The sequence below is a fragment of the Thermobia domestica genome, chromosome 4 (assembly GCF_964235325.1).
Source record: "Thermobia domestica chromosome 4, izTheDome1.hap1.1, whole genome shotgun sequence".
In the NCBI taxonomy this organism is placed as follows: Eukaryota; Metazoa; Arthropoda; class Insecta; order Zygentoma; family Lepismatidae; genus Thermobia; species Thermobia domestica.
The window spans coordinates 301,850,127-302,059,848 of record NC_137457.1 but is presented as its reverse complement, the minus strand read 5'-3'; the positions used below and the strand labels follow the sequence as shown (position 1 = coordinate 302,059,848).

At 36.5% G+C, this 209,722-nt stretch overlaps 4 protein-coding genes across 6 annotated transcripts; 1 reads left to right on the top strand and 3 right to left on the bottom strand.

The window, feature by feature from the left end:
* Positions 1–1,894: 1,894 nt before the first annotated feature.
* Positions 1,895–95,313, bottom strand: Prp6 (pre-mRNA processing factor 6). Its single transcript, XM_081756381.1, has 19 exons — positions 95,178–95,313; positions 93,873–93,932; positions 91,872–91,971; positions 88,517–88,652; positions 79,345–79,501; positions 75,082–75,215; positions 73,726–73,903; positions 67,962–68,106; positions 54,161–54,334; positions 53,025–53,164; positions 47,186–47,328; positions 41,735–41,913; positions 34,681–34,896; positions 32,547–32,710; positions 28,766–28,943; positions 12,411–12,612; positions 9,572–9,710; positions 5,285–5,411; positions 1,895–2,795 (listed from the first exon to the last, which is right to left on the bottom strand). The coding sequence occupies exons 1-19, from the start codon at positions 95,276–95,278 to the stop codon at positions 2,643–2,645; spliced, it is 2,826 nt and encodes a 941-aa protein (XP_081612507.1). The 5' UTR covers positions 95,279–95,313; the 3' UTR covers positions 1,895–2,642.
* On the bottom strand, positions 19,403–23,263 carry LOC145684256 (uncharacterized). The gene has a single exon (XM_081756382.1). The coding sequence runs from the start codon at positions 21,079–21,081 to the stop codon at positions 19,420–19,422; it is 1,662 nt and encodes a 553-aa protein (XP_081612508.1). The 5' UTR covers positions 21,082–23,263; the 3' UTR covers positions 19,403–19,419.
* A 1,199-nt stretch (positions 95,314–96,512) lies between the features above and the next one.
* On the top strand, positions 96,513–133,889 carry LOC145684254 (uncharacterized). 3 transcript variants are annotated; one of them, XM_081756378.1, is made up of 9 exons: positions 96,513–96,660; positions 103,183–103,281; positions 112,617–112,743; positions 114,869–115,007; positions 116,524–116,657; positions 119,351–119,854; positions 127,039–127,148; positions 129,592–129,672; positions 132,182–133,889. In XM_081756378.1, exons 2-8 carry the CDS (start codon positions 103,186–103,188, stop codon positions 129,655–129,657), a joined length of 1,176 nt encoding a protein of 391 aa, XP_081612504.1. In that variant the 5' UTR covers positions 96,513–96,660; positions 103,183–103,185; the 3' UTR covers positions 129,658–129,672; positions 132,182–133,889. The 3 variants fall into 3 exon arrangements, with proteins under 3 accessions (XP_081612504.1, XP_081612506.1, XP_081612505.1); XM_081756380.1 differs by lacking the exon at positions 96,513–96,660 and adding an exon at positions 96,804–96,826; XM_081756379.1 differs by lacking the exon at positions 96,513–96,660 and adding an exon at positions 97,008–97,035.
* A 19,686-nt stretch (positions 133,890–153,575) lies between these two features.
* On the bottom strand, positions 153,576–195,582 carry LOC145684253 (chitinase domain-containing protein 1). The gene is made up of 9 exons (XM_081756376.1): positions 195,374–195,582; positions 187,174–187,310; positions 183,883–184,029; positions 181,123–181,291; positions 174,489–174,598; positions 169,224–169,354; positions 164,410–164,513; positions 160,269–160,497; positions 153,576–155,266 (listed from the first exon to the last, which is right to left on the bottom strand). Exons 2-9 carry the CDS (start codon positions 187,300–187,302, stop codon positions 155,125–155,127), a joined length of 1,161 nt encoding a protein of 386 aa, XP_081612502.1. The 5' UTR covers positions 187,303–187,310; positions 195,374–195,582; the 3' UTR covers positions 153,576–155,124.
* Positions 195,583–209,722: the final 14,140 nt, after the last annotated feature.

Below are 209,722 nucleotides of genomic sequence, written 5' to 3'. Positions count from 1 at the left end.
AATTCTAAGATGAATATTCGGGCCCAAGAGAAACGAGAATAGGGAATGGCGGAAACTTCATAATGAAGAACTGCATGATTTATACCGTTTACCAAACATTGTTAGGATCATCAAGTCTAGGTCATGTAACCAGAATGAAAGAAAGTAGGAACACTTTTCAGAGTTTTAACTGGAAGTCCAATCGGAAAATGACCATTGGGAAGACCTAAGCGCAGATGGGAGGACAATATTAAGATAGATCTCGCAGAAATAGAAACGCAAAGTAGAAATTGGATTCAGTTGGCTACGGATAGAAGTCAATGGAGAGCTTCTGTGAACGCACCATTGATCCATCAGTTTCCAAACGTCATAGAGTGAGTGAGTGGAAGAAACTGTTAAGAAAGAAGCACTAGTCTTGTTTAAGTAGGCAAGATAGTATTTTAGTCTGTGCACTTTTCAGATATGTTTTTATAAGAACGATGTCATACAGGGGTGTCTATCGGTCATGAAAGTCACGAAATTTAGCTTTATGGTCATGATTTTTTTTTATATATATATATATCTGTACGAATATAAGTGCAGATTGGAAAATTTTATTGTATAAAACGTCAAAAATGCCTATTGTCGGCTTTAGACGCTACCAAATCGCAAGCAGAGCACGCTTCTATCGCATGCATGAAAATTTGGCATAATTCGCACTCATTCGCTCATGAGACTGTCCTTCAGCTGGCATCATTGAGCAGTGGCGATGCGCATCGCATCACTTCGCCGAAGCCACGTACGCATCTAACCAGTTTATTCAACTGTGAGAAGATACCAACCTTTTATCACTCCAAGCAGCAGTCTTTGAAAGTAGAGATAAGATAAATATTGAAGAATATAGGTATTGTTATTAGTTTTTGAATGTTATGAAATTTTATGGTTTGGTAAAGATAAGGATACGAAATTTCATTTTGAAATTTAAGTAGACGCCCTGATATAGTTTGGTAAATTGTTTTAAGAGTATTTGTGAAGATAATTGTATTTTGGAAGTTACACTATACAGTGTGTCCCGGGAGGAAGTAGCAATACTTTGGGAAACGGCAGTACGGGTGATCCTAAGCAAAAAGTTCATATGGCCTTGCGTCCTATTCTCACGATTTGAGAGCTACAGGTTGTGAACTATTTTTATGTTGCGTACTACTCAGCCTGTCCCACACGGCTGAGACAGAGCACATTTGGCAGATGACGGGACGAAGGGCAGTCAAAAAGTTCTCGAAATGTTGTAGTTTTGGTACTTATAATGCAATCACAATGAATCTTGTACAATATAGTCCTTAAGTTACCTAATTATGAAATTGACAAATGTGAACAGATTATAACAGACAATGTACGAGTAATGTAGCTGAACAGAAATACATGTGGTGATTAGTTGGCGCAATTTCACAGGGCAAGCAACGCACAAACATCAAGTTCATGTGCCATTTGGATAAAATCTGATTCAGAGTGTTTGATGGCCTTAAAAGCAGTTTAGCTTTAGCACCATCGGATCTTTGGCTCTCTCCAAAGCTAAAAGTGAGCTATTTCCCGTTTCACCAACGTATGAGAGATCAAAAGTAACGCGACGGCTGAACTACGGAAGATACCTTTCCTCGGTGTTTCCACCAATCGCACGAACGGTGGAACAAGTGTGTGTGTTCCAAAGCTGCCAACTTTGATGATGATTAAGTAAATGTGTAATTATATTGTAATAAAGAGCTACAACAGAATTCCGGGAATTTTTTGACTGCCCCTCGTATTATTGTGAAGTAAAAAAGACTTCTTTAGGTTTACGACGTTCGTCTCCATAGCAACGGGTTACTGATCGACATTTAGAATAATTGGAGTTGAACTAAATCAATTATACATATTGACCATGTAAGCTTCTCGCAATAGCTTTTCTTATTAATCAAATATCACTACATATTACTAATATATAGATGTTACGGTTCAACTACAAGAAAATAAAGGGTGCAGCTCATATCGTTACTTTAATTTTACTGTTTCAATTGTTTACATCAAAATGAAATATGAACTGCTTATATGAAGAATTATATGAAGAAATTTTTCTATTTCGCACAGTTATTTCTGTATGTTTACACAGAAAGAATTTTATCGGTTATATGACAAACCGGGCGTAAGTTTTTTTAATTTTTTTTAAGGTACAATGTCTTCAAAATGAAGTAATATTGTATAATTGCTGTACAATGTTTCATACTTAGAAGTCACACGTAAAATACATTGTTTCACGACTTTTGCATAAACTAAATTGAAAACACAAACATTTTGCTTTCTCCGATACATAACTTCGAAGTCTACTTGAGTACAAAGACAGCAAAGTATAAATTAGCTTTGTACACCAATCACAATGGAAATTACAATTGATTAACTGATCCTATATACATTTTCTCTCATTAGGCTTCAAAATAGGCAAGAACCCTTGGAAGTTAAAATATGGATTACAGGTTTTACTTTTCCAATTACATATCAAACACACTTTCGGTTCGCTTACGCCCCTTCGTCATACAATCGCGATATACATTTTGCGATCATAAAATAGCCTATACACACACACAATCATCAGTCTCTCGTAAATTTAATATACATAATGTTCTATGTACAGCAGAAATTTCACTCAGAAGCATTCACACAGGCACAGGGAGATCCTTCGCTACCATCACTAAAATTTCGTCAAACTTAAGTCTCCAGTTCTTGATATCCTTCGACACTTTACACCAGTGCTCTCCATGGTGAGGCTCAGCTGCCAAACACCGTTTTCGGACTTCTTCTTGCGTCTCCTGCAACAAAAATAGATCATTATTTAGAAATATTAAATTTAGCGTCTCACAGTTATAAAGTAACATTAGTGTCTAACCAACATAAGCTAAGGATGATAAAGAAGCAATCAATTTGTACTACGTTATTTATTAATTAATTGAACTGCCCGTTCTTCGCATAGGATTAATAGGTTTCAGAAAGTACACTCATGTCCAAAATTATTGTCGCATGTCTATAAATATGTTGTTGTAGGAATATAATTTGATAACGAACTCATCCGGTATTTCTTATAATGTTAGTATGTGTATAGTCGGTAAAGACATGTATGTGGCAAATTTCATGTGAAAAGAGCAGTAAATAAGAACAATAAAACGGAAACAAAACTCTCTTCTCCATTTAGCAACATTTTGTTTTACTCATTCTAATTTTCGTATTTATAATTGTTTTCCTATTAAATTCACCCCAAATATACATTTCCCGATTATACACATAGTATCAGTATTAAAAGTACCCTGCAAAATCATTATCAAATTATATTCTTACAAGAAGGCAGTTATAGATATGCGACAATCATTTTGGACATGAGTGTACAAGAGAGGATCAGCAACTAAGGTTACAAGGCCGATATTTCTGGAGTTGTTTCATGTGTTATACACGAATGAGGAGAGTGCGGTAATTTTAATACATGGAGTTGGCAACTGTGCTGAGTTTCAGCCATCCGCCACCTATGACGCTAGTTGTAGGTAAACAAAATGGCGACTTGTTTGGAAAACAGGTTTCGCGAAGCCAAGTCTGCTCAGTTATTCGATTACTGTTGGCGAAACATGTAACCGCGGCTGAAATTCAACGGCAGCTGGTAGAAGTTTACGGACAGACTGTCATGTCTCGTCAGCATGTCCCAGAATCGTGTCGAAAGTTTGCAGCTGGTAGAGAAAACGCTCTGCTGCGTACAGCCCGGACCTCGCTCGAAGCGACTTTCACCTGTTCCTGCCCTTCAAGGAGAACCTAGGAGGTCGTCGCTTCGTTTCAGACAAGACGACGAAATACTTTGTGACAACGTGGCTGAACACGCAAAGACAGGCTTTTTTACCAGGAAGGAATCTTCAAACTCATCTCACAATGCGACAAGTGCTTCACCCAAAATGGAGACTATGTCAAAAAATAATGTATGTACTATCTGTTGACTGAAATAATATATATACGTTTCACTGCAGACTTTCTGATCACCCCTCGTATTTAACCCTTTGGGGATCACATGGTACAATTTGTACCATACGGGTGTTTCATGGTACATTGCGTTCTCTCTCTCCTATTTGAGCTTTTTCGTCCGTTTTTTTTTTCTCCCAAGTTCAGAGGCATTGTAGAACACGCTACGTATGGTTTCACACCTTCCTGCGTCCAGACATAGGAGGTGATGACGTCATAATTCTAAAATATATATTTTCATTTATTAAGCCTATGTTCATTATTTTTTGGCGGGCTAATTTTTGCACGTAGAAGATTGAAATTTTGCACAAACATTCAGTCCACCGAGTAGTATTTACCAGATTTTTTTTTCAGATTTCTGAGTTAAAACAGGGGGGGATTCAGAGGGGCAAAGCGTTGAAAAAAGGGATATTTTTACCCCAAAAATCCCTTTTTCGGGATTTTCCCGCCTTAGATACATGATGGAGACACGTTAGTCATACCGTCTGAAAGCCGGTTCCATTCTCAAGAGAATGAGGTATGAACCATGATCCTAGGATAAATAGTGACGATGCAGTAGCTGCTTGACTGAAAGTCTAAGAAATACCCCAGAAAGCCGTAATCCCCAAAGGGTTAAAACCTCTTTCCACCCTAGGATACGAATTTCAATGAAAGTGCAGTGGTAGTGTTCCAGCTGTCCTCTTGTATGAAATGATTTCTATTTGCTTCATTTATATACTTCCTTATGAAGTATACACCACCTAATAACTCGATATATTTTTTACATTATGATATTACTGTTGTATACCTTCTTTTGCTTCCCACTCAAGATTAAAACCAATAATCTTTAAATTAAACGTAATATCTTGTATTTGGACACAATAAAAAATCCTGAAGGGAGTTTTCACAAACATAAAACGGCGTTTGCCACTTTTTACAATGCTTTCCGTTCGAACGCGCCTGCACAAACTCCCAATCATTATTGATTTCTTAGTAATGTTGTAATTGCGTATTTAAACGGGAATTGTAATTGCAGTCAGTTATAATACAATCAATGGCGTTAAAATTCTAGAAATAAAGTTTACATGTGTTTTAAAAAGAGAACGGCTTGGTATTGCCGTTAAATGTTACACCATAGTTATGTTAGGATTGAAATGCCGTTGCAGAAATAGAAGTACAAAGCAGAAACTGGCTTCAGTTGGCTAACGACACAAGTCAATAGACAACTTTGGTGAATGTGGCATTGAACCTCCGGGTTGCACAGACCATAGAGTTAGTTAATTATTAGTTATTGTGTATATTGTAAAATTCACTTGAAACTTACCTCTGTGCCATTTAGAAGTTCGAACTTGTAGAAGTATGCCCACGCGTCACCTAAATCTGGTTCTATTTTTACAGTTCGGTTAAACCATTGTCTACATTTTTGAATTTTCCTCTCTGTCCAGAAGAGCCTGAAAAATTAACATGAGAAAAATAATTACATATGCATGTGTTTAATTAATGTCCGTTCTATTTTATGTGGTGCCGATGCGATTAACCTTTCTAAACCTCCTCCGGAATTCGAAAATGGTACATCTACCATTCGAATATGACGATATTTCAAATAATGCAAGAAAAATGGCAGCTGGATTCGCATGAACTCGAACACTGATTTTTCGCTTGGGGGGGTCAGTGCTCTACCAATGTAAGTCAGCAGTGACACGACCAGTTTGTCTCTGTTTTGATGGGCGATTTATTTCTCACATCCTTGCTTGCAATTTGTAAAAATACTTAGTGAATATGAAGTACGTAGGCTGATCAATAATGATCATCAATGTTTATGAGGTGAATACAACAGCAAGGCACAGAAAACAAGACACGTCTGTGTAGTGGGAAAAGTGACGAATATATCGAGCAAGTTTAAAGGCCATGACGTCAGGAATATTACTTTGGCAGCCGTTCAAGCGCACATAGTTTCAGTTTCGCATAAGGCAACACGGAAATGACACGCAAAGAACAGCACAGAAATTCTGTTGACTATCTTGCAAAGATCAACGTTCCGTGTGTACCCTATCCTCCATATAGCCCTAATTTAGCCCCTTGTGATTTCCTTCTTTTTCCAACTTTGAAGAAACACCTCCGGGGACGGCGTTTCGCATCATCATGGGCAGTGGTGAAAGCTGCGGAGGCGATTTTGAAGGATCTGTCCAAGAATGGCTTCCAGCATGTCTTTTGATGACTGGCAAAAACGTTGGACAAGTGCATTACATGTAATGGGGACTATTTTGAAAAAAGACCATCAACATTTGAAGGATTAGTACAGGTAATTATGTTTCTTTCATTTATGATCATTCTTGATCAGCCCTCATAATTTCACATGCAACACGTGACAACTTTCGTACCTGAAATATCCACCGTGGTTAGATTACTTCTACAAATTACCACCATATGATTGGTTAACAGTAGTTTGAAGAATAAAGCACCAAAACATTAAAATGGTGGATTTGATGGTAGGTCCATTGGTAGAGCAACCTCTCGAGTCCTTACCAATTCAACAGTCAGATTTTATGTTATTCCATTATTGTTCGTTATTGCATATAGCGGTTCTGTACTGGAATTTTGAGTTACTTGGTTACGCGCAACAATCCCATATTCATGTACCTGTTGTAAGATTTACTTTAGCTTGACTGTATATGACAATTTAAAGTTAAGAAAAAAAACAATGTAACAAAAAATCGTCAAAATGCTTTAAAAACACGCAACTATCGGGTCAAAAATCAGACTCGACGTATTTGTTTATTATGACTCGTTAAAAAAATAAAAAATGAAATCTTTTCAGTTTCACGTCCCACGCTTATGCCGCCTAGTCTAAAGGAGACGATGATGATGAAAAATGAATTAAATGATGGAATAAAGAAAGTGGGAACAAAGGGACAACCCCAAGAAAACTCACGCAAATGGTGTTTGTCCACCACAGATTACTTGGCGAGAGCTGGGATCGAACCAGAGACCTAACACAACGGAAGTGAACGCTCTACCACTGAGCCACTGCGGCCCCGTGATAAAAAATTAATAATAAAAAAAAACATATAACACCTATTGAATAAAAATTAATGATCTTATAATAACACAGTGTGTTCGAAAACTATTAGTCAACCAATTGTAAGGAGAGATCGAGAGCACCAAAATAAAAATGAATTGGTCCGGAAGTGCTGGTGACAAAGACAGATGGGAAAGATGATATGAAAGGTAGTCCACTTGCAGTGGAACAAACCTTTTATTCCGTCCTTCGTCAGTAGCTGTGGAAAACTCACATCAAAGTTTTTTTTTTTTAATTATTATTCACTTCTCAGTATTTTACTTTACTTTTTTCATGTGCGCAGTTGAAAAATGATGAGATTTGAACTTTTGTTAATGCAAATCCTTTGTACTCGAAGAACTCTTTTGAATGATCTAGATCTACAATTGCAAATATTTTGCACTAGAATTTTCTTTGTAATGACATAGTACGTAACACAAGAAACACAATTATAGTCTAGTAAGCAAACGATAGTCTATTTTAAACTTTTTTTTATCGAATAACGCAGATCAAGAAGTTATTGGAAAATTCATGGTTTAAAATTAAAAAGCACTAAAAAATACATATTGAAATGTAGCCTTTGCCTAACAGGAATTTCACAGTCACTTCACAAAGATTGTTCGAGTACATGGAATATACATTTACAAGAGTTCAAACGTCACAATTTTTCAACTGAGTACACGAAAGAAGTTAAAAAAAAAAAAAAACTTTATGAGAGTTTTGCAGAGAATCAGTTGCGTGTTTATTATTATTATTATTACTATTATTATTATTACTAATTGCTAATGCAGTAATTATAACACAATATGGATGTGGTTTGTGATCGACATTTTTCCTTGAATATTTATCAGTATTTCAGACGAAATTATCAATTCTTTCTTCGGAATGGTTAAGCTTAACTTGTGTTAGATTCTGAGCCAATCACATGCTAGAGTATAGTATTTCAATGCTAATGAATCAATTATAAGAATCCTATGTATTCTAATCATTAAACAAATAACGGAAGTTCTCTACAGAAAGTGCCTTGTATACGATATTTCTAATTCCTGTTTACTTAAAAATGACTTAAAAGTGCACTGTTAAAGACAGTATAAGTTAATGTTGTCTATTTATAGGTTAACTTTGCAAACTTATGAAACACCACCAAAAATTCCTTAAAAAAGAGCTAAAAAAAAAAAAATTGAGTTTTACGTCCCACGGGTATGCCGGCTAGGCTAAAGGAGACGGTGATTATGAGAAATGAATGAAATTGCGGAACGAAGAAAGTGGGAGGAAACGGGATGACCTCGAGGAAACCCACGCACACGGTGTTTGTCCACCACAAAGCATAACAAATTTGTATCCAGTATGGTGAAACTGGAGTATATGATTAGCTAGACATCTAACAATTTAAGTTTATCTTGACTTGGTTTTGGGTTTAATGTCGCTTTCAGCAGCGAAACTATTCTTACTCTTTAAGAGCCTGACATACCAAAAATAATACAAAATTTACCATTTTTCTTTTGCAAGTTTTTCATAAGTGAAGGGAGATAATGAAATGCAACTTACCACAATCATGGATAATGTTATTCTACAACAGAAAATATGAACCTTAAGAATTTTCAGTGTAGCGACTAGAGGAAAGAACTTAACTGCATTTGATTACGTATCATGTTGTCTTGGTATCCTGTGAACTACTTTTTAAATAATAGTTGTATTTAGTTTGTAATAAACAAAATAGTTTTAACATACAGTTATTAAATTTAAATAATAATGTTATTTACAAAGTAGTTCACAGGAAACCAAAACAACATAATACGTAATCAAATGCAGTTGAGTTCGTTCCTCTAGTCGCTGTCTTAACTTAGATTTTGGAGGAGTTGTTATTCTGGCAACACTGTAATTTCTATGGGTGGCAACACTGAAAATTCTTAAGGTTCATATTTTCTGTTGTATAATAACATTATGATTGTGGTAAGTTGCATTTCATTATCTGCCTTCACTTATGAAAAACAAGCAAAAGAAAAAATGATAAATTTTGTATTATTTTTAGCATGTCAGACTCTCAACGTGAGATCCAAACCATGTGAGCTCCCGCCAGGAATCGAACCCAAATGCCCCCACGCCAAAGGCGCGCACGCTAACTGTTTAGCCACAAGGGAACTCAATTTAAGCTTAAAAATCATCTCGAAGAAAGGTTATCGATGGTTTTCCTAAATATAGACCAACATTTCAGGAAAAAATAATGATAATAACAGAAGCACATCTAGGTTAATATTGTGTTATATTTTATATGGCGTTCTTTACAATCAATTACTTAATGCAATAACTAGTTTAACATCTACAGATACCAAGTACGGAACTACTTTTTGAATTTATTTTTGTTATCTTAAATCAACGTGAGATGTTTAAAGTTTTAGATGTGCTCTTAAACGAAGTGTTAGAAGAATACCTCAACTATTTGGTTAAAAGTCTATTCATTATTAAAAAAAGGAAGTGAAAATTAAACAAAATTGTTAGAACAGGTATCAAAATGAAGCTGAATTGCTACATATATATTGTACAGATACTTACTTGGATACTGCAAGCAGTACATGTGGGTCGTGTTCACATCGCTTCAACGCATCCACGCTCTTTGTCTTACGTTGTGGTCGCGGCTCCAGGAATATTGCTTCGGCCCATAAAATACCAGAATTCGGACACTCCTGCAAAGCTGCAACATAAACACAATTATTAACCAAAGTGATAGCAGCAAACATATCTCTTTAAATTTTAAATTTCGCTCCTCTCATGTTCTCCAAAAGATGATGATACATTATCATAAGCCATACGCTGATTAGATGTCCTCCTCCCTCCGGATATACGGATGAAGTTTTTGAAGATGGTGAAATATTAAGGTTTCCCATTTATTGAAAATGAAAAGAAATTTTTAACTTTTACGTCCCACGATTATGCCGGTTAGGCTGAAGGAGATGGTGATGATGAGAAATGAATGAAATGGTGGAATGAAGAAAGTGGGAGGAAACGGGAGAATCTCGAGAAAACCCACGCACACGGTGTTTGTCCACCACAAAGCTCACTTGGCGGGGGCTGGGATCGAACCCGGAACCCCAAGCACCAGATGTGAATACTCTACCGCTGAGCCACCGCGGCCCCTCACATTTATTGAAGTACAATACATGTTTGTAAGGATGAAGAGTCCTTACTCTGTCTGTATTTACATCTCGTACTAATTGCTGTTGTTCCAAGACCATCTGGTCAACAAGGACGATTTCAATAGCTTTCTATACATACGAGGTGTGTTAGAAAAGTAATGACACTAGCAACACTGTGCTCGAACCAACAACGCTGCTGCCTGGACCTTCACATGGCAGTTTAGTTAACCCTTGCAGTTGACTCAAGTTTGAACTTGCTCCAATTGCTACACTGGGAGCATCTGAAGTGAAGTTATGTTTGTGAGGTGCGTTACGAAAATGGACCCGCAATAGTGTTTTCTGCCATCAAGTTTTCTGTAAAGCTTAGCGTATCCGCTACTGTTACGTATGAAATGTTACAAAGGGCTTATAGAGAACATTCCCTATCCAGGGCACAAGTATTCAGGTGACAAGTTCTTTTTAAAGGCCCAAAAACAAGTAGAAGATGAACCTCAACCCCAAAAAACAGAAAATAATCTAAAAAGAATAATCTCTTGTGCGGTCATATCGTCGATTGATTGTGAGAATAATCAGTAGTGAGTTACATTTGAACGCGTTTACCAGGATCTGGATATGAAAGAAAAGGGAGCCAAGACGGTTCTCAGGAACCATTCACATGGCGGTCTCTAGTTTTGAATCTTTGACAGAAAAAAAGGATTCCTGTTATTTCTCAGGCCCCATATTCGCCGGATCTTAATCCCTGCGGCTTCTTTTTATTCCCCTTGCTCAAAAATCCTTCAAAAGGCGCCATTTTGGTACATCAGATAGAACCCAGAAGAGCGTAACCGACGAGCTGAAACGTATTCCAGCAATGCTACGAAACAATGGAAACAATACCTCCATCACTGTGTAGCTGCCCAGGAAGACTATTTTGTATAACCTTGATTTGTTACACGAAAATGCCTCATTACTTTTCTACGTACACTATACTTACTGCATTACAAGAATACTTTACAGTATGCAATTAATTAGTTTCAAGAAATGTCTATACTATTCAAAACAGAGCTGTTCGAGGCCTATGCACAGTGGGTTTAAACTGAATTTATTCATCGCAAAAATTTAGAATAATAAGCACGTTTGGAAATGATTAAAAAAAAAATAAACTACAGAATCCGTACCAAAAATGCTATTTAAGCATTTGAAAGTAGTTTAAAGATAATACGTAGTGTACGTGTTTCTTTAATTGTTAACGAAAAAATTTTTTACATAAAGAAATATATATTCACATTAGAGACCTGCACGGGCTTGGGCTGACTCTGTTATTCCTTTGGGCCGGGCCGGGCTTGGGCGGGCCGACACTGTTATTACTTTGGGCCGGGCCGGGCTTGGGCTGGCCGACACTGATTTCTCTTCAGGTCGGGCCGGGCTGGGGCCGATCAATTGCAATTCTTTAATAATTATTGGCTTTCGTTAAACGATAATTGAAATAAAGCCAAACGTTGAAGAAGTTTGTCCGTGAAAAATGTTACAAAGAATGCAATAGCTATTTACAGTTAGTGTTGTTTAGCGGCTCCACTTTCACTATAGAGGATTGGCATTATGCGTTAAATTGAGCTCTGACCTTGACCTTCACTGAACTCAAAATATAAAAAGAAGAGGTGGGAATGTTTTGCCTGTCGCTAAACAATATTGCCATCTTCACTTTATGCTAAAAATCAATTAAGTTAGATTTTTGTTACAGGGAATGGAGTTTTTGTACCCTCGGTGACAGGCAAAGTTCTAGGAGATAATGGTACCATTCGGGAGGCAAGCGTCAGGTTGTGAACCAAAGTTTAGAAAATGTTTCTGAGGGTTAGGTCAAATTTAGTACTAAATTTTGAGAAAGATTCCGACTCGAGCTAATTTTTTAAAAAACTTATCGGGCCGGGTCGGGCCAAACACTTTTAAAATTTATCGGTCCCGGGCCGGGCTTGGGCCAAGAATTTTGAAAAACTGATCGGGCCGGGCCGGGCTCGGGCCGAAAATCTCCAAAACTTTTCGGGCCCGGGCTGGGCCGGGCCTAGGTACGTTCGGGCTGGATTGGGCTCGGGCCGAAAAATTCGGCCCGTGCAGGTCTCTAATTCACATTGTATGCAATTATGTATGTGAATTATTGCTAATAAAGTTAACTATCAGTGCTATTACTATTTCTTACATATGCTAAGAAATCTCTTTGGTTTATCTGTTTCTTTCTACTTTTTACTTCTATAGAAGATTGAATTTTGTATATCCATTTTTACCTTTTGCCATAAGAGTGTTGGCAATATCTCGAAGTCCAGCTTGAAACTCCACACGAACAGCTTCTAGCCACAATTCAGGACATTTAGGATTTTTAAGTCTACCCTTCTCAAGGACTGATCTGGCCTTCGTCAAAAATCCTCGCTTCACTTCCAGATGAGCTAATAGTCGCCATAAAGGAACCGCTGAGGGGCATTTCTTTAGCTGGTCAAGAAAGAAAAAAAAAAAAAAAAGAAAAGTTATAATTATCTTCACCCAAACACAAAACATGTAAGACAGAAACATGTATTAAACTCACTGCACTTTTTGCTTTTTTTTTTCCTTTCTTTTAACTTCTAAATCAAGGATTCTTTTAGCACAGTACCTAGAGGAGAAACGGCTATAGCTTCCCTTTCCAAGGTATTTCAGATTTTTCCATACTCTTCATATACAGTCTGAGATAGATTTTGTATTTTGCATCCTTATGCTACATCGAGGTTAGGACCGTATAGTCGTTCTCAACCACACTACCTCGCCTGCACGAGGACTGGATTACAAGACTACGCTTCCCAGTCCCAGTGTAACTATATACAGTGTGAAAGAATTGAATTCTTCCTGGCGACGTTATTTTAGTAGGTGTTCTCTTGCTATCAAACCAGGTGAAGATATAATATCGATATTTGATGTTTCGAATGCAGACATTGCATTCATCTTCAGGAATTATGATGATGAGACTGGAGACGTGTGGGCATATACCGTATATATATATATATATATATATATATATATATATATATATATATATATATATATATATATATTTATATATATAGATATATAGATATACAGGGTGTTAAAAATGTGAAATGTGTCACATTTTTTTTTTGGGGGGGGGGGGAACAGATTCCTCACATGAAAATAAGAACGAAAGTTTATATGGACCTGTGCTCAAAAGTAGATAGTTTTTTGGAGTTACAGGGTGCTGAAAACACGAAATAAGTGAACTTAAAAAGTTCATAGCTCCACTACTATAGAACTTATCGTAGTCGGGTCAAGACTACTGAGGAACTGGTAGGTGAACTATCCATATTTAAGAATGCTCTACAGTCGGCGAGAACTATCTTGGCAGTGACGTCAACGCTCTCAGTTGCAATGCTACCAACTTACGCTATTCACAAATAGTGCTTAGATGGCGCACTGAACGCTTCGCACGTCACGGCGTAACTACAGTTTAAAATAATGCTGGTAGCGAACTAGAGACAATTTAAATAACAATGTATTTGAATAATACTAGCATATATATATATATATATCTTCTATATATATAAAAGAGAACGTACAAATCCTTTGTGAACTCATCACGCTAATACGGCTGAACCGATTTCTTTCATTTTTGGGGGGTTGTTAGGATTTGGACCCTAGATGGTTTTTATCATATCACTTTAATTTTTAATTACCAGTGTCTTGAGATAATGGACCATTCAAGTCTCCATAGTTCATCATAGGTAAAAATAAACGTATGTATATGCAACCCGCATGACCACGTGACTCGGCGGGTTAACATAAATGACAGGCGCTTGCAATTTGAAAGCGAAAAAGTAAAAATTATCTAAGTAACAAAGTTTATTGCGTTCCGGGGTGACCGCAGCGAAGCGGGGTGAACGCTGTCACTCGGCGGGTTAACATAAATGACAGGCGATTTTTTTTTTTTTTTTTTGTTTTTAGGCTCAGGCCCGTCTTTCAGAACCGGTATCTGAAAATTAAAACCGGCACGGGTTATCATCATTGCCTTTTATTTCTTTAATTTATTTTGTTTTGCATTTTGAAATAGGTGAAAGGGGATTTGAATAAGGGAGGGAAAGGAAACCACAAACAAGAAACAAGAGACAAGAAAACGAAACAAAAACAAAACAAAACACAGAATGAACAAAGAATAAACTATTCAAAACTCAACTATTGACTGTTGTAATTTCCAAAATGCTATAACCATTGAGCTTGACCCTAACATATTCTAATATTAAACTATGCAATACACAACTATCTACTAATACTATTTCCAAGGTATTTGACCACTGATCTTGACACTAACATGTTGTGATACTAAATTATTTGCTAATGAAATCAAGAGCATCTAAACTCTTTCTGATCTGCGTTGTCATTTCCTACCTCTGTTTGGTATTTTTATTTATTTGATTTTGATCTTGTTAGTATTTAGTTAGTTACTTCTAACTGTTTAGCTACTTCTATTTTTGGTATATTTATGTCTGTACGTAATATTATTATTATTATTATTATTATTACCATTCTTCTTCTTCTTCTTCTTCTTCTTCTTATTATTATTATTGGAGTTATTTAAACTTTGTTTCTTTACTTAGCTTGGTTGAGTCCATATTTATTAATTATGATTATTATGTTTTAATTTTTAAAAAAAATATGCTTTATTTATTTATTCTATTTCTTTTTAATTTAATTTAATTTATTTTATTTTTGAATTTAATGTTTATTTAGTGTTTATTTTTTTTTTACTATGTTATTTCATTTACTTTGATGGACTTCTTCTATCTTCAGGTTTTCCCTGTATGGGCTTGGTTTTCACCTGCTATTTCATGTTTCTCTCCTGTGATCATATTTAATTCTTTCACTAATTATACACTGGTTTTTTCCTGTATATTTTGCCCGTTTCACACACTAAAAGCACTAGGAACACTAAGTTGACACATAAACCGCATTCACCAAAACACACTAAGCCACACTAGTCTTCACTAATCCATGCCGCATTCCTCTTAATAGTCCCTTGAGCCTTCGTTTATTGAATGTTCTCGTGGTTGCAATAGATTTCCTCCCAATAACACAGGTTTGAGGTCCAGGGCCCACTCAGAGTACTTAGTGTGGATCCTGGTCCGAGGTATCCTTCCACCTGTGCCAATATAGGGATCAATCTCCATTAACATACCGTTATTGAGTCATTCACGAAGTAAACTTGTCTCCTATGGGGACATAGTCACAGCCAACACGCACACGGACACACAGATGGACCCGCCACCCGAAGGAAAGACACTTCCAAAAACACACTCTAGTGCGTCCGGAGTTCCGTTCCAAGTCACCTATGCCTGGAGACGCACTAGCACAACCACACTCATCCTCCCCGGCAGATACGGAGTTCCAGTATCTTCCACGAGACGCTCTGAGGTCTCCGGTCCTGAGGAGAAACTGGATTCCATTCATCCTTCCACATTCATTCTGCTCTTGTTTTTCTTATGTGTTTTTCTCTATAGAATTGTTCTTTTTTTAGTTTCGAGTAAAGGTCTGTTATTTTCTTCAGGATGTTGTAATCTTTCTCGCTTCTCATTATATCAGCTATCGTCTTCTGTCTTATGTCCACTCTTTCCTTAAATAACTCTTCGAGAAAGGGGCACCAGAGTATATGATGCTCTGGTGTCCCCGTTTCACCACATTCACAAATTGAATTGTCTTTGACCTGTATTTTTTGTAGGTAGGTTTCATATGGACCATGTCCCGTTAAAAAATGAATGAGTCCTGGGGCTGGGTCAAGAAACTTTATTTGTTCTCTGATTTCTACCGTTGGTATAATATTTCTAAGTCTTTGTGACTTAGCAGACTGCGTCCATTCAATATTCCACATTTTTTTGATTCTTTCTTCAATCTCTTGGGCGCTTTCAAAAACATCACCCAACAGTGCCCTTACCTCTTCTCTATTATTCCTTTTCATCCAATAATTTGCCGCTCTCTGTACTGCTATTAAGTTCAAAGGCTTGACATCAAGTAACAAACACAGGGCATTGTTGGGGGTGGTGCTATATGCACCACTTAATCTCATCAGAAGGTTTCTTTGTGGTCTGATAAAGTTTTCTTTTATTCTCTTGTTTTGAAGCAGTCTGTGCACCCATATGCTAGATCCGTAAGTCATTGTAGCACATAGCAGGGTTTCGTGATACAATTTTAATATTTTGTTAGGCAATTTATATTTATTTTTACCTAGGGTTATCAATTTATTTGTCACCTTATTTCCTCTCGTAACGGTTTCTTGAATATGTTTACCATAGTTCAGGTTTTCATCGATTGTTACCCCTAGGTATCTAAATTCTTTAACTCTGTCTATTTTATGATTGCCTAGTTTTATTTGTGGGCCTCTATTCAATTTTCTACCGAAAAGCATGTATTTTGTTTTTTTGACTGATAATTTTAGTTTATTTTCTTGACACCAATTGTTTAGGTCTTCAACTATTGCATTTGTTTTCATTTCTATTTCTCTTCTTGAATTGGCTGATAATATTATCGCAATATCATCTGCAAAGGCTATTATTTTGTCTATTAGATTGTTAGCATTTAATTTTTCTAGGCAGGGTTGTATCAAAATGTCCCACATTAAGGGTCCTAATATTGAGCCCTGTGGGCAGCCTTTTTCATTACGGATTTGCAACTCCTCTTGCTCCATTTGCACTGAGATCCATCTGTTCCGAAAGTAGTGTTTAATGATATTTATCAAGTAGGTTGGCATTTCTAGTTTAACTAATTTATCGACCAATGATGGGACCCATAGGTTGTCAAATGCTCCCTCTATGTCTACGTAGAGCGACAGGACATATTTACTTTCTGAATTACTCATTCGAATTTGTTCTATGTACTTATTCAGAGCGTCTTCTGTTGATCTGCCCGCTCTGAAGCCAAACTGTAGCGTATCTTCACTCATATTCCTATGTTTGTTAATCCTATTTGCTATAATCTTTTCGTATATTTTACTTATGTTTTTTAGCAGGCAAATTGGGCGATATGAGCTTACATCAGTTGGGTCCCTGTCTTCGTTTTTTAGCAGGATTATTAATTTTGACATTTTCCATGAGTCCGGAAATTCTTGCCGTTGTAGTAGTACATTGCAAAGTCTTGTCAGGTACGGGGTCCATATTTCTCTATTTTTCGTGAAGACTTCATTTGGTATTTCATCCAGTCCTGGTGATTTTCCTGTTTTTAGTTTCCTAATGATGTTTTCGATTTCTTCATTTGTTGCCATGTCTTCCTTATTTACCGGTTCTACTTGTGTCGGCTCTTCGAATTTTCTTCTTATTCGTTTCTGTTCTTCTGTTTCATCTTCCATTATATCCTTCGGGAAAAACTTTCGTGTTAAATTTTCAATGGTTTCCTTTCTAGTTACTGTATAAGATCCGTCATTTTTTCTTAACGTGCAAAGTGTTAAGGGGTTTATTTTCTTCATTATTAATTTGTATGGAAATCCCCACTGATCAAGCTGTATGTTTTTGGTTAGGAATAGTTCCCAGCTTCTTTTCTTTGCTTCTATGATTTCTGTTTCATACTCTTCTTTGGCATTTCTATAAGCTAAGAGTCTTCTTTCTTTCAAATTTGGAATTGCTGTGGCTTGGTAACTTTTTCTTTTTGCTCGCACGATTTTTCTTAATCTTTCCAGTTTAGGTGACCAAAAATCGCCATATCCTACTCTCTGCGTGGTTTTAGGAGTGGATGCCTCTATTGCCAATTTAGTAGCCTGTTCAATTTTTTGTACTAATTCGTCACTGCTTTTGTCTATGTCCAATTGTGGTAAGGTAAGCTTCTTTTTAAAATTTTCCCAATTTATCTTTTTAATGTTTAACCTTTCTTTATTCTTACTTGGTGTATTTAATTCCATGTTAAATGTTATTATTTCGTGATCGCTTGTTGTTTCTCGATCCCATGTATGCCAATCTGTAATGTTATCAACTAAATTTGATGTACAGAGTGTTATATCAATATAAGATTCTCCTCGGGAGCCCACAAACGTTGGTTTGTTTCCAGTATTTACGATTACTAATCCATTCTGGGCTATGAAATCTTCCATAATTTCTCCTCTTGTATCTGTAGAGGGTGATCCCCAAGCAGTACTCTTAGCATTCGAGTCTAGAACAAACAATATTTTCTTTTCAGGATTCTGCCAAATGATTTGTTGAAGTTTACCTATAAATATTTCAATGTCTTTGCTATACTGGAAATATGAATTGACTATCCAAAAGGTGTCTGTTCCTTTCGTTATTTCTATACATATTATCCAATTGTCACAATATTGTGAAAGTTTTAAAGCTTCAATGTTCCTGTTCATTATTACTGTGGCTGCTTGGGGTTCTTCACCTCCGTATATGATTTTACTTGTTACAGGAAAAGTTGTTAGCTTGTTATTATACAGATATGGCTCCTGTATGGCTAAGATATCTATGTTGTTTGTTTCTGTAAATCTTCGTAATTCCATTGTTGCTATTTTCGATTTGTGCGAATTGTTTTGTGCTATTCTAATTGTTGTTAACGTGTTATGCATATTTGGTATGAACATAGGCATCCATCCCCGTTTTACTGTAGTCGAAACAAATCCTACCATGCGCATTTACCAGTTGTCTATAGACATTCTCTAGATCCCAGTGGATGCCTCTTCTTTCGTATACCTCATCTATTAGATCTAGCAACTCCCATCCATTAGCTGGCAGATCAAACGTTCTTAGTTCCAATCTATCTATTTCTTCTAAGACCGGATATGTAATCGTTCTTCCTTTTTCGTGGATGTCTCTTACTAGTTGTCTAAATGCTACGTTCAGTATGTTTTTATCTTCAAGCTTGGCTAATCTGTATAGATGGTTCATATTGGGGTACAACATTTTGGGCTCATTAAATATTGTTTTCTCTTCTTCTTTAGTAGAGGTTATCGTGTTGTCTTGTATCCTTTTCTCTTTTGGTGGAAACAGATATTTCTGCTCTCCCTGTGTGAATGAGATTAATGTTTTCTTCTTTGTATCTCCTTTCTCAGTTGGTGTGGTGTCTGTATTCTTTATTCTATTTTCAGGTTCCATTTCCATGTTAGTCATCCTAATTGACCCTTTTAATTCTTTTTCTTCTTTTATGTCGGTTTGAATATATTTGTCCTTGGTTGAAGTAGTTTGTTTTCTCTTTCTGTTTAAAAAATCTTCTAATCTTCGTTTATCCCTTTTTTTCTTACTGGGCGGTTTGTTGCGTTTCTTATTTTTTAGTTGTGCTCTTTTATCCATAATTTATCTTGCTTATTATCCGTTCTCGTGCCATCCTGTACGATACACATTCTTCTGTGTTGGGTGTTTGACATTCCTTATGTCTCAACCTGCACGGTACGCATATGTTTTTATTCTTATCTTCACACTCGTCGCTATTGTGTCTTTTTGAGCCACAGTATCTGCACACTTTTCCATCCTTAGCATCACAGTGCTTCATTACATGGCCAAAATCCTGACAAACGTAGCACTGTGGTACTACGATGAAATCTTTGACTTTGTGTGACTCGTAGTCCACGTATACTCTATCTTTGCTTATTAATACCTTCCTTATACCTGGCGTTACTTCAATCACCAGATGGCATTTCTTTTGTCCTTTCTTGCCTGCTCTAAATCTGGCTTTGATCTTCTTTGCCTCTTCCATTTCTTCCTCTTCAAAATTCTGTTCTATTATGGCAGCTACAATTTCCTCGTCTTTGACATCTGATGGTATGCCGTAGACTATCATTAAAGGGTTTCGCCTCCTAGTCTCTTCGACTCTAAAATCCTTCTTTATTTGTTCTTTGGAGACAATTTTATTCAAATCTTCCTTGGTAGCTGTTTCCAGGAATACCAGGTCTTTTGTTGTTCTCATCCCTGTAATTTTTAGTTTCTCTTTCCTAGGATCTATTGTCTCTGCCAGTCTTCTTACTGTCTGTTTTGTAGTCTCTCCCTCGTTTGGTCTAATTATCAACGCAGGTTTTGTTCTTGCCGTGACTTCCATTATTTTTTTCTCTCTTTCCGTTACCTTTCTTCCCATAACCACTTCCGACCATGTTAGGTTTTCATCCTGTTCCTTTTTTTCATGTGTATCTTCTATCTTCTTTGAAAGCGCCTGTATCTCTTTAACTACAGCTTCTGTATCCGTGCCTTGCTTATTTTCCAATTCTTGTAGCTTTTCTTGTAAGATATGACGTTGTTTTTCCCAGGCGATTTCCGATCTACCAAATGTTTGCTGGGTCTGGATCAATTCTTCTTTCAACTTTTCGTGCTTCTTTTCCAAAAATTTGTACTCCTCTTCTGCTTTTCTTAATTTTCTGGACGTTTCCTGAAGTTGCTGCTTAATTTCATTCCTACTTTCTGTTATCTCTGCTATTTCCGCCTCCAGCCTTTTATATTGTCGGTCTCGGTCTTGCTTGATCTCTATTTTTTCTTCTCTGAGGTCTTCGATCTCTTTCTCCAGTTTTTCATTCGTCTGTTTTAATTCTTCTATGAGTTTTTTGTCTTCTATTCGGCTACCCTTTGCTCCCGACATTAGCTCCATTTCAGTGATAAGTTTCTCCTTCTGCAGCTCATCATATTTAGTCTGAATCTTATCATTCATCCTTTCTAATTGTTCGATCTTTCCAATAAGCTGTGAACGGTCTTTCACCCAGACTGTTACTCTTTTCTTGAGCTTCTCTAAATGGCCCCTACCTACTTTTTTCCAGTCCAGCAGTCCTTCCAAGTATGTCATTTCCTGTTCCATTTGCAGGATTGTGTCAAAGCCCGGCTCCTCCATTGTGGCTTTTCTGGTTTGGTGTTCAGGCATCTCCATCTCTTCTCTCCCTCTTTTTCTTTGTTCCGTGTTTTCGTCAATTTTGGTAGTTCTTACGACTGGTGATTGATCCCTAGCTGGCGATCTATACTTGGCCATTTTCCGCGTTCAACTTGTCTTCCTACAAGTGTAGTTTAGTTATGATAGAGTCACTGTTTGAAAGTTATGAATAGTATACGTACTGCACTCGCTAACACAAAAGTCTCGATGGGCAATTTTTTTTTTTTTGTTTTTTACGCGATTTCACTGAGACTTGGTGTGGGCACTAAGGACGTCTTCCCCGATCGGGGGGACCTGAGAGGGGGACGATTCCCGGGAGTGAAGGGGGTTCGATGGTGGATAAAATTTTGACCCCGGAAAAAAAAAAAAAATGTCGCGAGGGGTTATGGAGGGGGTCACATATATTCTTCCGAAAATGGGGTCAAAGGTCAAGACCTACCCCATTTTTGGTCGAATATGTTTTCGGGAGAGGGAGGTTGAGGATCATGGGGAAGTAGGGAGGAAGGTTGAGGATCCACCTAAAAAAAAAAAAAAAAAAAAAAAAAAAAAAAAAAAAAAAAAAAAATCAGGTCCCTGGTCCTTTCGGTTTGGACTCCATAGTGCCCTAGAGTTGGCTTAAAAGCCCATGTTATATTTCATTGTTTCTTATAAGAAAAATTCTAAGTTCAGTTTTGTTGAATATATACGGTACTAAGTTCAGACTTACCAGAAAGATGTGATCCTATGTTGCCTTGTGTTAAGCTGCACTAGTGAGTTCGTTTACCTGTCCTTGGTTGTTTCAGCAGGAAATGCTGATCTTTTATTTTTTACTTTTTAAAAATTCTTCCTGCTCTCGCCACATGTAAAAGCACACACAACACTATTTAGATGGAGAAAACTGGTCCAGTTTTTTGTCTATATGTTCTAAACGGTTGGCCCGATTTTGATGCGGTTCCTTTTGTTGGACTTTGGACACATTCACTGTTTGAATGGTATGTAGCACTACACATAAACAGCACTTTTACCCACTTTTTTCGGCTCCTACTGTGGAGCAGAAAAAAAACACGTCTTTTCACTCCAATCAATCCGCAAAAGTCCGATAGGCGATATAATGTTAACATTTACTGCAATCTTCTATGGGGAAAAAGTAAAAATTATCTAAGTAACAAAGTTTATTGCGTTCCGGGGTGACCGCAGCGAAGCGGGGTGAACGCTGCTAGTATATATATATATATATACACATATACATATATATGCATTGTTACGACAAAGAAAGAAAAAATAAGATTAGACCCTATATGTATGTCGTCAAACGACAATATCTTTCCTTTCAAAAAGCAGTTTTCTATTTCCAATCAGGGTGGATTGATTTAAATCAGTCTGATTTAAATCACGATTTTAATCAAGATTTAAATCACTTGATTTTTTAAATAAAAATCGTTGATTTAAATCAAATTCCGAAATGAATTAATTTAAAGTGAAAGTAAGTAAAATCCCGTTTCGCTTCTGTTATTTCAATTATGGAACATAATAATCATAATACAATGAGACTCAAATATATGTAAGCACAGTATGAAAACGAGTATCATGTAAGGAACGATCAGGGAAAATCCCGTTTCAACGGGTTACGGGTGAACCCTGCTTTCTTCTCTTTGTAACACAGGGTTTTAAAATATCTATTCCAACGGTGAAATCACCATGGACACTTAACATGAAAACTCTTTTGTGTCCACGTCTATTTGTTTGTTTCCAGATAATAGGGGCGTATTTAGAGGGGTCCGATCCCCTCCGAAACAAAAAAAAAAAAAAAAAAAAAATAGATTTTAAAATTTTGGGCGAAATTTATGTACTAAACACATAGAAGTTCCTCGGGATCGTAATACGACAAATTTTGGATGCGTTAAAATATCAAATAATACTTTTGATAATGTGGATACTTGACCCCATTGCAGAACATGCCGCGATCTGCGATGTGATCGCAGAAAATTTGCCGCGCCTGTGCAGGAAAAATTGTCAGAAGAAATAAAATAGCCAAAAGGAAAGTATAAAAACGTGCCTGCTATGTATAGATGTCTTAAATGCACAGACAACTCGCATTTGAACTGTTTTTCACGTCACATAAAGCATATTTTTAACAATCACAAGTGTTTCTTCTGCTGGAACTGATCATCTTGATTTTTTATTTTATTTTGGAATTCCTGCAGAAAATTTTTGACTTACAAAAGCTCATCGCATAAAGACAAAGAAAGTTCTGCCATCGGCTAATATATAGGATCAGAAAGCGATATTCACGAAGAAATTAAATATCGAATAAAAGCAGGGGATTCGTGTTATTATTAAGTTCAAAATCTCTTATCGTCGCGAATTGTGTCGAGGAATTTGAAGCTTTAAAATATATAAAACGATAATTATGCCTGTTGTGCTGTATGGTTGTGAAACATGGTCGCTTACGCTGAGGGACGAACGCAGACTGAAAGTATTTGAGAATAAAATCCTGAAACGAATATTCGGAACCAAAAGGAACGGAAATGAGGAATGGCGAAAACTTCATGATGAGGAACTGCATAATTTATACCGTTCACCAAACATTGTTAGGGTCATCAAATCTTGAAAGCTCAGGTGGGCAGGACATGTAGCGAGAATGGAAGAAAGTAGGAACGCTTTCAAAGTTTTAACTGGAAGTCCAATCGGAAAATGACCATTAGGAAGACCTTGGCGAAGATGGGAGGACAATATTAAGATGGATCTCGCAGAAATAAGAATACAAAATAAAAACTGGATTCGCTTGACTAAGGATAGAAGTCAGGAGAGCTTTTGTGAACATGGCATTGAACCTCCGAGTTCCATAGGTCATAGAGTGAGTTAGTTAATTTTAGGCAAAATTTATGTACTTTATATGTATTTCGTGCCGCTAGCTAGTCCTAATTGTTTAAAAATATGCCCCTGCCAAATTTCAGTAACTTTCGTGAAAAGAAAAGTGTCATGTTGATATACATTGCTGTACTTTTCCCTTAATGCTTAAGAAACATTGGGATTGAAATAGGCTAACGATTGGGAATTAATTCAAAATTAAAACCCAATACTTTCACTCAAATGGCATAATTAACATTTAATACTAATTCCTAATGTTTTTTCTTCAGCTCGCGACTTGTATTATACGAAGATAAAGATTTGATTTAAATCAAAAAAATCGATTTAAATAAAAAAAATCAACAAAAATGATTTTTTTGAAAAAAATCATGATTTTTTTCCACCCTGTTTCCAATAGAATTTTTTTAAAACCTAAATCCAAACTTGCGCAGTATTTGTTGTAATGCCCACTCAGAACCTTTGAAGTCAATGCTTTTCTTAAGTTCGCACAATAATTTATTTAAGGTGGTGACAATGCCTTCAGCATAGAGATTGTGAATTATTCTACGAACTACTACTTCATCGAAATAATCTAAATTTGTTTATCTTTTGTATGTATTTGGCCTTGCTTTATAGGGTGTTACGACGGGTTGTCCAGACTTTACTCCTTCTCTTTCACAATTCGCCACACGGATCTCTCACTGACACATGTTGCTCGGGAGATTTCATGAACACTGTCAGATTTATTATTGTTTGCTGCAAGAAAAGTTGTAAACATTAAAAGCAATGTCTCCTGCATCACAATGCAACGGCTTGCCTTTCTTTAAGGTACTATCACCCATTCTTATACACAAAATTTCGAGAACGAGAATAAAACAAAGGATTGACAACTTTCACCAGTCAGCACAGACTGTACAGCCCTACAGAAAGAAAACACGCGCTTTTCAGTTCATTTCATTTCGCTTTTGTTTTTTAATTTGTTTGTTTTTCCTGGAAGTGCTGTTCTTATGTCTTATTGGTAAATGTTATACTTTTCGAAGCTACATTCACTAACCCCCACGCTCTGTTTCCGCGACCAGGAAACACGTTCACATATCATCCTCTAACTCAAGGACCGTGATAGGTAAAGACATGGGGGTTTCTTTAAAATAAACTTTGGACTTCCCTTTCCATTTCGTCCACTGCATATTTGTGTCTATCTTCAATAGAACGAAAGTTTGTAGCATATTGAAATCTAAGTGTTGTTAGAACAGAATGAACATAAATGGCTGTCATTTAAAATTATTTTCCACATACTTATAATATAAAATTGAAATATAAAATAACCATATTCTTCATGAAAGTTATATAAATATAAAAGCAAAAAATGTAGCATTTATGTCTCCTCGAACTCCAGTTATCGTTATACAAAGATGAGAAGTATATTTATCAAAAACGAGCCTCCCATTTCGGTTCAATTCCTTTCGCTTTCCTGTTGTAGAGAACGGAGCGTGCTTTTAAGTTGGTATTTGTGTTCGCGCATTTTCTCTTTCCTGGGATTCGACGTTGAATTGAACGAAGCGTCTGCTCTAACCAGTGGGATGGCATTTGAGGAAGAGCGAAGTCTACGTCACTGCCAGGATAATTCTCGGGCACTGTAGTACTTGCACACCAATTTTTAGAGACGTAGATGGAGAGTGATCAAGTACTCCCAAAAACAGCCTCTTTAAAATGATTATGCAAGCACCGGAGGTTCTGAAAGATGGATATTAGGATAGTTAACATACTAGTTCATCAGTGATATCTTGACCCGACTACGATCGGTCCTATAGTAGTGGAACTATGGACCTTTAAAGCTTATTTTTTCACGTTTCCGGCATCCTATAACTACTAAAGTATGCACTTCCGACCACAGGTCCATATGAACTTGTTTTCCTTATTTTGATGTGGGAAATCTATTCCCAAAATATTGTGACTAATTTTTGTAACACCCTATATATATGGTAACTATTTAGGAGTGGAACTATGAATGGGGACTTGTAGTCAGCTGAGGGAAATGCTACCTCCTGATTGGCTGAGGGGCAGGGGACAATGGGTTTCAACTCAGTTCTATCTCATCGGCCATTTCCAGAAAAAAAAAGTTCAATAAAACCATTTCTCGTAGCCACATCATCATCTTATCAGAAGCCAATATTCCCCTCAGCCAATCAGAAGCCAGTATTGCCCTTAGCCAATCACAACTCCACATTCATAGCTCTGCCTCCAAATAGTCACATATATATACGTTCAGATATCTCCGGTCTCTTTATCACAATCCCTGAAGATGAACGCAATGTTTGCATTCGAAACATCGGACGTCAATATGTTCACCCGGCTGATAGTCTAAGAATATTTAATATATACAGTATGATCTTAAATAATAATCAGTAAGCGATGCCTAGCAGATTGAAGAAAATGCTCTAATACACTGGTATGAAAACCGTCTAGAGGCTAAAAGATATATTTTATCTTCAAAGTCTCTACTTAATAAACATCAACACAAACACATTCTTGGTATGATAAATGGAGGAAAATATAATTAAATGAAATTTCTAGTTTTACGACCTTCGATTATACACCGAGGCTGAGAGAGACTGGAAGTGGGAGAACCCCGAGAAAACTCACGCATAAGGCGCTTATCCACCATAAAATTCCCTTGGCGCGAGCTGGAATCAAACAAGAGATCCCACCTCTCGGTGAGCGCTCTACCACTAAGCTACCGCAGCTCCGATAAATGGAGGAAATAAACGATTTCAGATCATACATTTTTTTTCTTTTTAAGATGCGAACTAAATAATTTACAAAAATTAAAACACGCACGACTGAATCGAGAATCGAATCCGGGTTTCCCGCTTAATGTGACGCCGCCGCCCAGTCTGCTCCCCGGAACCGTCATACATTCTATTAGTCTTGAAGTCGGTGTTCAATCACTCAAACCATATGGATCATACCGTAACTCCTCTTGCGCTTGGACAACTTAGTGTCGACAATAGAACACCTTTGACAGTTGAATTCTACATGATAAATGGAGATAAATAAGTTGTGTAAGAATACCTCTTTGGTGGCCACTAGCATCACAGAGAATACGGTAAACACTGCTCAGAAAGTCTTGCAGGAGTGTTGTGACAAATTAGATGGAAGTGGTCTACTGCCACATTTCACCCGCCACTTGTGACGAGCAGGGGCGTCATTTAGGGAGGGCAGGGAGGGGCATTTGCCCCCCCCCCCGAGTTTGAGATGTATATAGATTTTATCAATAGAATAGTAGTAAATCAGTGAAACACGCGAAATTTTACTTATATCAAGGGGTCTTGCTCCCCCCAAGCAAAATCTGAAATGACGCTCCTGGTGACGAGCTGCGGCCATTTGGCTTAAGTTTTGGCTAGATGCATCCGGCTCTTAATTTTTCAATGTGGAAGATTGCACGTAGTGCACCGTTAAAGAAGTCTTTCAACCTTAATTCGCAATTGCCTTATTCTCTAGGGGAGTGAGATACGCCCACTGCGAGGCCAGACAGAAGTTCTAAGTGCCTACCAGATACCTTCTGGTGCAAGTGGCCTTGCTAGAAAAACTCAAGGCTTCCCTTGCTCTGCAGTCATGGTGCCCGAGCGTTTTAACGCAAACTCATCTCCCGCCCATGCTCACCGTTGTCCAGATTCCTGGGATTAGCTCACATAGGCTACCGAATCCCACGGTTTGACCACTGCCCGGCAGAGTGAAACCCAATTCCGGGAGCCCCAGGCAAGCCCGTTTATTTACGGCCTGCCTACCTCAATCGTTCAATAACCACTACTTTCCGTGTAGAGGTACCGCGTACATGTCGAGATACTCCCATATCTCATCCCGGATACAATGGTACGTATTAAGTTACCAACTGAGTTTGATGCCAGCCTCTTATCCTATAGAGCTTTCTCCCTTCTACTCGAATCGGAAACCTTTACCCAGATACCTCGGATCGGCACTTTTCCCCAGTCACCGCTCGGTTCCCCTCCCAGTAGGATCGTCCATGGAATACAGGACTTCCTCTAATTACGGCAGAGGTACACCGTACATTACCAGAGCCAATGACTGATGTAGACAAGTATCTTTCAAGACCTGGCCATTTGGGATAGATAGTTCCTCTGGTAGGTTCGTCCAAACAATACAGGACTTCCTCTTTTTACATGTTGAGGTACCACGAAGACACTGAGATACTCTGTCTCTCCTCCCGGAGCCAATAGTAAGTGTAAGTCACCATTTGGGAGAAGAATCATGGCCACTTCCGGTACACACATGTAAAATATAAAACATATCGCTTCCTAAGGTAAGTAAGCCATTAGTTAAACTTAACACATGTTGTATCCTGCCAAAATTTTCAAAAAGTTTCGGCAGATTTGCTTGCCATTATCAGTATGACAGGGGTCTTTTACTGGAAAATCACCTTGCATTGTTCCGTGCCTTCTGTTTTATCGAGAGGATATAATGTCGTTACAAATCTGACTCCATAAAAAAGTATTTACATAACCAGATGTTTTATTCTTTACAAAACCCCTTCGGAATTGAAGTATTGTAAAAACTTAAAAACTACTCTTCTTTGACAATCATGAGAAATTTTTATTTTTCATTTAAGGACTCAGTTTATATGGTAATGAAAGAGGGCAAGTGAATCTGCTAAACTGTTTAGGAAAACTACAGCCGGATGCGATAAATGTTAGTTCAACTACGTACTACTTTATTACTATTATTATTCATCGGTACTTTGTACATGATGTGCATTAACTTCTTGAGCCTTAAACTTATTTTCTATCCGCAAAATGTTGATTATCTACGAATTATCCTTATCTTTTGTTTCAAGCTGACTCCTAAATAATAGCTAAAAGAAAGAAAAAAATGTGTCTCGTGGCACATCACGTAAATAAAATTTTACTACACCTAACAGAAAGAAAATGGTCCTTACGCCTTGGTTGTATGTTTCCAATGCATCTTCTTGCCTTCCTTGCTGTTCCTCGATTTGTCCTTTCATCATCCACAGCTTAGCAAAATCTGGGAACACCTTAATGGCTTCACCTAACAGCATCACGGCTTGTTCTAAGTTATCCAATGCCCATTCCAATTTAGCAGATTTCATCATCACTCTGAAAAAGATTTACATACATCAAAACTATAACCACTGAGACATTATTTGATTTACTTATTGAGCGTATGGAACACATTTAAATTATTATTATTATTATTATTATTATTATTATTATTATTATTATTAATAATAATAATAATATGCGACTTGCCTATAATGTACCTTCAATACATATTTTTTAGCCTATATTTCTGTTGAACTAGCGTTCAATCTTCTTCAGGCAAGACGGGTACAGTGGACAGGTAGTGGACATTGCTGCAATATCTGCGCAAATAGCATAAAATGTTCGCGGGGCTCACCACAGCCATCTGGTAGTTTACATCGTATTTGTAGGCAATGAGTCACATGTGCGGGTCCTTGTTAGTCACTTCTCTAGAAAGAGGTTCGTTAGTGAACGTCAAATACTGGGGAATATATCCGACTACAAATGAGGGCAGATTGAAGGGGCACCTCCAGCAGGTGCATCTGTGTCCAAAATTGAAATACTTTGTAACTCTCACGAGCTACAGTATCAAGAATGATGGGTGCATATGAACAGGAAGGACGACCTATATCTAGGAGGAGCAACTCCACGGAAAAACGGAAGTTGTCTGAAAGGGACGTCAGGTCATTGACTAAGATTGTTGCACGAAAACGGACAACCTCTGCATCGGCAATCACTGTAGAAGTGAACACACACCTCACCTGTGCACGATACTTATCCGTCGATACCTGCATAAGGTCAATACCCATGGGAAGGTTGCTATACCGAAGCCTTTCCTCAGTAGCACAAATGCCGCAAAGCGGGTTCAGTGGTGCTAGAATCATAAAACCTGGACGTTGGATGTCCTAAAACGTATCATATTCTTACGCGGATGAGTCAAGCTAGACTATTTTCCATAGAACAGAGAGACTGTTCGTCTGGAGAAGCCTCTCTGATGCATTCAACCCAGACTAATTGGTACCTACAGTCAAACACGGAGGTGGATCCGTGATGGTTTGGGGTGCAATATCATGGCAGACCTTCGACTGATTGATTGCTGTAGAGTCGTGTTATTGTCAAAGCCTATAGAACCATTCTGGAGGACTATAGAACTATTTACACTTTATGGTTCGAACACTCTTCAGAGCAGTGTTTTAGGATGATAACTGCCTCATTTACACTGCTAAACTTGTCACAGAGTGGTTTGATGTGCATGACAATCAGGCTGAACATCTGTCATGCCCGTTTCATTGCCGGATCTCAACATTATTGAGTCCCAAACGTTTCCCTCCACCACGTGCACATACTGAACTTGTTATTGTGCTTCAAGAGGAATGGCTGAAAATCCTGCAAATAGTGCAGGACCTCCATCAATCCTTCCCAAAGTCGTGATGCTGCTGTACTGGCTGCCAAAGGCGCCCCAACACCTTATTAAATACAAATTATGGTTTTCTACCAGACATTTCAGTCTCAATGTCTACTACCTGTATGTTGAATACATTTATATATATATAACATTATCTCTCTTTCTTTCTTTCTTTCTTTCTTTCTCTCTCTCTCTCTCTCTCTCTCTCTCTCTCTCTCTCTCTCTATATATATATATATATATATATATATATATATATATATATATATATATATATATATATATATATATACGGGGTGTTTCAAAACAAGACCGACAACGTTTGGGAGATGATTCCTAACATCAAGATAAGACAAAAAGAAAATAGACCAATCTGGCTGCACAAATGCTTCCTTTCAGAGTTATAAGCTGCCGAAAACGTGAAAAAATGAACTTTAAAGGTCCATAGCTCCAATACTGTGGGACCTAGCCTAGTTGGGTCAAGACTTCACTTAAGAACTAGTATGTACCATATCCAAATATCTATGTTTTAGAATCCTGTGTTACTTCTGCAACAGTTTTTGCAGAGGTAGTTGGTGAGTACTTCAAATTATACGACTGTAGCCAAACTCTCTCTATAAAAATTATTGCGTGAGTACCTTAGGATTATGAAACATGTAGTTTTGGATAGAGCACATATTAGTTTCTAAGTGAAGTCTTGACCCGACTACAGTAGATCCCATAGTTTTGGAGTTATGGATCTTTAAACTTTATTTTTTCATGTTTTCGGCAGCCTATAACTCCGAAAAGAAGGTTTGTGCACCTAAGTTGGTCTATACTTTTTATTTTGTTGTCAGGAATCACCTCCCAAACGTTGTCGGTGTTGTTTTGAAACATCTTTAATACACACATACACATACACACGCACACAGACACACACACACACACACACACACACACACACACACACACACACACACACACATATATATATATATATATATATATATATATATATATATATATATATATATATATAAAATAATAGCCTCCTTATACGAGGTATCCACAATAAGTTATCTATCTTACTAGTTACGAGCTCTATGAGCGCTTCAAATTTCTAGAAGTTCAGAGTTGCCAGATCACGATTGCAAATTCCATAATTATTACAACCTACAATTCATGATTTTTTTTTTTTAACAGCCGAACAGATTATAATAAGGTATTATGAAGCCCTACAATTTGTTTTTGTTATCGGTCGATACAATGAAAAAAGTGCAAGAATACAGCATCAATTGACTTCTACAACAAACAAACAAACAAACAAAAAGGTTTAGTGCGTTCACATATTAATAGGTTAAGGGCTCATAACTTTAACACGATAAGTAACTGGAGGCAATTATATATATATATATATATATATATATATATATATATATAATATATATAACAACATACTATTAATTGCATCAACTATGCAAATATCTGTATAGGTAAATACTTTACGGTCTTTGCCCTGAAAATTGACCGCTAGTTCAACTGAAATATAGACTAAAAAATATGTATTGAAAAACGCTATAAGCAAGTCAGTATATTATTATTATTATTATTTCGTTCTTGAATTTTGTGTCCTAGGGTTTTGACCCTTAGACTATAAGAGAATGAATCATTAAGTAGGATGCGAACTACAAATTATAAGCCTAGCGACTATCGGCCTAATGCCTCGGAGCACTCGCCTTTGTAGCGCTGAGGCATCATATTTTGATTCTGTAATAAATAGAGTTAGGATTTTTACGTACATACGTTATTCTTTTAGGACAAAAAAGGGTTCTCAGAAAGTAGTCAATGTATATTTAATCAGTAGTCAGTGTATATTTAATTTAATAATGTATATTTAATGTCTTCGGATGGGACTAGCAGTCACTTTTTCTTTGTTTAGGACCTTTGCCATTTTATTTCCTTAATATGCCCATGTTCCTTTTTCCTCTCCAACCTCCCGAAATTTTGTTACAATGATGTCAATTTTATGGAAAGCAGTACTTCATTTTAATTAATTACCTTTATTATTATTATTATTATTATTATTATTATTGCTGTATAAGCCTTTTATGCATGGAAATGTAGTTTTCAGTTTCAATTTATTTGTATCATTATTCTTGGTTCAAAGAGAATTTCTTTTTCTTTTTTTGTAAGTTGTATCTTATATAATCTTATTTTTAAAAGCATATATCTTTTGTAACTATTTTTTTTAGCACAAATATTTTGAAATATGGGGATATTTTAGAAATACTCACCTGGGAGTTGGAGCTGACGCACGTGCCTTAGCTAACAACCTACGAGCCCGCTCATATTCAGAGTTCTCCGATTCCAATTTGACAGCAGCTAACCAGATCTCCTCGGAATTAGGGTTGGCTTGAAACGCAAGAGATAATATACCTCGGGCTGCAGGAACATCTCCCTGAAAATAAAATAAACATAGCATGTTAAATGTGCGTTCTTACAAAAATACCTTGTTTATTAAGGGTTTCGTGACATTTTCGAACTGCTGTTACGCTGGAGTCGCGGTGACTTAGTGGTGGAGCGTTCACCTCTGGTGCATGAGGTCCTTGGTTCGATCCCAGCTCGCACCAAGTGAGTTTTGTAGTGGACAAACACAGTGTGCGTGGGGTTTTCTCGGGGTTCTTCAGTTTCCTCCCACTTTCTTTATTCCACCATTTCATTCATTTCTCATCATCACCGTCTCCTTTAGACTAGTCGGCATAACTGTGGGACTTCAAGATTTCATTCCTTTTTTTTTTTTGGCCATTATGCTCATTAGCAGAGTGACTTTGTGAATGGGGAAGCATGTGGTTCAAAATCGTATACCAGCTATATGGCTGCGTGCAATATTAAGAACAGAAACTGTTTTATACTGACATACGTACGTTTTTCACTTTTCTGAATTTTTAATAATTTCTATTTTTAAATTGATAAGGGTTGAAACTTGGTGAATGAGCACTTCTATATGAGACCTCTTTATCCAGAAAAGCTTACCTTCCTGATCACTTGTCTTCTTGCAAAAATCGTCTGCTCAACTCAAAACTTTTAATATCAATGACCTATTTTTCACCCTGCTATACTTCATGGACGATAATGGCTAATGCATACTCTTGTAGCTTACACTTTCCTGACCATTGTGTTTTTTGTTCCACATTGATAGAACTACTAGGGGCTGAGATACTTCTGATTCGGTAACCCTTCACAACATCACCAAATGACGCAACTTTGAAAACAAATATGGCTGTCACTCGAAACTTAAGGTCACTAAAATTAAAATAATGATTGTTTTGAACTAACAACATTGTAAGGTAACTGCACATCAAAAATAAGATTTTTTAAACATTGCCAAGCAACGATTTATTCCTTTTCTGGACCATTTGACGTGGATTTACCCAATTACAACCACGATTTTACCCACTTCCACGCTGAAATTCCAAAAATACTTCCTTATGAGCCTGACTTATTAAAAATAATACAAAATTTATAATTTTCCTTTTGGTTGTTTTTCGTAAGTGAAAGGTGATAATGAAATGCAACTTACCACAAACATTGTAGATAATGTTATTCTACAACAGAAAAGATGACCCTGAAGAATTTTCAATGTTGCTATCCATAGAAATTACAGTGTTGCCAGAATAACATTTCCCCCAAAATCTAAGTTAAGGCAGCGACTAGAGGAACGAACTCAACTGCACTTGATTTCGTATCGTGTTGGCTTGGAATGCTGTAAACTACTTCTTAAATAATAGTTGTATTTAGTTTGTAATAAGCAAAATAGTTTTAATATGTAGTTATTAAAATTAAATAATTATATTATTTAAAAAGTAGTTCACAGGATACCAAAACAACATGATACGTAACCAAATGCAGTTGAGTTTGTTCCTCTACTGGCTGCCTTAACTTAAATTTCGGGGGAAATGTTATTCTGGTAACAATGTAACTTCTGTACATGGTAACACTGAAAATTCTGCGGGTTCATATTTTCTGCTGTAGAATAACATTATCTATGATTGTATTAAGTTGTATTACATTATCTCCCTTCACTTATGAAATACAAGCAAAGGAAAAATAGTAAATTTTGTATTTTTTTTTTTTTTTTTTTTTTTTTTTTTTAGTATTTCAGGTTCTTTTAATAATATCTTAAGCCAATTCTTATGCACTGTTAAAATTTCAAGTTCCTCGCCTAAGCAGCCTGGCCTAAGCGTCGATCAGTCAGTAAGTCAGAACTCATTTTATATACAGGGATTAACACAATAAATGCAACAGTAATTTCAGTTTGTAAGAGTTATCCAGAAAGAAAAATAGAAAAGAATAGAAAAGGAAGGAAGGAATTATATATATTAAATATTTGACCTTTTACATTTTGTTTTAAGTGAATTGAATACTTACAGCCATCCATTTGGATTTGGCGCCCATTAACCAGAGGACTTCAGATTTAGGACAGTGAGCTACTGCTCTCTGTAACAGAGCTTCCAAAGATTCCCTGGTACCATGTTTCTTCTCAAAGTACGCCGCGCGTAACCAAATGGATTTCTTACTTGGGAAAATAGATAAGGCATGAGCGTAAATGGCTCGAGCACACTCATACGCTTCTTGTGCAGCACACTACGAAAAGAAAGAAAAAAAATTAGAAAATGAATTAGTGACTCACATGAATAGGGTTAATAGTAAAGATCATGTCAAAATGTTAAAAAAAATTGATTTCAAATGAAACAGAAGTAGTGATTACTTAAAGGATGTAAGGAACACTGGTTTAAACTAAACATATTCACCTCCATGTTCATGATTGTCCAGTGATTTGAATTTCAGTTTCTGAATATTATTTCGGAAAACTTAACCGTTTCCTTTATCCAACATAATAAGGCTTGTACTTTATTCTGCATTAGTAATATTTATATCTTTACAAATGCGTCTAACATCTTGTGGAACAAACGTAATCAGAGGAAGTCCGCTAAATGGAAGATTTTATGATCGCTAAATTATGAGTTACTTGGGAAACAAATTCTTAGTAATGCAATCAACTAGTGTATATTATGGAAACTTTCTCTATTATACGAGGAATGATCAGAAAGTCAGGTTACAAAGCTTGCAGTGAAATGTGTATATATTATTTCATACAAGCAACACATCCAACAGGTAGTAAATATGTTAGGTTATTTTTCGACATAGTTCCTATCCAGTTGAGTCACTTGTCGCATCGTGGGATGAGTTTGAAGATTCCCTCCTGGTAAAAATCCTATCCTTGTGTGTTCAGTCACGTTGTTACGAAGTATTTCACCACCTCATTTGAAGCGAAATGTCAGCCTCCTAGGTGCTCCTTCAAGTACGGAAACATGTGAAAGTCGCTTGGAGCACGGTCCTGGTTGTAGGTTGGTTTCGATTATGTCCCAGGGAAACTGCTGCACCAGCGTGCTGGGTGACGTTTTCTCTACCAGCCGCAAACTTTCGACACTATTCTGCAACATGCTGATGAGACTTCCAGTCTGTCCGTAAACCTCTATCAGCTGCCGGTGAATTTCAGCCGCGGTTACATGTTCCGCCAACAGAAATCGAATAATTGGGCGGATCTCTTTGCGAAATCAGTTTTCCAAACGAGTCGCTATTTGTGTTTACCTACCACTAGCACCACAGGTGGCGGGTGGCTGAAACACTGCTCAGTTACCAACTCCATGTATTACAATTACCACACACACTACAGAAATATTGGCCTTGTAACCTTAGTTTCTGATCCTCCTTTGTGATTTTAATTTTTATATACTTACGAAACAATTATTGTTTTACATCTTGCAATCAATTATACGAACAGTAGTATAACGTACATAAATAATACAGCTAGCTGTAAGTGGGAGTGTTTCATATTTTACTTTAAATAAAACACAGTTGTTCGTACGAAATGCTTAGCACACACACACACACACACCTTTGATATGGGAGATCAAGATTCAATCCCTGGTCGAAATTCACGGGGAGGGTGTGTAATCAATCAATCAAATACTCTGAGAATTGTTTCTTTTAAAATTCTTCTATCAATCAAATACTCTGAGAATTGTTTCTGTTAAATTCTTCAATCAATCAAATACTCTGAGAATTAGTTTTTCTACAATTTTTCGATCAATCAAATACTCTGAGAATTGTTTCTGTTAAAATTGTTCAATCAATCAAATATTCTGAGAGTTGTTTTTGTTAAAATTCTTCAATCAATCAAATATTCTGAGAGTTGTTTTTGTTAAAATTCTTCAATCGGTCAAATACTCTGAGAATTGTTTCTGTTAAATTCTTCAATCAATCAAATATTCTGAGAATTAGTTTTCTAAAATTTTTCGATCAATCAAATACTCTGAGAATTGTTTCTGTTAAAATTGTTCAATCAATCAAATATTCTGAGAGTTGTTTCTGTTGAAATTCTTCAATCAGTCAAATACTCTGAGAATTGTTTCTGTTAAACTCTACTCTGAGAATTAGCTTTTCTAAAATTTTTCGATCAATCAAATACTCTGAGAATTGTTTCTGTTAAAATTCTTCAATCAATCAAATATTCTGAGAATTGTTTCAGTTAACATTCTTCAATCAGTCAAATACCCTGAGAATTGTTGCTGTTAAATTCTTCAATCAATCAAATACTCTGAGAATTAGTTTTTCTACAATTTTTCGATCAATCAAATACTCTGAGAATTGTTTCTGTTAAAATTGTTCAATCAATCAAATATTCTGAGAGTTGTTTTTAAACAGAAACTAAATACAACTTTCTTACAAGGCTGTCTATAATCTTTATTATAAATTAACTAGATATGTTACAGTTTCGGAAGTATATCACTTGCTTCTTCATACTACTACTCCAACTGAAATCATAAATAAGATTTTATCATAATATCCCAGTTGTTTTTGTTAAAATTCTTCAATCAGTCAAATACTCTGAGAACTGTTTCTGTTAAAATTCTTGAATTAATCAAATACTCTGAGAATTAGTTTTCCTAAAATTCTTCAATCAATCAAATACTGTAATAGTTAGTTCTGTTAAAATTCTTCAATCAATCAAATACTCTGAGAGTTGTTTCTGTTAAAATTCTACTATCAATCAAATACAAGCACTAGGAAAGTTTTGCAATAGAACAGAACGGATCATCAGAGGAGTTTGCAACTTAGCACGTGTTTAGACATATCCAAACCTGCACTGTAGAAGCTCTAGTCATTGTCTCAGTGTCAGTTGATTTTCAGCTGTGTTAGTGAAAAGAAGAGATGTCGTGGTCAAAAACTGAATACCGGGTAATTTTGCGCTACAATTTTGTACGTGGTTTAACGTTTAAGTGCTGACCAGTGTTTAAAGGAAATGCCTCCTGTGCTTGGAGAGGATTGTCCTCATAGTACAATATTTAGGTAATACCGAGAGTTTTAAAAATTAAATTTCAGCTTTGAGGACGCTCCAAGGTCAGATCGGCCATCTTCATCTGCGACTGAACGAATCATTGATGCAGTAAGGAAAATGCTTGAGATAGATAGACGGGTTACATACCATCAAATAGAGGTATGCTTGGGCATTGATGCACTGCTATTCTCCGCGAAAGCTTTGTGCCCTTTGCGTACCACATGACCGACGAGCAGATGGCACACCGTGTTTCAGGGTGCAGTGAAATGTTGGAAAAATTTAAAAATGGAAAGTCTTCCTCTGTGAACAGTATTGTGATAGGTGACGAAACTTGGCTCTATTAGTATGACGTCCCGACCGAAGACTCAAAGTGTGGGTGTTCGAAGATGAGGAGACCCCCGTGGCTGTTCGAAAGTCCACATCAGTGAAGAAGAGAATGGTGGCGGTATTTTTTAGTGTGAGTGGAATTGTCGAGCGAGTTGTCTTAGAAATACAAAAGACAGTCACAGGAAAGTGGTATACCGAGGAATGTCTGCCTAAAGTTCTTACAGCTCTCAAAAAGTTGCGCCCAAATTCAAGGACGGACAAATGGTTTCTTCACCACACCAACGCTCCGCGCACAGTTCAAAAGTTTGCTTAGAGTATTTGACAAGCACTGGACTAAAACTGTTAAGGCACCCTCCATACAGTCCAGATAACGCTCCCTGTGACTTCGCGCTGTTCCCCCATGTGAAGACCAGACTGAAAGGAAGGCGTTTTACAAGCGATGACGGCCTAGTAAGAGCTTGGTACGATGAGTGTGCCCAAATCTTTGCCGAAAGATGGCACGAGTTTCTTCGACGACTGGTAAAATGTGTAATGTGTGGTGGGAAAAGTACTTTGAAAAAGTATAAGAAATAAGGTCGTATTGCAAAACTTTCCTAGTGCCCTTTGTACTCTGAGAGTTGCTTTTGTTAAAATTCTCCAATAAATCAAATACTCTGAGAGTTTTTTCTGTTAACATTATTCAATCAATCAAATATTCTGAGAGTTGTTTCTGTTAACATTCTTCAGCCAATCAAATACTCTGAGAGTTGTTCCTGTTAACATTCTTCAATCAATCAAATACTCTGAGAGCTGTTTCTGTTAACAATCTTCAATAAATCAAATACTCTCCAAGTTGTTTCTTTTAAAATTCTTTCGTAGTTATATCCTGACAACTGATCTCTAACAAATTTTTAATCTAATAGAACCTTAAGCAAAAAGATATAATTTTTTTGTTAACCTGTCTAGCGAATGACAAGAAATAACTTGTCTTTCCACTTAGGAAAAAAGTAACCTAAGTATTTATAATTAAATTTGCATTGAAAGAATAGTTATGAAAATTCTGAGAAATACTACTTCATTTGCTTTCCGTTTATCAGATGCCAATTTTCGATACAAATTGACGATCTAAATAATTTGTGCTCATACTTAGAGATAAAAGGATTCAAACTACAAAATAAAAATCTGAAGATCGAAGGAGGTGTGTCAGTATTCTAGGACTTATTAAGATACGAACTATATACAACAATAAAACAACCAAGCTTCCCAGCAAGTTTGTAATGCTTCCATTAAGAGCTTACAGGTAAAAATCAGCATGAAGACTGACGCCCACACATCCTGAACTTTTGATTCTTTTGCAGGTACTACAGTCACGATGAAGTGGAAGCCATGTTTCTCTAATCTGTATGAATGCAATTTAATTTTGTATTTAATAAGCAATAACTCAAACAGACGCCTTTGAATTTCTGAATTCGTATTTTTTTTTTTTTTTTATTAATTTTAACCATCTAAATTCAATATTTAGTATCTAGTTGTATTTTAAAAGGTTTTATATTGATACTTTAACTTGGAATTGGGAAAGTGTTACTTCATTTTTGAGTAAATGTTACCTCTAGTCATCAAATGGGACTTCATGTGTTTTTATTATTGTTATTACTAGAAATGCACGTTCCTTCCAAAGGAATAATAAGATTTAATAAATATAGAAAAGGAAAATGGAACGTTACAGAAATTGCCCGTTTCAGGAGCGGAATTTTCGAAAACTCTGTAACATTGTTTCTCTTATCTATAACATAATGAAGAATTTGTATACCAAATTTCACACCTCTAACTTACGCGATTGGGTGGAATTTTTTGAGAATAACAGATACTGGCAAAATACCCGTTCTTCGCAGGGAGAGAACATGTTTCATTTTGGGCATAAAAGGGTGAATTTGGATTTAGCCGGCATCGGGAATGTCAATTCGTCTCAGCGACTCCGAGAACTATGGGTCTTACTAATATTGGTCATTTTCGATCATTTTTAAATCTCCCCCTCCTCCCCCAAGCTGCGGTGCTGAATTTGGATTTAAACGGCATCGGAAGTGTCACTGTTCATCTCACCGACCCCGAAAACTGTGGATTCGACACTAATATCGATCAAAGTTAAATGATTTTAAAAAAAATCCCAGGCCCGAATCTCATCTCTGTTGAGAATTTGATCGACATCGGTTGGTGGTTCAAGAAGTATGAGATCACAAACATACGTCACTTTCATTTTTATATATACAGATATATAAATTCACCAATTTCCCCCTTTAGAAACGAAATTTTCGGAAACTCTTGAAACACGTGTTCAGTTATTTTAAATAAGGATTTTATATGCCGAGTTTCATCTATTCTTGGTAAAGATCTTGAAACCCGCTTTACTTCCCTGTAAAACACGTATTTCAGAAAAATCATTCCATATTCCCTTGTTTTCGTGACAAAAGGAGTATTTTGGCCAAATTTCACGTTCATAACTACAGTAGTATTGCATGAAGTTAAAGAGTGAGTTATTTTTACTTAAGTTCTACTTAAAATTTAATACCACATTATTGTTTTTAAATGTTAATCTGTCCTTCATGAAACATGGAGTGCTTCGAAAATTTGGATATTTAATGTTAAAAATGAAAACGTATTGAGATAGTGGTTATTATCTATATACATTACTGCTCAAAAGCTTTCCAACACCACGGATTTTTGTAAGCAATTACTGTGATGCTATTATTTTGGCACGAGAACTTCACCGCTCTGCATCAGACGTACCCCTGCCTAAAGCATAGAATTTGACAACAGTTGAATTGAGGTTTAAGAGGTACGTACTGTAGATGATATGTCAATTTATAATTCTTAAAATTGAAACAGAAAAAAAAAATCTGATATGTGTATTGCATAGTATAAACAAAAGTGTGTAAGGTGAGGCGAGATATTAGTTTTGTTTGGAAAGTGTAGACACAGAGGGTCAATGCAATGACAAAGATTTGAAAGCTATAAAGAACTGCAAAATTTTGGACTGGAAAGCTATTTTCTCTTTCAAATTTTTGTCACTACATTGACCTTCTAGGTCTATTTTCCAAATAAAACTAATATCTTGCCTCATCTTCCACACTTTTATTTATACTATGCAATATTTATATCAAATTGTCTTTCTTGGTTTTAATTTTAAGAATTATAATTTGACATCATCTGCAATACCTCTCAGACCTCGATTTAACTGTCGTCAAATTTGATGCTATAGGCAAGAGTACCTCTCATGCAGTGCGGTAAAGCTTTCGTGCCAAAATAATAGAATCCCAGTAGATGCTTACAAAAATCCGGGGTGTTCGAAAACTTTTGTGCGATACTGTATATACGAACGAAAGTGACTATGTTTGTGACTCCATACCTCTTAAACTACCAGATGGATCTCGATCAAATTTTCAACATAGATGAGGTTCGGGCCTGGGGTGCTTTTTATCATTTTTAGTTTGACGGTAGAACTTAGGGGAGGAGGAGATATAAAAATAATCAAAAATGACCGATACTAGTGTCGAATCTATAGTTTTCGGAGTTGCTGAGATGAACAGTGACACTTCCGATGCCGTTTAAATCCAAATTCACCAAATTAAACGTATTCTCTCCGCGCGAAGAGCGGATATTCAGCTAGTAATTTCTATAGGATTTATATTGTTTCGTGAAATCATTTTGAAATTAGCAAGTAATGCGAGTCTTGCCTGTCTCTACATTATTATATACAAGCGTGGACATTATCCATACCGTTTCTGCATCCTCCATCCACGTATGCTTCCGATCTTCCTCTTCTACGCCGTGACCAATGATGGAACGTATTATGGCCTGGCAACAATGTACGGAGCCAGATTTCTCCGCTTCGATCGCCTCCTTGAACCAATGCTCTCGATTGATTTCAACTCCGTTGGCACTAAGTGATGATATAGCTATATAAGAAAAAAATATATATATCAATGCAGATAATTACTAAAGGTTTTACATATTACGAAAAGAATCATTTACACAATGCACAGATGAAAGGTAACATGGAGGATATTGTCTAGTGTACGAAGTAGGCATAGTCCAAGGGCTGCAACATCATATTAAGTAGTCTCATACTCAATATAGCATTTACATACCCAATCAAGTAATCCCCACTGGTCTAGGAGCTAGGACTTGCGCTTTTACTGCATGTGGTCCCGGGTTCGATTCCGGTGGGACAGCACTGAATGCATTACTACTTCTACTTCCTCCTCTACTCCAACACTACCATTATTATTATTATTAGTAGTAGTAGTAATAGTAAAGTAGTAGTAGTAGTAGTAGTAAAGTAGTAGTAGTAGTAGTAGTAGTAGTAAAGTAGTAGTAGTAGTAGTAGTAGTAGTAGTAGTAAAGTAGTAGTAGTAGTAGTAGTAAAGTAGTAGTAGTAGTAGTATTAGTAGTAGTAGTAGTAAAGTAGTAGTAGTAGTATTAGTAGTAGTAGTAGTAAAGTAGTAGTAGTAGTAGTAGTAGTAGTAGTAAAGTAGTAGTATTAGTAGTAGTAGTAGTAAAGTAATAGTAATAGTAAAGTAGTAGTAGTAGTAGTAAAGTAGTAGTAGTAGTAGTAGAAGTACTAGTAGTAAAGTAGTAGTAGTAGTAGTAAAGAAGTAGTAGTAGTAGTAGTAGTAGTAGTAGTAGTAGTAGTAAAGTAGTAGTATTAGTAGTAGTAAAGTAATAGTAGTAGTAAAGTAGTAGTAGTAAAGTAGTAGTAGTAGTAAAGTAGTAGTAGTAGTAGTAGTAGTAGTAGTAAAGTAGTAGTAGTAGTAGTAAAGAAGTAGTAGTAGTAGTAAAGTAGTAGTAGTAGTAGTAGTAAAGTAGTAGTAGTAGTAGTAGTAGTAGTAGTAAAGTAGTAGTAGTAGTAGTAGTAAAGTAGTAGTAATAGTATTAAAGTAGTAGTAGTAGTAGTAGTAATAGTATTAAAGTAGTAGTAGTAGTAGTAAAGTAGTAGTAGTAGTAAAGTAGTAGTAGTAGTAGTAAAGTAGTAGTAGTAAAGTAGTAGTAGTAGTAAAGTAGTAGTAGTAGTAGTAGTAGTAAAGTAGTAGTAGTAGTAGTAGTATTAGTAGTAGTAGTAGTAAAGTAGTAGTAGTAGTAGTAGTAGTAGTAGTAAAGTAGTAGTATTAGTAGTAGTAGTAGTAAAGTAATAGTAATAGTAAAGTAGTAGTAGTAGTAGTAAAGTAGTAGTAGTAGTAGTAGTAGTAGTAAAGTAGTAGTAGTAGTAGTAGAAGTAGTAGTAGTAAAGTAGTAGTAGTAGTAGTAAAGAAGTAGTAGTAGTAGTAGTAGTAGTAGTAGTAAAGTAGTAGTAAAGTAGTAGTATTAGTAGTAGTAGTAGTAAAGTAATAGTAATAGTAAAGTAGTAGTAGTAGTAGTAAAGTAGTAGTAGTAGTAGTAGTAGTAGTAGTAGTAAAGTAGTAGTAGTAGTAGTAGTAAAGAAGTAGTAGTAGTAGTAGTAGTAAAGTAGTAGTAGTAGTAGTAGTAGTAGTAGTAAAGTAGTAGTAGTAGTAGTAGTAAAGTAGTAGTAATAGTATTAAAGTAGTAGTAGTAGTAGTAGTAAAGTAGTAGTAATAGTATTAAAGTAGTAGTAGAAGTAGTAGTAGTAGTAGTAGTAGTAGTAGTAGTAGTAGTAGTAGTAGTAGTAAAGTAGTAGTAGTAGTAGTAAATTTTTTAAATGTAATCCTATTCTCAGAAATCTCCTAGGATATAAATCCTTGCCAACTGCCAACAAGTATTCACATACGACTATTATTGATATTTTTACGGCTGATTTTCTTTCTATTTAGAGGCAATTCATAACCTAACACTTGTTATAAATTTTATTCTCTTTCGCATGTTTTGACTTGTATTGGTTCGTTTTATCTTATTTTATTGTTCTCCGTGCACGATTCTTATTATTATCGCTGTACTTTTTTTTTAGTTTAATTATCTTTATTCTCTACGTTTTACTTAACGTATTTTGTGCCTTTTTCTAATGCATTACGAATTTTTTATGCATGCTCTTTTGTTTGCATTATTAATTTATATATTATTACTGTTCGTTATTACTTTGTGTCTCTAATTTTCTTATACCAGACGAGATTATTATTATTATTATTTTCACCATTTTTTGTTGTTTGTTTATTGAAGTTTGACATGCCATTTTAGCACCGAGGCTATATGACACGTGGACCTACAGTTTGAGCTGAAATCTGACCCACTGTAATGTGTTCAACTTTGATACTCTTCCATCGGGAAACGAACCCGGGATCACGCGCATTATAGACGCATACTCTAGCCACTAGACCATGAAGGGATCCGTCATTATTATTTCTTTCTCAAACTAGCAACACTACACGATAAAGGCAAAATAAAGTGAATAAGTAAAAATGAAAGGAGATCTCTCGCCATATAACGGCTTGTTCGAATAATACCTTACTTTTATGCAGACTTACAAATTATTATTATTACTTTTAACTTCAACGTTCCGCGAAGGAGAAATTGTGATCAAGATAATGAAAGTAATGGTAGAAGGAAGTACAAGTAAACGAGAAAAACGAAAAAAAAAAAAAAAAAAAACAGTCTTATTCCACCATTTTACTAATTAAACTGTTACAGTGTTTAGTAATATCGTTTTGTGGCTTATAATTTCGACAACTATTTCACTCCGTTGTTTTTGTCGGAGCACTTAATAAGGGGTTACACTCTGGAAGTCTAACTACTTTAAGAAGATTAATTATTTACAGATAGGAGTTTTTCTATTATTACCAATTTGCTTGGAATTCAAGCCCCTTGAAGAAAGAGTTAAATAGCTACTTAAATGTTAAGTAGGGAAATAAAATTACGTGAAAAGGTAAATACCAGGTTATCATAAAATAAGTATCGCTGTTCAGAAAACTCTGGAGACGTAACCACTTGACACTGGAGACGTGACCACTTTAGGAATATGCAGAAGCGATTGGTGTAGAAAATAAAATTAGTTCCAATTTTCGCCACCAGAAGTAATTATGGCGCTGTACAACGTTAAGTAAGTGCAGCGTGGAAGGAAAACGACACTAGTGATGCTAAATGATAAGAATGGCTGCAATTACCTCACCAGGTGCTTACTCACGCCTGCATGTGTTTCAATGATGCGGGTTTAAGCGCCACTATGTTCCAGAAGTGAATTGATGGTGATCTGGTATTTGATTCTTATTTCTTCCCACATTCTTTGCCTTGTGATCAAGGAGTCTCGGCTTCGATTTTCGGTAAAGACACACGTGAGTCGGATCCAATGTTAACCTGTAGGTCCCGTCCTTAGAGCGTCATCATCATCTCATACTGTACTAGTCACCATGGATTTTCCTTGCCCAGGGACTTTCACGTGAAAGACGTCTTTGAGCAGAACCCTACATCACCATCATCGCCCATAACACATCACTACACAACGAGGTAATTAATAGGAGTACAAATAAATGCCACGTGTGGAACGGAGGACATAATTACGGCCTTTCTTTCATTGAATATCAATAATATCATTTGTCTTCCATACAACACTTACCGCACTTAACACTGAACAGAAACATAATAGCCTCTGGAGGCGAGATTTGACATTAATCTTTTCCTGGAATTTCGGGAGGAGCTTGCAGTTTATGAGCACAGGAAACACTAACATTTAAGTTCGTTTTTGTAAGATATCCAAGAATTTTAAAGAGACGCTTCAGCTCAAAAGCCCCCTTCCCGTCGTAAATTAGCCACTGACCACGGGGTATTAATAGCATTTGAAATCAAGAGACCCACAAGGAGAGGTAATTACAGCCTTTCTTATCATTTAGCATCACTAGTGTCGTTCCACGCAGCATTAACTTGGTGTTGTACAGCGCCACAATTACCTCTGGTGGCGGAAATTGAAACTAATTTTATTTTCTACACCAATCGCTTCTGCATGTTCCTAAATATACTCCTACCAAGTTTGGTTGCATTCTGTCAAGTGGTTATGTCTCCAGAGTTCTCTGAACAGCATACTTATTTTATGATAACCTGGTATTTCATTTTACTTTCTTATATATTATCAATATAGCATCTACAATTTCGTATCATGTTTTTATTAAGTGCTCCCATGAAGAAACAGACCAACAGCTGTCAACATGTTAAGCCATACTATTCAACATTACAAGATAAGTTTAATTTTATTTTATGTATAATAATAGGTATATATAATTTGCATACAATAACCTGTTAAACTTCCTGAGTTACAGTCAACGAAGAACTACAGCCTGGATCACAACTGAAGAAACGCTCACACTAAGTTAGTTTGATAAGCTTATTTCTTAAGGTTGGAGCAAGGCTTATGTATGTTAGTTTGGTAGGTTTATCCTAAGGTTGGAGGAAATGCGTACTGCGTTAGTTTGATAAGCTTATTTCTTAAGGCTGGAGGAAGGCCCATAATATGTTAGTTTGGTAGGTTTATCCTAAGGTTGGGGACAAGGCCCGTATTACGTTAGTTTGGTAAACTTATTCCTAAGGTTGGAGGAAGGCTCATATTATATTAGTTCGCTAGGCTTATTTCCTAAGGTTGGAGGAAACACATACTACGTTAGTTCGGTACATTGTTTTCTACAACTGGAGAAAGGCTCATATTATATTAGTTCGGTAGGCTTATTTCCTAAGATTGGAGGAAACACATACTACGTTAGTTCGGTACATTGCTTTCTACGATTGGAGGAAGGTCAATACCACATTAGTTTGGTAGGCTTATTCCTAAGGTTGGAGAAAGGCTCATATTATATTAGTTCGGTAGGCTTATTTCCTAAGGTTGGAGGAAACTCATAGTTCGATACATTGTTTTTTACGATTGGAGGAAGGCCCATACTACGTCAGTTTGATAGGCATACTTCCTAAGGTTGGAGGAAGGTTCATACTACGTTAGTTTGGTAGGTGTATTTGCTAAGGTTGGAAGAAGCCCATTACTACATTAAATCGAAAATTTTTTACGGAAATTATCGTGGAATAGAAACAGAGATGCGAACTCAGCACATAGCCTCCAGCCCGTTATTTCTACCATATCGCAATTACCTACGATGTGCGCAAACATCGAAAATTAGAGCCGACAAAAAAATCGAAGTCAGGATCAAGTGCACTAACTACGTGGTTACATAAGATCAATTTTTCGTACGCTACCATCTTCAAAGTTTTCGTAATATCAACTAATGATGAACTCTATATATTTACCTCTTTCAATGATTTTCTCCACCATGTGATGATTGCCATTGGCTTCTTCTAATTTTGCTGCTGTTGTCCAAATCTGTCGATCCGTCGGAATGTTCTCTCGGGCTTTGTTCAATACCTTTCGAGCATTTTCATACGTTTCAAGTCTAAAATGAAATAAAAATTACATTATTAACAAGTCACAGTGTCGCATGTACAGCACGCGAAGGAATTTGGTTTGTATGGCGTGATATTTCCTCAATTAATATTGGAACTGTAAGTAGTATTAAATATTTACTACTTTCGGTTTTAGTAGAGAGATTAGAATGAAGATGGAATATGTTTTGGGACGATATCACTGTATAATGTGAGCAGTGTCTATATTTAGAAATAACTATACGTATACAAGCTAGTACTCAGTGCAGAGCAAAGTATTCCTGTAAGTAGTGCTTTCGGAAAACCCGGTTTCCATCATAAGCTTAAAATTATATTAGTTATAATTAAAATATTTATATGACAATGGCCGAGCATATTCGTACATCAAAGTCCCGCAATTCACAGCAGTTGTCTGGATTGGCAGCACACCCCCAAGAAAATAACTACATTATTGCTAATTCAAGTTTGGTAGAGATAAAGCAAAAACAATAACAGAACGTAGAATTAAAAAAGAATGCTATATTCATAAAGAAAGAATTTAAACAGAGGAGAGTTAAATGCAATTTAGAGTGACCTTTTCATCACGTATTTCCGCCGGTTGGAAGGAAACACAAAAGCAGTGAACAGAAACAGTAAACAGTGATCAGTTAATAGCCAGAAACATGTGTTGACCTTTGTTTGAAAAGAAGTTGTGTCCTTCACATGTTTTTTATTCCTTTCTAATTTTTTTTCACCCATCCATATTTCTTTCCCATGTTTTAAAATAATTTCGAACTGTTTTAAACTGAAGATGGAAACCGGGTTTTCGGAAAGCGCTACTTAAAAGGAATACTTTGGTCTGCAGGGAGTACTACCTTTTTTACTTGTATTTCTTTCTATACTTTTGGAACGTTTAATTGATTGCAATAAAACTTGATAGCGATCAACGTTAAAACCAAAAATGGTTGATTGTGCCACTTCCGGCTTGAATAGAGAGTTAAGAGCAGATATTATCTATTCTTAGAACGCTATATCGACTAAAAAAAAAGTTTTTCACTATTTCTTATTGTGTTTACTATATGCAGATCAATACTGAAACCAGCAGTTGTAGTGAATTTCTATTTATTTCGGATTTAGTACAGTTTAAGATGGAGATGAAACGAATTCTTGGAATGCTTAATAGATTACAGGAAACCGCTTCTCGCTGTCTATTACCATTTTTTTTTTTTTTTTTTGCTCTATAATGATCAACGTTGAAACCGGAAATTGATGATTTCTACCACTTCCGGTTTGAAAAACACCTCCATCAACGAACTGGATTTCGAACTTCTGACCCTCTACATCAGCGTTTCCCAACCTTTTTCAAAAAAAAATGAAATCTTTGAGTTTTACGTCCCACGGTTATGCCGGTTAGGCTAAAGGAGACGGTGATAATGAGAGATGAGTGAAATGGTGGAATGAAGAAAGTGGGAGGAAACGGGAGTACCCCGAGAAAACCCACGAGCACGGTGTTTGTCCACCACAAAGTTCACTTGGCGGGGGCTGGGATCGAACTCGGGACCCCAAGCACCAGAGGTGAACGCTCTACCACTGAGCCACCGTGCCCCCCAACCTTTTTCAACTTGCGGCACACTACGGGTGTTACTTGGATTCTTGCGGCACACTTATAGATATTATAATTTGTAAATATGAAACACAGTGATATTTTTTCTGTGATTATTGATCTCCTTCTCACAGAAAAGAAAGCTTTAACATTGGTTTTCAACCCGTGGTAAATCGTTATGCTTATTTTTTCATTCTAATTTAAAAACAGAAAATTGCAATGAAATATTTGACTCAGATTTTTAAAAATACGCTCTCTTTTTAAAAACTGGACCTAACCTACTACTAACAAGGGAAGTATGAAGAAGAAAGAGCACTAAATAACGAACGAACAAACAAATCGCTTTTACTTTTAAAACACAAATGTAGGTAATTTGTCGAAAGGATTGAATGATATTTTAAATTTTCAAGTTACGAAATAGTCTGCAACAATAAAGAAGCAATAATGGTCATAACAATGATAACAAATACTTTTTTCAACATTAGAAATGTACAGAATAGTAATCCGGTATGAAACTTAAAATTGTAGATTCATAATAGAGTTTCATAGTAATGTGAAATACAAATATACATTTTTCCCTACGTTTTGCAATTTGATTGCTATAAAATTAATAATTTTGTTTCGATTCCTCGCGGCACACCAGCGGCCCATTCACGGCACACCGGTTGGGAAACGCTGCTCTACATCCTGGTCAAAACTGATGGTGATCCATCAAATAGTTCGTGAGATATTTTTGCCTCTCGTTCGGACGGACGACGGACCGACAGAGTAAGCATAACGTTATAAAGGAGTTTTGGTAAACCAAGCTCCTTAATAAAACTGATATTTTTATGCATGTATATTTATCCAGTGATTTAATTTCAAGAACTCTACTGTTTCTTTCATCTGTCACAATGTACGATGCACTACATACTAAAGAAATCAATATTAAATACACAGAAATTTTAAAACTTCACAAGAAAAGCTACGCGGGTCATCCAGAAAATAAAGACTGTTTAGTTATACAAACTGAAAAACACAATGTTAGTTAAAAAAAAAAAAAAAAAAAAATCTGTTAGATACCTGAAGTCTCCCTCACATCTCTACATAATCACTACCTTCATTTAAACATTTGTCGCATCTGTTCACAAGCTTCAGAATTCCCATGTTGTACTCTTCTGCCGCCAGTTCATTACGCCACGTGGTCACTGGGTTCATACAAAGGACCACTCGCGCATTTTTGCCGCGCAGCTCACTCCTCTTCAAGGTGGATTGATTTAAATCAAATTCCAAAATAATTTAATTTAAAGTGAAAATAAATAAAATCCTTTTCTGTTTTGTTATTTCGATTATGGAAAATAATAATCATAATACAATGAGACGCAAATGTATGTACAGCACAGTATGAAAACGAGTGTCATGCAGAGAATGATTAGGGAAAATCCCGTTTTGAACGAATAACGGGGGAATCTTGCTTTCTTCTCTTCGTAACATAGTGTTTTTAAATCGTTAACTATTCCAACGGGGAAATCACCATCGACATTTAAGACGAAAATTCATTTGTGTGCGCGTCTGTTTGTTTGTTACCAGATAGGGGTGTATTTAGAGAAGTCTAATCTGTTTATTTATTCATTTAGATTTTATAACTTTAGGCGAAATTCACGTGTTTTATATGTATTTCGTGCCGCAAGCTAGTTCTGACTTTTTAAAAATATGCCCCTACTAAATATCAGTAACTTTTGCGAAAAAAAAAGGTGTCATGTTGATAAACGTTGCTGTACTTTTTCCTTAATGCTTAAGAAACACTGTTTGATTAAAATAGGTTAACGATTAGGGATTAATTCAAAATTCAACCGCAATACTTTCATTCCTTTTTTTTTTTTTTTTTTTTTTGTTTGTGAGTTGTACTATACGAGGAGAAAGATTTGGTTTCAATAATAAAAAAAAGATTTAAATAAAAAAATATTTTTTTAAAAAAATATTATTTTTCCCCACCCTGCTCCTCTTTCTCTATTCAGGGTCACTGGCTTCCGTAACATCTGTGCTCATAAAGCAACACTGTGAGTAGAGCTTGCAAGGAGGGTGATCAAAATGAACTGCATGATCGAAAATCCCGCCGATCGTGAGGTTAAGGAGTGTTTTTCGATTTCTGAACGCTCAAAAGGTGAAACCTCAGAAATTTACCGGTAACTGAAAGAAGTGTAAAATGATAATGTAATGAACAAAAGAAATGCGAGAAAATGGTATGAAATGTTCAACAATGGGCAAACAAATGCGCATGATGAAACTCAACCTGTCGCTCATCACAGAAGACCTGAAGACTATAGTAAACAACAGAATTTTGCAAGACAGGCGCGTAACTCTCGACGAATTATGCATTGTATTTCCAGATATTTCTTGTTCTTTGCTAAGTGAAATTGTGTCGCAACATCTCGGCTACAACAAAATCTGTGCACGATGGGTTCCCTGGCAACTAAGTGACAAACACAAAACTCAGAGAATGGGCTCGGCATTGACATTCATGACACGATATCACATAGATGGAAACGTTTTTCTTGATTAGATCGTGACTGGTGATGCGACGTGAGTGTCTCATTACTCCAGAGAGCAAGCGCCAATCACTTGACTGGCATCATTCTCCATCACCCCCCCCCCCCACATAAAAAATTAAAAAAAAAAAAAATCAAACAGACTCTCTCAACACGATAGGTCATGGCAACCGTCTTTTGGGATCGTACAGATGTTCTTTTGGTGAATTTCATGCAAAAGGCACTTCGATCAATGCAAACTGTTATTGTGAGACTCTACGAGAACCACAGCAAGTCATCCAAAATAGGAGACGAGAAATGCTTTCTGGAGGAATTATGCTTCTTCACAACAATGCCCGACCTCGAACTGCTGCTGCAACTCAAGAATTGCTGGATCAATTCGGATTGGAAATTTTCGATCATCTACCGTATAATCCGGACCTTGCTTCTAACAATTGCCACCTTTCCCCTAAGCTGAAAGAGTATCTGGACGGTAAACGTTTTGGAAGTGCTGAAGAGTTGGAGAATGCACTGACCACCTCGCTTAATCAACTAGCGGCAGAAGAATATAACATGGGAATTCTGCAGCTCGTGAGCAGTTACGACAAATGTTTAAATGAAGGGATTGATTATATAGAAAGGTGAGGGAAGAAACAGGTATGAAACAGATTTTTTTCCCAATAAATATTGTGTTTTTCGTTTTGTATAATAAACCGTTTTTATTTGCTGGATGACCCTCGTAGTATAATCCCTGTGTAGGAAGGATTTATAGGAATTAATTTGTCTAAAACAGAGACATAAGAAAATATTACATATTAAAAAGTGAACAGCAATGTAGGTACGCACAGAATATAAACAAAGTAAAACAATTCTCATGTATAGCACTATAGTTAGAGGTCTGCATAGATGAGGATATTCGCATCAATGTAGCTTGATATGGATATATATATATATATATATATATATATATATATATATATATATATATATATATATATATATATATATATATATATAGGGTGTTTCAAAACAACACCGACGTTTGGGAGGTGATTCCTGACACCAAGGTAAGGCAAAAAGTACAGACCAATCTAGGTGCAGAAATCTGTCATTTCCGAGTTATAAGTTGCCGAAGACATGAAAAAATGAACTTTACAGATTCATAGCTCCAATACTATGGGACCTACTATAGTAGGGTCAAGATTTCACTTAGGAACTGGTACGTGCCCTATCCAAATATCCATGTTTCAGAATCCTGCGGTACTTCTGCAACAATTTTTATAAGAGGGAATTGGGAGTACTTCAAATTATATGCCCGCAGCCAAACTCCCTCCATAAAATTGTTGTGTGGTTACCGCAGGATTCTGAAACATATACATATATCGGGTATTCTAAAAATGACGCCCACGGACAACAAAGTACTATTCTACAAGTCAAAGTAAAGCGAAAGTGCTATATAATGTTATATAGTGGGATCTCCTTCAGCCGCTATGAAGAACCGAAGATTTTACTATTTGGTAACCTAGGAAGACATCAAAGAGGGATCGACATCATACAACAAAATGAAACAATCTTTCCTGGATATAAGATCATTGGTTTATTTTTAACGAGTACATACCTTGCTAAAGCTAACCACAAATCCACACTCGTTGGGCAGCATTCTACGGCGCGACTCAATAAAATTCTAGCATCTTCTGGATCTTCCAATTCGACAGCAGCTTTCCATAATCGAACTGAGTTAGGAATGTGTTCCAACGCCTTTAAAACAAACATTTAAAAAATCAGTATGATTTTTTTTAAATATATATATATATATATATATATATATATATATATATATATATATATATATATATATATACACCTGTTATCGTACAAGAGTTACATCGATCATGTTCATGTATTACTGCTACCAGAAAACTTACATTAGGAAATATATAATATCATTTGAATCAAAACTGATAATTTGAAATATAGCTCTGAAGAAGCTGATACTTACACTAACAAAACGATAGGTCGATTTGTTTTTCAAATTAAAATAGATTCGATATAATTTCCATGCTTTACGTCCCACGGTTATGCCGGTTAGGCTAAAGGAGACGGTGATGATGAGTGATGAATGAAATGGTGGAATGAAGAAAGTGGGAGGAAACGGGAGAACCCCGAGAAAACCCACGCACATGGTGTTTGTCCACCACAAAGTTCACATGGCGGGGGCTGGGATCGAACCCGGGACCCCAAGCACCAGAGGTGAACGCTCTACCACTGAGCCACCGCGGCTCCAAAAATGTCCTTGCCGGGGACTCGAACTGGCGTCCTTTGCATTTGTAAGCCAGCATCTTAACCACTACACCAAGAGTATGGCGTACCATGCTTTTTCAATGACAAAATTCAGGTACTTTCAAAACTTTATCAGGAATTAATTTGTATGTGCACATTCACAAATAAATACTGAACACTGCAACACATATATATTACAAACACGCCCGTACGTAAAGAAAAAATCCAAACAGATAACTCCTTTATAAACATTTCTATTCTTCACACTAGTGAAGGTTGATATACAGTAATGTATTGTTGAAAAAAATGTTTAGGTAAAAAGATGAAGTCAGCAGAGCCTCACCACTTATTCAGTGACCCACGAGTAATTGTTTCGAATCAAATTATCAATAAAGATCAGGAGTTCTAAGGTATCAACGGACTACAATTTCAGTATCACTGTGCTAGACAATCAAATGATCCTTGTTTTCCTACCTTCCTATAGACTCGTCTTTTGGCTTTGACTTCAGTCTCCAAATCAGCAGCTTTAATCCAAATACGAACTGACGTCGGGATGTGACGAACTGCCTGTGCTATAACGGCTCGAGCAGTATCCGGTGGCTGTAAACGAGCCGCTTCCAACCAAAGGTCTTCAGATTTTGGATTCACCTGAAAAGAATAGCTGACATTACTAACATGGTAAATATAGATGTACAGTTAACAGTAAAAGAAAGGAGCACATTTTATATACAGAATGCATATGTCGCTTTTCTATTGATCGTCAGCTCATTGATGGAGCCAGAAAAGGCAAATCTAAGTCGACTTTCTATTTTGCGCAGATTTTATGAGTTTAAATTCATAATTTCCTGTTTTAGTACGTAGACAATTGAATTAACATTATCAAGAAAATTGCATCTGCCTACAAAAAATCTCAAAAAATAGAACGACTGCCACGTTTGAAACGTGTTTTTTCAAGAAGCTATGTTCAACACATATGATATCAGTTTAGAAGGGGATAGAAATCATTGATAAAGATGTCAGTGAAACATTTTGAAAGAATTTTTAATTCCCCGAATACCAGATAAGATTGTTTACATTTAAGTTAATTAATGTGTGTCTTATAGCAACTCCTAGCAATTATATGTAAGATATGCTATTTTTCTTTATCTATTGCTATATAGGGTAATATATTAATGCACCGTCAAACTGAAGCAAGTGATAGTAGACATCAAATTAAGCAACAAAAAAAAAAAAAAAAAAAAAAAAAAAAAAAGTCTAATGAGCACACACTATGTGATCAAAAGTATCCGGACACCTGGCTGAAAATGACTTACAAGTTCGTGGCACCCTCCATCGGTACTGCTGGAATTCAATATGGTGTTGGCCCACCCTTTATCCTTGATGACAGCCTCCACTCTTGCAGGCATACTTTTAATCAGGTGCTGGAAGGTTTCTTGGGGAATGGCAGCCCATTCTTCACGGAGTGCTGAACTGAGAAGAGGTATCGATGTAGGTTGGTGAGGCTTGGCACGAAGTCGGCGATCCAAAACATCCCAAAGGTGTTCTATATAGGAATTCAAGTCAGGACTCTGTGCAGGCCAGTCCATTACATGGGTGTTATTGTCGTGTAACCACTCCGCCACAGGCCGTGCAGTATGAACAGGTGCTCGATCGTGTTGAAAGATGCAATCACCATCCCCTAATTGCTCTTCAATAGTGGGAAGCAAGAAGGTGCATAAAACATCAATGTAGGCCTGCGCTGTGAGAGTGTCACGCAAAACAACAAGGGGTGCAAGCCCCTTCCAAGAAAAACACGACCCACACCATAACACCACCACCTCCGAATTTTACTGTTGGCACTACACACGCTGACAGATGACGTTCACCGGGTATTCGCCATACCCACATCCTGCCATCGGATCGCCACATTGTGTACCGTGATTCGTCACTCCACACAACGTTTTTCCACTGTGGAATCGTCCAATGTTTACGCTCCTTACACCAAGCGACGCGTCGTTTGGCATTTACCTGCGTGATGTGTAGCTTATGAGTAGCCGCTCGACCATAAAATCCAAATTTTCTCACCTCACGCCTGTCATAGTACTTGGAGTGGATTCTGATGAAGTTTGGAATTCCTGTGGGATGGTCTGGATAGATGTCTGTCTATTACACTTTACGACCCTCTTCAACTGTCGGCGGTCTTTGTCAGTTAACAGACGAGGTCGGCCTGTACGCTTTTGTGCTGTACATGTCCCTTCATGTTTCCACTTCACTATCACATCAGACACAGTGGACCTAGGGATGTTTAGGAGTGTGGAAATATCGCGTACAAACTTCTGACACAAGTGACACCCAATCACCTGACCACGTTCGAAGTCCGTGAGTTCCGCGGAGCGCCCCATTCTGCTTTCTCACGATGTTTAATGACTACTGAGTTCGCTGATAATGCGTACATGGCAGTAGGTGGCAGAACAATGCACCTAATATGAAAAACGTATGTTTTTGGGGGTGTCCGGATACTTTTGATCACATAGTGTAAGTAGAAAGCGGCATTGTTTTACCATGTGGACGATTTTAAAAAGGATCAAGGCGGATATAACAAAACGAAATGAAATCTTTCAGTTTAACGTACCGCGATTACGCCCGTTAGGCTAAGAGAGATGGATGATTACGACAAGTTAATGATGATAGAAAAATTGGTGGAATGAAAAATAACCCCGGACTATCCCGAGAAAACCCACAAACACGATGCTGTCCACCACAAACTTACTTAACTGGGATCGAACCAGAGATCCTACGTAGCAAAGGTAAGCGCTCTACCACTGAGCCACCCGTGCCCCCTTTGCGCTGATATAATGCTAAACATCTCAAGAAAGATGAAATGTATCGCTGTCAGGTCAAACGATTATACAGAAAGTCGACCCGATAAATGCAATGACGTACAGATACAAGCGGACCGATCGCCGAGATACGGAGATTTCTACAGATAAAGAATGTATATGTGGATTCTCCATATGTCTGTAGAATCCCTACTGCGCGGCTACAGCCCCTACACCTGTCTGATCAGTACAAAATATATTGTATTATATCACTTTGTTATAGGAAATACTGTACCAATAAAGAAAACATATATAAAAACGACCGATATTGTGTCGTATGGTGCATTCCATTTCAATTCAGGCAGAGCATGTACCATCACCATCTCAGATATTGTTGAAACTTTTTTTTATAGCAACTAGACATGTTTTTAAGAGACCCATATTTTTTTGTTTTGCCGAAAAAAAATTTCCCGCCAAGTAATGGGCCATCAAAGACGGGGAGTACAATTTATGAATTGTAGAAGACATGGAAAATGGTCAACTTCGGAGCCTCACCATTCGGCTATGGAGACAGGTAGAGTTATAATTCTTGTTGTGGTATGTACATAGGGATATAAATAAACTATATTTTATTATAGTTTGGTTTGCGCATGCGTATCTTTTTGTACATAAATTAACAAATGAACGTCAATTTATCTGAAAAGTCGAAGTTTGCGAATTTTTTTCGAGCACTTCCGGTTCGAATTTTAAAATTCTGTTTTTGCGGTTGGTAAGACCTGGTTACCCACTTTCTGAAAAAAAATTTGTATCGCTTCTGTGTGCAACCGTTTTGTCGCAAAATTCGAGAAATTGTAAAATTTTCAAAAATCGCCATTTTGGGCGCCATTTTCTCGAAAACACCATCTTTTAAAATTCTGAAATTTTGTCAGATGGTTCAACTTTACATGAATAATAAACACACCAAATGCCATTCTCGACCAATGCTTCATGAATTAACTGCAGCCTTTTAAAGTTAGCGAAGTTTCGTTAACTTTGATGTCACAGTTAGCAACACTGGGAACAATAAAAGTGCAATGATTTGATGATGTTTGTGGTTCACATTTATTAAATGAAGAATAAAAGGTTTTCTTGACTGTTTTTTTCATTATTTTGATCAAGAAGGCTCTCTGAAATAGTAAAATGAGCCTTCCCCTACTCCTCAGTTTCCTTAAACCGAAATAATCTGAGGTGGAAATTACGATTACGAAACACTCAGATTTTAAGTTTACTTGAAATCCAATAAATTCTGATGATCTACAAAAAGCCTGAACTATTACCTCAGTGATGATTTGGAATGCTCCAGACTAGAGATGCAAGGGCTCGGAAAAAAACCGGCTTTTTTGGAAAAAAAACTCGGTTTTTTCTGCTTTGCTTTTTTGCTTGGGAAATTTTGGGCTTTTTTCAAAATACTGCTTTAAATTGATAAAACAGACTTTGTATCGCTTCTCTATAACACAAAAAATCATTTAATTAGTGGTTGATGCTGATAATAATATAAAACATCGAAAATAAACTATGAATTTCGGAAAAATATTTCAAACAATTTTTCTTCAACATATTTACATTATGAATTCCACAGGATTAACCAATGTATATAATAAGAATTTTTTAACCTCCTATATACAAAAGTAAGCAGAGTTGGCAAGAACCGTGGTTGTTTTTGAAAATGCCTAAAACCCGTTTTTTGGGGGATGTTTAAACCAGGCTTTTTTGGTTTAAACCAGGCTTTTTTGACTTAGATTTTTTGCTTTATGTATTTTTATTACATATTCACAGAAAGAAGTTTGTTTCGCCTTGATGTTATTATGCAACAGCGGGGTTATGCCGGAAGAACTCCCATAAGCTTAAAGAAGTGCGGTCAGTAAATTTCTTAAGTTGAGAATCTCCCGCCCTAGCCATTGGGAAAATCCCGTCATTACTTGAAATGTAAGACAATAACGGGAAAATCCTGTTATTGCTTTGCATGTAAAATTTAAAGGTCAACGTATCATAATCAGTACGCTAAAACTGAGGTATTAAATTACAAATTTAGTATGTAGATATTATTGTAAGTCCAATCCAAGCTAATGTTGGAAGCTACGTAGGCAATCGATGAATTTTGCCAATTTCTATCAATATATTTAAATAACCTTGGATTCTTTATAAAACAACACTCATTCAGGCATACAGAAATATACAATTTGGTTTCGTTTCGTATGTTTAGGCTTAACATCCTTACGAAATACCGAGGTTCACGAAATACGAAATATCAAGGAGAAGACTTTCGCTTAAACTGACATCCGAACCGCTACTTGGGTTATGCATGAAAAAAGGTTTGTGGTTCGACCGAGAATTGAACATGGGACACCTTGATTAAAAGGTGAAATGGAAATAAAACTATTGCAGGTGGTTTGATATCTGGAAACGTTACCAAGAAATTCACACGATTCGCATTTTTCATTCTTTTTATTTTTGTGGTTTAAACCAGTTATTAAAAAAAAAGTTGGTGTAAACCAGCCAACCCTAAAAGTAAACACTTCTTTTTAAAGAATACACAAATAACTAGCAAAATAGTATGTAGTATTTTTACTTCAAAATATTCCATACCCTCTTTTTGAAACAAAATAAAATTAAAATAAAACATAAGAGAAATACTTAGATTTATATGATACACTTAAAGGCTGCACATCTAGAGCTTTTGGTTCTGTATATTCTTGAAATTCTACAGTTAAGTTTTATAGAACCACCATCACAGTTTACCCAATCCTCAAGTTTTCTGAATTTTTAACAAGAGGGATTCAACATATCATTACGGAACTCCCCCCCCCCCCCAAAAAAAAAGACTACGGAATATATTTAAGTTAAGCTAAATACAACTGCACAACAAACATGACTGAGTGATTAGCTTTTGCGCTTCTATCGGGTAGTCCGGGATTCAACCAGCATTCGACCATTCTGACAAAGCTTTTCTTCATTCCATCTGTGAATGTAGAAATAGTGCGTGTGCTGTGAGTTGGCCGACTTCCTTTTTTATTGTTTTTAAATCGTTATTATTACTAATTACCAGCAGTGACGGTTTTGCGAAGGTTAGGGGGGCGGTCTTTCGGACTGAAGCCCGTTCCCCAAAGTTACGGAATGTCTGCAACAAACGAAATATCTGTTATTTATGCCTTTACTCATAAACTTTAAGCTCCCGTCAAATAAAAATTACGAATGTTTAAAAAAACTAAACATTAGTAAGAAACCCTTCCCAAAATACTTTTCTAAATCCGCCACTGATTCTCAGTATAAAATGATTTTTAAAGTTGTATCCGGAAGATTATTGCTAAACATATAAACGAAACGAAATATTAGTTATGCCTGTACTCATAAACTTCAAGCACTTCCCAAATAAAATTAGGACTTTTTAGGAAACGAAACAATCAGAAAAACCCCTCCTAAAGTACTTTTCTAAATCCGCTACTGATTATTTGTATAAATTGGTATTCAAGGTTGTGTCCGGAAAATTATTGCTAAATCACTTCACAGCTGCAGTATAACAGAAATGTGGAAGTACGGTTTGACGGATATATTGAAAAACGTACTCTTTGACGGATAAATAGAAAAACGGGCAAGTTGAACTTTTGCGCTAGAAGCTAGAGTACTAAAAGCTCTTAGAAATGAAACACGGATGACAAACTAGAGAAGAAAAAAGATGTCGATAACTCAAAAGTTAAAATAAAGTTAAATAGCCTCTAAAATTACCCTCAAATACTACATTCTTCATGTTAGCTTTAATTCGTAAAACATGTGCTCCATCCATCTTGATGGTGAATTTCAGAGCGATATATCACATTCAGGTCATGGAATTCTTATCTAACTATAGAATATACTATAAGAAAGCTATTTAGATAGAAAAATCATGAAGTTGAAAAAAGCCAAAATTTCCAAAATTCTCGTTTTTTTCCCAAAAAAGCCGGCTTTTTATGTGAAAAAAACCATCGATTCAAAAAAGCCGGCTTTTTTGCATCTCTACTCCAGACAAAGTCTCAATTAAGTGCGATGTCATTACAGTGATCGAAAAAGGACAAAAAGTTAAAAAAAAAATCGAAACATTTTCTTACGCGTTCCAAAGAAATTTACTGACTTTTTAAACAGAACAATCGCAACATAAGAATGGGTCACTCGGAATTTTACAGTATTAGACTAAAGTGGGTCAGTCCGCAACCTGCGAGGGAAATGTGTATGTGTGTGTGTGTATTGTGCAAATTCTAAGTTAGCTGCTACTGCGTTACTACAAATCAAAGGTTCAGCCTGTATTCAAGCTGTCATGAGTGACCTATTTGTTTTATTAGTATGATCCGTAGAAAATGACAACTGTCTTCTTTAAGAATGTGGTGAATGTCCTGGAGTGGAAGGAATAAGTGTGGAGTCTTTAATCACTGATCCTGATGAAAATGAGTGTTACGTATGCCATATGGGAAAACAATAATCTCGTTAAAAAAAACTGTGCCATTTTCTGTTTTCGTATCGTAGATTGCTGGTTTAACTGTAAGAAATGTAATTCATGACTACATCAAGAAAATCCAAAGAGAATTAATTGCTACCGAATAGCACCATATAAAATTTCAAGATACAAATTCTATTTTACTTCATGTGGGCTTCGCTGAAAACTGGACTGTTATTCTGAAAAGTGAAATTCAGAGTTATCACCGGAATATGAAACAACTGACAGTTTTGTTGTAATAAACGACGATAAAACACACGATTCGGCTCATGTACTCATAGCCATAGACAATATTCTAAAAATACTCGAAGAAAAGCGAAAATATAGGTTATAGAAAAAGGTTCGAATACGTGGAAATAAGTGTCTACAATTTCCCAAACCGTGTCAGTGATTTATGATGGTGCTGCATCCGACTTTAAAAATAGCTTTTAGATGTTCGAGATGCAGACAGGTCCGATAAAGCAGTGGTTTTACAGTGAAACTGGCCATGCAAGGGTCTCTGCGACGGTATTGAGGAGGGGGAAGTGTAAAGAATGTGGCAACGCGGCATAACCGTAAGCAAAAGCAGATACACAGTATTAAAACCGCAGAAGAAAAAAAAATGAAATGAAATCTTTGTTTTACGTTCCACGGTTATACCGGTTAGGCTAAGACGGTGATTATGAGAAATGAATGAAATGGTGGAATGCAGAGTGGGAGGAAACGGGATAACCCTGAGAAAACCCACGAGCACGGTGTTTGTCCACCACAAAGCCCACACGGCGCGAGCTGGGATCGAACCAGGGTCCCCAAGTACCGGAGGTGAACGCTCTACCACTGAGCCACCGCGCCCCCACTAAAACCGCAGAAGAATTCGTGAGTATAGTGCAAGTACAAACTCCGGGTATTACTCTCGTTTTGTTGCCTGGAACTGAATTCGACGACTTCCGGAAGAAAAGGGAAAGTATGCGACCAGTAACTGGTATTCAACGAAGTCATCTTTGGCTTTCGGAAAATAGCCAAGTTTTTATGGCAGTAACGGGTCACCATGAACTAACTTCATGCTTCCCCCAAAATCGAACTTCTGCAATTCAAAGTGTAGATTTAAGAAATCTCCAAAAGGAACTTTTGTTACATACATATATGTATGATAACCAGTGGTGCGTAGCAAAAATATTATGAATAAATCATGAATTACGTGAAGTTGAAGTGCTGTTTATGCTTCCACATAGACTTTCAGCATTTGTGACTATCGACAATGTGCTATGCAGAGGTGGAGCCAGGACGGACTTATGGAAGGGGGAGGGGATAATACTGCTACTTAGAGGTACTTTTAAGAGCTCCAAACTCTGAGATCGGTTTTATTTATATATAAAATAAAGTTTCTTCCCCCTAGATCCACTCCTGGACGAGTTGTGAGTGAGCCAATACCTATTGGAGCACCTGCACGGTTACATGCTATTAGCGAAGAAGACACCAACCAAGCAAATGATTGGTCCATGTAAATAATAATAATAATAATAATAATAATAAAAATCAGTGAAATTTTGTTTCCAAAGACCATTTTAAGTAAGTGAACTTGAAATTTGTGCGTTTCGTAATCGTAATTTCCCCCTCAAATTATTTCGGTTTAAGAAAACGGAGGAGTAGGGGGAGGCTCATTTTACTATTTCAGAGAGCCTTCTTGATCAAAATAATGAAAAAACAGTCAAGAAAGCCTTTTGTTCTTCATTTAATGAATGTGAACCACAAACATCATCAAATCATTGCACTTTTATTGTTCCCAGTGTTGCTAACTGTGACATCAAAGTTAACGAAACTTCGCTAACTTTAAAAGGCTGCAGTTAATTCATGAAGCATTGGTCGAGAATGGCATTTGGTGTGTTTATTATTCATGTAAAGTTGAACCATCTGACAAAATTTCAGAATTTTAAAAGATGGTGTTTTCGAGAAAATGGCGCCCAAAATGGCGATTTTTGAAAATTTTACAATTTCTCGAATTTTTTGCGACAAAACGGTTGCACACAGAAGCGATACAAATTTTTTTTCGCAAAGCGGGTAACCAGGTCTTACCAACCGCAAAAACAGAATTTTAAAATTCGAACCGGAAGTGCTCGAAAAAAATTCGCAAACTTCGACTTTTCAGATAAATTGACGTTCATTTGTTAATTTATGTACAAAAAGATACGCATGCGCAAACCAAACTATAATAAAATATAGTTTATTTATATCCCTATGTACATACCACAACAAGAATAACTCTACCTGTCTCCATAGCCGAATGGTGAGGCTCCGAAGTTGACCATTTTCCATGTCTTCTACAATTCATAAATTGTACTCCCCGTCTTTGATGGCCCATTACTTGGCGGGAAATTTTTTTTCGACAAAACAAAAAAATATGGGTCTCTTAAAAACATGTCTAGTTGCTATAAAAAAAGTTTCAACAATATCTGAGATGGTGATGGTACAATTTTATATTTTTTTGCCTGAGTTGAAATGGAAGGCACCGTATAGCAAATAACGTAACAGTATTAAACTAGCATAAAGTTACGTATCATGTTTTTCCATTGCATGAGAACAAACATTATATACCATATCACTAGTGCTTTCTGTGCATGGCGTGCAATATATTGCATATCACGCTGCTTCTCAACCATTGGTTGCAAAAATTAGTTTTTAGTGAAATATTGTTATTTGAGTTCCCGGATAATAAATTAACCACAACAGTCAGAAAAGCAACAGTAATAAAATTTTTGCAGTAATGGGTTAATAAACCATATTTCGAGTTGATTGACGAGACAATCTACACATTGTTTAGCGTAAGCTCTAAACTCCGATAAACAAAATATTTGTGTCCTTCCGCTTGCCACAAATACGATTGGCTTATGATGTATCACTCCCACTCCCCACGGGGAGGAGCAAATTATACACATGCATTTTGACAATACTGTCTCGTGTTGTCCAGATACAGCAGCAGCAAAAAAGAAAGAAAAAACTCGAAAGATTTAACAAAATATATTTGAATTTCGCTGGTAAACAATTACTGCTTAGTGAGTAAAGGTTTGCCTTGGTGTTTCACCACAACACTCGCGGAACCGGGATTCAGGCCAGCCATCTTTAAGACTTTAAAAGCAGAACACCTGTTCACAGTTGAGTTGGCGCCATAATTACTGCACATGCTTAGTGTTTATTTCTATTGTTTCATTAGCCACACTCGATTGCAGTATTACTAGATAATCCGTATTATATTTTTTTTGTAATTTATAATAATATAGCAGTTTTATATGAAGCTTCATAGTAAAAGTAATAATCAAATCACATGAACTATTTTGCGGAGGGGTACAAGCGTTGATAGGACAACAGCAAATCAGCGAGATTTAGTTTCACGTGGCTTTGTTTATCGCAGTTTAGAGCTTACGCCGAATAATGTTTAGTGATGGTGTCAATCATGGGAAGCACTTCATGAGAACTGTGAACAGCTAAAGGAATGCTACTGTAAATAGTCTTTAACAATTTGCTTATTTGTTTTCTTTATTATGTGGTATTTTACATCTTTATCAGTGCTGCACTTTTCACTCTTTTCACTGTACCTTCTATTTATTTAATTATTTTCTTTTAAGTAGCAACCTGAAATGCCTAGGTTCAAATCTGTTCAAACACATGGAATGATGAGTCTATACATGAATCTTTTATTTGAGTCTACAGTATACATGAAGATTAAATTTGATAACAACGAAATGCTTTCCAAACTCCATACTTCCTTAGAGGGCGCGGTGCCTCAGTGGTAGAGCGTTCACTTCCGGTGCTTGGAGTCGCTGGTTCGATCCCAGCATGCGCCGTGTGGACTTTGTGGTGGACAAACACCGTGCTCGTGGGTTTTCCCGGGGTTCTCCCGTTTCCTCCCACTTTCTTCATTCCACCATTTCATTCATTACCGTCTCCTTTAGCCTAACCGGCATAACCGTGGGGCGTAAAACTTAAAGATTTCATTTCATTTTTTCCATACTTCCTTTTGCTAATAACTTTAGAACGAACTACTCATTTACATATGCTCTTCAACTTTCGTTTTTAAATTTGTATTTGGCATATGCTGGTGCTCCCCAATTTTCGGCGTCCCCTCAGGGTCGTGAAGCAAAGTGGGGAGTCACGTGAAAACAAGACGTGACGGCCACTAGGGACAGGAGCTCGCTGACCACGTGCTCGTTGCTACCCTGGACGTAGTTTAGTCGGTTGCTAGCAGATGGCGCTAGATGTAGGCTTCGGCTCACAAATGGGCCGTTGCGCCAAGTGATCGAAAATTCAAAGGCTATTACGACAAGTATCACACTGTTTCAATTTTGAGTTATAGTGACCACACACAAAATAAGTTGTGAGTAATTCCACCACAATAGTACACACAACTACCATATTTTTCCAATTAATATAAGCCAACATTTTTTTCTTCTACTTTTCTTGGTTCAAAACTTGTCTCTCGGATTAAAGTGGGAATTATTAACGCGCCCGATGAACTAGATGACATCCTTTATTGATGCAATAGAAAGAAGTTCCGAAACATATCGCTAGAAGGCTCCACAAGTAAGATGTTTCCATCGGGTAGACTCAGTAATTGCTACCTCAGTGAATTTTCTTCTAATTGTATTAAATTTTACTTTTTTTTATCAAGGACGAAATGCAAAATGTATATTACTCATGTTCGGATTTAGCAAATACCGGAAATTTAAGTATTCATAGCACGAAAAATGAATTTCTTTACATAAAAAAGAATACTACTTTTATGAGCATTTAGCAACAACATTTACTTTTACAGGGTGTCTACTAAAATTCCAAAATGAAATTTCGTGACTTTTTCGTCACCTTTCCTTTACCAAACCATAAAATTTCGAAACACTTTAGAACTAATAACAGTATCTATATTCTTTAGCACTTATCCACGCTGTTTCCTGGAGCGATAAAACTTCGTGTTTTCTCACAGTTGAATAAACTGGTTAGATGCATAGGTGATTTCGGCGATCGCCACTGCTCAATGATGCCAGCTGAAGGACAATCTCAAGAACGAATTTAGGAGCGATTTAGGCCGAATTTTCATCCATGCGATAGAAGCATACTTTGCTTGAGATTTGGTAGCGTCCAAAGCCGACCATAGGCATTTTTGGTGGTGAATGTTGACGTTTTATAGAACAAAATTTTCCAACCTGTACAGAAAAAAAAATTTCCAACTTACATTTGTACAGAAAAAAAAGTGACCCAGAAACTAAATTTCTTGACTTTCATGACATTCTGATTTCGTGACATTCGTGACCGATAGACACCTTGTTTTATGTTTTATATTCTTTAGTAATAAATGTCAGTAATATATATATGAGGACCATTTCAGAAAGTAACCTCCGATTGGTTGAAAAAGAAACAGCAAAGTAAATAAAAAGAATTTATTATATATATATATCTGAAAACTACTTCTTTGGTCTATTTTTCAACGTAATTTCCGTAAACATTCAAGCATTTATCATATCTCTGCACTAGCTTAGAAATTCCATCAGCATAAAAATCTCCCGCTTGTGCCTTGAGCCAGCTTGTGACCACATCTTCCAGCCTAGGTCACTACATCATATAACACAGTTCTGGAAATTTGTGAAACTTAATCGGAAAGCTAAGAGATTGTGAAACGTCGATATTTACGAACTTTTCCATCAATTTTCTGAACGAGTTCATCAGTGACCACTGATGGCCTCCCATTTCTCTTTTCGTCATGAATGTTCGTCTATTTTTAAATGAACGAATCCATAAACGAACAACTCCTTCTCTAATCACACTTGGTCCATACACGGCATAAAGTTCCCGATGAATAGATGCAGTTGAATATTGTTATGTCGTAAGAAAACGTATAACAGCTAGCACCTCTCACTTGGTGAGGTTTTCTATTGCAGCATACATTTTGAGACGCTACAAAAGTGGAAGCGCAGTGAATCCTCTACTAACGGACACCTCCCGTAATCTCCAAACACTGTAATAGGGGGAAAAAAAGGAAAACCTTTCTAAACGGGACACGGACAGTCTTTTCTGTCTTTTAGAGGTATTATTTACTCCGTATTACAGACACTTTCTCTAGAAACAAGTTGAAAAGTGTAGTAAACATATAATTTTAGTAATTCATACATGTGCCACGAAGGAAGCATTGTGATAACCTTTTGCCCCTCTCAACTTCTGCTCAGCAACCCAGACGAAGCGTCTCTGTTTAACAACACTCTTATGTCCTTTGCTTGCATTCCACTCCCACCCAAGCTGTTTAGACACAAAAGTGATTGATAGTTGCCCACTGTTTGGGATGACACGTTATGCTACTGTCCCGTTGGAATCTCGAACCAACCAGAAGACAAGTTTAGTATTTTTTGCCTGCAGGTATGCATATTGTCTAAGAAAGGACAGTTCTGGACTGCAATTAACCCACAAATTAAAGCGACATACTGAAAACGTAAGAAGTACTGATAAGTGTAAAGTGCAGAGAACTATAACATGTTATTTCCATGTTGTGCCCCGAATATAAAGTATTAGATGACCGAGGATAATGCAGGTAATATTTGTAAATACTTGATTCATGCAAATATATATATATATTTTTTTCTAATTGTATATTACCTTGTTTACTAATTTACGTAAGAAAATACTGAAACCTTTTTAAGGCGGACACCTCTCTATAGCGGACAATTTCTGATTCCTCACGGCTGTGTGCTTTAGAGAGGTTTCACTGTAGTAATCAGACAACCTTCACTCTAAAACGGCTGTATGCAGACTAATTTACTGCGCACTTCTGTGCAAAGATGGTAAGGCTACCCTACTACTTCACGCACAGTGACTAATTGAAGATTACTTTGATTTCTGAGGGCTCTGCTTGCAATAAAAATTTTGTCGAAAAAAAAAAAGTGTAGTTTGTAATGTCACCATTTAGCATGTCATTTACGTGTTTAATTGTACAACAAACGCTATTTGTAGTGCTTACCTCACATCCTTTCATGATAAGATTACGGGCTGCCTGAACTTTTCCCGTAACTTCTTCAAGCCTCGCAGACGCAATCCACGCAGGAGGGTGGTTTGGATTTGTTTCACGAACAGACTTCAGCAGCAGTCTTGCTTTCTTAATATCACTGGAATTCAAAATATTTTAAGTTCATATTAGGAATGTTTTCATTTGCAAAAAGTTTAATTTTTATATTATCATAATAGTAGAGATACTTATGTAATGGTACAACCACAAACGAAATTTCACTTTTTCGTGTTCTTTAGTTCCCTGAGTCCCCTCCTCTTCTTCCAAAAGAAACCAAGTGCATCCGTAACCTATTAACAAGTATATTTCTACCCCCTTGCTTTCAACTTAATAAAGCTTCGAGCAAAATTTCAGTTCTTGCTGGAATTATACTATTTGGATTAACCCTTGGAGTACCAAGATGAGGCCAATTTGACCCCAGCGAGACATCCTCTATTTTTTATTGCATTAAAAAAATACATACTGAAACGGTCTTCTAGGAATGCTTCTGTAAGAGTATCTTGAATAATTTTGCACACTTAACAAGTACCGTAGAATCTAATTTGTCTTTTTATTTATAGAAATGGAAAATGGGGTCAAGATGACCCCACCTTGGTCAATCATGGAATAAAAGAGTTTTCAGTCATATTCCAAGGAGAGGGGAGAAAAAAATTCTCATCCCGCTAAAGGTAGATGGCGCTGAGGGCATGGCATTTTCGTGCAAGCGAGTTTTGGCGCCAACCTCATTTTGTTAGTTTCTCTTATGTGGTACATTTTCCTCTTTACAATAAATGTTCCTTGCTTGTATTGTAACAATAGAATACCCTTTTATCTCTTTGCTTTCCTTAGAGTCACAAAAACCTATGGGGTCAAATTGACCCCATCTTGGGCATTTAAGTAAAATTTATATCTTGGTACTCCAAGGGTTAATCTACCTGGAAAATACTGACTTTGATAACTTTAAAAACAGAGACAAATGATAACCTTTAGTTAAGCATTTCCATTTACAGACTCCACAGAGGAATGTGGAGTATATTTATCAAGCAAACAAACAAATAAGCAAAGAAATAAATAAAATAAAATTAAAAACGTATTCATCATCCGTCCACTCGCAATATTCTATGTTGCGGGCTTAAGTGTAACTCGTCCTCTGGTATGTTCAGGAAAATATAGAAGTGGGTAAGAATGACTGTAGGTATATATATATAACTAACAAAACATACAATATAATATTACAGTTTCGCGAGTTTTTATAATTACAACTACACACTCGTAATTATACTGTTCTCCTATGTATTTTCTTCTGTATACCAAAGGACAAGTTACGTTTAAACACCAAATACTACTGAATACTTCGGAGGGACGAATGGTGAATACTGTTTTCGTTATCTGGTGAACATAAACAGCCACCCGTGCGCAACAGTATGGATATGGATGTGTGGTGTGAACGTGAAATAAAAACAAGGATAGGAATGGAGAAAGAAGCCTTTAGGAGGAAGAAAATACTATTTTGTGGGACCTTGAATAAAGAGTTGAGAAAAAGACTCATAAAATGCATCGTGTGGAGTATTGTACTGTATGGGTCAGAAACATTGATATTACGCAAAAATGATGAAAAACGACTGGAAGCTATTGAAATGTGGGTGTGGAGAAGAATGGTGAGAATTAGCTGGGTCGAGCAGAGGACGAATGAGAGGGTTTTACGAGTGGTGAGAAAAAAAGAATAATTTTAAATATTATTGAGAGGAAGAAAAACTGGTTGGGACATTGGCCAAGAAGGAACTCTACCATAAGGGACGTGCTAAAGAGTATGGTGGCAGGAAAGAGAGGGAGAGTGTGAAGACGAAATCGAAACAGAAAAAAGACGAAGAAATTAACGTAAGACCGTGGAGTATGGGAGCTTCTCAGTTGCAGCAAGTACTTGCAATAACGGCAGAATATCTACGATGCTAATTCATAATTTGAATTACACGTAAACAGCAATGTTAAAAGCGGCTTGTTAGGCTGAGAATTTGACAGAAAATGATCCAGTTCTAATGTCACTAATTAGACGCATGAAATAATTCACTGTATCGATAAAGCAACACAAATGTAGAAAGAAAAATACATAGAACAATGTTACATTAAACCTTTTTGATTGCACTTTTACAGTAGAGAAGCATATAGTGGAAAGCCACCTTAGTTTAAATTATTATTACAGTGTAAGAAATTTACTGATAATGTAATTCTTCGAGCAACGTTGATTCCTTAAGGAATTTGTACTGAAGAAGGTGACAAAATAAATGTCACCGAAACACCCATGTATAGGACTGTCATTGTACCGGTGGCTGCTTACGTGAGTACAAGTTCTGTTACTACAAGCATGAAAATTTCATCTGAAAAGATCCACCGCTTTATTTAATTAATTTATTTTCAAAATCCGTAGAAGGTTGAAACTTTGTGTCAGGAGGCTCTTTTTTACATGCGATTGTAATACTGCACACAAGTATTTAATATCTTAATTGCACTTACAATAATGTTTTACTTTTCACCCATCGCACAGAACACATTTCTAGGAGAAATAGAGAAGATTCTTTGGAAATCACAAAATCTCGCGTCTAGACGGAAAATCGTTACATATTTTGTAAAAAGTTACTCATATGCTACTTGTCACCGAGACTACTTTGTAGTAGCAGTCTCGCATTTTATGGAAGGAACCAAGAGTCAATATCAACTTTCTTTTTCACGGTCTATCAAGAGGTTTCACAAAATCATTTTACTTTAAATTTACATTTGACTCGTTCTCTGCTATCTGATCGAATTCACTTACGACGACTTGTCTTCTATACGAATTAAAATTTACAAGATTTAATAGTAACGTTTTCTTCACTTTCATTGCCTTTTCCTGATTTCTTAACCTTTTCGAACTTTTGTGAGACGTAGATACCCTTTAACAGAGTAAATCATGCATATATTTTAAAGATAAGTTCAAATTTCCAATACTGGTATCATTAAGTTCAAATTTTCAATACCAATATCATTATGTAATCTTCATTAACAATTAAATTGAGCTCCCTCCTGATTAAGCGCTTAGCGTACGCGCCTTTGGAGTGGAAGATCCAGGTTCGATTCCCGGGAGTTCATGTGGCTCGAATTCCACATTAAACTATAGTTCTACGTCTCATATAGCCTCGCTTCTGAAAAGGCCGTTAAACCCTAAATCAAATAAAAAAATTAACAAATTACATTAAACTCATTATATAAGGTAGCCGAGTGATTAGCGCTTGGTTGCGTGATCCTTGTTGATAATCACAGTGCACCGTTACCATTAACCGTCTTCACTAGTTTCCAGGAAGGCTTAGACATTATCTACGGAACTCGTAAATTAATTCTAGCTATTAAAACAAATCATTCTTACGTGAAAGAAAAAAAAGTAGAAATCTGTTTTGTTACTGAATCAAAGGCATCGTAAATACAGCAAAAATAAATCACTTAACTCAAAAACTAACAGTTCCAAAGGTATATTCAGATAAAGCTCAACTAAAAAACGATACGCAATTTAAAATCTTAAGGCCTACAGTGACTTTCTCCGGAGTTCACACTAGTACCGCAAAAATACTGGTAATTCATATTAAGCAAGAACGAGGATATGACATCAGAAGTAATTTCGTAGTTCCTGGAGAGAAGATGAATCGCTTTTCATTTCGGGCCACCCCCTGAAATCATCACTGTGCAGGCGATTTGCAAAGTTGAAACTTCTGGTCTATTACGACTAGAATTAATTAAAATCAAATCTCAAACAATTTAAAAGAAATTCTGGTACACCATACAATATGCGTTACTTTGTGCTACATATGTATGACTTCTATCCACATATGGGAATATGCAATGTAATTATGGTAGTAGAATAAGTCTTTATAATTGATTGATTGTGTGTTTAATGGGAACGTTAGCGCTGAGGCATTTCTTCCCGTCATGGAAAGGCCAACAATCGACCATGCTTCTGAAAAATCGACCCTCTCTCACAATAAAACAAATGATCAAAAATCAAACTTCTCAAGAAAGTTTAAATTTAACATACCCTCGTTGAAATATTAGAATGAAATTAAATATATATATATATATATGTTAAATTAAAACACAGCTAAAAGAGTATACTACAGAAAACATAATGAAAAAATCGCCACAAATAATAATAATGAAATAAAATCTAAAAACCAAAATCTCCGAGAACATTAAATACTTCAAATGCATAAATAAAATCCACAATATGGTCGCTAAAAACTGGGTTATACCCCAAAACCCGACTAATATTATTACTTATTCCTAAATGTTCTCTGTGGTTTAAGTATTACGGACATTTTACAAGAACATGCCGAACACTCAGAAGGACGATATAGTATTCACCATATGGACGGCTGATGTCACGCACTAAATAGGAATATGTGAAACATGAGTGTACGACGCACAAGCGCGCTGGAATCACTTCAATCTTGGCGACTAGCCAAAGTAGGCTTTACAAAGTGAAGCTCATTTTCCTTGGTCTTGCCAGTAAAAGCGAATCAGTTGGGAGAAGTAGCTGTAAGAGGTCGAATCGTGGAAAAAGAGTGTCTGAATCTACCACCTGCCTACGCAGCATGCTTGGCTGGTTCTCCCGAATGTCGTCGACAACGATTACACAGCCTTGATGATGTAGCTGATTGCATCTCACAAGATGTAGGCTTACAATCACGCTTTGCGGATCAGTGCAGATAAGCACATGATTAGTTGAAACTGAAGCACATGGTCGACGGCAAACTTAATTACTGTTAGTTCTGTAGTGAATATTGAATATAGGCGATGCAGACTAAATCGTCCTCGTTTGTGACGAAGGAACAGTCAACACAATTCTCATCTTTTTGGAACTGGCTGTGTACGAGGGCATCTCCAAGTTTCCGGCTTCACAATGAAATATCGCTTCGTAATGAACCACTCACGGCATATAGTGTCATCTATGGAAGAAATAATGCTTCAGTTTCAATTGTATAGATTGTTAGTCTTAATAGCGTTTCTCAGTGAAAGATTGAGGGTAAAGACATGCCGAAAATACCTCGCGGTCGAGGTTGAAGTTTAGGTCGCGGTCGCTGCCTCAATGATGGCACAACCACACGAATTCAAATGGGTAAGCACATGCCGGAGATATATGTTACATCGGGACCTAGAGGTCGACCGCGATGGTGAATAAGTGGTTGTGATGATAAACAACCGAGTTTGTTTTTACATCGATGTTCAGCAGAAGCATCACTGTGGCTCGTGTTCTCATTGGTTCTCCCTAGGTTTCGAAGCGCTGCACTCTTCATCGCGACCTAGACATCGAGGTAGCGACCGCGAGGTATCTTCGGCATGTCTTAACCCTAAGGTTTCGAGGAGATTCAGAACCTATCCTACACCCGGGATTTAGCACTGCAACCTTGACAACAGCCGTGTGACTGGAGCATTGACATGCATTATGCAAGCTCGATGAAAGCGACAGATTCAAATAGCTGCCTCGAACGAACTGACGCAACCAGACAGTTGATACTAATAACATTATTTCTTCCATAGATGACACTATATGCCATGAACGACTTATCCCCACTGGCGCGATTATTTCAACGTCAAGTAGGAAACTTTTCGAAATATCTCGTACTAAGCATTAAAATCGGGATATTGTTCTAGCAAGACTCCAAAACTCCTGCTGGCACGTCTTTGTAATGCAACCAACCTATATATTCATACGTACTTAATATCACCTCCATATGTAGGAATCATGCTTTGAAGATCCGTCAGGTATCCCTTTGGATCTACAACTGTCTGTCCAGAAACGGAGTCCGACACTTGACTTAATTTTACATTCATCAACGTGTTACGAGCTTGACCAATTTTCCTCAAGTCAAGATCTCCAGTTGGCGTCAGCATTCCTGTAACGAGAATAAACGCACGAATCAGAATACACAACAACAAATATCGGAAAAAGCCACACTGAAATCCTTTCTTTTTACTCATTTGTGGGGAACATTGAATATTGTACTATTTGGAGATAAAATTAAAACATCTAACCTTGCATCTTCATTTAAATAATTAAGCATCCTAGAACAAGGTAGACAGCGACGAACAGTTTCACCGAACCATCATAACTCAGTAGTATTATTTAAATTGAAAATCCATGTTCTTTAAGTTATAAGTATTGAAGATGTGTACAAATTATAAATTTTAACATACAGTATTTCACTTTAAATGAAACATAAATTTGTAAACCATTTTTGAAATGATATCTTCCAGTTTTACACGCCACGATTTATTTCCTTCAGCCTCAAGGAGACGCACGATTATGAAAGTAAATAATTATGAAATGAGAATGTAGAAGGAAGCCGGAGAATTCCGAGAAAACCTACTGGACAACAGAATAAAGCATATGCTATCTTTGGTATTATAAATCGTTAGACATGTATTATTGAACAGAAGAACAAGAAAACAAACAAACAAATACAATTTAAGAAACCCCGCGAGAGATAGTGTAACTGCTATGCACCCTGGCTACGATAACACTGAAGAATAGCATGATATTTATTACAACAGTAATACACTCTACCTGGTGTTAAATGAACAAACTACAGAGAAATAGTTTTAATAGAGTGCAAAGAGCCGCTTTGTGCACTGATTTACATCAGAATGAAATATTTCGGGTCAATCTAAATCAGACCGTAAGAAAAAGAAAATGGCGAAATAACTCGACTTAATCCGGAAAGTGATAAATGCAAAATGAAAGAAAATCAAGTTATTTTGCTTATTTAGTGGACACACTATTAATATATATATATATATATATATATATATATATATATATATATATATATATATATATATATATATATATATTCAGCTTAAGGTTTTTGGTCCTAATGAAAAAGACCTCAATACATTTCTTTCGACGAAAGATGATGGAAGGTACAAACTTGTGATGTCCTGAATTGTATGTTTGAATTTTTGTAGCTGCTTAGTTCGTAGCAGAATTTATGGTGATTACAGGAACATTTCGCAGATACATAAATCAGAATATAACGCAGTGTAGTACCGTTTAATGTTGTGTACAGTTTACCTGGTGTGACATAACCAGACGGTGTGACAGCTCCACTTGGGAAAGCGCTGGCTATTCCGCTCGTGGGATCAATGCTTGTTGCAGTCTCTCCTCCTAGGTTTCTCGCAAGAACTGAATCTGGCAATGGCGTAAACCTGTCATAAAATAAAGACACAGATATATTACACTGTTACAATCCTCCTCCTTCAATAAAATAAAATAAAGAAATTAAATTTAATTTAATTAAAAAAACTTACTTGGCACCCACAGCTAATAAGTTTTGTTTAGAAATCTATTCTTTTATATTTCGGTCCGTTTTAGGACCATATTCACAAACCTTCCTTCTGAAACTAGAATACACTACTAGTTAAACATAATTTGTATTGCTTTGGTTCAGGAACATGATCCTAGACAGAAATACAAAATGAAATATAGAATAGATTCCTAAACGAAATATAGAAGAATAAATTCTTAAACGAAATATAGAACAGACTCCTAAAGAACATACAGAATAGATTCCCGAACGAAATATAGAATAATTTCTAAACGAAATACAGAATAATGGATTCCTAACGAAATACAGAATAATAGATTTCTAAACGAAAAGTAGAATAGATTTCTAAACGAAATATAGAAGAATAGAATCCTAAACGAAATACAGAATAGCTTCCTAAACGAAACAAAGAATAGATTCCTACACGAAATATTGAAGAACAGATTTCTAAACGAAATACAGAATAGATTCCTAAAAGAAGCGTAATAGCTGCGAATGCAATTTTTTTTAAATTGAAAATGAACCCAAGAACATCAGCTAGTAGTTATACTGTTAACACAAGTTTAAGCAATATTTTACGGCTTCTTTTGTGTAATATCGAAGTTATTTACTTATTTATATGCATAGTTCCAGACAACATATTTAGGGTTGCCAGATTTTAAAAAAATGGCAATTTTAGGAGAAAAAGTAAGATGCTTAATTATATATTAAAATAAAGCTGTTAATTATTGTCTACAATCTACAAATAAGAAAGAAGTACGTTCTCATTATTATTTTTCTTCTTTCGATTCGACATATTACTATCGAGACAGAGATATATCAGCCCAGAGAGACGGCTAAAACCCTTTATTTCAAAATCTTTTCTTTTGTGTAATAAGCTATTCTCAATTTAATGCAGGCAGGAAATTCCAATAAAATCGAAACTAGTGGGAACGAAAAAAAAAAAAAAAAAAAAAGGATGAAGAGGATGGAATTGTGTGTGTGTGTCGAAAATGAGTTTCCCCATTGGATCGTAGATCTAACATCATTTTGTGAATGATTTACCAATATGTTTCAGTGCACAAGCGAAAGTAAAGATAATGTGCACAACTACAGAACACAGGTATGTTGCACATCGTTAACGGAAAACAAAAGATAAGTATCTAAGTTTGAAATTGTCAATTAAAAAGCAAGCACTCAACCACATGTGAAATCGTCCTAAAATTTTAATTGTAATCTTTTTTTTTATTTTTAAATCTCATTGTTAGCAAATCGAAATTCCTTGACTCTCACTGGAATTCCCTGACTATTCGCCCCCGGTTTTCCAGGTTTGTCGCCACTCCGGTAACAACAATAATAGGAAAAAAAGAACAGAATATCGTACTATATTCAGCTCATGTCTACACTTAACTCACGATATGGTTCTTGTCTGCCTATTTCCATCCGAGTAACTTTCAGACAACCACAACCACACCCGTGAAACTAGTTTTCACAGAGCAAAGCTGTACGTAAACGTATATCAGTCTCGAAGTTGTTATGCAGCAAAGTACGGGTGCTGTACTGAAGAAAACATCTGTATATGTTCCTTTACAGACATAAGTGAAAGACCTCTTGATAAAAATCGGCAAGGGGTATCATAAAGGGGAGATTTTTTCGATTATTTTTTCAATATCTGGCATCGTTTGCAAGATTTGAGCCTACATCCGGTTGGCGTTTCTAAATCATGTATGATCAGTGTTTTCTTTCTTCTTCAATGCAGTTCGTAATAAGCATATACATTAGACATACAATTAATTATAACATCAGTGATATATGGTATTCATTGGGCAAAACACTCCAAACAATAAAGATTCATCTTAGACTGGAGAAACGGTTATCCTTCGTTTTTCATTATCATTTGGTCATGAAGTAAACGCCGGAGAGATATACGTACTAACCTCGTATACAAATGTGTGGTGTTGGAATATATAACTCGTAGGATATGATGCTTTACTTTTTAAAATTTCGATTCTTCCAGTGTACCCCTGAAAAATGTAATAAAGAAATAACGACTTTTTTTTGAGTCATTTAGAATTGAACAATCTACACAAAATTTGCAATCAATCAGTGAAAACGGCATGTTTCTAGGGTTTGTGATTTCCGAGATATCACTATCAAAAAAATTGGTCACAAATATATACTTTTTTTTTACCACAAACGTATAAACCTAGCATTTTAATATATAGATAACTAAACGTTACGCAAAACAACCTCCTTCACAATTCACGTCACCAACAAAATCGCATTCAAACAGAGCGTTAATGAAAGTCGCACGACCTCTGCTAAAGTATATCCAGGCTATGATTGTCAATGAGAATCCATACTACAGCCAACGATTACATCGGCCCAGCCAACAATAAATTGTGCAATTGAAGCTACAAACTACCCGCAAGGTCAGCGTCCCTGCGTTAACATCATGCCACATCACGGAGCACAACAGCAAGGGCACAAGGCTGTTCGAGCACCATTTAGCTAATGATCACTGAAAATTTGTTGTAACTGGACAGAGCATCGATTCTGATATCACAAGTGACTGTGGACTTTTTCTTTAGTTTAACGTCCCATGATTACACACCACAGCTAAGAGAGATGGTCATGATGATAATGAATGGAATTATGGATCGCAAAAAAGGAGACGAAACGGGAAAATGATCAACATCGAATAAAGAACGCTTCTTGAAAGGTTTTGTGATTGTTACTGACTTTTGCTGCAGAGGAAAGCTAAGATTTGTAAAATCGAAAAAAAAAAAAAAAAAAAAAAAAGTCAAAATAAATGCTGCTTATTATCAGGAACATGTTCTAACTCAGGTTACAGAGACGAAATAATACCAGCAATGTACGGCGACGGCACTCATCGCGTACCACCAGGACAGAGCTTCAAGTTACACGGCGAAAACATCGCTGGCCTTCTACCAATGCATAGTAGCCGCAACTGGCATTCATGCTACTCCGTTTGAGGTATTGACCGTTAACAATCTAGATGCTAGTCAAAAGGATTGCAGCCTTCTGACTCCTCAAACGATGCTTTTTATCACGTTGGATTCGCAAGGTAAATGCCCTCTGGGAAGTCTGCACGAAAAAGTGTGACAATATATACTTAATACAGCTGAAACGAAGTCTACTGCAATGAAAAATGAGACGTACAATGGTTTATACTGGAGCATTATCCATGCTGGTCAGTTCTTAGTTCAGTAAGAACTTCAATTTGTTCGTATGGAAATGGATTAGCCTCCATACCACATGGACTTCTTTCGGAGCAGAGTCATAGTGACACTCCTTATCTATCAAGATTGTTATGTTCTTGTATAAACAAACACAAAACAAAACAAAACAAAAAAACCTTTAAAAGTGTCATCTTCTCGCAATCGAAAGTACGGAATTCTAATATTGTGGGTCTAAGCAAAGATCTCAATAGGCCGAAGACATTTAGTATAAATCTGAAGATAAACACAGTCATTGTGTCTGAAACGTCAAGATCAGGATTAGATTTCTGGGCCTTCAGCATATATGGCCATGTCATCTTGTCACACGTATGAGAGATGAAATCCCTCGGCGATCACACTGCCCGGAGAATCGGAGGAAGAAAGAAATGGGAAGGAAGGAAGCGGCCTGGGGCTATTGTTAATTATCATCCCGACATTTGCCTGGTGTGAATGAGGAAAACCCAGGAAAACCTCACTCTGGATGGGTGGCCTGAAAAGGCTGTTACACCTTTTCGACCGAGTATCCCCACTGAGAACTGAACCCGCGACCGCTCGCACCAAAGGCGAGAACATTAGCAAGTACACTGCGCAGGGACACTGAAATGTCACACTAATAAAATAAACACGGATGGAATACCTAAAATCTTATTTACTGAAGTAAACATTTGTTTGATTTAATTTGAGCTATGGGTTAGAGTACAGGGATTTCTCAAGAAAGTCTTTCTTTCCTTCTTTTATAATAATAATAATAATAATAAAAAAACTGCCACTACATTTTTAATTACTTACTTTTCTGCTCTGGGATTACGCATCTTCCTATTCCTAGCGTCACCTACTTCCGGTACATTTCTCCATTCTTCTTCCGTTACGCTTACTAAACCTCGTTTCAAGTCACTGAATTGCTGTTGAATCTTTGGTCGCTCCTGACGGTATCTCTCCAATTCCTCTGCAAAAAAACAAATGTATTGAATATTTTTGATACTTGATTAAAAAAAAGTTACGAAACAAACAAGGTTAGGATTAAAATCAACAGCAACATATATATATATATATATATATATATATATATATATATATATATATATATATACTCTTACAGAGATCTTCGATTTTTTGTAATTTTCTTATTCACTGCTACAATTATACAAAAAAGTTATTTGTCCCTCCAAGATTCCTGCATGACACAATCCCGCAACTTCACTGAATATATTTTTATCCTTTTACGTCAATTATACTTTTACAAAAAGATTACTAAAAGTTTTGTATTTCATCTTCTGTCCCTGGATGTTCTAACACGTCCGACATTCCCTTCTACAAATAAGTTTAAAAGTTTTGATTTTACACATTACACAACACTTTACACATTACACAAGACTAATATCCACTATTGTGATAGGATTATTTTCTGGACTCTGATTTCAACCTGGTCTACGGGCCCCAAAAGAGATGCGAACTAGTATTCAATTACCTACATATGAATCTTGACAACAACTGCAATACGTTCCATTCATACGAGAGGGAGCTGGAACTTTACCCCCATTCCACTGTTCGACTTCAATAAATTTTGTTTTGTTTGAAAGCTTCATGTGTCAATATATTTATGACCTTAAATCAAAGTACTTGAGATTAAAGTATCTATTTTTGTTGCATGAGTGAAAATGGCGGGTCAGCAAGTGGAGATTAATGTAGTTGAACTAGAACAGTCAAGTTCCTCTTCCCCTACACCAAGTGTACAAAGACCAGGGTTTGAAAAAACCCGGGTATTTTTGAAAAAACCCAACCCACCCGGGCCCATGTGGGTTTTTTCGGGTATTTTCGGGTTTTATTGGGTTTTTTCGGGTTTAATTGGGTTTTTTCGAAATATTTCAATCTCTTTGGGGTAAAAATGTTAAAATATGATTTACATTTCATGAGTCTCATTGTCACAACTTGCAACAACTTTCTAGTCACTGCTGTTTTGAAAAAAAAATGCCGCCATTTTGAAATTTTATATTGGATCGCCGAAAAAATCTATACAGCAAATTTAGAATGTCTTGTAGAGACCTGCACGGGCCGGGCTTGGGCGGGGCGACCCTGCTATTTCTTTGGGCCGGGCCGGGCTTGGGCGGGCCGACACTTATTTCTTTGGGCCGGGCTGGGGCCGATCAATTGCAATTCTTTAATAATTATTGACTTTCGTTAAACGATAATTGGAATAAAGCCAAACGTTGAAGAAGTGTGTCCGTGAAAAATGTTACAAAGAATGCAATAGCTATTTACAGTTTGTGTTGCTTAGCGGCTCCACTTTCACTATAGAGGATTGCAGGCATTATGCGGTAAATTAAGGTCTGACCTTGACCTTTACTGAACTCAAAATATAACAAGAAGGGGTGGGAATGTTTTGCCTGTCGCTAAACAATATCAATTAAGTTAGATTTTTGTTACAGGGAATGGGGTTTTTGTTCTCTCGATGACAGGCAAAGTTCTAGGAGGCAATGGTACCATTCTGGAGGCAAGTGTCAGGTTGTGAACCAGAGTTTAGAAAATGTTTCTGAGGGTTATGTCAAATTTAGTACTAAATTTTGAGAAAGATTGGAGCTTGAGCTAATTTTTTTTTTAATTATCGGGCCGGGGTCGGGCCAAAAACTTTTAAAATTTATCGGGCCCGGGCCGGGCTTGGGCCAAGAATTTTAAAAACTTATCGGGCAGGGCCGGGCTCGGGCCGAAAATCTCCAAAACTTGCCGGGCCTACGTGCGTTCGGGCTGGATTGGGCTCGGGCCAAAAATTCGGCCCGTGCAGGTCTCTTAATGTCTTGTGCTTCTACCCTCAAAATATCAACTTAAAAAGTCCGAAAATTGCACCTTGTAGCATGGATACCCGCTATTTTGAAAAATGGCCGCCATTTTGAAATTTTATGCCGCCAAAATATATACAGCTAATTTAGTCTCTCGTGCTTCTACTTTGAAAATTTTAACTTGAAAGACCTAAAATTGCGCTTTGTAGCGTGGATATCAGCAGCGGCGCAAATTTGTCTTCAACATTGGGGGCACGGGGAAGACGGTACCGGTATATATATATATATATATCCGATGTACAAAATATTTATGAAGGCGAAAAACAATGCTGAGGAGGATTACCCATGTCGGTCCCGGCGTCCTCCACAGGCTACATAAAATATGACGACATTATTAATTGCTTTATAACTTTAAAATCCGACCGGCAACATTGAAAACTGTTTACAAGGGATGATCCAAATATGATCAATCCCTGTAAACAGTTTTCAATGTTGCCAGTCTGATTTTAAAGTTGTAAAGCAATAATAATATCGTCATATTTTATGTGCCCTGTGTGGGACTCCGGGACAACATGGGTAGGGGAGCAGAGTTGTCTTCAACATTGGGAGGCGGTCAGATTTGAGACTTATTCTGGGAGGTATCAATTTCATCTCACTTTCCTTTGTGACATTTGGACACAAATCATCACATTTCTTCCTAAAAGACACATTTCCAATCGGATTATTGAGGGGGACAGTTCCAAGATTGTAGAGGATATGTCCCCATCAACCCCCGGGATTTTCGCCAGTGGATATCAGCTATTTTTTAAAAAAAGCACGCCAATTTGTAATTTTACGTCGGTATGCTGCCAAAATCTAAACAGAAAATTTAGAGTGTCTCTGGTTTGTATCCTGAAAATTTAAAAGACCGAAAGTTGAACACTGTGTGGTAAAGGCAGACAAACTAACAAATGTAGATCGAGTCATCCTAGGAGCATCAGTGACGTTCGCCAAATATGAATACCAAATAGCTATATTAATTTAAAACAAAGACATAATTAATCAAAATGTCTTAAATATTTTTCAACGTAAAATAAATGGTCTTATTGTTGAAGTTCACTTTCGATGTTTTGTGCATTCAGTTACGGGAATTACCCGAGCACTTGTTGCAAGACCGTTCTTTTCCGAAAATTAATTTAAAACAATTAACAAAGATAGGCGTATAATTCATATTTTATAAAGTAAATGTTTCAAAATGTCTAAAATGAAATGAAATATCCTCCAGCGTAAAATAAATAGATTTAATGTTGAAGTACTCACTTTCGATGCTTTGTGGGTTCAATTGCGGAAATTTCCTGAACACTTCTTTCACGACGGGTTTTCCCTGAAAATGCAGCTTGCTTTACTGTAAATCGAAACTTCCATTAATACTGGTTTGAATGCAGCACTTGAAATAGTAAGCGTTACGTAGTCTTCGGAGCTCCGAGCATTAAGCTTCTTAATTTTGACAAGAATTTTTACGTTATTGCTAGTGTTGATTCTACAGAATGCTTATTTGAAGGCTAGCAACAAATGACTGAACTTAACTGTTGTTGGAAAACCAAATTTTACTGAATACTTTTACCACCATCAAAGGTAAGAAATAATACTAATAGTTTTACTAATGTATTTACATATTTACTGTTAGTACCGGCATCTATGACCTTAGATCCGTCAACGTATGAGAGATAATGTCCTTCGGCGGCGCCGAGTCAGGAAGCACACTATTCACGGAAAGTATTTTCTAAAATATACAATCGCTTACTTTACTTCAAATAGGCTATAAGTATAATCCACACATTAATTTGTTCTACAATTATCTGAAGCTAAGGTGAATTTTTATTTATTTATTTATTTATTTATTCATTAAGTGTATTTAGAGCTTTATAAAGGTCTTATGTTGAATATTGTTGTCTATCTTAACATGAAAGCATATAATTCGCCCAAAGAAAGTTTAAAATCTGATAAAAATAACTTTTAATGTGATCACCTTAGTTGTACCAATAATACACTAACAAAAAAGTCAAAAACCCAGGTGGGTTTTAAGATGGGTTTTTTCAGGTGGGTCCAACCCGAAAAAACCCGGTGGGTTTTTCGGGCTGGGCCCACTTGGGCAAACCCTGACAAAGACCATCCATGATGAGATGTTAAACCACTGTTAAGAACTGGATCATCAAATTTAGGACAGGATATTGCCCTGGAAAATCATCCAGAATGGTTTTGCCCGATACAACTGAAAATGAAATGAAATCGTTGAGTTTACGTCCCACGATTATGCCGGTTAGGCTAAAGGAGACGGTGATTATGAGTAATGAATGAAAATGGTGGAATGAAGAAAGTGGGAGGAAACGGGAGAACCCAGATGAAACCCACGCACACGGTATTTGTCCACCACCAAGTTCACTTGGCGGGGGCTGGGATCGAACCCAAGACTCCAAGCACCACAGGTGAACGCTCTACCACTGAGTCCCCCCCCCCCGAAACAACTGAAAAAGCGTCTGAAATGATTCTCTCATTCTGACCCATTTACTAAAAAGATAGCAGGTAATCTAGGCATCTCCAGTAAAAAGCGTTACTATCATTATTCGTAATCATCTTGACATGAGATAACTTTCCGTCAAGTGATTCCCAAATGTTAGTATCCAGACCTGAAACATGTAAAGGTGCTTGGTTCCGTTTTACGCAGGATGCCACTTATTTTGTTGCATGTTTGGCCTAGGAGGATTAAACATGGATCTATTTGTATGATCCTGAGATCAAAAGAATAATCAAAAGAATGACGTCACAGTGGTTCACTGAGACCAAAGAAGTTTCAAGTGCACAAGTTTCAAGATTCTTCCTAGTGTTTTCAGGGATCAAAATGTGATAATCTTTGTTAACTATCTACAATAAGGTAACACCAGAATCGGATCTTAATATTCATCATTACCTGATATACTTCACTTAGAGCTGAAATTAAAAACGATGTGGAAAGTTGTCTACCTTCATGACAATGCATCCCCTAACTAGAGCACTGTTTGCAATGGACTAATTCGCTACATTAGGTTTGAAACCTTGACTTACCTATGCTATTAATGTGACCTAGTCCTATCTCATATCACCTAATTCCAAAATAAAAACATCTGAGGAGACAAAATATTCATCAACATTTTCTGAAATGACTGCAGCTGCAAATGCATGATTTGACACCCAATCGAAGAAAGAAAAGAAAAGAAAAAAAAAAATTAAACAAACTGCAGTACCGAAGCAAAAAATGTATCAAACTGAAGAGGAAGTATGTAGATAAATTCATCACTGAATTTTGTTTTTCTTAGGAAAGCTTACTGGGGGCACAGGCCCTAACTGAAAAAATAGGGTAGGTAACGCTAAAAACGAGAAATGGGAAAGAAGAAAGCAAATGCGATTTGTGTAGAGAGATGCAAGGTTAAAAAGTAAAGATATGGTTTGTAGTACAGCATACACGCCTAGGCGCAGAGCATTTAAGCTAATATGAAATAAACAGAAGTTCACGAAATAATCCCGGACAGAAATAGTCAACAAAATAATACAGCTTTTTCAAACGTCATGACCCACCAAGGTAAACAAACCTTGGTCTCTCTCACGAATATGGAAATCCATATTCCAGGGCTCACAGTGGTCTGGTCTCTTCTAAATCGTTAAAGTGACCAAAAGTGCATGAAAAAGTGACCAAAATCTCATCAAAAACTAACTTTAAACCTTGATGACAAACTTGGGCATAAATTGAATTTTACATTTTCTTTTTTACCAAGGAAAATAGGGCCGGCTGGATCATGCTGAAATACGTAATATTTTAACATATTAAGATTAAAAGTTATTTTACTTAGGTTTGTCACCTAATAAAAAAATTGGATTGCTTGTGTTTAGAGGTTCATTATTAATTATATACTTTGCACGGTTTTGTACTTTAACTTTTATCTGGATGGGGTAAGGCCAAATTTCTATATTTTCATTATGTCCAATAATACAAAATTAAAGTAATTAATACATAGCATCTAGATTACCATTAACTGGTAATAAAATTTTGCCTTGCACGATTGCTTTGTTACAAATTTTGTCTTGGTACCACATGATTGGTAAACATAGGTATAGCTTCTACAGGATGTTTACTAAAATTCCAAAATGAAATTTCGTGACCTTTTCTTTACCAAATCATAAAATTTCCTAACATTTTCAAGAGCGAATTAGGCCCAATTTTCATCCATGCGATAGAAACGTACTTTGCTTGCGAATTTGGTAGCGTCTAAAGCCGACCGGAGACATTTTTGGTAGTGAATTTTGACGTTTTATAGAACAAAATTTTCCAATCTGTACTTACATTTGTACAGTTAAAAAAAATCTTGACCTAAGAGCTAAATTTCGTGACTTTTTTGTGATTTTCGTGACCAATAGACACCCTGGTCTACCAACATTCTGCATACAATGAAAAGTAAACTGTAAAGAGGTAATATATGTAATTTTCCTTTAACACAATAAGATCAAAGCAAATATAAGGATTATGTTTATACCCTTATTATGAACTTTTAAAATAAATAAAAAGCAGTAACAAGAAAGTACGCTAACATAACGTATGTTAGAAAATTGCCTATAAAACATAAATGACACGAAAAAAATATTTTACCTCTCAAAAAAGTAACTTTTAGTGACCAACTTGAAAAAAAGCAACTTTTAGTTAAAAAAGTGACCCGCTATGAGCCTTGATATTCAATTCACTGTAGGAGCTTATGAGGTTCATATCCCACGGTGCCCATAAGGTTCAAGCGGTGCCTATAAAGATATCTTAATATCCAATCAACCACAAAACTTTTGGGAAAACCGGTCCGATCCATAATCTAGGGCCTAAGCAAAAGATATGTACGCAACTTCAAATTTCTAATCCCCAACAGAACTAACATTCCTTTATTATGTGCCCTGGGAATCCTGAAAGGATTGTTATATTAACAGTATGGTTTCCAGAATCAATCCTGTTGCCTTCAACAGCCACACACTAACTTCAGCTTTACAAATGTAGTTATAGATTATATTAACGAACGGAGGAAACAACCAATTTAAACATATTTCTTTCACACCATATCCTCTGTAGGAGCGAATTCAATAATACACAAAGAGGGAAGAAGTGCATAACTGGACCGGGATTCGAACCAGGAATATTCGACTTACCAGAACAGCTAAATTGTGGTATAACCCATGTGGTTTGAGCGAAAGAGCACATAAGAGTGCAAGAATGTACGGCTGTTTTGGGTGGGAGTGGTTAACGCATCAGCACGGTATACCGAAGATCCCGGGTTCGAGTCCCGGTTCAGCCATGGAGTTTTTCTCTCTTTCTATATATCATAGTTACACTTTATTCAACTTAATTTTTTGAATTCTGTGAAATGTGTGTAAATAATAACATCGTAAATTGTGAGTGAGTGTGTGTAGTGATCACCAACATTTCAAACCTTATTGCTAGTTTTAGTGTTTTCTACGAGAAAGCAGGGTTGACAAAAACCATTTTTCTTTTTTTGCTTTAAATAATTTGCTCTATGTATTTATATTACATATGGGCAGAAATAAGTTTGTTTCGCCTTGGTGTTATTATGCAACAACGGGGTTATGCTGGAAGGAGTCACATAAGCTTAAAGCGGAGTCCAAACCGCTTCTCGGCATACCTCCGAGAGAAATTGTCCTCCACTTTGGACTCGAAACCATGCCTAATTGACCACAAATACGATGAGTCTCCCGACTCACTCCTGATAAAAATACGTCGTACTGATCTTTACACACTTGTAATATAATCGTCAAGAGTCATTACAGAAGGACAAAATGATAAACAGTTTTACAAGTGAAACCATTATACAGAATTATATATAAATCGGCAAATTCCCGCCTTAGTCATTGGCAAAATTCCGTTATTGCTTGGTATTTAAAATTTTAAGGTTAACGTGTCAGTACGTTAAAACTGAACGATTAAATTAAATTTAGTATGTACACTCATGTCCAAAATTATTGTCGCATGTCTATAAATGTGTTGTTGTATGAATATAATTTGATGACGAATTCGTCCGGTATTTCTTATAATGTTAGTATGTGTATAATCGGCAAAGACATGTATGTGGCAAATCTCATATCAAAAGAATAATAAATAAAAACAATTAAACGAAAATAAAATTTTCTTGTCCATTTAGCAACATTATACTTTACTCATTATAATTTTCGTGTTTATAATTCTTTTCCTATGAAATTTACCACAAATATACATTTCCCAATTATACGTATAATGTCAGTATTAAAAGTACCCTGCAAAATCATTGTCAAATTATATTCTTACAAGAATACAGTTATAGATACGCGACAATAATTTTGGACATGAGTGTACATATCATTTAATAAAATTAAAACTGAAAGTACAATCCAAGCTAATGTTGGAAGCTACGTAGGCAGTCAATAAATTCTGCCAATTTCTATCAATATATTTAAGCAACCTTGGCTTCTTTATAAAACAACAGGCATTCAAGCAAGCAGATATATACAATTAGGTTCCATTTCGTATGTTTAGGCTTAACATTCTTGTGTAATACCGAGGTTATCAAGAAGAAGACTTTCGCTTAAACTGACACGCGAACCGCTGCTTGGTTTTTACACTTAAAAGGCTTGTGTTTCGACCGAGAATTGAAGATGGGACACCTTGATTAACAGGTGAAAAGGAGATAAAACTAATGCAGATGGTTTGATATGTGAAAACGTCACGATGAAGTTCAACGATTTAAAGCATTTTTCGCTTTATTTTTTGGTTTAAACCAGTTGATCTCTCTTTTTTTAAGTTGGTTTAAACCAAGATTTAAACCAGCCAACCCTGGGGGAATGAGAGCAAGTTGAATAAAATGTAAAAATAATAATTGTGAAGCAGAAACTCATCAATGTGTCTGCCGAAAACAATAGGATTGATTGCCGAAATTATATTAGGAATATAACAATCGTTCTACGATTCCCAGTGCACTTTATATATATATATATATATATATATATATATATATATATATATATATTAGGAATATAACAATCGTTCTACGATTCCCAGTGCACACAATAGATGTGAGAGTTGATACGAAGTTTTGATGATACCCATCCGAAATAATGTCTATAAACAATTTGTGTAAAGCTAGTATTACCTTTAAGCCGCTTCTCTCTATATTCCTTCCTCTTCTCGTCCATTCGCTTGTCAATGGCTTCGTAAATAGCATCAGCTTCTTCATCGTCCTTGTCATAAGGATCTTTACTGAATAACGAACCACCATATCCTGAAAACTGTACAATAAGCAAATATTAAAGACTATTTATAAGCATTTGTCTTAAATGGAATTCTAGACGTAGCGTCCAACTTGTAACTATTTATAATTAAATAAAGACTAACCTTATATGCGTTATGTTATACAGAAATGCCAGCCAGTCTACGTATCCTATTAGTTAGAATCAAAATTAAATATCGATAAAGGTAGTCTGGATAAACTATGCGATTATATTAATCATTTAGATCATACTTGTTGCAGATAAGAAGATTTTCTGAAGGACTATAAATTAGTACGTGTCCAAAAAGCTTTACGAAAATCAGAAATTTCAGTAATTGGCAACACAGGGTGTCTACTAAAATTCCAAAATTAAATTTCGTGACTTTTTCTTTACCATACCACGAAATTTTATAACATTCTCACGAGCGAATTTGGGTGCGAATTAGGCCGCATTTTCATGCATGCGATAGAAGCGTGCTTTGCTTGCCATTTGGTAGCGTCTAAAGCCGATCATAGAAATTTTTGGTGGTGAATTTTGACGTTTTATAGAACAAAACTTTCCAGTCTGTACTCATATTGTACAGATAAATAATAATAATAATAAAAGCTAAATGTCTTGACTTTTATGACCGTTTTCTGATTTCGTGACTTTTTTATGACTTTCGTGACCGATACCCACCCTGCAACAATGGAATTACATATTTTAAAATTAGCAGACATTCCACATTATTGTTTGCAGTGCTCTTGGGTGTTATTTAACAAGATTTTCTTATCAATTACCTTCATATTCATAAATTTTAAGACTACGAACTGGCATTAAGAAAAGAAAACTGCAATGTAAACGCAAAAATATATGTATTTTTTTTTTACTTTCTTGGAAAATTCGAGGGAAAAACCGAGTAAAGATTAAGACAGCAAACAAAGCACATAAGGTTAGTTAACAAAAAATTCGTTACTTACCAATATATCTTTTAGTGGAGAAACTGAATATTCTCCAGATGTGTCGCAACAACAAGCTAATTCTATCTCCCATGGTAAGGCAACAAGGATAGAAACGGATAAGGGAAATATGGTATGGGAACAGGAATACATACCCTCAAATGGATGTAACGCACAAAATGGGTATTGAAAAGAACGAACAGAGCGCAGTGGAAGAAAGAGCTGGAAAGGAGCGTGGTGTCTATATTTCTATCACATTTCTCTGTCGATATCTCTATCATACAACATTTCAGGGTTTTCAAATCATTATTTTAAAAGTTACACGAGCGTTTCAAGAGAAAGGATCCATTTTACGTTTATACATATCAGGTATAGAGAATATCAATACAGAGTTGGCAAAAACCATGCTTTTTTATTGAAAAAAAAATGGTTTAAATAACTTGCTCTATCTATTTATATCACATACGGACAGAAATAAGTTTGTTTCGCTTTGATGTTATTATGCAACAACCGGGTTATGCTGGAAGGGGTCACATATGCTTAAAGCGGAATCGAAATCGCTTCTCGGCTTACATCCGAGAGAAATTGTCCTCCATTTGAACTCGAAACTGGGACTAATTGGCCACAAATGCGATATGTATGATTACGGGTATAAGAAACCGATTACTTTGATCTCAAGTTTGATCAAACACATTTGTGGGTGACTCTAATGAAAGAAAGAAAATGGTTTTTGAGGTGTCAGGGATTAAGGATTTTGCCTAACGATTTGAATAAATTGGATGAACGATCTGACTCTGTCCTGATGTGAAAAATTATTTATGGTCGATGTATGAGGATTCACGTAACTCCAGTGAACTCAAACTTTCATCAATGAATATCTTGAAAACCAGAAAGACCATACACCTTTTAAATATTCTTCATAAACTAAAATACAGAGACCAACTGGCAAGTTTTTCTTGACTAAATGATATTTCAAAGTGTCTACTTAAATTCAAAAAAGAAATTTCGTGACCTTTTCTTTACCATACCATAAAATTTCGGAACGTTCTCAAGAGCGAATCTGGGTGCGAATTAGGCCGAATTTTCACGCAATGGATACAAGCATGCTTTGCTTGCAATTTGGTAGATTCTAAAACCGACCATAGGAATTTTTGGTAGTGAATTTTCACGTTTAATAGAACAAAATATTCAGTCTGTACTTATATTTGTACAGATAATATATATATATATATATATATATATATATATATATATATATATATATATATATATCGTAACCCAAAAGCTAATTTCGTGACCGACAGACACCGTGTATATATAAGCTTACAGTGCCATTGTATGTACTCCAGCGAAAATATTTTCGAAAGTTAGTAACGTTTTTATTCTCAGTCGCTCCAAGTACGGAAAACGATGAATACACTAAACTCACATATTTATAGGCCTATAACTAAATACTTAAATAAACATAAATTATGATATACTGACAAACATACAATCTTACCACTCAATTGTACTTAAAAATATTACACAAACAACCGAAACACAAGTTTATTTTATCCACTATCAAACTACTATCACAGAATGTAACCCATGTAAATTTTATTTCATGATAATTATGGACTTATAAATGTGAGTTTAGCGTATTCATAGTTTGTCATACTTGGAGCGAATGAACATTAAAGAAGCAGATGTTTCTGGTGACTGAGCATGTCAGCAGCAGAAGTTTTCGGCGACCAAGCATGAAAGAAGCAGACGTTTTTGACGACTGAACAGAGAGCAGCAGACGTTTTTGACGACTTAGCATGAAAGCAGCACACGTTATCGGCGACTGAGCATGAAAGCAACAGAGGTTTCCGGAAACTGAGCAGAAAGCAGCAGACGTCTGGCGACTTAGCATGGAAGCACCGGACGTTTTTGGCGATTGAACATGAAAGCAGCAGATGTTTTCGGCAACTGAGCATGACAGCAGCAGACGTTTTCGGCGACTGAGCATGAAAGCAGCAGAGATATTCGGAAACTGAGAATGAAAGCAACAGAGGTTTTCGGCAACTGAGCAGATAGCAGCAGACGTTATTGGCAAATTAGCATGAAAGCAGTAGAGATTTTCGGAAACTGAGCATGAAAGCAGCAGACGTTTTCGGCGACTGAGGACGCAGCAGCAGAGGTTTTCCAAAATATTTCCCTGGAATCTATTGGCATATTAAGGGCCAGTCACATCATTTTCCAAAAAACCTTAACCTTCCCGTGCAAAGAACGGGCATTCTGCTAGTTCATAATAACAACACTAATAAAAACCTACCTCATCGTAGTTAGAGTCATTCAAATCCTCATCATCGTCATCCTCTTCCTCTTTCATCATAGTCTTCTTCCGTTTATTCGGAGGTGCATGACGATCATCACTGCAGCAATGAAAAGAAATATATTAAATGACATCTTTTTTCCATAGAATTCAACAGAGATTATATAAAAGCTATAGAACGCAGAAATTTGAAACTGGAATATTACAGACGAAAATGGTTACTCACCATCAATTAAGATGCGATCTTATGCTTAGAATTCACGGTTTTGATAGCTTTCTCTATGAGTACATTAATATTGTGCAAATGTTCAACAAAATCTACGATACAGGAGTTTTTTTTTTTATTTATTTATTTATTTATTTTGATTTTGGTTGAGTTCACCACACCATTATTTACATCAGCCATGTGCAACAGCCGGCCCCCAGGCCAGTTCCGGCCTACTGAACCCTTTCATCCGGCTTGCCTGAATCTTACCTAATCTTAAACTGAATTTAAACTATTTCCTGGCTAACTGATGTTCACCTTGGAAAACATTACCCGTGCTGGAACATACAGGGTACCACGCAACATTAAGAGACTAGTTCAGAACATGAAGAATCAAATTCCCACTAAAATGATAAATAAATAATTTTTTGTCTTTCTTTAGTAAATAAATATTCTGGTTACCGTTATAACAACTTCTTTGTTCCTGTGATATTACTGTAGGATGAACGAGTTTCTTCAATAAATATGGTCATTAGACTGTTATGAAAATGTTATACACTGTCTTATACGGCCCTCAACGCCAGTAAGTCCTCTGTGATTGGCCCACCTCCTGTTCCAACTTGCACATGCCAGATCTAGATCAATTAAAATACCCGAACCCTGCACTCAAATACTTTAGTTCCTATTTGATTTTCTGTAAGAATTGCTCCACAATATGTGAAGAGAGGACAAAGCAACAAATACGAATAACAATAATAATTACAATTGACTTTACTTCTTTATAAAACAATCGTTGTTAAGATATCTACATAAAATTTAGAATACCTAACCCGTTATTTTCCGGCAGGGCGTAAGTATATAGCACACCCCAAATTTAATTCCGTTTAAGAAGGTCGTTTTCTTATCAAGTAAAGATGAATTTGAAAATTGATCGATACTGTACAAATATCTTACATATATTTCCTAAAAATATTCTCAAAAATGCAGATAAATGGAAAGGAATTGTGATACTTTCAATCTTACAGTAATGGAACGCTATTTGATTATTACTTGGAAGTTTCAAACAAGGTAAATAATAACGTTCCCAAAAATTCATTCGAAATCTATATATGATAACCTGAAATATCTCCAAAAACATATATATATATATATATATATATATATATATATATATATACTCAATTCACAAACAAACTATAGAATATTATTTTCAATACTGAACAAAATACGTGAATATCAATGTTGAATAGTAAATACAGAAGCCAGGTTACCAAACAACAGATGACTTCCAACATACCACAGTCAATTTGTTATGACAGGACTTTCAAATATTCTTTGCTCAGTGACCATAAAACTAAAATACAACCGCATCTCACTAAACTTTATAATATTATTCGTACATAATACACAGTATAGAATAACTTTACTTAGTATACGATTGCTTCACTTAGTATAATTCAGAATTTTGAATATGCTGATTTGATGACCAGTCTAAAAGTGAAACTGCCTATTCCGTCCCGATACAGTTCGGAATCTAGTTCTTATTATCGCTACACTTGGCCCTATTAGTCTTAACGGCGTTGTAAGATTTTTTTTTTTTTTTTAACAAATCATCCTTAATTCATTACGAAGAAAATACTTCTATATGAATATAAACGTTACAATAATCTTAATCTAAACCGAAAACTTATGATTGACTCTTCCACATCTTCTGAAGTTAACAAGCCTTACTAATTTCTACGTTAAAGTTAAATTCAGTAAAACTTAATGAAGAAGATAGATTTAAATGTACTTACGATACGTCATTTGCATCTCGAGCAGGACCAATATCAGAACGGGTTGTGAACCCGGTAGCACTGAAACGAAAATAAAAAAATAAAATACAGTTGTAAAATTCATATTGCGGTATACCAAAGTTAAAACCAAAATTATAGTAATTACTGAATATTTGCATTCTGTATTTTGTAAATTCATTTAAATATTTTAATTCTTGCTTAAATATAAAACACTAACGGTCTAAATATTATTAATTAATTCAGGATTGTCTCCAAAATCCAACTGGGACAAGCTCGAAACGTATTTTATTCTACTGCACCGACAGGTAAAAACAGCGTGCCTTGCGGGGCTCTAAACCGCCTTCACTTGCTCGGTAACACTATGTGAATTAAATATTAAACTTTGGCACAGAAAAGAACCAACCTAGCTACTGTGTTCCTAGCAACCTATATGGGGGTGCCTGTGTTCTAGAACCTTTCCCGTTAGGAGTATTGAAGGTGAGTAATTAACCTTTTAAGCAATTTGTAAACTGAAATATCCTGGCTTACGTCTGCGGAAATAACCCTAATTTAAAATAGTCATAACCCACGACTAATAAAATATTTGGGAACAGTTTAGAGATGGGAGGATAAAAACTAGCCAAAAACATGTGGAAAGTTGTTGTAGCTGATACAAATCTAATTTAACGCACTGAATCAAAGAACGACCGAATGTGAGTATAAAATAAATAAAAAAAAAAGTAGGTGAAAAAGCTCCCCCCCCCCCGTTAAACAAAGGTTAAATATTTTGGGTCATTTCTAATTGCGGGAGCCTATACAAACCATGAAGGTAATACGGGCTTCAAAACCGAGAACCTTGTGTTTGTCTAAATGGTGATAAAAATAGAAAACGAGTCCAGTGGGACTTCTAATCCCCTTCTTTCGCTCAGGTATTTTTTCTTGAAGTAAGTAATTTTGGTCTCCCGTAATTAAAATGATACTATTATTTTTAATTTTGTATATCTATATTTTTTGTATCTGTTACGTGTTTTACACGTAAGTTTAGATAAAGTTAGTTTGTCATAGTAGACTAATATAACATTCATAACAATGTTACATTTCAACTTTTTTAAAACTAAATGTATTCTCTGAACGATACACTTTTACTTTCAGCATTATTTGTTTATTTATACTGATTCATTACGCAAAAGTGAAAGATCTGGTTTTTGTATCATCATATAAACACAGTACTTCGCGTACAAGGGCCTTCTGCAATCGAAGGCTATATAGAACGAAATCGCAACCGAAGTTACATTAGAAGTGAAAAACACACTCTGCAGTACTTACCCTCGTCCTACACCAGCTACATATCCTAAGGGAGCTGGGACTCCCATAAAATGCTTTTTATTCCTATTTACCAAGGCAGCTGGGGGTAGCGCCATGTTCATGTTTTCTTCTAGACTAGTTTTGATGCTCAACTGTCTTGTCACAGTGTGAATCTCGTTACTTAAAAGAAGCCAAAATCAGTTGTATTAAAATCACTAAGTTTCAATTCCACGACCACCATCAATATTCTGCATCCAAATCCTTTATTTTTTCGGTGCTTCTTAATAAAACAGTTCTTTGCATTTATTTTCAAAATAAAATGAGAGAATTACGGTAAAAAGGTTTGTTTTGTTTTTTCAAACCAAGAATTATACATTAAAACAGGGACGTACCCAGGGGTGGATCCTGGGAGTCCGGCTCCGAAATCCCGACTTATCTGTAAGTTAAGTTTAATTTTAGGAGAAATTTTATAATTTTTAACATAATTTATCCTCATATTGGATTTTCACCCCGAAAATGTTTGAAATCACCCCGAAATAACTACATGCTAGAGACCGGCACGGGCCGGGCCCGGCCCGAGGCCCGACGCCCGGCCCGGCCCGCGGGCCGACTCTGTTATTTCTTTGGGCCGGGCCGGGCTTGGGCGGGCCGACGCTGTTATTACTTTGGGCCGGGCCGGGCTTGGGCTGGCCGACACTGATTTCTCTTCAGGTCGGGCCGGGCTGGGGCCGATCAATTGCAATTCTTTAATAATTATTGGCTTTCGTTAAACGATATTTGGAATAAAGCCAAACGTTGAAGAAGTGTGTCCGTGAAAAATGTTACAAAGAATGCAATAGCTATTTACAGTTTGGGTTGCTTAGCGGCTCCACTTTCACTATAGAGGATTGCAGGCATTATGCGGTAAATTGAGCTCTGACCTTGACTTTCACTGAACTCAAAATATAAAAAGAAGAGGTGGGAATGTTTTGCCTGTCGCTAAACAATATTGCCATCTTCACTTTATGCTAAAAATCAATTAAGTTAGATTTTTGTTACAGGGAATGGAGTTTTTGTTCTCTAGGAGGCAATGCTACCATTCGGGAGGCAAGCGTCAGGTTGTGAACCAGAGTTTAGAAAATGTTTCTGAGAGTTAGGTCAAATTTAGTACTAAATTTTGAGAAAGATTCGGGCTCAAGCTAATTTTTTTAAAAAATTTAACGGGCCCGGGTCGGGCCAAAAACTTTTAAAATTTATCGGGCCCGGGCCGGGCTTGGGCCAAGAATTTTGAAAAACTGATCGGGCCGGGCCGGGCTCGGGCCGAAAATCTCCAAAACTTTTCGGACCCGGGCTGGGCCGGGCCTAGGTACGTTCGGGCTGGATTGGGCTCGGGCCGAAAAATTCGGCCCGTGCAGGTCTCTACTACATGCCTATTGCACATAGGGAAAAGCCAAATGAAAGTGAACAAAACAAAAACGCGAGTCGCTAGTTGTATTTGCCGCTCAGAAAATAGAACTGTGAATTGGTAAGTTCAGATAAATAATATATTCTAATAATTTCCCTAAGTACCGGTAATGAAAAGACGATGAAAATATCGAAAATGTCATTTTAAGTAGTTTGTTTTACATAGCAACAAAATACTAAATAACCATAGTTCAACTTACGTACTGAACTTTATTGCAAATTGGAAGGTATGCCAACTGGGAAAGAGTATTTATTTCGTATGTAGAAACTTAATATTGGTAAATTAGAGACTATTCTCTCGAGGATAAACTTCATTATTTTAAAATTGTATAGCAACATCGGATGAGTTAACAGAAACATGGAGCTTCCAAGAACTTGGTAGGGTGGTTCTGGGATCTATCCCGTTGAGAACACTACACGTGGCTCAGCTCTCACTGTATGTGCATAGTAGTCAAAAGAACCATCTCCTTTCGCGCCTTTTCCTTAAGGATGTGGCCTATCAGCTTCGTCTTGTAATTGGAACATAAATGGTTTGCTTGTGAATTTCGAGTGTGTTCCCAATGTAAATCAGCACCTTCTCGAGTTTTAGAAGTAGGTTCAAAACTTAAAACTCGAGAAGGTGCTGATTTACAATTGGGAACACACTCGAAATTCACAAGCAAAATTTATGTTCCAATTAAAGACGAAGCTGATAGGCACATCCTTAAGGAAAAGGCGCGAAAGGAAGATGGGTATGCGCGTAAACGACAAATGTGGAATATATTTACCAAGTTTTTCCTAGATGAGAGTAGAATTGCAGGGTTAAGTACCGAACAGTAGGTCCAGAAATGTGAAAAACAAGTAAAATTTACGTGAAAGGATGCATAAATTGATTAATTTTCATGAAATTTATGGTAACGGAAGGAGTGCAATGTGGTATTTTCAAGTGTTAGAAGCTGCGTGTTGTTGGCCCTATTTTGAGTGGAGGCATGCTGATGTCAAACATTTATGGTATAATGAAAAAATTAATTCCCAGCTTCGAAAGGTGGTAGTTGCATGTCATTTATGTGACATTTCGATTGTGACATATGACACCTGTGTTGGTGAAGAAAAAAGTTTTTACGGACAGAGTTCTAGAACACTGGCTCGCATCCCATTGAGTCTTAATAACCGACTACTACAACCCAACCTGGCTACTAACCCACCTTCACTCGCTCTCGCTCGCTCAGCATTATTATGTGCTTTAAGTATTGAACTTTGATAAAGGGAGGAACTAACCCACGTTAATCTATATGTGTAGAACAGCATTCTAGAACCTTCCCTTATTACGTTATGAGGAGCGGCACATATTGAAATTGGCATTACTCGAGCAAACGGTTCTATCAAATTTTGACACATTTCTTATATTTTCAATTTAGGTTAGAGCTTTGTATTTCTATTAGCAGAGCATACACTAAATGAGGAGCTCCATTTCTTGCAGATTGACTTCAGGAGAGCTCTGTTTAAATCAGGGTTGGCTGGTTTAAAAAAAAAAAAAAGCTTTAAATCATGTGAAATTAATGGTGACGTTTCCACATATCAAACCATCCGCATTACGTTTATCTACTTTTCACCTTTTAATCAAGGGGTCCCGTGTTTAATTCTCGGTCAAACCACAACCCATCTTTCAAGTGTAAACCAAGTAGCGATTCGAGGTGTCCCTTGAAGCGAAAGTCTTGTCCGTAATAACCTTGGTATTTCATAAGGATGTTAAGCTTAAAGATACGAAATGAAACTAAATTATATATTTCTACTTGAATGAATGCCTGTTATTTTATAAAGAAGGAAAGCTTGCCTCTTATTGATAGAAATTGGCAAAATTTATCAACTGCCTACGTAGCTTCCAACATCAACTTGGATTTGACTTAGTTTTAATTTTATTGAATGATATCTACATATCAAATTTGTAATTTAATATCTAGTTTTAGCGTAGTGATTATGATATATTGACCTTAAAATTTTACATACAAATACATTTAAAGTAATAACAGGATTTTCCCAATGGCTAAGGCGGGAGTTTCCCGAATTATATATAATTCTACTTGTGTAACTGTTTATTTTTTTGTCCTTTTGAAATGACTCTTGACAATTATAATAACAAGTACGCCTATGTAAAGATCAGTACAACATATTTTTATCAGGAGTCCTTCGTGAGTGAGTCGGCAATCGCATTTGTGACCAATTAGTCCCGTTTTCGTGTGGAAATGGACAATTTCTCTTGGATGTAAGTTGAGAAGCAGTTTGAATTCCGCTTTAAGCTTATGTGACCCCTTCCAGCATAACCTTGTTGTTGCATAATAACACCAAGGCGAAACAAACTAATTTCTGTCCATATCTAATATAAATACATAGAATAAATTATTTAAACCAAGAAAACCCGGTTTAAACCAAAAAAACCGGGTTTAAACCAAAAAACTGTTTTTTTTTTGTTTTTTTCAATAAAAACCCTGGATTTTGCCACCCCTGGTTTAAACAGTAAGAACGTATGGCATAAAAACTGTAATGCATAGAACACAAACCAACTTGTGTTAGGTGGCCACTAAAAAGCACGAATTCTGTCTAACCGAGTCAGTTCGAACCGGGCAAAATCAAATCAAATCGAATATAAGGTGAGCTCCACGTGGCTATAGGGACCCGGGCTCTATTCCCGGTGTGAGCTCATGTAGTTTGGACCTCGCGTTAAGCTATGAGTCAACTACTCAAATAGCCTAGCTATTGAACTTCAAATTAACCAATTAGCTCAATTAACTTAAGTATCATAGTTGTCTATCAACTTACAGAGTTTCCGTGTATCTATTGAAATTGGAGCATTAGTTGAATTAGTGAACACCTCACAACCTTTCCTTAAGTTCATTTTGGGAAGGCTCTTATCATGCCCTTTATAAAAATAACGAAATATATTTGGCTGATATTTAGTATCTCCCCAATCTTGTACATATAAGATTTGTAGTATGTTACTAGGGACAGGTCGCGAAGGGAGTTAGAAGCCCCCAGGGTCCTTGTACGTCCACCTTTATCACAATTTAGACAAAAACAATGTCTCGATTCTGGAACCATGAAACGAGTTGGGGAGATACTAAATGCCATCCATATATTTTACCTACATTTTTTTGGTTCCTTTTCGTTCCTTATTCTTTTCTGTCTTCTTTTCTCCTAGTTTTGGAACTTTTTTTTTTTTTAATCATTGAAATATATCGAGTCGAGAGCACAAAGGGCATATGTCCAGTTGTCTAAATTTTTCATGAGACTGTTTCGAAGTTTCAAAATATTGTCAAAAATCTGGATCGTAACTGAAAATAGTTGAACGTAACATCAAGTTAAACATGTCAATGGCTTTTTGATGCATGCTACCATATCAGGCCATCGAAAAACCTGACAAAGTTAATATTGAGAAAAATTGGACATACGACATTTGTGCTCTCAAGACTCCATATTTTTACCGAAACTAAAAACATTGAAATTCAATCATTGAAGAGTCCACTACCATGTTTGTTTACCTAACCACACTAGTCCTATGTAGGTCTATTGTTTTATACATAAAGTAATAATAATGTTTTAATTATAATTTTAGATAAATGGAGTTTCTTCTCTTATTTATTCGATTTTACGTGCATAAATTTTATTTTAGTTTGCTTTTTATTATTTTCGAAATTCCATTCAGTTTCGTTTTCCTATTCGGAGTCGATGTTGAATTGTTTATTGTCGGTAGGCGTGGTTATGTGATTGTATTGTGTGAATCTGTCGGAGTATTTATGTATTGCTTTATACCTTGTGTATGCTGTGTACATTTTATAGTTTCTTTTAGTGTTCTATCCCCTCTCCATTTTTTTAATTTTTTTTTGTTAATTTTATAACTTTAGGCGAAATTCATGTATTTCATGCCGCAAGCTAGTTCTGAGTTTTTTTTTAAATAGGCCTCTGCCAAATATCAGTAACTTTTGTGAAAAAAAGTGTCATTTTGATAAACGTTGCTGTATTTTTTCCTTAATGCTTAACCTTTTAAATTATATCACCTATTTTTCGGTGATAGGGCAGAATCTTCATTATTCGATTTAAAAAGTACCAATAAGGCTTTTTACTTCGTTTTCTTCAAGACGGGAAGCATTTTAGAACACGTTACATATGCTTTCACGCCTTTCTGCGTTGAGGCATAGTGTGTGATGACGTCATAAATTTAAAAATATATTTTTTATGCGTATTATTATTATTATTATTATTTGGCGGGTTACATTTTGCATTCAGAAGACTAAAATTTTGCACATTCGTTTAGTGCATCCCTTAACAATTTTCAGATGTTTTTAGATCTCTGCGTGGAAAGATCGGGGTCCAGAGGGGCAAACATGTTTTAAAAAAGAATATTTTTAACAAAAATAGCTTTTTTCGTGATTTTCCCGCCTCAGATGGAGACATACGAATGGTACCGTTTCAAAGGCTGTTCTATTCTGAAGAAAATGATACACGTACTATGCTCCTAGGATAAATAGGGATGTCTCAGAAACTGTTACCTGAGATCCTGTTTTATACGGGAATCTGGGGTATTTGGGGAATATTATTTTTCCCGGGCTTACTTTTGCACCTACAAGATTGAAATTTTGCACATTTACTCAGTGCACCCCTCATTATTTTTCAGATTTGTTTCAGATATCTGCCTTAAAGCAGGGGGAGGGGTCCATAGAGGTAAAAAAAAATTAAAAAATATATTTTAACAGAAAATTCCTTTTTTTTTCATGATTTACCCGCCCCAGATACATGATGGAGATATTGGAAGGGTACCGTTTGAAAATTTGTCTTATTCTGAAGGAAATAATGTACTGTACAAATCATGATCCTAAGATAAATAGGGATGTCTACGGAAATTTTTATATTGCATCCGGGTCATGTGGGGCATTGTGGGAATGTTCTTAGCTCATTGTTAAATAATTTCCTCACCCTTACTACTCAACATAGAAGCTTGAAATTTTGTTCACACATTTAGTACACCCATTAGTATTTCCCCACTTGATTTTGAGATCTGTGCGTTAACACAGGGGAATCCAGAGAGGATCAAAATTTAAAAAGAAAAAGTAACAAAGAATGCCGATTACTCTCAAAATTTCCCGCTGCAGGGACATGATAGGGAAATGTGAATGTTACCGTTTCAAAAGCTGTTCTATTCTAAAGAGAAAGATGTATGTACCATGATCCTAGGATAAATCGGGATGATGCTGTAGCTGCTTGACTGAAAGTCTATAATTTACCTTTAAAAAGAGCCATAATTTAAAAAGGTTAAGATGTATTGTTTGGGATTGATATAGGTTAACGATTGAGGATAATTCAAAATTCAGTACCAATACTTTCACTTAAATGGCATAATTAGCATTTAATACTAATTCCTAATGCTTTTTCTTCAGTTCGCGACTTGTATTATACGAAGAGAAAGATTTGATTTAAATCAAAAAAATCGATTTAAATCAAAAAAATCAACAAAAATGATTTTTTTTAAAAAAATCATGATTTTTTTCCACCCTGGTTCTATCTCTTTGATTCTATTGTTGTATGTGTGTTTGGTTTTTGTGGGCTTACAAAATGTTTTTTGTGGCATACAGTGTAGTGTTCTTTGACATTCGCTATGAGCATATTGTTTTGCATTGTCGGATGTTGTTGATGTTCCTAGTTACTTTAGTTTTTTTAGGGCAAGTTGGGTGAATTACTATTGGGTAATTAATAATTTCAGAGTAAACTATTTTAAATTCGTAATTAACCAAAATTCCACTTGCATTAAACGATTTCTTTTAATAACATATATAGTCTAAAATAACACGCTTTCGGGGGGGGGGGGGCGATGGCTCAGTGGTAGAGCGTTCACCTCAGCTGCTTGGGGTCCCTGATTCGATCCCAACTCGCGCCGTGTGGACTTTGTAGTGGACAAACACCATGCTCGTGGTTTTCTCGGGATTGTTCCGTTTCCTCCCACTTTCTTCCACCATTTCACTCATCTCTCATTATCACCGTCTCCTTTAGCCTAACCTGCATAATCGTGGGAGACGTAAAACTTAAAGATTTCATTTCATTTTCATAACACGCTTTGCCCCCTCCCCACACCTAGTATTAAAATGTAGGTTAACGGAAGAAATCCTTTTATGCAAATGGTATTTTGGTTAGTTAATAGTTTGAAATAGTTTACTTTGTCATAGTTAATCTAACTTAGCCTCTGGGTGGTGGACTGAAAGTGGGCCTGTTTTCTAGAACTTTGCCTTTCATTATCATAGATGAAAAACAGATGTGAAATAAACAACATTTCGAGGAATGGGATGCTTGTGAAAGTTAACAAAAATAACGTCAATGAAATATACAGCTTCAAACGCCACGGTTCACCACAGTGATAAAAAGTTTTAATTTTTAATAATATTACAGTTAAGACACTCGATTTTTAATAATATATCTATAGGTAAGATACTATTTGTAATCTTCATACTTTTGAGAGTGTAAATCAGTTCTTAACAAGTGTTTGTCAACAGTGCTATGAATGACTTTGTTTTAATTAGTAGACGCATTCATTTCGAAAATTTTATTTGTGTTTTTCTAGAAAATGGATTCCAGGGATGAATGGAAGACCTGTCCGTATGACCCAGTGCACCAAATTCTGGCATCACGGTTCCAAATGCATCTTGTGAAATGCAAGAAGGTTTGTCTCATTCACATAATATGATTAAAAATATTATTTTGTTATTTTCAAAATATTACAAAATACTATATTTTAAAATAAAATTTGATTATGAAAACAAATCGCATTAGAGAGACCGCTCACAGGAAGACGACATACTGTAATATCCTACACGTGATCTATATTTGTAAACACGAACACGTCCTTCTTATTTATAAACCACGTGTTCTTTCATTACAACTACTACAAGCAGACGACAAGAATCCTCATCACCGTCAGGGCGTGTGACAGAAGAGGAACACTAACTCCACTGCTGTCCAAAAAAGGGTATAAAACATCATGTAAAGTTTCCCCATATCAGTGTCAGCGAGTCAAATTCTCTCTCTCAGCTTGCGTGGAGCTCAGAGATTTAACCTAATCCAAGCCCCTTAGCTTACCTGGAGTTCTGTAGGTACTCAATCACTTTCTTAGCCTTCTTGGACCTCGGAGGTTTCCCTGGCTGGTTAGCTTGCATGGAGTTCTGCGGGACATCAGCCTCTCTTAGCTTGCTTGGAGCTCTGAGAGAGATTTAACCTAACTCAAGCCTCCTAGTTGCCTAATGCTTTGTAGGTATTCAACCACTCTTAGCTTGCCTGGAGCTCTACGGGACACCAATCTTTCTTTTTTTGCTTGGAGCACTGACAATTCCTAAAACCACTTCAACCTTGCTTGCCTGGAGCTGTGTGGAATCCCCCCCATGGTTACCTTGGCCTAGGGACACCTATTTACCCAAACTATATAGAGAACTTTGTATTGGTCTTACGATCACACTTATAGTGACTTGTATTTGTATATAACAGAAATTGTATAATAAAAAGGTTGTGGGAGAAAAACGAAAGGTTGTGCTGAATTGTTCTTATCTTATGAAGATAATCGTACAGTGCTACCTTCATGACCAGAAGGCTAACAGAAATACTTGCTGTATATATAATACATTTTCGATTTCTGGTGAGGGTACTTACTTCGGATAAAACTCCCTGCAGTACTTGGGATTTCATTTTTAAACTGTAGTCCATGTGTCATAGAATTCCATGTACTGAAATGGACGTTAAGCTGCAGGCAGCTATTATCAGTCTTCACTGGGCTTACATTACTGACAGTTCCGAGCATGTCGCGTTTCAACATTAAGTTTTAAAATTAAATGATACGATTAACGTTACAGTACTTTTTTTTTTTTTTTTTTTCAGCGATAATATTTTCGAAAGCCGTTCCTGCTTTCATTTCCAATCGCTTCAGGCACGGAAAACGATAAATATACTGATTTCACATGTTTATGGATCCTTAAGCATTAAATACATCATAAATGGTGATAATTTGCAAGCATAGTATAAATGTGTATATATATATATATATATATATATATGGGTGTGGGTGTTTTTGTAAATAAATAATCTGGAAAACACGACACTTTTCGCACTTTTAAGAGAAACTACAATACTACTTTAGTTATCCACTATCAACCCATATAGAATATAACCTATGTAGATTTTAGCGCTTGTCTTAATAATAATAATAATAAGAAGAAGAAGAATAAGAATAATAAACCAAACGAACATGAAAAGAGAGAATTTTTATTGCTTATGGGACGTACGAAACACATTATAGTGTAATGAAACCTGCTAATGTACCTAACGTAACCTCAATTTTTCTTACAATATTTCGAGCACTAGTCTGGTACTCGTCCTCAGAGAAATTTTAGTTGAGAATTGCAGGTCCCAAGTTCGCTGTTGTGGTCAGAGTGTTATTCCCAATTAAATACCTTTTTTCACTTCACGTTGTCTTTAATTAATCATTATTAGAACTCCAACATATAGTAATTACTCTCCAAATTTCATATGCGACAAGTGTGATTTGAATCGTCTGATAGAAAAGTTAAATGTTCTATTTTATATTGAGTCATTCATGAATAATAGAGCCACCCACATTATGCTTTATTTTTTGTTTAATTATGCTTTATTGTTAATTTCAATCATTGTTTTACATTAATCATGTATAATGTACAATATTTACTATACATTAATATTCTAAATATCTTGATCTATTGATTAATATTTTATGCAACCAGTTTGTTTCATATTTAATGAACTTTCTACTTAATGCACTATAAAGAGAGATGCTTTGTCGAGTCATTTTCTTCTATCACTTATATGCGCCTTACAGGTGCATATATACAGAAAGAGGAAGTAAAAGATGCCACGAAAAAGTACAGAAAGTGATCAAGTTCAAGAGATACACATAACAATATAGTGTGGAGTTCTTGTGTACTATTCATTGTTGGCAGAAAATTTTTTTCTTCTTTTTTTTTCCTTTTTCTTTTCTCCACATCAAAGGATTACACCGAAAAGTTTACAAAAATAAAAATAAGCTTTTCATTGTTGCATTGTTATGTTCTCAATGAATTTGCATTATAAATATTGGTTAAAAAAATATTAATACAGTATGTTAAACTTGCAGTTAAACAATTTTCCAAGAATTGTGCTATATATTCAGCGAACTTAAAAAGTTCGTTACTGAAGTCTCTATGTCTGTGTGTCTGTCTGCCTGTCCGTCTGTCTGTTATTTGCGATTTTTTCAATTTTGAACCCTGCATTCGATAGAGCATCAAAAACTATCAGAGAAAGTGATTAATTTTTATCGCGTCACTCTTACCGTTCCTGAGATATTGGCCAAAAAATGGCCGACTTCCAGAGATTTAAGGAACCATATCTCGGGAACCGTAAGTCATACAGAGATGATATTGATGTTGATCAATATCTAAGAGAATGGTGAACATTTTGGTACCAAATAGTAACCGGTGGCCACTGATTAACTGTCTATTGGCCAACTGGTCACCGTTCCCCAGATATTAGCCAAACTTTTCGAATTTCTAGATATTTAAGCAACAATATCTCGAGAACTGTAAGTCATAGAGAGATTATATTTTTTTTAATTTTTGCGAGAAAGAGAAGGTGCAGATAAAAAAAATTACTTCTACATCTAGGAACAATGACAGTTATCTTTCCAGCTTCATCTCTCCATTCTATTTTTAAGTTCATTCTAACAATGCTCGTGGAGCATTCTCAACTGGTTTAAATTATGCTTTGTGCTTTATTTTCTAAAATTATGCTTTATTATGCTTTTAAAATTAGTTTCTTCTGAACCCTTACGCAACCTCAACCATGTTGAAGGTACCAACCTTATGTGTAAATTGCTGTTATGCTTTTTATGATTTTGGGTTTCTCTAACGATTAAATTAGTTGACGTTTACGATGTGTGGTATAGAAAGTTGTAGTCATATTATTAAGTATGCTGCCTGTTGACAGATTCTGGGACTAACATGAGATTTTCCCCCCCTCCCGTAGGTTAGACTTTAGAAACGTTTATGCCACGTTTTCTAATTTTAAACTCCTTCATTTCCTTATATTTTTCAAATTAACGATAAGTTGCACTGTTCCTGCTGTTCGTTTTCTTCCATCTTTCCCTCAATAGCAGTATGAAGAAGGCAGTTTCTTTGCAAGATGTATCCAATCCAGTTATAAAACATCTTCTTTTATCACTCTCTCTGTCCATTTTGCCTTTTTTATCTTCCTCCAGCACCACATTTCGAAGCTCTTTAAATATTTCTTCTCTAGCTTCCATTATCATTTTGCCTTCAATTATTAGTAAATTGCTAAAACATTGTTTTACACCAGTGGTCACCGAACGTACGAAGCTTCAGAGCTACCGCGCCGTTTCTAAAACCTTCTGTGAGCTACCAACCAAAAGAACTACCAACATTTGAAAATAAATCTTACATTTGTTTATTACCTATATACTTACATTTCTAGTAAATATAAAATCAATTTTAATTAAACTGTATATAACAAAAAGAAATTGAAGTCCAGTTAGTAATAAATAACAAATGTATTAACAGATTTTTGATCAGACTTATTAACTTTATTGAGAAGGATGGAACTTTTTTTTTTTCATCAACAAGTTTTTTCTGGACGTCGAGTACTCTAGATTTATCCACTTTTACCCCAAATCGGCAAGGTTAGCCAACAGGAGCGTTAACGCAATCTACCGAAGATGTCCCCGCGAGTTACTAGTAGCTCGTGATCAACAGTTTGGCGATCACTGTTCTACACTAATGTTCTAAGGGCCATGTTGACTCAATGGTAGAGTCCTCATTTTTGGTGCGCGGTCTGTGGTTCGATTCCTATTTGCACGAAGTGGGCTTTTTTGGTAGTCAAACACCGCGTGTGTTTTCTCGGGATTCTCCTGTTTTCTCCCACTTTCTTCATTCCATCACTTCGTTCATTATCATCACAATGTCCCTTAGCTTCAGAGCATGATAGTGGAACCTTAAGCTTATAAGCTAATATGCTTCACTATCACGCCACTTGATTTATACATAAGTAACTTAAAACTTTATGAATCAATATTTTTGAAAGAAAATATTGATAACACAGAACCAATCCTTGACAAGATTATCTTAATCCAAATTTAACTTTGGCTTCGTCATTCTTATACAATGAGATTCGAACATATATATATATATATATATATATATATATATATATATATATAATGATTTTAGCTTCGATAATATGGTTAGGCATTTTTAAATATCTTGTAAGGTTAGACTTATCGTTTACTTAAGAATTAGCTGAAATGCCCGTTCTTCGCACGGAAAGGATAATTTTTATGCAAAAATAATAACGATGAGCAAAGCCGTCGACGTACTCCTGTCTGAAATGATCATTTTTCGGACGGAGGAAATAGGTTTATCAAAAGTATTTAAATCTCTTTCCTCCGTATGGTACACATTTCAATGAAAGTGTTACCCTTGTTCTGTAGGCAACCAACATTAAATCATGAACTGTTTCCTAATCTATCAGGGATTGTTGTAAAGACTAATCCCTTCTCACCCCATTTCTAGGGGTGTATAACCCCCGCAATATTTTCTTCTAGATTGTAAGTCATATGTGTATCGAGTTCGGTTGAAATTGCTGCTGATATTCCAGAGTTATGCTGAAACATACATATATTTGTGAAAAGTTATTTCTGTATTTGGTTTTAATCTAATGTTAAGGTTAAAAGTATTTCTTCCTCCATACTGAAACGCGGAATATTTTTAACATAATGAAGATTGAGGAGAATAAAAGGTAAGTTCGTCTCGTACCAGCTGTCTTAAAATGAACTGACTTACGTCTTATATATTCATAGCTCGAAGATAGCAACTTTAATATGCTTGGTGTGCGACAGACACATTAATTGAGAGTATGATGTCCATTATTATGGCCATTATGTATTTTCATATTATTTAGAATAAATCTTTGAATTTTTGGTTTTATCATTTAGACATTATTATTTCCCCGAATCTCTAATATACAGGGTGTTTCAGAATGAATATCGGGGTTATAAGTCGTAATATTAATTATATTTAACGTACAATTATAATTAATACATCAAATGAAAGAGCAACTCAAAACAACTTTTACTACAAGTGTTCAATGCAGGATTGGCTGGTTTAAAAAACAATTAAAAAAAGAAAAAAACGAAAAATGTTCGTAAAAGTGTAAGTGTTTGTAAAATCTTGATGAACACACATTTGTGAGTTATCACGTTTCACTTCCGTATATTATTCGTATTATATTCAGGCCTAAATTCCCCATTCATTTCTCAAAAAGATTATACTACAAAAGCAACTTTTTTTTGTTTAGTTTATAACTTTATAAATATTTGTTTTGTGATTTTTTTGTAGTTTGTTATTATTGTTATGTAATTGCAATCAAAGAAAAATTCTAAATATTGTTTCGTTTCAATAATGTTTACTATTGATAAAATACATCGAAATGCCGTACTTTTTTTGTGTGTGTGTGAGGGGGGGGGAGTCATACAAACCCCACGAGAGGCATTTAGTGAAATGAGAAGTATCTTTGGTATCTTTTTATGTATAAATAAGTCGGAGCCAAAGTGGACTCAAATAATTCGTATCTTTATTCACTTTTCTTACTGATATGCAAATTAAGTCGTTGTATTTCTTTAATTAGGACCAATAAAAGTCATTGTTAACTAACTTGAACTAAATTATTTCTTCTGTACTCCGTAGTACTTTGAAATTGTCCATATGTAATTCTGTATAATGGTTTCACTTGTACAACTGTTTATCTTTTTGTCCTTCTGAAATGACTTTTGACAATTATATTAAGAAGCATGTAAAGATCAGTCCAACGTATTTTTATCAGGATTCCTTCGTGAGTGAGTCGGCAGACGTATCGCATTTGTGGCCAATTAGTCCTGGTTCCGAGTTCAAATGGAGGACAATTTCTCTCGGATGTAACTCGAGAAGCGGTTTTTATTCCGCTTTAAGCTTATATGACCCCTTCCAGCATAACCCGGTTGTTGCATAATAACATCAAGGCGAAACAAACTTATTTCTGTCCATATATGATATAAATACATAGAGCAAATGATTTAAATCATAAAAACCTGGTTTTAATCAAAAAATCCTGGTTTAAACTTTAAAAAACCTGGTTTAAACTAAAAAAAAACTGGTTTAAACTTTTAAAAACCTGGTTTAAACATATTTTTTTTTTCAATAAAAACCATGGTTTTTGCCAACCCTAGTTCAATGTGACCATCATTCGTCACATGGCACACATCGCGTCGATAGGCGAGAAAGGCCCTAAACTTTCCGCCAGGATGTGGTATTAAACACATTCAATGTAGGGGAATCTCGTTGCAATTGTACCATCTGGTGGGGATTTTCTGATCCCCAGATGCGAACATTATGAGTGTTCACATTGCCACTTTGGTGAAATGTCCATTCATCACTGAAGAGGACCGTCATGCAATAACATTTCATTTGCAAAGTTGTCACATAAACCGTAGTCCATAGGCTTTAGAGCTTGTAGCAACTGCAAACGATAAGGGCGTAGTTATAAGCGTCTCCTTAAAATTCTCCACACAGACGGTTGCACTGTAATTACAGATTCAAAATGTAAAACACAAAAAGCTGTCTGCTTATTAGTCGCCACGATTTCTAACGGCAGACAGAGGAGACAATACATGCACTTGCGTGCGTACCAAAATATTCGAGTTGGTCTTTCATTTGATGTATTGTAAGTTAAGTATAATAATAAGTTAATTGTAATAAATACTGCACAGCCTTAAAACCCCGATATCCATTTTGAAACATCCTGTATTTTACGTGTACCATCATTCAATCTGGAGTGAAAATAATTGCACAAGAAAGAAGAAGACAGGTGAGCTTCCATTATTGAAAACACCTCAAACGAAACACAGTACTTCGTTCGGTAACGCTTAGGTATAATTACAAACAGCACTTTCCTGGTGTTACTCGGTACCGACACGTTTTTCTTAGTTCTTGGAAACGTTCTGATTTCTCTAGCTATTATTAAATGAATTTTTCAATTTAAGTTTATTTGAAGACTGGAACAAGAGTATATTATCGGCATTTAAAAGATAATAGATCAATAAATAGATAACTGTAGCTGCTTTTTTTCACTTGTTTAGATTTTGACAGTTACCTTCGCAGCCAATCAGGACAAAAGGAGTAACGTATTCATGTTGAGTATCGGCATCTTGTTTTTCAGAAGCAAAAAAACATTGTCATAAGTTAAAAAGAAAAGACTATAAAACGGACAGCTGGCTCAGTGTCTTCTTCCGGTCCTCCCGCTGGTCTCGTGGCTCCGGGCTCGATTTCTGGTGAGGAATTCTAAAATTTAAGCGTATTACATTGGTTCGAAATCTACCTCACTTTTCATGTAGCAACGGTGCTAAAAAGAGTCGCTTGAGCTCTATATACAACTTGGGACACTTCAAATTGCGCAGTGACCTCGCGTAGCGTAGTCGCTAACGCTCTCGCCTTTGGTGCAAGTGGTCCTGAATTCGATTCCCGGTGGGGACACTCGATCAAAAAAATGTATAAAAGCGTTTTCAGACCAGCTATCCTGAGTGAGGTTTCCTGGGTTTTCTTCATTCTCATCAGGCAAATGCCGTTATTGTACCTAACATAGTAATCCCAAGTCGCTTCCATCCTCCCTAGTTCCCCACTTAGTGTGATCGCAGAGGAACGTCATCCCTCATACGTGACGAGCTAACATCGCCGTAGATGCCGAACGACCAGTAGTCTAACTCCTAATCCTAACTTTGAATTACGTGATTCGAATACAGTCAACTGTATATTTTTTATAACTGTTATTACCGGACGAAATATAAGGTTTTTATTTGTGGTCTTTTTCATATTAAAATGTTTCAGATATTAATATTTTCAAATTGATATTAAATCAGATTTTGGGATCAAAAGATCCAATATATTTCAATCAAAGAATTTCTTGTAGGCCTTATATCTGGAGAACTACATACAGTATAGTCAAACCCAAACTATCACTTAACTCAGTATGATGTACTTATTCCGTAAAAAATACGAAAATTCAATTTTGTAGACCCTGATCCTAGATCCAATATCAGGGTGTCTATCGGTCACGAAAGTCATGAAAAAGTCACGAAATCAGAAAATGGTCATGAAAGTCAAGAAATTTAGCTTTGAAGTCACGAATTTTTTTTACCTAGAGAAATATCGTATAAACTGGAATTTTTTTCTATAAAACCTCAAAATTCACCACCAAAAATGTCTTATTTTCGGCCTTTAGACCCTACCAAATCGCAAGCAAAGCACGTTTCTATCGCATGCATGAAACTTTGGCCCAATTCGCACCGAAATTCACTTTTCAGAATGTTACTAAATTTTATGGTTTGGGAAAGAAAAGGTCACGAAATTTTATTTTGGAATTTGAGTAGATATATTTCATTCAGTCAAAACTGTTCTTGTAGGCCTTATATCTGGAGAACTACGTATAGTGTAGCCAAACCCAAACTATCACTTAATTTAGTATTGCTGTGCTTATTTCGAAGAAAAACAACCGAAAACTCGACTTAGGGTCTGTTCAAAATTTTGTGTCCCCCGATACAATATATTTCAATCAAAATTTTTCTTGTATGTCTTATATCTGGTGAATTACGTATAATGTAGCTAAACCCAAACTATCGGTTAACTCAGTATGATGTGCTTATTCCATAGAAAATACGAAAACTCTACGCCCCTGAGCCGTTCAAAAATTTTGTGGCCCCTGATCCAGAAACTAATTATTGGCCAAGATCGCAATCTTTTTATGATTTTTTTGGGATAATTCCTAAAATTCTTGTTCTTTAATTTGATCATTCACCAGATTAAGATTAATACAATGTAATATTGATCAACTTTGTTAATACAATAGAACACTAATCACTGTATTGTGCTATATTTATTATTTTCATTCTTTTTTTCATAGAATTATCCTGAAATTAAGAAATTTGTGTGCCCCTTTAACGCTACGCATCTGGTTAACATTGGCGAACAGCAGGATCATATAAGTATGTGCCCGGATAGAGTTCTTGTTGAGGGTCATAAATACATACGTAAGTACATCTTTCTTGTATTTTGTTTGTAGATTATCATAATTTAGAGAACTACTCTTCCATAGATCTAGTTTGTCAACAGAGAAGCTATTATTATTATTATATCTCCATCTCTCTCATAAAGGGTGGAGAAAACAAAAGTTCTGAAGATTATTATCTATGTGGCGAAAGATTACATTTCATTCCAACTGAATTCAGTTTTATTCAGTTTTGTTTCTTGGTTTCATGTACCTTATAATGCTATCAGTAAGATACTCTAGTATGCGATTTGTGTTTTTTTTACAATGTGCTTACTATGTGTGCAGATAGTATTAATTGCAAAATATGTGTGAGAATTGATGATGATCTTTGTTAAGTAATGTTTGAGGAAATGTGTTTAATGGATATTTTAATGCTACCGTGTTTTCTTATACCACTGTTACTGCCGATAACGTAAATTTTACATGCACAAAACGCTAGCATACACAACTTTCCACTATGCCACAATCGTGGAGGCACTGCTGGCTGCGGAAGGTATGCGTTTGGAGGGAGAAGAGGTGAACACAAACATTACTGCCCGTAAATTGTACGCATGGTAGAAATCTAGGAAAAAAAAATTCTTATATTAAATTTTAACACATACAGGTCCTGGGAGGAAATCGCGTCCCTTTGGAAGTGAGGAGGAGGTAATTCCTGTTCTTAACGGCTTGAGAATTGCAAGTTGTTAACTTAGGTTAAATGAAAATATTTATTTTGCTCATCCTGTACCTATTCGACAGACGTGAGACATCATAGCACATTTGAATGCTGATGGAATGGCGTTTTCAACGGTATGCGGCATATGGTAGTGGTGTCTGTGGGCCGAGGATTTATAACTTCGCTTTCTAGACATCAAAGACATATGCCGCTTACTGTTAGTAAAATCATTCCATCAGCATTCAAATGATTTATGTCTCAACTCTGTGGAATAGGTACAGGATGAACAAATTAAATACTTTCATTCAACATAGGTCAAAAATGGTCAACAATCTGAAAGTCTCAAATTGTCAAGAATACAACATATGATCATTGGAACGTTTTTGTTAGAAATGACCTCCCCTATCACCTTCCAAAGAGAAACGATTTCCTCTCGTGACACACTATATAGTTTCAAGACATTTATCAACCTTTCCTCGGTGTGTATTATTCCTCTGTGCTGCCAAACCTATGACATAAAAAAAGAGATTTTTCACTCTTAAAAATCCCATACCTCGAATGGAAACCTGTATCATGTCATTCCAGGTTATGAAGGACAAAGATGTTAAAATGTTCCTCTTGAAAAACCATTACTAGGTAGATAAGTGCTTCAAAAAAAGTTTAATGTATGGAAATATGCTCCAGTTATACTGTAATATATGAAATGTCTAAATTGTAGAAAGTCCAGTATCACAGACAGTTAAATATGTTGATTGTTTTACGAATTAGTTGTGAAATTCGTAAGCGTGAGAATTGACTACGCTTTGGGGTGTCATACATATAGGCCTTTGTATTCATTTGGATTTGTATTATTATTGTGCCTAATACAAATCCAAATTAATAATACAATCATGCCTGTTGTTCTGTATGGTTGCGAAACATGGTCGCTTACTCTGAGGGAAGAACATAGACTGAAAGTATTTGAGAACATGATCCTGAGACGAATATTCGGACCCAAGAGGACCGGTAATGGGGAATAGGGGAAACTTCATAACGAGGAACTACATAATTTATATGATTTACCCAACATTGTTAGGGTCATCAAGTCTAGGAGGCTTAGGTGGCCAGGTCATGTAGCTAGAATGGAAGAAAGTAGAAACGCTTTCAAAGTCTTGACTGGAAAACCAATCGGAAACGACCATTAGGAAGACCTAGGCGCAGATGGGAGGACAATATTAAGATGGACCTCGCAGAGATTGGAATACAAAGTAGAAACTGGATGCAGTTAGCTAAGGATAGAAGTCAGTGGAGAGCTTTTGTGAACGCGGCATTGAACTTTTGGGTTCCATAGGCCATAGAGTTAGTTATTATTATTGTGCCTAGGTCAGAAGATTTGTTTTTTTTTTTTCCCGAGCATTAGCTTAAAGTATTGAAAAAAGCCCGTAGTGTTAGTAATTTATGTGTTTTCCAGAACTAACATTAACTCCAGGTTGCCATGGGGATTTAGGACCTGCTCCTTTTTATTTTGATGAAATTAAGGTAGAAGACCAATGGGAGGATGCAGAGGAAGATCAGGGAGAATCTCTGGATTCAAGTAATTCTCAGCTTGGGTTAGTATCTTGTATTTGGTCTATTTTAATTTTAGTTTTATTTCTGGGTTGCTTAACGTTACAATAGGATGCATATCGTTATTATAAAGGCAAAAGGCCTCTCAGATCTGCTAATATCCTGAAATGTTATACAACCCGGTTTGAGAGTTATGTAATGTTGGTTGTAGAAAGATAAGAGGTACATTAAGAATTCCTTATAGTAAGTACACGACGCTAATCCCTAATAGTAAACAATCACAATAATAAATGTGAGTACTTTTGCTATCATATATATTTAGTGATGATATAACCGTCAGAGGTTTTCTGAATATAGACACTGAATTGTCCAAGCAGAACAGCTAGGTTGTGCTACCAAGCCATGTGATCTAGGAGCACCTATATTTTGCAAATTTTTATCTCTTAAATAGATTTTTAAAGTCGGAACTATAAATATTGATTAAAAAAAAAGGGCAGAATGTAGTTTCAAGAAATGGAGTGTGAAAAAAAATACTAAATAGCATCCGCTAGCATAGTGTGATGAATTTATGACGTGAATGCAGATATTGCCGTGTCGACCAACTTTTTAGAACCTTAATGCACATGTATTTGTTCTCAGAGATAAGGCCGTGTCTGGTGGTTAGCCTGTATGGCTTTGGTGCAAATGGTCATCGGTTCAATCCCCAGTGAGAGAAGACAAAAAGTTTAATTTCACAATCATTCACTTCCATTAATACAATGCTCTTATCTCTTAAGCATGTGGTTGCGAATTCTACTGCAGCCTCACTTAAATTAGCAATATATGAAAATTTCGTGCACAAGGTGTTCTAAAACAATAGCAAAATGCTCTGGGAATCGACAGACGTGAAATGAGGAGAAAAACTATAGTTCAACATGTGTACACAAATACGTCATTTCGGGAGATATATCCCGCCAAAAAATTGGTTGGAATGATACGAAAAGCGTCATAGCACAAGAACGAAGTGTTAGATGAAGGTTCGGTGAAAGAACTTAATGATCATTTTAATCATAAATTTCACTAATGTACAGGGTGGCCCAAAAGTAGGTATACATCCCTGCGTTGATCAAGTATAACATTCTGGCCTATATGTTTGTTTGCTTCGGCTGTTCCGAGCTTAAGATGTAAGTAAAAACACATTAAGAACAAATAATAAAGAAACTAAGTCTACCTGATGGATAATAGTAAGAAATGGTATAAAAAACAATGAGTTGATCAGTACGGGACTGTATACCTACTTTTGGGCCACCCTGTATAAGTAGATATGGAATGAGTGCCATTTTCCTGTACGTGATCTATCTTTTTTTTTCTTTCCGGAAAGAACTCATGAATTTCCTTGTATACTTAAGGTATTTTTAGTCCAGTAAAGGAAACTCAATTTCTTGACCATATGTTATTCCGTCTATTCATTTGTGTTTCTTAAGAAATAAGGACATACGATGTTATAATAGTAATAAGATGTTTGCCCCAATATCATTAGGCTGTTAGTAATATGGCTTCGTGTCAATATTTATTTTACAGAGCTACAAGTAGTGGTGAGGGTAAACAAGGTGAGTTCTCTGAAACAGAAGACGAGGAAGATATTCCTATAAGACTTCCAAAGGAAACGCCGAAGTGCTTAATAACAGAATGGAATCGCTTAGGAATGGGCAGAGGTAAGTTCTATTTCATTTGGATGTCACTGTTGTAATTTTTAGTTGATAGGAATGTTCACCTCACTTTCAGTGGGTCTCAAGTTCGATGTTTGTTGCTGTCTGTCCTTGGTGCTTTCATTTGGCATAAGAGAGTAGTTTCAACGGCAACAGCCGTCTTTTTCGGATCTATGAGTATTCATGTTTGTCGATTCTCTGTCCGTTCTCAATCTTGAACTAGTCCCATCCATTGTAAACGTTACAGGGTTCACACTGACCCGGGATGATCAAGAAACGTCACAGAACTCAAAGTGAATCAGGGAAATCTGCTATTTTTCTCAGAAGAGTCGATTTTTCTTTTTTCTTTTTTTTTTTCAAAAAGAAAAATAAATAATAAAAAAAAAGCTGCTCTTAGAAGATATGAACACCTCAAACGATCAAGGGGGGCGCGGTGGCTCAGTGGTAGAGCGTTCACCTCTGGTGCTTGGGGTCCCGGGTTCGATCCCAGCCCCTGCCAAGTGAACTTTGTGGTGGACAAACACCGTGCTCGTGGGTTTTCTCGGGGTTCTCCCGTTTCCTCCCACTTTCTTCATTCCACCATTTCACTCATATTTCATTATCACCGTCTCCTTTAGCCTAACCGGCATAACCGTGGGACGTAAAACTCAAAGATTTCATTTCATTTCACTCAAACGATCAAGACAAATTCAGAAAGAAGGTAGAGCTCCTCCGTGGCTAAGCGGTTAGCGTACGCGCCTTTGGCGTGGGAGGCCCGGGTTCGATTCCCGGCGGGAGCTCATGTGGTTCGGATTCCACGTTAATCAGTAGGTCCACGTCTCATATAGCCTCGCTGCTGAAAAGGGACGTAAAACTCAAAAAATCAATCAATCAATCAGAAAAAAGGTGATAAGGAAAAGTCGAAGAAAAGCAAATTATCTTCAGAAATAAAGAAGCTTGTTGCCAAACATTATTAGGTCATGAAATCTAGGAGGCTTAGGTGGACAGGTCATATAGTCGGAATGGAAGAAAGTAGGAACGCTTTTAGAGTCTTAACTGGAAGACCAATCGGAAAACAACCATTAGGAAGACCTAGGCGCAGATGGGAGGATAATATTAAAATAGAGCTCCCAGAAATAGAAACTAAATCCAGTTGGCTAAGGACAGTATTCAATGGAGATCTTTTGTGAACGCGGCATTGAACCTCCGGGTTCTATAGACCATAGAGTTAGTTAATAAAGAAGCTTGAGGAGCGCCGAAAGGAGTTCAAAGAAGTTCTTTGAAAGAAGAACAAAAAATTAATTTTTTTGGGGGGGAGGTTAATTGTAGTTAATTAATGAAATAGACCAAATTATATGTTTACTTGCTTTTATGAGTGCATTCAGAATGCCGAGATATTAAAGATATTGTTAATTTTTAATTATTATTTGGCACTAATGTATTTCAATAACACTTCGCATTCTACAGAAATTTTTCACAGAGGATAGGAGCTAACATAAGAGTTCGCACTGAAATTCTAGTTTTGGTTTCCCTGACTTTCCATGACAGAGTACCTAAATCTTCTCTGATCCTTGACACTGTAATCACTATCATCTATGGTAAGGTTTAGAAAGGAATTTTTTTTTTTTTTTTTTTTTTTAATGGGGTCCCATTATAGACAGCTATGAGGGCGACTTTTCTTCCCATTCCTATCCTTGCTTTTCTTTCACCTTTACACTTCATGTCATACTAATACACTTCACTACTAATACTACCCAGGTACTATATTAGTTTTATCTCTTAACATTACTTTCAAACGTACCAATTGGATATCACTATGATTGTATCATCATATATTATAGGTCGAATATATATATATTATTTGTAAAATAAATTTTTTGTAAGATTGAAAACTAGAGCTTTGGCATATTCTTTGCACATTGTTTTAAATATTTAAATTTATTTATGTATTAAAATGCTAGGTTTATATGTTTGTGGCCAATCCTGTCGACAATGGGTTCTCGGGAATTATAGGCTCTAGAAAGATGCCGTTTTCACTGATCGATTACAAATTTTGTGTAGATTGTTCAGTTCTAATTGAATATTTAAAAAAAAATGAACATTATTTCTTTATTAAATTTTTTTAGGACTACACTGGGAGTATTGAAATTTTAAAAAGTAAAGTATCATACCCTACGAGTTCATACATTCCAACACCACACATTTGTATACGGGGTTAGTATACCTCTCTCCAGCGTTTGCTTCATGGTCAAATGATAATGAAAAGCGAAGGATAACCATTTCTCTAGTCTAAGATGAATCTTTATTGTTTGGAAAGTTTTGCCCAATGAACACCACATATTACTGACATTATAATTAATTGTTTATGTAATATATTTGGTTATTACGTACTGCATGCAAGAAGAAAAAAAAACTGATCATACATGGATTTGAAACTCCATCGGAAGTAGGCTCAGATCTTACAAGCGGTGCGAGATATTGAAAAAATAATCGAAAAAGTCTCCCCTTTATGGTACCCTTTGCCAATTTTTAACAAGGAGTCTTTCACGTGTGTCTGTAAAAGGACATGTACAGATGTGAGGAATAACAAGGAGATACATGCTTATATGTGAATGATGAGCTGTGTAGATGGTTGAGCCAGGTAATGTGTTATTATTATGATTTACAATTAATTGTTCTTTTAAAAATAATAATTTTGTGTATTATTTCTTATTCGCTAGGAGAGATTATACCGTCATTCCTAAGAACAATAGGAAGAAAGCAGGACAGTGGTGGTGGTAATGAGAAAGAGAATTACACTGATAATAACCAGCGTGTACTTAAAAGTCAAGATTTACGAGAAAGTAAGAGTGTTTGTAGCAGCGATAACAAGCAGGAACAAACTCACTCCGATGTTGAATCTGAATGCAGTATAAAGACTCTTACTGAGAAGTTATCAGGTCTTGGCCGAGGTCACTTCAAAAGAGAATCGAACGCTGTTTCGTGTTCGTCTGTTAAGGCTGTAGATAGATCGTTAGCCGATGATAAGGAAGATGAATCCAAATCCACCTCAGATCTTAAAGACAAAGATAGTGAAGGACCCTCTAGTCAGCACAAAACTAATCATGTGAAAGAGTTAAAAGAAGCTGCTTCTCGGAAGGTTTCTGGTGAAGATACGGCGGCTACAGGAATTCCTCCGTCTGTTTCGACTGAAAGTATAGGAAAGAGAATTTCCTTCGGAAGAGGTAAGTATATCTACAATATTGTCAGTATCTATTGAAGCTTTCCTGGCGACGTATTGTGAACAGGTTTTCTCGGGCTAGCAGCCAGGTAAATACTGTTACATCTTGCGACGATTCGAGGGCTGACATCGTCCTCATCTTCAGGCGAATATGATGATGCACTAGAGTGTATGGAATATATACTTCATGTATGTGTGATTGGACTCTTCTGATTGGTGGTTGAAATGGCGGCTTCTGATTGGTGCTTGAAATGGCGGGATATGATTGCCCATCTATTGCACCATCACACTCTATTCGGCTGAAGATGAGGACGATGTCAGTCCTCGAAACGTCGCAAGATGTAACAGTATTTACCTGGCTGCTAGCTCGAGAAGACCTATTCACAATATTGTCAGTATTTAAAAGAAGAATACGAGGGCCGTTCGAAAAGTAACCTCCGATTGGTTAAAAAAAAAAAAAAGTAAATAAGAATTTATTATATACATCTGAAAAACATTTCTTTGCTCTAGTTTTCAACATAGTTTCCATAAACATTCAAGCACTTATCATATCTGAGCACTAGCTTAGAAATTACATCAGCATAAAAATCTCCCGCCTTTGTCTTTAGCCAGTCTGTGACCGCATCTTTCAGCTCCTCATCATCACCAAAGCACTGAGATTTAAGCCACTTCTTCATGAATGCTTGTTCGTCCACTTTCAAATGAACGAACCCATTCACGAAGAAACTCCTTCACTCATCACACTTAAGTCCATACACGGCAGAAAGTTCTGATGAATAGGTGCTGGCGAATATTGTTTTGCTGTAACAAAACGTATAACAGCTCGCACCTTGCACTTGGCGGGGTTTTCTATTACAGTACACAATTTTGAGACACCACAAAGGTGGAACTAATGATCAGATAACCTTCACTCTACCACGGCCTAAAAATGCAGACTGATCTATCGCGCATCTCTGTGCAGAGATGGTAGCACTGCCTCCACCAGTGTTTCCTCCAGACATGATTTTTTTTGGGGGGAGGGCACTGCCCCCCGGAGCTCTAAGAGTGCCCTCCCGGGGGAGACCAAAATAATAAATAGAATAGTACCAGCAGTGCCCCCCAGGAACATTTTTTTCTGAAAGAACTACTGGCCCCCACTACCTCACACAGTCACCAATGGGAGGTTACTTTCCGAACGCGCCTCGTAATTGTCCAGAGATGAAAATTATAGCAATCATTAGATCTTATTGAGCTAAACAAAATATGGATTAGTCTAAATCTTCATGCGTAATTTTTGAGTAAAGAGAGAATAACGATTTTTTGTAAACCTAAAAATTGATGCCGTACGATTACTACAGCATCTACAGTGGACTCTTTTTAATTCGAAGTCCAAGGGACACGAAAAAACTTCGAATTATCCAACAACATTCATTTTCACATATATCACAACAAAGAAACCAAAGTACTGTGCTTTAAAACCATATTCATATGGTGTAGGCTTTACCTTTAAAGCAGCTTATTATTTGCGTGATCGAATACCGCAAACTAACAAACGACATTGACTCCACATAATTCAAGCTACGTGTACAATGGAAAATATATTTACGTACAACACTACAACATACATTGAATAGCCCAAACAATTAAACACCAGTAACAATTTGAATATTCTGTTCTCACTTTTAAGAAATTGTAAAAATCATTTGCTTAAATTTGATTGTTTTTGTACGGTCAATAAATCTTGAATTTCATGTATTGCGTGGAATACGATATTAATAACATTTGGCTGACTTTATCAATAATTCATCTTAAATTTTCAACCAATTCTGAAACAAGATGAGATTGGCACACGTTCTCTATCTTTACTTCTTCCCCAACTCACCTTCATCTTTATCATTACATAGATTTTCTATTTATCTTTTGTATTACTCTTCCCTATGGCTGCATCTGGATAACTGAAAATACTTTAAAACTGTATTTCTCTCTTTACATCTGTCCAACATTAAAAATGTTCAACTGTATTTACTTCGAATTATCAAAAACATAGGTTCAAAAGTTCGATTTATCCAAGATTTTTTACTATTGTTTTCAATACAGTTTTCAAGGCGAATAGACTTCCGTTCGAATTATCAAATATTTCGAATTATCCAAGTTCGAATTAACGAGACTCCAATGTATTAAGATATAACTAATATCGGAGAATGCTCTTATCAAGCTTTTTTTTATTATTATTATGACGCCAGCAAGACGAGTACAGAATATGATTAATTTGGTTAATTAGGTATACAGAGTGCGCACGACGCTAACAGAAATATGTCGGACTTGAAATGCTTAAAAATCAGCATTAGCCGGAAATAAAAAGAAAATAATAAAATCATATCTATATAAATATACGAGGTGTGTTCAAAAAAATTATCGAGTCTTTCGTTGGCAAAAGTACATGTATTGATTTGGAAATCCGAAACACTAATCGCCTTCAAAGTAGTCTGCTTGGTTGTGCACGCACTTCTACCAGCTTTCCCGCTATTGTTGGAAACACTTTTAGGAACGCAGTTTTTCGAGTGGTGAGCAACCTGGCCGTCGCATTCCGTATGATATCTTCTCTAGACTCAAATCGGGTCCCTTTCAGTGGCGTTTTCAGCTTGGGAAATAACCAAAAGTCACACGGAGCCATGTCGAGTGAGTAGTGAGCCTGACGACATACAGGAATGGGGTGTTTGGCGATGAAAATTTCGCGGACACACTCCTCATGCCCAAATTCTCGTTCAAAATTGAATGTATTGATCCGATTGAATGGTTTCCACTTTGGTATCGCCAAGCTTTTGGCAACATTTAATGCTATATCGCTGCTCAAGTTTTTTTTGTCATTTTACAAAAAAAACTGAAATCCAACCACCGCTCACTACACGTCTTCACTCGTTAGCCGAATGCCAGCGACTAACGCTTTGTGTGAGCAGGAAAAAAATCACGACTGCATATGAATGTTCCCTCTTCATCTACACTGAAAAAAGTTTCTCGCGCTTCATTGGTTTACGCGGGAAAAATAAAGCCACACTGTCACGTTAGAAGAACTTGTAGGTGTCATAAAAAAAAAAAAAATCTTGAAATCCTACCATATTTCACCGTGTACACATAGTCTTGAAAGGGTCATAAAACATTTTTTTCATCTTGCAAAGACTTGAACGATGCACAACTTTCTGGGACGTCTTGCCTGCTACCTGCTATCGCCCTCCCGCTGACATAAAAGCAAAACCAGTTTCGCCGCTTCCGAAACAACGGATTCTTTTGGGCAGGGAGAGGAAGTGCGCCAAAATACACGTTTTTAATGATGAGGATCGGGTTGCAAGTTTTTTACAGCTACAAAATTCATTTAACGTGGCAATGTGGCTTAAGATTCGATATTTTTTGAACACACCTTGTACGCAAATGGATCTATGTTAGTACTTCAATAAATTTGACTTCATTTTACACATTCAGCAAACTCACAAGAAAACGTCGGGCGATATTAAGTATGGGGAGCGAGAGTGCCACATTAATCACCGAAGAAGTCCCACAACATGACTAATATGTCATTCGACGTGTGATATGTTACTCAGTCCTCTTGTGGCTATCACTTTCACTTTTTTTAGTCTCCAGAATGAAAAATTATGCGATCATGGTATATTTTACGATTCACTGTAGAATGAAAAAAGTAATTGTCCAATGATTCGGCTGCTATACCACACACACATTTTCAGCGCGTGAAGTGTTTGCTCGTGCAAAACATGGGATTGATAATACATCAATATCGTGTATTTGAGCTACTTATGTAGCCGTCCAAATGAAACCAAACATTATCCATAAACGTACCTTGTTCAGTATTCTGTTTTCGCATCACGAATAAACGCCTTAAACCAGCGACAGTATTCCAGTCTTAATTTCTTGTCCTGCACTTTTAAGTTTTTGCACAGCTTGAACTTTATCGGGATAAAATCTCAGTGTGTGAGCGACTTTATGACTTGTGGTTTTCGTTAAACCTATTTGCAATACAAGTTTGAGCACAGATTTTTAAGAGGAAGTTAACAATCTTATATGGGGATACCGTAGTCTAGTGGTTAGAGCGTTGGATTCATATCTGCGTGGTGCCGGGTTCGATTCCCCGCCGGTGCTTCCCAATTTTCGACGTCCACCCGGCGTCGTGTGAATGAAAGACGTGACGGCCACTCAGGGGCGGATCCAGGGGGGCGATTCCCCCTCCAGAAGGGGAAACTTTCTTATTTTATATATATAAATATAAACTCATTCCTGAGTTTGGAGCTCTTAAAAGTAGTTCTAAGTAGCAGTATTACAACACACCTCCCCCCAGAAGTTCGTCCTGGATCCGCGCCTGCGGCCGCTAGGCCTAGAAAGCTCCCGATACGCCGGTTAGCGATACGGCGGCGCGCTGATCACGTGTTCGTCGGTAGCCTGGACTTAGTTCCACCAATAGCTAATAGATGGCGTGGAGCTGCTCAGGTCCACAAATTGGATCATTACGCCAAGTGCTTCAGTTTTAAGTTAACAATCTTAGCTCGATATTGTGTAGAATGTAATTTGTTACAATTTTATTTTTTATGACTTGTCATTGTTACGGTCATAGGATGTGTTAAATGAAATCTTGCCGATCATACAGGATCGTATCCAAAAGTAGTAGGACTGATTTTTTTTTATTTTTTTTTTTGATACAAATTATTGAACATTTTGGTACATCGACTTAATACTCTTCAGAATAGGCCCCTTCGGCATTCACACACTTCTGGTAGCGAGCCTTCCAGGTCGCGAAGGCCTTCTGGAAGTCGTCCTCCGGGATGCCGTTCAGCGCCCTCGTCGTCGCTGTTTGGACCGCTTCCAAAGAGTCGAAACGATGCCCCTTGAGCTGCCTCTTGATACGGGAGAACAGGAAGAAGTCCGGCGGTGCCACATCAGGGCTGTAGGGGGGGGGGGGGTGAGGCAACGTGGAAACGCCGAATTTGGTCAGAAGATCCCTCACAATCCACGCACCGTGGCACAGCGCGTTGTTATGGTGGAGCTTCCATTTCCCCACCAGGTCTGGTCGCAGGCGTGTGATCCGATTTCGCAGCCGTGTGAGCGCTTCCACGTAAAATCTTGCATTTACACTCTGTCCAGGAGGTACAAACTCCGTATGGACAATGCCACCACGGTCAAAAAATGCAGTCAACATCGATTTCACTTTCGATTTCGATATTCTGGCCTTCTTTTTACGGGGTGATTGTGCGGCTCATGGTATCCTCTTTGTAGGCCTGCGTAAGCATGTCCTTGGTTTCGGTCGCTGATTTTCCCACTTTGACGCAAAACTTGATGGCGTACCGCTGCTCCAAATTTCGCTCCATCGCAACTGACGACGAGGCGTCACAACAGGTCACTAACACAGTGGTCCACACTCAACTAACGCATACAGGCGACTGCCGCCGGTCGACACCTGTTCCCAAGGCTGCCCTCCATAACATCCGGCCTTGCAGCCCCCTCTACATTGCTCCGCGCGCGCGGGTAAAAATCAGTCCTACTACTTCTGGATACAACCCTGTATGCAATAATTTGTTTCATTTTGAACAGAACTGCTTTGTGATGTGAGTTCGGCGCTTTTTTTTTTTTTTTTTCATTGACATGATTCTGCATATATATACTTTCATCTCTTCTTGGCCTAGTGCTGATTTTGAATATTTCTAGCCCGCTACATTGTGTCACTGTTGTATAGTGCAGTGTTTCCCAAAGTGGGATCCGCGGAGCCTAGCCAGGGGATCCGTAACGCCTAAAAATTGAAATGTGTTGTGATAAAATGGAACTCACAGGCGTTATGCAAGAAATATTTTTTTAAGATTAAGAAGCTGCAGCTGTGATCAATACGAGTACAAAACAATAACTATTCATCATTTCCAGTGGTCAAGGAATTCATTGACTCTTCAGGTGAAAAACTCTCTGCCGAAATGCACAATACACTTGTAGGACACTTGAGAGCATTATCTGCAAGTTTTCGAGAATATTCCCCTGTCCCAAAACCTAATAATGGTTGCTTTGAAAATCCTTTCATTAATATAGAAATCCATAAAATATAAGGTATGAATCTCTCTAACACAGAAAAAGGACAGCTATTGCATCTATCCTGCGATACTTCATGGTAAAACTTTTTCAAAGAACTTTGTAGCATTTGGTTGCGTGTGTGCTGTGAGTATGAAGAGATGTCTAAAAAGGCATTGCAACATTTGATACCTTTCCCTACCACTCACTCATGTGAGCAGATCTTTTCTGCTCTTTGCAGTATTAAAACCTTAAAGCGAAATCGTTTTCAATGCAATAATGGTAAAACAAAATAATTCTATTCCTCACATTAGTGATCCCATATTTGAGAACATTGATTATCAAGTAAAAAAAAAAAAAGAAAAAAAAAATATTGATTTTCAATTTTGAAAGTTAGTATATTTTCAATTGAAATTTCGTTCATTAGAAAACAATCATATATCTTTAGAATAAGTTATTATTGCATTATTTTTTTTATACCATGTGAAATTTCATGTAGTATTGCAAGAGGGTCCGCAAATCACTTTCCGAATAGACATGGGGGTCCGCATTATCGGAAAGTTTGAAAACCACTGGTATAGTGATATAAATAACATTGTATCGTTATTGTTGCGCGGACTAAATTTCGGATCATAATGTCCGTGGAAATGTTTGTGGGTGGCGATAAAAAGGTAATAAAATATTTAAAAAAATAAAGTTCATAAATTATATTGATTATTTAATTAGTAAGAAGAAATGTAATCAATAAACCAGAGCAAACGCCGGTCCAGTGTTGATTGCATCACAAAAATATTGTGCTCAATGCGAAATTGTGCTTCGGTCAATAGTATGTGCTTTAGGATTTCGGTTGGGAGTTGTCCTGTACTGTCTTAATTTTGATGAACGCACACGGTTTAAGTGTGATGATACCGGAACCAGCGGACATTTTCACAGACTGTTAGTTCCGTGACAACATTAAAGCATTGAAACAAGGAATAAATTAATTGCCCTGTTCACTTTAATGACATTGCTGGAATAGCAGAATATGTAGCATCTTCGCTAAACAATGTTGTCAGATTTTTTATTTTTTAAAAAAAAATCTTTCTTGTGACAATTATATTCAAGGATTATCTGTATATTTTACAATCGTTAATATTTGCTTTTTTTTCCCCCTAGGTATGAGTCTATACAACTCTCAGTCATCTGAAGTAACGTACTTATCATCATCAAGGTCTTTACCGAACATGGAGAAAGTCATCGCCATTGGAAGAGGGCGTGGACATTTGGTAAGATTCTTTTAGTTGTCTATATAATTTAGGATATTTACTTTGATACACTGGAAATTATCAGTCCTAACTTATCCTTTTAACTTGAGATCATCAATTGTCTCATGCTAGGGCAAAAAATATAAAACAGAAAGCGATCAAAATGAGAGAAGTCAAATATTTCCCTGTGTTTTGTGTAAAGATTTAAAAAAAAATGGGACGAGGATTTTATTCTCATATGAAACCAGATTTTTGGGGAGCTTTCTTATTGAAGTACCACTTTTGTTTTCCTGTAGTGGATTCTACAATTAAAAAAGTGAGTTTATAATATCCAATACTTATCAGTTCTATGTTCAGTTAGCGGCAGGCTCTCTTGGTTAGTTTTCAAATTAGCATTTCAGTTATTGCCAGCATGTGTGATATGCAACCACCATATTCGAAACGTCGTTTTGATTGCCTAACCATCTTATCAAGTATAGTGCGTTTACTCAACAGAAGTGCAGTTCAGCAAATTTCTTTCAAGTTCCAATGCTGATTTTTACAACAACATCCTTTCCTCCCTCCATCCGTCTTTTGACCGCATTTGCGGAGTTGCAATGTCTTTATACAGACTATGTCTGTTCTTTCTTTTCTGTACTATGGCTAATATAAAACAGATGTTAGATAATGTAAGAACAAGGCAACTGGTCTTGGGAACAAGGTATCGAGCACTAACTTAAAGGACAGCGTTTGGAACTATGACAACTAAGATTCTACGTGGAGTTGACAAACTACTGTCAGTTGTTTGAAATGAGGGTTCTGGTTGATCATTTAGTTATTGGGGATCTTTTTCCCAAAATCCCTCGGACGATGACTTACTTATGGCACGAGACATCACACGTAGAAGTTGGCATTCTTTATATATACGAACTGTACTTCAATTGAAGAAACGCACTATATCTGAAAGTTATACATCTCCAAATGTGTGTTTTACTGGTTGTCTAAATGCATTGTGGCAGGCAAGGAAAAAGTATCATAAACTAAGAAGAAACAAGTACAAAACTTTTTTTTTTTTTTTTTTTTTGTATAAAATCTTGCTTTACATCTCGTTCTTTGTCCGGAAAACAGTTTATCCTGAGCTTCAGAGAGTCCAGTTTACAAAATTAAAGCTAAAACATCTATTTTGGGTATGATGTTTAACATCATTATTTACAGAATTCCTTCTTTCTTTACTGTGAAATTATCAAAAATTTTTGAAATAAGGAATTTCGAGATATCTTTTTTTAAATACATTCTCGAATTTTAGCGTCCTCAATAAATATTTTATAATATAAAGTTTAGTTATAATATAAAGTTTTAGTTTATTAATAAATTTTAAAGTATAATTTTGATCCACGAAATCTACTACATTTCTAAAACAGTTATTCGTAATATTTTGAATGATAATCCAGTAGCTCTGTACTGGATATGTTGTGTTGTGTTGATATTCACCGATTTTCCTTTTTTTTTTTTTTTTGTCCTATCGAATAACCAATTTTTTTTTGATTCTTGATTTTTATTTTCAGAATTTTCTGTTCAAAATGCTATAATCAAATGTTTTTCCGTGTTGTAATAGTAAAACCACGGTGCAGCGTTCAGTTGTCTGTTTACTAAACGTAAAATATTTTTAAAAGCCCAAAATTTCCCAAAACTGCGAGTAAAAACTTTTTTTTGAAGTGGTAGTTTTTTTTTTCAATCCCTTGCATCTCTAGTTGTGCTTTGGCACCTATTACTAGTGACATTACATGTAATGTGAGAAATCCATCGAACCCAGTACTATTTTTGTTTCCTTTAACAATACTTTTTGATTCTCCTTCATAAAATATTTAATATAAATAAAATAAAGAGTTTGTTTGTCTGTCTGTATGCGGCCTGGGAAGCAGACGAGTGGACTGAGAGTTACCAAATTTAGGTCACGGATACCTTGGTCGTGACCCCAGACCAAAACTAAGTGTCTTTTTGAAATTTCGAATCAGGGGGTCTCAGCGGAGGCGTTTACAGGACATGTAAAAGTACTAGAAAATGACCGATATTAGTGTCGAATTCATGGTTTTCGCGGTCGCTGAGATCAATGGTGAAACTCCTTTCACATTAACTTCCTAATTTATTCAATTTGGCTGCGGGCCAGGGGATACGGAGACATGTAAAAATAATCCAAAATGACCGATATTAGTGTCAAATCCATGGTTTTCACAGTCGCTGAGATGAATGGTGATACTCCGACAGGCGTTGGCTTCCAAATACAGCCCCCATGCGAAGAATGGGTATTTCAGGTAGTTTATTTATAAAATGGGAAGTATGTCGTTAGAAGATTTCGTTTTTAGTTCTGAGTAATGTCTTCTCTTTTTAAGAGGAACTTAAAAGTAAGCATGTAGAAATCCTCTAATAGCCCATTTGATCACAAGGTCAGTGTTTATTAAATAATGTGAATCTGGATTTGTTTCAGCTCTCCGCGTTGTTAAAGAAGCCTGAGAATCAGTTAAAGGCACAGACTGTGATAAGTGAAAGCTGATAGAAGAAAGTAAAGGTAAATATGTAATTTAAACTATTTACTTGAGTACACAGTAGAGAAGAAAAACAAAGATATTTCGTAAGATCAATATCTCTATATAAGATTGTAGAAACGTAGGGCCAGACATCTCTTTCTAGTATTCTTTTCTTTTCTTCTTGCTGGTTCCGCGTAACGCTCTCGTCTTTGGTTTGATTCCCGGTGGACACACACGGTCGAAAAAGTGTGAAAGCTTTTTCAAGCTAGGCATCCTCAGTGAGGTTTTCCTCATTTATGCCAGGCAAATGCCGGGATGGTATCTCACATACAGGTCCCAACATGCTTCCTTCCTTCCCTTTTCTCGGACAGTGTGATCACCGAGGGACGTCATCACTCATACGTGATGGGCTAACATGGCCATAGATGCCGAAAGACCAGATATCTAATTCCTAATTCTTTTCTTTTTCCGAGGTAAAACAACACCGACAACGTTCGGGAGGTGATTCCTGACATCAAAAGAAGATAAAAAGTATAGACCAACCTGGGTGCACAAATGCTTCTTTTCGGAGTTATAGGCTGCCGAAAACATAAAAAATGAACTTTAAAGGTTCATAGCTCCAAAACTATGGGACCTAGCGTAGTCAAGACTTCATTTCGGAACTAATATGTGTTATCCAAAAATCCATTTTTCAGAATCCTAAGGTATTCACGCAACGATTTTTTATAGAGGGAGCTTGGATACGGGCATATAATTTGAAGTACTCACCAACTACCTCTATAAAAATTGTTGCGTGAATATCTTAGGATTCTGAAACTTGGATATTTGCATAGGACACATACTAGTTCCTAAGTGACGTTTTGACCCGACAACGGTAGGTCCTATAGTTTTGGAGCTATGGACCTTGAAAATTCTTTTTTTTTTTTTTTTTTTTTTTTTTTTCATATGAATATATGCCTGTGGACCGGCACGTTTTCTGTGTTTATACATTTAGTGCCTTTGAGCGTTAAATGTGCCAATACTGTTTACTTTTGTTGCTGCAAACTCATATTCATACCATAAGAACCATAGTTCTTTTGCCTCAGTCAAATGGTTGTCACATAAAAGTAAGGGAAGATTTTCTGCGAGATTTCTACAAGTATTGTCAAGTGATAGTGCGACAAGTTTTGTTTGAAAGTGTGAAATTTCAGTTTGTTGTAGAATTATAAGAAAATTGTAATGTTATTTATAAGCACTGGTACCTCTTAGTACCAGTCAGATTATCCAATATAAAAAGCACAATATAAATCCCGTTTGAAATCCCACAATATGACCAAATATACGAGGGGCAGTGAAGAAGTTCCCGGAATGCTGTTCTAGTTTTGGCATTTGTGATGCAATCATAATGAATCTTGTACAGTGCAGTCCTTAAGTTACCTAATTATGAAATTGACAAGTTGAACAGATTATAACAGACAATGTATGAGTAATGTAGCTGAACGGCGGGGGAGTGTGTCGTGATCAGTTGGCGCAATTTCTCAGATCAAGCAACGCGTAAACATCAAGTTCATGTGCAAATTGGGGAAAATCTGATTTAGAGAGTTTGATAGCCTTAAAAGCAGTTTACCACCATGTAATGTGTGACTCTATCCAAAGTTAAAAATGTGCCTTTTTCGTTTTGTCAGCGTAGAAGAGATCAAAGCCAATGCGACGGCTAAACTTCAAAAGATACCAAAAGAGACTTTCGTCACTGTTTCCACCAATCGCTGAAGCGGTGGAACAAGAGAGAGAGAGTGAGTGAGTGAGAGAGAGAGTGAGAATGGGAATGAGTAAGAGAGAGAGTGAGAATGAGTGAGAAAGACAGAGTGAGAGAGAGAGAATGAGTGAGTGAGAGAGAGTGAGAATGAGTGAGAAAGACAGAGTGAGAGAGAGAGAGAGTGAGAAAGAGAGAGTGAGTGTGAGAGAGAGAGAAGGAGTGAGAGAGAGAGAGTGAGTGAGTGAGTGAGTGAGAGAGAGAGAGAGAGTGAGTGTGTGAGTGAGAGAGAGAGAGTGAGTGAGTGAGAGAGAGTAAGTGAGTGAGAGAGAGTAAGTGAGTGAGAGAGAGAGTGTGTGTATGTGTTTTTGTTTGTTTGTGCTTGTTTTCCGAAGTTGCCAGTTTTGAAGGCGATGAAGTAAGTGTGTACTTATATTGTGGTAATAAAGAGCTACAACAGAATTCCTGAAACTTTTTGTTTGTCCCTCGTATAGCACAATCAAGAACAAATGCTATATGCGGACCATGAGCAAGCAAAACTTTTCGGGTTTGCGAAATAAATTAAATATGGTTTCCCCCCAAAAATATTTTTTGCCTGTGCCACCGACCTTATACTTTGATTGAATTTTAATATTATGTATAAACTAATTTGCTTTGCGATTAAACATCCTTAAAAAAGTTACACGTAAACAAAAAGCAGGATATGAAATCAAGTTCTGTAAAATTTATTATAAGAAAATTATTTCTTTTTTTGTTATAAGCGTGTATGTTTCCTTACGTTACTTGTAATTTATTAATATTATTTATTTTATTTGCAGCTCAATGGGTGCTGTTCTTCAAGAAAAGCATTTGCTTTGAGGGTTGAGCACCTTTGTTAAGTACACGCTATGTGCGAATATTGATAATTATTTGTTAAGCAAAGTTTCTGGTTCATACGAAGAGAATGCATATTAAATAATAATATTGTTTATATCTATACCAAAGTACTGTTCAGTTACGCTTAAAATTCCTGCCCACAACAATAATAATAAAATACATTATAAACTGTCGTAAAGGGTCACTCAGCATTCGAGCTGATAAACCTATATTTACTAAAGGTACTGTGCGTTCGTTTGTTGCCGAGTTCGAGTCTAGATGGGGGGAGGCTAGTCTTTATTAACCTAAGGGGATCTCGTGGTGGGTCCAGAAGGTAAAACGTGGAGGGGGGGGGGCACTCAGACTATGATAGGTATGAGTTTACCATAAGCTTCCAAAAATATATAAAATAGGTTAAATTATTTTTGTCACTCAAAAAATTGGGGGTCCTAGGCCCTTCGACCCCGGGCGAGATCCACCACTGAAAGGAATAAAGAAACTATTGTAAAGGAAGACTAAATAAGCAAACATGTCATACCAACATCGTCATAAGGGAAACCTAAAATCGATTTTTACGCATTAACTTCGAAAGAAAGAAAAAAAAAGGAGTAGAATTTTAACACATTGACTGCTATGTGTATGGAATTTCATACACACAGCTCTTTTGAACAGCACCACGTGTTTGGTTTTCCATGCACAAACAGTATATTTCATTTCTGTCGCGGTTGTTTTACAGGTGTATATGCAATTATATACACATGGCTTAGAAGTCAAAATTTAATAGTCCACGCCGCATGTATGCAAAAACCATACACAGAATGAAGCATACATCTATGTGCCTAAAATAAAGGTAAAAAACAAACTATTACTAGTTAGCTGTTGCTGATGGCACACAGGTAATGAAGGTAAATATATATAGTTGCAGTCAAGGTATTAAAAATATCATTCTTAGAAACTAATGAGTGTGTTTTATTTTTCTGCTTCCCTTGTATTAAACTGGAATTTTAGGATGTGATTTTGCCTGATTTCTTCTTCCAATCTTGCTCATTGCCCCTTGCTTTCTCAAAACGAATTTGCATTTTATATAATTTTTAATATTACTTAACCCTTTCAAAGACGGGCGTGGTATATATACGAATAGTGGTCCTTCCGTTGAGGATGAGTGGTATATAAACATCTGAATAGAGAAAACGTGTGGTTTATAAACTCATTCGTGGTTTTAATTTATTATTAAATAAGCCATTGAATACGCAATCATAGGTTTGGATGACTTATAGAATATTTATATATTTATTTATTTATTGTCTCTCAAGAAAGACTGATAGGCGTCCTTAAAGAATTAAACTGAAATTGATTAATTAATAGTAAAATTATGTAAAATAAGTAACAAATTTTCACAATGTAAGAAACATTTTAATAGAATTGAAGAGGATATCATTGAGATCTCAATTCATTTCAATGAAAACAGAAAAAAAAATCCCCGAGATAAAACAATGGGCTTAAAAGAATCGTACAGTGATTGAATACCGTTAAGATATTTGAGAGACAATTATACAAAGTAATATTAAATGGTTTTCGGGTAATGTCATTCGATACGGAAATTTGTACCTATGGAACATGTTTGTCAATTTTCTGTTGCAACTCTTAAAAAAAAAAAAAAAAAAAAGTTTTCATCTCTCCGTTTAATAATCTTGACGTCGTTTTAATGTTTGAAACTTAAGACTTATTTTTCTTTTTCCTAAAGGAAGTAGGTGGACTGTAAAACCAATAATTATGTAATAGTACAAATCCGGAAACTTAAAAGTTTCACTGTACTTGAAATTGTAAATTTGATTAAAAACCCCTAAATTTGAAAATGCTATATTAGTCCTGTTTAAAAAACGAAATACGGAACAGACCTTATAGTTATAATCAAATAAATTTGGCTGTGGGTATAGAAAAGAACAGAATGAGTAAAATTAATACTGGTATTTAAAATGGTCTTATAACGTCAAAGAGTCTATTATAGCCTTCATAAATGCTTTCCCCTTCCTTCCCCGTTGATAAACAGTCTGTATTAGGAATTTTCTAACTTCTCATTATAATAAGAGTTTCGCAGACTCTACCTAATGTACACTGAGAGGGCAAGGATTACTAAAAGTGTCGAGTTTTACGGAAAAAGAGTGTGCGTTATTCACAATTCATAATATTGTACTGCATATTACTCTAATGTGAAGTCAGGTTTAAAATAGGGTACAACCATAAACTTTTAGGCAAGCCTACCAAAATAGGATACAACCATAACTTTTAGGCAAACCTACCAAAATAGTGTACAATCATAACTTTTAGGCAAGCCTACCAAATTGGGTACAACCAATAAACTTTAGGCAAGCCTACCAAAATAGGATACAACCATAAACTTTTAGGCAAGCCTACAACGGCTAGCAATAATAGAAGAAATGTGAGTGGTGATAGCCGACAGCAGGTACCCTGACTTCCTACAGGTATGATAACGAGAATGGAATAGATTGAAATTTCTCCGAAAAAGAAGGAAAATCTATCACCAATGCGTTAGACAGTTCCAAGAATTAGTGTTAACAAAGGGAAAGGGACAAAATTACAAAAAGTAAATGTCGTATTGAATTCAGATTTTCGAAACAAAACAGGAAAATATGCGGACAGTCATACACATAAATATGTACTCTAATTACAATAATGTGGTAATTAAAATAATATTTTGTAAATATCTGCTTTTGGTATGCCGCTATTTACAAATCCGACAGGGTGGGTCAAATCATGTGACCCACACGACCGCCATTTTAGATTATCACTTGTTTTTTTTTTTTTTAAATTGGAAGGTAGGCATGCGGCACATGTTTTACGACTGATTTTGATCAGGAATGCAATGCTGCTGTTCTTTTGACATCTCAATAACCGTTGATGGAAATATTGGAATGTTTTAACTCTATTTTATCCATCGTGCTAAAATGTGTATATGCCACCACGCCTCTTCCACTCATCACTGCCAACAATATCTTGACGCACAATCTCTGGACGCACAGAAGCACGTGCATCCTCAATCCGCTGTACGAGATGTCGTAAATTCCGGATCTTGACGTTGTATACCATGCACTTAAGGTGGCCCCACAGGTAGCACGTTCAAGGGGAAATCTGGATTGGTTGCCAGGTGTGCTGTTCCCATTCTACAAACTGCACCCGACGGTCTGGATCGTCCTCTGGGAGATAGCAGCATTGCATTCTTGATTAAAAAAAAAGGGTCTAAAAACATATGCCGTATGCCTACCTTCCAATTTAAAAAAATAGTGATATTCAAAATGGCGGACTTCAAGATGGCGGTCGTGATGGTCACGTGTGCTTTTTAGGTTTCCCCCCACTCATCATCTATGGCGAATGTGGACCTCTCGTCCAACATACTTGTGTGTTACAGGACTGTCACCTGACTTTTGGCTCACCCTGTATAATGTTTACAATGTATAGGCGGTGTTAGAAATGATTACAGTCTAGCTATGAATAGACCAAAGCATTATTCCAAAGATAATATTCTGTTTAACCAGCAGAAATTATTTGGCGATTAATAAATAAATAAATATCGGGAGCCGAGTTTGCAAAACTCTACTGTATTAGGAAACCAGAGATTAAGAGTTCTAGTATTTTTTTTAATATCCTGCATCTTCTGTTCCGCTTCGGAATTCTTTTGTTCCAATCTTTATATATATATATATACTGAGAGAGAACATCATTCAAGGATGACATCACAAAAGTGAAGCAGCAACTATTTTCATTACGTTCTTTTTATTTCAAACAAATCAGTATACACCGTGACGTGTCGTTACCATCCATGGCCGTGGGAAGGTGGATAGGGACTGGTTTATTAAATATGGTCCACGAATAAGGATTTCTTTATTCACAATACATATTTAGTGGTAAATTTTAATCTCACTTGAGTTTCTGTATTTTCAATTTACGGAACGAACGTACCTTTAAACAAAGGGACCTCTGAATCAATCGACTCTCAAAATATGGCTTTTTTCTTCTCCATGAAGCGTCTTGGGTATTTCTATATACATACCTGGGCAGGATTTTTAAGCGTGGTTGTACAAATTGTAAAGTTGTAAGTAATTAATATTGTTGTGCTGTATTATTTTTTTAAAATGTTTGTTTTTGTAAGCTACATAACCTAATTTTTCATTTATATTTTGTAATTGATACAAATGTACTTGTTGCTATTTTTAAAGTTTGACTTAAGTTCATGACATACTAAAAATAATACAAAACTTACACCATTTTTCTTTTGCTTATTTTTTATAAGTAAAAAAAAATGAAACTTACCACAATCATAGATAATTGTATTCTATAACAGAAAATATGAACCTGAAGAATTTTCAGTGTTGCCATCCATAGAAATTACAGTGTTGCCAGAATAACAATTTCTCCAAAATCGGCAGCGACTAGAGGAACAAACTGCATTTGATTATGTATCGGGCCGCGGTGGCTCAATGGTAGAGTGTTCACCTCTGGTGCTTGGGGTCCCGGGTTCGATCCCAGTCCCTGCCAAGTGAACTTTGTGGTGGACAAACACCGTGTGCGTGGGTTTTCTCGGGGTTCTCCCGTTTCCTCTCACTTTCTTCATTCCACCATTTCATTCATTTCCCATAATCACTGTCTCCTTTAGCCTAACCGGCATAACCGTGGGACATAAAACTCAAAGATTTCATTTCATTTCATTTTTGATTATGTATCATGTAGTTTTGGTATCCCGTGAACTACTTTTTAAATAACATTATTATTTAATTTTAATAACTGTATGTTAAAACTATCTTGTTTATTACGAACTAAATACAACTATTATTTAAAAAGTTATTCACAGGATACCAAAATAACATGATATGCAATCAAATGCAGTTGAGTTTGTTCCCCTAGTCCCTGCCGTTAGTTAGATTTTGGTGAAAATGTTATTCTGACAAAACTGTAATTTCTGTGGATGACAACACTGAAAATACTTCAGGTTCATATTTTCTGTTGTAGAATAACATTGTATATGATTGAGTTAAGTTGCATTCCATTATCTCCTTTCACGTATGAAAAGCAAGCAAGTGAAAAATGGTAAATTTTGTATAATTTTTAGTATGTCAGGCTCTTAATTACTCAAAAACATTCCATGTGTTCATAACTGCCTCATTACATACTTATATATATATATATATATATATATATATATATATATATATATATATATATATATATATATATATATATATATTATATATATATGTGTGTGTGTGTGTGTGTGTTTGTATGTATGATACGTGCTTGCTTTATTCAAAGAAAAACTCTTTATCATTTTGAGTAATAAGCAACTTTATTGCATAAAATTGTATAAATTCTTAAGACTATTAGATATGATTTTCCGTCATATTTGAAATCTAATCTAATATTGGAGATCAATTTCTAGTACACGTTATCCCGCAGTTCGATTCTCTGTTGGAGTTTGTATGTCTCAAATTCGTTGATCTCACTACATTGAGACTTGAAATTATAGGATGGAATACGAAAAGTCTTCATATTATTGAGTGTTGGGTTACTATATTTTCATACAACGTATTTTGCTTCATGCATCGTTCACTGGAGGGCAACATATAACAATATGGTTCATAGATATAATTTTTGGTTGTGATTTGTGCAATGTGTCGAAAAATTGAAAATTTTGGCACGTTCGAATGCACGGAGTCTACCTAAATGGTTGTGAAACGTTTTTGAGTGTCAACTACACTCTTTGTTTTCCCGAAAAACAACGTTTAAAAGAACCTTCTCCAGTGTCAATCTCCCGTTGTCTGCCATGTTGCCGGGAGATGGTTAATCCTTGTGTGCTGTCATCTTTTGAACGTACTGTGAAAATATAGTAATCCAACACTTAATAGTACCAAAAATATACGACACTTAAAATGGATGACATCTCGTGCCTCTTCAGTGTTTTCCTGTTAACAAAAGTGGAAAAATGAAACGTATACATTGTATACCTCTGTGAAAATTTATACGAGGGACGTTTAATTTTGTCCTGGATTTTAGTTTTTATTTATTGCGCTGCAGATTTCACGTAAGTTATTTTTTTTTCTATGAAAGTCTCTGTCGTTATCAGTATAGCTTCAGAAGTTTCCGGATCTGTTTCGTAGAAGTTCGTAATGTGAACCATCTTGAAGATTTAGCGTTCCATCTTATAAGGGAGGCTAACTTAAATTCAGAGGATCGGACGTTACTCCAGAAAAGGAAAATAATGGTGTCGTTCCATGCGAACTTCTTTCCTATCGTCTGCCATTAAAAAGTCCTTCAGATTCCGAACAGATGGTAATCAGATGGAGACAGGTCGCAGATCAAACTACGCTTTTTAAGTTAAGAGTCTTCATCCCGTCGAAATTAAATACCGCTAATTTTACAGCAATTATGTGATATCTTCAAATAGATAAAAGATAATTGAAATATGGAACAAGAGCGCCCTAGACAATATTATTTTGCGTGAGGTACCGTTATCACAAGTCACCTAGTGGCTTTCTGTTTTCAGCTGTTTAGAAACGCGAAAATTAATGCCGATTTTCAAAATGGCTCGAAATCGAAAGCAGATAAGTGAGTCGTGATAACGGTTTCTCATGTAAAATAATATTGTCTAGGGCGCTCTTGTTCCACATTTCGATTATCTTTTTATCTATTTGAAGATATCACATAATTACTGTAAAATTAGCGGTATTTTAATTTCACCGGTATGAAGACTCTTAAAGGATCTCTGCTCAGCTCAGGCCTACTGTTTTGAATTTTAGTTAGTGGCTTACAGACAATAACATAAGCATAAACATATATCGAGTGAGACAGATAATATCACCAGTCTTACTAAATGCACTAATAGTTATTTTCGACAACTTTCGTTAAGTTTATAAATTTGGAAATTTCTGATCTACATGGTGCTATAAAAATGTCACAATATTTTGGGGAACAGATTCCTTACATCAAAATAAGAAAAAAAGTTTATATGGATCTGTGCTCAAAAGTGGATAGTTTTCCAGTTATAGGGTGCACGAAAAATAGAAACAAATGAACTTCAAGAAGTTCATAGCTCCACTACTATGGGACCTATCGTAGTTGGGTCAAGACATCACTGAGGAACTGGTATGTGAACTGTCCAAATATCCATGTTTAAGAATGCTCCATTACCTGCACAGCAATTTCGATAGTTCCTCAATGATGTCTTGACCTGACTACAATAGGTCCTATAGTAGTGGAACTATGGACCTTTAAAGTTTTTACATTTTCGGCACCCTATAACTACGGAACTATGCACTTCTGACCACAGGTCCATATTAACTTTTTTTCTTATTTTGATGTGACGAGTCTATTTCCAAAATATTGTGACAAACTTTTGTAACACCCTGTTTTAAGAAAAGGTTTGGAAACGGTTATTAATTCATTTAATAGAACTTTGCAGATATTACTCGGCCCTTTTCCCACATTTTTTATATTAGTTATTGCGTTCAAATTATTCAATATATTAAACAAACGAGGGTAAATGTACCGAAGAATCTGAAATTTTTACTTCGCTTCTGCAATACACAAGTTATTATGGCAGCGGAAAAGAAAGCATATTGTTCCTATTAGCATGAGGTTCCTACGCTGCCAAACACACTAATAATAAGCATTTATTTAACGTAGTAGCAGTAGAAACAAAATTCCAGGTCAAATTTGAGTCCACCATCTTGTAATATACACGTGTACTAGCTCATAACAAGTAGTTAATGGATAACCGAGACAGATAAATATTATTTGTAAAGAAAAATCAAGAGTCTGTTTTATTTGTTATGGTCAATTATAAGAAACTATTTAATTTCTTGTGTATTGTGTTAGTTACTGGAGGTACTAACTTAGATTGGTTTTATTAAAATTCGTTTATATATTACATTGTATCTATATCAGTTTCCATTTTGATGTTCTATAAAATTAATGTATTAACAAGTATATAGTTAAGTTTCATGCTACAATGTGGACATTAAGAGTCTTCACTATAGCGAAATTCAACTACCGCTAAGTTTAGAGTTTTTCTGTAATATCTTCAAAACAAATACAAATATTCGAAAAGCAGAAACATAGTGAACTAGACAATACGATTTTGCGTGTGATACCTTCACCACAATTCACTTTTGGTATGCCGGTATTTACAAAATCCGAAAAAAAAAAAAAATACTAAAACTAGCTACAGTTGCAAATCGTAAGAAGATAGATGAGTTGTGATAACGGTATCACATGTAAAATTGTATTGTCTAGTTCACTATGTTTCTGCTTTTCGAATATTTATATTTGTTTTGAAGATATTACAAAAAAACTCTAAAATTAGCGGTAGTTTAATTTCGCGGTAGTGAAGACCCTTAAATAAGATCTCTTTAGTTTAAGTTTGCTATTGATGTACAGTCAGCGACAATAGTTCTTTACGTTTGATGACATTACTTTCGTAAATACCTTCAGAATGGAAGGAAATTCGAGTATAGTTTTCGGTAAATTAAAAACAATGTAAATTTCTGTACGTTCCACCGTTATTACTAAAATAAATTTTACCGAACGGAAAGGACCTTTGTCTCTGACTGTACTAAATCCTGCTGTGCCCTGCTTTCTTGTTGTACACTTCACTTTAACCCAGAAGTGAAATTATAACAATGGTAAACTTACATTTTAGTACAAAGTTTGTTGAGAAATCGCTAAAAAATGGTAGGTATATGTGCACTTTTTAAATACAACTGTACATAAAAGTACAACAAAGAATTGAAAGTTAAAACCTTTTGTTTCAAAGAACGTTTTTTTTTTTTTTTTCATTCATTCATTTCTGACTATTTTATGGAACAAGCTATTTTGTAAAAGAAGCTAAGTGACTGTATGAATAAGAAATTTGTATTTGAAAAAAATTAACTTTTGTTGCTAATATATAATGGTTCTTTCGAAAAAAATCAACGCATTTTTCTTTTCTAAGTTTATTAATTGTATTTTTTCTTCATTTTTTCTTGAATTTAATTAACCTCCTTTTCTGTCATGTACGAGCTGTGATAAAAAATACGGTCTTTCAAAATACTGTCCTTGGCTAGTAATGCACTAATCTCACGTTGAATCCATGACTAGAAGCATTTTTCTAGAAGGCTTCTTTTGGAAGGGTGTGCAGCTGTTCTGTCGTAGCCCTCTCAATCTCAGGAATGGTGTCAAAACGTTTTGCGTTAAGCACGGTTTTAATTTTTGGGAAGAGTCAGAAGTCGCATGGTGCTATATCTGGAGAGCACAGTGAATGTGGACAGACAGGAATATTTTTTCAGACTAAAACTCGCGGATCAGAAGCAAGGTGTGTGTGACACGGCGCATTTTTTTGGTTAAGAAGGAAGTTAAAATGCTTTCCACAGATCCAAACAAGAAGTTTAATTCTTTGAAAACCCCTCGAATAGTCATTCGCCTGTTTGAACAAATCATTTGTGCCAGTTTTTGCACGTTTTCATCTGTTTTAGACGTCTCGATCGTTGCCCGTTTTCAACAGACTCCTCACCGCTTCTGAATCGCTCATATCACTTGGAAACAGTCTTCAATGCCACTACTACATCGCCATACGGTAATTTTGACATTTTTTAAGCTTCTTTGGCACTTTTTTTCTTTTGAGCTAAAACAAAACTTAATGTTGGCCTGCGAAAGATACTCTTTAACACGTTCTCACTCTTCTGCCTCTGGAAGCCAACTAACTTGTTGTAGTTCATTCAAACTCAACACTGACGGTACCAAAAGTTTAGGATACCGGGCTTATTAGTTGAAATGGATACACCGATAGATGGCACTATGCAACTATATTCACTGTACTTTTTGATCACACCGTGTATCTTGAAGCAGCAACCTAATATTAGCACATCGTTGACTTCGCATGATTATTCGTATATATATATATATATATATATATATATATATATATATATATATATATATATATATAATTTCCATCTAACTGTGGGTCGATTTAAAATTAAAATAAATAAAAGTGATATCGAATGTTACAATGCATTGTACTGTCTTGTTTAATAAAACTTTCACAGAATTGTGAAATCCCCTTAATATTAAAAGCTTACTCTTGGCTTGTTTTGTACTAAGGAGGGGGATGGGACGAATGACAATAAACTGTATCCTAGTTTTTTTGAGAGTATTTTTTTAAACCTGACTGTACAATTTTCTCCGTCCCAAAGAAGGAAAAGAAGAAATGTTTATGATGTATTTGTTTCTAGCAGTGATGCACGCAAAAACTCGGAACCATTTTATAAGTCAAGTACAAAAATCTAACGTGTACAGTCAGCGACAAAAGTTCTTTGCGTTTGGTAAAATTTATTTTTGGAAATAACGGTAGTATGGCTGAAACGTAGAGAAAAGTACATTCCTTTTAAATTTACTGAAAACTGTTCTCAAATTGTCCTTCCATTTTGAAGTTATTTACGAAACTATTTTCATCAAATGGAAATAATCTCTGTCGCTGGCTGTACAAGTCGCCATGGTACTATGTCGGTTATTTGTTTTTCAGAACCAAAGTCATAATATAATTTAGCTCCGTAATTTTTAATATACACAGTGATTCTCAAGTGAGGACACACATTTTATGGGGTTATTCTGTGGATTTGTGCTATGTAATTATTTTACGATCCTGTTTACGCTACGGTTTTAACATCAAGAAGCATATTTAAGAGTACTTGGAACAGAGATATCAGTTCTAGTCAACTGCGCCGATTTCTCTATAACTTTGGGGGGGGGGGGTTCATAAAAAATACAACGTATAACAATAAAAATACATGGAGGCCCACATGAGATTTGCCTTTCCCTCCAGGATCGGCGCCCTTGGTTCTAATGTAGGAATGGAATATGAACTTTTCAACTTAAGTTTTACAGAGTAACATTGTAGAAGAATGGACTCTTTTGAGCCATGTAAGTTGTTTTCCGTATAAATTGGAAGCATTCATTTATATTTTCTTGAATTGTCAGTTATGATTTTTTTTCTTTTAATTTTGTATTCTTGTAACATAATCAAAAACCTGTCGATCTGTTTTGTATAGTTTTCAATTCAATCTTAAAATTTTCAAGAAAGTTATTATGTGAAACTTGTTAATGCGTAACAATAGATTCTGTAATTTTATGAAAAATAGTTAACGGTATTTATTTATTTTATAAGTAGGTTGGTTAAGAGTAATATTCTATAATTATAATAAGATAAGAGTAATATTCTAATATTCTATATTTAGTTGTTTGCGAGGAAGAATACCAGCTATTATATGTTCTTTGGGGATTTAGATTATACTTCTGTAATGATAGTTGAATGTTTTTCATTTTTCAAATGTAGTTAACTTCTTGAACTCCCTCTTTGGAAAGCATTGTATTTGCTTTTCATTTAAAGAGGCCTATAAAATGATCTACTGTGTAAAGAAAGTACAAAGGTTTTTAATTTTGTATTATGAAATAAAATAAACCTGTTATTATGTTTATATTCAAGTGATAGTATCTTTGTAATAGTAATTTGATTCGCATCTAATAGGATGACAAGTGGTTCAGTGATAGTAGGACTATCACACTGACTCGGAATATCATATGTGCGGTTCCAAGTCATGAGAGTTCATAATAGATAATATGGCAAGTGTAAGGAAGTTCGATTCAACATGTATTTGCGGGGGGTGGGAGCTCAGTGGTAGAGCGTTCACCTCTGGTGTTTGGGGTCCCGGTTTCGATCCCAGCTCCCGCCAAGTGAACTTTGCAGTGCACAAACACCGTGTGTGTGGGTTTCTTCGGGGTTTTCCGTTTCCTCCCACGATTTCATTCATTACTCATCATCACCGTCTCCTTTAGCCTAACCGGTATAACCGTGGGACATAAAACTCTAAGAGATTTCATTTCAACATGTATTTGTGTGTGTGTCTCTCTCTATCCACCTGTCACTTAGTATTCCTCGTACAATTAATGCGATTGTAAAGGAACTTGATAAGTATTTTCTGTCAGGTTTAGAAGTTAAGCTTATTGCCTGGTGTTGAAATCCGTCAAGAATGAGACGAAACGGTGTGACCCATATGAAATCCACCCCAAAATCAAAGTAGCTTCTATCAAGAGTTGAGTCAAACAAACACTCGTTTCCACTTTCAGTCATAATGAATGAAATCTTCCAGTTTTTACGTCCCATGCTTATGCGTGTAGACTGAAGAAGGCGGTAATGATGAGAATGAATGAAATTATAGAATGAAGAAAGTAACCCTGATTAATCCACGCTCACAATGTTTATCCATCACAAATTCTATTTTTCCCAGCTGGGATCGAACCAGGGGCCCCACTTAGCAGAGGTGAACACTCTACCGCTGAGCTACCGCAGCCCACCCAATTTCAATCATGTTGCTTCGTATTGTATCAGTGTTATTTGCTTAAAGTGTTTCTTGTAAGGGGTTAAATTTAATGAACTTAATTAAGAACAGTTTGAAGTCATCAATGGGGCCAGACAGACTTAAAAATCCAGCCCTAAACATTTCACGTAGGATCCAGTGAAGTAAAGCCATAAATTTTTGACCTATCTTTTTTTACTATTAGGCTCACACCTTTCGTACTCTAGATATTTTTCTACCCGGGCATACTAAACATTAATTTGCATAAAGTATCTGTTGAAGCTTTCCTGGCGACGTATTGTAACAGGTCTCGGGCTAGCAGCCAGGTAAATACTGTTATATCTTGCGACGTTTCGAGGGCGGACATAGTTCTCATCTTCAGGCGAATATGATGGGGCAATAGAATGTGTGGAATATAATATAGTATATTATACTTCATGTATTGTGATTGGACTCTTCTGATTGGTGCTTGAAATGGCGGGATATGATTGATGTCCATGTTTGACTCAGTTGGAATCCTGTGTTTCTGTTAAGATTTGTTTTTCTTGTCTGATTTCAACAGCTTCTTTTATCCTCCTGTCCCAAACTCTTGAGCATTTTGCTATTATTTTGGTATTTGTGAATAAAATCTTATGTTTCTGTTTGATGCCATGTTCAGCCAGCCCGAATTTCTCTGGTTGGGTTAGTCTGATGTAACTGTGTGTTCAATATATGACTTACAACATTCACATGGAATGTGTTAAACTCCAGGAGTTTGGAGGCAGAGATCGTCTTTGGTTGGTCGTAGTAAGTTTTTTATTTTTATTTATTTTTGCTGGAGGTTTTTGTATTGTCCTGATGTTGTACCTGGCGAATAGTCTGCTGAACTTTCCAAAAGTGTTCCCGGTGAATGGGAGACAGATTGTGTTCTTCCGTTCGTCATTCATAGTTTCTTCTGTACTTTTGTTCTTGTTGTCAGTGTCCGTTCTGGTCCAATTTATTTGCATGTTGTCCTTCTAGTATTGATGCATTTAACAATTTTGCTCAAATGCAACATAAACACACAGTGTCGGTTCAACGTACATTATATTCTAACATAGTTCATAAAGCTCATTTTTGCTTTGTGTCTGTAAGTTAATCATCTCGAAGTTGAGGGAACAGTGGTTTCGGTCTATCAATCTTTCAATCTACTAACAAATACGCCTACGCTTCCCCGAACGTAGCTATTTCAATAACTATTCAATTTCTATTATAGCCAATCCAGTCTCTCTCTTTCTTCTTTCCATTTTAATCTCTATTTATCTGTTTATTAATAAACAGAGATTGATAAGAAACAAGAGAAATATGGAATTGGATATAATATGCGAAATTGAGTATCTATAAAGATAGCTACGTTCGGGCAAGCACAATACAGGGCTCATATAGATTCATTTATTTTCAAAAGTATAACACATACAAACGAGAGATATATGAAAATAACCGCAAACTTACAAAGTTTGTATTGTGTATTCCTGGTGGTAGCACGAGTTTAGTATCGTCCAAAATGGAGGTAAAGCAAGAAAAAGAAGAAAAAGAGTTTTTGTGTGTTAGGATATGCGAGATGTTCGTCTGTTATAGTAATGCAATGCACTTTCAGAAGAGAACACGAAAAAGAATCGCCATGTAAAACAAAGCATTTTGCGATGGTATCGCTAAATCAAGGACACTGGTTGCTTGTGTAAAGGTAACAGCACCGGTTAACCAAAAGTCCCAGACGAAAGTTGGAGAAAGTAAGAGCTAGTTTAGTCCACGAAAATCAACAGCCCGTCTGGACATGTGGCCAAAGGGACACGAAACTTGATGAGTTTGCGATTATTTTCATAACCTAACCTAACCTATATAATCAGTGGTGCTATTCAGCCGGTTCGCTAGAACCGATTGGTAAAATATTTTGAGTTCTTAGAACCGTTTGTTATAGCCAGACAGTAATTTTACCCAGTTATAGTAAACTTTAGTTTAACTATCTTTGTTTTTAGGAATTCTTACAGTTACAGAGTTAAACATATGGGGCCGTATGCAGAGTCATTTTGACACGTGATTAGTGCCATACTAAAAAGTTCGACTAACATAAGGTTCCTGTAGTAGTCAGGCGTTTAGTATGACGCTAAACATTCTTCAAAACGACTCTGCATAAGGCGGATGATCTCTCAGAACAAGGTACAAACGTTTATTTCTTAATCTCAAATGCTCAGATATCAAGAGTGAGAACTGAGATCACATGAGTGTAGTGTTGAGGGTTATCAACGAACTTAAAAGATAAGTTACTGAATTCTCTGTGTCTGTCCGTCCGTCCGTCTGTCTGTAATTTGCGATTTTTTCAATTTTGAACCCTGCATTTGATATTGATAGAGCATCAAAAACTATCAGAGAAACTGATTAAATTTTTCGCGTCACTCATACCGTTCCCGAGATATTGGCCAAAAAATGGCCAATTTCTAGATAATTAAGGAGCCATAGCTCGAAAACCATAAGTTGTAGAGAGATCATATTGATCAATACCTAAGAGGATGGTAAATATTTTGGTACCAAATAGTGGCCATCAATTAATATCGGTACAAAAGTGTTTAACATTCTATTAGGGATTGATTAACATCAATATCATCTCTCTATGACTTACCGTTCCCGTGATATTGGCCAAAAGATAGTTCCGATTTCGGAAGATTTAAGGAGCCAAATCTCGGGAACCGTAAGTCACACAGAGATCATATTGGTTTTGATCAATACCTAAGAGGATGGTGAACATTTTGGTACCAAATAGTAACCGATGGCCACTGATTAACTGTCTACTGGCCAACGTTCCCCAGATATTGGCCAAAAAAAGTTCAAATTTCTAGATATTTAAGCAGCCATATCTCAAGAACTGATGATATTTTGCTATTTTTGCGATAAAGAGAAGAAGGTGCGGATAAAAATATTTACATCTAGGAACAATGACAGTTATCCTTCCCGCTGCATTTCTCCATTGCTTTTTAAGTTCGTTCTGGCAATGCTCTCGGAGCATTCTCAACTGATTTATATTTGAAACACATACATACCATTATCAGATATTGTCGATCCATTGCAGGATTAAGGTCTCTCTAATACTTTTTGACAATCATCTATCTTGGATAATTCGTTTCCAAGATATTCGCACTACTACCTAAATTCATCACACCAGCACCACTTTGTATTAGGATGCTGGGTAGGTCCCTACTTGTGGTATCCAGTGAAAAATTTGCTTCTGTCTACCTTGTATGGTTTGTTTCCTTAGAGCTATGTCTATCTATTTATTTACCTATATATAACCGGTTGTTAAAAAATTAGAATAACAACACTGTATATAATCATGTTTGTATGTGTAATACTTTTGGAAACGAACGACTCATTTATAGTAGCCCTGTATAATTACTATAGATAAAAAAAAAAAAAAAAAAAAAAAAAAATCAAATTATTTTGTATGCTCAAAATGTGAGAAAAGCTTGTGTTCCATTTGTATTACGTAGTAGTCATGTTTCGAACTGAGCATTTGTCACAAAAAGTATGTATCATTGTAATTTACTTAAACAAACAAACAAACAAAAAAAATCAGAGCCAGATCCGGGTTATACGATGAGTGGTCAAGTATGTCTTAGTGGAACGAAAGCAAAAGATCCGTTGTCACAAGGGCTGTATGTAGACGGACATCGAGCGATTTTCATGTCTTGGATCTCAAGAACTTTTTGTCTGGTGAGCATATTCATAGTAATAAACATCTCCAAATGGCTGTCACACGCTGGTTCCATTTCCAGGCGGCTCGACATCGGAATACTGAAGTTCATCCCACGGTATGACAAGAGTCTGAATACCGGTGGTGAACATATTTAATATTAGTGTCAACTGTGCTGTGTCTGGTAGTGAAGTTTCAAGGTCACTGTCTTTTTGTTTACCGCCCTAAGGAAATTACGTTCTGAACACGCCTCGTAATTTTGTAGCAAACTGTTGAATAGCAGTGTCCAATACACGCTTTAGATTAACACATATTTTGTAAAAAGTAAAGTATTTTCCATTATATCTTACGACTTTGCGTTTGAAGTTGCATGGCAACTTATGTCAGTAACTAACTAAAATAAATGCACAATCATTTGAAGATTTTGATTAATTCAGAACAGTATATAATTGGTATTTCAGTACTCCGGCTGCAAGACACAGACATAAAATACATACTGCTGCTTTGTATAACTTCACTTATATTACATTCAATCACTGTTTTGAATTTGTATTATTGTGACGTCTAGGTCATAAAGAAAAACGAGCTGAGAATGCTCCAAGAGCATTGCCAGAATCAACTTAAAAAGAATGGAGCAGGAAGGATAACTGTAATTATTCCTACATGTAAATCTTTTTACCCGCATCTTCTTTTCTTTCTCCCAAAAATTCGCAAAATATCATCTCTCCATGACTTACGGTTCCCGATATATGGCTCCTTAAATCTCTCGAAATTCGAACTTTTTTGGCCAATATATAACAAACGGTGGCCAGTTAGCCAGTAGCCAACCGTTACTATTTGGTACCAAAATGTTCACCATCCTCTTAGATATTGATCAACACCAATATGATTCTCGATGACTTACGATTCCCGAGATATGGCTCCTTAAATCTCTCGAAATAGAACTATTTTTTGGCCAATATTTTGGGAACTGTAAGTCATAGAGAGATAATATTGGTGTTAATCAATACCTAAGAAAATGTTAAGCATTTTGGTACCGATATTAACTAGTGGTCACTGGTTACTATTTAATACCAAAATATTCACAATCCTCTTAGGTGTTGATCAACACCAATATCATCTCTATTATAACTTATGGTTCCCGAGATATGGCTCTATAAATCTCCGTAAATCGGCCATTTTTTTGCCAATATCTCAGGAACGGTAAAAGTGACGCGAAAAATTCCACCAGATAATTTTTGATGTTCTATCGAATGGAGGGCTCAAAATCGAAAAACAAAATTACAAATAACATACACACAGACATAGAGAATTCAGTAACGAACTTTTTAAGTTCGTTGAAAATTGGATCACTGCATGATAATGAAATAATTTTCACGTAAGGCAATATACCGTATAGTTTCTTTCCAATCATTTGGACTGAAATCGGTTAATAATTAAAATGAGTAAAATTGAACCCCGATGTTTAAATCTGTATATATAAATGTATCAAACTAAACACAATAATACTATAAAAGGCTATGTGATAATATATATATTGCTACCTACCGTTTCCCTTGGGTGCTGGCCTCCGAAGAACTCCCTAAGGAAACAGCTGATAACAATTCTGGTCCAGGCTCATACCTTGTTCAGGCGCAGATTGACAATGTTGAAATATAACAAGTGATTTGGCATGAGCAACGTTGGTGCTTTTAAGACTCAGGTTGTATTATACTTACTTTTACGTATGCATTCGTATACATATACGTAACTGGCAAGCCGGCTGCTCGCAGGGATTCACACACACATGAATGAAGACGATAATATTTCCTTAGGTGAATTCTTATTTATTAAACGTGCATATACGTGGATACGGAGTGGAATAAGAAATATATATTAACAACACACAGAATTTTCACTTTACAAAGCTAAATGTTCAAACAGAAGAAGTTGCACTGATGCAATAAAATAAACGAAATAATGAAAAATAAAACACTTAATGCTTCATGATAGATATGCGCACACTATATAAGAACACTAGAAACATAGCCCTTGTATTTAATATCGCTTGCACTATAAATTTACTATTCGCACTGACATGAGACTTTCACTGCGTAATGACAAGGGGAATGGGGAGATACGTGAAGCACTGATTGATGAAGTTTCTTGACTCCAAAGAAATACTACATGTCCAGAAGATACTCGTTCACTTGTTAACTTCACACGAAAGTAAAATTCTTCTTACATATTTAAGTTTTCGTGGCACTCGTTTATATTAATATAGTGACAAAATGGTCTTCTGATTATTCGTTCTTCTTCCTACGACGTCTTCGGCTCACTCCTCGCTTCTACTCACGCTTGGGAACAACCCGTTCGCTATTCTTAGGGTTGGTAATGCATTATACAAATATATATATATATATATGATAGTTAAAAAAAGTGTTGCAGTCTGAACGATTAGATTCTTTCCATGGCTGTTAGATTTTTATACACTACTGTTATACGTAAAACAGTTCAGTGGAAAGGAGCGAACGTTGGTAATTGTGTGAATGAGTCATTTCACCTACGACTCCTGCAAGCCATGAACACTGTTCTCACGGTAGGAAGGATGACGTAATATGAGTACGTGGGAACACGACAGACGACGGGAATTCGTTCACACACAATATCAACTTCGTGTTCAAAAATATTCCCAATCTTAATAAATGTTGTTATGAAGAAAATATATGCAGAACAGTCATGGTAACGAAAACTATAAGTTGGTAACTATTTTTAGGGAAAGAAAAAAATGAGCTTGCTACTACGAAGCACTTTGTCCAGACGATAAGCGTTGTATTGAAAAACAACAAGTTCTTTGTTCCATCGTGAGAAATGATAAGAGCGACTGAGGAACACCTGCAGACAAAGAAAGAGTTGAAGTTCTTAGCAAAATAGAAATAGCTTTTCTTTTCTATGAGTAAAATAATAATTTCTTTGCATGAATAGAAGTTAAAAAAGAAATACACTGTTCGTCCAAAAACGTAGTTTTGTGGCCGGGCTGACGGTCACAATATATATATATATAAACAAACATGTAACAGTTTCAACACACTAATTGTGTTTTCATCAGATTTCCATCTCTTCTGGCTACGTGGGAGCTGATCAATACCTTCCGGAGATCAACCTTTAATTAGGCTTCGCTTCTTCATGGAGTACTTTTTCCATCAACTTGTCAACGAGGATGAGACATCGCTTTAACCAATATGATCCACCAAACAATATATGCATTATAAGACATTTTATCTTCAATCAATTCCAAGTAGAAATGAGTTCTCGTACGGTTATGGCCTTTATGTTCTGCGATAACGAGGGTATGTTACTAGTTGATTATATGAACAGTGCAATCAAAGAAGTGAGGCAAATTTCCGCCGCAAACAGTACTGTACTGTTATACTTCAACAACACTTTCATCTGTCAGTCTTTTGTTGTAATTGGCTGCGACAAGGTAGGATTTACAGTGGCTGATAACTGGTTTAGTTTCCTCACTAACAATTTCCTGTTGGTAAATCGCTTACAAGTAACTTTGCAAACAACGAGGAAATGTACGCCATAGAAAACCGATTTCACAGATTTTTATAATTTTGTATCCAAACCAGTTATTTATCTCATCTTTAAGAGCTCTTAACATATTAATATATGAAGAAACTAAAGTTTTTTTTCTTTCTTTTTTGGCTTTTCGTAGGAGTAACTCGATGCTATCTTCTTGTACTAATCTTCACTATGTTCATCAACGAATAAACGCTTCAAATATCTAATGTACAGTGTTACCAGATCAAACACTCTTGCCAATTAACACACAACACACAATTTGTGAGTTTCATAATGTTTGTATAAACACAATAATTGTAATATAATATTTTGAACTCTTCAATTTGTTTTTGTTAATGTAATTAGTATGGACACAATGAAAATTAGACAACAAGATAGCATCCAGTGACTCTTAAAAAAGCAAACGAACAAAAAAGATTTACGCAATACGTTAAGAGCTCTTAAGTAGAAGATGAATAACTGGTTGTGGATACCTCATGTAAGATTGTTATAATAATAAAACAATTTGTACAATGTATTAGTGTTAGTTGTAACAGCTACGTAAAGATCACAGGAAAGTAACTTAAGCTCTCTGCCCTGATGATAATTGCCTGCTAGATACAATTGAAAAAGAAAGAAAGAAAAAAAACCTCATTCACGGAACATTACAGATAGGTTATTATATTGTGAAGATATTAGATGTTAAAACCTCATTTTGAAAGACAATTAGTATCAAAATTTTCATTACTTTTAAAACATTCAGTAACTGTCATCCAGACAAAAACATTTCTTTAAAATTGTTAAGTCAATCTTTTTCTGCATTGTAAAAACCAATGGAAATAAACCAGTAGATGGTTACTTTTCATTCCGCATTTCTTACCTCACACATTTATGTGGTTTATGTGACGTATTCCTCTTACACAGTACGTTACCAGTATCAATGGACAAGAGAAGTTTGACCGATCATCAAGAACAAAACCAAGGGACATGTTGAGGATTGACAATCTGATTTTAGTGATATGAGGCTGTCGGCGGAGCTGAGCAAATCAACCAGTGGATTCTATCCAAGGTTTGAGCACTATTACCTAAGTTGAAGAGCAACAAAGTTCATCGTCGCTGAAGCGATTCCATTAAGATGTGGTCAAAAAGCTAATCCATGGTGGTACCAATATCCTATGTCCATTCGATGCTGTTGATTTCGTTCCTCTGTAGTTTTGCTTTAGGAATGAACGACGGCAAGACTTCTGTCCAGCCATAGCTCTCGTCGTCGACGATCATCTAGCTGATGGAGAGGCCAACTTCGGAGAACTAACAACATTTAGTAACGGAGCTGCTGTGCTAGAATAAACCTTTCCTTTCGGAAATCCCTTCTTACACTCTCTTTCACCTCTACATCATGGTGTACTTCATTTTGTATTTTTGTTTTTAATTTCAATGCACCTAGGTTACGGTCCCAGTTTGTGAAATAAAATCCTGGGATCTAATTGTTAGCTCAATTCCCATTTGTGTTGTTTTAACTCAGCTACAGAGCTAACGACGCCATGCCTACACAATATTATTATTACAGGAAAGTATTGACTGATAGGGAATGACACTTTCCTTGTTCTTACGCTTTCGTTTCTGGATCAGGTCACGCATTCTTATATTTTACAAAAAAGAGATGCCAAATTGGATAAAAACGTTCAATATAAAATAAATTAAGTGACATTTAGCAAACGAGTGGAAAACTATATTCCAAATATAATATGTACAATCACATGTAATACTGAACAAAATTCAGGCTGTACATATACGTCATTAAAAGAAGTAGGAACAATATCACAAAATTCGGAATGAAATCACACAAAGGTTGTCCGAAAAAGAACTCTTATTTAAGACTTTTAGTCTACGTACTTTCTGCATGGATCACGATACAAAAGTGGCACTATTCTAGTTGCATCGGACACTTTGTTTACCAGATAGTTGTAAGAAAAAAAATCTTTAATGAGACTTGTCACTCCTGGATATACTTACGGACCAATACCTTTTCAGACAATACACGTGAAGTGGTTTTGGTTTCTAGTAGAATGCTGCAAATGTATACAGACTACGCTCAACAAACGATTCACACGAAAAGGAATAAAGAAAGGTGATGCAGTAGTATTTTGATCCCAATCGGCTACTTTATAATCAATGTAAGAATACTCTCTGTTTGAAGGATATATAGTTAGGGGCACGAGTTTGATATATATAAATCAAACTAAAGGAAAATCCGTAACCAAACTTCCTATGAGTAGGAAAATTTTGGTGTCTTCTGAAAACATACACACAAGTTACATTTAAGCATTAAACATAAGCATGTTACATGTTTCCGCATTTTCTTTCTTCATTGTTGTACGTTTGTCACTTATCACCAGTCTATGCCACTGGCTAGCTAATTAAAACGGCTTCTCCCCATCCAGTTGCGATAGTCGATAGGTAACACGCAACATTTGTTCAATAGCCATGTCCGAATCATCCAAAATACACCGTTCATGCCACATTCTACCGTTCCGTCAGCGCAGAACGCGTTTTTAAATTAATGGAAACGTATTTTTAAAATTTTGCGTTATTTCGCGTATTGTTACAAATTTCGCGCAAAACTGTCAATATTGCGTTTTATCGCGCAACGGAAACCAATGAAAACATACTCAGAATATCATAAAACGTCAAGAAACTAAAAAGTACTTAATTCTGACGCATTTCGTTTTATCGCGCATTGCGAAAAACTCGTGCCTCTATATACAGCTTGGCCCAAAAGTAGGTATTGCTCCCTGCATTGATCAAGTATAACATTCTAGTTTATGGGTTTATTTGTAAGAAACTTAAGATGTAAGTAAAAACACATTAAGAACAAATAATAAAGAAACCAAGTCTACTTGATGGGCAACAATAAGAAATGATGTAAAATACAATACTGTACTGTATACCTACTTTTGGGCCACCCTGTATAGTCCTTGCTCACCTGCGCCCCTTAGAATAACAGCACCATAAACCGAACTGCCATGAGTATAGTATTCACCTGAGTGCAATTGAGCTTTAATTCCCTTTTAATCTCTGCATAGCTGCAATGGTGCTAGCAGTTACACTAAAATATAATCAAATTTGTAACATTGCGTTTAAGTAATATGTGTCACAGATATACTTTTATTTCCTCCATCCTGTAAGTTCTTTTTCGGACGTCCTGTAAGTTTAACAGTCGCCATTTCTTTTACAGTTTGAAAAACTTATGCTTCTCTTAGAGCAAATCATAGAAGAAATCCAAGCCTTGTCCCAATTCCCATATTGAAACACCAGTACCAAGCTCCTGCGCCAATTCTAGTCTTTTCTTTATAGAGTATAACGTTGGATAAAACACTAAGTGCTTTCCTGTTTTAGTCCTGCGAAAGAAGAAGAAACAGAATTACAAACAAAATAATTAAAAAAAAAATAAATAAAAATACATAAACTTGTTAATCTACAGTCTCGAAACAATTTACAGAAGATTGCCCACGATAAAAAATAGTGCACTTTGGATCATTTACTTGGCTAGTACATCCCCTTTTGCATCTCCGATTGTGTTTCATATGACGGTCACGGACCCGAACTATCACCCGACAACGTAGTTTCTATTGCAGCTAATTGGGTAGAATGGTAAGGGGAATGTCTTGCCATACTGCTTTGCCAACTTTTCCGAAGACTTCAAGGTACGAAGCAAGTACCGGTTTGAAGAATCCAAATCCACAGTGGTCCATTGGTGAGGCGTCCGGGCATTTCCAGGAATGGACATAAAATAGTTTCACTCGAACTTCCGTCTCTATTACTCAAGGATGTTATAAATAGAGGATCTGCCTCCTATTAAATCGATGAAGCCAAAAAAAAAAAAAAAAAAAAACTGAGCATCGGCACGTCTCATTGGATACTCTCGTTTCTGCCATTGTCTGATTGGCTACTTTCGTTTCCGCCATGATTGTTGGCTCAAAACATTGCGAACCTATTGGGCAGAGTGGGCAGAGTAGGGGTGGCGAAACTGTGACGTATGGCTTCAAGATTTTGTTGTAAGGGCAGATCCTCTATTTATAAGATCCTTGCTATTACTGTCCTTCTCGAACATCTGGAATGATCGAGCGGTATGGCTGAAGGCCTTCATGTAGATCCATACACATGAGGTCTCGTTACTGTATAGGTGGGGCATAGCGTGTTATACACGATTCCACGACATGCTCCTGAAAGTAAGCTGCGTTGACTCTGGTGTTAAAAGGCACTTGAACAATTGGCAGCGTTACCTGACTGCAATATCCCCCCACCGCCCGAAATCCATTGCAAAACTTCTCCTTTGCACTGCAGCACGAAGTGAAAAGAACTCTTGTAGTCTGTCTGACGGTAGAAAATAGATCGAACTACGTTGGTCTCATTTACGTAGAGTCATCCGTCATTTATACACTCGTTTCCACTTGCCCCCTACGAGAATTTTCTGACGTTCATGAAGCTCTCCTGAATGTGACGCTCTGTATGGCGGTGTCCGCGCACTTCCAATTCGATTTTTTTCCGAATGATGTTAGAGGCTAAATCCTTTCAGATACCGTATCGTATGGTCAAACATCTTTGCGTTGAGGTTTTCCTGTGTCACTGCTCTCCTAATAGCGTGCACTATATTGGGGATACGTAGGGCTGGAGGCCGTGTTCTCGCAATTTTCGGTCGATTATGTACCGCACGGACCTGTTGAACACATCTTTGGATGATGAGACCCACCAGCTTTTCTGTCAATTAAACTCTTCTTTTTACCGTTTTACTATTGCTGAGTGGCTATAATGAGCGGCGGGAGGTCCATAAATGAACCCCCCAGAAAGTTGTCACTTTTACCTTCATCGTTCCACGGATGGTGCTCAATTGATATTGTTATCAAATACAGGCCCAGCGTAGACAGTAATACGTCGAGATATGACAGGGGTTCCATGCGTCTTCCGGAGGGCATGGCGACATGGAAGCGAAATGTAACTATTTTTATCTGGGCACCTTCTTCAACTATCTTCAATTCTGATGCGATATTTGTTGGACCGTTATCAGACTTCCAAGAATTTAAGAGCTTTCCTTCAGGGCTCCTAGTGGTCAGGGAAATCAGAAAACTCAGGGAAAATGATGCAGGTCAGAGATGCTCAGAGAAAAGACTGGAAATCAAGGAAATTTTATAAAATATATTTTTTCTAACATTAATTGTACACTAATTTCAGTTTAATGATCACAGTATGGGACGTTGTTCAGATTTTTGTGTGTGGTAAGTGGAATGTACGTATGAGCAATTGATTATTATTTGTCTCTGTAGAATAAATGTTCTCATATATAAATATTCACCTTTATTTATTCTCGTATATCAACGTCATCCGACACCTGTCATGAAAGTCAAGGAATTTCCTGCCAAAGGTCAGGGAGAAGCCAGGGAAATAGATTTCTCTAGATCAGTAGGAACCCTGTCCTTATACCTTGCTTCCGTGATAGGATACAATTTTCGTATCGATCGCATCATGTAAGAAGGGGGAGGGGGGGCTTAGTGGTAGAGCGTTCACCTCCGGTGCTTGGGATCCCTGGTTCGATCTCAGCGTGTGCACTTTGTGGTGGACAAACACCGTGCTCGTGCGTTTTTTCCCGGGGTTCTCCCGTTTCCTCCCACTTCCTTCATTCCACCATTTTACTCATCTCTCTTCACGGGGCCGCGGTGGCTCAGTGGTAGAGCGTTCACCTCTGGTGCTTGGGGTCCCGGGTTCGATCCCAGCCCCCGCCAAGTGAACTTTGTGGTGGACAAACACCGTGTGCGTGGGTTTTCTCGGGGTTCTCCCGTTTCCTCCCACTTTCTTCATTCCACCATTTCATTCATTACTCATCATCACCGTCTCCTTTAGCCTAACCGGCATAACCGTGGGACGTAAAACTCAAAGATTTCATTTCATTTTCATTTCATCTCTCATCATTACCGTCTTCTTTAGCCTAACCGGCATAACTGTGGGACGTAAAACTTAAGGATTTAATTTCATTTATCATGTAAGAACCGGAAAGCTACCTGGAGTAACAGTATGACTCCGGTCAAGAAAGTTAGAAATAATGGAGCTTGGGAGCCGATGCAGTTACTGACAACGCCTATTCATTTGAATATGAGCCAGTTGCATATTCGTGGCTGTAATGCCACAAGATATTTTTTGGATTACTTGATTTTACCTACAGTACCCACAGAATATACGTACAGACAAAACGTAAAATCTTATCTCACAAGAGGGCTGGACCAAAATGATGTTAATAACGCAAAAGAACGTTTTGTAGTTCAGGTTTACGAGGATTCTTATAAATAATTTTTTTCTGTTACTTATGTGATATGAAACATAAGTATAGGCAAATACTTTTGTTATTAAAATATTACAAAAATAAATGTTCCCATGAGAAAAGGAAATTAACAAATTATCATTGCTGTCCTCACATGCTACATGTATCAGATGAATTTGTACCGTATACGAGAGTTAAGTCGTAAGTCATAGTTCTTTTATTATTACAATTATTATTATTGTTGATTCATACGCACGCGCTCATGTTTCATCAACTGCAATTATGTATTTCAACACGACATACCCTTTTTCCTGAAATCTCTCCAGATTGATGCGGCATGTTTCGTAGCGAATCCATTTCTGTATCTCATTTAATTGATGTATCACCCATTTTGCACAAACTTTCCGCATGTTCAGATCTCGTAAAATGCAGTGCACTGTCTTTGCTGGAATCCCTGTTTGGGCTTCTAATTCCGAAAGTGTCCATAATCGCATAAGCATTATACCTTATTCCAGCACCATCACCCGTATATCCTTGTCCATGGACAGAGGACGCTCACTGCGCGGCAGATCCGCAGTAGACACTCTGCCTCGTTTGAAAGAAACTGTCCATATCGCCACTGTTTGACAGGGTACGACACGCGCACCTAGTGCTTCCCGTGATTCTGTGTGGCATTTCTGTGCATTCCTGCCGCGGAGAAATGCTGTTTTAACATACGCACGTTGTTCACTCTTCGTGATCTCCATTCAGTCGCTCACCTACTGCACTTCAAGGCGTGCTCAGACACGTAGCTCTACCCATATCCACCATTTGGTGGGACTACTTGACATTACATGCCATAAGCTTTCCAACGTGTATCTTCGATCCGTCGTGTTACGCTTTTTCGAAATTAAAAAAAAAAAAAAAAAAAAAAAAAAAAAAAAAAAAAAAAAATTAGTTGCCATGACTTAGAATGACTTAATGATTTAACCCTCGTGAACGGAAAATCAGAAATGGTCTCTTAAAGCCAAAATAATGCTCGAGCAGATTATGAATCATTTTCTTCAGAACTTTCAAATGGTATTGCGTGCTTGATGTTACATCACAAGAAAACTGAGGATAGTTCGAGAAATTTCCCTCCTAAAAATCCCTTTTGCAAAACTTTGAGCCCTCCGGAGCGGTCCCGGCTAAGACTACACAAACATAATGTACCCTGAACAATAATATAGGATATAGGTAATGTGTGTTAATTTTCACTGCGATCGATTTGAGTTTAGCATCTCTTTCAGCAGCGAGGCTATACAATACGTGGACCTACAGCTTAACGTTGGATCTGAACCACATGAGCTCCCGTCGGAAATCGAACCCAGATCTCCCACACTAAAAAATTCATTGCGATATCTTTAATAGGTATGAGGGTGGGGGAATACTTCCCTCGCCATAATTACTTTTGAAAAGACTCTCATAGAATCAAACTTAAGAACAGAATTTAATTCTTCTGGTATTACCACGAAAAGCATTTAAAATAACCTATACTTTTCGCTTATATAAATAACACAAACTAACATCAACTTCTTAAAAAGACACTATCTGTCACCGAAAATAAACTTTCGTTTGAAGTAGACCCAAGTACGGAACAAAAATTTTCTGAATATAGGAAGGGAAGGGAAAGAAGCGTAGGAAAGTTGTAAGGTTCATTTTTCAACATCAGTGAATGAACTGTACAGCTCAAATACACCATGGCATAAGCAGTACCTTATATATTCCAACTTAAAGGTCATTTTTTTCATGACCTCATCGATGGAATTCCATTGGATTCAGGATCCTCAAATTAGTATAAAAATTGCAATGTATCGACGCGTAGGCACTTTTACTCTTAGTATAAGTGGTACTTGAAATATCACACCCCGAAAGTCATTTTTCTCGTCACCCTATGGATGGATATGCTGAAAATCAGATTCACTGAATTTAGGATCTCCAAATTAGTGTAAAAAACGCAATTAGAAATTAATACAAGCGTGGGCATTTTTCACTAGTGGCATGTTCATTAATTCTTTAGCTTCTAATAAACCTCATTTCAACAATAGAAGAGAGAAAATCAATTTACTTACTTTATTTCAAAGAAATGTTCCTCCGATACTCGATCATATTGCATAGCACCTTTGAAATCTTTTAGTAATTCCACATAGTCTTTGCCAATTACATGCTTCCCTCCGTTAGGAGTGTAGTCGAACCCATAAAAATTCAAACCAAGCAATATCTTCTTACGCAGTTTACTTTCATTATTTGGAACCAACTTCTCCACACAAGCTCTCACCCATGGCAATGGGCTATTTGGTCCTGAAAGCATAAGTAAGGCTGAATAGAACAGAATTATAATTTTTTAAAAAGAATCTCAGCAGACTTCACACACGTAATCCACTGTTTATAATATTACAAACAACAGAAACAATACAACGTAGTATGAAAGTGTTCCGAAACTTTGCAGCATAATCCTTTTTGTTATGCAACCATGTTCATGTCAAAGAATATATGGTTGCCTATACAAGCATGTTACTTTCAATAATTAACCCAGTATACGTTGAGATTGTTCATAGTCTAGCAGCAAAGATTACTACTAGATTCTAAAGAAATTTATATAGGACCATCGGAAGGATATACTGTTTGTCAAAATAATGCGTAAACATACATATAAACGGGTTGATTTGGTAATTTTTTTCCAGGTTGGTTAAAAATTCAATATCATGTACTACTCGTTCGATATATTTATGCAGACGGCAAAGTTACGAACTAACTTTGTTGTTTAGATGTGACGTCAGACATATGCTAGTGTTGCCAGAAGTACTGCTTTTACGTGAAACTTCTTGTAAGTGCACAAGTTTTTTCAAGAAAAATAGAAAGGAACCTAATTAAATTTATGTGAGAACAGTAGTGTACTTACTTTTAAGTTGTTTTAATTGTCTTATATGACAAAAGAACTTAACTGTCCTATATGACAAAAGAACTTAATTGTCCTATATGACAAAAGAACTTAACTGCCTTATATGACAAAAGAACTTAACTGTTCTACACAACAAAAGAACTTAATTGCCCTATAATAAAAGAAATTCATTGTCCTATATTTTACACTGTTCAAAACAACAAAAGAACTTAATTGCACTATGACGAAAGAACTTAATTTCCTATATGACAAATGAACTTGATTGTCCAATATAAGACAATAATTGTACTGTATGACAAAATAACTTAATTGCCATATATGACAAAATAATTTAGTTGTCCTATATGACAAGAGAACTTAATTGTCCTGTATGACAAAAGAACTTAATTATACTATATGACAAAATAACTGACCTATATAACAAAAGAACTTAATTGCCATATATGACAAAAACTTAATTGCCCTATATAACAAAAGAACTTAATTGCCATATATGACAAAAGAACTTAATTGCATTATGATGAAAAACTTAATTGGGCAATGACGAAAGAACTTTATTGTCGTACATGACAAAAGAGTTTAGTTGTCCTATATGACAAAAGAACTTAATTGTCCAATATGAGAAAATAACTGTCCTATATGACAAAATAACTGTCCTATATGACAAAAGAACTTAGTCCTATACAACAAAAGAACTTCATCGTCCTATATGACAAATGAACTTGATTGTCCAATATGACAAAATAATTTAATTGTCCTGTATGACAACTTAATTATCCTATATAACAAAATAACTTACCTATACAACAAAAGAACTTAATTGCCATATATGACAAAAAACTTAAATGCCTTATATAACACAAGAACTTAATTGTTCTATATGACAAAAGAACTTAATTGCATTATGACGAAAAACTTAATTGCGCCATGACGAAAGAACTTAATTGTCCTATATGACAAAATAATTTAACTGTTCTCTATGACAAAATAACTTTACTGTCTTATATGACAAAAGAACTTAAAACATTAACCCTAGAAATACCAATCCCATGTCTACTAAATCTAATACAGAGGGGGGTCAAATTTGCCCGCCCTCTTTTCAGATGATAGTTACACCATATTTACTGAATTCAAGTTAATATTTTAAACCATAATAACAGAAATCTTTGTAGTAGTCGTATTTCACATTTATCGTACATGGTTAAAAGTATATGACATGGCTTACATTATTAAAGGAAGGGCATGTGTTATATTACAATCTGAAAGCTGATTTTGTGCTGGCAGAGTATATATGTATTTACGTATATTTTTTACAATAAAATTAGTCACGCTTTTATAAGTTGCAGTGTTTGAATAAGCGACAGAAGTAACACTCCAAAATGTCTTGGACTAAAAACAAATTTTAGCGAAAACAAAGATGGGTTCCACCTAGTTCAAATCTGGTCACACCACATCAATTATTTTTAAAATAAAAATAAAACAGAAGATATTATAAAATTAACAAAAGTGAACATTATATTCAAACGAACAATATTAAAAATTAAAGAGCTCTTAGGAAACACCTCACTCAGGATGGCTGACCTGAAGAAGCTGTTACGCCTTATCGACCGACTGTCCCCACCGTGAATCGAACCCGTGACACCTCACACGAAAAGCGAAAACATTATCGACTACGCTACGCTAGACCACCACCACCATAATCTTAAAAGTCTCCACTACAGCGAAATAAAACTACCGCTAAGTTTAGAGGTTTTTGTAATATCCTCAAAACAAACAAAAATATTCGAAAAACAGAAACGTAGTGAATTAGACAATACGATTTTGCATGTGATACTGTTTTCACAACTTAACTATCTACTTTCCATTTGCAACTGTAAATAGATTTTTTTTTTTTTTTTTGCGGGTTTTGTAAATAGCGGCATACCAAAAGCAGATAGGTGAATTGTGGTAAAGGTATCACATGCAAAATTGTATTGTCTAGTTCACTACGTTTCTGCTTTTCGAATATTTTTATTTGTTTTGAAGATATTACAGAAAAACTCTAAAATTAGCGGTAGTTTAATTTCGCTGTAGTGAAGACCCAAGACCCTTAAAGCCGAATGTTTACAGATTTACTTGCCACGTATTTTGCATGCCTAGTTTTGTTCCCTCTTTTAGAAACCCACTAAACTGACATGAAATTGGAACTTGAATAGGTATATACGCCCACAAGCGAAAGTGATGGTATGTATTTTAACTTATCTACAAAGACAAAAAGTAACTTTCCTGAACGGTTTCAGCAGCCTTGCCTGCCTTTGTCATCAGATCAAAATCTTTCACGGGAAACCATTTCCAGGGTTCCTACTGGTGTGAAGAAATCTATTTCCCTGATTTCTCCCTGACTTTTCCTGACCTTTGGCAGAAAATTCCCCGACTTTCATGACAGGAGTCAGATGGCGTTGACATATAAATAAGGAAAAAAATAACGGTAGAGCATTTTTTCGATAGAGACAAATAGTAATCAATTGCCCATACGTACAGCAATAAGACAAAATAGCAATAAAACCCAAATAAGTATTATAATGGTTGGCTAAGCTGAAATTAGTGTACAATTATGTTAGAAAAAAATATATTTTATAAAATTTTCCTGACTTTCTTTGATTTCCAGTCTTTTTCTCTGACCTGCACCATTTTCCCTGAGTTTTCCCTGGCCAGTAAGAATCCTGATTTCACGTCTCAAAATGTCATCTTGCACTTTTATGTGCACAAGAAAGTTGAAGTGACTCAACATCTTAAATACCCATATTTCTTGTCCTAAAAGCTCTTCAAGTAGGAATTTTATTTTCTGTCAAGAGCTTTAAAACAAGACAACTACTCTTCTGTAAGATTATGAAGTGGAACGAAACTTCCAAATATACTATGTTACACTTGCTGCCTACAATTTCACTTAAACGCAATTTTGAATCAAACGATGAGACTAGTGACTAAACTGACTAATGATAAGCAGCTGCCTATAAATGTATACAATACATAAACTATTTTTGAAAATTCGTTTTTAACAACAAATCGGATTGCTGTTATGTTTCGATTTTTAAAAATATTTAAAAGCAAGGAATAGAAGACGGCTGAAACCGTTTGGAAAAATTACGTTAGGACCCAATGAGTAGTAAGTTTAGTATCAAGATTATAATCTTACACAATGGATGGAATCAAAACAAGCAGACTACGCATCAAAGTGAAAGCTCTACCAATGAGACACTGAGCTGTAACTTTGGTTACCTTTCATTTGTAGATGGGTAAGTGTTTTGTTATTAAAATTCAAAGACACTTACCAGGTTTCGAAACTTGAGAAAAATCGTAAGTCATCAAAGAAAATGCATCAACATTGTCCGCAACACTTTCAAACTCTTCTCTCCCAAACACTGAACGACCATCACTGCAAAAAAATAAATAAATAAAATATAATAATAATAATATAATTATAGCTAAATTCTAAATGAGAATATTTTCATTCAAAGAAGAACAAGATTTCAGAATCAAATTAACCTGCAAATAATTTAAGCAAATTACTGATTAATTAACCTGTAATTTATTTTTGCAGGTACCGATAACCTGCAAATTACCTTTACCTTTCATCACATAAATGCTAACTATACTGTCTTGATTACAGCCAGAGTTAAGAAGTACATATTATAATGAAATTACTGACTTGAGATGTACTCTTATAGCGATCGATGTCTAGATATTTCAGACAAAAAACTTGTTTGTCCTTCTTCGGCAATAAGAAACAGGTTTATATCATCTTATTTAAAAAAGTGATTACATGCTTCAATGCTGAATCTCCAACAGTGTAAGATACCAATGCGTATTTGCAATTGTATAAACATCTATTCCATTAAAAGGCGAAAGTCACTTATCCACTTACAGTACGATTTTTTTTTCCTATCCTAACTGGAAGGTGCACTCTATATTCTCATTAATATACCATTTAATGTCTATAATGTCTATACATTACAGGTCTTTCAAAACCGGAAGGTTTCCCGATGTGTGTGTCTTTCTGATTTTGAAAGGCCTGTAATATTAAGTATTCTGCCTTTCGCCAATTTCTGATTTTTTTTTTTTTTTTTTTTTTTTTTTTTATTTGGGACTGGAAATGTTTTCTCCACGTTTCTCGAGCTTCAGCTTCCTCTTTTAACTCCCAATATTTTCTTCTATTTTCAAATCATCGATCAGTTGTGTTCTTCTTCTTACTATTCCTCCCTTTCCTTCCATCTTTTCATCTATGGCGGTATGAAGAAGACAATTTCTTCGCAAGATGTGTCCAATTCAATTGGCCTTTCGACGAAGAATGCCAGCTAGAAGTGTCCTCTTCTCTCCTATCTGTTTTAAAACATCGTTTGTTGCTCTCTTTGTCCATTTTAGTTTCTCCATTTTCCTCCAGCACCACATTTCGAAACTCTAAATATTTATCTCTAACTTCCGTAATGTCCAAGTCTCTGAACATACAATCCAATGCTCCATATATAGCATTTGACCAACTTCTTCCTAAGTCCAATATTGATCCTGTTATACCCTGGCCGGCGAACGATGATTTCTGACAGCTCAGCTCGCGAGGACGACCGAGGAGTGCGGTATTGCCATGTGTTTCTCGCGCAAGGGGAGAATCGTCTGCTTCCTCGTTGAGGGTGAGAGGGGCTGAGTGAAAGTTTGGCAATGTGCTATGGTTACCATGGAGACGCGACAGGTTCTGAGCCTAAGGTTGGTTGACCTGCTGTCTTCTGCTCGCTCGCCGTGGCCTTGTGCAAAGCTGTCAGAAATCATCGTTCACCGGCCAGGGTATAGTTAAGAGTGATCGTTTCTTGTTGAATGTTTCTTTGGCTATGGCAAACCTTGACCTGATATCTTTAGTGCAGTAAGCGTCTCTCGTCAAAATACTTCCCAGATACTTGAAATAGTCGACCTCTTCACGTTCTCTTTGTTCTACTCTGATGTGTAAGGACGCGTTTCCACGGAATATTCTCACCACTTTCGATTTTTCAATGTTGATTTCCATTCAGTATATCTCCCCAGCGTCTACTTTTTGAATCATCTCCTGTAGTCCTTCTTCGGTTCTAGCTATAATAACCGTAATCATCTGCACACCTGATCTTGTTCATGATCTGCCCTCCAATCTTGAAATCCCCTCCTCCATTCATGCGTGTAATATATGGACATGAAAAAAAAATGTATTAGTAAGTTTGTAGTCTGTACCTTCTAGTTAGAATAGAAAAAAAAATCGTATTGTAAGTGGGTAAGTGACTTCTGCCTTTCAGTATAATTGGTGCTAAAAATTATTTCATTATTTCTACTGAAATTACAGAATCTTGCCGTATGACGACGTTTTGCACACGACAATATAACCCTATTGACCATAGCTGAAATGAGTAGGGGCACGGTGGCTCAGTGGTACAGCGCTTACCTCTGGTGCGTGGGGTACTTGGTTCGATCCCCGACCAAGTAAGTTTGTGGTGGACAACATCGTGCTCGTGGATTTTCTCGGAATACTCTCGTTTCCTCCCACTTTCTCACTCCACCAATTCTTTCATAATCATTCACTTGCTTTAATCATCATCTCCCTTAGTCTAACAGGCATAATCGTTGGACGTTAAACTAAAAGATTTCATTTCATTTCATTTTCATTGCTGAAATGAAATGACATTTATATTTTAACGTCCCACGATTATGCACCGAGGCTAAGGAAGACGGTGACAATGATAGTGAATAAAATGGTGGAATGCAGGAAGTGGAAGGAAACAGGAGAATCCCTAGAAAACTCACGCACACGGTGTTTGCCTACCACAAAGTTCACTTGACATGAGCTGAGTACGAACCAAGGAAACCACGCTTCATGTTCATTTTACACCTGAGCCAGCACGCTTATCATTGCTAATGAAGGACACTCGAATATTTTGTCCGAAATGTCCTGACCATTTGAGCAGTTCTGATAGCCATTGCAATACGTCTCAGGGGAGTAAATTTCATTAGAATATTAAATTATATTCTTTATGCTCTATAAACAATTAAGAAATACAGCTAAAAATAACAAGCCATTACATATCTCAAACCGCTTCGGAGATATGAAAAATATTGGTGAAGATTGCTATAGGTTTAAAATGGCATATTTGTGAGAATCCTCTAAAACAATTATTGGTTTCCTTTGGATCTGTAACATTACAACAGTAGTTTTTTGTAGTTATAATTACAAGTTCCCGGAATTACAGAATTTTAAGAAGTGCTGCTAACTTTACCAGTGTTTACTATATTTCTTGAACGGTTTAAGTTACCATATTGCTGTAAACGGTATTATATTTACAACTAGTGGAAACTATCTATGTGATTTGGGTGTGGTGTTTATCTAAGCAGTTTCAAAAATAAATCGTATTTTTAATTACTTATAACCGTTCCTATTTAATCGAAATACGTCACGTAGGATGTATGGAGGCACTTTGGGTGTACATCATCCTCAGTTGAGTTATTACTGATGTAGAGGCCTCCAAAATTTGAATATTTGTGGCTCCGTACTACCCTTAGTTTTCAACGTTAATACATGTGATAATTTACGTTTTACGTATCACGTTTATGTCAGATGGGCTAAAGGAGACAGTGATGATGAAAATGAATGAAATGGGGAATGAAGAAAGCGGCAGGAAACGGGAGAACCCCGAGGAATCCACATACACGGTGTCTGTCCACCACAAAGTTCAGTTGGCGCGAGCTGGGATCGAACCAAGAACCCCATGCACCAGATGTGGACGCTCTACCATTGAGCCACCGCGGTTCCCAGATTTAAAAATATGTATTAACCCAGCGCAGTGCTATTTGAAAAAAAAAAATGTAACTGTTAGGTTGGTAACACTGTTAATCTGATGGTATCGCAGACTACCCCTTTCGATATTTCCATCGTATAAAATTTCAGAGCTTTTTTATCTGTTAGTTTAAAAATTACAAGGAAATATCAAGATAAATGATCCATCCTGTATATCCGCAAGGGCTCTTCATTTCATTTCCAGACTGATACGAGGAAGAGAGAAATTCTATTACGGACTAAAGATGGATCTTATCAACTCTCATGCTTTGGATTTGATTTTTCAGTTTAGTGTTCCCTTTTGCAGCGAGGCTATATGAGACATAGCTCTACAGCTTAACGTGGGATCCGATCTACATGAGCTCCTGCCGGGTCTCCCACGCCAAACGCGACTACGCTAACCGTTTAGCCACGAAGGAGCTCTTCTTATCGTTTGGAAAATTATAGGTGACATGCGAAGAGCTCGGCGAACGTTTCATAAGCTCATAATGACCCTCAGTAGCCAGCAAAATTTACTTCTACTTTCGTGTTTATTCCTGACTTCATTCTCATATTATTCTACAAGTATTTCTAGTGTTTAATAATGTCAATGATTGTAAGAGATAATCTAGCTACTACATAATATCCAACATCAGGGTGTCTATCAGTCACGAAAGTCATGAAAAAGTCAAGAAATCAGAAAACAGTCATGAAAGTCAAGAAAAAGTCACGAAATTTAGCTTTTGGGTCACGATTTTTTTTTTATCTGTACAAATATAATTGGATACTGGAAAATTTTATTCTATAAAACGTCAAAATTCACCGCCAAAAATGTCTATGGTCGGCTTTAGACGTTACCAAATCGCAAGCAAAGCACGCTTTCGCATACATGAAAATTCGGCCTAATTCGCACCCAAATTCCTTGAGATTGTTCTTCAGCTGACATCACTGAGCAGTGGAGATGCAAATGCTCATCGTATCGCCAAAACCACCTACGCATCTAAGCAGTTTATTCAACTGTGAGAAGCCAAAAAGTTTTCATTGCTCCAGGAAATAGCCTTTGAAAGTAGAAATATCATAGATAAGTGCTAAAGAATATAGGTATTGTTATTAGTTTCTCAATGTTTCGAAATTTTATGATTTGGTAAAGAAAAGGCCACGAAAAAGTCAAGAAATTTCATTTGGGAATTTTAGTAGACACCCTGAACACTTACTCCTGAAGAAATCTCATTTTATTCACCACCTTGTACAAGTACACAAGTGAATTTATTCATAAGCATAGTTGATATCGTTCATAATAAATAAATAAAAAATAATACTTACTCTCGTATTGGAGGTATTACAATTATAAATACCAGCCCTGCTTTCCGTAAAGTTTGTCCTACATAATTAATCACAGGACTAAATGTTTTCCCTGCTGTACCTTCGAGGACAATGCCATCGAAACCATGCACCTGTGGGGAAAGAAGATACATACTCCCCATTTTAGTACCACTAAATATCATCTACAAACATTCACTTAAGAAACTTCAATGTATTCTTAATACGAGGAGAATTCAAAAAGTAAAGGCACATTTGCAATTTCTCTTTCCAGAGGTTGGCAACACTGCTAGTAACTAGAGCTGAGTGAGTGTAGTTGGCAACACTTCGAGATAACGTGTCACTCGTATTCCTGCATTAGTCGTTGGAGTGTAGCAGACCGGTAAACATGGCAGCTCCATTGGCGATCTGCACCAAAGAGGAAATGAGAGCAGTGATTCGCCTTTTGTATGCGGAAGGTGTGAAACGTACGGACATTATTCGTCGAATGCAAGCACAGTGTGATGACAGCTGTTTATCGCGAAGAAAGATCTACGAATGGATAGAGCGCTTCAAACAGGGAAAAACTTGTGACGAGGCAAGATCGGGCAGGCCATCGGCGTCAATTACTGAGAACAATGTGAATGTCGTTGCGGGTATGGTGAGGGAAAACCGTGCCGTGGTTCAGCGTATTCCATCTTGAATTGAAAGCGGTAAAGACGTCATTGCTGCGGTGCAAAATTGGTTACAGATGCAACCGAAAAACTTTTTTTTTTCCTGACGAAAAAAAAAAAAAAAACTTGTGAAAGGTTCGGAAAAGTGCATTGAAATCCAGAAAGGTTACGTAGAAAAATAAGATATGTTTCAGTTTTCTATCATTAGAATAGTGCCTTTACTTTTTGAATTCCCGTCGTATATGTTACATTTATTTACACAATACCATTTGCTTCACTTAAGTCTGTCAGGCGTGTAGGTACTTTCAGAATAATTTTACTTAGATTTAGCTCTAATTTATGTACCTATAAATACCCAGTTTTAGCCTCTAATTCCTTGCATTAAATATCGAGCTTTTGGCTCTAATTCCTACATATATGAATACCCAGCTTTTGACTTTTCCTGGAACTCGGTCATGGTTAATAAAACAACGATGATTAGGATTAGAAATTAGATTTTTGGGCTATCAGCACCTGGCTATGCTAGCCTGTCAGGTAAAAGGAATGACGTCCCTCAGCGATCTCACTATCCGAGAAAAGGGAAGGTAGGAAGCATCCTGGGACCTGTATGTTACGTACCATCCCGGCATTTTCCTGGTGTGAATTGGCTGGCCTGAAAAAGCCTTTTATTCTTTTTCGACCGTGTCCCCACCTAAAACAAGGATGAAAAATAGAAGTGTCAACAATGTAGTAAAGAAATATAACATCAGGAAGAAATGTCGTGATGACACCTGATCATCGTAGTAAGAAAATGAAATGAAATCTTTGAGTTTTACGTCCCACGATTATGCCGGTTAGGCTAAAGGAGACGGTGATGATGAGTAATGAATGAAATGGTGGAATGAAGAAAGTGGAAGGAAACGGGAGAACCCCGAGGAAACCCACGCACACGGTGTTTGTCTCATCGTAGTAAGAGTTTTCACGTCTTTTACTACGGTGGATTCTATACCTCCATAGCAGTTTCCCCACCCACTTTTGTTTGTTTGTTTCTTCCTATTCATTCTAGTTTTATGTACCTAGGTGTCATTAAACGTTATTTACGAGCATCATTTCATTTATTTATTATTGCGAGTTCAGTAGGAACGTCAGCAAGGAAGCTATTTGTTTCCGTTATGATAAGGCCCATGACCAACACATTCTGTACACATATCAAATTTAAAATAAAACTTCTAAAAAGTATAAATTCAACAAAGTGAAAAAAACTACAACAATTAAAACAGTGGGTACGAAAAAGCTAAAAGAATAAATAAACAACTATAAGACAAGAACATCAGTAAAAAGTAGCAATAATAACTAACTAGCTTTAAAAAATATGGAACCCGAAGATGCAATGCCGCGTTCACAAAAGCTCTCCATTGACTTCTATCCTCAGCCAATTGGATCCAGTTCTACTTTGTATTCCTATTTCTGCGAGATCCATCTTAATACTGTCTTCCCATCTGCGCCTAGGTCTTCCTAATGGCCGTTTTCCAATTGCATTTTCAGTTGAAACGTTGAAAGCGTTCCTACTTTCTTCCATTCTGAATACATCACCTATCCACCTAAGAATCCTAGACTTGATTATCCTAACAATGTTTGGTAAACCGTATAAATTATGCAGTTCTTCGTTATGAAGTTTTATCCATTCCCATTCCTCTTGGGTCCGAATATTCGTCTAAGGATTTTACTCTCATATACTTTCAGTCTGCGTTCTTCCCTCAGAGTAAGCGACCATGTTTCGCAACCATACAGCAGAACAAGCGTATTATTTTACTTCACATTACTCGACAGAATTCGCGACGACAAAAGATTTTGAACTGAATAATAAGACGAATTCCCTACTTTCAGTCGACATTTAGTTTTTTCAGGATAAGGTTTTGATATGTTGATAAAACTAGCAATATTAGTAACTCATAAAGGAAAAATGTAAAAAGGGAAACTTTAGAACATGTTAACTACTTCAATTTCACAAACAAAAGTGAGAGACCGCAATTCTCATCCAAAAGTCTGATTAAGATTTTTAGGTCTTAAACATTCTGTGAGAGTTCCGACTGTTTTGCATTGTTCTACAAGAAAGTGCCAAATGCTCACACGGGGAGGTCCCACAAGTTGTCGCTCAAATTGGATTGCCACATAGCACATTTGATAGAGCATCATGAGAAATGAAAATGAGCAAAATTTAAGGGGATATGGAGTAGAAGGATAGGAGTTACGGGGCTTCAAAATTTGAATATCCAAAAAATACATTTAAAGTAAATATCTTCAAAATCGTTAAAGCAATCAAAACAAAAGTTGCACAATATAATGAGAACAAAATACCCCATCGAAAACCACAAATAGTGTTGCCACAGGTGAAGCAGTGTTGTCAACTCAGCATAAAAATATTTTGATTGAAACAGCACCATATGCAAGTGTGCACAGATTTAAAATGCACTATTATCACTAAACATAACTGTAAAGCGTTGCACACTATTAAAGCTATGTGTGCTGAAAATGTTCATTGGAGAAGTCTAATATGTGGCGGCAGATAGTGATAAAGGGATGCATAAGAAAAAGTGAGGGTTTTGCATTATACTTCTGTAGCCCCGGCGAATAAGCAGACAACTTGCGAAAACAAAATGATACACGCGAGGAAAGAAACACATGTTTTCTAATTCTGTAAATTGGTTTTCCAGATTATCAATATTTGGATTGGTTTATGTCTTTCGTGCTAAGTGACGTATTATTTTACTTCTCCTACATACCATATGATAATGTTTCTACACTGTAATATTACCATATTCACATTGGAAATATAATTATTTTTTACTACCTCATTTCGTTTTAAGTCTGCCCGGATAGCCGTGTGGTCTTGAAGGCTAGACAACCGACATATTTGGAATCACGGGTTTCAATCCCGCCTCGGACATGTTTTTGTTGTACGTTTCTTCTTAGTTTTCATTGTTATTTTTCTCTTTCATAGTTGTACGGATCCCACTATAGGTCCCATTCTATATAGCTTCGGAGCTGACAAAGGACGTAAAAATGGCATCACTCAATTTCGTTTTCCAAATGCATCAATATTTTGTGACATTGCTGACATTTTGCTATGTTATACTATCGGTATTATACATTTGAACTAAATTCATAGTATAAGATCCAGATTCCTTTATTACCATCTCTTCCCACATATCAGACTTCTCCATTCTATATTTTCAGCACACGTAGCTCCAACACTGTACCACTACACTTCACTGTTATAGAAGCTCGTCAACGTCTACCACCATGACAGTTAAGCACACAAAGCTCGTTAATGTCTAGCATCATGTCAACTTTAGTTAAGATCGGACTAAGTATACGAAGCTTGTCAACGTTTACTACTATGTCACGTTTAGTTAAGATAGGACTAAGCACATAACGCTCGTCAATGTCTACCATCATGTCAAGTTTAGTCAAGATCGGACTAAGCATATGAAGCTTGTCAACGTGTACTACCATGTCAAGTTTGGTTCAGATCGCACTGAGCATACGGAGCTCGTAAACGTCTACCATCATCAAGTTTGTTTACGATCGAATGGGTTTTATCGACTGCGATTTAGTAAAATTTTATCATTTCACTACGTCTAAATCTAAAATGCATGCTCAATAACTCGTCAACCAACGGTCTGCACACCAAATTAAAACCTCTGTCCAGAAAGTTCGGTGAATGTGCCTATATTTCGAATGGATTGTTGTCTTACCTGAAACACCAATTATTGTCCTTCGAAATAATTTTCGCTGATTTTAATGCACTTCTAGGGACAGCTGCACAAGTCCTGGAAACTCCTGCCGTAATCATCTTTAGGGATAGGTCATTATGAGGTGAGGCGACTCATGATCAATTTCTACTTCCTCCACTATAATTCGCATTATCATACGACGATTCTGGGACAAAAGTTTCTTCACTTTCTGTACGTTGTCCGGGATACATGCAATTACAGGCCAGCCAATCTGAGGGACGTCTTCCACGGTGTCCTGCCCTTCTCGGAAGCGTTTAAACCACTCATAAACACACTTCAAGGTGACAACACGTTCTTCGTAAACTGTTGTCAGCATTTCAGGAGTCTCCTTTGCTGATTTTCCAAGTTTGAAACATAACAGCATATTCGTTCGCTGTACCATTTTGGTATCCATTTTTGGTTTCGACCGCGCGCACTATACCTTTCACTCTACAATATAATGTTTACAGACGATAAGCACACTCGCAGAGCCGCCGCTAGTGAACTTGTTCAGATATGTCTTGACTTGTCTTGCACGGAATGCGGCGGTGGCGCACTCTTATGATCGTGAGCAGTATGACGTCGAGTTTCATCGATAGCATCCAATATAAAGTACAATATCCTTTCACTATGGCCTATAACTCAGGAGCCAAAGATCTGTACATCGTAATATTTCACATCTGTATTAAGTTCGAGAAGTTCTATCGAAACTCCGTTTCAGGTTAAGACTGGATGAGTTTATCGATCACGTACCATAAATCCTAGTGATTGATCTTGTTTAGAAAAATAAAGGACGAAAAATTAATCCTATAATTAGAGACGATTCGAGAACAAACAAAACTTTTCTTGTGATACATTACCTTGCAAATTTTAGACAATGTGGAAGCGAACTTCTTTTGATCATCTTTATCGGAAACCAGAGCAATGTAATCGTCATCCACCCAGCCATCAAGCAGAACACGTGGGATAACTACAAAGAAGAAAAAAATGTGACTTTAAATATGTATTAGAATGGCAAAGTTGAATCAGTGTAGGAAAAAAGAAAAGCTGTAGTCCGACCTAACAATATTGAGCTATCATCATCAAATAGTCCTGAAGGAAGTCCCTTTTTAAACATTTTTACACTCCATTTCCTTATTTTAAATACATGTTAGGGTTAAAATTTCAATCTCATTGATATTTTAAATTCAATGAAAATAGAAACAATAACTTTCATAATTAAATCATCTTTACTCTGTAAGCATATTACCAGACAGATATAACCTAAGTATAATATTTTATTCGTTATTAACAATAATCAACATTATTATTTATCTATCCACAGAACCATACCTAGACTGACCACCTATCTATTAAAATGCCACAAGACCAACAAAAAAACCCTGAACCCCAACCTATAACTTCGGATTTCAAACCTTTGATTTACGGTTATTTGTGATTTCACGTTTAACAAAGACAAATATTTATATGTGTACTTTATAAATAAATAATTTAAATAGATCTTTTTCATAAAATTTATCTTTTTAAAATTATTGTCTCCAAAATCAATGCAAATGAATTGTGCTGCCATCTTTGGAGTTCTTTTAAACTATACATTTGTGGACGTTTATATGTTTGTGGCCAATCCTTTCGACAATGAGATCTCGGAAACTACAGGCTCTAGAAAGATGACGTTTCCACTGATCGACTGCAAATTATGCGTAGATTGTTCAGTTCTAACTGAATATTAAAAAAAACATGGCCATTATTTCTTTATTACATTTTTATGGGTACACTGGAAGTGTTGAAATTAAAAAAAAAAAAAAAAAAACTAAGATCATATCCTATGCACTATACATTCCAACACCACATGATTGTATACAGGGGTTGCATATCTCTCAGGCGTTTGTTTCATGGCCAAATGATAATGAAAAACGAAGGATAACAATTTCTCCAGTCTAAGTTGAATCTTTATTGTCTGGAGTGTTTTGCCCAATGAACACCATATATCACTGGCATTATTATTAATTGTGTGTGTTATGTATTTGCTTATTACATACTGCATCCAAAAGAAAACACTGATCATATATTAATTAAAAACTCCAACTGGAAGTAGGCTCAAATCTTGCAAACGGTGCGAGATATTGAAAAAGTAATCGAAAAAAATCTCCCCTCTATGGTATATCCTGCCGATTTTTATCAAGATGTCTTTCACTTGTGTCCGTAAAGGGACATGTACAGATGTGAGGAATTGCAAAGAGATTTATGCCCATGTGAACGATGCGCTGTGTAGAGAGCACAGGTTCAGCTAGTAACCTTTATCTTTTATGAAACAAACCCTTGTGTAAGTACAAGGTGTGATCAAAACATACAGTGAATGATTTTTTTTAGCAGAAACTTCTGATGCTACAACCATTTGATGTAATTTATCCGATAGTCTGATCCATTGAGACAGGCAGTGTCAATTTGGAACACGCTTTGACTTGTCAGTGAGCATCCAGAACCGCTAAAGTGAGGTGGTGTTTACCGTGTTTGTCACGCATCATGGATTTCGAAAAACGCGTGAATATTAAGTTCTGTTTCAGGTTGCAAAGAAGTACCAAAGAAACTCGTGACATGTTGAAATTGGTGTAATGGCGATAATGCTGTAATTCTGAAGAATGTTTACAAGTGATGTGAGCGATTTAGAAACGGAAATGAGTCGGTAGAAGACGAGCAACGTTCAAGACGTCCATTAATATCAAAAACAGAACAAAAGGTGCAAAACGTGGCAAAAATTGTTCGTTCAAACAGGCAAATAACTATTCGAAAGCCCACTGAAGAACTTAGCATCTCGTACAAGTCTGTACGAGGGCGTGCTGGGAAGTCCTTAGCTTTGCCCCCTTCCCCCTTCCGATATTTATAATATTTGTTTTTATTTGAAAGCTACATGTGTCTATGTTTGTGACGAAATATTAAAACATTGGTACTAAGGAAAGTTATTATTATTATTTTTTTTTTTTAGGTGAGTGCTTGAGATGGCAGGGCAGCCCAAGTTCAACGATGTTGAGAGTCGAGCGGTAATGAAGTTCCTCTTCCTCCAGGAAAAATCTGCAAAGACGATCCATGGTGAGATGCAACAAACATTGGGGGTCCATGCACCTTGTTATGCCACAGTGAAGAACTGGGTTGTGAAATTTAAGACAGGCCATTTTGGCACTGAAGATGACCCCCGCCCTGGGAGACCATCCATAGTGATTGTGCCAGAAATCATTGAACAGGTTCATGAAATGATTCTCACAGACAGACGAATTTCTGCTAAAAGTATAACAGAGGCCTAGGTATATCCCGTGAACGCGTTGGTGTCATTATTCGTGATCATTTGCACATGAACAAACTTTCTGTCAAATGTGTGCCGAAATGTTTGCAAGCCGATCAAAAGCGTGCAAGAGGGCTTGCTTCCAAAGAGGTTTTGAGCAGGAAGGAACTAATTTTGTGGAACGTTTGGTCACGGAGGATGAAACATGGATCTATTTCTATGATCCAGAGACAAAGGAACAATCAAAAGAGTGGCGTCACAGTGGTTCACCGAGACCAAAAAAGTTTCGTGTGCAAAAATCAAGTTCAAATGTTCTTGCCAGTGTTTTTTGGGATAAAGATGGGGTAATCTTTGTTCATTATCTAGAACAAGGTAACACCATAACCGGAGCTCACTATGCATCATTACTGGAAAGACTTCACTAAGAGCTGAAGCAAAAACGCCGTGGAAAGTTGTCCCGAAAAGTTGTCTACCTTCAAGACAACGCATCTCCTCACAAGAGCAATGTTGCGATGCAAAAATTGGCTAGCTTAGAGTTTGAAAACTTGCACCACCCACCATATTTACCTGACCTGGTCCCATCAGACTACCACCTATTCTCAAATTTAAAGAAATACTTGAAGGAGCAAAAATTCGCCACCATTTCTGAAGCAATTACAGCAGTAAACTCATGGTTTGACACCCAACCAAAAGTGTTTTATTTAGAGGGCCTAAATAAATTGCAGGCCCGAAGCAAAAAATGCATCGAATTGAAGGGAGAGTATGTTGAATAAATCCATCAAAAAAATTAATTTTGTCTTATTTTTTTAATAAAGCTAAAAACTTATCAGCCCAAGCATTTTAACCGACACTTCAAATAAGAGTGAATGCAAAATTCGTCTCCACACACCTAGTTTTTGATCCGCGAGCTTTTGCCCGAAAACAAATATTATGTCTATCCACATCCATCATACTCTTCGGATATAACACCATGTGACTTCTGGCTCTTCCCAAAAATTAAAACTCTGCTTAAAGGAAAACGTTTTGACACCATTCCTGACATTGAGAGGGCCACGAAAAAGCAGTTGAATGGTCTTTCAAAAGAATCCTTCCAGAAATGTTTTCAGTCATGGATTCAACGCTGGAATAAGAGCATTGCTAGCCAAGGACAGTGAAGGAGATTAAATCAAATTCCATGTAAGCTAATTACTTTGTTTCTAATAAAATTATTCACTGTATTTTTTTGATCACACCTTGTATCAATCTTTACACATACTCCCCTCCCTCCGTTTTTTAAAAATGATAACCAGATGTTACAGAATTAGTGCTCGTTCTTTTCTATTTTCACTCTCGACTCCTTTCTCTTTGGAGTTTACCAGATCTACCAGAACTGGTCCTCATTCTTCTCCTTCCTTTCGTTTGATTCCTTTTTCTTTGGGGTTAACCAGTCCTCATTCGTCCGGAATTCGTCCTCATCTTTTTCCTTCTTCTTTCTCGATTCTTTTCTCATTAAAGTTAACAACATCTTTCATAATTCGTCCCCGTCCTTTTGCTTCTTCCTCGATACTTCTCACTTTAGGGTTAACAAGATTCTTCACAATTCCTTCTTTTCTTTTCTCTTTAATTAATTCTATTTAGGATTAACCATACCTTCCAGATTCATTCTGGTCCTATTCATTCATTATTCTTCTTCGATTTGTTTCTCCTTGGGGTTAACTACATCTCCCAGAATTCATCCTCATCCTTTCCTTTCTTCTTTCTTGATTCTTTTCTCATTGGGGTTAACCAGATCGTTCAGAATTCGTCTGCGTCCTCGCTTCCTTTTTCCTTTTAGTTAACAAGACCTTTCAGAATTAATCCTCATCTCCTTCTTCTTCTTCATCCTCGATTCCTTCCTCCTTGAGATTAACAAGATCTTCTAGAATTCGTCTTATTCTTTTACCTTTCTCCTTGGGGTTAACTAAGATTTTCAAACTTTGTCCTGGTCCTTTTCCTTCTTCAATGCGCTTCTTCTTGAGGCTAACCAGGTCTTTCAGAACTCGTCCGCAGTATTGTACTTCTTTTCCTTGATTTCCCTCTCCTTAGGGTTAACTGGATTCTTGAGAATTCGTTCCCATCCTTCTTCTTCTTCCTCAATTGCTTTCTCCTTGTAGTTAACAAGATCTTCCAGAATTCGTTCTTGTCTTTTTTCTTCTTCTTCGTCCTCGATCCCTTTTTCCTTGAGGTTAACCAGATCCTCCAGAATTTATCTTAGCCCTTTTACTTCCTCTTCTATTCCTTTCTCTTTTGGGTTAACTAGATCTTCAAAATTCGGCCTAGTACTTTTCATTCTTCAATTTCCTCCTTGCTACTAACCATATCTTCCAGAATCTGTTCTCGTCTTTTTCTTTTTTCCCTCGCTGCATTCTTGAGAATTACTTCTTGTCCTTTTTCTTCTCTCTCGATTACTTTCTCCTTAGATTAACCAGATTTTCCACATTTGTTCTCGTTCTTTTTCTTCTTCCTCGATTTCTTTCTCTTTGGATTAACCAGATTTGTTCTCGTTCTTTTCCTTCTTCCTCGATTTCTTTCTCCTTGGATTAACTAGATTTTCCACATTTGTTCTCGTTCTTTTCCTTCTTCCTCGATTCCTCTCTCCTTGGATTAACCAGATTTCTTCTCGTTATTTTCCTTCTTCTTCGATTCCTTTCTCCTTGGATTAATCAGATTTGTTTTCGTTCTCTTCCTTCATCGATTCCTTTCTCCTTGGATTAACCAGATTTGTTCTCGTTCTTTTCCTTCTTCCTCGATTCCTTTCTCCTTGGATTAACCAGATTTTCCACATTTGTTTTCGTTCTTTTCCTACTTCTTCGATTCCTCTCTCCTTGGATTAACCAGATTTGTTCTCGTTCTTTTCCTTCTTCCTCGATTCCTTTCTCTTTGGATTAACCAGATTTGTTCTCGTTCGTTTCCTTCTCTTCGATATCTTTCTCCTTGAGTTGCTGTCTAGCAACATTTTCCATGTATTGCTTTCCTTGTCACTTTGTTATATTCCACTCTTCCTATTTTGCTTACCTGTTTCTTCTCATTATCACCATTGTTTGCTTCCAACGCTTCATATTCCCATAGCTATATCTATTGTATTTTATGTGGTTTCTAAACTGTTCCTCCATCTCTGGTATAACTGGTCGATCCAATTACGTCCTAAAATATGTCCGGTGCCATTAACTTTCGTAACTATACTTGGTAACTCTTTCACTGTTGTCCCTGGTGTCACCGGTACTTTTATTTCATCTATGATTGGGATTTTTCTAGTATTAGCTGTAGGTATTCGGAAACTTTAAGTAGAACTCGTTACGAATCAGTGTAATCACTGATTCGATATAAAATTTGAACTGAATAATTTGATTTCTACATTATATTGTTACCATACATTTATGATCGATGCAATTCTATGCCCTTACGCTTCTAACGAGTCCAATCGTAAAAGACCCAAGCCCGTATCCGTTTCAACCATATTTTCGAACTTTTGGATCGATCTCTTCTTTGTAGTTACTATTTTCTAATACCAGATTTATTTATTTAGGCCTTGAGAAGTTATTACCGTTAAAAGATAACAAATCGAAATCTTGTTACCAGTTTTAGGAGGCGCCGCTTACATATAAGTAATTAGTTAGCAGAAAGTAGTAATAAAGTAATTACGTCACTAAAAGTAACACTATTGGCTCTTTCGCTAAATCGTTACATCAGATACAAGCGAGAAAATGCATTAAGGAACACAGAAAAAGCTTAGGAGTGGAAGTTTTCATTTCTGGGGCGTGGAGTCCCTGGTTCGAACCCAGCTCGCGCCAAGAGCTTCGTGATACACAAACACGAAGTGAGTGGGTTCTCCCATTTCTTCCAACTTTCGTCATTCCATCATTTCGCTTATCTTTTTCATTACCGTCTACCTTAGCCTCGGAGCAAAACCGTGGGACGTTAAACTAAAGCAAAATAATTTATAGTTTACAATCGATCCAGGAATTCCACGCACCAGAGATGATAACTCTACCACTGAGCCACCACTCTCCTTTATCAATTGACAATCCTGCTGGTAAAGAAAAACTTGTGTCCTCAACGTATCTGTCGCTTATCTTACCCAATATTGTCTTAAACTACGTCTAAACAGAAATACAAGATTTAACTGAATGACATCTTTAACTATCATTTCAGAAGTTGAATTTGATCAATCATGGGTAGTGCATGTATTACTCACATACCTTTCACTTGTCTTCCACGCCTAACATCTTTCATCCACTCTTTGTCGACATCATGAAGGCCAGTGATCTCATATCTGCCAGACATTCGTACAATCTGTAGCCACACAGGAGAGACATACGTCATTTTGCCTCCGAATATTTTTGCTATGTCATACCCGTGAGAATTCCACTGCAAAACAAAACAAGAAAATATACATATGTTTTAGTGCATTTTTTATTTTATAGTGTGTTCACTCAATAGGAGTGCAGTTCGGTAAATGTCTTTGAAGTTTTCACGCTTAATTTTACAACAGTATCCCTTCCTGCCTCGAAACCTCTTTTGACCACATTTGCGGGGTTTTTATGTCTTAGCATCCACTGTGTCTGTTCTTTCTTCCCATTACCAATAATTAGGCCTCCCAGGCCTCCAAATTTTACTAATCACTAACTGAAAGGACAGCGTATGTAACTGAGGCAACTAAGACTACACGTGGATTTGACAAGCGGCTGTCAATTGTCTGAAGTCAGGGTTCTATTCTCTGTTCAGCGTAAGATCTAAACTCCGATAAACAAAATATTTGTATCCTTCCGCTTGTCACAAATACGATTGGCTAGTGATATATCACTCCCACTCCCCACGGGGAGGAGCAAATTATACACGTACATTTTTACAATACTGTCTCGTGTTGTCCAGATACTTCCAGCAGCAGAAAAGAAAGAAAAAAACTGGAAAGATCAAAAAAAAATATTTGAATTTCGCTGGTAAACAATTGTTGCTTAGTGAGTAAAAGTTTATCTTGTTGGTGTTTCACCACAACACTCGCGGAACCGGGAATCATGCCAGCCGTCTATCAGGCTTGAAAGCAGAACACGCGCCCACAGTTGAATTGGCGCCATAATTATTGCGCATGCTTAGTGTTTATTTCTATTGTTTCATTAGCCACACTTGATTGCAGCATTATTAGATAATCCGTATTATATATTTGCCATTTATAATAATGTAGCAGTTTTATATGGAGCTTCATAGTGAAAGTAATAATCAAATCATATGAACTATTTTGCGGAGGAGTAAAAGCGTCGGTAGGACAACAGGAAATCAGCGAGATTTAGTTTCACTGGCTTTGTTTATCGCAGTTTAGAGCTTATGCCGAACAGGGTTTAGTTGCCATTTAGTCATCGGAGGAGTCTTCCACAAGTTCCCGCAGACGATGAATTATTTAAGCACGAGCCACCATATGTAGAAGGTGGAACCCTTTATATGCGAATTGCACTTCGGTTGGAGAAACAAACTATAAAGGAAATTGTTATTGGATCTATGTCTGTTATTTTCTGACGAACAAATAAAAATAAAATAAACTTTACATAAAACTTGAACCGTGGAAAGGTCGGAAATAGGAGATATCATTGATGCTGTTTCCACAGACGTACACGTCAAGTGTACGGAAGGGATGATATACGTAGCTCATTACAAAAAAGTCGAATGTAGTTTTGTAAAAGAACATAATAATAATGATGTCTTTAAATGGAACATTGCCTTGCAATATCATGTAAAGGGAAGTGCAAGTGGTTACAATATCAATGGTCTTTATCACATGTATTCATCCAAATACATCTTGATTGATAACGTGAAAGAAGCCATGGATGAGTGCTGATGGCCCCATTCAACAGCACAAGCACGAAGCAGGCATGGGCCAAACGATGTTATATATGTGTGATTTGGGGTCAGGTGTCTGTTTTACAGTACATAGGAACGTCCTCGTTCATTAGTTGTGAGAGTTTCAGCTGCAACAGCTGTAGATTCACACGTTAGCACACGTTCTATCGCGATAATTCTCGCCTGAGTCAGCCAAGTGTTGTTCGCATTCTTCACTGTCATTACACCAAAAGCTACAATTCTATAAATGGGCATTAAGCTAGGATGCACCTGATTATTATTATTATTATTTTTTTTTTTTTTTTTGACGAAGCAACATTTACTCCTCATGGCACGTGAACAGCCAAAATATGAATTATTGGTCTGTCGACAATCCCCACTAGTTGCATCAAGTAGAACGACCGCGCCCACAAATGTGTAGTGTACAATAGTGAGCTGTCCCTATCATAGGACCCCTTTACATTGAAGGGATACTAGGTGCCCAAAAGTATGTCGACTTACTGACTTAGTAAGGATGACTATTTCCACCGATATTAGAAGATATTCCACTGAAGACCAGGTTCGAGAACAACGGCTGTCCAGTCCACAGTGCACGATTCACCACGGTCTGTCTTGATGAAATGTGTCTCATCGTTGGATTAGAAGAAGGGCATCTGCCAACCTCCCTACCCTTCTGTTTAAACCTCTTTATATTCTTTTCGGTGGGAAATGGTAAAGGATACCGTGTACAAAGACATACCAATGACTCCCGATAACATGAAACGCTGTGCTCCTGCAGCCTGTTTATTGTTTCGATTGAAACGCTACAACATACTATACTGGAGACTTGCAATGCAGCTAATGGACATACAACATACTATACTGGAGACTTGCAATGCAGCTAATGGACATACAACATACTATACTGGAGGCTTGCAATCCAGCTAATGGACATCATTTTTCAAAGTCACACATACAGGGTCACTCTAACTACATGTGCACTTCGAGCAATCTACAACAGTTAAACAAGAAGTTAAAACTCATTTTGCATTACTGTCGGTAAGCCTCTCGTATTTAGCACATAAAAAAATCTTACAGTATAATAGAAAGCAATATTGAAACATGCACTAAGTTCGTTAAATACTCACTGGCGTCACATACCCGAGGACATCACCAGCAAACATCTTTCTACCAACGTCACGAAAATAGGCCTGGTTCTCTGCGACCACATCTTTGCCTTTCACTATCTCATCCACAAGGCCACGATCAAACACAGACTCGCTCACAGGGCCAACCTAGAAAGTATAATACAGACAAGCAGCCAATTAATATTTTAACATACAATCTGCATCTTTTGTTACGATTAACAATCACTCACCTTTACATATTCCCTAACAATCTTAATCGGATGACTATTTATTTTGGTGATTTCGGCATTTCTTTTTTCTCTCTACTCAGCTCCCTTATGCCCCTCTCTCATAGTCATACTTCCTACAGAAACCAGTTCTATTGCCCTCGACAGCCACACAGTAAATGAAGAGTTTTGGCTTTCCAAAGAATTTTACATGTTATTTAATTTAGTGTTTTATCAAAGAAAACTCAAAATCAGTAGTAACTTTTAAATGTTGGTGATTAGATTTTGATATTGCAAGTTGTACATTAACGTGTGTGTAGGTAACATTTTTAAAAAGTTACTGTTGATTTTTACTATTTTTTTCGAAAAAAAGGACCAGTGTTGGTCACATTTCAATTGAAATAATAATTAAAAATTAATCTGTAAATTTAATTGTTAGTTGCAATGAATAATGGAAATGAATATATGTCAATTGTTAACTGCAGCAGGCCATTAATAAATGAGAATGAATTGTAAGTAATCGCTATGAATAGTAATTGCAATTCAATGACTGAATTGGAAATGAAATGAAATCAGGGTGGAAAAAAATCATGATTTTTTTAATAAAAATCATTTTTGTTGATTTTTTTGATTTAAATCGATTTTTTTGATTTAAATCAAATCTTTCTCCTCGTATAATACAAGTCGCGAACTGGAGAAAAAACATTAGGAATTAATATTAAATGACAATTATGCCATTTAAGTGAAAGTATTTTGGTTTAATTTCGAATTAATCCTCAATCGTTAACCTATTTCAATCCGAAACAGTATTTCTTAAGCATTAAGAAAAAAACGTACAGCAACGTTTATCAACATGACACTTTTCTTTTCACGAAAGTTCCTGATATTTGGCAGGAGTATATTTTTTAAAACATCGAAACTACCCAGCGCAACGGCACGAAATACATCTAAAATACATAAATTTCGCCCAAAATTAACTGTTTAACTCTATGGCCTATGGAACCCGGAGGTTCATTGCCGCGTTCACGGAAACTCTCCACTGACTTCTATCCTTAGCCAACTGGATCCAGTTTCTATTTTGTGTTCCTATTTCTGCGAGATTCATCTTAATATTGTCATCCCATCTGCGCCTAGATCTTCCTAATGGTCGTTTTCCGATTGGTCTTCCAGTTAAGAATTTGAAAGTGTTCTTATTTTCTTCCATCCTGGCTACATGACCTGCCCACCTGAGTCTCCTAGACTTGATGACCCTAGCAATGTTTGGTAAACCGTATAAATTATGTAGTTCCTCGTTATGAAATTTCCCCCATTCCCCTCCTCTTGGGTCTGAATATTCGGCTCAGGATCTTGTTCTCAAATACTTTCAGTCTACGTTCTTCCCTGATAGTAAGCGACCATGTTTCGCAACCATATAGAAGCAGGGTGTCTACCAGTCAGGGAAAGTCAGGAAATTTGCAGGGTCAGGGAAAATGTCAGGGAATTTCATTGTGTGTCAGGGTAAAATCTTTCCCAGGCTGTGAGGGGTGAAGGAATGCCATTAAAATAGTCATAAATTACAGGTAAATGAATTGGTTCGTTTGTACGTTTGTAGAATATTGTATAAGCATATAAACAATGGTGAAAACTTACAGTTCACTTTAAATATAAGTTAGGGGCGCGGTGGCTCACTGGTAGAGCGTTCACCTCCGGTGCTTGGGTTCCCTGGTTCGATCCCAGCTTGCACCGTGCGAACTTTGTGGTGGACAAACACCGTGGTCGTGGGTTTTCTCGGTGTTCTCCCACTTTCTTCATTTCATTCATTACTCATCATCACCGTCTCCTTTAGCCTAACCGACATAATCGTGGGACGTAAAACTGAAAGATTTCATTTTCATGATTTAAATATAAGTTACTTTTCATGAGTTACTAAGAAAAAAAGAATGACAGAGTCAGGGAAAATTATAATTTTGTCAGGGAAAGTCAGGGAATTTGATTATGCTTGCTTGCTAGACACCCTGAGAACAACAAGCATATATATTTTAATCTTCAAATTCCTGGACAGAATTCGTGACAACAAGAGATTTTGAACTGAATAATAACACGAATTTCCTGCTTTTAGTCGACATTTAATTTCTTCGTAGATATCGTTTTCATCTGTTAATATTGATCCTAGATATTTGAAAGAATCCACTTTATCAAAAGTATTATTCGATATTTTAACGCATCCAAAATTTGCCGTATTACGATCCCGAGGAACTTCGTTCTATGTATTTAGTACATAAATTTCGCCTAAAGTTTTATTTATTTATTTTTTGTTTCGGAAAGGGGATCGGGCCCCTCTAAATACGCCCCTATTATCTGGAAACAAACAAATAGACGTGGACATAAAAGAATTTTTGTCTTAAATGTCGATGGTGATTTCTCCGTTGGAATAGTTAACGATTTAAAAACCTTATGTTACGAAGACAAGAAAGCAGGATTCTCCCGTTACCCGTTCAAAACGGGAATTTTCCTAATCATCCTCTGCATGATACTCGTTTTCATACTGTGTTGTACATACATTTGAGTCTCATTGTATTATGATTATTATCTTCCATAATCGAAATAACAGAACAGAAACGGGATTTTACTTATTTTCACTTTAAATTAATTTATTTCGAAATTTGATTTAAATCAACGATTTTTATTAAAAAAATCAAGTGATTTAAATCTTGATTAAAATCGTGATTTAAATCAGACTGATTTAAATCAATCCACCCTGAATGAAATCTTTAAGTTTTACGTCCCACGGTTATGCCGGTTAGGCTAAAGGAGACGGTGATGATGACAGGTGAGTGATAGGGTGGAATGAAGAAAGTGGGAGGAAACGGGAGAACCCTGAGAAAACCAACGAGCACGAAATGACTGAATTGGATTTGTATTACTGCAGTGCCTGATTTTCAGAACTGGCTTCGGTCAGAAGAAAGTTTTCCGAGCCCTGCTCTACAAATAACTGTCCCAGAACTTAATTACTGTTCATATTATCATACTTCTATTGATCATACAATACTAACATATATATACTCTATTGCTTAACAAGTGTATAAATTTTCTTACGCTGACATACCTTCAAATCTGCTTCCTTTTTCTTCGACTTCCGATTTTGTTTTGAAAGTGTCCCATATCCGTTATCCACTAACACAATAAGTAAAGTATTCAGAACTAGAAAAATATGAAAGAAAACTTCGCTCTGCATTTTCAAACCTGTAAAGACAAGAGAAAAATATATTACTGGAAGTATTCTACCTACAATACAGAATTTAAGCTTCAATAATTGAATTTCATTATTATAGAGCAATCTGCTCTACAAACTCCTAATGAATTGAGTTGATTTTAGTTTAGCGTCCCTTTCAGCAGCGAGGCTATATGAGACGTGGACCTACTGATTAACGTGGAATCCGAACCACATGAGCTCCCGCCGGGAATCGAACCCGGGACTCCCGCGCCAAAGGCGCGTACGCTAACCGCTTAGCCACGGAGGAGCTCAACTCCTAATGAACGGAAAACATCTCAGTCTGCGTCACAATAATTCCTAATATACAGCCACATTAATAGATGTCACTACGTGTTATCACTCGCCTGTCTGACACTAATAGATGTCGCTATGTGTATTATCATTAGTCTGTCTGATGCTAATAGACAGGGTTTCCAGGTTTCTGGGTACAAAATTACGGGCACTTTCGATTTTACTGAAAATGGTTCAATTAAAGGAAAAACCACTACTATAGCATAATTATACATAATAAGATTAATATTGGCATTTAAACTCCATTGTCATAAAATTAGCATCCTGAAACTTAAACAGCTAGACTAAGGTTATTTAAACAGAAATCCTTTTGTTTTCGCAGGGAGCATAGCATCCTGAAAGTTAAACAGCTAGACTAATGTTTTTTAAACAGAAATGACACAGAAATCTTTTGTTTTCGCAGAGGGCACGACGACTCAGTAGTAGAGCGCTTATCTTTGGTGCACGGGGTTCTTGGTTTGATTCCCGGCCAAGTAAATCTGTGGTGAACAACATCCCGTCCGTGGATTTTCTCAGGGTACTCCCGTTTCCTCCCATATTTTCATTCCGCTCATTCTTTCATTATCATTTGCTTACTCTAATAATTTGCCCTCCTTAACCAAAAGGGCGTAATCGTGAGACGTTAGACTGAAAGATTTCATTTGTCTTTTTCTTTTCGTAAACTTAAATGATACTTAGTTAACTATACGATATGTTTTCAAATGAGTTAAGCAATGGATATTCACGGGAGCTAAGGAGCCTCAAGTCTACGTTTATCTGTGACTAGCAGCGTTCACCCCGCTTCGCTGCGGTCACCCCGGAACGCAATAAACTTTGTTACTTAGATAATTTTTACTTTTTCGCTTTCAAGTGATATGATAAAAACCATAGAAGATTGCAGTAAATGTTAACATTATATCGCCTGTCATTTATGTTAACCCGCCCCGCTTCGCTGCGGTCACCCCCGAACGCAATAAACTTTGTTACTTAGATAATTTTTACTTTTTCGCTTTCAAGTGATATGATAAAAACCATTATAACGCCTGTCATGTATGTTAACCCGCCGAGTCACAGGGTCATGCGGGTTGCATATAAATACGTTTATTTTTATACCTATGATGAACTAATAACAAAGGATTTGTACGTATGGACACCTGAATGGTCAATTATCTCAAGACACTGGTAATTGAAAATTAAAGTGATATGATAAAAACCATCTAGGGTCCAAATCCTAACAACCCCCCAAAAATGAAAGAAATCGGTTCAGCCGTATTAGCGTGATGAGCGGACAAAGGATTTTGTGCGTTCTCTTTTATATATATAGATTGGGTCTTCACGGCGAAGTTTCTTCCCCGGGGATCCAAATAACGTATTTTCCAGTTCCACTAAGAGATTGTACCTGCTTGCAATTCTTTGCACCATGTGTAAACTCGCTCCACAATCCGTCGGGGTTCTCTCACTGAGTCCACAGTCGGTCTCGTGATCTTTCACGTATCTATAAAAATGAAAGAGTACAAACAACTCCAGTTATTCTCCTTGGTAAGCGTGTAATCGGTGCAGTGGTCAGAAAATAGTGATTAATTAATCCATTTCTGAAGTACAAAACGAAAGTGTGGACATTTTGTCCTTTTTTTAAGAGTACAATACGGAGGTCTGCCAACCCTACTGACAGATACCGTTACCTGTTATATCGAGTGTTCAACTGTGCAGGCAATTAGTCAATTTAAAAGTATTGCTGTAAATAACGTAGCCATTGAGTAATTGCATAAATATGGAATGGAATTTAGAATGGAGAGTGGTGGGCACAATCAAAAATAAATACAGCAAAACCTATCAACATGGCCACCTGCTCATCTTGGCCTGGTTCGTCTTGAACCTGCATTTTCACAAAAGACATTCGTTACTTACTACTCTGTAAGTTGTCACCTGTCTATCTTGGAAGCTGGCCGCATTGGAGTAATGTTTACCCTCTGATGATAACGATAAATTTACCTGCGTATCTTGGCCACAAAAATATCGTTTCGTGATTTTTCTTGTAATTCTTTCGTATTCCCATATGAGAGGCAGGTGTTCCATATTTTTGACTGAACACAAAGAAACATGGATTCCCACGATTTGTTCTTGGAGGTCAATGGCCTGAAAACTACCCTAATAAAGGGGTGGTGAAGGAAGATGTGAGTAAGAAAAAGTACGTACAGGAATTCAGGAAATGGTTGTACGTATTTGTTTACCTTATCGTTTTTGGTGAAACCATTAGCTATATCGACTCCTTTCGTCAGTGGGGAGCTTTAGTAACTCCGGGAAATTCTCAAGGTTAAAGCTAATTATCTCAATTGTCAATTACTGGCATCTGACAGCCTGTCGAAAGGTAGCGGAGGTTTTGAGATATGAATTCCTTAAGATATTTTCAGAACATCTTTTGCTCCGAGGTAAACACTTGTAGCTCATTAACAGGAGGCAGTTAACAATAAAAATTACAATGTGCATATGTCAAAAAGAATGAAAGAAATACGTCTAGAATGAACCACCATGAAAAATGTTATTAACAACTGATTTCCTATTTTTCGAAAGGTATTTACAGAAAATGTTTGTCACGGTCGAAGAAAAAAAGTCATATAAACTACATATAAATTGTTCAATTTATAACTTTGCTTTTCTTGTTTTTAATCTGAATAACTTAGTGTGCTACAATATCAAATTTCAATAAACAGAGTATGCATGTTTCTGTTTTCTGGTTGTTTGTGTTATTGTGTTTTTAATCCGAATAATTCAGTGTACCAGACTAGTTTTCAGGAAGAGAAAAGCTACATATATTGAACATACTGTAGTATTTTTTTCTAGTACTGTACATTGTTATGATTACTCTATATATACATTATTTAAAAGTAGATGTCGTACCATTGCTTATTAAAATTTTACAATCAAGTAATACTAGAAATCCTATTCTAAAAATACACCAATTACACTTATTTTCTGTAAGTTGGCCACTTTTCAATGGAACTGATGGTGGGCAACATAGACAGGTTTCACTGTAAATAAGCAAATTTGTTCATTGTAAGTACATAATTATAACTTTTAATTAAGTATGATTTTAATCCACAGCGAGCTAAAGGCTTAGGTGGAACAAGAGTATAAAAAATGAAATTATATCTACGAGGGGTAATCGGAAAGTAAGGTTACAAAGCTTGGAGTGAAACTTGTATATATTATTTCATACAACCTATACAGCTAACAGATAAGACATACATTAGGTTATTATTCGACTAGTGTTATATCGGTAGAGGAACTTGTCACATTGTGAGATGAGTTTGAAGACTAAATCCTGTCCTTGTGCGTTCAGCCACGTTGTAACGAAGTGTTTCACCTCCTCGTCTGAAGCGAAGCGACGGTCTCCTAGGTGCCACTTCAAGTGGGGGAACAGATGAAAGTTGCTTGGAGTGAGGTCCGGGCTGTACGGAGGGTGGTTGGTGTTCAAATCTGTTGATGCCGTCCTGGGCCGGCCACTGCGCTCCTAGTCGGTGACGTCTTCTCTACCAGGCACAAACTTTCGACACCGTTCTGTGACATGCTGGCGAGATATTATAATCTCTTCGTAAACTCCTACCAGCTGCGAATGAATGTCAACCGTGATTACATGTTTCGCCCACGGAAATCGAATAACTGAGCGGACTTCTTCGGGAGGCCCGTTTTGCAAACGACTCGCCATTTGTATTTACCTCCAACTAGCGCCGCGAGTGGCCGAAACTCTGCACAGTTGCCAACTTCATGTATTAAAATTACAGCACATTTCTCATTCATCTATAACAGACGAAACTCCAGAAATATCGGCCTAGTAACCTTAGTTTTTGATCCTCCCTTGTAACTGCCAGATAACGAAATTAAATACATTCCACTGCTTTCCTTCTCTTTGTAAATTGCAAAAGGAAAAAGCTAGCTACTGTTCTTGTCAGGAATTTTATTCGTATGTAATATTTACCATAATTTCAAATCGACGTATTAAACACCACTTAGCTTGTGCTTAGTACCACTGGCAAATTATTTACAGTTCTCTTGCCAAACCGAAATTTGTGAGCCTAGAAATATTTACGCAGTCACTCAAAGAAGCATTTTAGAGCGAATGTCTCAAAAATTAAACACATGGAAGTTGTGTGTGACACCTCTGAGAAGCTTTCTGACACTATCTGCCCATTTGGTTTCAAGCAACATATCGATCTCGGAAGCTACAGTAAATGCTTACTCTAACATAACTTCTTAAATGATATACCAAACGACTCCGTAGCAATTCAAAATTTCTGAAAGCACCTACCTCAACCTACTCCTAGGTAAGCTTATAGCTTATTGAAAAAATGATACGAAATAAAATCTTTGTTCAAAAATGAAAATGAAATGAAATCTCTAAGTTTTACGTCCCACGGTTATGCCGGTTAGGCTAAAGGAGACGGTGATGAGAGATGAGTGAAATGGTGGAATGAAGAAAGTGGGGGGAAACGGGAGAACCCCGAGAAAACCCACGAGCACGGTGTTTGTCCACCACAAAGTTCACTTGGCGGAGGCGGGGATCGAACCCGGGACCTCAAGCACCAGAGGTGAACGCTCTACCACTGAGCCACCGCGCCCCCCAAAATCTTTGTTGAGTCTTACGTCTCACGACTATGCCGGCTAGGCTAAAAGAGACGGTGATTATGAGAAATGAATAAAATGTTAGAATGAAGAAAGTGGGAGGAAACGAGAGAACCCCGAGGAAACCCACGCACGCAGTGTTTTTCTACCACAAATTTCACTTGGCGCGAACTGGAATTGAACCAGGGACCGCATGCACCAGAGGTGAACACTCTACCACTGAGCCACCGCGGCCCCTAGCTTATCCAATGCTTTACGGCTCAATATATATATATATATATATATATATATATATGTTTTGCCAATTTCTCACGTATTCAGCTGTTTTTGAAATTCTGGAAACAGATTTAATATACATTATATATGTATGTAAGAATGCGTACTTTGCTCGCCCTTACATTTCTATCCCTTTTTTCTTTTTTCTCACTCTGTGCAAAGAATAACCACATCGAGTTTGTCGGCAACTTTTTGAAGAAATGAAGCCCCGAAGATGCCCTGCTCTGCTGCGAGTTTAATTTTTCTTGTCCTTAATTTACGCTTTATACTCTGCTACGAGCGCGAAGTAATTACAACATTTTTTACGCAATGAATCACAGCGTCATCGCTGTATAAGAATAACAAGATATCTTTTGGTTTCTCCCCCAATCTTGCACATACAAAATCTCTAGTATTACTTAGTTCACAAAATATAACTGAGCGAGCGAAGAGGGTTAGAAGCCCCACATGGCTCGTTGTTTTCTACCTTTCCACAATTTTGACAAAAACAAGGTAATCGGTTTTGGAACCATGAAACGAGTTGGGAGAAGTCCTAAATGCCATCCGAACAACAAATTAAAGGATCTAACTAGGCCGCTCCTTTATCAGGATTTAACTGAGTTCCTTCGAAACATCCATAGCTAAATCTTAAAAAAGCAACTAAACTATTGAAATCAATTAATAGTAAAAATACAGTGTGAATCGGAAAGATGTGTACAAACTCCGGAAGGTGATTCGCAACTACAAAAGAAGACAAAATGTTCTCTTGCATATTGTAGAATTCCGCGTCGTGTAAGAGTGACAGGGGTGCCAACTTGGAATCGAAAATCAAATTGTGGCAATTCGAACTGAACAGAAAGATGTGCACAGCATAGATACACAACGCAGAATTCGACAACGTGCAAGAGAATGGGACTATTTTGCCTCCCGCGGAGGAAAAAGTGATAATGTGGTACTATCCCATTTCCTTTCCACATCTCCATGCCGTTGATCACCATGTGGTTCATCCTCCTTTGAGAACAGATTCTCCACCTAAGGACACAAAGGTGCCCTGACCTCCACCCACACCCGCTCATCTGCCATCCATGGAAGGCGTTTACACTCGAACGAAGTTGACTGGCATTTATTCCGAAGTTGGTCACCCGCCTGGTTTTCGACAAAAAGCGTAATAACAGCTACGAAAGTTTAAAATCATCAATTGTTAGAATCGCTTTAAGAAAGGTACAACAGAGTAGAGTATAATAGGGTAGGGTAGAGTAGAGTAAGGTAAGGTCGGGAAGTTTTGACCCAATTTGTTAAAATTAATAGTGTCTAATTAATTTCTCACCTATGCGTAAGGATACCAAATGGAACGTCTCTGCACATTTACAGCCATGTTCAGAATGTAAATGCGTGTTACTTTCCCACAATCCAACCATGTGGTAACCGTGCGCGAAGTAGCTCCTTCCGCTTGCCAGATTGTTCCATGTTTGTAAAGGCTTATAATAAAAACAAACACAACTTTCGCTCCCCTTACATATTATCAAATACACAAACGAGCAAATTATCAATTTCTTGACGGTAAATTTTCAAAATTTCGCTAGAAACAAACGATAAACTTTGGAACTTAGCCCGGTTGACTCTTGAGCCCGTGTGTTCGGTTCCCACCTACGTTAGTCGCTTCTTTCTTCTGCGAGGAGGTATACGTTGGGATTTTCCTTTCGTTTAGGATAAGACACGAATACATTCCTCAAACCTATCTTGCACTACCCTTACTTATATAATAGTAGAAATACGAAATGGAAAGTATGCTCTTTACCATGTACTACTCCATAAGAAACGCATGATGAAGTAAAGTGCTACGTGAAGATTACAGTTTCGTTATGTAACATATTTATTAAAAGCAGTTTATTTTGACCAGGTGTTATTCTTGGGTAAACTTTACAATACATGCCCAGCTGCGCATCAGTAAGTAGGACCCCTTTAGAAGGGTATAGTAGAGTAGAGTAGAGTAAAATAAGGATAAGTAGGGTGGTGGTAGGAACGGGTTAGCTTAAGGTTAGGGAAGATTTGATACTTCATAAAATAAATACCACAATTACTCGTTTGTGAGTATAACAGCTGGGGCGGGCATTATAAAGTGAATCCTTATTTTTAGTTACAGAATACGGCATTACACGAGCAGACGAATCTACCAAATTTTGACATATTTCTTACATTTTCAGGTTAGGTTAAACCCTTGTATGTATTTTAGCAGAGCATGCACTAAATGAGGAGCTCTATTACTAGTTGCAGATTGACTTCAGGAAAGCTCAGTATAAATACAGTGTGAACGTATGACATAAAAGCTAGTGCATAAAATACGAACCAACTCGTGTTAGGTGGCGACTAAAAAGGCACGAATACTATCTGAGTCAGGGCAGGAGTGGAAAAGGGTGGTGGTGCGAGCACTAGTGAGGGGGTGCGTCCGTATGGAGAAGGCGCGTCAGCGACGGTGGGTATACGCATAAAAATAATAATGGAAGATCATACACATAGAATACTTTTACTAACACTCCAAATTCATTTCAATATGCTGTGCACTGACAGTAATTGCTGATATTCACATTCTCATTCCTTTACAAAAAATGTTTCACATTGCATTTTACCTATAATTTTTCTATTTGGTAGAACCGTCTGCTCGTGGAACCGAGAAACACATAAATGTATGTTAAGCTAATTAAATCTTACAACAGGCTTATTTTCATTTGTATTCCTAACACACGAAGGAATACAAACAGGTAACTGTTCTAAACAGAAGATCTATACGAACTTGCAGTTTAGATTATTGTTCGCATACACAATTCTCTGAACTGATTCGAGTCTTAAAAATAATTACTTAACAATTTGAGTGATGATATATTCTTACCGGTATTACTCCTACGCCAACATAGTATTATAATCGTCAATGATGGAAGCAAATATGCAACATAAAATTATAAAGTGATATAACTCCACGTGTGAATTTCGTGTTTACATTCATTTGCTTAAAAAAAAAATATATATTCTCTCCACGTAGCCAGATATTATGTGTTATCTTGTCACTAACATCTTCTGCTACTGATACAGGGTTGGAAATTATTCAATATTTCAAGAATCTGACAGAATCACGAAAATTGCCGTATGTTGCATTCCATAATGGTTTGCGTAAACGCAACATAAAATTTGAATATTACTTCGCGAAAATTTGTATAGCACTTTGTATAGCACAAATTACAAGTGATTACTCCAGGCTTTTACATTGCGTTGCGGTCCAAAGAAGACCGGTACGGAATGAGCATCACGTTATTAATGTTATGTTATCATGAATATTGATTAGCAAGTGAAATATAAAGAAAATTACTTTTTCCATCGAACCTTAGCCCAGTTGTAAACTATAGGCTAAAATCGTGGTTGATTAAAACCTCTGGTTGCCTTCATTCATTTGTTTATTTATTTTAGTTTACTCACCAACCACTCAAAACTTTTATGGGCTTATTCGCTATCAGGATTTGCAAATATGGCGGAGCGTAATGCAACGAAATAACATCCAAAAAGCCAGTTATGAGAAAACAAAACACGACTTATTACACTTCGTTATCAACACTGGACTACTTGTAATGTCTCCTGTACAAAGGCACGTTGGTACTGGCATCATCCTTGTTCTCTACGCTCTCCATCTTGGTTCATTCAACATACTTTCTCTCCCTCCTACCTCCATTTTCTGCTCCGTAGAAGACTTCACATTCTGTATACACCCGAACGCTTATATCTTCTCCGAAAACGTACTACTCCACTTTGTAACTGTGGTCTCGATACAGGCTCCATCGATCATCTCATTTTCTTTTGCCCTCTCTATCAACAATATCGCCCGCCATTTCTCTCTATTCATAAATTTCACGGTTCTGGTCCTTTTAATGTAGATTCGCTCATTTTCATCTTATCCCCACCTGTCCTTACTGCCTATTATCTTTATTTACAAAGATCTACGTTATTTAGCATCTTATAAGCATCTAAGACTCATCTCAATTCATCATCTGTTTCTCTTGATAACACCGTCTATAATTGCCGGGAGAGCGATCTTCGCTAAGGCAAGTTGCAACCGCAGAAGAAGAAGAAGAGAATACAAAACGTGTTGTCTCTTTTCCCCGTGTATAATGAGAGAGCATGATTATAACTGTAGTCATTATATTTCAACCACATAATTCGTCTCATTTGAACACTCAAAATGAATTCCATTGGTGAAACTTGGGGCTTATATCTCGAAACTACTAGTTTCGTAATCTTAATGTAAAATTTTTCAAAATCAAATATTGCACAATTGTCCTATCACGAAATCACGACAAATTAGGTATATCAACATCAGTATTTAGAAATGATTTTTATTGATCTTCTAGAATTTCTACTTCATGATATTCTATGACTTGTAAAAATTAGTATTACAACATTTGTTGCGTTGAGAAATATGCCCACTGTTCCGTCATACGCATCAGTTTAAGAAACATAAGTTATTTGGTACCGATTATTTGTTCTAAGTTACATCGTCCTAAACAACTGTTTGATTTAACGTGATTTTCTACTTTGCAGTTTGCACTTTCGGTCAGCCGGAACTATGTCGGTAATATATACATCAGCACTGTAGGCAGTGCCGGCTTTACGTATAAGCTAAACAATCTATAGCTTGGGGCCCTACTCTCTTGGGACCCCCAAAAATAAAGGAAAAAAGCTGAATTTACATTTCCAAAATATAAGAGAAACAATAAATAAGATAAAAATCTACATATAGCAACAGTGCTTCGTGTTATGTAAGTCCTATCATGTAAGAAATGGGCTCCCTTCTTCTAAGCTGCTTCCTAAAATATCATTAGTTTCTTCATTTCTGTATATAAGGAGCGTACGTTAATCAGGACACATAAAGGGCCTCAGTACCTTCAATACCTTAGGGCTCCACCAAATTTAAATCTAGCTCTGACTGTAGGCTATGTGGTGTACTTAAGTAATTCCTGAAACCAATCAGATATCTATCCTCAATGCTATAGGTCATTCTGCATCTTCATCCTGAATAGCAACTAATCAACTTTTACTGCAATTATATGTATTACAACTAGATGAAGATTTTTGTGTTCCAAAAAATTACATTCACACTTTTCCTTCCTATAAGTGTACAATTTATAACTAATTTGTGACAACAATAGGGGTAGGGCCAGGGTCGGATCCAGGATCTTCTGAGGGGGTGCACGATAACTACCAAAATAGTCAGTCGTGACATGTAACAATATTCTTTATATCTAACAACACTGATAAATAGAACGGGGGGAGGACATTTTAAAGAGGGTTGCAAGTGACATGCAGGAAAAATTGTTCTTCTCTCTTCCTGGCTTCTGTTTTCTTCCCTCCTCCTGGCTTCTGTTTTTTTCCCCTCCTCCTGGCTTCTGTTTTCTTCCCTCCTCCTGGCTTCTGTTTTTTTCCCTCCTCCTGGCTTCTGTTTTCTTCCCTCCTCCTGGCTTCTGTTTTTTCCCTCCTCCTGGCTTCTGTTTTCTTCCCTCCTCCTGGCTTCTGTTTTCTTCCCTCCTCCTGGCTTCTGTTTTTTTTCCCTCCTCCTGGCTTCTGTTTTCTTCCATACTTGAAAAAATGTATTGCTTTGTTTGGTGAATCTTTTCCCTTCAACCTTCAGAAAATAGACGTAAGCTATTGCTTTTCAAAACTCCTCTTTCTTTTAAGACCCAAACAGAAAAATGACGGCAGAAAATTTCGGAACGTGTTGCTATTTTCATTGTTAGCTTATCATTTTAGCTGGTGGATATTGACAACGAAGGGGGATGCACGTGCGCTGGTGCACCTCCTAAATTCAGCAATGGGTAGGACCATATTATAGAAAAAAAAGATATATTTGTGAAAGGTAGTCTGTTTACTTTCAGGTAAGGCTACTCAGTGCCACACAGAACATTTTACTGTGATAAAGCTCTATGCGCCCTCAGGAAGTTAAAACCATGAACGTAAATCAGTAGGGTAGCCAGGATATTTGTTTGGGAGCCATAGTGTTGGTACACACACAAAGACACACACACACACACACACACACACACACATATATATATATATATATATATATATATATATATATATATATATATATATATATATATATATATATAAACATATAAACACTTTTACACCTAAATATCAACATATACACATAAACACATATATAACTTGTACAACAATCTATATATATATATATTCACATTTTATGCTTTAAGCTTTTGTAACAATTTATTCCACTGTTGGTCTATGTTAAGTCCTGAGTTCCAGTTCATTACTTTATTACCCTCCATTTCAATACATCGTGCTACCTTCCATTATCTGACTATGCTTCTATCTTCATGGCCTAGAATTTTCACTTCTTTCCAATTTACTGCATGTCCCGTGTCTCTCATGTGATTGTAGACCGCATTTTTGTCCCTCTCTAACCTAACGTCATCTTTATGTTGTTTTATACGTTCTCTAAGTTTCTTTCCAGTTTCTCCAATATAACACATATCACACTTGCTGCACTGAATTTTGTATATCACTCCTTTTTTTCTCCATCAATGTCCCTTGCTCTTCTTCTCTCTTCTTCCCTTATTACTTCCAGTAGTCTCTTCCTTCCTTTTCTGTATGTTGATATGCCTCCCATCTTCTTCAACATTCTTTTAATAATTTCTGTTTCTTCTCCCAAACTTTCCATCCCCCACCACATTTTTCTTTCTCCTATCCCTCCTTCACTTCGTTCTCTATCTTGTCTTCTTTCTTCTCTCCAACACTCCATTTTTGTTCTCCCGTCTTCTGTACTTTAACTTTTTTCTATAATATCCTTTATTCTCTAGCTGCTTACGAAATGTTTGTATACTTTGTTCTGCTTTGTCTTTTTCACTGCTTATTTGCAGAATTCTTTTCTCCATATTATTGAAGAAATTCATTTTGGTCGAGTGATCCACATCACTTTTCGCGTGGCAATAGTTTCCCAACGAGCAACTTTTTTTGGTACCATTCTGTGTAGATCACTCCTTGCTTTCTCCTTATTCTCATATCCAGGAACACTATAGCCTCTTCCTTTTCCACCTCGAGCTCTAGTTGTATGCCTTTCTCTGTATCCTCAATTTCTTTTACAAACTTTTCCAATTGCCTTACAGTTTCTTTTCAAATCCCAATGCAATGATCAACATATCTACCAAAACAATAATTTTTCACTTCCTTTCATCCTTACCTTCTTCTGCCAGTCGTTCGTAATAATTTCTGTCAGCACTTGACAACTTGGAACCTATGCTTATTCTCTCTTTAATTTTTACTAACTTTTCACCTATAACACAATAACTGTTATTCCATATAGTCTTCAGGGCCTCTTTCAGTCCTTCTCCACTCCAACCATTGATCCTCCTATCCTTCATCAATTCTGTAATTACTATAATAATGCTGTCAAAAAATGTCTTACCCCCTTTATACTTCATAGTGAGAATTATTGGGATAGTAGTGTGGAAGGAAAAAGAGGGAGAAGAAGAGGAATTAGACAATATGTGAGAAAACAGAAAAATTCTGGATACTGGCATAGTTTCAGTAAATCTCTTTCTTCATTTTTGTTATGGATTTCATTGTGAATTTCTACATAATAGATTTATTCCTTAGATAAGGACGGGAAGCGTATTGTACGAAAAGAATGGTAGTGGTCGTAAGGTGTGGACTTTATTTAACCTTAAGCTAAGACGCCAGTAAAGATATTTATTCGTGAAGGTCATATGCGGGTAGCAGTCATACACTTGTATGTATCCTTTGCCACTTTGGGCAAAATATTATTTTTGATATTTCTTAAGTTAGTCACTGCTTTATTTCCGTCTTTTAATCAGGACCCATAGGTTTATTTCCATAAAGGGGCTCTTATTTCTTCCGTCTCTTTGAACTGTGACATCACACAGAGACTGTTAGTTATCCGTACAGTGGCTGTTAATAGCACTTGTTAATAGTTTGTGAAGAATTCCCTTCCGTGTTAAAGACAGATATTTTTATGCTTTAGATGAAATTATGTTTTTCGTTTTCCACTAATGTTTTGATGCTTTTCTCTTGGAAGTTTTTTAAATAAAATAAAAATAATCTATTTTTGTGGAGATCGTCCTTCTCTCCACTAGACCGTGGCAATATCAAACCTGTGACAACTAAGTAAATGGAACAGGTGTTCGCTACCGTTCGAAAATTAAGTTCTTGTGTTTGACAACAATTAAGAATTCATGTTGGAATTTGATCATTTGGTCTGTTAATATTGACTTTCGATATTTGAAAATATACATTTTGTGAAAGTTCTGTTATGATGCAGTCAAAATTTGCTGCATTGCAATCAGTTTTATCAGCATTTACTTTTAAATTTATTTCCCTGCAAGCATTCAATAAGACCTCTGGATTTCTTTCTATTGACCTTATAGAGTCACTTCCTAAAAGACTTAAATCATCAGCACACGCTACAACCTGATGAACAGGCGCTGCTTATTGTCTTTGGTTTTCCTTACAGTCTTTATTTTGCTATATAAACTTCTGTAAACAACATTATGTTCATACAATATAGTTATCTTACAATATTGAGAAGAGTAATCCAACACTCCGATTATTAAATTACATTAAAAAGTCCAACTTACACACAGTGATGCCAACTTGAAACATTATGAAATCCCATGTCGAGAGGCGAAAAGTCCCATTTTACGTATGAATTTCCGTCATAATATTACAACTATGTTACAATATTAAAAATAAAATTTCCCTTGTGCTAGTCACTTTTTACAATATCTAAATGAATACGCCTTAAATTTCAAACTTCTCGAAAAATTACATGTATGCTGCTTTTTATCCCTTTCGAAGAAAATAAGGTCAAATAGTCCCATGCGGGATATGATAGTCCCAATGATACGGGATTTATCATGCAGGTTGACATCACTGTTATTTCATCCCTCTTCATACTTCAGAAAATATAGAGCCAAGAACTTAAATTGTCCAATAATGGCCCCTCAAAAAAGTGTCTACATTCTTATGTCTGTGCAACATATAGTTGGTTTTGGTGTAATTGAAATTTTTTTTTATAAGGCTAGCTTGAAAGCTAGCTACCTCTAAGAGGGGTACACCCTCTTTCAGGGATGGGAAGTTACAGGAAAAATTTTTTGATGCATGGATTATTTGTGGATGGTCTAGGGGAGGCTAGAATATCAGGTCAGAGTTTTCATCATATACATTTATTTATTTATTTATTAAATCGAACAACATGGACATTATGATCTTTGCGATCATAATCATTATGACAGCGGTAGTGGAAGGAATTGGGAACACAGTCATATTACAAATACAATACAAATATTATAGTACGGTACAAATATTTTAACACATAATATAAGCAGGGTATAAGAAGATATTTACAGACAAATTGGAAAGATACATGGTGATGGAAAGGACAAAACAATGAATGAAGCAAACTGAAGAGTAAAAAGGCGGTAAGATTCTATTTAATCGGCAAGGAAAATATGTTATGAGCATGATAGATGGCATGAGGTGCAGACACGTCACAACACTAGGAAGATGTTAAGTAAACGAATGCAGTTAACTTCTGCCTAGGGGCGACTCTAGGCTGATGAAGACATGGGGAAGCCCTGTTAGTAACAGAGGAAATCACTGTGCGATATAAGATGGAAATATATGAGGTAGATGAGCATGAATGCAAAAGTCCTCTATGAGAGCATGAGCTGGATGATTAGGAGGTAATGTGTAATAATATAGCGTGAAGAGTAAATGTAGAGGTGTATAGGTATAGCGTGCTCGGTAGGGATGAAGTGTAAGATAATGAATGGTGTCAAAAAGAAGTGGCTGGTGATGAGTGAAGCGGTCGGTAATGAACTTGCAGCGTAAAGTTTCTAGGTGATACTTGAGAATAGGAAAAGAAATACGAGAATATAGGTCTTGTGTAGGACTAGGTAATGAGATGCGAAAGGCAGTTCTAAATGCATGGCGTTCGAGAATGGCAAGTTTTTCGTAATACGAGGTTGGTGCAGAGATCCAGGCGGGAAAACCATATGTCAGTACTGGTCTAAGAAAGGCTTTGTAAGTGTTAAGAACAAGATTCGAAGAGAGACCCCATGTGGTACCTGTTAAACGTTTCAGAAGATTAAGTCTATTATATGCTTTTGCCTTCACTGAATTGAGATGTGGTGTCCAGGTGAGGTGGTGGTCGAATGTGATGCCTAGATAGGTAACTGTTTTGGTAGGATGTAACGGTACGTCATTGACTTGTAAGGATAGCTTGGAAGGATTGCGATGGGCTTTCGTACGTTTTCGGGGTGGAATGAAAACGATGGCTTGTGTCTTGGCGGCATTGATGGTCAGTTGCCAAGTGTGGCACCAGTCCGTGAAACGATTAATTGCTTCCTGAAGAGCAAGATTGATTTGTGCTATTGTGCGACAGAGGGCAAGAAATGCTGTATCATCGGCGTATTGGAATAAAGAGACGTTCGGAGGTAGCTCAGGAAAGTCGGCGACAAAAAGCAGATAGAGCAGTGGTGATAATGCCGAACCCTGTGGAACGCCTGATAATAAGAAGATCGGATGTGACAGCTGGTCGTTGATGGCAACATAGGCAAGACGGCAGGTAAGGAAATGAAAGATAAGCCGGATATATGCAACAGGAAGTCGTAATTTGATAAGTTTATAGATGAGTCCTAGGTGCCAAACTTTATCAAACGCCTTTTCAAGGTCGAATAGAACAAGACAAGATGGCTGAATAGAGTTATAATGATGGGTGACAAGTGACGTAAGACGAAGGAGTTGGTCGTTAATTGAATATGAGGGCCGAAAGCCAGCTTGATGTGGTGGAATGATATGATGATCGTTTAAGTATGGGTGTAATCTTTTAACCAGGATCCGTTCGAAAATTTTACTGAAAGTGGAGGTGAGTTGTATTGGCCTATAAGATGAAACATCGGATGGTGGTTTTTTAGGTTTGAGAAACATGAGTGTTTTCGAAACCTTCCAGTCAGTAGGAAAGAGACCTGTGCGGAGAATAAAGGTGTATATCAGAGCAAGTAGTGAGAGAAGAGCATAGGGACATTCTTTAATATGTCTATAAGTGATGCCATCGAATCCTGGAGCAGTGTTTCTCTTGCGGCGTAGTACAGCGGTGAATTCATTAGGTGTAATGGGGACAGTGAGAACATGCTGCGGAAGAGTGTGAGTGATGTTGGGCTGCAATTGAGGTGAATCAGTGTTTACTTGAGCAGTAGGATGAGTGCGGTAGGTATGATCGGAAACTGATGGTGTAAAAATGCTTTGAAGATGATCAGCGAAGGCATTTGAGATGTCCAGATCTGATTGGAGCGGCTTATCATGAACAATGAGAGGATATATTGTCTTAGTGGTTTTGCCACATAAAGCGTTGAAACGTTTCCAATAGATTGTTGGATGTGAAGTGTCTGCTAGATTATTGCATGTTTTAATCCACTGACGTTGTTTATAGGCGGAGAGATACGTAATTGAAATTTTTTTTTATTTTTTTTATTTTTTTTAAAGGCTAGCCTGACGGGCTAGCTGCCTTTCAGAGGGTTACGCCCTCTTTTAGGAACGAGACATGATTGTTACCTACGGAAAGAATATGTTAGATGGGCTAAGTGATTTTATACTTTATTAGCAACAACGTTTACATAAATACGTAATTTTGGAGGTGGAGACTTAACGAACATTAATCCTTAACATTAGGTGCAGGTATATACACAAGGAAAATAAACATACAGTATATTTTAAACAAATTATCGATAACATAATGGGAATGATGATTAGGTATAGAATTCATGATATGTACAAGTATAGCAATGGGAGTGAAAGATGTGGTGAGGTGCGTACACAGGACAACACGTGGATAATATTAATTAGACAGATGAGGTTATCTTCAGCCTAGGGGCTACTCTAGGCAATGATGAAGACGAATGAGGCCCTTATTAGTAAATAATGGTAATCACTGTGCTGGAAATGATGGGTGAATGAGAGGAAGATGTTCATGAATGATGTAATCTGTGATTATAAGTAAAGCAGGGTCTAACGGTGGTAGAGTATAATGATATAATGTGAAGAGGAGCGAAAGTGGAGGATGATAATAACGGTGAAATGTTGGATGAAGTGCTAAATAACGCATTGTGTCCTGTAATAAAGGATGTCGTGTTTCGAAGCGTTTGGTGATAAATGTTAGCCGCAGCTTTTCTAGGTAATATTGTAAAGTCGGAAAAGTGATTTTGCGGTATAAATCCTGTGTAGGACTAGGCAACTTAATGCGGAACGCTATACGGAAAGCATGGCGTTCTAGAATTAAAAGTTTACTGTAGAACTTAGTGGGTGCAGCTATCCAAGCAGTAAATCCATAAGTAAGGACAGGTCGTAAAAATACCTTGTAGGTATTTAGGATGGTGTGTGCTTTAAGGCCCCAGGTGGTACCAGTCAATCGTTTCAATAGATTGAGTCTATTATAGGCTTTTGTAGTAATGACTTTCAGGTGTTGGGACCAAGTAAGGTGGTGATCATAGGTAATTCCCAGATATGTGACAGTATTACTGATTTGAATAGGCACCCCATCAACGTGCAGAGAGAGATTGCGTGGATTTCTGCGGACTTTGGAAGTTCTTTTGGGTGGTAGGAATATGATGGCTTGGGTTTTAGCTGCGTTGATAGTAAGCCGCCAAAGAGTGCACCAAGTGTGAAAGCGATTAATAGCAGTCTGTAACTTAATGTTGAGCTGCTGGATACTTGTTCCAAGTGCGAGAAGGGCCGTATCATCCGCATATTGGAAGAGATGGACCTGATCTGGCAGTCGGGGCATATCTGCTACATATAGAAGGTATAGTAAAGGAGACAAGGCTGACCCTTGTGGTACTCCAGAGAACAGAAAGATCGGATGTGACAAACTGCCTCGTACTGAGATATAGGTGATACGATTCGTAATGAAATGGTAAATGAGGCGAATGTAGGAGATAGGGAGCTGAAATTGCAGAAGTTTGTATATGAGCCCATGGTGCCAGACTTTATCGAATGCTTTCTCCAAGTCAAATAAAACTAAACAGGAAGGATTTGCTGAATTATAGTGTTGAGTAATGAGCGTTGTGAGTCGAAGTAGTTGATCATTTATAGAGAAAGCTGGACGGAAACCTGCTTGTGTGACTGGAAGTAGGCCGTGATCTGAAATGAAAATATGTAATCGTTTAACTAGGATACGTTCCAAGATCTTACTGAATGTGGATGTAAGTTGTATAGGCCTATAAGACGCAACATCCTGAGGAGGCTTATGTGGTTTGGGAAACATTAGGGTCTTAGATGTTTTCCAAGCTAAAGGAAAGAAGCCAGTTCGCAATATGAATGTATAGATATTCGCAAGAAGTAGTAATAGTGAAATAGGGCATTCCTTAATATGGCGATACGTCACGTTATCTAAGCCAGGTGCAGTATTTCGTTTATTATTGAGTACTTGAGAGATTTCGTGAGTGGTGATTGGGGCGGAAACAGCAGTATTAGGAGGTAAGACATGAGTAGGATTGGGTTGTAGTTCTGGTGATGAAGTATTGAGTCTGTCTGCAGGGTGAGGCGTTTTCTCAAATGGCGGTGTGAAGATAACTTGTAGGTGGTCTGCAAAGGCATTTGCTTTATCGCTATCGGTACTAACAGGTGTATCATCCAATAAAATGGGGTAGGGTGTACTAGAGAATTTTCCACAAAGCGCATTGAAGCGGGACCAGAATTTAGTAGGATGCGATGTTTCAGACAGGGTGTTGCATGTCTTTACCCAGCACCGGAGTTTATATGCTTTGATGTAATTGTGTACTGTACGTTGAAGTTGTTTGTGATGTCGGAGTGCTTCTGGGTTGCGAGTGTGGAGATATTCTCGATAGAGCTGACGTGAACGTTTGATCATGGAGAGATAGTGTGGCGGAAGTTTAGGCTGATATGGAACAGATTTCGTTGTTGGAATATACAAGTTGCTGGCTTCCTGGGTTGCGGATGTAATGCGATCTACAGTCTGGTATAAATCGTCACATGTGGCCGGTTCTGTTATATCACTGGTGAGGTCTGAAATATGTGAACGATATTGATCCCATTTAGCTTTATCGTAACGCAAGCTCACTCGTACTGGTAAAGAGGAATGGGTTGTAGCTGAGTATAGTTTGTAAACAAGCTTGATTGGTGCATGATCACTACCAAGAAGATCAAGGATTTCTACAGTGCAATGTGAGATAAGATTTGTGGAGACAATGACTATGTCAGGCTTAGTGTTTGAGATTGGGCGTGTAGCTTGTGGAAGATCAACAATAACCCCAGTAGTGTGGGTTGTTATGAAGTTAATGAAATTTGTCCGGTCCCCATCGCTGCGGCTATGCATATTGAAATCGGCCATAATGATGTATCTGTTGAAACTATTGGAGATATACTGTACGAACTGCTGAGGTAATGGATGATTTCGTCTGATGTATATAGTTGCTAGGGTGATGATGACATTTTTGAAATAAACTGTGGCAAGGAGATATTCAGGAAGAGCTGTTGCTGTATACTGATGCTGGCGATAAGGGATGTGAGGTGAAATCCCTATGGCTACTCCCCCATTTGCTCGAAGTGCAGGTACAGGATTTGCAGAATGTAACATGGTATATCGTGGTAAACGGCAAGTACGAGAGTTTGTTAGAAATGTTTCATTGAGTAAGAATACTGTAACATGTTCCTCCAGAAGAAGTTGTTCAAATAAAACTTTGTGTTTTGGTAGTGATCGGATATTCAAAAAGAGAAAAGTTAAAGCCATGATCTTAAACGAGTGAACTAGCATGTGATTTATGAAAATGAACAGTATTTCCGGAATAAGTAGCAGTAAAATTAACATGAAAAGTGGTTTTTGCTGCCAGAATGATTTGCTGTAGAATATGCGGCCTAATAAAGGGGTGGATGTTTTGCAAAGCTAGCGTTAGAAACGTCAATAGCTGATCTAATGAAACAGGAGCGTCAATTGGATGTGGATGGGTTTGAACTGGTGCCGGCGGTCGTAATTGAAAAGGTTTATACCAGTTTTATATTTGATTTCTTTCCAATTTCATCAGCGTTTCTTTCACACAAATGACATATATTAAACACTAATTTAATACTATTTAAAAGTTAATTATTTACTGTGTTTCAAAAAATATTTTTCTCAATATCTTTCTTTACAAGCAGTAAATTATCTATGTTATTATTAAAGTGGCTGGTCTTTATAGCAGTAAAACGCTGCTACCATCTAGTGACCGTTTGGGAAGTATCAAAACCTGTACTATAGTGCGATGTAAGTGAAAGGAAACACACTGTTGATTTTTATTTTAATAGAATGAATCTCTTTCAGCAATTGTAATTGTAAAAATGAACAATGTAATGGCGGTTCTTGAAGAAAGTCACATACACAAAATTAAAAGAAAATAAATTAATTATAACACATACATTATATGTGTAAAAAGTTTACCTAGTGTTCTGGTTCGTATCTCGGGTATTCAACTTTCTAAAAGTGTATGATATCTCTTCTCTTACACATTGTAGCGACAACTGATTTTACTTCCCTCAACAGCCGTCAGTGATAAACAAAAAACGGAGGAGAATGAGGAAAACTGACCAATATCGTGTAGAACGACCAGTGTCGGCGATTAGACGTTAATTATGTTTGTGTGTGGGGGGAGGGGGAGTTTGTGTGTGTGTGGGGGGGAGAAACATCATCTTTTTTTGTATATCAATGTTTGTTTTCCTGGTTGTTAATAAAACTTTGACAAAAGGTTGTATAACTAATAGTATATTATGCTTTTCAATTAAAATACCGTACATCGTATTTCACATTTTATGGTGTAAATTCAGATGAGCAACGCAAGTGGGTACTAGCACTTTCTACTCTTAAACAACGAAGATGTAAGAACAGATTTGATTCCTATTGCTAATGAACATCTTAAAATTCTATCTAGAAAATTGTGACTAGATTATTTAATAACAAATTTGCAAAACTAATAAATAGAAAGGATACGGTAATATTAATAATACTAATGAAGAATGACATTTTAGGAACTCATTTTACAACTTTTGTGCAATTAAAGAATAGCTTGTGAAATACTTTACTTGTTTTCCGAAATGTTCTCTCAATTTGTTTCAAAGCGGCAGATTAACATATCGAGCCCTTGTAACAAAAAATGAAATTACGCTGCAATTGTTGCGCGGCAATAGGTAACTTTGTTCCATTTTCCGTTGCAATTAAAACGCAATGCGCTATGAACCAGGGACCCCATACAGCAGAGGTGAACGCTCTACCACTGAGCAACAGCGCTCTCTACTGGTGCGAATGAATTAGAGGTATTTGGTTCGGGTTAATGTGCTTGTATGACATCACTGAACTGGGATTTTTAGCTTGGAGGTTATGATGGCTTGTTTCGATCCCTTTTATGGATATAAAATTACCAAAAAAGGGTTTGATCTCTTTCTTGATGGCCTATTACATTATGAATTAGTAGACCCAGTAATAGTAAAAATTAGTATTAGTATTAATATGAAACTCGAAAACTTTGGAGTTCCTTCGTGGCTAACCGGTTAGCGTATGCGCCTTTAACGTGGGAGACCAGGGTTCGATTCCCGGAAGGAACTCATGCGGTTCGTATTTCACGTTAATTAGTAGGTTCTATTTTCGCTGCTGAACGGGGCGTTAAACTCAAAATCAACTTAACTCGAAAACTTTGGGAGGAATACTTGGTTTTTGGTTAAGATGTGGTTTTCATTCATGGGACTTATGGGATTCGAACCACGATATTCAATTGTCAAAAAGTGTGTCCAGGAAAGCTTACATTTATTTGAGACGCATAAAAGAGGGGGAGGGGCGATCCCGGACTTGGTTAACAATAATTATTTATATTGTATTCGTTTGTGGATTAAATAAAACTGTTGGAAAGATTTAAAAAGCTTCTTTGTGTATTGACTTATAATCATATGTTGAAAAAGAATCGTCTACTATATCGTGTTACATATGCGTACGTATTCGTTGTCACAGTATTATTGGCATTGTTTGTTTGAACAAGTACGGTGTTTAATTGTCAAATAGTGTGTAATGGTTTACTTTGAAAAAGATATATTCATTCTTTGAGAAGGAGAAAAGGGATGAGATGATGTTATTTTGGACCTAGTTAGTACCTCTCGTTTTCGTCTGTGACGTCACATT

Coding starts and splice junctions, on each gene's coding strand:
- Prp6 (XM_081756381.1), bottom strand. CDS start 95,278: ATGAACATGGCGCTACCCCCAGCTGCCTTGGTAAATAGGAATAAAAAG. Junction 88,653..91,871: donor ATGACTCTAACTACGATGAG/GTAGGTTTTTAT, acceptor CTTATTGTACAG/TTTTCAGGATATGGTGGTTC. Junction 12,613..28,765: donor TGGAAACATACAACCAAGGC/GTAAGGACCATT, acceptor TTTCTTGACCAG/CTAAAGAAATGCCCCTCAGC.
- LOC145684254 (XM_081756378.1), top strand. CDS start 103,186: ATGGATTCCAGGGATGAATGGAAGACCTGTCCGTATGACCCAGTGCAC. Junction 115,008..116,523: donor TCAAGTAATTCTCAGCTTGG/GTTAGTATCTTG, acceptor TTTATTTTACAG/AGCTACAAGTAGTGGTGAGG. Junction 119,855..127,038: donor GAGAATTTCCTTCGGAAGAG/GTAAGTATATCT, acceptor TTTTCCCCCTAG/GTATGAGTCTATACAACTCT.
- LOC145684256 (XM_081756382.1), bottom strand. CDS start 21,081: ATGGCCAAGTATAGATCGCCAGCTAGGGATCAATCACCAGTCGTAAGA.
- LOC145684253 (XM_081756376.1), bottom strand. CDS start 187,302: ATGCAGAGCGAAGTTTTCTTTCATATTTTTCTAGTTCTGAATACTTTA. Junction 160,498..164,409: donor TTCTCAAGTTTCGAAACCTG/GTAAGTGTCTTT, acceptor TTATGCTTTCAG/GACCAAATAGCCCATTGCCA. Junction 155,267..160,268: donor GAACATTTCTTTGAAATAAA/GTAAGTAAATTG, acceptor CTTCTTTCGCAG/GACTAAAACAGGAAAGCACT.